Source organism: Lissotriton vulgaris, chromosome 12, assembly GCF_964263255.1.
Source record: "Lissotriton vulgaris chromosome 12, aLisVul1.2, whole genome shotgun sequence".
NCBI lineage: Eukaryota > Metazoa > Chordata > Amphibia > Caudata > Salamandridae > Lissotriton > Lissotriton vulgaris.
The window spans coordinates 34,811,834-35,042,242 of NC_141700.1; the positions used below are offsets into that span (position 1 = coordinate 34,811,834).

General features: G+C 47.8%; 3 protein-coding genes and 1 long non-coding RNA gene across 4 annotated transcripts in view; 3 read left to right on the forward strand and 1 right to left on the reverse strand.

Moving 5' to 3' along the window:
* The first annotated feature begins 17,355 nt into the window (after positions 1-17,355).
* Positions 17,356-24,861, forward strand: LOC147673153 (uncharacterized). The gene is made up of 3 exons (XR_015302607.1): positions 17,356-18,292; positions 20,065-20,149; positions 24,594-24,861. It is a non-coding gene; the product is annotated as an uncharacterized LOC147673153 (long non-coding RNA).
* Positions 24,862-34,246: 9,385 nt separating this feature from the next.
* Positions 34,247-136,714, reverse strand: DDX49 (DEAD-box helicase 49). Its single transcript, XM_086946910.1, has 13 exons — positions 136,464-136,714; positions 113,601-113,724; positions 112,647-112,732; positions 109,452-109,573; positions 108,894-109,081; positions 74,695-74,835; positions 62,817-62,892; positions 62,051-62,127; positions 55,310-55,407; positions 54,681-54,755; positions 47,277-47,365; positions 41,485-41,556; positions 34,247-35,378 (listed from the first exon to the last, which is right to left on the reverse strand). Exons 1-13 carry the CDS (start codon positions 136,576-136,578, stop codon positions 35,199-35,201), a joined length of 1,443 nt encoding a protein of 480 aa, XP_086803036.1. The 5' UTR covers positions 136,579-136,714; the 3' UTR covers positions 34,247-35,198.
* A 470-nt stretch (positions 136,715-137,184) lies between these two features.
* Positions 137,185-158,765, forward strand: COPE (coat protein complex I subunit epsilon). The gene is made up of 10 exons (XM_086946911.1): positions 137,185-137,354; positions 139,950-140,012; positions 141,764-141,864; positions 150,023-150,175; positions 150,676-150,729; positions 151,179-151,260; positions 153,624-153,779; positions 154,713-154,781; positions 157,723-157,797; positions 158,457-158,765. The coding sequence occupies exons 1-10, from the start codon at positions 137,247-137,249 to the stop codon at positions 158,502-158,504; spliced, it is 909 nt and encodes a 302-aa protein (XP_086803037.1). The 5' UTR covers positions 137,185-137,246; the 3' UTR covers positions 158,505-158,765.
* Positions 158,766-180,739: 21,974 nt separating this feature from the next.
* Positions 180,740-230,409, forward strand: part of CERS1 (ceramide synthase 1) — a 78,337-nt gene continuing 28,667 nt past the window's right edge. The window contains exons 1-2 of the mRNA XM_086946912.1: positions 180,740-181,685; positions 225,431-225,590. Coding sequence (XP_086803038.1) covers positions 181,392-181,685; positions 225,431-225,590 — 454 coding nt within the window. The 5' untranslated portion in view covers positions 180,740-181,391. The remainder of the gene's footprint in view (positions 181,686-225,430; positions 225,591-230,409) is intronic.

Sequence of the window (230,409 nt, forward strand, 5' to 3'; positions counted from 1 at the left end):
GGAAGGACATGGCTTTTGTAGTTCGGACTGGACTGTTCCCATGGGGAACAGGGTCAGAGCTGATTTGCATATCGCCATTGTCTAACCCAGGGTGGTGTGGAGTGCAAAAAACGATGGATTTGGGCCCAGATCTTTGGACTGGGATGAATGTGTGACATTGATCCACATTCGGTCCATCACCTGTTTTGTTTGCAAGGGCCAGAGAGCAAAGTCCATGACCAGGAGGTCCGCGGTCGTGCCGATTCCTTACCCACCCATTCTCCCAACCCTGCTAAGATTTCTAAGGATGCCGCTTTCACCTTTTAGGGCCCTGGTGTTCCACACCAGTGGTCCGTGTGCTTTATGACTATGTGCCTATATAAAGAACAAAAAGGACTTGAAGGTCTGGAAAAAGAAGCTAAGTCCTCAAGGTCTTCAGTGAAAAAAACTAAGCGCTGGTACTGCACTGAACCAGACCCAAGTGGTCGAAAGACATTAGATATACGATAGAGATCCTATCAGCCCACCCTTTTGGCGGATTCTCGTCATGTAGGACACCTAGAACCCAATTGGTATATCCATGCCCAGATGAATTGGCTAGATATCACACTATTATGGTTCACAAGATGGAAGTGTCCACGCCACTGGCGGTGCTGGTACAGTGCAGTGCAGTGAAAAATAAGTGAGTGACATAAAAATGACGGTCAAGGCAAAGCCGTCATTAGTTCCAATAGGGGTTTTGGACTTGGATGGTCTATAAATATATTCCCCTTGACCCTCCTTTAATAGTTGTTTTTATGTGCCTATATAGTCACGGCATATGTCACTTCTGGCACAGATGATGCCATGCAGAGCCAAGGCAATGGCGGTGGTGGCAGCACACCTGCGCAGATCAGGGGTTCCAGTCTTCCCCTATCTCGATGACTGGCTATTGAAGGCAGGCTCCCCCATGGCTGTCGTCTCCCACCTAAAGACTACGGCGGACCTCCTGCATGCGCTGGGGCTCTCTATCAACGTGCCAAAGTAACACCTGACTTCCTCTTGAACACTCCCTTTCATTGGAGCTGTTCTGAACACGTTGCAGTTTCAGGCCTTTCCTCCCAAACGGAGAGTCAAGGATATTTAGGCTCTGATAACCTATGTTTCAGCCTCTATCCTGGATTTCAGTGAGACGGACTTACCACCAATAGGCCTGGGCCAGGAATGTACGAGAGGTAGGAACCACCATACAATGGATGCCCACAATTTCCCAGAACTTCTGGCCCCCAGCTCGTCCAGTGTTCTGCCAAATGTGGGAACAATAGGAAACCGGCTCTGTATATACAATACTAAAGTGAGGTATAGGGTGCACAGAGGCCAGTGGATCCCCAGAGGCTTTACAGAGGCTCAAGTAGATAATACTAATGCTCTTTTTGAGCTATTGTGGGCGAGCAGTTAGGTTTATCAGAGGGCTAAATCTGAGACCAATTTTTTGTAAAATCTTACTTTTTGTATGTTTATTACTTAGAACTAAAGATACTTTTTTGCAGTAAAACACGTTTTGTACAATCGGTTTTTTTAAGTATAAAAGTGGACACAGTGCATTTCTCAAACAGTTCAATGTTAACCATGCTGAAATTTCATAGGTAAGTACATGACTTAAAATTCCAGACTTCGGGTTTTAGGACCAACACTGTGCAAGGGCCAGGTAAATAAATGTTTAGACTGCACTGCCAGCGGCAAAGGAGCGGCACAGGGGCCACCGGTCAAATTCAGTCACTCGGGCCCAATTCTATTCAATGGAGACTGGGGGCACACAAAGAGGTGGCGGTTGCAGGTGAGTAAAATTGGAGTTGGGCGTCAATCTCTGGGGGTTAGGACCATCCGTCATCATGGAGTCCAGGAGAGGTCACTCTGGAGTGGACTCAAGCCCAGGACCGCGGTGGAACCTGTGCGGCTCAGCAGGACACCGGAACGCCAGAGAACTCTTTTTGTTGGTTTTGTTTGTGGACAGGGCCGATGTCATCGGGAGTTCTTGGTCTTTAGGGAAGGCAGGCAGTCCTCCCAGAGTTGTGGAGGTTGCTGGGCCTGCAGGACGAGTCGCTTTTTGGTGAAAGTTTCTACAAGTGCTGCAGACAGGCCGGTGGGGCTGGGGGAAAGTCAGTTGTCGTCTGGAGCCTTCAATGCTGGTACAGCTCTTCTGTCCTTCTTCTTTAGATCACCAGGAATCTGAGGATCAAGGTTCAGGGGTGCCCCTAAATACTTAATTTAAGGCTGTTACAGGTACTGGCAGGGAGTAGCCAATGGGCTGATTACCTTTATGGTGACCACACCTTTTGTATATCCACTCCCTGTGGGGAGGGGGCATCCCCTAATCCTATTGGCTGCAATCCTTTCCAAAAGAGGGAATCAGTTCAGCTCAGGCACCTTAGGGGTGGTCCTGGCTGAGAGGGGACACATTACTCCTGTTAACTAATTTTTCCACTGATCCTGCTGCCAGGGGTGGGGCTTGGTCAAGGGGGTGGGGCTTGGTCAAGGGGGGGGGGGCTTGGTCAAGGGGGGGGGGCTTGGTCAAGGGGGGGGCTTGGTCAAGGGGTTGGGACGTGGTCAAGAGGGCGGGGCTTGGTCAAGGGGGTGGGGCTTGGTCAAGTGGGTGGGGCTTTGTCAAGGGGGCGGGGCTTGGTCAAGGGGGCGGGGCTTGGTCAAGGGGGCGGGGCTTGGTCAAGGGGGTGGGGCTTGGTCAAGGGGGTGGGGCTTGGTCAAGGGGGTGGGGCTTGGTCAAGAGGGCGGGCTTCTCCACTAGCTGTAGAGCCCCTGCCTAGCGTATCAAAGAGCAGGAAGCCCTTGAGGCTCATTACCCTTGATTGCTGTTCCTGCTTGAGGGTTGGTGTGAAGCATCTCCATGCAGAGCAGGCTTTGTTTCTGACCCACAAGAGCACACGGCTCCCACCGCAGGGGGTCAGAAACATGTGTGGAAGGGGCAGGCAGGTGTTGACCAATCAGCTACACTCTAGCGGTTTGGTAGGTTTTCAGGAGGCCCCTCTGAGGTGCCCTCTGAGTGCATTTATTAATTAATCGAACTCTGGCATCAGTGAGGGATCATTAATCCGAGATGTTTCGTATCAAACATCTTGGGATTCGGTGAAGCCATCATGGAGCCGTGGAACCTGTATTGACAAGCCCCAGCCTTTGTCCTCTGTATGGCTTCACTATGCACTTATAATGAATAGACTTAGACATTATAGGGGCGCATCTGCCTGTGCAGTTCTGCCCTCTCCAGAGTTTTAGTGCACCCTGCACCAGGGCTGTAAGGCCTGCTCCAGGGGTGACTTACCTAAGCCTCTGGCAGTGCTGGCACGCAGGGATATGTTCCAGGTCAACTCTTCACTTTTAGTTACACCAAAACACGCGGTGGCCGTGTGCATGTGTTTGGTGAAGGGTCTCTTAGGGTGGATTAATACATGATGCAGCCCTTAGAGACCCTCTCTGCTCACAATGCCCCTTATAGCACTGGTTCCTTTTACAAGGGACTTATATGTGGGCCAGAAGTGTGTCAATTGTGGAAACAAAGGTACAGCTTTGGGAAAGCACACAGGCACTGGGAACCTGATTAGTGCATCGGATAGCAGGCGAAACATGGGGGATAACCATGTCAAAAGAAGCACTTTCCTACAGGAACCATAGTTTCAGAATGCCAACAATATGCTAAGAATTAACACTATTATTCCAGGGCCAGTATTATGCCAAGGGTGGGAGTCATCGTCCTATTCATGCCCATAATATGTAAAGAATTACACCATTATGTGATGTGATGTGATGTGATGTGAATTGGCACTTATATAGCGCGCTACCACTCCAAGGAGTATCTTGGCGCTTCGATTCCAGGTTGTCAGTTAACAGCAGAGTGTCAATGGTAAAGCTACCTGTCTGCGGGGAGGATTAAAATAGCGCTATGCATCCGGAGTCTGACAGAGAATAAATCCATTATTTTAATAGTTTTCTGAATTTTTGCTCTGTTGCAGATTGACGCAGGGACGGAGGTAGTTTGTTCCATGCCTTAGCGCCAATGACTGCTATGGATTTTCCTCCTTTAGTCGTCAACCTAAACCTGGAAACATGGAGCAAATGTGCTGCGGAGGACCTGAGTGCCCGTGACGGATGGTATTGTCTAAAGTACTTGCGCAAATACAGTGGGCCTTGATGGTGGAAGGCTCTGTATGTGATGGTGAGAACCTTGAACAGGATGCGCTTATGTACTGGGAGCCAATGTAAGGCATCCAAAGCTGGCGAGGACTTTCTGGGCAATCTGAGGACCAACCTAGCGGCTGCGTGCTGGACCATTTGAAGTCTGTGCAGGGCTGATTTATTTAGCCCTGCATACAGACTATTACAATAGTCCAGCCTGGATGTTCTTAGTGCTACAGCAACTGTTCGTCTGGCACTCAGAGGGAGAAGGTCAAAGAATTTTCTGAGACCCCTGATGATACTAAAGTATACCCCTGCTACTTCTTTGGCTTGTTGGTTAAATGACAGGGTATTGTCAAATGTAATGCCCAGGTTTCGTGCTGCATTGATAGTCTTTGGGAGAGCTTCTACCTTATCGGGCCACCAGTCTTGTGGGGAGAAACAGTTGTTAGGACCAAAAGGCAGAATCTCTGTTTCAGCCAAATTACATTTTAAGTGGTTGTGTGTCATCCACTTAAAAGTTGCTGCCAGGCATTCTTTCAATGTCAGTTCTGCATTAGATTGATTCTTATCAAGAGTCAGAACCAGCTGGGTGTCATCGGCGTAGGCAATTGTACTAATGTTGAAGGAAGAAATTAATTTTAGTAGGGGGACCATATATAGGTTAAACAAAGTGGGGCTCAAGCTTGAGCCCTGTGGAACCCCTGTTTTCATAATTTTTTCTTCAGAGCAGAAATCGCCCAAAATAACGATCTGGCGCCTGTGCGCCAGATAGTTTTTAAACCATTCGAACACGGTTCCTGCTATGCCTGCATTAGCAAGGCGATGTAAAAGGATAGCATGGGACACCGTGTCGAATGCTGCAGAGAGGTCTAAAAGGGTCAGGACAGCCAACTTTCCCTGACCCAATGCAGCACGGATGGTTTCGGTAGATGTCAAGAGTGCAGATTCGGTGGAGTGGTGAGTCCTGAAACCTGCTTGACAGGGATGCAGGATGTAATTTCCTTCCAGGAATGCCATCAATTGTTTATTAACATAAGATTCTGTGATTTTGCAAATCGCAGAGAGGAGGGAGATGGGGCGTAAATTAGACAGAGTTGTGGGGTCTTTTAGAACCTTTTTCTGCAGCGGTCTCACTGCCACCACCTTCCATTGTGGGGGGGGATCTCCCCTGATTGGACGGACGAGTTGATGATGGAGTTAATACATAGATTGACCTCATGTACTATGGATTTAAGCAACATAGGGGGGCAGGGGTCGAAAGGGGATCCTGATTTTAGGGCAGATATTCCCTGAAGGGAGTCTTCTAGACTAATGTGGCTAAAGCTTTCCCATCTGGGTTGATGAAGGTTCATATCCGTTTCGTTCTCAGGCTCTTTTTTCTCAAATTGGGGAAAGTCTTTTGTGACGTTGTCTATTTTTGGGTGAAATAGTTGGCTATGTCATTGCACAAAGTCTGGGAAGGTGGAATCTCTTGGGTTAGAATGTTGGGCTTAGTGAAGCTATTAACGATCTTAAAAAATTCTTTTTGTTTGTTGTTGGATGCTTCGATGCGGGACGTAAAATACTTGATTTTGCAGTTTTAATAGAGGCATGATATAGTATCCTAGCACTCTTATATATCTCCTTTGCTTCATTCTCATAGCTCCGTCGCCATTTACGCTCTAAAAGTCTGACTTCCACTAATTGTTCTTTAAGTTTGTCTGAGAACGAGGGAGGGGATGGCCTCCTTTTCCCTATGGAACCTCCAATTCATTCCGGATTTCTGATCTTATTCCCAATCTCTGTCATCCATCCCTCAAACCTCTGATAGTCTATCGTGGTGTTCCCTGAGAGAGTTGGTTTACTCTCCTTCGTCCATCTACCAAGGTCAGGGTTCTCCATGATTTTACCCCAACTAGGTAGGGTTTTCCCCTTTTTTGCCGCTTCCTTAGCCATTATCTCATTCCCCTTTAATTCAATATTGAATTCAATAAAGTAGTGGTCCGTCCAGGTTTGTGGTACGGGCCTTTTACCGTCATTTCATCTAGATTGGAGCTATTGCAATCAAGGGTGTGCCCCGCCTCATGAGTGGCTTCTTGAGGCCTAAGCGTTAGTCCCAGAACCTGCAAAGTTTCTTTGAAACTAGAGGCGTAATGGTCATTAGGGTCGTCTAAATGGAGGTTTAAATCTCCTAGAATGGTGAAGTTGGCATATCTGAGGGTCAGATCTCCCAGTACTTCACCTACGCTGGCAAGAAACTGTGTGGGTTAGCCGGGAGGGCGGTATAACAATGCCCCCGAAAAGGTGAAGGTGTCGTGCACTTGTTAGCAGAAATTCAGGCTCTCAGCTCCTCTGATATCTGGAAGCCCCCTAACTGAGCATTTTATAGTGTCCCTATATATGATAGCCAAACCACCCCCACGCTGTTCTATGCGGTCTTGTCTGCAAATAGAACAAGCATTGGAAATGCAATAGGTCTCGCAGCATTAGAGTTAGTGCTTTTAGAATTGTTTATGGGTTTTTTTTGTAAATCTTTAGCATTTTTGTTTCCTGTAGCCAATGCTAAAGAATTACAAATAAAAAAGCCATAAACAATTCTAAAAGCTCTAACTCAAATGCTCCGAGACCTATTGCACTGTGTGAGGGTGAGGGTGAGTGAGGGTGAGAGAGGGTGAGTGAGAGTGAGGGTGAGTGAGAGTGAGGGTGAGTGAGGGTGAGTGAGGGTGAGGGTGGGTGAGGGTGAGGGTGAGTGAGAGTGAGGGTGAGTGAGAGTGAGGGTGAGTGAGTGAGAGTGAGGGTGAGTGTGAGTTAGGGTGAGGGGTTGAGGGTGGGTGAGGGGTTGAGGGTGAGTGAGAGTGAGTGAGGGTGAGGGGTTGAGGGTGAGTGAGAGTGAGGGTGAGTGAGGGTGGGTGAGGGTGAGTGAGGGTGAGGGTACACTTAAAACGCTGCTATGGGCACTCGGGGTTAATACCTAGGAGTACTTTCACAATTATGCAAAAACAACTTGTTAGTAAATTAAATGGTCTGGATTCTGCCAAAGTATGCCTGCATGCTGCGTCCCTGAGATATCCAGATTTTTAGGATCTATCTCTCTTTGTCAAAGTTTTTACAGCATTACAGGCAGATTAACCAAGAAACCAGAGATTACAATTGGTTAAGCTTTATCAAAAGAGACAAATTCAGTGAATCCTTCTGTGGCGGTACCGCCTGTATAGGACATTGGCGATGTTGACATTGGTGGCATCAAAGATATTACTGCCAAGACATCCACTTCTTCATCTTTATTCTGCACAAGGTGCTATTTAAAGCTTGATTCACAAAGATGTTTCTGCAAGTAAGAGGGTTACCCACTCCTGCCTTAGTCCTGAATATACACTAAAAGACACAGTATGCCCATAGGTCGCAGAGTCTTCAGTAAGCTCTGACAGCATGGTCTTGATGTAACTCCTTACATGGTGAATGTTAAAATGTGTATTTTACTATGTGTGGGCAGTTTTACGTGGACTTGTAGAGCTGCACAATGTATATGCACTTTTAATATTAAATGACAATAGAAGGATGAAAAAAGCTACAACCAAATACTGACAAAACGGTGCAATCTAAATTAACGGGATTAGTTCTCCATGTAGAGAGAGTGAGCGGTGAGTAAAATAGTGTTAGCTTCTACTCGAGCATTCTACTGGATCGTCGAAACAGAGAATGATAGGTTAGTTTGAGAAGGTTGTGTTATGTTATGTTATACTGCGTGGCGTGGTACGTCACTCCTTGTTATTCAATGGAGGTCTCCTAGAGCATTGTCACATTTTTCTTGTGCTCTCAGGGCTAATGATACAATGGCTGAGATGCTCACCGTATGGTTGGGTCCTTAATCTCTTCCTTGTTCATTATAATTTTGAGAAGTTTTAAGTAAGCAATCTTTACATATTCATGTATATTAAGTTCGGATATTTCTTCTGAAAGTATTTCATATTTTTGAAAAAACGTCTACTCGATGAAAATCTATGTGGCTGAGCTGCACGGTTTTGATTATACAGAAGAACACAAAGGCAGTTTATGAAGCGTGCCCTCTAATTGGTGTGCTTCTGCTTGCTGGCGGCAGGGAGCCTAGGAGGTGGGAACTGGGTTACAAGAAAAACCCTGCCGACTGCCCATTATCCTGTCTACACAATTCACGGCAATTTTCTTTTCAGCCGCACATTGAAACTGTTTGCAAACAGCTTCTATCTTTAGAACGGGCTGCTCAACATTTGCCAAATTTACTAGTCTGAGGTTTAAGCAAAAGACTGACCGAAAAAAAACACCCACTGATATTTCAGAACAACAAAATGACTATTGAGCATACTACAATCTATATCAGTCTGTTGTCCGCTCACTATATTTGGCTATGGCAAAATACCCGTTGATGACAGGCACATGAACGGGTAACAACACAAAACAACGACATTCTTCTCACATTCTTCGTGAAAACAGGGCAAAGTTACACTCTGTGATTAAAGGAAATGTAACCGTGTCAATACGGGTAAGTGGCAGAACAAATGGTCGCTAAACACAGGCATACCAGGGATGAGAAGAAGTCGTTCAGAGTGGACCCGCCACCAAACACTGCACGAGGAGCAGCAAAACACAGCCAATGCGTCAGATGCAACTTTAAAAGGGTTTGCAGAAGTTTACGTTCTTTGCTGCACACGGTCAGCCCTTTCGCAAGAACACACACACTGCGCAAGACTCGAAAAAAGAAAAAGAAACTTACATGCGTGTGGTAGCCACAGCCATTCTGTTCTCGCGTCAGTGGTGACCGAGTTTAATGTTTAGACAGTGGGAATTTATGTATTTATAACATAAAGTCTTGAAATTACACCCAGGGCACAAGTGCTAAAACAAGACGGAGGGAAGAGAGGGGAGGGGGAGGAGAAATGCGACACGGCGGGGAGGGGAGGGGGCGGAGCGGGTAAACAAAGACGGACGTGCACGCGCTTTTAAGGTCAATGCGCATGCGCATAAGCTCAATGCGCATGCGCATTGACCTTAAAAGTCACGGGCACTGCAAGGAATCGCCACGATTCCTTGCAGTGTGGATAAAGAGTGGATACGTCGCAATACTCTCGCTTGCTCGATGCGCATGCGCATCGACAGGCGAGACCTAAAAACCAGGGGGTAAGGCATGCACAATGTCGGATTAGACCACTCTCGAAGCCAAGTTTCAGTAATGAGTAAGCAATCAAGCTCATTTTCATTGATCAGATCAAATATGTGGAGGGAGTTTTTTCACATTGAACGTGCATTTATCAAACCACATTTCATATACTTGGGTTTCTCTTTCTTAATATTAAAGTGGTAGGGTACTACGGTGTGTCTACAGACCAGACAGCTGATAGAACCCGCCCACTTATCCACGTTAAGTGCATGGTTGCAGTTGATATGTGCAGTTTTATTCAGGGCTAAAATGTCCCCTCTGGATAAATTCATCACCTGTGCATAGTGGTTGGCCCTTGGCCAGTCCTCGGCGCGGACGAGCGCGGACGAACGCAGACGGGCTGGACTCAGGCTCGACTCCGGCGCGACTATGGCGCGCCCGCTGCTCGCGTTCACTGCGCGAAGCGATGGCCATCTTCCTTTGTAGTCCTTTCAACAGCGCAAGGGCGCAGGGACTTGTAGTTTCTCACCTAAATCGTGAGGGGGCTGATCACGCTTCTCCGGCCACAGCACCTAATCATCTGTGAGCTCGGAGGGGCACGCGCAAACAATGCGGTATGTGAATTTAAGAGTGTGCAGTTTTAAAATACACAAATTGCGCCGCAAAACAAAAGGGAGTAAATAACACAATTTTTAAAAGTACACTCAAGTACATTCCGGCTATCACCCGGCTTCCGCCTCAGGTGCAAAAGAATAGATAGGTGCAGTAGGCAGAGACAGTATTGATAGTGTTTTACCAGGCTTCCGCCTCGGATGGAAAAAGGATGCAAGAGATAACATTATACATAGTGTGCAAACAGCCGTGTACACATTCCCCCTCAAAAAAAGGCACACCTAGGCATGCACGTACACAAACATTAGCCAACAAGATTAAAAACAAACGTACCGCATGATGGCCGGCTCATTAAATACAGAAAATGCTGTATTTTACTACCCTACCTTAACAGCAGTCAAAGCATACATTTTAGTTTCGCGCACCAGGGCCCATGGATTCCGTGCTATGCAACTGGCCAGCATGCTTCCCTTTTTTAAATGCTAAAAGGGAGTAAATAAACTGGCCCTTTAAATCTTGTAGCGTTATTACTAAAAACTGTTTGAGACTAAGGAACTGGTGAATCAGTTGCGTCAGTCGTAGGATATGTGCAAGACATGGGCTCATCTGGCCAGTGTGGGCAGCATTTCCCCCACACCAGAGACAAGTTGAGTGTACAGGGTGCTTGTGAAATGCTGAGGCTCAGAACTCAAGAGGTCATAACCTTTGGGAATTGCACAATATAATTATAATCCACATCCGAGCGCCATAATGGTTGTTGAAGGCCCTGACTCTGAGTTATTTAACAAGGGAAGAATCTTTAACAACCGATATATCCCGAGGACGAAGGGCTGTAAGGCTGTTAGAACATTCAACCGATTGAGGGTAGACATCTCTAAAATTAACAGGGAGAAACAGAAAGACAAACATTGGAACTTTGGAGCGGGTGAGTACCGGCCCTCATTACTCGTTGGCCCTTCCACTGGTTTCAGTGGAGCTTCCAGCATTCCAGTGTTCCATTCCAGTGTTCCATTCCAGTGTTCTAACGGTATGTAAACAAAGGGTCCTCATTCTTAATCCAATCAGTGCTCTTTGTTAGGTGCACTTTCCAGGGAGCATCTTCACAATCTATGCAGACAAAATGTGTTTTTTTGCCAATACAAATCATGCTTTTTTAATTACACATTTATAACTATATCATTATTTTATTTTATTTGTACCATATACAACCTAACCGTATACTCCAGTATTCCACTTATCCTTTTCTTTTTTTGTGATACATTTTATTGTTTTTTACGTTGCAACAAGAAACAAAAGCGCCCTCAGGACTGCGGCCCCTGTGACAGCACAGGGCATCAATATGCTTACAGGTTTTAATTTAATAACAGAGTATGGTAAAGAAAAACACAATGAAATTGTAAAACAATGGGTTTCCTACTAAGTTTAACACTTCGTCTCTAAGACTGACTAGGGGTGTAGGTCTCTCTTCCGGCTGTCTGAGAACATTCAGGGGGAGAGTTCGCCATTGTTCCTCCAGGGCGTCCGTATTCGCTCATATTTGTGTGGAACCCCACGTGCCTTATATACCAGCTTTTCCATCACTGTGCAGAGATCCCTGCCACTAACCCATCCATGCAATGGCGGTGCCTGGGCATCCCTCCAGGGCCTGGCCAGTCCTCTGTTGGCCGCCAGGTATGCCGTCGCTACAAGTGCACGTGTTGTGTGTGTCTCTCCCACCATGTCCATAATCCCTAGTAGTCCAACGGCCAAGAACCCACCCAATTCTGTTGGTGCCTTCCTGCCAATAGCTGTGTGCAACGGGGCATTCCCATACCATGTGATATAGAGAGAGCCAGGGGAAAAGTGGCAGCGGGTACACTCCAGCTCAGGGGCCCATCCCATCCGCTAAAGTAGTGCCAGGGAGAAATGTATCCGATGGAAGTATCTGAACTGGATCAGCAGGGAAATGCATCGATATAGCCAACACCCTTGGTGCCATTTTTGCTTCGGTCCTCCTCATCGTCAAGAGTCACTATATTCTCCTCCGAATGGGTCCTAAGAACTGTGAGCGGGTCTGGCGTATTAAGGACCGGAGACTTGTAGAGACGAGAGATTCGTCCCCTCCCACGATCGTCGGTTACAAGTTTACACTCTAGGGGGCATAACTGGAGGCATTTGTAGAACTGTGAGGAGTGTAGCTGGAACTCGGCCACGAACTCCGGAAACTATACTGTGTGTCCCATCTCACCAGACAACCCCCAATGTGGAAATGCCTATGAGGTCCCAGGAGCGAAACCCAGCAGGTCCTGCAGTATCCGACCCATGCCACAGAGGGGTCTCCCTGGTGAGGGTACCATAATACTTCATGTGTCTTAGGGCCTCGTCCAGCGCTGGATAGGAACCTTGGTGACGGGCCATAGAGAGCGAGCTTGTGATCTACCGTACAGCATCGAGAGTATGCCATGTGGGTGTAGCAAGGACAGCTCAAGTCTGTGGCCCAGGTCATCTCTGTCTGCTCGGACCCAATCATTTATATTGACCAACTGTGAGGCCCAATAATACAGATTAATGTCCGCCCAACCTAGGCCCGCCTCAAATGAGGAGAACCGACATTTCACAAATCAGACCCTGGGAGCCTTGCCTTCCCATAGGAAACTGGTCATTTGGGCCAGCAAGTCTGTAAAGAATGTGGGTGGTAGCAGGTAGGGGTGATGTAGTATGTACAGGAAGTGGGCGAGGGCCATCATCTTAAAAAGTGCACCTCTCCCTGCAATTGAGAGAGGCAGTCAGGACCACTGTGTCAGGTCCCGCCGTGTCCTGGCAAGCCGTGGAGCAATGTTGAGTTCCCGATCGCGCTGTTGAGAGAGGGCTACTGACATGCCAAGGTATCGGAAGCTCTCTCCGGCCACCCTCAAGCAGGAATTCGCTATGCCTTTCACCCCAGGAGTGGCACCAGAGTCGATTTTCCCCAGTTAATCCCCAGTCCCGAGGCCTCCCCGTATACCTTATATATCTCCATAAGCTGTGGAACCGTATCTCGGGGACTCTGCAGGAAAAGAAGCATGTCGTCCGCTTACAAGTAGATGTGATCTCCCGTTCCTTCCCTCCACTGGCAACCTCTGAGTCTGGCATCTACCCTGATGAGCTCCGCCAAAGGCTCAACCACCAGGGCAAACAATAGGGGGGAAGCGGGCATCCCTCACGCGTGCCTCTTTCAATGGGGAACTTCTGTTACAAGGCTCCATTAACCCAGACTTCTGCCCCCAGATCCTTGTATAGAAGGGATACCCAATTCAGAATAATGGAGTCAAATTGCATCTTGTGGAGTACAGCGAGGAGGAAAGGCCAATGCACTGAGTCAAAGGCCGTTCAGTATCAACCAGTAGGAGTGCACATTACCCGCCAGTTCATCCAGGTAGACCAATGCCAGGTGCAATCACCGAAGGCAATGCTTGGTACCCCTGCCCAGCATAAAACGATTCTGGTCGTTGTGCACAACCGGGCGTATCACTGTGGCCAAATGTGTTGCCAGTATCTTGGCTAGGATTTTCACCTCGAGGATGATAAGGAGATGGGGCGATAGGACCCGCTGTCCACCGGGGACTTATCAGGCTTAAGAATCACAGTGATGGTCACTTCCGAAGGTCTTGGGGGAGTTCCCCACGCTCATAAGCATCCTTGTACAGCGCAAGAAGCTGCTGAGGAATATTTCTTACACAGCTCCAATGGAAATCTGTTTGGGCCAAGGGTTTTTCCTGAGGTCATCAGGGAGCTCGCTAGTTGTATTTCTTCTGTGGTGAGTGGCATGTCAGGTTCTGCACTCTCCACAGCTGAGAGCATGTCTACTGGCAGCTCGTGTACAATGGGGTGGTCTTGCTCTGCAGCCGAGGGCTCCCAGTAGGCGTACAGGGCTTGGAAATGTGATGCAAATTCCCTAGCTTAGAGATCCGTCTCCCTTAGCATTGTGCCCTCCTCATTTTCCAACTCAGTGACCATGCTGTACGGGCAGAAGGACACGGTCAGCCATAGCAATAGTTTCCTCCTTGTCTCCCATTTCAAACACCCACTCTTATGAGTCCATGAGGAAAGGAGTAAAAGGTGTATTGCTGCTCGATATGGTGCTGCCTTTGCCAGGCACCCACCAGTCCCAGCGCATCGGCCCAGGCCCCTCTGCGTGAGGAGCTGGCTGTTTTTGGGCATGATATTGTGTCCACCTCGGGGCCCATTACCAGATTAATTTCGCCGGCCAGCAATGTGAACCTCGGTGCAGTTTCCGCCAGGCATCCCTTCCTCTCCAAATCCAGGGGAACCATGCATGGATCGATCTCATGAGCTACGGGCGGCATGGGGTTGCCTCTTCTGAGCCGGGGGACTCCCCTGGAGGCAGTCTGGCCTCAAGGGACCTTTGGGCCCAAACCATGACAAAGCAGGCAGAGAGAACATTCTGGGGAACCCACGACTAAAGCCACTCTGAAACAAAGGCAGTCGGTAAGGGCCACTCAGCTCCTTACGGGACCCCTACAATGCAGATATTGTTCCTCCTTGACCTGCCCTCGGTGTCCCCAGCCCTGGCCTCTAGTAAGCTGACCCTGCACTGGAGGGCTACCTGCGAGTCTTGGAAGGTTTTTGTTGACTCCTCCACCACCAACAGCCTCTGCTCCGAAACTCTCTCAACCGTATTGTGGTGGTCCAGGCGCAAGAGGGACAGGTCTACACTGAGTTCCCTAACTAATCTTGTCCTCCAGCGAAGAATGGGTCACATGTATGGCCTGAAGAATAGACGCTGTGGAATCCGCTGGGGTGTCAGCCAAGAGGGGGTATTGTGTATGGCCTGAAGAAAGGATGCAGGTGTAGTCCGCTGGGGTAGAGGGGTGTCAGCCGAGAGGGGTGTCTTGTATGGCCTCAAGAATGAATGCCTGAGGAATCAGCGGGGTGATGAGCCGGCTGCGATTGCTCCCCACTTCCATCCCATTTTCTGTGGCTGGACGGGTAAACGTGCCCATTGTCCCCTGGACAGGGGGTGCCGCCTTCTCTTTACCCATTCGGTTGTGCCAAACTGTCCTGTCTGGGCACTCGTGACCGATGGTGGGGGAAATCTTTGCAGCTCCTCACTCCAAATGCAATGTCGGATGAGTCCCCCAGATAGCGACTCCCCGGGGGTGTAGGAAGCTGGCTTTTAATGTAGTGATGCCACTGTAAGGATACACCATGCAAAAAGTCTAAACAATCCTTATTAGATTAGAGGGCTCTTTAATAATCCCAAGTGCTCTATTAGTGCTATTGTGGTCGAGCAGCATAGGCTTATCAGAGAGTGAGTGTTAGGCATTTGTTGTACTAACACAGTCAAAAAATGGTTCACACACACGATTAGAACTCCGAGACAAATTTATAAAAAAATACTGTAGATTTTTATAGGAATTTAGACACCAAGAACCTTGAAATAACTTAAGTACAAGCGGAGTTATCGATTTTAAAGCAAAACAGAAAAATAGCTTGAATAAGGCATGATCCTCGAACGCTACAATATTCTTCTACGGGAGAAAAACACAGATAGCAAACCGGTACTTGCAAATGGAGTGCAGAGGTGCCCTCAGGGATTTACGGTACTAGGGAGCCAAAATGCAAAGTACCACCAGCAGGTTTGTTTTACCTGCCCTGGGGTGTCCGGTGCAGCGGTGCTGGTCAGGATGGTGGCCTTGAGCGCTACACTTTGGAAGTCAATGGGACTTCAAACAAGGGCTGCAAGGAGGGACATGACGGCAAGGTCGCGGGACCCGTAGGCCGAGGGGATGCAGTGAAATGTTGCCGTGGAGTATGATTGCAGAGGGTCTTGGCCGGCTGGCCACTTGTGTTTGACTCTCTCACAGTTGTCGGTAGATCCGTAGAGGGAAAGAAAACAAAACAGTAGGGCCACTCTGGTCATGGGTCTCATTTGTCCTGATGTCCCTCGACTTGCAGGAAGGCTTCCAAGGCAGTGGTGTCTGGACACAAAACAAGTCTTGGCTGGTGCAAGTGCCCTGGTATGCAGGGTATTGGTGCAGGGGGAGCTCCTGGAGGGTCTAGCGTGTCGAAGCTCAGCTGAGAGATGGGGCTGACCTCCTAGAGCCGCGAAGACCTCCTGCTGAAGTGATGCTCCCACAGTGGGCCCGATGGCCAACAACACGGTGAACCAAGCAGATTTGGTCAGGGCCTGCAGATGCAAGGGGTGGCTACCCCACGCCAAGGGAGATGACAGCTGGTTTTCGAAGTGCTGGACAGTGTTTCCAGTGTTTTGGGACTGATGCCGAGCCGTGCAACGAGTTGGGTCTTTGCAATTGTTAAGGAGCATGCAGCAAGGCAGAGTTTGGGGACAGTTTCTGTGCAGGTTCTTGGTTCTTGTGATGTCATCTCTTCTTTGTAATCTTCAAGTTCCAAGAAGTTGAATCTGTGGACCTGGTACCAGGGGATCCCTAAATACTAATTTTAGGGGTGTTTAGGGGAGTACAAGGCAGTAGCCAAAGTGCTACCTACCACTAGGGTGACTACACACCTATTTGATCACTTCCTGTGAAGAGTGGGCATAACCCTGACCCAGACGTCCCTATTACACTAAAATCAAAATGGTCAAACCCTTCTCTCGCTGTTCACTTCAGGTAGCCCACCTTAGGGGTGTGGCTAGCCTGTGGGTGCAACACGCCTCCTGAACAACTCATTTCTCACCTGCTCTGTTGCCAAATGGGCCCCAAGCCCAGAGGGTGGCATTCACCTGGTCTGGGGGGAAGCCAGGGTTGCATTTCAAAGGCAACAGAGACTTCGAAGCCTCTGGCCTTGATATGCTAAATTGATAGCCATCCTGCTAGAGGAGGTGAGAACACCTTCTGCCGAGCAGGCATTGTACCTGTCCTCTGAAACTGCGGGCTCTCCCTTGCAGGGGGTCAGAAGCCAGTTTGTGGTGGCAGACCTGGAGAATACCAGTCAGCGAACACACTAAGCGACTAGTAGTGCTATAGGGGACAAGGCTAAGATGCCATCTGGGTGCTTGTGGCAAGAAATCTGATACTGGCTTCAGTACCCTAGGGTCGGTTGAGGCGAAAGTGATGCCAATCTAGGCAGGGGAACAATGGTGCCCCACCGGCCTGCAATGACAGGCCCTATACACGGTTGACCAGCTATCCCGTTGGTGTCACACGGAGTGCGACGTCCCACTACTAATCAGTGCCGTACCCATCCCACCCTGGGTATGTGGTGTACCAGTTTACAGGGCGCACAGTGGTACGGCATCTAAACCCATCGGATACACACACTCTCTCTAATGCGGGCGAGGCAGGCGCGTGCACCTTCCCTCTGCAGTGCAGGGGTAAGATGCCCAGGTTCCTACGGTCATATAGAGAGTCTGAAAAGATTAGGAGGAAAAGGTTTTGAGGTAATTTCCTCTAAGAAGGGCTTTGTCCAACACCCCGTTTGCACTTCCCATGGCATAAGGTGTTAGCCAACTGCCAGAATTTTTGATATTTATTGCCTACTATTAAGTCAGAGATTTTTATCCATTCAGCCTCTTGAATTTTTCTTTTGTGCTACCATACAACTTGCTTGTGCATTTTTAGGCCATTGCTAGCTCCTGCCTCGAGATAGTTGTTCTCAAGCTGTTTTTTGGTCGAGCCTACACAGCGCTTGCACTGTCTGGAAGATCTGTTGTATGTACTTTGTGAGCTTTGGAGCATTGCCCCAGGACGTGTCTGCTTTCGCTTTTGCTCAGGGAGTATTTCTCCTCTAGTAACTGCCTCTATTTAACTGTCTTAATGGAAAATGACCAGCAGATGTCAGTAAAATACCAGAATCGCTTTCTGCTTAGGGATTTTCTTTATTTATTTTTCTAGCAACTGCCTGTATTTAACTGTATTGATAGAAAATGGCCAGCAGAGGCCAGTAAAATACGAGAATCACTTTACCCAGGATAAAGTGCTTCAGAGCTAAAAAACATATGAGGTCCCAAAGTCGAGACCTATTGAATTGCAAATGCTTGTTTGCCCTTGACGCTGCCCTTAGTGCTTTGTTTGATCTCCGGCACAAACCCAAACTGAGGTTCATTGCCTTTTGTTTTAGTTTTTTTGATGGCTATTCCCTAGCATTAGGATGCGCAGTTCGGAGACAAAGTGGGACCAGTCATTGATTGATATCCAAATTTTGTGGCGTGATTCGCCAGCCCTCACGTTGGCTTTTCCATCCCTCTACTTTAATCAAGGACGGGGTGACCATTTTATCCTGGGCAAGAGTTTGTAATGTTCCTCGTCCTTTGTTTTTCCCAACGTAGGTTGGTGTTCGCGGTATCCTCCTGATAGAAGCAACTGCCCAGTCAGAGTAGCGTGTTCCCTCGCTGCTCGTCTGTGAACTCTGAAGTCCAAGAGAGCTTCGCTCAAGCCCCGGCTCAAAAATATATAATCAATTGTTGTTTGATTATTGAAGGTATGAGGGTAGCTATTTGATGGGTTAATTTTCTTTTGCTGTTTGTACTGACTCCAACTTGTATATCTATAGAAAGGAGTTAAATCTCCGGTTCATTTCATTGGGGCTCCAGGTGCTTGTGCCGTTGTCTCCCATGTCATGCATGTTGAAGTCTCCCAGTATAATTATTTCAGAGGCTGTGTGGTTGCTGATTTGTTTTTTCCAGATGGACAATCAGCTTCTCTGTTTTTAGGTCTCGCCTAGGCAGCGCTTGCGCTGTCTCTTCGAGACATGCTGTTTTCAGGATATGGGCATTCAAAGCACCCATCGCTTCTGGTTGGTTAGTTGGCCTGCCTTTCTAAATTCCTTTACTGTGGTTGGTAAATACTGTCCATCTGTCCCGTCTTTGTGTGCTTGGTTCCCTCCCAGCGTACATCACCAATTGCCTGTGATTTTAATTATGCCTTTATCTTTGGGATTCAGGCTTGTTTGACCTTATCTCACCCTTTTATTGCTCCCTTTCCCTACCTCCTCGCCCACTCCTGTTCATTCCTACCTCCCCACTCAGTGGCATCCTCATAATGGCAAGCCCTCTAACCTCCCTTTCTTCGCTTCAACATACCATGAATTGCATCCAACATAGTTAATGCTACATAATTCACTTTGTATTCCTTGTGCGCTCTCTTGTGGCTACATCCAGTATATATCGCACTCGTGTATCATCACACTAAGAAATCAAATCACACTTCTGGATGCCTTATTACCATTTTGTAAAAAGGACACACAAGCAGATGCTGAATTTACAGAAAACACCCGCTGAGTGACTAAATCTTTGTTATTTACTATGTACACAACCAGCCAATAACATGCCAGTATACACATGAAAAATGCGAGATCTATTGCATCGCAAATGCTTGATTCCTATGTTCTTCTGCTGTGGGAGTTAAAGTAAACATTAGTGACTAGCGACGACTGCATACCTCTGTTTGCTCTGTGGCCCTTTATTATGCCTGCCTTCTCAGTTGGTGTTTATTTCCAGAATGGACAGTTTTACTGTGTGCTTGATGCATATAGATAAATGCAAAAAGAACAATTGATGGATAGAATGTCGTACATTCACCCCAGTACAGAGATCTTGGCCTAAATCCATAGTTTTCTTGCTCACCATGCCATTCCAGTTTGGAGCCAGCCATATGACAACACATAGCCTGTAAGCAGTAACATTGTAGGGAGCCAGCTACAGGTCAATGACGAGATATGGCTTACAGGCTATGTGTTGTCATTGGCCTGTAGCTGGCTCTGTAGAGTTGAATTTTACAGGCTCCCTTTTATAATTCAGCTGTGCCTGAGTCTGCCTTGGGTGGAAGCTTCCAGGCTCTGCTTTTATTCACTGCTAGCTCGGGAGTGTTTTCTTTTATTATAAGAATATGTCCTTCCCTAACCCCCTCCTTCCGCTTCTATAATTTCCCCTCATTGAGTAGTAAGTGTGCTCCAGTTTCCAGCCACTTCCCCGTTTCCCTCCCACATTTACTTCAAAAACGTCAATTTACACGTGCGGAGATCTCTGCGCAGAAAAGACAGGAGCGGCGGAGGTTTCTGAATATCATTTAGTAGAGCGTGAGTAACAATAATATACTCTATTAGCACTTCACATACTACATAATGTACCTCGTGAATAGGCTCGAAGCCCTTCACTCACTGAGCTAGCACACCTTGATATGTATTGTTTATGAACCATGTGTAATGTGACGTCACTCATCATACTTTAACCATGAATAAATGTATTCTTACAGCGCCTATAACCCCTGACGAGGCATTGAAGTTCATTTTGTGGAGGGAGGCACACGACTCAAGAACCCAAGATTTACTAATCAATAGGTTTGTACATTTTTTTTCCTTGTGCGTTAATTATACCCCTCCCTTTCCTCTCCTCCCTTTTCTCCTCACTCTCACTCTCCCTCTCCCCCTCCCCTTTCTCTTTTTCTCCCCCTCCCTTTTCTCTTCTTCTCCCCCTTTTCTCCTCCCTCTCCCCCTCCCTTTTGCCCTCCCCCATTTTCCCCTCTCTCCCCTTTTCTCCTTACTTTTCTCCTCCCTCTTCCCCTTTTTTCCTCTGCTCCCCCTTTTTTCCTCCTTGTCTCCTCACCCTCCCTTTTCTCCTCTCCCTCCCTTTTCTCCTCTCTCCCCCTTTTCTCCTCTCCCCCCCTTGTCTCCTCCTGCTCCCCCTTTTTTTCCTCATGGTCTCCTCCCTCTCATGTCTCCTCCCTCTCCCCTCCCTTTTTCCCCCACTCTTTTCTCCTCCCCTCGTTTCTCCTCCCTCTCTTCTCCTCCCTCTCCCCTTTTCTCCTCCCTCTCCCCTTTTCTCCTCCCTCTTTTACCTATTTTCTCCTCACTCCCCTCCCTTATCTCCTTGCTCTCCCCCTCCCTTTTCTACTCCCTCTCCCCCATTCTCCTCCCTCTTCACCTCTTTTCTCTTCACTCCCCCTCTCTTTTCTCCTCCCTCTCTTCCTTTTCTTCTCTCGCCCCATTTCTCCTCCCGCTCCCCTCTCCCTTTTCTCCTCCCTCTCTCCATTTTCTCTTCCCTCTCCCCCCTCCCTTTTCTCCTCCCTCTCCCCTCCCGTTACCCCTTTTCTCCTCCCTCTCCTTTTTCTCCTCATGCTCCTCTTCCCCTTTTCTCCTCTCTTTTCGCTCTACCTCCTTTTTCTTCTCCCTCTCGCCCTCTTTTCTCCTCCTTCCCTTTTCCTCCCTCTCCCTCCTTTCCCCCTCCATTTTCTCCTCTCTCCCCCTCCCTTTTCTCCTCTCTCCCCCTCCCTTTTCTCCTCTCTCCCCCTCCCTTTTCTTCTCCCTCTCCCCCTTTCTTCTCCCTTCCCCATTTCTCTTCCCTCTCCCCTCCCCCTCCCTTTTCTCCCCACTCCTGTCTCCCTTTTCTCCTCCCTCTTCTCTTCTTTGCTCCTCCCTCCCCACTCCCTTTCTCCTCCCTCCCCACTCCCTTTTCTTCACCCTCTCCCCCTTTCTCCTCCCTTTCCCCCTTTTCTCCTCACTCTTCACCTCTTTTCTTCTCCATCTCCCTTTTCTCCTCCCTCTTCCCCTCTTTTCTCCTCCCGCTTCCCCTCCCTTTACTCCTCCTGCATCCCCTCCCTTTTCTCCTCCCTCTCCCCTGCCTTTTCTCCTCCATCTCTCTTTTCTCCTCCCGCTTCCCCTCATTTTACTCCTCCTGCATCCCCTCCCTTTTCTCCTCCCTCTCCCCTGCCTTTTCTCCTCCCGCTTCATTAATCCTCTCTCCTCCCTCTCCCATTCTCTTGCCTCTCCCCTTTTCCCCTCCCCCTTTTCTCCCCCCTTTTCGCCTCTCTCCTCCCTCTCCCTCTCCCCTTTCTTCTCCCTCTCCCCCCCTTTTCTCACTCCCTTCCCCTCCCTCTCCCCCTTTTCTCCTCCCTCTCCCATCCCTCTCCTCCCTCTCCCCTCCTCATCCCTCCCCCTCCCTTTTCTCCTCTTTTCTCCTCCCTCCCCTTCCTATTTACCTCCCTCTCCCCCTTTTCTCCCCCTCTCTCTTTTCTCCCTCTTCTCCTCTTTTCTCCTCCCTCTTCCCCTCCCGCTTCCCCTTCCTTTTATCCTCCCTCTTCCTTAATCCTCTCTCCTCCCTCTCCCATTCTCCTGCCTCTCCCCCTTTCTCCTCTTTTTTACTCCCTCCCTACTCCGTTTTTCTGCATCTCCCCCTTTCTTCTCCCTCTCCCCCTTTCTTCCCTCTCCCCCTTTTCTCATCCCTCTCCCCCTTTTCTCCTCCCTCTCCCTCTCTTTTCTCCTCCCGTCTCTACCCATTTTCTCCTCCCTCTCCCCTTTTCTCCTCCCTCTCCCCCTTGCTCCTCCCTCTCCCCCTGTTCTCCTCTCCCTTTTTTCCTCCCTCTCTCCCTTTTCTCTTCCCTCTCCCCCTCCCTCTCCCCTTCCCTTTTCTCCTCCCTCTCCCGTTCCCCCTCTTTTCTCCTCCCTCTCCTTTTTCTCCTCATGCTCCCCTTCCCCTTTTCTCCTCTTTTCGCTCTCCCTCCCTTTTCTCCTTCTCGCCCTCTTTTCTCCTCCCTCCCTTCTCCTCCCTCTCCCTCCTTTCCCCTCCCTCCTTTCCCCCTCCATGTTCTCCTCTTTAAACCCTCCCTTTTCTCCTCCCCACTCTTTTCTCCTCCCACTTCCCCTTTTCTCCTCTCTCTCCCTCCCTTTTCTCCTCTCTCCCCCTCCCCTTTGCCCCTCCCTCCCCCCTCTCCCCTCCCTTTCTCCTCCCTCTCCCTTCCCTTTCTCCTCCCTCTCCCTTCCTCCTCCCTCTCCCCTCCCTTTCTCCTCCCTCTCCCTTCTCTTTCTCCTCCCCCTCTCTCCCCCTCTTCCCTTTCTCCTCCCTTTCCCCTCCCTTTCTCCTCCCTCTCCCCTCCCTTTCTCCTCCCTCTTTCTCCTCCCTCCTCTCCCCTTCCCCTCTGCCTCCCTTTTCTCCTCCCTCCCCCTTCCACTTTCCCTACCTCTCCCCCACCCCCACCCCTCTCCCTCCCCCTTTTCTCCCCCACCCCTCTCCCTCTTCTCCTCTTTTCTCCTCCCTCCCCTCTCCCCTTTTCTCCTCCCTCTCCCCCTTGCTCCTCCCTCTCCCCCTGTTCTCCTCTCCCTTTTTTCCTCCCTCTCTCCCTTTTCTCTTCCCTCTCCCCCTCCCTCTCCCCTTCCCTTTTCTCCTCCCTCTCCCGTTCCCCCTCTTTTCTCCTCCCTCTCCTTTTTCTCCTCATGCTCCCCTTCCCCTTTTCTCCTCTTTTCGCTCTCCCTCCCTTTTCTCCTTCTCGCCCTCTTTTCTCCTCCCTCCCTTCTCCTCCCTCTCCCTCCTTTCCCCTCCCTCCTCCTCCTTTCCCCTCCCTCCTTTCCCCCTCCATGTTCTCCTCTTTAAACCCTCCCTTTTCTCCTCCCCACTCTTTTCTCCTCCCACTTCCCCTTTTCTCCTCTCTCTCCCTCCCTTTTCTCCTCTCTCCCCCTCCCCTTTGCCCCTCCCTCCCCCCTCTCCCCTCCCTTTCTCCTCCCTCTCCCTTCCCTTTCTCCTCCCTCTCCCTTCCTCCTCCCTCTCCCCTCCCTTTCTCCTCCCTCTCCCTTCTCTTTCTCCTCCCCCTCTCTCCCCCTCTCTTCCCTTTCTCCTCCCTTTCCCCTCCCTTTCTCCTCCCTCTCCCCTCCCTTTCTCCTCCCTCTTTCTCCTCCCTCCTCTCCCCTTCCCCTCTGCCTCCCTTTTCTCCTCCCTCCCCCTTCCACTTTCCCTACCTCTCCCCCACCCCCACCCCTCTCCCTCCCCCTTTTCTCCCCCACCCCTCTCCCTCTTCTCCTCTTTTCTCCTCCCTCCCCACTCCCTTTTCTTCTCCCTCTCCCCCTTTTCGCCTCCCTCTCCCCTCCTCCCGCTTCGCCTCCCTTTTCTCCTTCCTCTCCCCTTCCTTTTCTCCTCCCTCTTCATTAATCCTCTCTCTCCCTCTCCTGCCTCTCCCCCTTATCTCTTTTTTACTCCCTCCCCACTCCGTTTTCATCCCTTTCTCCTCCCGCTCCCCCTTTTCTCCTTCTCCTCTCCCTTTTCTCCTCTCTCCCCCCACTTTTCTCCTCTCTCCCCCTCTTTTGTGCTCTCCCCCTCTTTTCTCCTCCCTCCCCCTTTCCTCCTCCCCCTCTTTTTCTCCTCCCTCTACCCCTCTCCCTCCTATTTCTCCTCCCTTTTCTCCAGGGAAGAGAAAAGAAGAGGGAAGCAGGAGAATTTTTTTTTTAATTTATGAGAAAAGGGCGGGGCAGCTGAAAATAGATATTTTCAATTGTTTTATTAAGAGAGCAACATTTAAGTTATTTGAAGTGGAGATCGGTCTGTAGGTAGGCAGCTCCAAAGTTTGGCTGATTGAACAGAGAAAGATGTTTCACCCAAGGTTTTTTCTTCTACATTGTAATTATGAGGCGAGAGTCATTCTTGAGCTTAGGTTCCCTTGCTGTATGTATTTGTTGATTAACTTCCTGATAAAGAGTGGTCTCTTGCTGTGTTTTGCTTTGTGTGTGTGACACAAAGCAGCTTGGAGTACAATTTTCTGGTGAGCGGTGCAGCGCCCTCCAGACAGGAGAGGTGTGTGCTTGCGGCAATGCTCTGAATTCTTTCTCGTCTTCTCATAGTCGATGAAGTTGCGTCATGACAGACCATTAGCCTGATAGGATAAGCGATAGAACCTTGTGTGGGCAGATGCGTTGCAGCGTTTATTGTGTGAAAGCTTGATTTTACTTCCTTATCCACTTGTGCATTAATTGACAGTTTGGCGTCCATGTTAACTCCATCGTTTTTGTTTTACCTCCTTAGGTATTTTTGGAGGTGGTCCTAGATTGTCAGACCAAGGACTGACAACACAAGATCCATCCACAACCACCTTATCTTCAGAAAACTACTCAAGAATTGTCTCCGCCCCACATAAGCGCCATACGCAAGCAGACATTTACAGCATACCCCTCTGTTTATAAGCATTTATTTTCACTTTAGATATGTGCCTATCTTTGTGTATTGCTTTGTATAAACATGTAAAAGAATTATATTGTTGTAAATAAATAAATAAAAATCATCTTTGGTCTACATGTACTTACTTCCATTGTGCATCTATGTACCTGGATCTGTGTGTCTGTTACTTTACTCCTGAAAAAGCATATATCCAAGGCACCCTATTTCTAATAATGTACCCTATCAATATCTTTAATCTACATATACTTACTTCCTTTATGCATCTATATACTTTCAATGTACTTATGGATCTATATATTTATCACTTTCCTCTAATTGAGCATTTCCAATACACTACCCTATTTCTCAGCCTTTTCTTCTCTCAATATATCTTCTAGCCCAACTTTCTGACTCATCTCAAACTTCTTTCCACTACTCTTTCCAATGCACTACCCTATCTCTCACCCTATACATCTATCAATATATCCTCTACATCCACTCTCTCATGTATCCCGAACCCCATACCACTACTATGCTCCCCAAAATAACCCTTTCTTGACTTTCTCCTACTCTACCCTCCTTGCATCATCTGACACCTCTTTTACTATACCAATCCCCCCAAAACAAATCTTTCTAAACTCTTCCCTCTAACTCGTCCCCTCCAAAACCCCTTTTTACTCATCCATAAGCCTCCTCCTACTGCTATGACCTCAAAAAAACAGAAAAGAAAAAAATCAAAAACGTTCACTCTTCTATCCATCCACTGTCCGTTTCAATCAAAATAACAGACTAATATGTTCACTTCTCAAATTCCATAATCCACTATACTAATTCACCACTAATCCTTTATGGGTTCAGAGTAGCGTGCTACTCGCCAATAAAGCATTTGAACACCCCATCAGGGATACAAGCGCTATATAAAACAAACCTCTTCTATCCCGCCACCTACCCTTCTCTATCCAAATAACTGAATAACATATCCACCACTCAAATTACTTCCTATTTCACTATACTAATTTTCAACACTAATCCTTTATGGGCTCTGGAGTAGAGTGCTACTCGCCGGAAAAGCATTTCAACACCTATCAGGGGTAACAGGTGCTATATGAATGCAAACCTTTCTTCCCCTTCTCTCCCTCTGCTATTCTTCTCACTCCATATATCTGAATAATAACCACTACTCAAATTACTTTCATATTTCACCATACTAATTCACCACTAATCCTTTATGGGTTTCCGGAGTAGCTTGCTACTCGCCCCAAAAAAATAAAAGCGCTTCAACAACCCATCGGGTAACAAGCGTTATATAAATACAAACCTTATTATCTCATCTATCCTTCTGCTATACTTCAGAATCCAAACACCTGACTAACCTATCCACCACTTAAAACGACTTTCATGTTTCACTATACTAGTTCTCCACTAATCCTCTATGGGTCCTGGAGTAGCGTGCTACTCGCCCAAAAAGCGCTATATAAATACAATTACAATACAATGTTCAGCCTAAGATATGAGGTACTGTGCAAGGAAAATGGGGTACAGTTTGATTCAGCGTTACCAAAAATTAGGGGTAGTGCATAAGAAAGAATAGTGACAGATTTTGGGGACTTTTGTTCAGTCTATGATTAGAGGTACTGAAGAACAAGTTTCTCACCGTCGGTAAAACTTTATCTGATCGGGACTTTACATAGCTGCAGATTCCTTACCCACCCATCCTCCAGCTCTGTGAACAGATTTCCAGGGACACATCTTTTCCCTTTTCAGGGCCCTGGTATTCTACACCAGTGGTCAGTGTGCTTCATGACTATGTGCTTCTGGCGTAGAAAGATGCGAAAAGTAGCACGCTGGGGTGGTGCCTATATAGGCGTAGCACGCTGGGGTGGTGCCTATATAGGCACAGCACCCGTCTTTGCTGGCATGGATGATGCCACACAGAGATGAACTATGCCACTAACCGGCACACATTAACTGGATCTGGACATTTTTCTTGAGCAGTACCCGTGTGCCAGTTAGTGGCATAGTTCATCTCTGTGTGGCATCATCCATGCCAGCAAAGACGGGTGCTGTGCCTATATAGGCACCACCCCAGCGTGCTACGCCTATATAGGCACCACCCCAGCGTGCTACGCCTATATAGGCACCACCCCAGCGTGCTACTTTTCGCAACTTTCTATGCCAGAAGCGCATAGTCATGAAGCACACGGACCACTGGTGTAGAATACCAGGGCCCTGAAAAGGGAAAAGCTGTGTCCCGGGAAAGCTGTTCACAGAGCTGGAGGATGGGTGGGTAAGGAATCCACAGCTGAATAGAGTCTCTACCAAAGTCATTACCAAAGGTAGGTAACATTGTTCTTCTGATAGACTTCTAGCCGCAGATTCCTTACCTTAAAATAGATACTCAAGCAATAGGTGGGTCAGCGGACTAATTTCACATGAAGACCTGCAGGAGCGAATGGGCAAAACCTCATCCCTACGGACCTGGCAGTAATGCTGAGTGAATGTGTGTATCGAAGCCAGGAAAACACTTAGAGCCTTCTGGGTTACAGCAGTTGCATCATCCATCCTTTCTAGAATCAACTACGTCAACACCTGCCTGAAAATGTTTTGTTGCTGTCTGTCAGATATCCAGGACCTGAACTCCACATGATTACACAGTGATTACAGCTTAAGCTCTGGTATAATGAGTACGCAAACACTCAGGGAGTTGCTTCTTAGCCAATACATAACAGATTTTGATACAGAGTACAATCCATCGTGAAATGGTCTGCTTCTGTACGGCCTGCCCTTTCTTTGCTAAGACAAATCTCACGAAGAGTTGGTCATCCACCCGGAATTTTTGGGTCCAGCCGCACCTCTTTAAGCTCCGCTGCATCCCTCCAAGGAAAAGTAAGAAGAGTGATCATTTGTTCAAGGGAGTGACAACTTTCGGAAGAAAGGAAGCTCTCATACAAACCCCTGGTCTGTCTGAGTTAACACTGACGTAGGGAGGCTTGGATGATAAAGCCTGAATTTCACTGACCCTCCGGGCAGAGGTTATAGCCATAAGAAAGGCTGTTTTGATGGTAAGGGGCCCTGAGTGGACAATTGTGCAAAGGCTCGAAAGGAGAGCACAAACAAAAGGGGAGTATGAGATTGAGGTCCCACTGGGGCATAATGAAAGGGGAATGAGGAAACAAATATAAACCTTTCAAAACCTATATACAATAAATAATTTGAAGAGGGATGGCTGGTCAGGCAATCAGGCTGTCTAGTTTACTTGTACCATCTAGTAATTGAACTATCTTAAGTTTATGTACTGGACAATGGTCATTAAGTGCTCCCCAGCAACACGATGACTATACTGAAACCTATGGCCAGACTTCTGTCCTTCTTGGGCACCAGAAAGTAGTTGGAATAGAAACTATGACCTACTTCTGGAGTCCGTTCTTTCTCTATGGTTTCCATTAACCAAGAGAACAGTCACTTCCTGGTGGAGCAGAGACAAGTGATTGTCCATCAGGCTGTCGCGAGGAGGATCGGACCACTGGCTAGCCGATCCATTCGGGTCTGTGGATACCGTATCCTCGCCACACAGAGGCTGGGAAGCATGCACAAAGCAGTGGCTGGGCTTGTAAAGATGTGGCTAGAAATCTCTTTCGTGGCCACAAAAAGAGCAGATTGAGGATGATGAGTGTACATGGAAAGGCCCAAGTGATCCTTAACACCTTGGCTGCTAGGGGGTTTTCCCCTCCTGTGCTGATCCTTGATGAACACCATTGTTCATGACAAGGTCAACTCGTCAAACGCACAGCGCAGGTAACGCCCATGACGAGCTGACCTTGGCATGAGCATGGAAGGGGTTAAAGCTCTCAAGTGCCAAATCTGCCTTGGCTCCGAAAAGACGGGAGCCATCTAAGTCCCCAGAAAAAAACAGTCCTTAACCAGGTGTTGCCGCTTAGGGTCACCATCGACTAAACTGCTCGGCCCAGTGAGTCGGGTCGCCCAAATATAAGGTGCATAGCCACATAAAACTTGTTTAATTGGGCATAAGCTGGTCTGGATCCCAGAAACTCGGGATGTGCGGAGATGGCCCAGGTGCTGGCTCAACCACGGTCTTGAGTTACAACGCTCCACCATCTCATCAGCTTATGGACAAGGTGAATTTGGCTTATTCTAATGAGAGCAGGATTTATCCGAATGGGCCGACGACTTCGAGTGTAACAAGGATCTGAACTCAACCGCTCCCAGAACCCCTTCCTCTAGACGACGATCTGGATTAGGAGCTTGAGGGATTGCTCCCTCAAGGCCTTCGTATGTACGGCGTGGCACTCGGAGCAGGCCTTCGGGTCGTGGTCGTGGTCGAGCTCAAGGCAACAAAGGTAAACAAGGTGCAGGTCTGTCACCGACATTGAGCGGTGACGGGCGCTGCAGGGCTTGAAGCTGGCCTTCTTGGATGACAAACCTGCCACGCCAAGAGGAAAAAAACCTCAAAATACTTCGACAAAACGATGAAAACATTTGTGTAAAATTGACTAAAGGATACCTCTTCCCCGATCGGTTCTAACTAAAGCGAAAAGAAAAGACCTGACGTCAGCGCGCTGGAGTGGTGCCCATTAAGCACAAGACAAGTCACTTCCGGTGCAGACACCACGTGGAGCCGGACTACGCCACCCACCGGCACACACTGGTACTGCTGAAGGAAAATTTCCCATCCAATCTGACGCCTGGGGATAATTCAAAGGTAAGGAATCTGAGGCTAGAAGTCTATTACATCATCGAAGGTGCTGTGCAGTTAGTGTCTGGTGGTATATGCAAGCCTAGGCGAACTGTACATGTAAGAAGGAGTGCAGTTAGCTTCTAGGGGTATGTTCAGCCGCAGATTAAGGGTACGGTACATGGAGGAAGGGGTGAAGTTATCTTCTTGGGGCTATGTTCAGCCTAACATCATGGTTAATACACTTGGAAGAAGGCAGGGTATGTTCAACCAACGAGTAGGCCTACTGCACATGGGAGAATAGGTGCAGTTGGCTTGTTAGGTGCAAAATGTTTGATCTAAGATTGTGGTACTACACAAGGAAGAAGGGGTTCCGGTGGTTCCCAGATGGGGTTGTACTTTAGTTTAAAATTAGGGGTGCAGTATGTGGGTGAAGGGGTGCTGTTAGTTTCAGGGGCCATGTTTAGCCTAAGATAAGGAAAAGTTGCTTAACTGTAATCCTAGTTCTCTTCCAGGGTTATCATCATCTAAGTCATGAGCACTGAATAGTCCTGCCCATGTGCGGGGATCCCTTCTTAAATATACATTTTTTTAATTGTATTGATTTATGTGGTTCTAAAAGAAAAGTAAATGTAATCCGGCAGGTTTTTTTCCCTTTTCTGTGGGCTGTACTGAATAGTTCCGCCCACGTGCGGTGACCCCTTTTTAAATAATATAAATATATATATATATATATTTTATTACAATTGTCCCTTCACCCATGAACGCCACAGGAGCACACTCAGGCTTGATTTAAAACACATTTATTTCATCTCGCATGACGCGTTTCAGCCACCAGGCCTTTATCAAATGCTGTGTGATGAAAACCGATTGTTCGTATTCCACGGTTTAAATAGCTCCAGAAGCACAGCTTCTATGTCATGGCAAACAAGGGAGGACTACAATTGCATCATGGTCCTGTTTGTTGTTTTAGCGGCGCCATCTTTGAAGGTGAAAAGGTGCATTTAAGTCCCATCTGAATTGATGTTTCTTTTTATTATCGACTTTGGAAATGAATTTCCTCCCTCGTGATGGATCAGATGTTCATGCCTTTACACAATTGTCCGATATTTTGGGCCATTGTTAGTCTCTCTCCAAATGCTGTTGTTATTTGTGAGCTGTTGGTGTAACATGCCTTTCGTCAGCCACTCCGTGCATATTCGAATTCATACCTGAAATTGCTGATATAAGTAAACAGCGCATTAACATGTCGTCATGTCCTAACTTCAGAGTCAGCAGGCACATCATTCTTTTTGCTTGGGTGGTTCTAGCAGTTTCCCCTAATGTCCATACAAATGCCAAACAAACTGCCGAACTCCTTACGTGACGGGTGCCTCCTTCGTGCATTTGGCTTGCACGTGTTTAACTTATTACAATTGTCCCTTCACCCAGGAACGCCACAGGAGCACACTCAGGCTTGATTTAAAACACATTTATTTCATCTCGCATGACGCGTTTCAGCCACCAGGCCTTTATCAAATGCTGTGTGATGAAAACCGATTGTTCGTATTCCACGGTTTAAATAGCTCCAGAAGCACAGCTTCTATGTCATGGCAAACAAGGGAGGACTACAATTGCATCATGGTCCTGTTTGTTGTTTTAGCGGCGCCATCTTTGAAGGTGAAAAGGTGCATTTAAGTCCCATCTGAATTGATGTTTCTTTTTATTATCGACTTTGGAAATGAATTTCCTCCCTCGTGATGGATCAGATGTTCATGCCTTTACACAATTGTCCGATATTTTGGGCCATTGTTAGTCTCTCTCCAAATGCTGTTGTTATTTGTGAGCTGTTGGTGTAACATGCCTTTCGTCAGCCACTCCGTGCATATTCGAATTCATACCTGAAATTGCTGATATAAGTAAACAGCGCATTAACATGTCGTCATGTCCATCACGAGGGAGGAAATTCATTTCCAAAGTCGATAATAAAAAGAAACATCAATTCAGATGGGACTTAAATGCACCTTTTCACCTTCAAAGATGGCGCCGCTAAAACAACAAACAGGACCATGATGCAATTGTAGTCCTCCCTTGTTTGCCATGACATAGAAGCTGTGCTTCTGGAGCTATTTAAACCGTGGAATACGAACAATCGGTTTTCATCACACAGCATTTGATAAAGGCCTGGTGGCTGAAACGCCGTCATGCGAGATGAAATAAATGTGTTTTAAATCAAGCCTGAGTGTGCTCCTGTGGCGTTCATGGGTGAAGGGACAATTGTAATAAGTTAAACACGTGCAAGCCAAATGCACGAAGGAGGCACCCGTCACGTAAGGAGTTCGGCAGTTTGTTTGGCATTTGTATGGATATATATATATATATAATGTATTTAGAAACATTGTACATAGTACTTACCACACACATGCATGTATGTGTGTGTTAAGTATGTGTGTATATACATATATATATATATATATATATTTAAAAAGGGGTCACCGCACGTGGGCGGAACTATTCAGTACAGCCTATAGAAAAGGGAAAAAAAACTGCTGGATTACATTTACTTTTCTTTTAGAACCACATAAATCAATACAATTAAAAAACTGACCACAGGAAGCCTTCCACAAACCTTTATTTAAAAGTAAAAGGAAAGGGAATACAAGACATTATTAACCAACAGGCTGCCTCTAAAAAGAGTAACCATAAAACTGGCACTGTGCCATTAAGAACCTCACAGTACCCCTGTACCCCATCATGCCCCGCAGGTGACAGATAAGTCAAGTCATTTATATGGAAAACCAAGGAATCCTGCCTACAGAACTTATTGAGAGCTGCAATGGCTTCTGTTTGGGGAGGCGGGGAGGCGGGAGGGATGCTCATGACTTTGATGAGGATTCCCCTGGAAGAGAATTAGGATTGCAGGTAAGTAACTTATCCTTCTCTTCCTGGGGATCCTCATCAATAGTCATAAGTATGGATCGGAATAACAAATCAATCCCACAAAGCCCTGACTTAGAAGCAAAAACAGCTCCAACATTTAAGCAAAACTATTCCTCAAAGAAGCCTGTCCTGCGGGAGTGTCTGCTTTAGCATCTGAATCCAGGCAGTAATGCCTTGTAAAGGTGTGACCCAGGCAGTAATGCCTTGTAAAGGTGTGACCCAGGCAGTAATGCCTTGTAAAGGTGTGACCCAGGCAGTAATGCCTTGTAAAGGTGTGAGCAGATTTCCAGGTAGCGGCTTTACACATTTCTGAAATAGGTACATTTCTCAACCGAGCTGTAGTAGTAGCTTTCCCACTAGTAGACTGCGCTCTAGGTCTAGCAGGTAAGGACTTTTTAACTAGCTGGTATGACAGTAGAAAAAGGAAATAATTCATCTTGAAATAGACTTTTTTGATGAAGCTAAATTTGTTCTCACCGGACCATAATTAGCAAACAGGTGATCCAATTTCCTGATACTCTTACTCTTGTCCAAGTAGAATTTTAAACACTCTCTTAATATCCAGATACTGTAGTGACCTTTCAGCTGGACTTGATGGGTTAGGAAAGAAAGTAGGTAGGGAGATATCACGATTGATGTGATGCTCTGAGACTACCTTTGGGAGAAAAAGTGGGATGAGTTGTCATAACCACTCCATTGGTGTGAAACACAATATACGGTACATCCTAAAACAGATCTAGAGTTTCACTTACCCTACTGGCTGAAGTGATGGCAACAAGAAAAGCCGCTTTCCAGGTGAAATGTTGTAAAGTGGCTTTATATATTGGTTCACATGGAGGGCCCATCAGTTTTGAAAGGTGTATATATATATATATATATATATATATATATATATATATATATATATATATATATATATATATATATATATTTTGTACCTAGTACTTAACGTGGGCGGGACAATTCAATGCTCATGACTTTGATGATCCCCCTGGAAGAGAAGAGGTATTACACATGGAAATGGGGTGCATTTAGCTTGTATGGGGGATATTAGGTTAGAAGATGGGGTGTAGGTGGTTTCCATGTGAATTAAAGTGTACATTTGTTTCTAAGGTTAGGGGTACTGCGCTTGTAAGACGGGATGCTGTTACCACGTGAGGAGGTTTGGTTTTAGCTTAGGGGTCCTGCTAGCTTCCTGGGGCTGAAGCAATACGTTCATGCTAAAATAAGGTCTCTATACGTGGAGTAAGTGGTGCTCTTAGGTTCTAGGAGTTGGGCGGTACATTTGTTCAGTAAGGCTACCACACATCACAGGGTACATTGGCTCTAAAGTTAGGGGGAGGAAGGGAAGTCAGTAACCTACTAGGGCTGAGCAGATGTACTTTCCTCCAAGGCTGTAGTACCACACATGGAGGAACCGATACAGAGGGAGGGAAGGAGTACATTTTGTTCGATCTAAGGGGGGGCTGCACGTGTTTACCATCGCAATCTTTTAAGGTGAATTTATAAATGAGGCTGCTTGCAGGTCACATTCATTGTTGGGGCGTGGCACTACATTTACACAATCCCTTTCTAAGCTGTGCAGTTAGAAATAGGTAAAATATTTGAGGGGTACAACATCATCCTTGTAAATATGGGTTTTTACTACTGCATTTTGTGCAATAAAAGCACCCACACGTGTATATGCCCCTACAACACAGTTCAAGTTTCTTTATGAATACAATACAAAACTCAAAAATTCTGAAATCCTCCTTGGTTTGAGAGTAACTCAACCTAACTTACCCATGCAATGTTTATATAAATTAGGGCTTCTGTCAACATGATGAACCACACGCGTTAAGGACTAATGCTTTGCAAATGAAACCAAAACTTTGAAAAACATGAACAGATTCCAAGGTTATCAAGTAAATATTCTTATAATGAGTTGTTTATTTTAGCTTGGTTGTTAACAAATGAAAATATTTAGCTCACAGCAGTGACCTCCTGTTCCTTGTGACTTTAAAGTCTTCAAACCGTGGTAGAGTTTGGAATTATACACCACGAGTACCAGTTGTCCCACAATGTGCTATATAATGTGCAATTCAGCAATTTTCCCCCAGTGAATGCATTCTGCTTGCAGACACACAACATTTTAAAACATGTTGAACAGATATGGCCTAACTTTTTATATCCAAAAGTACAATGTGAGGACTGAAACCCCCAAGTATGTTTGGGTGCCTTCAATGCTTTTATATAAAACAGCTCGGTTACTCCCACTGTAAATTTAAAAAATATATATTCGTTTTGAATAGTTTCAAACCAAATGCAGAATTACGTAAGTCGCTGACAGACCCAAAGATAAGTCAACATATGCATCCAAGCACAGTAGATTCATAATTTACTTAATTGTAAGTTTGCCCACGATCTCCAGGGAATCCTTTACACTAAGTTGTTCAATCATAAAGTTTGTGAGTTTTCAGAATACCCGAGAAGGATCTTTGCGGCCAATTTGACATGGGCCTCCGCTCTCCTCCAGGACAACCCAAGTTCACAACTCCGTGCCATCAGCAGGTCAAGGAACTGCACAAACACCGTACAGGGATGAGCAACATCTCCAGAATAAGAGTAGAACCACACCGGGCACAGATGACTCCAAGAACTGAGCAGGATACATTTTCTTTCTAACCAGTTGATAGTTCTCTGCAGAGAAATCATTATGGATCCCTGTCCACATGTTTGGAGTGGTTTACGGTTTAGGTACAAAACCACCAGTTTCAACTCTGCAACTGGCCGGTTGACCCTTTCTTGCCGGCCCCGGGTGCCCAGATGTAGGGGGAGCATCCATAAAGTCTAGTGAACATGAGAAACATTAGGCTCAGCGGTCACTTGCGCGCCAGCTTCTGTGCCAGTTTCTGCTGCCGCTGCTGCTTCTTCTGCAGTTTCTTCCTCAGTTGCTTGTCCTTCTTCATCTGCAGAGTGCCTTGGATTTGATCCTTGAACTTCCGCTTTTGAGCCTTGATTTTTTCCAGCTCTGCCTTCCTCTTCTGCTCCACGTCAGGATCCTGCAACAGGAAAAAGAGAGAGATTGGCAGTTTCCATTTCTTCCAGCTAAGGAATACTCAAACCTTTGACTGATTACAACATAAATGAATACTTGTAAATTCAATGTTCTACCACTGATGAAAACTCTATATTCCTGCTTTTGAGCTTCAGTAATGCTTTAACTTATGTTAACCAAACGTTACAGGTAAATCAACTAAACTATTTCACGCAAAATTCACTGTTCCAAGAAACTCGTGTTCCACCAATAGTAAACATTTCTTACGCTTGGGCAACCCCAAGTATTAAAAAATAGTGCAGCAGCTCTTAACTCCCCTTTTCTACCAGTAAACCCATAAAAAGAACTCCCTCGCAGTGTGCTTTCATGTACATGTAGAGGCTTCCAGCATGTTGCGAGGATGTGATACATTATACACTAGTTTGTGCATGCTGTGTTATTTAACTTCTTAAATTCTTCTTGTGATTTACTAATTTGCATTCTCTTCATTTCTCCTTCAAGGGCATAGTTTAGCATGAAAAGTATGGATCTGGTAGAGACTTCTAGCCGCAGATTCCTTACCTTAGAATTTCCCCAGTTCTTTTCTTTCTGCGCGAGACATGACTGATCCAGAGAAGAGCTACCCCTTTGTCGCTTTTTGACAGACCTTTTTTGACATTTTATCCACTTCTTTTGCGGTTTACCTACTGGTGTGTCACGGATGCCCTTGCGTAAGTCTGGTTTTAAGCCCTGCAGCGCCTGTCATCGGCTGATGTTGGTGACGGACCTGCACCTCGGTTGCCTGGAGAGCGACAGAATACGAAGGCGTGCTTCAATTGCCTGGCCATGGCTTTGAGGGAGCGGTCCCTGAATCTGCCAGCGGCACAGTCAGCGACTCTGGGGAACTTCAGTTCCCCGTTGAGGGGAAGGTCCTGGAATAGTTTGTGGAGCCTGAAGTCCTCTTCGTCACACTCTAAGTCATCGGGACATTCAGGTAGGAGGCATAAGAAGAAGAAGAGTAAGAAGTCAAAGCATTCTTTGACTTCTCGTCGGCCAGCTGCTGAGGAAAGGGAGTCCCTGCGGTTTAGGCCTCATTCTATTGAACCTGCACTTGGGCCGACTGTGCGTTCCCGAATTTCCCAGAGCATTCCCGCCCAGCTGATGGAATTCTATGAGGCACTGCGCCTCATTTTTGTTTGGTATGACACTAACAACACGCCTTCGCGGTTGGAAGGGGACCCATCTGGTTCCACACCGGCGGCTTCAGCCCCAGTGGGACCCCACTGATCAATTCCTGGATTCAGACGGGCACCTGTCGAGCCATCATGCACTCTCCGGTCCTAGCACTTCCTGGTGGCGCCATCCCGATCCTCATCCTCGACTCCAACACTGAAACGGAGGCCCACCTGTGCCTCCCAAATCGTAGCCTTATTTTCATCGGGCTTGGACACTTTCTCTGTTCTAATTTCTCTGCCTACCGTGGCTACGGAGGAGGGAGCTTCATCCGCAATGGTGGTGCTTAGGGCAGCTGAGGTCCTTGACCTTCAGTTACCCAAAGAGGTGTTGCAACCAGGAGTCTCCATGTCAGAACCCTTGCTTCTTTTCAATGACGCCCTCACGGACGTCCTTTTGGGTACCTGGTCCAAACTTACCACAGGGGCTCCTGTGAACAGGATGATTGTCCGCCGCCATCATCCCGCAACTTGGGACAGAGACTTCCTCTCTCAACACCTTACCCTTGAGAGCTTGGTTGTCCATGCCTCCACCTCCCAAGGTGCTTCCCTACCGTTCCCCTGGATTAAGAATCCAAGAGTCTAGACTCATTTGGGAAGATGATGTTTTCTTCCGCCAGCCCGGCATTGCGGTTTGTGAACACCACATGCCTTTTGGGCTGTTAAGCCCACACTCTGTGGGATACAGTTGCGCAAGTGCTGCCACAGGTCCTGGAGAAGGCCCGGGGCGTACTCTCCCAAGCTATTACTGACAGGAGAGATGCAGCAAAGTTCACACCTCGATGCAGACTTGCCATGACCGACTCTCTGGGCAGAGCGGTTTTCACGGCCGTTGCCCTTAGGCGCTACGCTGACTGGCTTCTCGAGGGATGACCAGGCTTTCCTCATGGATATGCCCTTCGATGGCACTCGTCTCTTTGGAGACAAGGCAGATTCAGTGCATGAGCGCTTTAAGGATTCTTGTGCCTCAGCCAGGTCCTTTGGCCTCTCTGCTACCCCATGTCCACCTCAATCTGCCTTTCCCTCCTATGGAATGGGCTTCCAGTCGCGCCAATGCCAGTCCAGCCACTGTGTCACGCAAGCTCCCAGCCTCTGAGTGGCCGAGGCTTGGTACCCACAGACCTTGTGGATCAGCTGGCAAGGGGCCCAATCAGTCCACTCCTGCAACAGCCTCAAAACCCTCCTAGTCTGCCCTTTTACCACCGTGGGCATCCAGTTGGCGGCAAGATTCATAATCACTTGACCCGCTGACAGTCTATAAATCAGACAGGTGAATTTTGCAGAACGTCCGAAGGGGCTTCTCCCTCCCCATGCCATCATTTCATGATCGGCAGATGGAGGATCATTTGTCCCTTCTCCGTGAGGAGATTACGGCTCTCCTGGCCAAGGGGCCATAGAGAGGGTTCCAGTGCCAGAAGTAAGCAGTGGTCATTATTCCCACTACTTTCTATTTCCAAAAATGGAGAAGTGCCTTTGTCCTATCTTCAATCTCCGAACCCTGAATCTCTTCCTCAAGAAGGAGAAGTTCAAAATGCTCACATTGACTTAAATCTGGTCTTGCCCGGACCCTGGAGCCTGGATGGTAGTGTTGGACTTGCAGGATGCCTATTTTTACATACCGATCCTGCCTGCCCATCTGCAGTTCATGGTAGGTTTCACATATTTTCAGTTCACTGTGCTCAATTTTGGCCTTACCAGTAGCCCTAGAGTGTTCATCAAGGTCATGGTGGTGGTTGCAGCTCATATGTGGAGGTCAGGGGTGCCAGTCTTCCCCTATCTCGACGACTGGCTGTTGAATGCGGACTCGTCACAGGCTGTCATCGCCAGACTACGGCAAAACGTCGGGACCCACTGGATTTCACTAGCAACGTGCCACAGTCACACCTGACTCCCTCTCAGATGCTCCCTTTCATTGTAGCTGTTCTGGACACAGTGCAGTTTCAGGCTTATCCTCCTGAGCAGTGAGGCCAGGATATTCAGGCTATGATAAGTATACTTCAGCCTCTATCCTAACTTTTGGTGAGATTGACATCGAAGATGCTGGGCCTCATGGCCTCCTGCATCCAGCTGGTGACACATGCCAGGTGGCTTATGTGGGCTCTGCATTGGGACCTGAAGCTCCAGGGGGTGCAGCATCAGGGGAATCTCTCCGACCCGGTCCAGATCTCAGAGGGAACAGCAAAAGATCAGCAGTGGTGGCTCACGAACCACGATTGGGTCAGACGCAGACCCCTCTCCCAACCAGCTCTCACAGTAGTCACAGATGCGTCGCTTCTGGGATGGTGCGGCAACCTGGGAGAGGTTGAGATCTGAGGACTCTGGTCTCTGGCAGGATCCAGACTCCAAATCAACTTGTTGGAGCTCCAAGCGATCCGACTGGCATTGAAAGCTTTAATTCCCTCGCTCATGGGAAAGCTAGTACAAGTGTTCGCAACAAGGTGGGTTCCGGTCGTGGATCCTTTGTCAAGAGGCTCTGAACGAGTGGATGAACTCAGCCAACACTTTCAGGGTCCTAATTTTGACACACCAGTGGTCAGTGTTATCCGCACACCTGGGTGGTGCCTATATAGGTACGGCGGATACAAAGCCAATCAACTCCACCTACTGGCGTGCAGGGGTACTGCTCATGAAACATCTTCCGGATCCAGTCCAACGCTTTCTAGGGTAAGGAATCAGCGGCTAGATATAGTCTCTGCCAGATAATGCATTACTGAAGGTAAGTAACTTGTTCATATATAACTCACAAGGCACAGTTGGAATTGAAAGATGTTTAAACGCAAGCTTATGCCATGAAATTAATCAATTCAAGAATCAACCAAATTACACTGTAGCCGTGCCCAACAAACATCCAAATTTCCAATTCATTTTGGACCATGAATGTGTTATGTTGATTTGTATAGCACACTAATCACCCGGGACTTCAACTACTTGCGGCACTCTAGGAGTTAGGATGAAGCTCTGAGATGTTGAGGGAGGTTGTTCCGTGTTTTGGGTGCGATATGGGAGAATTAGCGCTCAACAGTTTTGATTTAGTGGACTTGGGGCGTGTATGTGAGTGAGAATGAGGCAGAGCGTAGGTGTCTGGTGGGATAGTGAAAGTGTATGTGGCTGTTCAGGTATTCTGGTCCTGTGTTGGGTAGGGCTTTGTATGTGTGCTTGGGAAGTTTGAATTGGCTGCGCTTGTGAATGGGGAGCCAATGAAGCTTCCTGTGGTGTGGTGTGGTGTGGGAGGTTGAGAAGGAGTCTTGTGGCTGTGTTCTGGAGTTGTTTGGAGATTCCGGCATTTAAAATGTTGATGGAGTCCAGCCTACTGGTGATGAGTGCTTGCATGATGGTCCATCTGTTGTTCTGAGGCATCCATTTTAAGATCTTTCGCAGCATACGTAGGTTGTGGAAGGCAGGAGGTGCACAATGCATGAACTTGAGCCGGTCACCTAGGATGATTCCTAGATTACCTGTATGGTCTCTGGGTGTGGGCGTTGGTCCTAGCTCCGACAGCCACCAGGTGGAGTCCCATAGGGAGGTCTTATTGCTGAAGACCAATACTTCCTTCTTGTCGGAGTTGAGCTTCAGGCAGTTGGTTCGCATCAGTCTACTAGCATGGTCATTCAGTTGGTGAAGTTAGTTCTGGCTGTATTGTTCGCCAGGGAGGGGATGAGTTGTGTGTCATCAGCGTAGGAGATGACGGTGATGTCTTGTGATCAGCTGATGTTGGTGAGCAGTCATATGTATGATGAAAAAGGTGGGGCTGAGGGAAGATCCCTGTGGGACTCCACATATCAGTTTCTTGGCATCTGATGTGAATGGTGGCAGCCTGATGCTTTGGCTTCTTCCTGTGAGGAAGGAAAAGATCCATTTGAAAGTAAAAATTTATTTTAAAAAAAGCAGATCCTTGTATGCCAATCTCATGAAGTCTTCTGATGAGGGTGTTGTGGGAGACCATGTCGAAGGCCGCAGCGAGGTCGAGCAGGATGAGGGCCGCTGTTACTCCTTGGTCCAGGATGATTCAAATGTCGGTGGCCTCAATGAGTGCTATTTCGGTGCTGTGTATTTTTTTCTGAATCCTGATTGAGTGTTGTCTATGGTCTTCTCAATCGCTCTGCCTAAATATGGGAGCACAGAGATGGATCGGAAATTACTCCGTTCATTCTGGTCGACTTAGGGCTTCTTGAGGAGGGTGTTGATTTCTGCAAGTTTACATTCATCTGAGTAAGTGGCGGATGTGATGGAGGTCTTTATATGGGTCAAGGTGGTGCTGATATTCCTAGGTTGTAGTTGTGGTGGGAGCTTTTGGGTCTGTTGGGGCCCTGAGTGAAGAGCGGCATGATTGCTGCAGTTTCACTTCTGGTGAGAGTTGTCAATTTGGTCAGGTGGCTGACTTGGTTGGTAGTGGTGATGAGTGCAACAAAGGCTCGGTGGCTTAAAAAAACTTGAGGGGCCCCTGCAAAGTACATGAAGGCCAAGCAACCCCCCTGTCCCCCACCCGGTCAGGAGCCTGCAACCTGCGCACAGTGTCAGCCAGTGTGGGATGCATAACTGTGTGCAGCTGCGCATGAGCGTAACAAACTACCTGGTCCCAGGCCTGGGTACTGTACTCTGGCGCTGTGAGGAATAATGTTATGCCACTGCCAAGGCTCTGTGTGAGCCCTGAGAGCACTACAGCAGGGTATGTCGGAGTACAGCACTGTACAACAGGGAATCAAATGGCAAACATGAGTGGCAGCACAGTGGTGGTGATGAAGGGCAGTACCGCACTATAAGGACTCAACACATACACACAAATCACAGCAGAGCTCCAGCACTGCGAGGGGGAGCAGTGGTGGTTTAGGAAAGCTGTTCTGCACCAAGGAAACATGTGTGGCATACAGATGTGACATCAGAGCTTGAGCCAGCACTCACCTTCCCTTCCAGAATCATCTGTTTCCGTTTGTTGATCTCCTTTTTCTCATCAAATTCTGTTGATTCTAATTTCTAGGTTGCAAAGAAAAAAGGGGTCAAAAAAATTAAATAAACTTAAAACAAAATCAAATTTGTTATTTCAAGAGTACGTTCTACCCCTTAAAACTCCAAGTTGCAATGAATAAGTACAGATTTTTATAATTATATTATCTGGCTTTGCAAGATGATGGAAGAGTTAACAGTCCTAGCATCAGAGCCTATTATTAACACTTATTCTGATAGACAATATTCTGGGCCCTATTCACAAAGGAAGTTGCTGCCGTTTCTGTAGATTTAGGGCTAAAATACCTCATTTATTCCTTTCAGGTATTCACAAAAGGATTCCTGGCAGGTGTAAATGAATTTACTACTACAGAGTTCTCTGTCACATGTGCGAACAAATAAAGGTGTATGAGGGAGAGGTGGTCCTTTTCTGCACTGCCCGGCCCTTCATAGCTCCCACGTACCCCAGAAAGAGTTGGTCATCCACCCTGAACTCTTTTGTGCATTCAAGGTTGAACGATAATGCTTTTTTTTCGGTCCAGATGGTGGAGACGCTCCTCTTCCTTGGAGGGATGCGGGGGAGCAAAGAAGGTACGCAGCATGATGGAATGACCCAGATGGATTGGCGCCACCACCTTTGGCGAGCATGAAGCACCACTTTATCAGGAAAAGACATCATGTAGGGATACATACAAGATAGCGGCTGCAACTCTCTCACCCTCCGGGCAGATGTTATCGCCACTAGAAAGGCTGCCTTGATGGTAAGCAACCAGAGGGGACAGTTGTGTAAAGGGTGGAAGGGAGCACACATAAGAAAAGTGAGGACCAAATGAAGGTCCCACTGAAGCATAACAATGGGAGTGGGAGGAAAAAAGTGAGCCAGCCCCTTCAACAAATTATTTAAAATTGGAGACATAAAGAGAGAGGGTTGGTCTGGCATCAGCAAAAAGAGACAGAGCAGAAAGATAACCCTTAAGAACACTCAAAGCAGAGACCTGCTGGGCAAGGGTTAGAATGAATAAAAGGACAGTAGAAAGAGAAGCAGAAAGAGGGTCAGTAGACCTTTCTGTACAATATAATACAAATTGTTGCTATCAGCAGGCATATACCATCTTAGTGGAGGGAGGCCTGGCCACCAAATAGCATTGCATATTTTGGGAGGAAGGTCAAAAGCCATCAAAGGCCGCCGCTAAATCTCCACGCATGTAGGAAAAGAGTTGACCGGTTCGGGTGGAGGACCCTCCCCTGCTGCGGCAACAGAAAATACTCCCGAAAGGGCAGCCTGATCAGAGGATCAATACTCATTTTCAGAAGCTCTGGATACCAGACTCTCCTCGCTCAGTACAGAGCCACAAGAATGACTTGGGACGCAGGGCCTCTTGACAAAGGGTCCACGACCCTACCCGCCCTGCTTGTTGCAGTACCGCATGGCGGTGCTGTTGTCCGTTAAAACCTGCATTAACTTCTCCTTGACAGAGGGAAGCAATGCCTTCAATGTCAATCGAATCGCTCAAAGCTCCAACAAATTGATATGGAGCCCTGACTCCGCCGGAGACCAGTGTATTCTGATCTCCACCTCTCCCAGATGGCCGCCCCATCCCAGAAGTGACACACCAGTCACAACTGTGAGATCTGGTTGGGGAAGGGAGAGGGGTCTGCCGTTGACACAATCACGGTTCGTCAACCACCATGGAAGACATCTTGCAGTTCTTTCAGAGATCTGGACCTCATTGATGAGATTTCCCCAATGCAGCGCCCACCGGAACTTCAGGTCCTACTGCAGAGCTCGCATACGCCACCTGGCATGCTTTACCAACAGGAGTCAGTCTCACAAAAAATCCAGGATAGAGGCTGAAACATCAGAATCATAGCCTGAATATCCTGGACTCGTTGCTCAGGAGGATAGGCCAAAAACTACACTGTGTCCAGAACAGCCCCGATGAAAGTGAGCGTCTGAGAAGGAGTCAGGTGAGACTTCAGCTCATTTATAGAGAACCCCAGCGAATGCAGGAGGTTCACTATAGTTTAAAGGTGGGAGATAACAGCCTGGGGCGAGGACGCCTTTAACAGCTGCAACCATCACCTTGGTGAACACCCGTGGGGCGCTGGTAAGGCCAAAGGGAAGCACTGTAAACTGAAAGTGCTCGTGGCCTACCGTGAACCGCAGGTAGCGCCTGTGGCCCGGCAGGATTGGAATGTGAAAATACGCATCTTGTAGGTCGAACGCTTCCATCCAGTCTTACAGGTCGAGGGCAGACAAGACCTGATCCAGAGGGAGCATCTTGAACCTCTCCTTCTTGAGGAAGAGATTGGCGGTCCGAAAACCTAAAATGGGCCGCAACCCTTTGTTCTTCTTTGGAATCGGAAAGTAGCGGGAATAACAGCCACTGCCGTCTTCTGAATCCGGGACCCTCTCTCTAGTGCCCTTGGCTAGGAGAGCTGTAACTTTCTCTTGGAGCAATTTTAAATGATCCTCCGCCAGCCGTTCTTGATTTGGCAGAATGGGAGGAGGAAATGAAAGAAAAGGCAGAGAATAGCCCTCCTGAATGATCTGCCAGACCCACATGTCCAGTGTTACGGACCTCCAGTGGGGGAGAGGATGATGGATTCTCCCACCAACTGGAGTGGTGTGGTCTTGCAGAGTCACACTAATGCTTGAAGGCTGCGGCTGCCGAGCCCAGGGTGGCTGTCGACTTCTGGATTCCTTGGACAGTTTGAACTGCGTCCACCCACAACTTGGGAAGTCTGTGCAGGACGATTGCTGGGATAGGGCTGACACGGCTGGAACCCATTTCTGTTATACTGAAAGGGGCGAAAGCTAGTGTAAGAAAGTAGAATCAGGTTTCATGGTAACCCCCACCTTTTGCTGGTGTCATTATGTTTTCCGACTAGTCTGACTGGACCCCAGTCTGGATTAGTGCAGGTTGCTTCACTTAAATAGGTGTACACCATATACAAAGCCAGCCTCCTACAGCTAGAGAGGCCATGAGGTGTAGAAGAGAGGCCTAAGTATCTGGACGTAGCTTGAGAGTCCTTGAACCGCACAAGGACTGAGTCTGCCTTCTCCCCAAAAAGACGGGATCCATCAAACGGTATGTCAATTAAGTTTGCCTGTACATTGCCCGAGAAGCCAGTTGTTTGAAGTCAGGCATGGCGCCTCAAGTCCGCTGTTGATAAAATCGCTCTGCCCAGCAAATCAGTCATGTCAAGGACACACCTAATGGTAAATTTTGCTCCATCTCTCCTGTCCTTAACCGCCTGAGACAGCACAGCCCGGGCCTCCACCAGGACTTGTGGCAGCACTTGCACAACCGTCTCAAAAAGGAACTGGGAGAAACAGCCCAATAAGCATGCGGTATTCACAGACCGCAATGCCAGGCTGGAGGAAGAAAACATCTTCTTCCCAAGTAATTCCAGCCTTTTGGATTCCCTATACGGAGGGGCGTAAGGGAACACGCCCTGGGACACAGAAGCCTGCACCACCAAGCTTTCAGGAGTGGGCTGTTGGCTGGGTAACTTTGGGTCGCCATGGGCCAGGCGATGGCAGCTTGCAATTGTCCTAGTCACAGAAGCTCCTGTGCTAGGCTTGGACCAAATGCCTAGAAGGACATTAGTAAGTGCCTCATTGAAGAGCAAAAGGGGTTTGAGAGGTGGAAGTCCCAGACTGAAGCACTTTGATCTGGAGAATAGTCCTGACCTGCACAGAGTCCAGTTCAATGACCTCTGCTTCTCTCTTGAGCACCATAGCATAAGATGCCCCCTCATCAGTTGGCGGAGAAAGAATGCCAGCATCTGTGGAAGTGTCCAGTTCATTGGCCTCCCCAAGTTCCCCATACCAGTCCATCTGCTCCGCAGAAACATCCTGGTGTTTTAAAGGGTCCATAGACCCCTCCCTAGCCCAAACATCATCAAAATGTACAGGCAACAACATAGAATTCTATCAAAGTTGGAATCGGCGTCTAGCGACGCCATTCCAACTCTGTGTCGTCAGGGATAAGAATGTGGCTGGAACCGCCGATGGGCATCAGCAGCCCCGAAGGCACTGACTTCATATCGGACGCCTGGGAAGGTCGCGATGGCACGACCGGAGCCATACAAGGATCCCTGAGGCCCAACCGGCACTTTGGCCAGATCCGATCGGGCCCCCTTCTGACCTCCGAGGGCTTAGTAGAGGAGTTGGCCCGCTCAAACATGTGGCGCATGGCCATGTAAAAGTCTTTAATTTGATGGGGGTTGCTCCGGCTCCCGGAAAGGGAGGGAGACGCAAAGGCGACCCTAGCTCCGGCTCTGCAGAACTGTGCCTAGAGCGTCAGTGCTCCATACCTCATTTGTCGACGGACGACAGTCAAGGCGAAGACAAACTCCACTGAGTGCCCTGATGCCCTAGAGTGGGACAGAGAGGACTTGGGGCTCCAGGAGTGGTTTCGCGACCTCCTCTTCTTCGAATGAGAACCGTAACTCCGCGGATTCCTGCTGGATGGTGTGACTGCCGGGCCGCAAGGAGCTTCATAGCCCGTTTCCGCACGCCTTTGGGCCATATCCCGCCAGTCCGAGCACGACTTTGAGTCGTGGTCACGCTCGGGTTACCAGAGACAGACAAGGTGGGGTTGGTTACTGATATCATGGGGTGAAGGGTACCACACAGTTTAAACCCTGTCTTCCTCCAAGACATCCTCGCACATGATAGAAAAATAACGAAGTCCACAAAAGTTAAACCAGGCCTGTCAAAAAGTGACAGAGGGGTCGCTCTTCTCCAGATAGACGCTTAACTGGCGCAGAAATCAAAGAACTGACGTCCGTGCGCCTGGGTGTCACCTATATAGGAGACTGTGGCGTCATAATCGACGCTAATGACGTCAAGTGGAGTCTCTATCTGATATATGGCAACTAAGACGAACAGAAAAGAGATTAAGTGGCAACTGAACAAAGAAAGAAACATTACATGGACGCTACAGCAAATATAAGGCAGCTAACAGCAAAAAATAAAAGAGCAGCAAGTCAGTCAGGGGCACAACGACCCGGAGGCTGGCTGAGCAGCAGAGGGAGCAAGAATGAGGTCAAGGCGGAACGCGCCTCACTGCTGGAATATTACAGCGAATAAGTTAATGACCCATTACAAAAGGAGGCTGTGTAACACAAACCATATCAAAATGCCCCAAATAAGTACAGAATGGGGAAAATATGCCCCCCCCCCCTTAATTCAATGCCCTAACTCACACACCACACTACAGGATGCTTTGAAACAGCTTTGGTGGCAAAAACGATAGACAAGGAAGTGAAATGCATACATCAAACGTACAGGTCACTAAGATTTGCTCGTTTTACTATCAGTGTTCCCAAGCAGGGTTTATCTGTGATGTTCATCATCAGATTGTAAAGAAAAGTGATTCCAGAAGGCTAGTGAATATGTCCCACGAGACCCTAATTCTAAGACTTGTGACACACCACTAGTAAAGAGAGTGGGTAAAAGTACGAGCATCATTTGATGGAAGGTACGAAACAATCTTTCCCACCAAGTGCATTAATCCACATGAAGAAAACAAGAAATTACATATACGCAAATGTCAACTTTTAACCACAAGGCAAAACCAATGCAGAGTAGACTACTTTAGCTCGGTGTAAAAACAATATTAGGATATATTCGCTGCTGTGTGGTGAAGTCCGGAAGTTTATCTCTATATCTCCAGTGAAACCTTGTGGTGGCCAATAATACGTTTTCACAATAAAGTAAATGAGAAAAAAAGACTCACTATTTCACATTCTCTTCGGGTGACGTTCACCTGCGTCAGGATGTTCAGCACCTCCTTCTCATTGAGCGGATATTCTTTCAATTTTGTATCTGTGTGGACATAAAAACACACACGACTATTTCAAATCAAAAGCACAGCAGAAGTTATTACGTTTACTTTCAAAACAGAGGAAGCAAGGTTCACAGCTTCGATGCAAAAGGGTGCTCAAACACAACATCGACCTGTAAAATATCGACTCCACAATAGTGACTACCAGAGACCATCAAGGTAAAAAGATGTGGAATTAGGATTTGAAAATGTATAATATCCCATCGCTACTTTCCATGAGCAAATTGCGGTAGTCAAGACTGTGAAGTCAATATTTATGCAGATCGATGTTAAATCCATACTTTTAAAAAACACAAGCATGTGACAGTCGAAAAAAATGCATGTCGAACAAGTCAAGACCTACGAATCATAAAATATTTCGAACTCCCTGATGAACCGTCTCACGGTTCTAACTTTTTGACATTTGAAATTTTGCATTTTAAACCGCGTTACAGTAAAAGACTTCAATTTCTTTTGAAGAAATAGCACTCTTTATTTTTCACTTGACTTGCATGGATTTGAACAATAAAATAGAACAGCCTATCTTTCTGTCGAATTCAGCCAAATGTGCCACTTACCGCAATGCTGAGTCCAAGGGCAGAAGGTTATATAATAAAGTACCAGACACACAAACATGCAGTAGAACCCATTACACACAAACCTTCAAATATATATAATATAGCACAAATATAGCCTATATTTGGATATCACTGTGACCCTCAACTGCACTTGCCACCAAGAAACAAGTCACACCAACAAGTAAAGCAGAGCTCATCCATGCCACACAGCCAACAAACACTCTTCAGATGATCTTCAACTGGCAGGCATCTCAGCCAACTTCAGAGATGTGTAACTAATTAGAAAGGTTTTCTGCCACATCCCTCCAAATCTAAAATCATACACCCACAGCTTACCAAAGAAGACACTGCCGAAACCGAGAGACGGACAACAACAGAATCCCAGAATCATCATTTCCGCGTCATCTATCAGATTTGGAAACTTCACAATCCGGGAGAGAAAACCAGTCGCAGCCAAGAAGAAACCATTGAAGACTGGAGAGCTTCTCAACCTCGCCAGAGGGGGTAAGCACTACACAAATGATGCAACGCAATACAATACCACAATGAGGCATTATTGATGAGTGCTAAACAAATACTTCTAAGATAGCCGAACGGTTCTGTCACCTACAGCGCTGCTAGGACCAAGAGGTGAAGGTATCTCTTACGGAGTCGTGAAATCTAAAACTCGCATCGAAAATGAAATGCTGAAAACGTCTACTATTTGGGAAAAGAGAGTCTAAGGTACAACTAAGGCAATGGATGCCCCTCTGAGACCAAAATAAATATGTTTTACTTTTACACATTTATATTTATATTGGTGGGGGCCCGGTAGCTCCCAGCAATAAAATCTTACAAAAGCAATGTTGATTCAAGATAAACATTGGCAAACACAAAATGCTGGCAGCCAACGTCAAACCTATTGACTTTGCCAATGCTTTTAACATCTTTACACTGTAAACGAAATAGCCAATTGGGTCGTCAGAATTGTCAATTTTCTCAAACTACTGACTTATAAATTGAGTAAGCCCTTGAAGGTATCATTTTTGTGCTCCTTTTTGCAGTTTAAACTTATTTTCTACTAATTTGTGTTTGTTTGACTCGCCTCGCTTTAATTTCGGAGTCGGGCTGACGTGTCTAAAAGAAGTTTTTTTTCAGTAACTTTAAAACGGAATGTGGGCAATATTCACTGGTCGTGCTTTCTTTTTTGGCCACCAGGTGGCACAACATTCATGCATTTCTGCAATACAGGATTTTATCAATGTTATTATCTGCTGTTTTTAACTGTATTCTGCATTTTACTTTTGGAAAAATATAGTTAGTGTTAATGAGTAGGTATGAAGAAGATCTACAATCCGATAGCAGGAAATCGTACAGCATAAAAACAATATCTACTGACTAAATAAACACTCATGCTTCTAAGTGCTAGAGATGGTGACGCTAAGGATGATAACCACAAAGGACAATTGCAGTGTTCTTTGGTTTCATACTCACTAAAAACATACTTTAACTGGTGTTTTTACGGCTTGTTTTTACTTGCTAATGGTTGGTGTATTTTTTTTAAAATAAACTTTGTGAATGTGTACAGCCCTAATAAAGCACATAATCGCGGCCAGTGCAAATATGTTTCAGGTTTGTGAACCACGTGTTGGGTGCAAGCATGTACATATTCACTGAAAAAACCATAGGTTTGACACCAGTTATAGTTAGTAAAATTTCCAGCTGACATAAAACCATTGAAATTCCCACGTTATAGTTAGTTGGATTCACTATAACTTGCGCGCCTGCAATGGACTGCTGATGAGGTTTTTAAATAGCAGATTTCGATAGCTATGAAATGAAATATTTTTTATATTGAATCCTATATTGTATAATTATGTAGTACTATTTTTTTTATGTATATTGTTCATGGTTTTTTTTTTGCCCTGGAGCTCTCCCGGTGCGCATCCCGGTGAGCGCACCGGTAAGCGCAGTCTTGCGGCGCGCCCCAGGGCGCGTACGGGTGAGCGTCCCGTTAGCGCTATTGCCACGAACGAAAACATCGTGACGTATTGCGTGTCCGCGTGATACGCACGGCGTAAGCGCACCCGGAAGCACTTGAGCGCATACGATCGTGCTACGTAACCATCCGACGCGCTTACGCGTACTGGTGAGCGTCCCGTTAGCGCTATTGCCACGAACGAAAACATTGTGACGTATTGCGTAGCCGCGTCCGCGTGATACGCACGGCGTAAGCGCATGCGGAAGCACTTGAGCGCATACGATTGTGCTACGTAACCATCCGACGCGCTTACGCGACGCGCCCCGGGGCGCGTAGCGTAAGCGCGTCAGGTTATGTGACCTAAAAATAACACTTTTTATTGGTTCAGGACAGTTTTGGTTTCCAAATGATGAAAGCTCTGGTCATGTGACCTGAAAATAACACTTTTCATTGGTTCAGGACAGTTTTTTTCCTAATGATGAAAGCCCACACCATTTTTCCTCATTCTCACTTTGTACTTTGAGTGAGGAAGACCTGTTTCCAGAGCTATTACTAATTTGTACTCAGAAATGGCTTCAGAAGCAGCAGCAGCAGGAGCATCTCAGCCACCACCACCACCACCAAGAGGACCACCACAACACCACAGTGGTGGAGATGAAGAAGAAGAAGGAGGAGGAGGAGGAGGAGGAGGAGAGGAGGAGGTTCCTGCCAGAAGATAATACCCCATATAGGCCAAAGCAGCACATTATCTGGGAGTTTTTTTCAATCCCAAAGGACCTCAAAAAAGTAAATGCGCCAAGGGTTACTTGCCTAATCTGTGGCAATGAACTTTCAAGGGGGAACCCTAACAAAAAGTACTCTTTAGGCAATAACACCATGGTTCGCCACATGCAACGCCGGCACCCTAACAACTATGCTGCGGCAGAGGTCAGAGAACTGGCCAGAAACCCTCCCCAATCTTCACCCAGCACCTCCAAAAGTAAGCAACCCACTCCATCGGGTCCAGAGACAAGGGAGATGGTCCCAAACGGACAATACTAAATCAGTTGTATATTTTGTGGTAAAACAATTACCTATGGTGAGCAAAGCATAAAACTCATCAACCGTGCTGGTGACAACTACAATTGCCCCAAAAAACCTTAATTTTTTCCTGATTTTTTTTGCTACAGTTGAGCCGTTTACAATTCCCTGTTTTTTGTTTCTCCCCACAAAAATAACAAAAAAAAAATAAAATTGTTCATAAAAGCCAAAAAAAGTACAAAATGTTCAAAAAAATATAAAACAACAAAAAGAAGAAACAAAATAGTTCTTTTTAGAACTACCTCCAATTTATAAAAAAAGGCTAAATTTTTTAAAAACTCTGTCATTCTTTTTTCCCCATGGTACGCTCCCCGGCGCTCCCCCCGTGCAAATCGAAAAAAAAATTGTTTTTTTTTGTTGCCCCGCGGGCCCTTTTATGGCCCCTACATCTAACCTAGGGGGTCGGGGGTCTACTCTGCCCCCTTTTGGTCATTTCCCCCTTTGTTTTTGCCACCTCTTGTGTCTCGATCCTACCGACACACAAGATGGCGGCCGCTCCGGACTGTTTGGAATGTTGACAGACACCCGAGTGCCAATCAGCTTTCTGCGCGCGAACTCGCGTAGCGCGCTGGTACGCGCCCCGGTGCGCGTACCGGGGCGCGCTTATAGACATATATATTTTTTTGAACCTAAATTACTCAAAATACACTGGAGCACATATCTTGAGACATAGCAAAGGCACATCGGGCTACCAGTCCCTACAATTTTGCCAAGTTTGGTGGAAATCCATTCAGCCGTTCAGGCTAAAAGTGAGTTCAACCGCCCTATGGAAATTAACATGGGGAAAACACGTTTGGGACCCCCCTTTTATCTCGGCCCCCGCTTGACGAATCCCCCCCAAACTTTCAGGGAAGGAGCGGAGCACCGCGAGGCAAATTTGAGGATAATTTCAGGCAGATTCCTCAACCGGCGCCAAAGTTATTCCCAATAGAATGTTCCGAATTCCCTATACAAAATAATCCTAACTATAACTACCAACTGGCGACCGCCAGTAGGTAATATATATATATATATATATATATATATATATATATATATATATATAAATATATAATGAAGTACCAATTTCTGTACATTATAACTATAAGGATATTGAAAACCACTTCACTTTTTGTGAGCATACAGGAGAGAGGTGACTGGCAAAGTTCCTTTAAAGGCTCATCAAACTGAGCGGTACCTTGCAGCATCCTTTCAACCTATGGCAGAGGACGTTAACATCATTCCACCAAACATCTATGTTCCTCGGCGCCTTGCTTTTATGTGAAAGCACATGGTTGCAGAAGTTAAATTCACCAAAATACTGCTATTTTTTTGCAAAAACATCTTATATACAATTTAATGTACATAGCATTCAGAAGTAGCTATAGTTCATGTGTGGTAACAGAGCAATTCCTGCGTTTGTGTAATGAACTGTAGCCTGCAAAAAATCAATCTGCTGCCATAAAAAGCTCCCTTTGCTTATCACTCTTTATTTGAGAAAAACAGTACTGAAGGGCTCCAAACGGCTTCTCATTGTCGCGGAGTCGTCGGCTGGCCCTACCAGCAGGAATCATGACATCACAATCCAATTGTAGTTGAGCAACTACATAGTTTTTTTCATCACAAGTGTTAATAATGTCACAATTAGACTTTAATAAGCAAATTAAAGTTATGTTTTACACAGGGGAAGAAGCTAATTAAGGTAAAATGTTTACTAATTAACAGCCATGTGTGAAAGGATTAGCGTACAATTTAAACTGCAGAACGCGGTCATAGCTATTAGTATAGGCCGCAGAAATATTAAATGCACAATTTATTTTAACTAGAAATGAGCTTGACCTGCTAGAAAACGTGCACAATGGTTTTAAAGTTGGCTTTAAATCGACATGCTTAGAAATGTTCATCATAACTGCAGAAGGTTTCCTGTTTAACAAATTTATTAGATTTACTAAGAAAAAATGGTGATAACTGAACGTTATATTTTTCCGCACATTTCACATAATGTTTGAAAAGAATAGGTGTTCATTTGGAAACAGTATTTCTTCTTGGTGCAAATGAAATGCATTACTAAACAGTATATTTTAAATTAAGGTTTCTCTTACTTAGCATAGTTTAGTGTTTACGCAGTCAAACAATTTACTTTAGAGGGTTAAATGGTGTTCGATGCCTTTGGCAATGGAGGACCCTGAATAAGGGGCCACCTACGCAAGATGTCTACAACACTGTGACAAAACTATGCAAGCTGCAAGTTATCTTGTGGGAAAGGAAGAGCTGAACTCGCTCTGAGAAGACAGCTGCCCGACTGGATCCAAAGAGAGAAGCCTGAGACAATGTCCAGAGTCTACTTTTTGCTTTTACATTAATGCATGCTCCTGGTTCACGATCACTCTTCCCAGAGACCCCTTCCCTGTCCTCGCCGAGGGCGGTGGCTGCCACTGCTGCGGATCTCTCCTGCTTTACTTTTGATGCTCGATATTTTTTCGGATTGCTACTGCGACCTCTATGCTTTGTTGCTCGAATTACTGAGACTCGGCTGAGTTTCATAAACTACTCCTAATGGAAAGTTCTGCTGCTTCGAATTTTTAGCTTTATGCTCTTTTTATCTCACTCTTTTCCTTTAAACTAAACTCTTCATAAGTTTTACTAACTAAATTTTGATCCTGTTGTTGAGAATAGAGGATTTTTCATCTATGGAACGCGTGTGATGCTTTAATTGATGATCTGTTCTAATTATACTTTTATAAGATTTCGGTCTGCTACTTGACTTTATTGACTAATCTAAATAAAATTAATCTTACTAATCTTGTAACGAGGAATAAACTTTTTAAACGAATTCAAAGTCTCGTCATTGACTGAACTTAGAACTGCAATTGTGACGACTTATTATGATGAAATAGCTCCCGACTCAAAACAGGGGCAAAGATCAGTCCCCTTATAGCAAATTATACTCAGCAAGGGATTGGGGCTTAACCCTGTAAGCGATGGCAAGAAAAGGTTGAACCATATTTATTTAAATTTTTCCCCAACTCTGTGCTATCACAGGAATTTGGGACTCTTGTGCATTTTTTGGCAAACAGCTTCTTTAAATGGCTTGTATAAAATGTCACTGGCTCCAGTGCAACAGGTCTCCAGTAAGTGCAAAAAACATCTATCTGAAATAGGCTTGTACAAAGTTAAACAACCACTCCATTTTCTTGTCCACCATCAAAATCATTGGACGCCTTCCTCGCGCAGCTCACTTCGAAACAAGCTCAAGTGCCCACAGAATGGCCTCATCAGCATATGGACTTGAAGAAAGAGCAGCCACGTAAGCGTATCTTCAGTAACCACACTCACCCGACAGACGTGTAGCGAGTCCCAAGATAGAGTCAATTCAGTCCAATCATTAACAGCTCTGTGGTAATTTGTTCTAGTGCCTCCTGAATCCTTCACAGCTCTACTGTCATTTCCTTTACTTACTAACAATCATTCACAACTGTATGGCCATTTAGTTTACTTCCTCTAGAATCACTCACAGCTCTGTGGTCATTCTCATGCATCCTCCCAAAACAGACACCCCAGAAAGAGACAGAAGGGCCGCTGAAGGTAACATTCTGCAGTCAAGCTGGTTTCAACACACAGGGAGCCAGAGGCAAAACACTAGCACAAAAAAACCCTCTTTTCTGTAAGTACTAGTTCTGTGATAAGACCTTCATGAAGAGCTAGCCAAGCAGTACTCACGGATTTGTTCCTCAATGGCGTGCACTAGATGGATGTCGTATTGCGTCACCAGAGTGATGGAGATACCATGGCGTCCTTGGAAGGAGAAAGAAAGATAGTGTTCATTTTCTTGTACTCGGAGATTAGATCTCTTGCCAAGGGTAATTAAGACAGCAGTGAGAGGTAACATTTCACATCACAAGTGCATGGCCTCTCCATACTGAAGGCTGCCTGCAGTTATATGGGGTAATAACGAGCAAGTGAGGAAGTGAAGCAGTGCTTTCAGGTCCCTCTAGTAAAGAGTAGCAGACTCAAATAATATTACAAATCTGAACACAGCACTCCTATCACATAGAAGAACCACAAGGAATGATGCATCACCGCTTTAACACAACACACGTACACAAGGGCGAGTTACACAAAGGGGGTAAATACTGTGGAAGCAGATGCTAGATCTTTTTCTTAAAATTACTGGATTTAGATAATCTAAAATCCACTGACACTCTAAAAACTGGAAAGAACCAAATAGCTTTTTCACACCCAAAATAAACATCAAATTGGAACTCAGATTTTACTCACAAGGCAACACTTTTAAAATGGGGTTACGTTGACATTTTACAATGCATTAACTTAAGATCAACGACACTTACCAGCTCTGGCCGTGCGACCCACGCGATGAATATAAATTTTAGGCAAGCCAGGTGTATTGTGGTTGATGACAACTTGGACAGTTGGAATGTCAAGTCCTCTGTAGAAATTTAAAAAAACAGTTCAATGTACTGTCTTGTTACTCTCTCGTCATTTATATCCCAGGCTGACGTACAATACAGCAACCACACTGCATTTATGGTCAAGTTCCTACGGTTTCTGATGTTCGACAACTTGCTATCTCCCACAGATTAACAGAACAGATACTTCTTTTTTCTTTTTTAAGAGTTTTATAGAGCGCAAACTAGATCCGAAACATCGGGCATCAAAGCGCTTTATAAGAACACCAGTTTCATTACAGAAGGACATATTCGGTTTTTTTTGTTAGGCACGGGGAGATTAAGTGATTTGCCCAAAATCACAGGATGTTGAGCGGCGTTGCAGAGACTCAAACCCGGTTCCCCAGTTTCGAGGTCAACGGCTCTAACCATAAGGCTACATCCTCTCCCCTATACTTCATGGAATATCAAGAATGAAGTCAAGCTACAGCTTCTAATTTAGAAAGCTGTTACCAACACATTATGCTGCTTACAGGCACCTGAAGAGCTACCTATAGCTAACGAGCTACTCGTTGGAGAAGCCTGCTCGAGACCTTCAAAACAATTAATTGGCAGTTCCAAGGGATTCCCAGGAACAACCTGACATTTCCCAACGATCCCCTGAATACCAGATCACATTCCAGAAATCACTGGGAATAACTTCTTTAATGAAAGAGCTCTAAGGCGGCGATATGGTTTCTCCTGGAATGAGCTGCCAATTTACAAAGATTCCCTAGAAATAGTTTGCATTTCCTAAAGATTCTAAGGGGTAAGGTGTCATTTTTCAAAGACATGGCATACCGTTTCCCACAAAAAAAAATTCAGAGAGTGCCATGACTTGTGTCCCTTAGGGCTGAGATACTGTTTTTCCACAAAGCACTGAGAATTGGTTGACAATTCCCAGTGATCCACAGGAATTCTTTTCGTTGACTCAAAGGTCCCCCAAAAAATACTGCTCTTTTACAAAGGTCATTGTGAAGCTGTTTTTTTGCTGCTCCTTCGGAATGACCTCCCATTTCCTCTAGACCCAGGGGATCGTCTGTTTCACAGACCTTCAAACGAATGAGCAGCAATTTTACAACAATCCTTTAGAACGCGCTGCGGCTTTCGAGTGTTCACTAGCAGTTCACAGTGGTTCCCCAGGGATTGCTAGAAATGAATTGATATCTCCCACCAGGAATAAGCTATCATTTCTCAATAAAATCTAGAAATTAGCACTGGGTTTACTTAGTTGGCCAGAGGTCTTCAGGAACCGACTGCCATTTCCAAGAAATCTTCAGGAATTATTTGCCATTTTCCAGAGATCGCCAGCAGGAAACTGCAGTCACAGGAGATCTTCAGGAACGTCCCAACAGTTTTCCCCGTAGATCTCTAGGAGTGGACTGATGTTGCACAAAGTTCTCCAGGAACAAGCTGCTGTTTCCAAGGATACGCTCAAATCGGAGCCACGCTTTTCTTGGATAGCTACAAGACCTGGCTGCCATTACCCAGAGATCTCAATGATGGTATGCGGCTTCCCCAAGGAAAACACTGCATCAAATGCCCACTGCTCTATACTGCGCTAGCTCCCGGACCCTTTTTTCCGCTCAGGACAAGATCAGCTGGAAGTAGAGCCGCAACCACGAGTGACATAGAAGACCTACCAAGCTCTCGAATGTGTGGCATTCATTCAGTAGGTGCTTTCAGAGATACAAGACTAAAATCCCTGCTCAGCAACACTTTTGCTGTGGTGGGCTTGACATTAATTCGGCCCCCTTGATATACTTGGATTCTTCGAGAGAAAATCCATGTTTTTTGGTACTTGAATACACAATAGTCAAGACGAACATGTTGAAAGGAACAAATCTACATAATGTAACTACTATCCAACTCTCTCACCTTTCCTCCCCCTCAATAATTGTCCACTTTCTCTAGTAATGTGTTTCTAAGAAGTACAATCTTAATTTATCTTGTTATTTTGTTATATTCTCTTGTTAAAATTGTTACTTTAGCAGAATGCTGTACAGCAAATGCCTGTTTATGACGGTGAGCTAAAGGGGTTGTTGTTGTTGGCAAGAAACAGCTTATTTGTCCCAAACTCAGATGGGGTTCTGGGAATGAACTCGAGTTACGCAACATGGAAGACTCTGAAACGAGTTAGGCAAGTTTGGTCCCCTAAAGGCAAGCAATTACAAAACAAATGCACTCTGCTTTGTGTTGACCTTCAGCATTGTGAAGCAGGACACAGTCCAAGAATGGCAAGGTTGCAGACTAATGAGCAACGCTAAATGTACAGTATTCAGAAAAGTAAAAGATCACATTTGTGCACAGTGCGTGTCGAATAAGCTGGAGAGGAACATCTAAAGTCAAACTGGCATCCCTTTCACCTGATCATACTCCACAAGTACAGCTGGTGACATTCCTGTTGCAACCCGTAACGCTGAACTGTGGAGTCCCCCAAGGCTTGCACTATCCTCTACTCGTCAATAGTTACATGAAACCCACTGATTGTGTGGAGAAGGTACACAGGTTGGACTTAAAGATGCATGATGAAGACACAGCTTGTGATGTACTTGTGGGAGGGGAGTTGAAGAAGATAGTGCGGAAGCAACTGCCTCAGTGATATCTTTAGGTGGGAGAGGAAAACTAAATCAGCAACTCTAAATTCATGATTAACCATCATGGAATAAGTGTCTTCTCCTTAATCGCCTTCCACTGGCCATGGTGTGGGTGGCAACTCCAGTTGTAAAATATATTGGGGTCTGAACAGAGGCTGTCCTTGCAGACTGCAATAATGACACTGTCCAAGAGCTGCAATATCCAGCTGAAAACGTCCCTACATAAGATGCCATTTCTTGAAGTAGCCGAGAGGATGTCAAGACTAGATTGCATTAACACAGTCTACACTACTCGCTCCATTTATCAACTGCATGGATTCCAGAAAGTGCTGGACTAATGATAGGGATGAGAAAGTGGACTCAATTCCTTCAATGAGTTTAACTCTATGTTTGGCATCTGGAGCAATGTAAGATAAAAGACGCCCGTAGCTCTTACTTTAAACAGGTTGCAAAAAAGTGCACTGAGAGTAAAAGATAATGTAAGGTAGACAACTCCCAAGCATGTCAGAGCTCAGTCAGGAGCGCAAGCTACAACGAACTAGGTGGCTAGCCTCTTGGAATGAACTGCTCAAGACCCTACAAAGTACAGAGCCAATCACAAACCTCCTCAAGGTAGCATGGGCTAAATTCAGAATGTGATGTCCTCAGCTATTAGTCAGCCTTAAGAGAGCATAGAGCAGGGCTAACAAATTCAGTTCTATGTAGCATGACACTTCAAGGAATGTATTGTCATTTATCTAGCGTAGACTTCAGATCCACAAGAAGTGACCTCATGAAATCTTTTACCACCTGAAATAGGGCTCTTTGAATTCATACAGATAACAAAGATGCTAAATTGGAATTGCGATTATAAAACCTTTGCGTAACAATGAGTCACTCTACACCAAGAAGGAGATTAAGGCTTTGAATGTAAGATCCTGCAGCATGAAAACCTAGCAAAAAGAAACTTTATGTTTAATCAAGCATAAAATAATTCATGAACAGCAATTAAACTTCTAGATTTTCTTAGCTGGTGATCATGGAGTCTGCTCTTTGAGGGAGCTGCTCCACCATATCTCGTGCAAGGTCACTAATTCGGATTTTGAGGCAGCCAGAAGCTCATCACAATGGTTAAGTGTTTGTCAAATAGGGCAGGCAAAATGCAGCGCGTTATATCTTTTAAGGAATACTTCAGAATGTACGAGAGAAGTTTGAAGATAAAATGATGTACCTGTTTTGTTGAAAACTCAATATTATTATAATTTGTTGAGTCTGCTTAGTTAAGAGAAGAATTGTGACGGAGCGACTAGACAACTTGGTCTAGGTTTTGCTAGGTGGAAACGGCACAGTGAAACTGAGTGCAGATAAATGGGTAGCTAGGAATTCTCCAAGAATGGGCAGGATAAGGAGGCCAACGCGCTGTGTACAATAATACAAGATCATAAAAGGAACTGTGTGTCGGATATGCGGGACATCTTCAGCGATTAGAGGGAAATGATTATTCAGACATTAGAATTCAAGGTAAGACGTGCATGTGAGAATGTGTGTGCTAAGTTTTAAAAAATTCTGAAATAATACAAGACAAGGATAGGTAGTGATTGTCAACTCCCTCTAGGAACATTGCCACATCCTTCTGGCCTGCCAGCACAACATATGTAGCTTCCCATCTCCTTAACAGACATATGCGGTGTTTGTGCATCATCAAATGTCCAGGAAGGGGAAATGAATCCAGACCATTAGAGAGAAGGGGCATAGCAAGACATTAAGCAGCCAGTAAACAGGCTTAGATTAAAGTATCAGGCCGCAGCATAGGAGAGCGGGGATCAAGTGGAGTGCACCAGAGCACGCAGTGGCAGCTCAGGGCCACTGGACTGAAGAAACATTCAGACATCTCATATAAAACCAGTAGAACCATCTATGCCAATGATGGAGAGAGAAAATACACAAACTCTGACCCCACTCTCCAAAGAAGTAACACCTACTCTTTGGCAGTTGTGAACGCACCCCTTGTCTATAAACACAGGGTCTCACAAAGATGGTACAAAGCTATGACAGGACCAGAACACAGACAATTAGAAACAAAAACTAGGACGCATGGGGATAAAAGACAGATGTGGACGCTGATATAGGAAGGTAGAAATACATGGATTTGTGGACAAGGAGACAAAGACAAGAGAAACAGAAGGGGTGGCCATTTGGATAGAGAGAAACACAGACTAGGAAGGGAGTCAATGAACAAAGATGGTGACAGAGACGTCGATCTTGGAGACAGCAGTTGTCTCCCTGGAGACGGTTGGGGATTGCTACCGGACCACTCTTGCTCCCCTTTGCAGAACTGGTAGATGGGAGCGGACTTTCATCAGGACACTTTATCATATATGTACTAGTACGGACATTTGGACGGTTCTGGGGTATGAATAAGGACGAACCGGAGATGCGTATGGTGCTCCACTCCCTAGTTACAGTGAGTACAGCAGTTCACCAAATCAGATAGTTTCATGCATCCCTTGTTGATATGTCTCTGGCCACTCTCCTGAAACTGAGGGGTAAATGGGAGAAACGTCTGGGCAGAGAACTTACTGAGGCAGAATGGAGTAGAGAACTAGAATCTCCAACGAAAATATCTTGTAATACCCGCCTAGAATATATTCAATTTATGTCCATATGTCTTATATGACCCCTCGCGGTCTCTATGAAGCTTTTGGAGGAGAACCAACGAGCTGCCCAAAATATAGTCAATTAGATGCAGACTTCCTCCACATGACCTGGAGCTGTGAGGGACTAAGGGGCTTCTGGCAAGCGAATCTTGATAAGATTAATGCCACTAAATCTAACAACAGAGGTCTGCTTACTCGGCCTATTCCCCAGCCCACCAAAGCGCAAGGTGGGGAATAGACTCCTAGGCCTGGCCTTGGCCTTGACCAAGAGAAGGATTGCAGTGATGTGAAAGCTGGCCACGGGTCCTCAGATTGATACCTGCTCCCAAGAGGTGTCTAAGTTGGTCAAATCTGAAGGTAGAGCCCTCCATGGCGAAGAGTTAAAGGGTCTACGATGGCATCCAATTGCAGACCTCTCGAAGGACGCACTATTCGCTTGGGATCACCAGAGTTACTCTAATAGCGCAGATGATGACAGTGGGTCCTCTGGGGACTGTGACATTGGAAATACTGAGGATGGGACGTGACGGTCCACACTAGCCAATTGCAGCAAGGATAACTATTTGCTGCCCTTCCTACTCTCACATATCCCTTCCCCCTGCGTGCCGTGATATGGCTCGGAAACACTGCATGGTTCGGTCTGCCCCTACACCGCCTCTATTCCCTTGTATTGCATGCATTGGGTCCCCTAACCTGCTTTAGTTTAAGTTCCCTTTCTTACTTTATGCTCATTTAGTTCTACACCTGCAATATTTTAGCATGCAGTCTCAATCAATGGCAATATGGTACCATCCACCTAATCGTAAGTACTCCAGAGTGAATAGGGCACTAAACATATTACAGTATCTAATAAGGCAGAAATCATAAGTTGTAAAGAACTGCAGACCCTCAAGGGCCAAGGGAGGGGAGAGCGAGGGTGTCACTGGCCAATGGAATTGGCCCCTTTTATCGATATATTTTTATACCTCTATACCATCCCCCTCCATCATACATGGTTGACGAATACTGCATATTAGGTGTCCATCGAAAATGTAACAAGAAATTTCACTTATTCGCTATGCGATATAACGTACAATGACAAAATGCCAATAAAGATATCTTTTTTTTAAAATGGAGACAGAGACATGGCAATAAAACATTGACATGGATACAAAGAGACAAAGACATCAACAATGGAAGACAGCAAGAATATAGATCTACGGGCAAAGGAAAAGACAGACCATGGGATGGAGAAACATAACACAATAAGGGGACACAATGCACAGCAGCTCAAACAAGTGAGCCATCAGGGTGATGTCACTATGAGAATTGAAGATCTTTACAAATAAAGCAGAACATTGGTCTCCCACACAAGAAAGCACATGCGCTCTCTTATGCTTTTGTACAGACATGGTCGGTTCTCCCTCTCCTACCTGGAGGCCACATCTGTGGCTATCAGAATCTTGAAAATACTGGATTTAAACTTTGATAATGCTGCAAATCTCTGTTTCTGTGGAGAGAAAAAAAGATATCTTGATTCCTGACATTGCAAAATGTATTTTCACTTCTTTAGCCGATAAAGAATTATGAAATAAAATATGACAAACCACCTGGTTTGCATCCCCAAAATATCTTGAGCATAAATGTAAGATCAGAATAACCCATACCAATATACCTGAACTTTAACAGAACATATTATCCCTTCTACAGATAGTGGACACAGTTGTGGACGCTCTGTTTGACACCACCCCTCCAGCCTGTCGTAAACACAGTAAAGGCAGACAACGATGCGGACGCCTTAACAGGCAGAATTCACTCTCAGTAGAAACTTTGCTGAACCTGGGCTGCACAAGTCTCTCCTCTGAATAAATTAACACCAGTTAGTAACAAGGCATCAAGTAACTCTGCCGTATAACACTGAAAGGGCCCATCTCCTTCTTAGGGGCAAGACCTCAAGAAAGACTATCATCCAACACCAAAGGGGCCCACCTCATCCTAATCTAGGAGGCATCTGCCCAGACATAGTTAGTGGCCTAGGTTATGGCATGTGCCAATGCAAGCATTAGACTATCAATCATATGTCCTAATGGCTACTTCTTTCAAGGGATCTTGCGGCAGCAGATTTCTTATCGTTCGTCATCAGCTTTGCCTTCCTACATCTGAGCCCAGAGCCTACTGCAGTCTCTTCCTTCCACCGACCTGCTTCATCATGGAGTGCAGGGCAATAGACGGGAAGTTGAACTCTCGCAGCATCATGTTTATTATCTGGCAGTTCCTGAGAAACAAATGAAATCTTTTAAATAACATTGGCCTTGCCACGATCTCTAAATTCGAACTTCTTTCATGCACATAACAAAGCTTGGGTCACCACATGAATCCAGGATGAAATTTCAAAATCAAAAGTGAAACAACAAAAAGGTCTGAAAGAAAAGCGAGACACCAAAACTATGAATTTCAATACAGCCTGTGAATCTGGCAATTATTGTGGCAAATAGGAATTCTGTACATTACTGTCATTAGGTTGAGCCGGCCGACAGCACAAGATGTCTGGTTCTGAAAGACAAATTGTGGACTTACCAAGGACATACATGACCTTGCAGCCTGCCCATTGGTTACCACTGGTTGCCTTTACTGTCACTCTTATTTGTTTGCGTTCTAATTGATATTGTTTCTTGTTTCAGCCCGTCCATCTTGTGCCTCTCATGGAGCGTAGTTTATTTCAGAGGGGAAGGAAGGGGCAGAGGGGAAGGGAGGGGCAGAGGGGAAGGGAGGGGCAGAGGGGAAGGGAGGGGCAGAGGGGGGGGGAGGGGAAGGGAAGGGAAGGGAGGAGAAGAGCTACTCCTCTGTCGTTTTTAAAAGGCTTTTTTCTATGTTTTGCCTATTGGTTTTGAGCTTTACCTCCTGGTGCGTCGAGATGTCTTCATGCAAGCCAGGTTTTAAGCCCTGTGGTGCCTGTCACTGACCGATGTCGGTGATGGACCCACAGCTTGTCCGTTTGTGGTACCTGGAGCACGAACAGGACACCAAGTTGTGCTCCGATGGCCAGACCATGGCCTCGAAGGCTTTGAGGAAGAGGTTCCTGAAGCTGCTAGTGGCCTGGGATGTGACTCAGCGGTAGTTAAGATCGCAGGCGACGAGAAGGTCTCAGGATCGTTCATGGAGTCCTAAGTCCTCTTTCTCCCATTCGAAGTTTTCAGGTAAGAGGCACAAAAAGAAGAGCAAGAAGTCGAATCAATCTTCGCTTTCTCCTCGTCCGCCGGCCGAGGAGTCAAGGGAACCAAGGCATTCTAGACCTAGCTCCCCGGAACCTGCACCTGAGCCAACTCTGTGCCTCACGAATTTTCAAAGGCCAGGGCGACCCCAGCCCAACTAAAGGAGTTCTATGAGGCCATGTACCTCATATTAGGGCAGCCCAATCCTGTTTGGGCCCTGCGGAGTCAGGAAGGGGCCATATCTGGCTCCGGTAGAGCCCCTGGGACTTATTCCTGGAGCTGGACAGACACCAGTCATGCCATCTCGACCTTCCCCGGCACCGGGGCCAAAGCTGTTGCTCCCGTCAGTGCCATTGTTATCCACGACATGGAGCCGAATGTGGGTTGCTCAAAGCAGACTCAGATGCTGGCAGGAGCCTTGCCTCATAGATCAAAGCCTGACCCTTATGTTGGTGGCCTTGGGGAAGACTGGTAGGGGTCACTGGATCCTTTAGAATATCAGCCCTATGAAGAAGAGTAGAGTGTGGACTAGTGTGAAGACCAGGGTAAGGCTAGCGGCCTGGATGGTTCTCCAGATGCTGGTCTGCTTTCTTCCCCTACCATGGCTACGGAGTAGGAAGCTTCTTACACAATGGTGGTGCAGAGGTGGGCTGAGGTCCTTGACTTCATGCCAACCTCGATTACAGCCAAGACTAATCTCTTGAATAGGGCTACAAATGGAGTCTCCATTATGGAACCCTTGCTCCTATTTAGTGATGACCTCACTGACGTCCTGTTGGGTACCTGGTCCAAATCAAACACTGGGGCTCCTCTGAATAGGATGATTGCTAGCCACCATCGCCTGCACCTGGGGACCCAAACTTCCTCATGCAACACTATACCCCTGGGAGGGTAAACATCGTTTACCACGAAGTTTTCACAACGCAGTACCTTTAGCACGCATCTCTTACAACACAAGTCGTTACCACGACTTGCGCTGGAGGGCGCTAAAGGATTAAAAATAGTAAACTTACTATCCCAACACCTTCCCTAGGGTCCACGGGGACTGGTGTTAGAATAGTAAATTATACTATTTGAAATCCGCACCCCCAACGCAAGTCGCGGTAACGACTTGCGTTGTAAGGGATGCGTGGTAAAGGGATGCGTTGTGACGGTACGCGTTGTACAGTCATACATCCCCCTGGGAGCATTGTGGTTCAAGCCTCCATCTCCTAAGGCGCTTTTTCTTATGGCAGCCTGGCACTGGGATCCATGAACACCGCATGCCTTTTGGCCTGTTTTTCCCACACTTTGTGGGATACGGTTGCGCAAGTGCTCCCACAGACCCCGGAGGAGGCCAGAGCTGTACTCTCTCAAGTTGCTACAGATGGGAGAGGCACAGGCAAGTTCACTATTCGATGCAGACTTGATATCACCAACTCACTAGGCAGAGCGGTTTCCACAACGGTGGCTCTTAGGTGCCGCGCCTGGCTGAGGATGACTGGCTTTTCGGGTTGATGGCTAAGCTTCCATTATGGACATGCCTTTCGATGGACCTCATCTCTTCAGGGGCCAGGCAGATTTGGTGCTCAAGCGCTTTAAGGATTCTCATGCTACATCCAGGTCCTTAGGCTTCCCTGCAGCCCCATGCCCACCTCCTTTGCCTTTCGCTCCTTTCAAAGGTGTGGAAGGGGCTTCCAGCCATGCCAATTTCTGCACAGCCACCACGCCGCACCGCCCAGGCTCCTCAGCATCTGCATGACTGAGGGCACAGTACCCACAGACCTTGTGGATTAAGTGGCCAGCGGTCTGGTCAGTCTGCCACCCCCTCCTGCAACAGCCTTCAAACCCTCCTAGTCTGCCCCTCTGCCACCATGGGCACCCAGTAAGCGGCAGGATTCGCCATTACAAGTCCCACGGGCAGTGCATAACACTGGACAGGTGGGTTTTGCTGATTGACCCTCCCCTTCTAGACTATCCCTCCCCCATGCTACCATCTCACAATAGGCTGATGGAGGATCACCTGTCCCTTCTCCGCGAGAAGGTCACAGATTTCTTGGACAAGGGAGCCATAGAGAGGGCTCCGGTGCCAGAAGTAGGCTGTGGTTGTTATTCCTGTAAATTTCTGGATCCCAAAAACGACAAGAGTCTTCATCCTATCCTCGATCTCCAAACTCCCAATCTTTTCCTCAAGAAGGAGAAAATTCAAAATGTTCACGTTGGCTCAGGTCTCGTCTGCCCTGAGTTTGGATGGTAGCGTTGGACTGCAGGAGGTCTGTTTTCATATTCTCGTCCTGTAAATGTAAATTGATACTTGTATAGTGCACTACTCACCCGCAAGGGTCTCAAGGTGCTTGTACGAATACCGCTGTGGAACCCATCCTTGCTTTCCCTGTGAGGCGTCCACTCCTGGGCACCCCCAAGGTGGAGGCCAGGCATCCGTAGCGTTGTGGGGGCCGTTGTGGAGATTAAGCAAGCTATTGCCCAGAGTTGCAGAGTGGGACTCCATGATTGGAATAGGCACCGAGGCGAGAATTATCAGGTCCGTGGAATTTTTGAGCCCAAGACCCGCCGAGGCGGGGAATTGAACCCTGGTCCCGGGCTAGACCTCTGCATCAGGGTCTGCCGCTCTAATCATGGAGCCACACTTCTCCACTGCCTGCCCATCGCCGCTGTCTGCGGTTCACGCTAGGCCGCGAGCACTTTCAGTTCACCGAGCTCCCCTCTGGCCTTACCAGCCCCCCTCTGGTGTTTACCAAGGTAATGGCCGTGGTTGCAGCTCATCGGCAAAGATCAGGGGTGCCAGTATTCCCCTAACTCGACGATTGATTGCTGAAAGGCGGGCTCGCCCCAGGCTCATATCTACCACCTTCATCCTACTGTGAACCTTATGCACTCGCTGGGGTTCACTATCAACGTGCCTTAATCACTGCTGACTCCCACTCATACTCTTTCTTTCATCAGAGAAGTTCTGGACAAACAGCAGTTTTTGGCTTATTCTCCCAAGCGACAAGTCCAGGATTTTTGAGCTATGATATCGATGTTTGTCTCTAAATCTGGGTTTCGCGGACTCTGAAGCTGCTGGGCCTCATGGCCTCCTGCATCCTGCTAATAACATATGCTTGATGGTATATGCAGGCTCCGCAGTGGGGCCTTAAGTTCAAGTGGGCGCAGCATGAGGGGAATCTTTCAAACCTGGTCCAGATCTTGGAGGGTACATCGAAGGATTTGCAATGATGGCTAACAAACTGCAATTAGGTCAGAGGCATACCCCTCTTCCTATCCCAACCAGATCTCACAGTAGTGACAGATTTGTCACTCCTGAGATGAGGCGCCATCTGGGAGGGGTGGAGAGCAGAGGACTCTGGTCTCCGGCAGAATCCAGATTCCACATAAACATGCTGGTGCTCCGGGCGATATGACTGGCATTGAAAGCCTTTATACCCTTCATCAAGGGAAAGCTGCCCAAGTGTTCATAGACAACACCACTTCCATATGGGTAGGGTGGGGGTGGGGGTGGGGGTGGGGTGGTGTCGCGGACTCTGTCAAGAGGCCCTGCATCTCTGGATATCGCTGGAACAGGGCATATCTCTGGTGGTTCAACATCTGGCAGAATCTCTTAACACTCAGCTGACGATGCCTAGCGGATCACAAATGGCGTGTCCATCCGGAGGTGGTGAAATGTCTCTTTCAGCAGTGGAGAGAGCCTTGGTTAAATCTGTTCGCCACCGCAGAGAAAGAGTAATGTCAGCAGTTTGCGTGCTAGAGTTAACACTGTGGCACTCACTCAGAGATGCTTTTCGTCTTGAGTGGAGGTCAGGCCTCCTGCACGCCTTTCCGCCTATACCACGCCTACACGGCGTTCTCCAGAAGATTAAGAACAACTGGGTCTAAGTCATCGTTGTAGCTCCGGACTGGGTGTGTAGAGTCTGGTATCCCGAGCTTCTGAGCATGGCCATCAATCCTACGATCAGGCTGCCCCTTCGCGATGATATTTAGTCGCAGCAACAGAGGAGGGTTCTCCACACAAACCTTCCCACTCTCTGCTTTCTAGTTTGGAGATTGAGCAGCAACAATTGACAGCTTTTGACCTTCCTCCTGAAGTCTTTAACGTCATCTTGGCAGCCAGGCGTTCCTCCACCAAACGGTATACCCCTGCCGCTGGAAGAAATGTGTGGCATAGTGTGCTGAAAAATAAGTTGATCTATTGATCCACTTTCTGCCCCTCTTTACGAAGTACTGCTTTTCATTATTTTCTTGCCCAGTGGGGCTCTTCTCTGGGCACTCTGAAGGGCTATCTTTCTGCCATTTCTGTCTTCATGTGTGAGAAAGTGCCATCTTTCCTGCACGTTTTGCTGAATTGCTGATGTACTTTGACTGAGTATGCCCTGGGTTCCTGCCAATGAGGTACCCAGGGATTGTGTTCCTTCCCTAAACTGCATTGACACCTAAACCCAATTGGCATCTCTGGCCACAGGTCAGCCCCTGGTAAATGGTACTCTAGGTACCCAGGGTATTGTGACCGGAGAAGACCCCTAATGGCTGCAGCACTTATTGTGCCACCACTAGGGGCCCTGTACCCTGACACCCACACACTGCAATTGCAGGCTGAGTGTCTTGGTGCAGAACTAAACAGAGAGTCGACATGGCACACATCCCTGTGTGCCATGCCCACATACCCACTTCCCTGGCATACTTCAGTCACTCCTCTAGCTGGGTGCCCTATGCCAGAGGTGTGCCACCACCAGACATGTTTCTGGACCCCTGCCGCTCTCGGGGCCCTGAAACATGCACATCCTGGGACGAGGTGCCAAGCCTTCTCCCCCAGGATGGGCAGGGGAAGCTTCAAAGGCATACCGACTTTGTGAGCTTCTCCAGGCCACTTGCTGTACCAGCAACTGGCCCCCACCAGTTCTGACCCCCACTCTGGCGGGAAGAACGGCAGGAAACCCTAAATGAGGAAAGGGGGTGTGCCAGCCTATGCCAACTCCATCCCTCAGGTGGGAGAGGCGAGGTGAAGCACAACTCCGGGCTCCGGCCATCTTGAGGATGGGGAGCCGTGCCCAATCAGAGATAGGCTCCTGCCACCCTACCACAGGAAAGGAGCAGGCTAGGGGGTGTACTCACCCCAGTACAGGGACCCATTGGTCCCTGCCCTACCTGGAACACCCCCAAATTCAGTATTTAGGGGCACCCTGAACCTTCCTTCCTCAGATCCCAATTGCAAGAAGAAGAAGAAGAAAATAAGAAGATCTGCTGTGCAGCTGCCAACAAGAAGACGGCACTAACTGACTTGGCCCCAGAACCCTACAGGCCTGTTGATCCTTGAACCTGCTCCTGCTAAACTTTGGCGTCTCCTGCGGACCGCAACCCGAAAACCCCGGAGGACCTGCCTGCCTTGTACCTTCCAAAAGACTGGGACTTCCACGAGAAGTGGTTCTGCTCAAACAGCAATACCCCTGGTGCCAGCCAGGAACTGCAAATCCAGCCCTCTCTGCACCAGCCGAGCCCGGCCCGTGCCAGAGTGATCCAAGACCACGAGGACGTCCCCCCGGCGACTGTGACCCAGAGTCCAGTTCCCAAAGACCCTCCTCGACGAACCAGACGACGCCTGCAGCCTCACAACCTCTTTTCCCTGACCCCTGGTCTGACCAACTGGTGTACCCATGATGTGGCCACTGGTGACAGTAACCCTGTCAAAAACAAGATCTATCAACAATCAGACCAAGTCAAGGAAAGCATCAAAGCGGAGGTCAACAAGATGCTGGAGTTAGGGGTTATTGAACCCTCTGAGAGCCCTGGGCTAGCCCAGTGGTTCTGGTCCCCAAGCCTCATCCACAGGGTGGAAAGAGAGAGATGAGGTTTTGTGTGGACTATAGAGGGCTCAATTCTGTCACCAAGACAGATGCTCACCCCATTCCAAGAGCAGATGCGTTTATAGACAAATTGGGGGCAGACAAATTACTCAGTACCGTTTACTTAACTGCAGGGTACTGGCAGATTGGCATGGCCCCAGGAGCAAAAGAGAAAACAGCATTCTCCACACCTGATGGGCACTATCAGTTTACTGTAATGCCTTTTGTGTTGAAGAATGCCCCTGCCACCTTCCAGAGGTTGGCAAATCAAGTCCTGACTGGGTTGTAGTCCTTTAGCGCAGCTTATCTTGATGATATTGCTGTCTTTAGCTCCACCTGGCAGGATCACCTGATCCACTTTGGGAAGATTTTACAAGGTCTGCAGGTCTAACTATCAAGGCATCCAAATACCAGATAGGGCAGGGCACTGTGGTGTACTTGGGCCACTTTGTTGGTGGAAGCCAGGTACAGCCCTTACAGCCCAAGATCCAGAGTATCATGGACTGGGCAGCTCCAACCACCCAGACCCAAGTCAGGGAATTCCTTGGCTTGACTGGGTACTACAGGAGGTTTGTGAAGAGATATGGGTCCATCGTGACTCCAGAACTCGCCTCCAAGAAGATGCTCAAGAAAATCACCTGGACTGTTAGTTGCCAAAAGGCTTTTGACACCCTGAAAGAAGCAATGTGCTCAGCACCCATTCTAAAAGCACCAGACTACTCCAAGCAGTTCATAGTTCAGACTCTTAGCCTCTGAGCTAGGGATAGGAGCGGTCCTCTCCCAGATCAATGAGGAAGGCCAAGATCAACCTGTTGCTTTTATAAGCAGAAGGCTACTCCCCAGAGAGCAGCGTTGGAGTGCCATTGAGAGGGAGGCCTTTGCTGTGGTTTGGTCGCTGAAGAAGTTGAGACCCTACTTGTTTGGAACTCACTTCCTGGTTCACACTCACCACAGACCTCTCAGATGGCTAATGCAAATGAAAGGGGAAAATCCAAAACTACTATGATGGTCCATCTCCCTACAGGGGATGGACTTTGAAGTGGAACACCGACCAGGGACTGCCCATGCCAATGCAGATGGACTTTCCAGGTTCTACCACTTAAACAATGAAGACTCCCTAGGGCAAGGTTAGTCTCATCACCTTTCGTTGGGGGGGCGGGGGGGGTAAGAAGTGCCATCTTTCTTGCATTGGTAAGCCCCCACTTTTTGCTTAACTGCTGATGTGCTATGACTGAGTGTGCCCTGGGCTCCTGCCAACCTGGTGCCCAGGGCCTGTGTTCCTTCCCTAAAGCTGTGTTGAAACAAAACCCAATTGGCATCTCTGGCCACCTATCAGCCCCTAGTAAATGGTACCCTAGGTACCAAGGTCATGGTGACCAGAGAAGACCCCTAAGGACTGCAGCCCTTATTGTGCCACCCTCAGGGGCCCTGTGCCCTGACACACACACACTGCCTTTGCAGGCTGAGTGTCTAAGTACAGAACTAAACAGAGTTGACATGGTACACATACCTGTGTGCCATGCCCACAAACCCACTGCCCTGGCATACATCAGTCACCCCTCTAGCTGGGTGCCCTATGCAAGTGGTGTGGGCACGGGTGCCTGAGCCCTGTGCCCCAACAGTACCCAGGGCCATTCCTGGGCACTGTAAGTGCAGTGATGCCATTAAGAGTATATGGTGATGGGAGGTTGTCATTAAGAACTCCACAGCACCATAATGGCTTCACTGAAGACTGACAGGTTTGATATTAAACTTCTCAGCACATTAAACCCACACTGCTGCCAGTGTAGGATATCATATAAAATGCACTACAGAGGACATCTTAGAGATGCACCCTGAAACCTAACCTACAGTCCACATCTTGTCTGAGAGGCTGCCACACAGCAGACATGTTTCTGGACCCCTGGGTGGAGAGCCCCCTGCTCTCCTGGGCCTGCAACAATGCACATCCTGGGTGAGGTGCTAGGTCTCCTCCCCCTGGATGGGCAGGGGGAACATTCAAAGGCATGCCGACTTTTTGAGCTTCTCCAGGCCACTTGCTGTACTCTGCAACTTGCCCCCAAGTGTTCTGACCCCCACTCTGACGGGAAGAACGTCGGGAAACCCAAAGGAGGAAAGGGGGTGTGCCAGCCTCTGCCAACCCCACCCCTCAGGTGGGAGAGGCGAGGTGAAACACAACTCTGGGCTTCCGCCATCTTGAGGATGGGAAGCCCTACCCAATCAGAGCTAGGCTCCTGTCCCCCTCCCAATGGCGAGTGGCAGGATAGGGGGTGTACTCACCCCAGGACAGGGACCCACTGGTCCCTGCCCTTGCCCTACCTGGAACACCCCTAAATGTTGTATTTGGGGGCACCCTGAACCTTCCTACCTCAGACCCCGATTTGAAACAAGAAGAACAAGAAACAATAAGACCTGCCATGCAGCTGCTAACAAGAGGACAACACCAACTGACTTGACCCAGAACCCTACAGGCCTGTTGATCCTTGAACCTGCTCCTGCTTAACCCCGGGGTCTCCTGCGGGCAGCAACCTCGAAAACCCTGGAGAACCTGCCTGCCTTGCTCATCTAAAGGGACTCCCACGATCAGTGGTTCTGCTCGAACTGCAACAACCCCTGGTGCCAGCCAGAACCCGCAAATCTAGCACACACTGCACCCGCTGAGCCAGACATGTGCCTAAGTGAACAAAGACACGAGGACGTCCCCACGGCGACTTTGACCCGGACTCCAGTGCTCTAAGACCCTCATCGACTAACCAGACGACGCCTGCAGCCTCACAACAAGGGAACCCTCCAAACGTGACCAGCTGAGGGTAAGATTTCCCGACACCAAAAGACACTCCTGCCCACGGCCCCCTGTGCCCAACTCCTGGGTGTCTACCTATCCTCTAAGATCCCAATTTACCTCTCGAAGTGGTGGTCGCACCTGAAGAATCTCCGTCCTCTAGGCTGCAGCCTTTGTTCAATCTCCAGTTCTATAACAAAAGGGAGGGGAGGTGGAGGATCAAATGTGATCCAGTAGGGCTTCGATTACCACTCAAGGAGAATGAGTGGAAGGTCCAGCCACAGTCGCAGCCCTGGATAATGTGGACAACAAAATGGAGACTGGGCTGTTCCTAAAAGAAGAGAGGGACGGTCACTAAGGTGCAGGGGGTAGTACTCGAAGGAGAGCTAACCCTGGGTATCCATTGTGTTGGATATAATGGCCTCACACACCCTTGTGAGTGTCATGCTTCATCACAGGCAATGCTCCTCATTGGGTCAGCGGTGCAATACCCAACGGGCACACCTCAAAGAGGGGCTCTTTATCGGAGATCTTTTATCTAACTGCCTATGGGTGAAGTGTGGGTGAGGGGCCAGGACAGAGTAGATGGTGTGGGTGAGGATAAAATGAGGCACAAGGTACCGGAAAACAATTTTATTCTGGTGGTCCTCTGCCGCAAATAAAATCAAGAATAGTCTGTATTCGCTGGAACTTAGGTTTCCAGGAGCGATACAGTACTACGATGTGAAGGGTGTGGTCAACATGTTTCTCGCTTAAGGTTCATTGACTGAGATTCTTCAGGACCTAATATATCAAAAACTACTATCTACAGAAACATGACCTATAAGAGTGTCAGTTTACAAAAAGCACACAAGTTGTACTACCTGATCAACACATGCTCTTGCCTAATAGTTAGACAGAGCCGGACCCGGTAGAGATGGGTAGGCATGATCGGCGCTGACTTAGGCAGTAGAAACCTCAATCATAATGGCTTCTACCCTGATGTCAGACCTACCGGGTACTGTTGACACCCTTTTACTCTAACTATTAGGCAAGAGCAGCTGTTGATCAGGTAGTACAACTTGTGTGGTTTTTGTAAACTGACACGCTTGTGCCATACACAAAGATATTGCATGTAGCATATGTAAGTCACCCCTACAGCAGGTCTTAGAGCTCCATGGCAGGGTGCATTATATTACATGCGAGGACATATCTGCAAGGGCAGATATGCCCCTTTGATGTCTAGTTCGATTACTAGACATTGCAAGTGATCAAGGAAGCCATCTTGAAGGCTTGTACTGGGCACTGGTCATTATGAGTTACCCAGCTACGTGATGGTGTCACTGAAACCTATGGAGTTTGGTATCAAACATCTTATCTTGGCTACACTCACATGTGAGGGCATATCTGGGTGAGCAGCTATGCCCCTGTGCTGTCTAGTTCAATTGCTAGATGGTAGAAGTGAACAAGGAAGCCATCTTCAGTATATGTACTTGGCACTGGTCATTGCGATGGCTTTATTCAAACCTATGGTGTTTGGTATAAAACACTTTGTCTTAATACATTTGCCCTGTTGCCTGTACAAGATTTATTATGACATGCACCCAGAGGGCACCTTAGAGGTGCCTCCTGAAAACCTACTAGTCCTCTGGTGTGCTGGCTGACTGGTAAAAACCAGCCTGCCACCACAGACACGTTTCTGACCCCATGGAGGTGAGAGCCCACACTCTCAAAGGTCTGGAAACAATGCCTGCTCCGGAGCAGTTGTTATCACCTCCTCCAGCCGGATGATAAGTGAATCTGCATGCCAAGGCCAGGGGCTTCAAATCCCCTGCCACCTTCGATATGCAACCTCCGCTTCCTCCAGACCTGGGAGATGCCACCCCCTGCCCTGGGGCCCATTTGGCACCAGGACAGGCTACAAATTATCTATGCAAGTAAGCATGTTGCACTACCTGGCCAGTCACACCCATAAGGTGGGCTACCTAATGTGCTCCACAAAAGCAGAGTTCCACTGCCTTGTTTTTAGTTGTATTAGGAGCTCTGGGACATGGTTATGAAGCCAATTGGCTACTGCAGGAAAGTGCCCCTTTTTGTCATGGTCCCTCCACTTTTTTGCTCACCAATACAAATGTTCCTTTCAACTCTCGATCAAGCAAAAATATCTCAACTTCCCATCAATTTGTTGGGTCATGATCCCTTTTTATAGCCCAAAAGGAAACATAAGACCACATGAGTCCTGAAATGTCTCAGAGTTTGCAAAAACTCACTTGCAGGTATTGGTGAAGATCATAATTGACCAGTCTTCATGTTCATCCTGAAATTTCTGGATCAGCTGGACGAGGTACGCATCTTTCACCTTCTCCGGCACCAGGATGTATCGCTGGTCCAGTTCATCCACAGTCCGGACTCTGGTAAGAGAGACAAGCAGGAGGTATTTAAAACACACTCACAATGTACTCACCACTGCGCACGGGACCCAAAACACCACATTGTCTTCTTGGAGCCGTTGTGCTACAGGCTACATTGTGAAAAGTTATCAAAAATTATTATTGGTCCCAAATCCAAATTAATGTTTTAAATTGTAAGGGATGAAGCAGGACACATAATGGCTCAAGCGGCCGGAAGCCTGACTACTTACTAAACCATGAAATAAAACCACTTTTATTTGAATATCAGCAGCAAATAGTTCAATAAAAATATAATTCTTCACCTTCTTTATGGCCCACTCTTCATCCAGAAAAGCGAAAGTAAGATGGATAACTTAAATTTAGTTTCTTGCGCTGATCAAAATAGGAAATGACAAAAGCAAACAATAACTCATCTAAGGTGTAGGAAGCTGACTTTTTATGTAGGGTACCAAACTTAAGTACACTATGCACTTTAGGCTTATCAGAGGGTAGTGTTGAGCATTTGTTGAACACAGTAAATAAATGACCAATTTAGAGAAATCATATATGTTTTTATATCATTTGTAACACCAGGAACTTCATAATCGGATAAGTACTTTATATGATATCAAATTTTACAGTAGAAATGACAGCTGTCAGATGAGGCATGAGCCTAACTATAAGTACCTTGGCTACTACCCTTCATGCCCCTTAACGCCCCAAAATTCAGTATTTAGGTGGCCCAGTGACACTAGGAACCCCGAATAGACAGACTCCAAAAGAAGGACAAAGAAGAGCCACAGAAAGTGACAATAGAGGATAGCTGTGGACTTTGTGCCAAACCCTGCCTGGCTGCTCCGATCCAGACAATCGCCCAGACCTGACTCGTCCTGCAGCTGTGCATCTTCCAAACATTTCAGAAGGCTTCCAGCACTTCATCAACCAGCCAGCATCTCCCTTGAAGTGGACGAGCCACTTCTCTGCAACCTGCAGGCACCACCGCAACGTCTGGTACACCCATCTGCTGACCACCGGGTCCACTGATGCAGCAGCCACCCAAGAAGAGGTTACCATGCTCTAGGGGGTCAGATCAGTCTTCACACCAAGTTTGGAGACACCAAGAACCTCAGGAGCTACCCTACAACAATGCTGTTGCAAGCAACCTGCACGCCCAGGGACTTCTCCAGAGGCCAACTCCAAGCCAGAAGGCGTCTTGCTGCGTTTCTTCTCCATTTTCTGCAGGTGCACCGAGAACTGTGGGAGCCTCAAACTCAACAACCCATCGAACAAAACACCTATGCACCCAAGTTCCCCAGCCTGTCTATTGAAACCAACGGTGTCTCTGTGGCCCGAGACCCCCCGAGTGGAGTCCCCTTTTGGGTTCTGACGGATTGCTCCCCCAGGCCCCTTTGCAGCCTCTTTCTTATAGGTACTTACAGGTAGGGGTTACCAATTCACATGCATCGGTTTTAGGGCAAGCACACTGGGGCCTGGGCAGCATGTCATAACCATCAGCATTGCGGCAAAAAATTATGTGGGGGGTGACCATACAAAAATAACTCTTTCCTACATGCCACTCCCCAGAGGAGAGGTGACGAGCAACTAACTTATCCCCCTAGTAGTTCTCATTGTTTTAGTGAGATCCTTACAGGCAAGTAGTGCACGCTATAAATCCTTGATTGATTACGTAGAAAAACCTGGAAAGGCCATCTGCATTGGCATGGTCAATCCTGGTCAGTGTTCCAGTAAAAAGTCCATACCCTGTAGGGAAATGAACGACCGAAACAACTTGGGGTTCTCTCCTCTCGTCTGCATCAACCACCTGAGAAGCCTCTAGTTGGATTGAACCTTGAAGTGAGTCCTAAACAAGTATGGTCTCACCTTCTACAGGGACCAAACCACAGTAAAGGCCTCACTCTCAATAGCACTCTAGCTCTCCTGGTTGATCCTGGCCCTCATCATTTGTTTAAGACAATACTGCCCGAATCCCATGCTCAGAAGCATCTTTTTGGACAATGAACTCCTTTCTACAGTCTGGGACCTTGAGGACAGGTGCTGAGCACATACCCTCTTGCCTTGACCTTCTTAAGCTGCTTTTTAGAGGGGAGTTGAGTGATTGGAGCCAAAATGACCCCATACCCATTCACAAACCTCCTGTAGTACCCAGTCATGCCAAGGAAAGCCCTGACTCTGGTCTGGATCTTGAGAGCCTTTCACCCCAGAATGGTCTGGATCTTGGGTTGGAGAGGTCGTACTTGGCCTCCATCTACGAGGTGGCCCAAATAAACAACAGCGCGTTACCCTGTCTGGCACTTACTGGCCTTGATATTTAGGCCTGCCCGCTGTAGGGCCTATAAAACTCCCCTTAGGTGGACCAGGTGATCCTCCATGGTGGAACTAAATAGAGTAATATCACCCAGATATGTTGAGGTAAAGTTGTCCAGACCTGAAACAACTCGATTCACCAACCTTTGGGAAGTGGCAAGTGCATTTTCAGTCCAAAGGGCATCACTTGGATGTCTTTTGGACTTTAGGGGTTGAAAATGTGGATCTCTCCTTTGCTCCCTGGTCCAGTTTGCCAGTGCCCGGTTGTCAAAACACAGGTACTCAAAACAGTGGCTACACCCAGCTTATCATCAGCTCTTGGTACGGGGGTGTGCATCAGTTTTAGTGACAAACCTCTGTAATCTACATAGAACCTTATCTCTGGTTTTCCACCTTTGGAGTTTGGGAGCCACAACCACTTGTCTGGCCCAGGGACTGTCAGAGGGTTCAATCACCTATAGCATCTTGCTTACCTCAGCTTAGATGCATACTCTGAAATGATCAGACAGTTTGTATATTTTGTTTTTGACAGGGAGGCTGTCACAAGTGTCCACATCATGGACATTTGGTCATAACAGTGCCCGATTAGCTCCTGTATGGCCTCCAGTTGTTTGTTTGCCCTCTTCATCAACTCAGCCACGTGTGAACGCAGGCCCAGTACATAGTCCACTATGTCTTGTTTGGGCTCTTTGAGAGGTTTCCCCCATCTTTCCCTCGGCAAACCTAGGGGACCCCTTACGAGGTGGCCAAACAGAAGTTCAAATGGGCTGAAACCAACCCCCTTCTGTGGCACCTCTCTGTATGCAAACAAGAGGCAAGGTAATAGGACATCCTATTTCCTTCTGAGTTTTTTGGGAAGGCCCATTATCATGTCAATTAATACCCTCTCAAAGGGAGTCCCAACCACTGGAAGTGGAATTAATGGAGCCTTTGGTTGTACCCCTGTCCTGCCATTGGCTTGACAGGTGGAACAGGTGCAACAAGACTCTCACTTTTTCAGACATCTGGGGCCAATAAAAATGGGCAACCAACCTGTCCCAGGTTATGGTTTGTCCCCGATGTCCAGATGGGGGGTGGGAGGGGATGTCAATTTACTCTCTGTACACTAGGGTGATCACCACTCTCCTAGCTGCCCCTGGTCCCTGGCTTCAGTATACAGAAGCCCATCTTCCCAGTAGACCCTGTGGGTCACACTGACATCTCCCTCTCCTTGCCTTGCAGCTTGTTCCTTACAACCTTCAAGAGTTGGGCATGACTTTTAACCTTGGCATAGGTCCTCTCTGGAGGGTCTTCCTGAACTTAGGAGGTCTGCAAGGTCTGGCTAGACTCCCTCAGGAGAACTCTCCCCCTGGGCCTGTAGTCTCTTTGAAGCTGCCTTAGCAGACTTCTTGCCTTTCTCGTGCTTTGGAAGCCTTGTCCAATATTTCAGGCTCCACACTCCCATGACTTCCGAGATGTGTTGCTTTTGGTAACACACACACCCACTCAGGGAGACCCAGCATTTCTGCATGAGCTTTACTTTCCACTTCTGCCCAAGCAGAGGTTTCCGGACTATTTCCCAAAAGACACTCCACTAGGATGGCAAGGGACACAACCACTTTCTTTGAGCCAATAACACCTAAACCACTCTACGCTTATTAAGGCCATTGGATGGAGCTTAGTCTCATTGTCAGCACAGGTCATCTGGTGACTAACATCAGGTATCATTTGGTCTGGGGACACTAGTCTAGCTGCCACCATAGTGACACTGGCCCCAGTATCTCTCAGAGCTTCTAACTCACTCCTATTGATCTTTGTTCTTCGCCTGTACTTATCCAGGCTTGGAGGCAACACTTCCAGGGCTTCAATATCCTCCCCACCCAGATAAACTAAAGTATCTTCAGTACAACCTGTGCCTCTCCAGAGGGCACTCCCATCCCCACTCTTACGCTAGCCAATCCCTTGGATTGCCCACCACTGGAGACTTTTTTTATAGCATGCTGCATCTCCTTTCTTATATACTGCTTTAGGATGGCCATGACATACCCCAGAAGCCTTTGCTGAGTCCCAGTTCTTATTTTAATAAGCCCTACCTTTGGTCTGCAAATAACTTTAGGGTCTTTTTGAGAACTCCTTTTTAGGTTTCACCTACACATCGATTGCACTATCTCTTCGAGATATGTTGTTTACACTCTGTGGGCTACAGTCCGGCCATTGCTTTTTATTTGTAATGCCGAGTGTCATTTGTAAATGCTTGCTTGTATGTGGTCATTCTCTCATAAATGCCCCTCCTTTTCGCGATCTTCTTCCCTCCCAAAGAGCATGGCCTGGTTACTTGTAGCCTTATACTTTGTTGCTTGTAGGTTTGTTTTTCTTTGCTTTCTGCAAGTGTTTCTGGAAGCTAGCCTTTTGTTAGTGTGTCCTCGGTAAAGCTTTAAAACCTCTTGTTAGTTATTTGCTTTCGGTTTGCAACGTCAAGGAGTTTGTGTGTCATCAGTAAAGCTTTAAAACCTCAGGTATATGTTGCCTTTTTATTATTATTTATTTGATTTCTGTCTTTAAGGCAGCAAGTGTCGCCTTTTTCAAGCTATTACTGCAAGGCTGCGTGTCTCGCCTTTTTAAATCAGTATAACATCTTATATTTTTGTTTATAGAGGCAGTGTGTGTCTGCTTTTTAAAGCTCTTTCTTTTCTGTCTGCAAGGCAGCGTCTCGCCTTTTTATTAAATCTATATAACATCTTTCATTTTAATTGATTCATGGTTGTTTTTTTAAAGGGGCAGCATGTGTAGCCTTTTGTAAGCTCTGAAACAACATGCATTAAAAAAAATTCTCACTGTAAGACTGCGTGTGTTAACTTTTAAAAGCTTCCAAACAACTTTCATTATCATAGTGTTATTTTAGTATGTTCTCTTATACAGCAGTGTGTCGCCTTTGTACTCTTAAAACATCATAATTTATTTTTATTAGCTTGGCTTTATGTCTGCAAGGCAGGTTGTGTTTGCTTTTTAAACCTTAAAACATCTTGCTCACCCAACGCGAATAGTTTTAAACATTTTCCTTTTTACTGTGGTGGAGTCCCCTTTTGCCTTCTCCCATTCACTCCCCACCTCTCCCTTTACTGTAGCCCCCCCCCCCCCCCGACTTGTGCCTTCGTCTCTGAAGCCTCACAATCTAAAATATGGACAGCTCAGGCAAACAAACCTTGTCACTTGGCCTAAGCACAGGGCCTCAGAGCAATGCTCAGATTTCTGAAAAAGAAACGCACAGGTTTATTGTGCTTGTTTTTCTTCTTCCTAGATTAACTTCTTGCCATCTGTAGTTATGTTTTACTGTGCCACACAAACATCAAAGAAGCCATTTTCTCTTTTGAAATTGATGTTTTTTTGTGACAGGGGAGGTTTTTTTGTGACAGGAGAGGCTATCTGCTTTTTTGACATGGCACAATTGTTTTCTTTATGTTATAGGATTTTTAACCAAATGTCTTTTTTTTTTCGTTTTCTCGCATAGAGAGACTAAACCAGTTCCCAAAAATCAGGGTCTTGTTTTAAACCATTTTCATTTGCCTGCGTTTATGTTTAATGGACCTTGCACATGAGTTTATTCTTAAGCACACAGTATCACATTTATCTGTCACAATCCATTTCCTTTGAGATAAGAAAATGTGGTTCCAATGCTCTCTCCATGGGGGAAATTTAATTCATCATGTTTACTGGATTTTTACTGATTCCCCAGCTCAAAGGCCAGCGATCTACAAATAAAGAGACCCGCATTGCTATGTGTTTTGTTATGTGCAGAGCTGTGGCCTTTGAAGCTGGGAAACCTCAATCAAGTCCCAGCGATGTCACAACTTATTTGCACCCCAATGACAAGAAATTAATGTGGACATGTATAAAACAGAGCAAATACACCCCCCCCTTAATATTGCAAATGAAAGCAGCAGTATTGAAAGCAAATTTTCTTATCTCAAGTGAAACGGACCTTCCATGTGAGAGCTTCTTTATTCACCTTTATTCCACCTTGTACAACGCTGCCTTTCATTGGTTATGTTAGCTTTAAACAACATTCACGATTGCACCTCTACCAGGATCTAAGTTTTTACTCCTTTCGAACAATGCTGCCTTCCAACTCTTTTGTTAGACAGCTTTAAACAATAGCTGTGATTGCAAAAGCACAAGACGTGTGGAAGGTACACAGGAACATTTTACCCTTCACTTATTTCAGCTTCTGGGGGTCCAGAAAAGCGGCCAAGAGGGCAACATTTACAACCAGCTTTAATTTGCCTTTATTGTACCACGGACAATGCTGCTTTTCATTTGTTATATTAGACAGCTTTTAACAATATTTGCGACTGCACCTCAACCACAACCTAAGTTACATTTTCAACTTTACTGTGCCAAAAACAAGCTTCAAGGACACACGTTTGCTGTGCTGTTAAAAACAAATTGCATCCATTCTTAGCTCAAACACACGTTATCACATTAGGAGACCTGCTTGCCTGTTAGAAGAACATTCTGTCGCATTACGTATACATTAAGATTTTGTTTAAATGTACTTCCCATCTGTCTACACTTACAATCAAACGGGGGACATTTCATTAATCTTTTTTCCACGCGCACATTAATTAATTTGCACCATTTCCATCACTTTAAATTAAATTATTCCATAAATTAAAGTCCTTTCCACTAAACATGAGGGGTACTTACTAACACACAACCCATTATCCACCTGATTTATTACCTACCAAGACCCATCCCATTCTCTCTATTAACCACCGCCAACCACCCATAAACAAGCATTTACAATGCAACGGTCTCCCCTTTGCAAAAGTTAGAGCTATTGGCATTGTATATGACAACATTTGTATTTATGTGTTGGTTTTGAAAACAGATAAATAAATGGCATTGTCATTTACAATGCCAATAGCTTGATCTTTCGCAAATGCGAGACCTATTGCATTTGCACCCACACACAGAGAGCCACACACACAGAGCCCACCCACACACAGAGCCACACACAGAGCCACACACACACAGAGCCCCCCCACACACTCACAGAGAGCCACACACACACACACACATACACACAGAGCCACACACACACAGAGCTACACACACATATATATGTGTGAATGAATTAGATATACACACATCATCAAAATGTGTGTAGGATTAGAAGCGGGAAGCCACTTCAAGTGAAAGAATTTTGCTTTTGTGTTAGTATTACCCAAGGATTGGCAAACCGTCAAAAGTCCCCCGGTGGTAGAATAACACACCACGAGCTTCAGCGTTCCGGACCAGCGGGCCCGGCCTGCCAAGGGTGGCAGGAGGACTGCTGACATCACACCTCGCTCCGAGCAACAAAACCAAACAAACGTTCGCATTTCGAAATCTTTTGGAGTGAGAAGTTGAGAACAGGACCCAATATACCTTTCACAGTGCTGTCCCCAGAAGAGGGGGTTCCACGCTTCAGTCACTGCCCGACTGACGCACAGGAGTCCTGAGGCGTCCTGTGGACTGCGGGACTCCCATTCTGGGACGGGGTGGTTTACTTGTAGCGGGTCTCACTCCAGCTCAGAGGCTGACAGTGCTTAGCTGTGGGGGAGCTAGAACCTCGCCACATCCGTCATGAGGACGAGAGAGTAGTAAGAGGGGTGCTCATTAAGAACTTCTACGTGTCTTTGTGAATCCAACTTCCTTTGAAGTAAAGAGCAAAGATGAGCACGGTCATTTCTAGCAGATGAAGATTTCTATTTGTTCCCTTTTAAATGTCTGGGCACTAATTCACAACAGCACATAAGAGTACTGCAAAAACACTACAGGAGCACTACAAAAGTAGTACAGGAGCACTACAAAAGTAGTACAGGAGCACTACACTGTAAGAGCAGCACAGGAGCCCTACAAGAGCGATGCAGGAGCAGTACAGGAGCACTGCAAGAGCCGTACAGGAGCACTGCAAGAGCTGTACAGGAGCACTGCAAGCGCGTACAGTAGCACTACAAAAACTACTCCCCCTTTCATCCCGCGTTCACCTACAGAGCTGCCAGGGTGCCCCTCTGCGCACATCCGTGCATCTCTCGCAGCAGCACAATGTGAAAACACTGCAACAAGCAAAACAAAACACCCCCCTGTACGGGCGGCGAGTGAACATGCTGGAAAAGAGCCCCTGATGGACGACAAAGGGCGGCTTGTGGAGGCAGGTTATTGTGCGGCTGTGTGGAGCAGGGTAAAAATACATTCCAGGTCGCCGCTAAGTGATGTAAACACAAATGTATACAAAGGTTTATGGAGGAGCTCATATCCATAAGCGTCTAGAGAGGTGAAGGCCCTTTCATCCCTTGTTCACCTACAGAGCTGCCAGGGTGCCCCTCTGCGCACATTCGTGCATCTTATAGTGTGCACAATTCTAGTCAGTGACGTGCCCCGTGTCTTGCAGCAGCACAATGTGAAAACACTGCAACAAGCAAAACAAAACACCCCCCAGTACGGGCGGCGAGTGAACATGCCGGAAAAGAGCCCCTGATCGACGACAAAGTGCGGCTTGTGGAGGCGGGTTATTGTGCGGCTGTATCAACGTTATGCATGGTCCATGAAACTCTGGGAACAGGCTAGCTCTTTACATACGTGTGATGTGATGTGTTCTGTCATCATGTGCCCGCTTTCATTATCACCCCCCAAAAAGAGGAAGGGCAAGACGTAATTTGTGAACATAAGAAAAGCAAAACAAGAGTAAATACCCTAATTGAGAAAAAGACCGAGGACAGACAGCTACCATCCATGCGTTGTGTACTGGTAGTACATTGGTAGAGAAACGTGAAAGGAACCAGATTTATTTAATCAAATGTTATTGAGAGATATAGGTGCAGTATCAGCCTCTGACCAGCCAATCTTTTCTCATGGTTTATACTGCAAAATAGAACGCTAAAGAATCACATGAATAAACAGACAACTTTACGTCAAAGGCCATGGAATCGCAACAAAATTAATCTCAATAAAAATCTGCATAGTCATGCACTCGATTTGTCTTTACTGTAACTTGAAAACAGATATGTCAGGGAAGAGATCAAAGATCTAAAACTACTGGAGAAGGGGCTGATAGGCAGTGTAGTCTGGGGGGCTTTTGGTGCCTTTATGCTTAAAAGCGGGGGTTGGTCGTTGACTTGTGGGAGTTCAATATAGGGGGTTGTTCGACATCAAAGCAGTTGAATGTGGTGAGATGTGCATGGCGGGAAGTAGGGGGGGCGGTTCGGTGGTTCAGTGGTTCAGTAAAACAAGTATGGAGCAGTTAGATATAAAACTGATAGCTTACACACAGCGGAGGAGCTGGATAAATACCGCAGAAGACTAGCCAGATAAACTGCAAGTGGTGCTTGACAGAAGCAGCGGTTGCAAAATAAACTTAAAAGGGTGTTTGACAGATGCAGGAGGATGATCTGTTATATGCTGCAGATTAATGCTAAGGTATGTTAGTTATATATTAGTGGGAGTGGTTTGGTTTCGGGCAGTTGATGAAAGGGTAGTCGTCGGACTTCTCCAGCTGGTCTTGTAGGTTGGTCCTGTCCAGATGGAGTAAGCAGCTGTTTAGAAGAGATTCGTGGTGGAGTGGTCAGTCGGATTAGGGGGTGGTGAGTCAGTCGGATTAGGGGGTGGTGAGTCAATGTTGCAGTTTAATATAGATGTGGGATAATTACATTTTGGGTGGGGATTGACTGTTAAGGGTTAATTTAATTCTGGGTGGCAGTGAAGGCTGCAAGTTTAGAGGCGATTTAATGTGGAGTACAATGTTGGGTTACAGGAGGGCTGTCATTGTGCTTGGGGGCGGGTGTGGCTGTCAGCTTGGAGAGTTGACGTTCTGGTGTCTGCTCTGGTAGGTTGAACAGGGCTACGCTCGCATCTATTACTCACCCAGGTCAGCAGACTTTCGCACAGCTCCACCCGTTCCACGGCCTCTGTGTGAAGCATGCTGTGCTCTATTCTGAAGTTACTAGGGGTTCTAAGGGTGCGGGCTTCCTGAGTTACTGGTATCGGCTCTTGGGTATAGTTTTCTCTGGCTGCAGCTCTCGTTGTCTTTGGGCCCGGCAGCTGCCACCCCGCACGCACTACGCAGAATCACGTTCCAGATACTACGTGTGCAACCTTGATCACGGCCAGCACAGCCTCACACATGCGTTCCCAAGACCTTCTCAGAGCCCAGAAACAGCGGTATGCTCGTTCGCTCAGAGTACTGGAGTCTCCCACTCAGACGTTACAATGTTTTTCAGGGACAAACGAGCTAGCTCGGCGCATGCGTGAAATGGATCGGGTCCTGGTTACTTAAGAATTCTGCCGGAGCCTAGACTAGAGCTTTTAAGAGCGGGTCAAACTGAACTCCTGTGCTCGCTCGTTGTTCTTCATCCAAAACAGAAGCATTTGTTTCGCACTGACATTAAAATTAAGCATGGGGATTGGGGAACAGCCTTTTGTCTGTAAGCCCAGTCATTTTCAGACTGGTCGCCCGGACTTCCTGCTGGCATAAAAAGGTTCCTTATCTTCTTTATGGGGCCATCTGAACCCATAAAGAAGATAAGAAACCTTTTACTTCAGCAGTGAGTCAAGGAACCCAATCTGAAAAGGACGGGGCTTAAAGAGAAAGAAGAACGTCACTAGGACATCTTCTCCAATGGCTGTCCTCAGTTTAGGAGGCCAGCCAATGTAGAAGAGGGGCGGGGCTTAACCTTACTAGTGATATTCTCCCTATCTCATTAAATCTCGCAAGCAAGACTGCGCATGTGCGCAGTCTTTCGCAGGCTGAGACCTAAAAAGTGCATTTGTCACTATATCATAATTGTTTTAAGACAGCCGTTGTTCGTGTTGCTACTTCCCCAACATTTCACATTTTAATTCAAAGCTCATACCATCCCTCATGCATTAATAAATGACAAAACAATAATGGCCGTTTCATAGCAATTTGAATAAGACTTTAAACAGAGTACAACCACATTGCTTCACAAAACAGCTAAAAAAACTAAAGCAGTAGCTCTTGCGGAGGCGAGACCTAATGTCTTTGCCAATGCTTGTTATCTTTGTTGTGGCTCACATCTTTCCCCAGCTGGGAAGTCTGAGTGCACTTTTTCTGGTCTCTCCCACCACAGGTATTTATGGACACACTGGTTCTGACCCATTTGTCAGCTGTCCTCCCCAGCTCTCTGGGAGAAGAAAACTTTGAATCCACGAAATGCTGATGCAATTTCTCTGAGGTACAATTAGTCAAAATGTGCTCTTTTATAATTAAACTGTACAGCCCATCGTAAGTGTCTACCTTATTGCCTTTTATCCAGCCTTCTAATGCTCCGACTGAAGAGTCCACAAAGTCCACCCATGTCTGGATTTGACCTTTACGGGTGCCCCTAAACTTCAGTCTGTACTCTTCTGTGGTGACTCCAAATCCTATCAAGGTCTCCTTCATATACCAATACGATATCCTAAATAATGGTCATAAGTCTATCTCTGCCCTTCACCGAGAATAACTCCGACAGTAAAGAGACCCAGTACTGGTGACGTATCCTCCTCATTTTGGAGGCCCTCGCAAAAGCAGCAAACCATTTGTCAATATCATCACTAAACTTGGGGACAATCCTTTTGGGGGATCGTAGGGTCAAAGGCTTCCTCTTTTTCCCTATTGAAGTTGCTACCACCATTACCTTTGTGCCTTAAGCCCATCTTGACCCTTCTTTCTCAAGGGCTAGTCTCCTTTACTCAAGTTCAATCTTCTTTTCCTCTACTGAGAGGAGATCAAGCTCTTCCTCAGGGCTTCCTACTACCTTACCAGTCTACTGGAGTGACTTTTGTCACTTCCTGCTGGTAATGGGGTCTAGGAAAGGGTAGAGATGTGTGGGCTTCACCTTCTTCCCCATCATCTTCAATGTGGGTTAAGGCCTCGTCCTCACCCTCTTCAAGGTCTCCCTCTCTAATTGTTTCTTTTTCATAGGAGCGGAGGGCTTTCTCAAGGTCCTCCTTTCTGGATATTACACTGTAGCTAATGCCTCTAGCTTTGCACAAAACCCATAGATCACTGATCTTCAGGACTGGGATGACATACAGGTCGAGTTTCTTGCCAGCCTCCATTGTGCCTAACTTTTTACGTAAAAGTTGGGCCTTTTTTAACACATAAAAAAACTTTACATTGTTTTCCTAACTTTCAAAGTCTTTGATTTACTATAGGAAGGGGGTGGGGGGCGAAGAGGTCTACACAGAGCCCTGGAATTCCAATTTAAAAATTACAGAAAATATTTTTAAATACATTTTCGAGTCTAAAGTCAATAGTGGATTTCTTGTGCAAAAGTCACTTATGACCAAGTAGTTCTGCGAAACACAAGTTCAGGGTGCCACCGCTGTAACACCAATGTAGGAAGGTGGAGTTTTATGTAGTGATGCTGGTTGGGCTTCACTATGTGATACTCTCACGATACCCCAAAGATAGTCCTCGGATTCACAATAATAAATTCTTAGCTCTGTTCTGGTAGTATGGCAAAGAGCAGTCTGGCTTTACTAGAGGAACACGTGTTAAGCGTTTCAGAGTACCAACATGGACAATAAGTAATTGACACAACTCATAAAGAAATCTAACACCAATTTATAAAAATAAAACTGATTTTTATATAAATTTAGACACCAAAACGAAGACAATCAGATAAGTTTAACAAGAGTTATGGATTTTTGAATAAAAAGTAAAGGGGTGTGGCTAGCCACCGACCAAGATGGCCATGCACAGATAGCCCAGTTGCTACCTCGACTGAATCCCGCAACATCCGTTTAATATAACTGACTAAATGTGAGCCCCTGAGACCCTCTTCGGAGGCATTAGGGATGGTGGACTCCTGGCGGTTCCATCACCCCAAAACAAAACACTTTATATACTACTCGGAGCCCCATGGCAGCTTTTCTGCCTTGATCATATATATACTAATCACTTGTATACTGGCAGATTTAGAAATGCATTGCATTATGCAAGTGGAATCTCTGATCACTCCCTAGTGGGGGTAACATTGTAGGAGCCCCCACAGAAATTTGTGTTGTTGCATCCGCTGATTGATCCTTGGTTTCTGAAAGACAGGGACCTCAAAGAGAAGATAAGGGAGAGTACAGAGTTATACTTTACGGAGAATGTTGGAACAGTGGACTCGAGGTGTGTATTGTGAGAGGCATTCGTGACTGTAGTAAGGGGACAGGCTCAGGCATTAATAGGGATATCCAAGAAAGAACACCACTTCAAATGCACTGATATTGAGACTGAGATCATGGCTTTAGAAGCTAGGGTTTTGAAAGAGGGAACTTAGATATTGGCGCCTTAGACAACAGGATCTTAGAGACTTAAAGACAGGTCCTGGGTCCTAGAGGTAAGAGATTAGATGAGATGAGAGTGGCCCAGACAACAAGTCACTTAATCGCAGACACAATCACCACCTATTATGAGGGGTTGTATAAGTCAACGACGACTAGAACGATGGCCGACTGCATTAATTTCCAGAAGGCCCCTCCCTAAGTATTCTTCCCACTGACGATAGGAAGATATTGGATGCCAACATAACTGAAGATGAACTTACTGCAGCATTGCAAGACTTACAATCTGGGAAGGCTGCTTGACACAATGACTTATCAGTAGAACTAAATAAAGGGATGGTGGACACGTTGGCCCCACACATGCGGGCCATATTTGAAGAAGCGTGTGATAAGGGGCTACTGCCTAAAGACCAACTAATAGCCATGGCGGTCTTTATGCAGAAGAAAGGCAAACCGCTAAAGGACTTTGGCTCCTATAGGCCTCTGTTAAATGTGGAAACGAAGATACTTACTAAAATCTTGGTGACTAGGCTGCATATTGTCATTACATTGCTAATCCATCCTGATCAGTCGGTTTTTATGCCCCAGCGAAGCACCCGTCTGAATCTACGGCGCATATTCAGAGTGCTCCATGAAACTGGGGGGCTCTGAACAGTCCCTGTGGTGGTATGTCCCTTAAAGTCAAAATGACGTTCAACAGCATAGAGTGGAACTATACGTTTGCTACGCTGGCAAGAATGGGACTCAGGCTGAGGTTCTGTGAATGGGTAAGGCTACTATATCAGGAGAGCCGCTGGCCAGGGTACGGGTCAATGGTGCAGTCCCCCGAATCTTTGACCTACACAAGGGCACGAGACGGGGCTCACTCCTCTCTCTCTCAAGCTTTTCGCCCTCGCTCTTGAGCCACTTGTGACGTGGTTCAGACAGGACCCACTGGTGTGGGGAGTGCGATGTTGATGTGAGTGGGAGGAACATTTTTCCCTATATGCAGATGATATCCTATGACATCTGTTCAATTCCGCCCTCTCCATTGACAGGATCCTTCAAATATTCGACCTCTTGAGTAGCTACTCTGGTTACCATAAGAACTCGACCAAATCATTTATTTTCCCATAGACGGGGGATAAACTGAGGCTCCCCAGAACCTGCGCAGCTCCTATAGTGAGGAGCAGTTTCTTATACTTGGGAATACACTTTACCATAATCCGCGTTAATTTTTACGCACAAACCTTAACCCACAACTAGACAGACTGAAAGTGGATGCATTCAACTGGGGTACTCTGCCGCTGACCTTGAGGGAGGGCATTGCTGTATAAAATGATGACTCTCCCACATTTGATATACGTGTTTCAAAGTATGTAATTTTGAATTCCGCAAGATTTAGTTTCCAAAACAGAACATGAAGTGAGGGCACTACTATGGAAGGGGGGGTACACTGCGTATTGCGCTTTCCAAGCTTCTTTCTTCTTATTGTATTGTCGCCTTTGCGCGAGCTGTGTATTGACTGCTTTTATCTTGCCTACCTCCCCGCCTGAGTCCACTGCACGCTGCACTTTTCAAATAGCGTTATTTGCACAGTTTGTCCAGCGCCGCCCTCAGCGGTTCCCGGAAGTGAGGCGGGACCGCATTGCACCGGGGTTGGCGCTCTAGTCTCTCTAGTCTCCTGCCTCGCCCACCCCTACTTAACGTAGCAATGCGCCGAGCGCGCAGCGGTCGCGCGTTGCGGGCGCGCCGCTTGCGCGCCGAAGGAGCGCCAAAGGAGGGCCCGTCTGTGCCCGTCCGTGTCCCGGACGGGCCCAGGGCCGGGGCACCCTCGCATCTCCCTCGCTGTTCTCAGGCTGGCTCTCTGAGGTACTCCTCTGAGGAGCTGTGTGCCCTCAATACCTTCAGCTGCGATGCCGCCAATTCTTGGGAGGTGCTAAAGGATATGCATCGCCGTTGCCCGACATGTGGGTTCTGCTTTGCTAGCCTTCAATCTCCGACCATTGCGCCCAGGACCAACCTAGAGACTATTAAATCCGGCCTGATCAATGCTAGATCAATGGTCAAACACGCGGCTGATATATTTGAGCTGCTTGATGAGAAGGAACTTGATCTCCTTTTCCTCACCGAAACTTGGCTTTCTGAGTCATGCATGCCGGTGGTTGAACTTGCTATACCACGCGGCTTCAAGATCACCAGGATGGACCGTCCGAAGGGTAGAGGTGGCGGTCTGGCTGTAATTTACCGAGACCACTGGACTTTGGTGAGTGAACCGCCCGAACTACTTGGCGAAACCGAAATGTTACACTTCGCTGTGATCCTCTCCCCCCACTTCACCTGGGAGGTACTCTGCTTTACCGCCCCCCTAGCTATGCGGGCTGTTTTGCTGGTAATATTGAGGAGGTTATCGTCCCCCGCGCCCTTAAATTCTCTCGATATCTTATTCTGGGGGATTTTAATATTCATATGGACGCGATAGGCCTACCAGAATCGATTGGCTTGGCAGAAGTCTTCTCGCTGGCGCATCTTACACAATGGGTGACCTTCCCCACCCATGCGGCTGGCCATTGGTTGGACCTGGTCTGCTCCAACTTTGAGATCTCTATGCTACCCCCTAGGTGGGTCACTTGGTCGGACCATGCCTTAATTCTGTTCACCTGGCCCATAAATTCAAAAGGGACGAAGAATTTTTCTGCCTCTCATGCTCATGCCCAGAGAATAAATCTGTCTACCTTTTCGGACTCTCTCACGTCCCACCGGCCGACCCTGCCATTGAATTTGGATTCTGCGGTGGAATCATTCAATGCTTGGGTTGAACAAAGTGCCGCTCTACATACTAACAAGAGTGGTAGCAGGCGGACGAGGTCGTCTCCCTCCAAACCCTGGTTCTCTCATACGCTTAGAGAACTTAAATTAGGGTGCAAAAAGCTGGAGCGAGCCTGGCGCCTTGAGTTCTGCCCTGAACTTAAGAGCAAGCTGCGGAAGGCGCAGAAAGTTTATTATGCTGAAATCAAGGCCGCTAAAAGTAGCTACTTTTCAGGAAGGATTGAGAAGGCGGATAACAATGCCAGAGAAGTCTTTGCCATTGTTCAGAGCTTCCTCTCTCCATGCGCTGTCTCCCCAGCTCTCCCGGCCTCCGACTTGTGGTGTGAGGAACTATCATGTTTCTTTGATAATAAGATCAAAAAAATTCAAGAGGAGCTCTTAAACTCTTATAGTCCTCCTCTGCCTTCACCACCTAATATTGCTATGGATGCGAAGCAACATGTTAGTCAATTTTCCACCTTTGAGCCTGCTCAGCAAGCTGACGTGCTGGCCATTTTGGAGTTGCTAAAGTCTGGCTCACCCTCTGACCCGTGCCCTGCTAGGGTTCTGGGGGGAGCGGCTAGTCTGGTGTATCAGGAGGTTACCCAGGTTGTTAACATGTCTCTGGCTTCTGCCTCAGTGCCTCTTTGTTGGAAACAGGCGAAGCTTCTTCCCCTGCTGAAGAAACCCAGCCTGGACCCCCTGTCTACCTCCAGCTATCGTCCGATATCTCTGCTCCCGGCACTAGCGAAAGTGACCGAAAAAGTAGTTTTTAGGCAACTGAATACTTTCATCGAGTCCTCTCACGCCCTGCACCCGGCTCAATCAGGGTTCAGGGCTGCTTTCAGTACTGAAACGGCTCTGGTGGAAGTCTCAGAGGCCATTAGGGAGTGTCTTGACGGAGGCGGCAGAGCGGTCCTGGTTTTGCTAGACTTATCTGCCGCCTTCGACACGGTGCCCCATGCCCAGCTGCTGACTAGGCTGGCAGAGGTGGGGCTGTCGGGTGCGGTTCTGGCCTGGCTGTCCTCGTTTTTGTCTGAGCGGTCGCAGCAGGTATGGTTGCCTCCTTTTTCCTCATCACCCAAGAAGCTCACCACCGGGGTACCACAGGGCTCGACGTTGAGCCCACTGCTGTTCAACGTTTACATGACTCCGTTGATCTATCTGGCTGAGCAGTGGGGAGCCAAAATAATGTCATACGCTGACGACACGCAGCTGTTGTTCACCTGGCCTAAGGACTGCTTAGACGCTCAGACGGTCTGTTCTTGTTTGACCCAGGTCTTCCGTTGGCTGGTCTCAGCCCAGCTTAAATGCAACGAGGACAAGTCTGAGCTATTATTCTATGGCAATTTTCCGGCCAATTTTAGAGAGCTTATTTGGCCGACAGATTTTGCATGCCCTAGCTACCATGGAGGCCCGGCCAAAAACCTGGGGGTCTGGTTTGGACAGGATCTTAAGTTTGAAGCCCATCTAAAAAAACTTACTGCAACCTGTTTTGCCACCTTAAAGTCACTCAAGCGATTCCTTCCACTTCTCCATAGGGAGGCGAAGGAGACTGTTTTGCGTGCTCTGATTCTGTCAAGGCTTGATTATGCCAATGCTCTCTATAGTGGTCTCCCTAAATACCTTGTAAAGCGAATGCAGATCATTCAGAACGCGGCCGTGCGACTTCTGTTCCATCTTCCTCGAAGAACTAGTGCGCGCGCCCATCTTCGTGAGCTCCACTGGCTCCCTGTGGCACATCGCATTATGTTTAAATCATTGGTTTTGGCCTTTCGGGCCCTGCACCAGCAAGGCCCACAATATTTGCACAAGAGGTTTTCCTTTTACACGCCTCATCGTGCTCTTCGATCGGCCAATCTTCGTCTGATGTCTATGCCTAAAATCAGATATGCGAGACTGGGCGGTCAGTCAATTTCAGTCCAAACAGCACGGGCCTGGATTGCCTTGCCGCTCTCTCTGCGATCAGCAACCACATTGGCAGGATTTAAGAAAGGGCTAAAAACCCATCTTTTTAATCTTAGTATCTAGTTCTCTGCTTCTTTCTTTTAGGACTGGGTCAGTTTAGTGCCTACATATCGCGCCAGGATACTCTGTAGTAGCAGAGCGCGTAATAAAATATTTTATAACATAACATAACATAACATAACATAACATAACATAACAAACTATAGAGAGGGGTATACGATTTGGGCACAGCGGTACCAGACATAACTAAAGGCTACTGGGCCTGCCCCCTGCTAGTAATTAATGATTGGGTCTTCGCGGAACGACAGGAGCCTGCGTATAGAGTAGATAGGGCGGTGATGAGACAAAGAGGCCAAAAGTTGGTCCTGTACTGGAGAAAGAAAGAGTGAGACCTACCAACACGCACCCAAACTGTGGTTCGAACATGGAGGGTTGTCACATGGGTTTTGAGATGGAAAGACAGACTGGCTAACATGACCCAGCTCTGGGATTCTCAGGATGTGAACTCATAGAAAGTGAGCATCTGGGGGGATGTATGGCAGGGCCAAGCCTATATATTTTTTGAAACTCTGAGTACAGACTTACAGTTGAGAGACACTGAAAAATGTAAATACCTGCAACTTGGGCATGCACTACGGAAGCACATGCTAAAAAGGGGAACAGCAGCCGGATGACTCTCCTCTGGAAGTCTAGCTCCTCACATGGGTATCCCCGTACGGAAAATTTCAATCGTATACTGGTTAGCAATTTCCAGATCAGTTCGTAAAGTTGAGAGAGGCTTGAAGAGGAGATCTGGGGAACCTAGATGATGAATATTGGGTTGATTTAATTCAAAGCCCAAGAGATAGGCATTCAAGCTAGGTTCTGCCTTACTCAACTTCGAATCCTACACCAAGCTTATTACTCGCGGACCTGACTGGCTACAATTGGGAGGGCGACTACTTCTTGCTGCCTGAGGAGTTGCAGACAGGAGGGGAACTTACTTCTACATTCTCTAGGAATGCCCCAAAATACAAGAATATTGAGGGCAGTCAATGAGGCCATGTCCCGAGTACTGTAGGTCATCATCGCACTGAGTGCCTACTGGCTACTGCTGGCAGTGTAGGGGGAGGAATCCTGGACAAAATATCAAACTTTGGCTCATGTTAGCTGCAGGGGTGGTCAAAAAAATATATAAAGCAAACACAAGGAGATGATGGACGAAGCGCTGAAACTTTTCAGACACTTACCCCCAGTCACAGATCTGGGTTGAATCCATCAGCATTCTTTAGCTCACTTCGCCACCCCAGTTAAGGCCCACCTATGTGCAAATCAGTCTTGACCTTGTGCCTCATGGGAACAGTCCAGCCGGAACTGCCAAGCCTTAAATATAAAAAAATATAGTCTGGGCATGGGGTAGGGCTGAACTTTCCAGATTGAGGGACTGGAAGTCTGATTTAAATTGGTGTCAAAGGGCAGAAAAAGTGGTATAAAAGAGTAGGGGCTGCCCAAAGAAATGGGAGAAGGTGTGGGGTGCTTGACGGGAATACAGAGTATTTTTAGAAGTATTAAATATGTATTGCGGGAATAGTCCCTAGTTAGGTGGTGTGAGAATTGTCGAATGACAGACATGCTTAAGAAGGGCCTTAAAAGCGCCCCTGTTAATTGCATTAGCAATACAGCAAACTGTGATGGGCGCCTTATACATGCCATGTATGTATCATGAGAGCAGAGATTTTTAGATTTTACATTGTGAGTATCACTTGATCAGCATGGTTTAAATAAAAGAGTTAATAGATTAAAACTTTAGCATTGCAGTCAATGGTAAAAAGCACTAGTGACAATTGGTCACTTGCAGGTTGAATTGAAGCGGGTCCCAGGACCAAGCCACAACAGTCACTTGGATTATTTTTTTTTTTCACAGCTGCGTTTATTAAATGTTTAGGCATAGCATATGTACAGTTCTCCACAATCAGGAGGACACTGTCAATGGCAAACATGTAGCAGGATGTATACATAGCCTAAACGCTTACATCGCCCCCCTCCCACACCCCCTTACCCCGCCAACTACCCCAAAACCCCCCGCTGCCCACCCCTTATCCCACCCTAACCCCGCGCATGTGTTCACTTTCAGCTGCAGTATACAGTTAGAGCACAGTAGGCATCAAATACCCTCCGAGGCCCCGAGGTCACCATCGGCAGGCAGCCCATCGTCTAAGTCAATTGGGGGCTCCAAGGTCAACCCCCTGTAATCCGCCCACCGCTTCCAGATCTTGTAGTGTTTACGGGGGCATCCCCTGGCCTCAAACACAGGCAATTCTAACCCCATGAGAAAGTCCAAGCCCGCTTTCCAGGCGCTAAGTGGGGGAGCACGGTCGCTCTTCCATGCCCTCGCTAGATCCCGCCTGGCCACGACTAGGCCCAGCAACAGGAGGTGACGCTTGTAGATGTTTCCACCTACATTCTCCAGGACATGCAGAAGACCCAACCTGGGCGTACGAGGAAGGTCCCACCCCAGTACCTCTGACAAACAATTCCACACCCCATTCCAGAATCGGGTCAGACCCACACAGGACCACACAGTATGTAGCAGCGTGCCTCTCTCAGTCCCACAGCGCAGGCATTCCGGGGTAGCAATGAGGCCAGCCTTCCACAGTCTCTCTCTGGTGTAATAGGCCCTATATAGGTATTTGAACTGTATGAACCGGAGTCGCACAGCTATGGCAGCCCCACGGGGGGACTCCAGGGCCTCCCTCCAGTCATCCTCATCCAAAGGGCCAATATCCGTCTCCCAGGAGGCCTTCAACGACAGGAGAGAAGAGGAGCAATGAGTGACAGGCGTTTGATATATTTTGGAGACTTTCTTATCCCCCAGATCTCCCATGAAGAGCTTAGCTTCCACAGGGCTAAATTCAGGAAGCTGGTCCAGCCCCACCAGACTCGGTGCAAGTGCATGGCGGAATTGTAGATATTTAAAGAATTGGGTCTTGGGCATGTTGAATTCGGAGCTGAGGTCTTGAAAGGATTTGAGGGTAGTCCCCGCAAGAACATGACCAAGTGACGAAATCCCAATGGAGTCCCAGCCACCAAACCCCGACAGCGAGGCCAGTGCGGGGAGCTGTCCGTTGTTCCATAATGGGGTTTCCGCTGTCAGCCTACCCCACCAGCCCATGCGGCGCAGCGCCTGTCTCCAGATCATGAAGACCACCTGAGTGACCTGCGGCAATTTCTTCCGCCACCCGGCCGAGTACAACAGCGTATTTAACGTGGCATCCCCCATCAAGAAGTGTTCCAGTGCGTATGCCGGGTCGTTGTGATCGCCGTACCACCACTCATTCAGAACCAACAAGTGGGAGGCCTGATAGTAGGACAGAAGGTCCGAAGTAGCCAGACCTCCACAGTACGTGGATAAGAAGCAAGTCCGCAGCGCCACCCTGGAAGCGCCCCCCGCCCACAGAAAGCGGCCCAGTATTGAATTTACTCGACGGAACCACTGTGGGTCGATCCTATGTGGATAGTTCTGCAGTTGGTACAGGAGCCGTGGGAGGGCGACCATTTTAAAGATTGCGGACCTGCCATAGATATTGAGGGGCATGCGAGACCCGGTTTTGATGTCTGATTGGACTCTGTCCCACACCGGCAGCACGTTGCGCTCCCATGCAATTGCGGCAGACTCAGACAGGAAGACTCCTAGGTATTTTAGACCACCGACCGCCACCTGTAGGGCCGATGCCCAGGGGTATGTCTCCGACTCTCCGCCCAGCACCCACAGGGTCGATTTGCGCGGGTTGAGGAAGAGTCCCGACACTTCACCAAAGATACGCATTATTTCCAATATTCGAGGGCCAGAGCGGTGAAGATCAGTCATAAAGAAGAGGACATCGTCCGCATATAACGCGATTCTGTCTGAGAGTCCCGCCCCCCACACAAAGCCACGAAGCTGTGCATCGATGCTCACCCACGCGGCCAACGGTTCCATGGCCAGTACAAAGAGGTAAGGGGATAGGGGGCATCCCTGTCGGGTCCCCCTGGCAATTGGGAATTTCTCCGAAATCGCCCCTGAGATACGCACCGAAGCGGTGATGTCCGTGAATAGCAGCCTAACATACGAAATAAACACCGGGCCCAGGTTGAGGCGCGGCAAAAGGGCGAAGAGGTACGTCCAGCTGACCGAGTCAAACGCCCTGTCAATGTCTGCCAGCAGTAGCGCTGCCCGTTCACCAGTCGCCCCCATAGCGTCTACCGCCGCCTGTGCACGTCTGATGTTGTGTCGCGTCGCCCTATGCGATTCAGAAAAGGGGGTGGTGATGAACAGAGTGTCTGAATTAAGCAGACCACTCTTACCCAGTCCAAAGATCAGGGCTTGATCCATCACTGTTTTTTAGCTCACTGCACCATCCCAGCTCAGAACCTGGCTACATGCAAATTAGTATGACCCTGGCCCAGTGCATCATGGGAACAGGGCAGACCAAACTACCAAGCCAATTCTTATAGTGGGAAGGAAACAAGCTTCCGGGGACCGGTTTCTGGCATTTCAACCGTCTTCGCCCGGCTTGCTTGAATCCTGATGGTGCAATGAGCAAGGGACTCACATCTGAGTATACCCTTCCACGCTTATGGTGGACAAAAACGATTCAGAAAAGGGGGTGGTGATGAACAGAGTGTCTGAATTAAGCAGACCACTCTTACCCAGTCCAAAGATCAGGGCTTGATCCATAACCGTTTTTTAGCTCACTGCACCATCCCAGCTCAGAACCTGGCTACATGCAAATTAGTATGACCCTGGCCCAGTGCATCATGGGAACAGGGCAGACCAAACTACCAAGCCAATTCTCATACTGGGAAGGAAACAAGCTTCCGGGGACCGGTTTCTGGCATTTCAGCCGTCTTCGGCCCGGCTTGCTTGAATCCTGATGGTGCAATGAGCAAGGGACTCACATCTGAGTATACCCTTCCACGCTTATGGTGGACAAAAACGATTCAGAAAAGGGGGTGGTGATGAACAGAGTGTCTGAATTAAGCAGACCACTCTTACCCAGTCCAAAGATCAGGGCTTGAGCCATCACCGTTTTTTTAGATCACTGCACCATCCCAGCTCAGAACCTGGCTACATGCAAATTAGTCTGACCCTGGCCCAGTGCATCATGGGAACAGGGCAGACCAAACTACCAAGCCAATTCTTATACTGGGAAGGAAACAAGCTTCCGGGGACCGGTTTCTGGCATTTCAGCCGTCTTCGGCCCGGCTTGCTTGAATCCTGATGGTGCAATGAGCAAGGGACTCACATCTGAATATACCCTTCCACGCTTATGGTGGACAAAAACGATTCAGAAAAGGGGGTGGTGATGAACAGAGTGTCTGAATTAAGCAGACCACTCTTACCCAGTCCAAAGATCAGGGCTTGATCCATCACCGTTTTTTAGCTCACTGCACCATCCCAGCTCAGAACCTGGCTACATGCAAATTAGTCTGACCCTGGCCCAGTGCATCATGGGAACAGGGCAGACCAAACTACCAAGCCAATTCTTATACTGGGAAGGAAACAAGCTTCCGGGGACCGGTTTCTGGCATTTCAGCCGTCTTCGGCCCGGCTTGCTTGAATCCTGATGGTGCAATGAGCAAGGGACTCACATCTGAGTATACCCTTCCACGTTTATGGTGGACAAAAACGATTCAGAAAAGGGGGTGGTGATGAACAGAGTGTCTGAATTAAGCAGACCACTCTTACCCAGTCCAAAGATCAGGGCTTGATCCATCACCGTTTTTTAGCTCACTGCACCATCCCAGCTCAGAACCTGGCTACATGCAAATTAGTCTGACCCTGGCCCAGTGCATCATGGGAACAGGGCAGACCAAACTACCAAGCCAATTCTTATACTGGGAAGGAAACAAGCTTCCGGGGACCGGTTTCTGGCATTTCAGCCGTCTTCGGCCCGGCTTGCTTGAATCCTGATGGTGCAATGAGCAAGGGACTCACATCTGAGTATACCCTTCCACACTTATGGTGGACAAAAACGATTCAGAAAAGGGGGTGGTGATGAACAGAGTGTCTGAATTAAGCAGACCACTCTTACCCAGTCCAAAGATCAGGGCTTGATCCATCACCGTTTTTTAGCTCACTGCACCATCCCAGCTCAGAACCTGGCTACATGCAAATTAGTCTGACCCTGGCCCAGTGCATCATGGGAACAGGGCAGACCAAACTACCAAGCCAATTCTTATACTGGGAAGGAAACAAGCTTCCGGGAACCGGTTTCTGGCATTCCAGCCGTCTTCGTAACGGTGATGGATCAAGCCCTGATCTTTCGACTGGGTAAGAGTGGTCTGCTTAATTCAGACACTCTGTTCATCACCACCCCCTTTTCTGAATCGTTTTTGGCCACTATAGGTGTGGCAGGGTATACTCAGACATGAGTCCCCTTTCTCACTGCACCATCAGGATTCAAGCAAGCCGGGCCGAAGACGGCTGAAATGCCAGAAACCGGTCCCCGGTAGCTTGTCTCCTTTCTGGTGAAGAATTGGCTTGGTAGTTTAGTCTGCCCTGTTCCCATGATGCACTGGGCCAGGGACAGACTGATTTGCATATAGCCAGGTTCTGAGCTGGGATGGTGCAGTGAGATAAATAACGGTGATGGATCAAGCCCTGATCTTTGGACTGGGTAAGAGTGGTCTGCTTAATTCAGACACTCTGTTCATCACCACCCCCTTTTCTGAATCGTTTTTGGCCACTATAGGTGTGGCAGGGTATACTCAGACATGAGTCCCTTTCTCACTGCACCATCAGGATTCAAGCAAGCCGGGCCGAAGACGGCTGAAATGCCAGAAACCGGTCCCTGGTAGCTTGTCTCCTTTCTGGTGAAGAATTGGCTTGGTAGTTTAGTCTGCCCTGTTCCCATGATGCACTGGGCCAGGGACAGACTGATTTGCATATAGCCAGGTTCTGAGCTGGGATGGTGCAGTGAGATAAATAACGGTGATGGATCAAGCCCTGATCTTTGGACTGGGTAAGAGTGGTCTGCTTAATTCAGACACTCTGTTCATCACCACCCCCCTTTTCTGAATCGTTTTTGGCCACTATAGGTGTGGCAGGGTATACTCAGAAATGAGTCCCTTTCTCACTGCACCATCAGGATTCAAGCAGGCCGGGCCGAAGACGGCTGAAATGCCAGAAACCGGTCCCCGGTAGCTTGTCTCCTTTCTGGTGAAGAATTGGCTTGGTAGTTTAGTCTGCCCTGTTCCCATGATGCACTGGGCCAGGGACAGACTGATTTGCATATAGCCAGGTTCTGAGCTGGGATGGTGCAGTGAGATAAATAACGGTGATGGATCAAGCCCTGATCTTTGGACTGGGTAAGAGTGGTCTGCTTAATTCAGAAACTCTGTTCATCACCACCCCCTTTTCCGAAGCGTCGCCCTATGCGGCATGAAGCCCGCTTGATCCGGGTGAACCAAGTCTGCGACATACGGGAGAAGACGGTTCGCCAATGCTTTGGCCAGTAATTTGGCTTCAAAGTTGAGCAAGGATATGGGGCGATATGACTCATGTCGGTCAGGGGGCCTACCCGCTTCTCAAAAACTACAATTTCAGCCTGACGCCAGTCCGCCGGCAAGCTACCACGCTCCAACGCAGCCTCCAACGCCCGCCTATAGTGCGGTCCTAGCTGCAGGTGGAATTTCTTGTAAAATTCACTGGGGAATCCACTCGGTCCCGGCGCCTTACCCGTGTTGCGTTGTCCCAGCGCAGCTCCCAGTTCCTCCGCCGTCAAGGGGAGGTCTAGGGCCTTCCTGGCATCGTCTGATATCGCACGGGGGGAAGGTCAGCAATGAACTTGTCAATTGCATCCGGTGGGAGACTGTCCCGGGGAGCATATTGCTCCGCATAGTAGCCGGCAAAGCTCGCCGCAAGAGTCGCAGGGTCCGTTATGGCAGTCCCCTCCCCGTTGGTGAGGCCCGGTAGAGTGATCGGCTGCAGAGTTTGTTGACACAGCCTATGGAGCATGGTGCAGGACTTATCGCCCCACTGGTAAACCCTGCTCCGTGTGGCCAGCCACGCTTGTCTAGCCTTATCCGTTAAGACAGAGGCATAGGATTGCTGCGCTTGCAGGAGCAGTCGTATCGCCACTCCGTCACCTTCCCACTGACACCGTCTCTCCAACACCTCCACCCGCGCCGCAGCTGCGACAATGGCCTCTCGGCGACTACGACGGGCAGCAGCACACCATGCAATGTCAATACCTCTCAGAGTGGGCTTCATGGCCTCCCAGACCGTCACTCCATCTACCCCCTCCGCCAGATTCTCCTGCAAGTAGTGGGCAATCGCGCTGCGCATATGCTGTGTATAGTCTGCCTGCTGGAGATGCCACGAGGACATCCGCCACCGGAATGGCCGGCACGTCTTGCGCAAGTCGATTCGTATCACGACAGGGGAGTGGTCAGATAGCCCCCGAGGCTGAATTGCGGCCTGCATCACCCTGTCAAGGAAGGCTCCTGGTACAAACACACAGTCCAGCCGTGAGAAGGAGCCATGCACAGCAGACACATACGTGTACTCACGCGTCCTGGCATGCAAGTGTCTCCAGGCATCCACCCAGCCCAACCAGTTAATCATCGCCTTTAACCGTGTAGGGGAGGTCGCCGCCACGACCCCCTGCGACCTCCGTCGGTCCAGGCACACATCCACAACATCGTTCCAGTCACCACCTATCACGGCCAAGGAGTCTGGGATCTCGGCCCACAATTCAAACAGTCTCTCTGCCAAGGACCATTGTAAAGGGGGGGGGGGCATACACACTGCCAAACACCACCGGCTCCATACCAACCATGCCTTTAACAAACACATACCGACCCTGGGGATCAAGCCAGTGACGCTCGTGGGTATAAGACAGCCTCCGATGGATAAGAACGGCCACCCCCCTCGAGCCCCTGGAAAACCCTGCATGAAATACTTGATGGTAACCAAATCGCTGTAAGCTCAGTGCCTTTGTCCCCAGCATATGCGTCTCTTGTAATAGCATCACATCGGCTGAGTCCCTCTTACCCCCAGCGCAAGACTGCCCCACGCTTAATTTTGTCCAACATCCCCCTGACATTCCAACTTAATATTCGCATAGAGTCACCAGCGAGTTCCTGCCTTGAGATATCAACCATTGTCCCGATGGAAAAGTCTCTGAGGACCCCAGGACCCGGCCCAGGCACCCAACACCATATATGTCAATGCAGCAGAAATCACTTGCACCATCCTCAAAACACCCACCACCCCCTCCAACCCTGCTCCCCCAACTGCCCAACACCCGTTCCCCACCCCACACCCCTATACCTCATGAAACACTGAAGTACCTGTCGCGGCATGGGGAGCTTCGGGCCCAAAACAGAGCGCCCAAAGCCAACCATACCAATGGATCCCAACTACTCCCTCCAACTAACAGGACCTTCCCTCAGGGCCACCCCCCTACCGTGGTAGGACTAGGCCGCCCTACAGGTCAGTACCCCCGAACCCCATTGTACCACAGTTTACGGAACACAAGTAGAACGAGGCAGTCAGACACCTCCAGCATTGTTCCCCTTGATCCAAACCAAGGTCCAGGTCACACTGCACCAGATGCTATCCGCTCGACCGATGGAGCAGCCACACCGGGCCCTCTGCGGAGTCCAACAATGGATAAGGGTTAAGTAAGGAAGGCTGAACTCCCATGGTGCTCAGTTCTCTTTCCCCGACTGATCGGTGTTGGGCTGCGTCCCATCCGGGAGGCCACTACGGGACAAGGAGCGTCTTCGTGACCGAGATTTCCTGTGTCGTTTACCCCTGACGGCGGAGTCGCCCCTCTCCTGCTACGATCCACGCGATGGTCCAGAGCCTAGGCCTGGCTGGGCGTTCGGTCGAAGCCTGACCGTCTCATCCGTCCACCTGAACACTGCCTTCGGGGTATCAAAGAAGTGGGTCTTGGATTGGAAGACAACTCGAAGGCGGGCCGGGTACAGCAATGAATATTGGATCTTCAGACCACGCAGTTTGGCCTTCGCCGCCAGGAAGGAATGGCGCTGCTGCTGTACCTGTTTGGTATAGTCTGGGAAGATCATAATCTTGTGATTGTCGAACAGCAGAGTCTCTTTGGCCCTCGCTTCCCGGAGTATAGTGTCTCTATCGTGGAAGTTCAGGATTTTAGCTATGACCAGCCGAGGCCGTTCTCCCACCGGCGGTTTCTGCGTCAGGGCTCTATGTGCGCGCTCCACTACAAAGCAGCGCGACAAGACATCCGGGGGAAGCCAGCTCTCTAGCCACCTTGTCAGAAATGCATCCATGGGCCCCTTCTCGCAGTCCTCTGGAAAGCCCACGAAGCGTAGGTTATTCCTTCGCGCTCGCCCTTCTGCGTCCTCAACGCGGAGTGCCAGCCCTTTTTGGACCTTGTCCATCTCCGCCACTTTCTATTTCAGGGTGCCAACATCACCCTCCACTCCCGTGATCCTGGTCTCGGTCTCCGCGATGCGGGCGACTGCGTTGCGGAGATCCTGTCGTAGTAGCATGACATCAGCTCCCACCGCGCCGATTTTAGCGTCTAACATGTCCCTTGATTGTGTGATGGCTGCCATCAGGGCCGCATTGTCTGGTCCCGTGCTCTGGCCACCCCCGGCGGCCCCGGACCCCCCGCTGGGTCCAGTAAATTTGTCAATCGGTCCTTGCTTGGCGGAACCATTGCCACCCCCGCCTCTGGTCATGGTCAGGATGGTTTAGGCGGGCTGCTCCGTGCCCGTGGCAGACCCTCCACTCACCGCAGTTCAAATCTAAAGTCCACCCGGAGGGCCTTGACCCACTGACGCCAAGGCCGGGAGGCCCGCAGGGCGCTTCGCCGCACCGGATCGCCACTACCGAACACTTCCACTGTCCAGGCACCCAGCGAGCAATTGCCACTATTGTCACTCGGGCCAGGGCCACAGCATAGCCCCCGACCCCGGGGCCCGCAGGCGAGCAAGCCGACCGACGTTCAGAGCCTCCGGCTGGGATCAGCACAAAATCGAGGCCCCGGCTCTCCACGCGGCAGGTAGGCCCAGGGGGTGCCGCCGCCGCCAATTACACCGGCCAGGGACCAGGGACCCCAAACGTGGCACCGGAGGGTGCACCCTGTCCACTACTGCCGCTGAAGTCGCTGTGTGGTCAATGTTAGGTTCGGGGGTCAGGATAAATGCAAGGATTAATGACGGGCCGGCGGGAGCTCTAGGAAGCTACGCCCGCCATTGTCGCCCTCGTAGCCACGCCCCCAGTCACTTGGATTTTACCTGGCTTGAGAGGCCTGTCTGCAGAGTTGTCTTGGCTGTCCCTGGTCCTAAAGCGGGAGCCGCGGGTGAGCTGGTTTTATGGCCTACATGGTGCTGGTGAGGAAATGGGTACCAAAAATTATAATTTGGTAACCGGGTCACTGCTGCGATCAGCTGAAGGTGCTGCAGAGTTCCCTTAGGTTGCAGCATTGAGTATACAAGGTGGTAGCCGGACTGGCCACCAACAAACCTTGGCAGCGGTATGGTCAGCAAGACGTTATTTCGAAATAGGGGGAAAACGGTAGCCCCTGAAACTTGCTGGAGGTCAGGACTACATTTCCCACAATGCAGTGGACCATCTACTTTGGGCAACCCCCTTGGAGGTCCTGATGGCAAGTGATTCTTTGGGTCCAATATATTCTTACCTGCAGATTGCAGGGGACTAGCTCCACTAGTTTAAGGAAGCCGAGAGTTGCTTTTGGCTCTCAAAGAGGTCCTCTGTCCAAAGGAAACCAGTCTTTAGTCCTGGACGAGTCGCAGTCGTGAGGTATCAAGATGGTTGTCACAGGTGCAGAGTATCAAGCCCTTACTGTGTGCAGGTCCTGTTGTCGTAGACTCAGGTCTCTTCTGTGTCCTCTGCTGCTATTCAAATCAGAACTGAGGTTCTTGTGCCAGGGGTGTCCCTTAAATCCTAAATGTAGGGATTTGGGTTCAAGTGGCAAATGGGCTACTAGACCCAGAGTCTAATCCACCCTTGAGGTCACTACATTGTGGACTGTATGTCACCTTTACTACCCAGTGCTCTTTATTATGCCATTTTTAGGTCGAGCAGACCTACCCTCAATGCGTGAGCATTGAAGGTGTCTGCTTCAGACCTATTGTGGCCCGTATTTAGGAATGTGGACAGCTACCAGACGCGCGCTTTGACGAGGTCAGATTTCACCTCGGGAGCGAGCATCTGGTAGCTGCGCATGCGCGGTGCAAAGCCCTTGCTCACACACAGAGACAGGCAGCCCCCACCCCTCTGCATGCACGCACGCACACACACACACACAGGCGCGCGCATGCACACGCAGGCATACGGCACACATACAGGCACACATACAGGCACACTATCCCCTACCTCGCATTCTCTCTCAATCACACACAGTCACGCATGCGCACACACATTCCCTCGCGCACACACGCGCGCACACAAACTCCCCCCCTCCCCCCCCCCCCCCCCCCCCCCCCCCCCCCCCCCCCCAGGCATACACACAGGCACGCACGCACTTCACATCAACCCTGGGCCCCACTCACAGACTGCGCTCTTCCGGCGGGGCTCCTCACGGCGCGGCGCGTCTCCTCATCTAAATCGGGGCTCCCTCAGGTCAGAGGAGCCCCGCAACAGGCGCCACACTCCTCCTTCTCCCCGGCCCCCTCCTAGGGACCCGGGCTACCCCGGACGGCAGGGCGCTCCATGCGCCGGCAGCTCGCGGACCTCGGGAGGCGGGACTTCCGGTCGGCCGCGAGCGGATTGGCCGGCCGGCCAAGAGCTTCCGGGTGGCCGCGGGCAGCGCGGCGGCACTCTCGCGATCAACACAACATTAGAATTTTACATATTCTACAAATATCTGTGATCTTTTATTGTTGTGTTAAAACATTAGCCTTTAACCAGTTCTATTCCTTCTCTCGGTCCGGACTATCTGGCCACACAAGGAGCTTTCGCTTTTCAGCTAATAAGTCTGTAACCCTCAACATACTGCTCACCAATTTTTTGAAATGCATCTCCTCTCTTACTTCAGATCGCCCTGTATTCATATTTCATTTACTTTTCTTTAGGTAGCAGTAGACTAAACCTTTTCATTTTAAAAAATTCTATATATAATCTAATATACCTCGAAAAAGAACTTGAAAAATGGGCAGGAGCTGAAGGCAGGTTACTTCTTAGGGAAGCTAGCAGGGGGGCTAGGTAAAGCGGGCCAGAGCGTGGGAAGGACTGGTGAGCGAGCTGATAGCCAGCAGGCAGGACAATGGTAGTGGGGCAAGCACTCCGCAGCCAGCCTCGCTAGAACAAGGGAGCGGATGAGGAGAACACCTAATCTGAATCTGGCCAACACTGTAACACACACGGAGACCGGAAGCCTGGCCCACGAGAACCTAATAACACACAGGGATTGCAAATATCCACTCAAGCGCAACTCCATGGGGGAACGTTTTGTTACAAGGGAATGTTGAGCCAAGAACGCCGGAGAGTAATGATTATGTAGAATACGTGCAAAAAGTGCAAAATATGACGTGAACAATAAGCAGTATATACGTGTATCGACTGTCTTGAAAAAAACAAAATCTGGTTGGAAAAAAAAAAGTGAATCTGTCACTTACACATCTGCCATTAACTAGATTTCCAAGGTAAGGAGCAAAATTTTGGTTTCTACTATAGGTGCTGTTAATACTGTAGCCTTTTCTGCTGTAATCTTTGGGAATTCTAGTTGTGCTATGCTTTGCCTCTAGACATGTTGATCCCTCGCAGACTGTGCTGACTCTGCCCCACACACCGTCACACCCCCACACACCGTCACACCCCCACACACCGTCACACCCCCTCACCGTCACACCCCCTCACCCCGTCACACCCCCTCACCCCGTCACACCCCCGCACCCCGTCACACCCCCGCACCCCGTCACACCCCCACCACACCCCCGCACCCCGTCACACCCCCGCACCCCGTCACACCCCCGCACCCACCCCTCACCCACCCCTCATCCACCCCTCACCCACCCCTGCCATTATAAATTACAATAACTTTTATTTAAGTATTAATTATTGAAAAAAAATTAAAAGCCATTATTATTTGTAATATCAATACACGTAAGTCACGTAAATACAACACATATTGCATTACAAATGCTATAGGTGTCACATTTGCGAAAGTTATAACTATTGGCATTGTAAATGACAAAGCTATTAATTTCGCTATTTTCAAAAACAAAACCTAAATAAAAAAATTGTCATTTACAATACCAATAGCTCAAACTTTCCTAATGCGAGACCTATTGCATTGCAAATGCTTGTTAAAAATGGCAAAAACCTTCCTTAACTGTACAAATGAGGTAACCCACCCTACGGACATGGCTAGCCTTCTGCGGGTGTACACCTCAAGGTCACATCATTTTTGTGGATGCAAACGTGCTTGTGGCGGGGGAGGGCTGTTTCCTCTATTGGGAGGCAACAGTGTTGCATATCAGAGGCAGTGTAAGCTGTGCAGCTCACCGCATTGATGTGCCACTTAACTAGTCATCCTGTAAGGGAGGGAGGTGTCACGTCCTTCATTCCAGGCCATAGTTTAACTTCTGGGAGAGTTCACATCTCCTGGAAGGGGGGCAGATTCCTGTGTTGGCGGCAGCAGCTGCGGGCTGACAGCCAGAGCACTGGAAAGGCTGGGGTATTCAGGTGGGCAACCTCTAACGTACCCAACTGGGTGCAGGCCACATTGACTCTGAATTGAGGCTCTTGTCAGGGGATATGAGGCAAGGTATTTAGTATCAAACATGAAATATTTTGGCTATAACATAACAGAGCTGGTAGGCTACTATAGTGACATATAGGCTTGCACTTATATGTCCGCACTTTAATTTAATGCATCCTGAGCACAGGAGGCCTTCTTTAGGGGTGACTGGATATATTAAAAATTGTGCTTTGGCCTAGCCACACATAGTGAGGGTAAAGCAGAGTTCGAGCAGCTTGCACTGCTCCTACAGTCTGCAATGGCAGGGCTGATGTAATCGGTTTACTTGGGTCACTCAGGGTGGCAGAATCAGTGATTCAGGCCCTGGTGACCCCTTTAACTCCTGTACCCTGGGTGTCACTGGTACCATTTAACAGGGGGTTAAAAACCTTGCCAATTGGGGTTACTAATTCAGAGCATCAGTTTTAGGAAGAGAGCACAGGCACTGTGGCCTCGGAGGGAGGCTCCAGTGCACTTTTAGAGTCATAACCATCAGCATTGAGGCAAAATGTAGCGGGGGCAAAAAGTGGAAGTGTGACCATAAAAAAGGGCACTTTCCTACAACAATGAAAACAAAAGACATCCTACAATCTTTTCTCTGTGTTCACTATCTACACTGGTGTCATCCAGGAAAAAAAACTTGTAGATTTCCTTACCGCAGAAGATCTTAGGTTAAATATCTACCAGGGAAGACGCAACAAGTATATAAATGTGTATGGGCAAACCATACAGGAATTGATATATGCACAAACCCCAATTTTAAAAACTGTCCTTTGGCAAGTCTTGCCAGTTTTGTATGTCATACAAAAAGTACTAAATAATTAGAAAGATTGGGAGGGGGGGTTAAAGCAAGTCAGAAGAGACTCCTCTTTCATCAAATTCTAGACTTCCAACCACCAGATGGACCATCACAGTAGAAAAAACCCTGCTGCAAAGGAAGATTTTTATTAGCGCAGTACATAGGGTGTGTGCTCTTAGCTCACTCACTCTGACAAGGACTCCCAGAAGAAGGGCCGGTTCATAGCGATGCTCTTCAGCTCCTGGAGGGTGTCGGTCAGGGTGGCGCTGAACAGCAAGGTCTGCCTCTGGGCAGGGACGGCGCTTAGAATCACTTCCAGGTCTTTGGTGAAATCTGTGCAGCCTTGCTCCAGAAGCCTGTCCGCCTCGTCCAGGACCTAATCATAGGGCAAGACAAACATAAAAGCAGCAATTATGGTATAAGAATGGGTTAAGTGGAAAGATGCACAAAACCGGAACCAGTAAAATATAATCAGGACCCTCTGCTCCTCCAGAAGATGCGCAGAGCAGGATTCTTTTTAACAAAAAATGCTCTGCACTTTATGCTTTGATTTAATACCGTGGCATGAAGGCAAAAAACGCACAGAAGACAACTTAAGTTTTTATAGCAACATGGCATATTTAAATAGTGGGATTTCCATCAAATGTAATGTGGGAGCTTTCCTCTAACAGAAAACAGATTAAATGCTTTAAAGAGAGGTTCACATAAAGTTTTGGTAATCAAATAAATCTGTCTTACTCACTTACCAGAAACTTTATCTTTTTAATACTGAAGGTATTCGAGCTTCGAATGTGGTCTGCGAGCCGTCCCGGGGTTGCAATCACAATGTGTGGTTTTCTGGATAATTCTAAAGCCTGTGCAATCATGTCTGAAACAAAAAGGAGAAGTGGAGTCAAGGGTATCCATATCCTAGGGGTGAGCCAGAAGAAAATTAGTGGTGATCATCAGAACAGATGAGAACTTATCTGGGATATAAAGTCCACTGCAGGGACTACATATCCACAAAGAATGTTTGTTGATTTTTGTATTCATCAATGTGCCAGATAAATAACATGACAGTGATTTACGATCAGCAAAGCATGATGCAACAGTAAAGAAACAGAGGTAACACGCAACATAACCAAGACATTTACAGAGAAATGCACATTAGCAGATCATTCCAGGGCAAAGAATGGCTTTCAAAGAAAGGTTTACAATGCCCTGCTGAGAGAACTGGGGACAACCCAATAGATGCATGCTAACAGTTTCAAAGTCTTACGGCTTTGAGGGTGAAAGCTGCTTTTTTTTAAATTCCTTATTTTGAGTGATTAAAGTAGCACTGCAAATGTATTTCTGGTGCTGTGAAAAGCAGCTATAATCACAAGTTTTTCATGGAGACAACACTAAGTTATTAGTGAAGAACTGTTTTATGAGCGATTCGCAGGACTTTTTTGTAGAATTCTACCTTCATACAGAAGACAATGAAGGCGAACGAGGTGTGGTGTCTTATTATTCATCTCCATGGTACACGAGGAGAATGGGGTGGATCTGCCAATCAGTAGGAAACATTTTAATTCAAATAGGGGTTAACAAGAGGACTTGGAAAGCTGTTTTACTCTGCAGCAAAATGCCACATTTCACAGGTAGAAGGCTATGGCTTCAGTTTTAAATCTGTGGACTGTCAAATGAGAAAAATGAGCAAGACCTCAATTGTTGAGGTGTCACTACCAGTTACCCAAGGTGACCTTGGCAGATTCTGGGCCTGGTTGAGTGGTTGAAGGAAAAGAATGTGCTGGGGTGACTTAGTGCTGGATTTGTACATGTAGGAGTAATCTGGAGAGGAACAAGCAGACACTAAGCGAGGTAAAAGGCCATATGGCTGAGCTAAAGCTCTGGGAAGATTTAATTTACAAAAAATAATGCACTTCTCTGAGGATTAGTGTCGTACTGTGAAACAGCTAGAGGATGCCTGTAGCTTGGGTGGGTACTTGAAAAATGAAAAAGGTATAGTCAAACAAAGGAATACTCCGCTGCAACTGTGAGGTACACTGGAGCTTGGTCTTGAGCAGCACAGAGGCCCGAGCAGCCGAGTCATTGAGCCTTCTCACACAGACGTGACCTACAGACACCTATGCACACATTAAAGCAACAGCTGCTGAAGGCAGAAGAGGTCCAGTTGAAGTCGCATGACATTTCCAGCACGATGAAGAGTTGAGTTTCCAGATAGTAGAACAGAAGCAGCTTTTTTTACATCTGACTTGTGAAAAGCTCTAATCTACAAGGTATGCAAAGGAAAACTTCATTTTGAAAATCACTTAACAATTCTTTGCGATGGAAACTGCTGCAACTGTAAGATCCCCTGTCTGGCACTCTGGGGCATACGCCCCTGCCCTGAGTTTCACGAAGCAAGTTCTGTAGGATTCTGACTTTTAGAAAGTCTTGACTTTTCACCTCAGTACACACAATCATGTATGTGCCCCGAAGGCTTCATGTGACAAGTAATGCAATTCTGTGCTGAGATCTGCTGCATAGAAAAAACACCATGTGAACCCTCCTCTGATGAGCATGAGAACTGTTCGCTCACTGGGCTCGTTGTGGAACCATTAAAAACTCTGAAACCACAGCGACAAGTGCCAAGAAATGTGATTCTTATTGTTGTCTTTGGCTTATTAGAACTGTGTTTTGTTTGACATAGACACAACTACAAGAAATATTGGGTGTGTGTGCATAAGGCATTCTTGTATATTGTACTTTGGTATGTCTGGTATTTCTGACATACTCTAGAGCGGTTATAGGGTCTTTTCCTCTCGCCAGTTGCACCACAGACAATGTAACAGCTCTAACACACATTGCGTCCACTTCAGGCAGAGCGCCCAGATTCTACTCTGACAGATAAAAAACCCAGTGTTCTGACAATTACACTGGGCGTCTGAAGACTTACAGCTGTTGCAACAACAGATTATAGACAGACGGCAGATTTTGGACAACACATGCACTACCAAGAACCTAGCCATAACGATCTGTGGAGGTTGGGTAGAGAGTAGGTAGGCGGGAACCCAGAGGGGGAACAAAGGGATCCTTATTCACCAATCCCCCAACCTCACCCCCCCAAGGAGGGCAATGTGCCCGAACCTGTGCAGACTGTAATTTTAATCTAATACCTTATACAATTTGGAAGTGGACTACTTTAATACCATCTGAGTCACTCACATCGGAAGCACTGTGTACCGTGCCCTTTGATTTTGTATGTACATTGAGGTGTTGTGCGTTGAAAGTAAAGTACTTTTTCTTTTACGTAAAAGCACTGGCTGGCCATTGATTTATGGACGGCTTTTATATGTTTCATGGAGTTCGGAGTTTCTATCCCATACCACCTACCAGAGTATGCCTTGTAACGCTTCGCTACCCTGAGTATCAAGTGCCTGGGAGTGGTGCTTGGTGCTAAGTTTTGGGTCTAACAGTAAAGCTTCATAAGACCCGCAGAAAACGGCCATTGTGGATTCAATTATAAACCACCGCCCACTAACTGACCTAGAATTCCCAAAAAAGCTCCCACAGAAACAAAGGCATTTTTACACTTCTAGATGATGGTTAAGTAGCTCCTAGCAAATTTTGATAGTCCTGTTTTTTCCCAATAACCTGTGCAGTAATGTCAAATCCAGTGCACAGTAAAGTATTCTACGTATTACTTACCTGGTTTTCTCATTGCATCCTCAGTACTGTCAGTACTAGGACATAGGCCACGCGGTTACACCCCATGCTGATTTCCTCTTGTTAGCCCCAAATCTGCCATCGCCTTACACAGTGAGGAGGTTGTTGTACCCCTCAGCCCAATGCAGTTTTGCTCACAGGTTCATTGCTTTGCCAGGGCTATCAAAAGGCTTGCTCCAAATGCTTTTACCGAGCCTACTTAGGGATTGGTTCCCTCATTCAAACAATTTAGCCGCAACTGAAACACATACCCATGCCGCCGACAATGATGCAGTCCTTTAACCCCAGAGGTTTCCCAAGTACTCGGAACTGCTCAGCAATTTGGTATGCAAGTTCCCTGCAAAATACACAGGAGAGAAAAAATATTATTGTGCATGAACCTTAACAATCACTCACCTATCCCTGTCAAAATTTCTCAGGGTGTTTAGATTTAACAAATGGATACGCGTGCATAAGAGACAGTAGAATAACAACCTCTTAAGAGTTTATTTGCAAAATTAAAAATCTACAGCCAATGCCCCCGGCCTTTTCTTTTTCAAAAGTGCCTCAATTCTAAGAAGAGTGCAACTACTGCTTACTCCTGACTTTTGAGCAGACAATTTCCTCTGCGTTGTAAGCAAAACTGTGCTGTAGACATGCTGCTATGGTCATAATCGAGTGAAAAAACAGCTGTGCATGTTATTCCCCTTCATACTGCTGAAGGTAGAATCTGGTGAAAAAATACACCTTCTACTGTGCGCAAACAGTATTGCACTGTTGCATTTCTGCACCCAACCATTACTATGAAACGCAAAATGAGTTCACTAGGAGCAGACACGAAATGGAAGGGCAGAGTAAGGATCTAAGAGATAGAGCATGCAGACATATGGTGCACGGTTTGAGAATAAGCTTACTGCAAAAGACTGACAGAAGGGGAGAGTGGAAGAATCTAAGAGATAGAGCATGCAAACATACAGTGCACGGTTTAGAATAAGCCTACTGCAGAAGACTGACAGAAGGGGAGAGTGGAAGAATTGACCCTGTAAGATACAATTCCAGGAGATTTCAATTCTGGTAACATTAGAAACTTCATGCCGGGCTCCAAAGTCCACACATAATGTGAACGAGATGAAAAATAACCACAGACTCAAGCAGAAGTAGGTCAAGTGCTAATGAAAAGCATAGTCAGTCTGCAACAAAATACTCTTTTCAGTTTTAATGCTCACCTGGTTGGTGAGAGCACGAGACAAAATATCCCAAACGGATCCTCCGAGAGCTTCTGAAGGATAGGGAGTACAAATGCCGCCGTCTTCCCGCTGCCGGTCTTTGCACAGGCCATACAGTCTCGACCTAGTGATTCAAAGTGCTGCAGGTAAATAACTGTGTAATACAATTGTGAAAATCCCCCCCTATACATTGCACACCAATACATGTACTTTTTGGGTGTCCTCTACCAACATTTTAATCAATATATTGTCAAAAGATCTATTGTGTACAAAACCAATCCTCAAGAGTGAGCTTTGGGTCAACCATTGCTTATCATTGGGTGGCTTTTTGCCAATCTCCTTTGCTTGCTTCTTCTTCGATCACTTTCCTTCCTCTTCTTGTATGTGTCCCTCCCCAAAGGCAGAGCTTCTTCAACATCCTTCCGATTAGAAGACGTGTATCCTTCCACTACTTACATCCGGACAACTACTTTTTAGGTCTCAGCTACATTGGCTTTAGGTGGTCTATTGTTGAAAGAACTGCTATGGGAAACACCACTGCTTCTTTTGAGCACTGGGTCTGCCACTGAATACCATTAGCTGGCTTTCTGCTCAGTCTCATTTGCTTGCCTTCATTTGATGCTTTACTTCCTCTTGTTGTATCTGTCCCTCCCCTGGAGGAAGGTTTCTGTAGATTGGATGACTGGTGTCCCTCCACTGCTTTACATTCAGGGAACTACTTTTCGTTGTTGCTTTTAGAACTCCTTAAGAGTGCAAGTGTTTTCTTGCACTCTCCTCCTGACATGCGCTTCTTGCCCCCTTGACACCCCAATACCTGCGTACTATTTCTCTCCTAACCACTCATGAATTGCTTTTCCCACCTCTCCCCAGCCTACTCGTTTCTTTTTTGTACAACCTTCCTTGGTCGCTCACCAGACGCCCTCCTCCCCCGTTCAACACCACTGTCTGTTTCAGATGGTTAGTTGCTCCCCATCACCTGGTGCACCTCCCTGTTACATTCTGGTTTGCACTTAACATCCTCTCCCACTGCAGCATCCCAATTCCTCCCCTTCCAGCCTAGTGGCCACTTTTCACCGTCTTCACTCCCTTCCCTACTGCCCCTCTGTCGCTCCACGTTGCTCACCGTAATCTGAGTTGCCAATGCCTGGCGCGTTTATAATGTGCCAGCAATGGAAAAACAAAAAGTTGTGACAGGTGCAAGACAGCTGCCACGCTATATGACTCGCTGTGATGTCACGACGAGGCAGCTGTCTGGAGAGCTTCTGCTCTTTGAAGTTGATCACCACATTGCATTACGTAATGTACAAGGTGTATTCTAACATTGCTTGATGCAAAGTGGTGGCCATCCTGACAGTGAGGAACATTTTCTATACTTTCCAAGAAGATGCCCCGTGGAGTCCTCACACTGCGTGATGCAGCATGTTTTCTATACTTTTAGCACAGCCGATCTCCACTCACCTTTAGATGATGTCTGCATATTATAAAATCGGCAACCAGTACTGACCAAGCCAAAAGCAGCGGCCGCCATGCATTGGCCAAACGAGACCTATTGACTTTGACAAGGCTTGTTTCTTGTGTTTGCAGTCCTCCATGGGAGTGCATGTGTATTCTCACTTCCTCTCCCATGTGCAGTGCTTCCTCTTTCACATACCCACCCACCCATTCACTCTCCAGGTTCCTGTCCCACCCTCCCAAGAACATCCATTACTCCCCTCCCTGCTTACCACTGCTTGTTGACCGCACTTTCTCCCCCCTACACCCTTCTCCTCCGCTGCCCCCCCCCTTTCTTTTAACTCCATGGCTGCTAAGGCAACTTCCCTCCTGTGCTGGAAATTGTCATTTTACTTTATTTCATGACGAGCTGGGCTCGTCATCAGTGTACGAGGAGGCTACACCATGACGAGCCCAGCTCGTCATGAGTGTCGAAGGGGTTAATGAAGCCCGCAGATGCAATTTCCTTCTGGACTGGCCCTTTCTCCAAACATGCTTTTGCACACCTTTTACTTTTTTAATTTACAGCTCCAAAATGGCTGTACGGCATCTTAGAAGAGTAGAAATGGCAGCTGCGTCATGACGTATGCAATGATGCTAGAGCCAAAATGGCTGCTGTGTCTGTCATGGCATATACGATTGTACATGTGATGACTGCAACAAGCATTAAAAGGTCAGCTAACTCCTTTAAGTTTTGTAAGTAAAACTGTATGTTAGTGGGAATGTTTTTAACCATTTCAATGAAAAATGTGCTGCCTGAAAATGACAGTGAACTACCACCTCATGCTTTAGGAATATATTCATTAAAAGGGAGTTTTTAAAGATGAACTGAGAAATATTCCTGCCCTGATGGCAATGCTATTAGTGAACTAAGAGGCAAATAAGGGGTCATGTGTACCCTATTTGTGGGCTAGATTCTTATTATGCATGCAGCAAACGTTTAGTTTATTAAATCAAACCAAAAAGGTTTTTTGTAGAGCAGGAGTGCTAAACTCACATATTGGCATGTACACTTGTATGTAAATTGTAAATTGATACTTGTATAGCGCACTACTCACCCACAAGGGTCTCAAGGCGCTTGTACGAATACCGCTGTGGAACCCATCCTGGCTTTCCCTGTGAGACGTCCACTCCTGGGCAACCCCAAAGTGGAGGCCAGGCATCCTTAGCGTTGTGGGGGCCGTTGTGGAGATTAAGCAAGCTATTGCCCAGAGTTGCAGAGTGGGACTCCATGACTGGAATAGGCACAGAGGCGAGAATTATCAGGTCCGTGGAATTTTGAGCCCAAGACCCGCCGAGGCGGGGAATTGAACCCTGGTCCCGGGCTAGACCTCTGCATCAGTGTCTGCCGCTCTAACCATTGAGCCACACTTCTCCACTTCTATGTATTAATGAAGAAAAGGGTGGCTCTGCAAGATACAATATTTGCCTAGAATGACACAATAAGATCAGTTTATGGTTTAAATACATTAGAGTTAGGTCAAGTAAATAACTCAAGTTACTAGACCTGCAGGTCCAGTAACACTTTTATCCTTTTTCGAGGTTTTCATTATGTAGATGCGCGACTAAAGGATATATCTAATCCTTTATGGCTCTCAAATGTTCATTCCATTTCTCCTTGAATGTTCTCATCATGGAACCCACATATAGGCCACAGAAACAAATGATCAAATATATGCAGCATTTAGAACTACAATTAATAAAATATATAATTTAATTAGTCTGCATTCAATTCGAATCAGAGAACTCATTCAAAACATTTACAGCACTGGCATCCTCCACACATGTAGCAACCCTTCGGTATAGAGGGTAGCCAGTCAATTTCCTGCCTCCTCACTTTGTTGTTGATATATCTAATAGTGTCACTCTAATTTAATATCGATTTTAGGGTAGGAGATTGTGTGTGTGTTATTCTCGGTCTCTAAATAAGATATATTTTAATATCTTCCTCTATGTTTAAGACAGACCGATGCTTCATCAAACATCTGAACACATTATTTTCCAAGCTATACATATTAATGACTCTCACCACCTCCATTTCCGGTTTCCTAGGTTGCCTTTGTCTTGGCAGACAGTATGGTCTTTCCATTATACCCTCTTTCGAATAACTTCTCCATTAATCTCTCTTCTTTCTGGTATTCTATCATACTACTACAATTCCTCTTTGCTCTCAGAAATTCAACGTAAGGAAAATTATCCTTCTGTTTTCTAGTGTGTGCTGATTGAGAATGTAAAACAGCATTAACTGAAGCTGGTTTCTATACATTCTTGTTGATAGAACGTTACAATACAGAAAGAATTCTACATCCAGAAACACAATCGTATTTGGATGAAAATAAAGACTCCGAGTAATATTGAAGTCATTATTATTCAGATATTCATGATGTTATTGGAGCTTGATTCGATGTGTAAGGCTAAGGCCTTTTTTTCAATTCTCTCAACTGTCTGTGTTGAGGGCTGTCTTGAAGGTGGTCTTGTCGGTCATGCCCTTGCTGGTGCGCCATCTCCTTTCCAGTTGTTTAGTGTTGTTTAGCGGTTCGGAGATCTTCAGTGTACCAGCTAGCCCACTTGGTGGACCTTCTGTGGGTGCTGTTGCTGATGGGAGCGCCGCTGTCGGTGCAGTTGGTGACCCTAATTTTGAAGTTTCTGAAGATCTGGTCTAGGTTTAGAGTAGATGAGGTGGTGTTGACGGCATAGAACCATGTGTCCTTTGACAATTTGCTTCACCTGCAGTGGACAGACTGGGGCCGAAGGTCCATGAGTTGGTGATGTTGAAGTGGACGATCAAGTGCTTGGTCCATGTGAGCTCCATGGTGTGGCTCTACCTGATGCAGTCCCTGGAGGTGAAGATGGGGTCTAGCATGTGGCCTGCGGAGTGCGTGGGGTAATGGACGAGTTGGGTGAAATGTACTTCATGCTGTCGAGGAGATTGGCAGTGTTGATGTAATTGTGGTCATTGAAATGGAAGTTGAGGTTGCCAAGGAAAACATAGTTGTTGAAGTCTAAGGGGAGCAATGAAGTTGTCCCTCCTTAGTTTGAATCTTTTCCTTTTCCCACCCACTTCTCGTTTGCTTCTCCCCACACAGCCTTCTTTAATTTTAGCTTTTTGGAGGGCCTGACAGCAAATAACTGCGGAAACGTCCGCTTCATAAATAAAAGGACATTTGCACTAGTTTGTTTTCTTATTTATTTTATTGACCGATCCATCTCAGATTGGTAAATTAAAATAAACAGTGGCCACCTGATGCATATATGTCTTGACGCATGTGTGCGCTATAAAAAGATGCAGCCTTGCACCTTTCCCCCCCCTTTTGTTTCGGATTACATCAACCACATTTTTGGTGATTACTCGGAGCACAAACAAAAGATACTGGCTGAGCCAATAGGTCTCAAATGCAAGACCTACTGGCTTTGCCAATGCTTATTTCCTTTGTGGTCAACCCCTTACATCTCTTGAAAGGATCATTTAACATGAGTATTTTTCATACCTGGGGAACGGCATTCATAAGAAGGGAGACAGACTTTGATTAGCTCTGATCACCCTTTTTAGGTCTCGCTCGAGACCTATTGCTGCTGAGTTGGCTCTGAAGGGAGAAAGACCTGGGCATGCGCGCTGATTGCACATCGTGGACACGCATGCCCAGCCTCCCAAGGCCGTGCACTCCTGCTCCACATTCACAGCAGCAGCCTCTCACAATCACGCGCGCACGCAGCCACACTCACGGAAACGCATACACGCTGACACACATACACACGCTGACACACACACACTCCCCCCCTTCCCCCCCACCTACCGTCCCCTCCCCCCACCTACCAGACTCTTTCCTCGTGTCCCTCTCCCTCGCAGTGGGTCAGTCTCGGCAGCAGGCAGACTCGGAGGTCGGGCGTGTCTTCTCCGGCGATTTTCAGCTTGCGCAGCTACAGCTGCTGTGCACGCTCACGGCGACTGCGTGTAGTCTCGTGCACTCATACCGCGCTGTTTTGCACCGCGATCCTCACTCAGCTTGTTTTTAAATGTATCCCTGTGCAGTGGAACTGGTTCTCATCTAAAGCGGGTCGAGTTCACGCTGTATAAAACTGCACACACAAAATACAGCTACGGGAAAATGAGCGTTCTGGAGCCTATGACACTGCAAGGCAATTGCTCCGTTTTAGGCAGCATCTATCTTGTTTTTGGGAATCGCAGTTTCTCGTCGCTGTGACTCCAATGGTCCCAGTATGCACACACATTGTACTACAAAGCCAGGACTGGCTTAAAGTGGGTCCGTTTGCGCTGCCACAGCACATTGTGCAACTCCCTGTCTGATGCTCGCGGCCTCGCGCCGTTCCGGGTACGCCTACTGCGTGACGGGCGCGCGGGGCCGGACTGGGAGTCAGGTGACCGAGACCAGGAACTGGGAGCAGAGGCGCTGCCAGAGGGACCGATAAAAACAACAGCCGCAAGCCCAGAGTGGGATGCAGGAGGGAGAGGGACCGCGAGGACAGGGGCCGGAGCACTCAAAACAAAGCGAGGGGCTGAGGTAGCATGAGCGAGGCGAAACGACTGGATTGAAAGACCTCCCGAATCGGGTAAGAAAGTCCCTAGTTCCCAGACAGAAGCCTGCCCTGTATCATCTACAGTACAGTTTATAGGTGTAGGTAGAGAGGACAGAGACGTCCACCCGGCACACTCTGGGGTAGTAACCCCGCTGATTCTGACGCCCAGGGTAAGTAAGTACTCACCACCATTCCTATGTGATTCTTAGAGTTTATCCATTTGTATCTCTTTCCTGCGTAACTTTACAACTTGTACATTTGCATTTTTTTTCCTGTTTGTATCTTTTATGTAACACATGTAATCCTAAATGCTTATGTATCGCAACTGGTTCTTTTGTAAAGCGCTCTAACACCTTCTGGTAATGTTCGCGGTATAGAAAATCACATTAAAAAAAACAAGCATTTACAATGCAACGGTCTCGCCTTTGCAAAAGTTAGAGCTATTGGCATTGTAAATGACAATTTTTTTATGTATGTGTTTGTTTTGAAAACATAAATAAATGGCATTTTCATTTATAATGCTAATAGCTTAATCTCTCGCAAATGGGAGACCTATTGCATGTGCAACCACACACACACACACACACAGAGCCACACAAAGAGCACACACACACACACACACACACACACATAGATGTGGTGGAAGTGGATCTGGTGGATGTGGGGGTGTTGGATGTGTTGGTGTTGGATGTGGTGGTGGTGGGTGTGGTGGATGTGGGGGTGGTGGATGTGGATGTGGTGGATGTGGATGTGGTGGTGGTGGATCTGGTGGTGGTGGATGTGGATGTGGCGGTGATGGATGTGGATGTGGTGGATGTGGTGGTGGTGGATGTGGTGGATGTGGTGGATGTGGTGGTGGTGGATGTGGTGGTGGTGGATGTGGTGGTGGTGGATGTGGTGGTGGTGGATGTGGTGGTGGTGGATGTGGTGGTGGTGGATGTGGTGGTGGTGGATGTGGTGGTGGTGGTGGATGTGGTGGTGGTGGTGGATGTGGTGGTGGTGGATGTGGTGGTGGTGGATGTGGTGGTGGTGGATGTGGTAGTGGTAGATGTGGTGGATGTGGTGGTGGTGGTGGATGTGGTGGTGGTGGTGGATGTGGTGGTGGTGGTGGATGTGGTGGTGGTGGTGGATGTGGTGATGGTGGTGGATGTGGTGGTGGTGGATGTGGTGGTGGTGGTGGATGTGGTGGACGTGGTGGTGGTAGATGTGGTGGTGGTGGATGTGGTAGTGGATGTGGTGGATGTAGTAGATGTGGTGGATGTGGTAGATGTGGTGGATATGGTGGTGGATGTGGTGATGGTGTTGGATGTGGTGATGGTGTTGGATGTGGTGATGGATGTGGTGGATGTAGTGGATGTGGGGGTGGAGGTGGATGTGGAGGTGGATGTGGATGTGGTGGTGGATGTGGTGGTGGATGTGGGGGTGGATGTGGGGGTGGATGTGGGGGTGGATGTGGGGGTGGATGTGGGGGTGGATGTGGGGGTGGATGTGGGGGTGGTGGACGTGGTGGTGGACGTGGTGGTGGTGGACGTGGTGGTGGACGTGGTGGTGGTGGACGTGGTGGTGGTGGACGTGGTGGTGGTGGACGTGGTGGTGGATGTGGTGGTGGTGGATGTGGTGGTGGATGTGGTGGTGGATGTGGTGGTGTTGGATGTAGTGGATGTGGTGGTGGATGTGGTGGTGGTGGTTGATGTGGTGGTGGTGGTGGATGTGGTGGTGGATGTGGTGATGGATGTGGTGATGGATGTGGTGGTGGTGGTGGATGTGGTGGTGGTGGTGGATGCGGTGGTGCTTTTAATTACTTAAAGTCCCGCCATACATTGACAACAATGTGCGTGTCGAATGGGATGTCCGCTGAAAGTTTACTTCCCAGACTATTAACAATAACAGAGCCTGTCGCCCTCATTGAAATAGGCACGTGCTGGTGGCAGTAACAAAGCCACCTGTCCGTAAACACTGAAAGCCACTGGTTTTAAACCCAACACATATTTAACCTCCCAGACACCTACAGCCATTAACCGTGCAATATTTACAGCAGCCTATTTTTCCATGATCTCAAAGGAAGGATTTGCCACAGAAAAGATTGTTTGTTTTCCCTATTGGTTTTTACCGGGTTGAGCAGTGAGCTAAGATGGGCCAAACGAGAAATACAAACGTTTGACCCAAGGGGCCATTAGGAACAGCTGGTTGTAGAAAAATAACTTCGCTCTGCACAAAAAACACAAGACTTTTAATTTTCACAGCTGTGAGAGCAGGGTGGAGCTCGCCGCTGATCTTGGGGTAAAACCAATGGAGCTGACGAGACCAGGCAGTGAGTGCTCAGCACTTCGAGCCGAGCTAGCCGCACACTGCTCTTGGGGTGAAAGCACGGAGGATGACAAGAGCGGGTGCCTATAAAATGAAGACATCCATCAAGCAGAGACTGTGCTAACGAAAATGTATACTTACTCGTGCCAGCCTGGCAGACTGAAGGCTCTGAAGCAGGGAAGGGGCAGGGATCCTCCAGGGGCCAGGACTCTCGCAGATCACCCCGACCGTGCCACTTGCAGAGTCTGGATACCTAACTCCCCGGTTAAGTTGGTCCGTGTAAGCAACCGAGAGGAGGGGAGAGTCGTGGCTGCCTGCAGCCAGCATTGCTCTGCTGTTACTGCCCGAGCTCAGCTTTCCCGCAGCCTGCCTGCCTGCTGCAGGAGCTTTCACAGGACACAACCTGCAAAAACTTGTTTAGAGTGGCGCTGAAGAGGGGGCGCATAGTAATGCGGGCTGCACAACTCTTACTGCGTTCACTCGTGGTGCCTTGGCGGGGCTTGCTGGGCTTGCTTGTGTGCTTCCCAGAGAGACAGGAGATTGGGAAACGCGCGCGGCCGGCGCCGATCGCTTTCCAGAGCGTGCGCGTGACATCTCCTGTCTCCTGGGAACCAGACCCGGCAACAATAGTATCGCGCCTGCGCGATGGCATATGGCTTCGCCATATGCAACGCAGGCGCGAGACCTAAAAAGTGCAGTGTTTACACTCTCTGTGCCTGCTAACACTCATCCCATGAAATAAATAGTGCAGTGTTTACACTCTCTGTGCCTGCTAACACTCATCCCATGAAATAAATAGTGCATCGTATACAGTCCCTATGTCTGCTAACGCTCATCCCATGAAATAAATAGTGCAGTGTTTACACTCTCCGTGCCTGCTAAAGCTCATCCCAGGAAATAAATAGTGCAGTGTTTTTAGTCTTTGTGTCTGCTAACACTCATCCTATGAAATAAATAGTGCTCTGCTTACAGTCTGTGTCTGCTAACACTTGTCCCATGAAATAAATAGTGCAGTATTTACAGTCACTGTGTCTGCTAATGTTCACTCCATAAAATAAATAGTGCAGTGTTTACAGTCTCTGTGTCTGCTAATGTTCACTCCATGAAATAAATAGTGCAGTGTTTACAGTCTCTGTGTCTGCTAACATTCATCCCAGGAAATAAATAGTGCAGTATTTAGAGTCTCTGTGTCTGCTAATGTTCACTCCATGAAATAAATAGTGCAGTGTTTACAGTCTCTGTGTCTGCTAACATTCATCCCAGGAAATAAATAGTGCAGTGTTTACAGTATTTATGTCTGCTAATGCTCATCTCATGAAATAAATAGTGCAGTATTTACAGTTTCTATGTCTGCCAACACTCATCCCATGAAATAAATAGTGCAGTATTTACAGTCTCTATGTCTGCCAACACTCATCCCATGAAATAAATAGTGGGTTGTTTACAGTCTCTGTATTTGATAACGCTCATCCCATGAAATAAATAGTGCAGTGTTTACAGCCTCTGTGTCTGCTAACGCTCATCCCATAAAATAAATAGCGCAGTGCAGTGTTTTTAGTCTTTGTGTCTGCTAACACTCATCCCATGAAATTAATAGTGCAGTATTTACAGTTACTGTGCCTGCTAATGCGCACCCCTTGATAATACATAGTGCAGTATTTACAGTCTGTGTCTGCTAACTCTCACCCCATGAAATAAATAGTGCAGTGTTTACGGTCTATGTGTCTGCTTACACCATCCCATGACAAAAACAGTGCAGTATTTACAGTCTTTGTGTCTGCTAACACTCTTCCCATGAAAAAATAGTGCAGGGTTTACAGTCACTGTGTCTACTAACGCTCACCCCTTGAAAATAGATAGTGCAGTATTTACAGTCTGTGTCTGCTAACACTCACCCCATGAAATAAATAGTGCAGTGTTTACAGTCTCTGTGCCTGCTAACACTCATTCAATTGAATGAAAAGTGCAGTATATACAGTCTCTCTGTCAGCTAATTCTCATCCCATTTAATAAATAGTGCAGTGTTTACAGTCTCTGTGTCTGCTAACGCCCACCCCATGAAATAAATAGTGCAGTGCAGTGTTTACAGTCTCTGTGCCTGCTAACACTCATCCCATTGAATAAATAGTGCAGTATATACAGTCTCTGTGTCTGCTAACACTCATCCCATTGAATAAATAGTGCAGTGTTTACAGTCTTTGGGCCTGCTAACGCCCACCCCATAAAATAAACAGTGCAGTGCAGTGTTTACAGTCTCTGTGCCTGCTAACACTCATCCCATAGAATAAATAGTGCAGTGTTACAGTCTCTATGTCTGCTAACGCTCATCTCATGAAATAAACAGTGCAGTATTTACAGTCTCCGTGTCTGCTAACACTCATCTTATGAAATTAATAGTTCAGTATTTACAGTCTCTGTGACTGCTGATTCCAACCATGTGCTGTAAGTAGAGCAGATTTGATAGTCTGTCCTTAAATCAATCAACACTCAGGCCATGCTGCACAAAGTGCAGTGTTTACAGCCAGTCCTTTCGTTCATCTACACCGAGGCCATGGGGCAGATGGTGCATTGTTTAATCTGCCTCCATCAAGAACAAAATGCGCACCCAGTTGTTTGATTTCCTGCATCAGGGACATGTTGCAAACAGCGCAGATTGTGTCATGTGTTGTGTTATTTAAACGTGCACACTTTGCACAGCACGAGTGCTGCACGCGCGCCCTGGCATGGCACCGACGGAGGCGGCAAAAGCTTGAGCTCCTTGTGGAAGTGACGTCAGGTGCGGCCCCCGGGCACATGTGGGTTGTACTCAGTGTAAGGGGGGGGGGGGCTCTGTCAACGAGAGCCTGTGCAGTGTAACCTTGCACTTGAGCGAAAACTTGTACATTTCCTGGAGGGGGGAGGGGGGAGAGGGGAGGGGTGTCTGAGAGGCGGGAGACGGGCCTTTGTTTATACAACACACACACACACCAGCTCCCCCGGATGAAATGTGGCGCCTTGACCATGAAATGAGGATTCCACTTGAACTTCCCTTTCAAGTGCGCGAGCTTGGAAGGAAGTGCGGGAGTCTTGGAGGAAGCTGACCTCGGCACTGAGGGGCCGTATAAAGAAGGGGCACTGATATTCCACCAGGACTGAAGGACGGACACCCCGACATATGGCCACCCGGCAGCTCTGTTACTACCTGGTCGCCCCCCCCCCGCCCTGTCCAGCGCTTCCTATTGTGAAGCACTCTGACACCTTCGGGTAAAGTACGCGCTGTATAAAAACGCGTAAAATAAAAAGAAAAACTCGTCCACCATCCACGTGGCACGGCGCACTTACCCCTGGTCTCCAGCAGTCCCGTCCCTTCTGGGGGGTCCCTTGGCTTCTTTGGGGCGCTCAGGCTCCGTCTTGGGCCACAAAATACGAGTTCTTCCCAGAAAGACAGGAGATTGGGAAACGCGCACGCGCGGCCGGCGCCGATCGCTTTCCAGAGCGTGCGCGTGACATCTCCTGTCTCCTGGGAAGCAGACCCGGCAGCAATAGTATCGCGCCTGCGCGATGGCATATGGCTTTGCCATATGCATCGCAGGAGCGAGACCTAAAAACTAAGATACTAGAAGTGGGATCAGGCAGGGTGTCGGGGGGTGGGGGGCAGGTGGTGGTGCTTAGCGAAGTGCCCTGTGACCAGTGAGGGTGTCGCAGTACCAGTACACTGTCATTTTTTGGGGGAGGGATAACGTGCTCTTGAGGGCTCTGCACTCTATAAAGTACTTGAGCAACTGTTGGCTGTGCTAGAACTCAGTGCTCTGTTTATTCTTTGAAGGCTCAACGCTTCTTGGTTGTACCCTATTTTTCCTGTGTGCATCGTGCTCTGCGGTATGGAGTATGGAGTACACAAGAAGGGGGGGGGGGCACAGGTGAAGTTAGAATTTCAGAGAGATCAGCAGGGGAGGCAGTGACTGTAGCCTCAGGTGAGACCTGATAAACATCCCCAGGCACCCGTGGGTCAGAGGGAAGACTTGTGACTCAAGACAGTCAGGTGCTTATCAGCTGACAACGCTGTTGTACCGGTGGCACCCACAGGCAGCTGCTGGAGTCAGTTTGTAAAGACAGGTATTTCGGCCCTGCGGGCTGTCGAGGCTGACATGTTAGAAGTGGTTGTTTACTGACCCTCGTGCCGTAATAAAGGTGGAGTTAACATCCAGCACTGCGAAGCGGCTTCCCATCAGGTGACGCCTTCAAACTTTCCCGTTCTTTTATTCTGTGACCTGTAGTTAGTTTGCATTATTGCACATGAAGTAGCAACACACAATAAAGGGCATGCACACAGAGGCGAGGAGGGGCGTTGATTGCAGGTGTATAGCCAAGAATAGGAAGACTTGAGATAATAGATGCCCAGGGCTGTATGGGAGTATGTGACCAGAGGAATGGAGACAATTTGTGGATCTAGACTTTGGCTGCGTGCAGGTTTTTGGAAAGGGCAACACAGCGCCTTGAAGCTTCGTCTGGGTCATGAGTAGCTCTCTAGTAAATCATGTTTCGGATTCAGTGTCACGAGAAGAGATGAATGTTATTGGCAAAGCAATAGGTCTGGCGATGGCAAGCTGATGCAGCTATTACTTTTTAAAAAATCTTTTATCATGAGCACATGCTACAAAGATAAAAATCCTGGCACCTAAACCGTGGCAGAATGTATATGTAATTGAAATATTCATTTAAAAAAGGACCACTGTGAATAGTTTTAATAAAACGGTACTGATGCTTTCTGGCAAGCTGGTGTACTTGGAAAAGTTAAACCCTTTTAATGAGTTTAATGCAGGCAAGGCCTAAAAGCAAGCAGCATGGTCGAGCATCCAGGCTTGGCAATTTTCATAATCGTTAAAGGTGGGGAGAGTAATTGACTAAAGATTAATAAACAGTAGAAATGGATCTAAAATGTGCCGAAGGCATGGACTTCCCAACTCTTGTAAACCGTGAAATAAAGTGCTTTTAGAAGCACCTTTAAGCAAAGGGCGGAGTTTATCCTCTGTGCGGTGAATTGCTGATATTTAAATTGAGAAATTGTGCGGTTCCTTTTTCACCTCTAATGCACAAGCCTTGTGTAGATTCGGAAGAACAGATCCGTGTGCCATTAATGCCGTGTGATTAGAATTTGTTCACATTGGTACATAAGCATTGTTTAAATATAACTATAGGGAGCGTGTGTATTAAAGTAAAAAGGACATGACAATTAAGTTTTATTCTCGGTCTGGTGTTGTTTTCTAAAGCCAATCTCTCCCAATATTATGCCAACAAACCACGAGAGTAGAGGCCCAGGTATTCATGGGGAAACATCATTTACTACGAATGTATTACCACGCGCTACGTTTACAACGGGTCACTTACCACGCAAACGTCTTTTCACTGCGGGTGCATTCCATGAACGTCTTTACCACGCAACGCAAGCTTCATTCCTTCCAGTCTTCGTTCCTTCGTCCTGCTTGTATATCATTAGGAGAAAGGGACAATAAAAAAAGGGGGCTAGGGGGGTCTCCCCCCCCATAAAAAAAGCGGAACTAAAAAAAAAAGAAAACTTAAAAAATAAAAAAAAAACACTATTCAGTGCCAAAGGAGAGAAAGGAAAGAGCCTCAACAATGACGTGGCGTGTACGTCAACATAGAAGTCCTATCTCTATTTTGAAAGACGTGTTTTGACGCTGGTTACGTTAGAAGTATCGTAACGTAAATATGGCGGTGTATAATCGTGCGTGCTCAAATGCTGCGTGGTAAAGACACATGCGAAGTAAAAGACGCGTGGTAATGCCATGCGTGGAAAACGTTAGCGTTGTATTATCATATATTCGTATTCATGTCGCCTTCTGCACCTGCCCCACTCTATCTATCTATCTATCGCATCATCACAGCATCACTCAGCACCACCACAGCATCACTCAGGGGCATCACAACATCACTATGCGCTATCACAACATCACTATGCGCTACCACAGCATCACTGAAGGCCACAACATCACTCGTCGCCACCACAACATCACTCAGCGCCACCACAGCATCAATGTGTGCAACCATTCAACAACAACTGGTTCAAATATGTTCTACCAATGTTTCAAGCTTTATTACAAATGTCACAAAAAGATGTTAATATTTCACTTCTTTTCTTGGATTTTTGCCACAATAAAATACACTGAACATAATCTTCACAAAAGTTATTTACTCAAGTTTAAGCTATTGCCATTATAAATTACAATAACTTTTATTTAAGTATTAATTATTAAAATTAAAAAAACATTGTTATTTGTAATATCAATACATCCAAGTCACGTAAATACAACACAATTTGTATTACAAATGCAATAGGTGTCACATTTGCAAAAGTTAAAACTATTGGCATTGTAAATGACAAAGCAATTAATTTCGCTATTTCCAAAACCAACATATAAAAAAAAAATCTCATTTACAAGACCAATAGCTCAAACTTTCCTAATGCGAGACCTATTGCATTGCAAATGCTTGTTAATAGAAGTTATGTAGAATGCTTTTAATTGCTAAAACAAACCAGTTGTATTTCATGGCCAACATTAGGTAGGTGTTTCTGTGGTCAGATTAGATTAGCTATAGCTAGAAGTAATCAGTTCTGTAAACATTGTAAAAAGAAACTGATAGATGTGAAAATCACATTTATAAAACGTACAGGTTTATTGATTTACATCACTTTTTAATGGGGAATCTTAAGAGCACACCCATTTTTACAGGCACTGAAAATTAGTACCACAGTCTTCATCAGAATTATTGAGTACTAGGAAAGACAAGCATTTGCAATGCAATAGGTCTCGCATTAGGAAAGTTCGACCTATTGGTATTGTAAATGACAATTTTTTCATTTATGTGTTGGTTTTGAAAATAGCGAAATTAATAGCTTTGTCATTTACAATGCCAATAGTTTTAACTTTCGCAATGGTGACACCTATAGCATTTGTAATGCAATATGTGTTGTATTTACGTGACTGGCTCTGCTTCCCCCAAACCCGCGCCTGGAGACCCGCACGGTTGAGTAGCGGTGCTTTATGAGTAGCGGGCTTTAAAATTCCCTGACTGATTGATTGATTGATTCCTTTCTTTATGCATCCTACAAGTCCAGTATCTGGCCGAATACCTCTGGTGGTAGAGAGATCATTTTGTTGTGACAAAATTGAATATGGCAACATTCAGTGCGAGGAGGAAGGCAAGTCGTATGCTTTTTTTCCCCTCCTAGTATCACATCCAAAGGGAGAAACATTTGATGAAAAGAATATGTGTACTGTTGTGTATGAAACAGAGGAAGGAGATGATGATTCTCACAGATCAGCACAGATACAAGGCAAATGCACTTTTTCTCCAAAAGCTGTCAAAAAAATGAAAGCGATGTGGTAGTAGAATTGAGAAAGAACCAACAAATAGCTCAAAATGAGTTAGAAACATTACTAGGTGTTATGCCTAAAATAAAGGAAAAATACAGATCTTTAGATCTGACCTACTGGTCTGTTGTCTAAGATCTAGTGTGCACCGTACCAAAACTAAAGAACAAACTTAGGGTTAGCTCACTGCTTATCATTTGCTTGCTTCTTATTCAATAGGTTTCTCGTCACTAGTGCACTTCCCTCCCTAGGAACACAGCTCCTTACCACCCTTTGACTGCATGCCTAGTATCCTTCCACATCTAAAGTCGGGGGAACTACTTTGTTCTTTTTCACTGAGCTCTCTATAGAAGCATGTGTTTTCTTGCTCTCTTCATATGGTAGTTCTCCCTCACTTCCCTAGCCCATGCTCTCAGTGTTGCTCCCCACCTCTCTCAGCTCAGCGCTAAAAACAGAAAAGGAAAATACTTTTCTGGGGCTTTGTAACACAAAGACAGTATTTAGTGTGCAATAAATATTTGAGTGTCAGAATAGGAGAGGACTCTTCTCTGGGAGGCCTAAAAATCTGCTTCTGGCTTGCTAGAGAGCACCAAATGGTCTGAGTATTTGCTGTTCCATAATAAAATATATTATTTTTAAAAGCTGTTAATTTCAAAGAATTGCAGACATGACTTACTTCATTATGGTAGCTTTTTTTTGCCTTACACCTCCACGATGCCCTCTCTTTCATGCCCTCACATCGTTTTAGGTTGTAGCTTTAGAGTTTTAATTATTGATAAGTATTTGTATGGGTACGTCTGTGTGTTATAGAAGTGTACTTTTGTCCGGCATTACCAGCGGATCGAAGAACTAAACTTGGAAATCAGTGGGAACACAATTTCCTACCTTGCATGAGGGAAGTGCTGGTGAAGTGCTGGATAGTCCACAAATAATGTTGGTGCAGGTAAGTGTGCTCTTGCAGGCATAATATACAAATATGGAACTGTATTCATGCTCCTGAAACCCATGGCATTAAGATCACTATAAAAAGTGGACTGTAGGCTGGAAAGAGTTATGGACCATCGAAAAAGCATCATGCTTTAAGATGATATGGAGTTTTGGTAAAAAGTGTACACATGGCAATTTCACGATCCTGATAAGCTGTAAAAATTCAGAGGTCAATAATAAAAGCAGCTGTAGGTGACAAGAACGGGTAAATTAACATTGTAAATAGGAATACTGCACTCTTACAGTCTTTAGATTTATAGCAAAGAATCGAGAACATTGCATAAATAATGTATAGATCTTCTATTCATACATCAGCAAAACCTTTACTAAACATATTATCCACACAGCCGTGATTAAGTGGGACATCTCTATCGAAGTAGCATAATTCAGACAAGAAAAACGAATACAGTTATATGTCCCTTAAAATGGCTCTAAGGCAGGTTTGTAATATTACCCCAGCGCCCTCTGATGCATTGCCAGGCGGCAAAAGTACCACAATTTGCACTAGAACGCAGAATATGCCAAAAAAACAGAGCTGGTACTGAAATCCAATACCATGACTACAATTTAGAACAAGTTCATTACATAGGGTGCCGTCGCGCTGCTCGCGGCGACCCGGAAGCTCTTGGCCGGCCGGCCAATCCGGTCACGGCCGACCGGAAGTCCCGCCTCCCGAGGTCCGCAAGCTGCCGGCGCATGGAGCGCCCTGCCGGTCCGAGGTAGCCCGGGTCCCCAGGAGGGGGCCGGGGAGAAGGAGGAGTGTGGCGCCTGTTGCGGGGCTCCTCGGACCTGAGGGAGCCCCGATTGAGAAGAGGAGACGAGACGCGCCGCGCCATGAGGAGCGGAGCGCGAGAGGAGCCCCGCCGGAAGAGCGCAGTCGGTGAGTGGGGCCCAGGGCTGATGTGAAGTGCGTGCGTGCCTGTGTGTATGCCTGGGGGGGGGGGAGTGGGGGGGGCTTCGAGTGTGTGCGCGCGTGTGTCCGTGTGTGCGCGAGGGAATGTGTGTGCGCATGCGTGACTATGTGTGATTGAGAGAGAATGCGAGGTAGGGGATAGTGTGCCTGTATGTGTGCCGTATGCCTGCGTGTGCATGCGCGCGCCTGTGTGTGTGTGTGCGTGCGTGCGTGCATGCAGAGGGGTGGGGGCTGCCTGTGTCTGTGTGAGCAAGGGCTTTGCTTCGCGCATGCGCAGCTATCAGACGCTCGCTCCCGAGGTGAAATCTGACCTCGTCAAAGCGCGCGTCTGATAGCTGTCCACATTCCTAAATACGGGCCACAATAGGTCTGAAGCAGACACCTTCAATGCTCACGCATTGAGGGTAGGTCTGCTCGACCTAAAAAATAGGGTCTAGGTTCTGCAAAAATTAAAAGTCTGGTCATATGTTGTAGGCTTCGACTTCCAGGGAGTTTAAGCCAATGTGATTCCAAACAGTACCACGGTCAAGTAAAACCCGCTAACAGATGATGTGCCAACCTACTAATTTAATGAGTGGCAAATGATATTCCAGGTTTAGTACGTTGTAGAAACTAAATGATATGTTCACTAATTTTGACAATCTCCGAAATTGCTTCCCAGGAATACATCATTCTGCATTAAACAGCAAATTACTCCTTGAGTTTCTGAGGGAACTCTCCCCCAAGTCAATGATTGTTGAGCTAGATTCTCTCTCCCTATCTTAATTGCCACAGATGCTATACATTAAAAAATCCAAAGAGATGGAGAAAACAATAATTTAAAATATATTAGCCACTAGCACTAAAGTTTTTGACACAATAAAATCTAGTCCAAATACCATGAAAATCTGACATGTACATAAATAGGTCATGAGGTATAAACCACTTATGCAGGTGAAAAGAATTTTTTAGATATAAATAATCATTGTTGAGGAAGAGGAGAAGCATCCTGGCCCACTCTGTGCTTCATGCCTCGTGAGTCATGGCCCTTCCCCACCCACAACAATGGTAAACAAGCATTATCTAGAGTCAGCAGCGCTACCTACTGGGAGCATACCCTACCATGAAATCTCGGCTCGCTTTGGCCTCAAGGTTTTAAAAGGACCTTGAAACTTGCTCACATTTTAATCCTAGAAAACACACAAGCTGATTTTCTTGATTTAGTCCTAAATTAATAATATGGTGGAAATACAGGCAGTGTTTAAATGAAGAGGAATTTGGACGTGGTATTCAAATTGATCCAGTATGAGGCTGCACAAAGCCTACCTATTACCCCTAAATTTGCGTACATCGCACACGAAAGACCCCTTGTACTGTGGTAGGCCGCAGCACAATAGTCAAGCAGCTAAACGATCAATTGTCCACCGTTGCCACTAACCAGACACAACCAGCGGCAAGAAGAGGCCACCAGTCAGAAATGGAAGTGAGGCCACCTAGCCAATCAGTGTTCTACCGTAGTTGATTAACCTCTTGCTGCACCAGCAAATAAAAGGTATAATTTGTTTTTTGGAGAGCGCAGGTCGTGGAGGGCACAGAGTGCAGAGCTGGAGGGCACAGTGAGTGTAGCTGGGGCATAGAGAGCACAGGTGGTGTAGGGCACACAGGGAGGAGGTGGTGGAGGGCACACAGAGAGGAGGAGGAGGTGGTGGGCACAGAGAGGAGGAGGTGGTGGGCACAGAGAGAGGAGGTGGTGAGCACAGAGAGAGGAGGTGGTGGTGAGCACAGAGAGAGGAGGTGGTGGTGAGCACAGAGAGAGGAGGTGGTGGTGAGCACAGAGAGAGGAGGTGGTGGTGAGCACAGAGAGAGGAGGTGGTGGTGAGCACAGAGAGAGGAGGTGGTGGTGGGCACAGAGAGAGGAGGTGGTGGTGGGCACAGAGAGAGGAGGTGGTAGTGGGCACAGAGAGAGGAGGTGTTGCTGGGCACAGAGAGAGGAGGTGTTGCTGGGCACAGAGAGAGGAGGTGTTGGAGGGCACAGAGGCAGTGGATGGCACAGAGAGGCAGTGGATGGCACAGAGAGAAGGGTGATAGCAGGGAAGCTTTTTCTTAGAGTTAAACACATTTCTTTGAAGTACATCTAGACAGGTTTGTACTTCTGCCTCACACACTAAATTCTTACTTTGCAAACATGAACGTGATTCAGAATAACTATGTAAGACTGTGATATATTTTATAAGTTACATATTTATATTTGCAGATAAACTTTTTCTGGTAAGCAAGAAAGTTCATCCCCTCCCCTTTGTCAGTCTCAGACACGCGGATAAACTGTTACTGCAGCATCCATTCTCCAGCAGATCGAACGGTGGGTTGGATTTATAAGGAGACATACTATGGTGGTCAGCGCTTTAAACAATACATTTGCTCTAATAATTACAAGACATACTAAACACTCACATGGGAAAACATGCAGATCAGCTTGTTCAACAGAACATAGGACTACTGACTCCCTGAATTAAATACTTTTCCACTTCACTCACTGTGTTTTACGCAGACAATAAATGTTTGGACGCATGCAATCGAGTCACACAGCTTCACAAAATCGCATTATGTGCCAGTCACTAATACACAATGGTGACCTGTGCATTGATCAGAAAATGAATCATGAGGATGAAGAGCACTGAAAAGAATATGTGACGTTACTATGCCACATATTTCATCGCGGTACGTAACAATGCGGACGATACATCGTCCGCATTGTTACCACACATGGCATTACAACGCAAGTTGCTTCTTCTACTTGCACTAGATGGCGCGCTGGACTTGGGAACAGTATAAATTACTATTCCTACTCCAGTTAGCGCAACAGCAGGGAATGTGTTGGACTTAAAATCCAACACATTCCCTGGTGTTACACGCCATCTAGCGCAAGTCGTTGAAACGACTTGCGATGTAATGCCATGTGTGGTAACAATGCGGACGATGTAATGTCTGCGTTGTTACCAACACATGTGATATTCACAGCTTTGTAAACGCTGTCTCCCGCTGAAACACCATATAGGTATGTACATTGTGCCCCCCAACAGAGTTTCTTCAAGCATCACCCTTTCCGATTAAATCGCTTCATTATAAAAAAATTAATCTGCGCAAGTTAAAACGTAAGCAGAGTTAGTCCTTTAAGTATTTTAATTTTGAAAACTATTCCGCGTGATGGTTCTCAGTGGAAGAAAATGTGCTTTCTGAGCCAAATAGAATTCAATATGTTGTAGTGGCTGGCAACATACCTACCTGTTTGAGATAGTATCACTCACACCTTGGAATCTGGTGTGACCTGAGCTCTCATCAGCACATCTGAAATTGCCTGCCCTTGCTGGAAAATATTCCAGTATGCTCCAGTGTGAAATCGTGCTACCCGGAAGTAAATGTCAACCACAGATTGTAGTTATTGTCCTATAAATGTCGGCCTCCTGTGAGTTTCTGGCCCCTCTTGCTAGACAACGTCTTACGCGAACACACGTGTCCAAATGGGTGGAGTTTAAGCAAAGATTATGCAAGCGTCATAGCCACTTTGCTCAAAGTTCAAAAGCAAAAAAAGGAAACATCGACAGCTGGTGTACATAAGTGTATACACATACCAATTCTTTTTATTAAAATAAATTGTTGAAACCGTTGGCATAAGAGGGGGAGTGAAAAGGGCTGCAATGCCTATTGGCATCACGGAAACCAGGAGCAACGTACTGACGCTCCGTGTGCTGCGAAAAGCAGAACAAACTCGGGGTAAACAAGCGGTCTTCACTTTTGAAGCACTGCACTTGAGCTTATGGCGGCATCCACCTTGCGGGAGCGAGCAGCGGCCATTAGTTTGTAATTAACGTAGCTGCGCCGCTGGTCGCTCCCGCAAGGTGGATGCCGCCACGAGTGCAGTGCATCAAAAGTGAAGACCGATGGCTAAAGGCCCTCCTAGAGCAACGCATGCGCACTGCCTAGGCGAGACCTAAAAAGAGCATATTACGCTCTGAAAATATATGGATACACATTGTATACCTGTCTGGACATGCACATCTTTGCAGGATCACATCAGCGCTGCTGCGAAGGGCGCCAGCTGCACGCATGAAGGAAATTAAAACCTTTTATTCCCACTTCAGATCTCAAGACAGCGATTCAAGCTCTAGTGATCTCCAAACTAGATTACAGTAGCGTCATCCTTATGGGTCCAAAAAAAGCAAAACTGGTACCTCTGAAGGCAACCTTTACAGCAGCTGCTAGACTCATCACAGGCTCAAAATAAGCCATCATATCACCTCAGAGCACTGAATTGGCTACCCTTAAAGGCAAAGATCCCCCTAAACATTGGCTGCTTGACTCTTAAAGCTCTTCACCACAACTCTCCAACTTACCTTGCCAAGAAACTCATCCTATCAGGCGAAAATAGAACTTTACGAAGCACAGGCTATCTTTTACAGAAAGCCTACAAATAAAATAAATAAATAAATAAATAAATAACACAAGCGGCCCTTCTCCGGAATCATGCCCAAAATTTGGTACTCTCCTCCTCCTGAGACCAGATCTAGGCCCTCAACAGCCCTCTTCAAACGAAAAGTAAAGCAACTACTTATGAACGGAGTCCTTCCCCAATGAAGAAGCCCCCTTTCCAGACTAACTTCTACAGCCTGCCCTTCCACAAGATTTTCTGGTTCTACTGAATGCAAAACCACGTTCGTATATTGACTTTGCTGTTATTTCAAAAATACATACTCATATATGTTTACCTTTTTGCTTTCCTGATGTACAGCGCTTTGATACCAGAAAAGATCATATTTGCGCTATATAAAACTCAATAAATACATATCTAACATCATAAAACTGGAAAGTGGGAGATTTTGAAATAAGAATCGGAGGAATGGATTTTCCTCATGACTTAAATTGAATCAGAGGCAGTTTTAGGTGGGAGGCAGCTAAAATTAAGGCCATTTTTGGCTTTAAAAATCTGTTGCCAGACTGAATTGGGTCTATTGACAAGTATGACATCCAAATCTCATACACACATCTATATCTGACACAGATGTTTCTAATATCTTCCCAATCTGTGGTATTGCACAAAGTATCTTAACCACCATCATTAACGAAACGTTAGCACCAGTATTCAGTGGTCTGACCAAATGATCAACCATAAGTCAGGCTGAAGGGATCACACATGACATGGGAGCACTTGACAGCACTGCAGTGTTGTGGCTGAGTGGGAACGAAGCCATACTTGTTAGGTACTAGGAGTCCTGTACTCACCCTCCAGTATGGGCCCTATGCAGGCTTCCTGCACTGGGCTCGGGGTGTGGATGCCCAGCTGTTGACATTGCTCCAGCAGCCAAGAGGAGACACCTAAAGACTGGAAGCTGCACATGGTGGACACCTTCTCTGCCTCTGCACCTGGGCCAAGACTTCCGGCGCGAACAGTGACGTAACACAACAAACAGCTGAGAGAGCCTTCGTAATCTTAAGAATGTCCCCCAGGGGTACGGAGGCCTTCGGCTTTGCGCTATGAAGGGCTCACTTGAAAATATTTAATGACGTGACAGACACAAAAAGTGGACTATACTACGCATCCTGACGTGTCAATGAAGCGGCCATCTTGGAACGCCAAAATTCATCCTGTTATCAAAGAACTCTAAATCAACAAAATCTATATATTTAAAAGCCATATTTGTATGGTGACAATTTAAGTGAGATATTTCATGATTCTTTTAAACATTACCAGAAAACGACGTGATTACTAATATCACGGTTACAATATGGACAGATTAATTATAAGAACCAAAAATGTACGAAGTGGCAGATTATTGTTTAAAAATTTACCCTCTCGTGAAGCAGCAACGTTTCAAAGCAGAAAATACTATTTTGAGGACAGCGCAATGCCCGCGGTTGCTATAGCAGCCTCGCTTCTTTCGTCCTCCTTCTATTTCCATGACACTGTCGCTAATACTGCACTGACAGCTGGCCCGATTCCCTCTCGTCTGTGGACCCGGAAGTGACGCGCCATCGCTACGTGGACTGGAAGGTGTTGGGCAAAGGATGGCGGCGCAGCAACCCCAGGGGGAGGCGGACGAGCTCTTCGATGTCAAGAACTCGTTCTACATCGGGAGCTACCAGCAGAGCATCAACGAGGCGCAGAAGCTGAAGGTAAGAGGGGAGCAAGAGACACCCATCGGAGACCAGAGAGCAGGAGGGGACACCCATCAGAGACCTAGAAGGAGGAGGAGGAGGGGACACCCATCAGAGACCTGAGAGCAGGAGGGGACACCCATCAGAGACCTGGGAGAGCAGGAGCGGACACCCATCAGAGACTGGGTGACCTGGGAGCAGGAGGGGACACCCATCCGAGACCTGAGAGCAGGAGGGGACACCCATCAGAGACCTAGAAAGAGGAGAAGGAGGGGACACCCATCAGAGACCTGAGAGCAGGAGGGGACACCAATCAGAGACCTGGGAGAGCAGGAGGGGACACCCATCAGAGACTGGGTGACCTGGGAGCAGGAGGGGACACCCATCCGAGACCTGAGAGCAGGAGGGGACACCCATCATAGACTGGGTGACCTGAGAGCAGGAGGGGACACCCATCATAGACTGGGTGACCTGGGAGCAGGAGGAGACACCCATCAGAGACCTGGGAGCAGGAGGAGACACCCATCAGAAACCTGGGAGCAGGAGGGGACACCCATCAGAGACTGGGTGACCTGGGAGCAGGAGGGAACACCCATCAGAGACCTGGGAGAGCAGGAGGGGACACCCATCAGAGACCTGGGAGAGCAGGAGGGGACACCCATCAGAGACTGGGGGACCTGGGAGCAGGAGGGAACACCCATCAGAGACCTGGGAGAGCAGGAGGGGACACCCATCCAAGACCTGGGAGAGCAGGAGGGGACACCCATCAGAGACTGGGGGACCTGGGAGCAGGAGGGAACACCCATCAGAGACCTGGGAGCAGGAGGGGACACCCATCCGAGACCTGAGAGCAGGAGGGGACACCCATCCGAGACCTGAGAGCAGGAGGGGACACCCATCATAGACTGGGTGACCTGGGAGCAGGAGGGGACACCCATCATAGACTGGGTGACCTGGGAGCAGGAGGGGACACCCATCAGAGACCTGGGAGCAGGAGGAGACACCCATCAGAAATCTGGGAGCAGGAGGGGACACCCATCAGAGGCTGGGTGACCTGGGAGCAGGAGGGGACACCCATCAGAGGCTGGGTGACCTGTGAGCAGGAGGGGACACCCATCAGAGACCTGGGACTGGGTGACCTGGGAGCAGGAGGGGACACCCATCAGAGACCTGGGAGCAGGAGGGGACACCCATCAGAGACCTGGGAGCAGGAGGGGACACCCATCAGAGACCTCGGAGCAGGGGGCACACCCATCAGAGACCTGGGAGGAGGAGACACCCATCAGAGACCTGAGAGGATGGGATACTCATCACAACCCTGGGAGTAAGGGATATCCCCGCAGACCCCGGGGGGAGGGGATCCTCCCTGCAGACCCGGGGGGGGGGGGAAGGGATCCTCCCCGCAGACCCGGGGGGGGGGGGAGGACTCTCCCCGAGGTGGGGGGGGAGGAGAGGACCCTCCCCGTGGTGGGGGGGGGGGGAAGGGAGGACCCTCCCCGCAGACTCTGGGTGGGAGGGGAGGATCCTCCCCGCAGGCCCGGGGTGGGGGGGAAGGGATCCTCCCCGCAGGCCCGGGGTGGGGGGGGAAGGGATCCTCCCCGCAGACCCGGGGTGGGGGGGGAAGGGAACCGCCCCGCAGACCCGGGGTGGGGGGGGGGGGGGAGGGAACCTCCCTGCAGACCCGGGGAGGGGGGGGGTGGATCCTCACTGCAGACTCGGGGGGGGGGGGGGGGATACTCCCCGCAGACCGGGGGGGCGGGGATACTCCCCGCAGACCTGGGGGGCGGTAGTGGTAGTGGTGGTGGTCCTGGTGGCGGCAGCAACGACAAGAGGGTAAGAGAAGCACACTAGGGAGACAGCTGGAAAATACATGCACTTTTGTGGAGTGCTTAAACAAAAAGAAAAAAGTAGCGTCTGAAAGAGCAAGCAGTGTAAGGCCACAGTAATGAATCCATACTTGAGGGGAGTTCCATCAACGGATTGGCTAACCATACGTTCACAGCAGGCAGAGCATGCACAGTCCATTAGACGAGACCTAACAAGGTAGAAGATAAATTATTTAGTCCAGAGATCACTTTAGAAACTGTGCTCATGTGTAAAAGCAGAGATTTCGCTCACTGTTCCCTGTCAAAGCGTGGCTGTCTTTGAGCACTGTCCTATGCTTGCTCAAGCTGGCAAAAGGCAGTTTGTAGTGAGATCAGTAATTTTCTTCTCTTTTAATATAAAACAATGATGCAATAATGAAAACTAGTTTTTGACCTCGAAAAAATAATCGGACATAGAATCTGCAGGTCACAATTTTGAGCGTCTGACGATGAAAACTCCGACTTTCGTCCTATAACGGTTGATATGATAAATACAATTAAGCTAAGTCATTTTACATCTGCTACTTGCTGTGCGTAAAAAACATTTTATGCCTTCTGCATGGAAATTCGATCAGACTATGCCAGCTAATGAAAAATATCTAGTTACAGGACCAATTCATTTGAAAATGTGGTTGATCTGGGTTAACCTTGCACAACAGTGGATTGCCTAAATATTGAACTGTGTTCTTCTGTTAATTTCCTGAAGTTGTTTATGATCTGAATAACAGCTGATTGGTCTGCTCCACAGCCTTCGAGTCCAGAGAAGGAGGTGGAGAGGGATGTCTTCCTTTACAGAGCCTATCTCGCTCAGGTACGTAACTTGCAAATGCTGTTGTAGCAAGAGGTATCTAGGAAGCTCAGACTAAGGAAGCCTAGGTGGTTCACAATGGTAGCTGACATTGTAAATATAGTGATGTGTTTTAGATAGCTGTACAAGTTTACACAACAGGCATCACAGTGTCCAGATATATTAACTGAACACTAATGCCAGTTCATCATGTCTTACCTGAGTCGGACATCCTAGCAAGACACATTTTTTTTAAAGGGCTAAATATCTGTGTCGCAAGAAGGGGCTCGTGAGTGGTTGTGTAGATGGCCATTAGAGTGAAGAACTTTTACCCCTGGGGGAGACTGCTGCAATCCATGCTGAATAGCTTGGTTTGTAACTGGTCAGAAAGAAGAAGAGAAAGAAAAAGCAAAACAATTGGGGCATGACTATTGACTTCTTTTAGGATAGAGAGGGATAACATCTTCACGAGATGGCTGGCCTATACAATCTTTTTATCACTATGTATGGATGTTGTATTTTGCATACTGTCGACTAGCGGTGAGTGACACTCCATGTGAAGCTCTTGCTCTGCGCCTCCCAAGATTTTGTTACACTGGAAGTTAGGTTTGCCTCATGGTATTGGCAGAGCGTGTGCATTAGGGCAGACGCTCAAAAAGTATGTGCCACAAAAAGATTTCCAGCTCACGGAAAAATTTTAGTTATTTTGTTAAGTAAAGTGCTGATGGACCGACTGAAATCGATCCAGGCTCCAATCATTTCCCACACCTCCATGTATCTGTTCACAGCAGATAGTGGTGGCATCTGGAGGTTGATAAAGCAGGGAACTTTTTCTCAATATGGCCGACAAAGCTGTGTGAATGCATCCCCTGTTCACTGTAATGTGCCAGCAGCCACGTTTGTGTGCTGAAACGTTTTCCCACCTGTAAGATTTTACTATTTAGGCAGAGGTTACAAGATACCTGCATTAATCACTGTTAATTCCCCACCCCTAAATTATCATTACCTGGGTTCCTGGTAACTCCAGGGAAATGACTCGGATTGCAAATTTTTGTGGGATATCATGTGAATCTATGTGTAACCGCCTGATTCCAGCGTGTTTGTCCCCAGCTTTTCCTACAGAGATTTCAACTTCTTTAAGCAGCCAAAATCCTCATCTAAGAAAACATAACTTGTAATTCTAATGAGCCCGGTCACTTACATTACCCAAAGCCTCTGAAATGTTCTGATCTCTATGAACATGGGCCACAATGTCCAATCATCCGCAGAGTATCCGGCATTAGTGTGCAGTGCTAACGTAAAGCAGGCCCGAGGCGGCTATTGAGCAGACTCTTCAGTAAATATCCCTTAACTCAGAGCAAGTTAAATAGGCCCAGTCAAGTTGTCTGTCCCCCAAGAAATAATCTTGTTGGCTTCACTGCTAAACATTTATGATGCAGTAAAAAAAAAAGTCTGGACTAATAAGCATTAACGAGTGTGTATAAGGCTATATTTTCTTGTTACCTTTATCTGAGAAGCACAATTGCTTGAATAAAGATCCTGAGATATCATTAGTTATGTTACACAGTGTGTGACATTTTGCAGGAACAAACCAAAAATGAGAACCCTATTGTTTCAGTACTTGACAGGAGTTTGCATTGTGAACTGAAAGATTTTAATTTAGAATGAAAACTGATAAACAATTGAAATTGGAAATCATAGGTTTGGAGAGTTAATAATTCTTAATCAACTAATACCCAAAAACTTTTTTATGTTTTGGTTGCTGCTGTAAATAGAGAAAGTATGGTGTTGTGCTGGATGACATTAAGCCCAGCTCTAGTCCAGAACTTCAGGCGGTCCGAATGTTTGCAGAATATCTTTCGAATGAAAACCGGAGGTAAGGTATAGTTGCATTTACAAAGATCCCAGAAAGTAAAATCTAAGCCATGTGTGCAGGTGCACCGCAACCTTTTTTTTTGGGTACAGAATTGCAGCTAAAGTTGGTCAATTCAGCTTAGAGACAGACTATTTGAAGCATGTCTCCTATGCTTATCTTAGAAGTAAAGTTGCACCGTTTCTGCTGTTGACAGTGGGTTCTAAGCAATTTTAAGTCTGTGTCCCTAACAAGCTACCCGTGCACACAAACCTTTACCAGCCCTTCATATGCTTATCAGGCCCTACCGCTGTGCAAATAACTGGACATGTGCACTATTATCTTCCATCCTAATGCCCATGTTTAGCATCACTTAATTGTATTAACCAGGAGGCTTCGACCTATCACGACGAGTTCTTATAAGAAGCCATAACAAATATATGGAAAGAATAATGGCATTAGATGATACTGCAAAACAAACTCATGGAATTTCTGCAGTTCAGGGATGTCGCTAAATCGAGATTGGTATTGTGAAATGCGGTCATTCTGTGTCTCTACACATTAAGTCTATTGTTTGTGCTTTTATTTTGCCTGCTTTTATCTGCTTGCACCGTTAAGGTAACTGGTTATCTGCGCTTTCTACATTCAGTCCATACCATTTTTTTTTATGGGTATGGCTGATCGTCCAAGTAACTTAATTGCGTAAATCTTTAAATTATATTTCGAAACTCCTGTGCTTACATACCCCAGTTTCTACAGAAACTACCAGAATCTCGCTGCGGAGTTCATGTTGTTTGGGGCTCGTTTACTTTAGGGCAGATTTCAGTTTACAAACCAAACCATGCCTGAGGTGTGCTACTTCATCTTGGCTGGTATTCAGCCTGATGCTTGATGGAGAAAGTGCATGCTGCAACGAGTAGTTGTCCTTAGCCCTCACCTTCTAGGTCAAGTTTTATTTTTCGATTGGTTGATAAGCCAATAAACACCCATTTTGCTGTATCTCCCTTTCGATCCGTCTTTCTCATTTCGTTTCGCTGATATTTTGTGCGATATTGCGTTAAGCAGTGAGCCCTCTTCTTAGGTCTTGGCTAGAAACGCGCAAAGCGCGTTCTCGCCAGAGAACTATAGTCGGCGTCTCAGCAGTCTCAGAACGACGAAGGGAGACCAGACCTGGCCGCGTGCAGCGTTTCCCCATAGGATAACGTTGTGCGCACGGCCAGGTCTTGTCTCCACAGCATGGCATGGCAGACCGGATCGCGACGCGCCCCTCTCTGGAATGCAGGGGGAGTCTGCAGAGAGGCGCACGGCGCTGATAAACAGCCATGCTTTTTTAGGTCTCGGCTAGTAACGCACGAAGCGCGTTCTCGCCAGAAAACTATAGCCGGCGTCTCAGCCGACAACGAGCTGGAATGTGGCTACAAGAGCTGGCCGTGCGCCCAGCATTCCCTATGGCAGCGTCGGATTCCGACGCGCGCGTGAACTTCCACCGTAGACAGCTCACGTGACGTCGCGCGGCCCAAGGCGCGCGTCGGAATCCGACGCTGCGACGGCGTCTGGTGCGCGCCGACTTCCTCAGTGCTTGTTAGACCTGTGGGCGCATGCGACACTTCACCTGCGCTCCGAGGTTCTGCATTGGGACTTTAGTCTCAGAAACCCCTCATCTCCACCTGCCTGGTGTATGCAAGGTGAAATGTTGTCCGACCCGGTTATTTATTATTTTTTGAAAACTTTTAGAAACTACAATCCTCTAATAAGTTGTCTTGTCTTCTCGTTCCCCGATAGTTTTCGCCTTTCTTTTTACGAGCGGCGCCGTTGGTTCGCCCCCTCGGTGGCTGGAATGAATGCATGTAGCGCCTCTGGGCTGCTGCCTCTCTGCAGTAGCTCTGGCTGCTGTCCTGTGCCGGGTGGTGGTCCTCAGTGCTGCGCCTGTCGATGGCCCTGGATGCGCCAGTCCCCATCTCTTGTTCGTGCCCCTGGGCGGGGCTCCTGTGTATCCTGTGTACTTCCCCCGGGGTAGACCTTGCTCTGCGCGCTCATCCCCCAGTGCCGCCGGTGCCAAGGGAAGGAATGCGGCCTCTGAACAGTGGAAGAGGGAGGGAGCGGAGCCACATACCTGACAACACTGGCAGACCCCCCATCAAACCCGCACACCAACACCCACGCTGTCTTTAAAACCATTTCACCTTTCTCACAGACACTCCTACACAACTCTCAACGATAACCTCGACATACACCGAAACACCTTTCCCCCTTCCACTCAGGCACCGCAGCCTGCACGCTGGCGCCCCCTGATTACATCCTACACACAGAGTAGCACTGACAGACTCTAATGCACTGACTGGCCACACTCTACGCCATAGTCCCTCACCCAACCAGCACTGACAGCCCAGGCAACACACTTTCCCCTCGCACTCTCCACATACTGAGCCACTAGACCCTGTCACTGCACACCGACAAACCCCACCTCCCTATCACTAACAGACTCCCCAGACTACCACCCTGTCACCTGTGGCCCTGCCACCCGTCGGTACGCTCGCCGGATGACAGCCTCACCATTCCTCCCTACTTCATGAAACACCGATGCTTCTCTCGCCGACCCCCTTACAGACACTGATGCCCTGACGCTCCTGGGCACCAAGCAGATTATTTCCACTTCGCCTGTTTTGAATTAAATCTGTTTATCTTCATAGTATTTTCGCATCATGCAAAAGCGTGTTATGAGAACAGAACGCGAGCAGCAGTGAGGGACCCCTTTCCGCACTCCATAAACAGTATGACTTGCATTCCTAGAGCCAGGCGGCTTGAGGGGGGGGGGGGGGGTGAGGTTCAGGTTTTCCAACACTCACTTCAGATGCAATGTTAAAATACATAATACAAACAAGCATGGCTTATGAGCGGGGCTTTAGGAGCAGTGTTGAGTTAGAATAATACAGTTTAGTGGGGGTGCTTGATGAGAAAAAAACACATATTTTTTTTTCAAATTGCCAATATTTTCGCAGACTTTCAAACCAGAGAGGGTGTGTGCGTTTTTGTCTGTGTGTATGCACAAATTCCTTGTGAAATCCGACAGACACCTCACCATACCCGACTGAAGGCACCTGTACTAATCTATTCACCAGAAAGGACATCAATTATGGGTTTGTAACACCCCAAACACCCCCCTGAAGCTACGTTCCTGATTCTGGAAACAGGCCGGTCCTAATGCCCATCCCATCTCTAGGTGGCCCCCAATGAGAGCATGCTCTCCGCGAGCACCTTCACATAGAGAGAAGGCGCTCCCAGGAGTGTGGGCAGGTGGTTGTCCACTCTGAAGCAGCAGAAGCCCAATTCCTGGAGGTACTAAAAAGCCACCAGAAAATACTTTGCAGGTCCACCGGGACAGACAGAGGTGCAACCCCAGAGAGGTGGTTACGCCCCGGTTCAGAGGTTCTAATTGGCACCTCCCCCCAGTTTCGGGTCAAAATGTTGAAAAGTTCTACTTTCTCTGTCTGGACTGAATATATTATTCGCAGAAAGACCATATTAATTCAAGCAATCGCCTCTATGCTATGGATGTAAATGTAGCATAGCAGAAGGCACGCATGCGCATGCATCTACGGCCTTATACATTTCAACAGTCTTTCTCGTGGCTACTCTTGAGGCCACTGGATTCCAAGAAATGCAGTGTCCAACAATCAACTGTTTGTATTAAAAGATGGCGTTTTGGTGAAAGACCTCAACCGAGTCCCCCAAGCTGCCTAGAGTTCTCTTCATACATGAGATGCCAATTCTACAGTACTTCGGCATATATGATAACACTGCTGCACACCCCTCTCATGACAACAATGAAAACGAGCATGGCACGAGAGTGAAAAAATAAACCCAGCAGCCATGTCTCAAGTTTTCAACAGCCACGTTATTCTAAAGTGTCTTTCTTTATTACTGCAAAAACGCAACACCACAGGGCAATATTGTAAACGTGTTTACAGCAGCATCCCTAACCTGTGCAACAAACGCACACAGCCCCCTCCTCCCCCCAGTATTTCCCAGTGGCTCCATCTTCTTTATGCAAGCCTCAATAGTAGCACAGCTGCGCGCAGCCCCCCCTCCCCCGCACAACGTGACACTTTACGGCTGATTGGACAGAACGCAGGCATGTGCCAAACAATACATTCAGTGCACCCACTTTCAAACAGCATCCTTCCATTTCGCACCTACTGAAACAGTGTGCACTGCTGCCCCTCGCAGAATGCGACGGAGATCAGCGTGGAGTGACTGCTCATAACATGCATATGTGGAGTGGCGGGCCGATATATCCATGATTGATAAACTCGATAAGATGCCGAAAGCGGTGACGTACGAGTCATTAAGGGGCCCTTTGTTAGTAGAGCAGGAGAGGTGTATTTCAACTCTGAACAAAGGGGCAGTGCGCCGTGAGGTCCATCATCAGAGCTGTGTGAATAATAACAGCTGTGAGCCCATGCCTGCGGTGCATCATCAGAGCTGTGTAAATAGAATAGAATAGAATAGAAGCCATTTATAAAGCGCCTGGTTACTCAACAATAGAGTGTCCCCGCGCTGAAAACCGCAAAGGAGCCTAAAGGAATGAACACAGTAGGAAAGGGACAGGGGCAAGAGGAAGAGAGGGGGATCAGATGCGGGGAAAGAGGAAGGTTTTCAGTTTTGCTCAATCTTATTTCAGAAGGTTCCATCCGTATCTTGATGGGAAGTTCGTTCCAGCCCCTGGCAGCCAGGTATATAACTGTATATAAATAATAACTGTTTCAGTCCCGTGCGTGAGGTACATCATCAGAGCTGTATGAATAATAACAGCTGTGAGCCCGTGCCTGAGGTGCATCATCAGAGCTGTGTGAATAATAACAGCTGTGAGCCCGTGCGTGAGGTGCATCATTAGAGCTGTGTGAATAATAACAGCTGTGAGCCCGTGGCTGAGGTGCATCATCAGAGCTGTGTGAATAATAACCGCTGTGAGCCCGTGGCTGAGGTGCATCATCAGAGCTGTGTGAATAATAACCGCTGTGAGCCCGTGGCTGAGGTGCATCATCAGAGCTGTGTGAATAATAACTGCGTCAACCCCGTGCGTGAGGTACATCATCAGAGCTGTATGAATAGTAACAGCTGTGAGCCCGTGCCTGAGGTGCATCATCAGAGCTGTGCGAATAATTAACTGTCAGCCCAGTGTCAGAGCTGTGTGAATAATAACAGCTGTGAGCCCCGTGCCAGAGGTGCATCATCAGAGCTGTGTGAATAATAACTGCCGGCAGCCCCGTGCTGAGGTGCATCATCAGAGCTGTGTGGATAATACCTGCGTCATCCCCGTGCTGAGGTGCATCATCAGAACTGTGTGAATAATAACAGCTGTGAGCCCGTGGCTGAGGTGCATCATCAGAGCTGTGTGAATAATAACCGCTGTGAGCCCGTGGCTGAGGTGCATCATCAGAGCTGTGTGAATTATAACTGCGTCAACCCCGTGCGTGAGGTACATCATCAGAGCTGTATGAATAATAACAGCTGTGAGCCCGTGCCTGAGGTGCATCATCAGAGCTGTGTGAATAATAACTGTCAGCCCAGTGTCAGAGCTGTGTGAATAATAACAGCTGTGAGCCCCGTGCCAGAGGTGCATCATCAGAGCTGTGTGAATAATAACTGCCGGCAGCCCCGTGCTGAGGTGCATCATCAGAGCTGTGTGAATAATAACATCTGTGAGCTCGTGGCTGAGGTGCATCATCAGAGCTGTGTGAATAATAACTGCTGTGAGCAACATCATACTCTTGCACACACTCTCACTGCTCACCAATTCAAAGTTTGCTAAAAACTTTATGCAACGCATTGTCATACACAATGCCAATAACTCAAACTTTAATGCTGCGAGACCTATTGCATTGCAAATGCTTGGTTTTTTTCGTCCCGTCTGAGCGTGGAATGCGGCCGGATTCAAATTACAACCCGAGCAGTTCTCATATGGAAAAGTCCTGCTGGCTTGTGCTTTCCTTTTCTTTTTTACACTTAGTCACTAGTCAGACTTATAACTTACTTTACTTATTAACTCGACCATAAATGTTCTTGTTGTCTTCGGTTTAGCTCGTCTTCGGTTTAGCTCATCTCCTCTCCTCGAGTTCAGCTTTCGAGCCTGGTCTGCCGAACCATATATGAGGCTCAGGACACTGCTTGTTTATTTTGTATGCGTGCAGCCGTTTGTCTATAATGCGCGCCCGCTTTTATGTTTCTTCTTTATTTTTACTCTGTTTAAACAAAGCAAAACTGTTTAATGTGCGAAGTAATTTTGTGATGCGCGCGGTCACTTTAGAGTGTTGTCGCGACGGCGCTTTTTCTCACAGTGAGCCGCGGTTGCATATGAATTCTGTAAATTCGTCACCCATTCTAGTGTGTCAGCGCTGTGACCCACAAAATGCTCTTGTATTCGCTGAGTTAGAGCGAGACACGTGTTCCCAATCTCTGATAATGCGCCTCTAGTAGTTGAACGTGTGTGTAAACACCGAGTGAATAAACTGACATTGTTCCACAGGAAGTCTCAGTGACAATCAAGCGTTAAAGGCATCTGAGTTTCTCCGCTACCTATAGACGGTGGATATGTGTGTGTGTTCGGTGCTCCTTGAGAGGGGTGCTGCCTGTTACATTTTTTTTGTTGCAGTTTTTTTTATATAGCGCGAACTTGACCCGAATCCGAATCGGGTATCAGAGCGCTTTACATGGCACTAGTTACGTTACACGAGGACACAAATTCATTTTGTTAAGCACGGGGAGATTACGTGATTTGCCCAGAATCACAGGAGGTCTGCTTTTTGCAAACACGATGGGCAGGTTTCATATTAATGTTTCTTCTGGGTGAGCGTGGACTTTCCCGTTCCCTGTGCCACAACGAAGTCCAGTTTTCCGTTTCTCTGTCTGCAGTTTTGAAAATGCAGCGCCCTTGAGAATGCCTCTATTCTCAGAAGACGAAGCAATGTTTGCCTCTGTGCTCCGATTTGTGAGAACGATAATCTTGTGTGTGTGAGGCTTCTTTGGTGGTTGGAATAGTCTAGTTCCTTGATTGGCTGCTTCGTTCCCAAGTGCCTTTCTCCTTCATTGTGAATACCTGTTCGCTGGAATGAGACACTGCACGCTCTGGTTCAGCTAGTTTCTCTTTTTCTTAGTAACATTGATACACTGATCCTCTATGCATGTCTGCTCTGTAACACGTACTGGTCACCTGCGCCCTTACAATGACTAATCTTCTGGCAGAAGGTGCCCTCGACGCTCACAAGTGCAAGTATTACGGAGACTCCTATCCCCTGATAGGAAATAGCTAAGCAAGTCTTTAGCAGTCCCCAGCCTCCGAGAGGCGTCTTACTTTAGTCTGTTTTCGCCTGACAGGTGAAGGTCTTAAAAGAGACGCTTTCATCATTGCAAAGGCAAATATTGCAAATTCTCTCTTCAGTGCTTAATTTAAGCCGGGGGTTCCACCGGCACTTATTTTTCTACTTCAGACATTTGCCCAGTGCTAAAGAGGGTAAACAAACAAAGCAGAAAGACGAGGAAGAGGACGGTGGAAAACCCTTCACAGAGGGAAAACGCAGGAACTTGCACGAGTGATGTAAAGGGACATTGAGTCTCTCGTTGTGGATTTAGATAGCTAGTTAGATAATTTTTATTGCACAATTAAAATCATTGCAATCTTGCTCGTTTGAAATAGGTATGAAGTGCATTTTTCCAGAATTATAAGAGATATATAACAGTTTGTCATCCTAGTATGCTGGGGATAAAAACGTTTAAACACCGCTTTATCAACTTCAAAACATGGGTATAACAAGCATTTGCAATGCAATAGGTCTCGCATTATTAAAGTTTGAGATATTGGCATTTGCTAAATAATGCAACACCAATAGCTTTTGTTGCAGTTGGTGTTGCAATATTTAGCAATGCCAATAGCTCAAACTTAATTAACCCGAGACCTATTGCATTGCAAATGCTTGTTGCCTTTAGTTTTCATTTTGTTATCCTAGATTTATCACCAATGAGGGCCCTCTCATATGAGTATCTTACTGTCTCTCTGTCTAGTTGTCCAACTGCTTGTTAGGGACACTTGTGCATTTATTTTTTTATAATAGTAGTTGGCGGGGCGCAGCAGTTGAACCCCGGCCAATGCTCACATTCTTACTGCAGCTCTCATTTTGGTTTCCAGAGATGCCATTCTTGCTGACTTGGATAAAAAGATGGCGAAGAGTGTTGATGTTGCCAACACCACATTCCTGTTGATGGCTGCCTCCATCTACTTCCATGACAACAACACAGACGCAGCTCTGCGGACGCTGCATCAGGGGGAAAGTCTAGAGTGGTAAGTGTCAGGAGACTAGATGAAATCACTAAACCGAAGCTAGTTGTTGCCTATCTTTGTACGTGGATAGATATTAGGGAGAGCTTAGTTGGGGTGTTTGGGATGCTGACTGATAGTGGGGGGGACTGAGAATGGAGGAGATATTCCTCAAAATGGGAACAGTGTTTTAGCACAGTTAGCTCCTGATGTTTACTCCCTTCAGGTACGTTGTGATGGTTCATTTGTTATCATAGCTGGGAATGAGTTAATGTGTGGAAATGGTCGATGGGATGGGATGGGATGGGATGGGCTGGGCTGGACTGGACTGGACTGTGGTGAGGATTAGGTGAGAGACTGATGTTGTCATGTTTCTTATGGATAAATCCTGGTGTTTGTTCCATGCGATGGATACTGATAGTTCTTGTACGGTCTCTTTTCTGATCGGGGGAAGATAGGCGGTGGTATACTATATGCTTGTCACAACACTGCCTACACACTAACTCCTGTGTTTGTTCCCGCAGCAACGCCATGATAGTTCAAATATTGCTAAAAATTGACCGATTGGATTTAGCAAGGTAAGATGTTTTTAAAGTGTGAGTCCACTTGTGACATGCTTAATTCCGATTCACTGCTTTTGGGGGCGCTTTTGTTATGAAATGTCCCATTACAGGCGATGGCTTCCTGCTGTGATGGCTTTTATATAAAGGACTATTTTCTACTGCACTTGGGCAGGTTTGCAGGGGTGTTTCTTTTGTATATACTTGTAACAGGTTGTCTCCACTTCAGACTCCTCGAGACAGAATAAAGATTTTGAGTTACACAGAGAGCTCCAAATAAGATTTAAAAATGAGTATTTAACTCCTAATTTTTGGAAATTAAAGAGCACAGACTCAGAAGTTGTACAACTCTGCAATGTGTGCTGAGGTATTCCAGTGCACACGAATAAGCTCTTGAACCCGTGACATGAAACTATATATGGTTTCTGTACTCAAAATGATAGCCCTGTTCTTACTTCAAATTACAGGAAGGAATTAAAGAAGATGCAAGAGTTGGATGAAGATGCTACATTGACTCAATTAGCAACAGCCTGGGTGAATCTGGCTGTGGTAAGCATGGGTATTTTGATACAAATCTATGCAGTTTTTTAACTTTTGCAACATGTTTAAATTATGGGGTGCTCCTCGTCAGTCTCTCAGAAGACCCAAGTTTGCCCATTAGCGGCACACCAAAGACACTGGTACATTAAGTTATTATGAAAAGGTAAACCTAAAAAGGATTGTGGCAAACGCGATATTCCAAACTCGAGAAGGAGAACTCTATCCCTTGGGAAATGGTTGGAAAAAAGCTGGTCCTCTCACCTACATTCAAGCATGTCAAGTAGCGCACAAATTCACCCTACAAACTCCGATAGCTTTATCTTCGTTGTGTTAAAGGTGCAAAATTCTGGCAACAAGGGTTTAAGCTGAAGTTTTCCCACTCGTAAAAAACTGACAGCTGAGAATGGAACTTTGGTAGCAATTTAAAAATATTCAGGCAGATAATAACTAGAAGGTACGTGTGTTGCAAACCTTTTCTGATAGCGTGTGAATCTCCTCTTCTCGTTGGTGGCCAAATTACACTCCAGAGGCCAGCGTCAGCTTTTATAAACTCCTGCGGGACCAGCCATTAACACTGATGTAGGATACATTTAGTGCTGATTGCTGCCGAGGGAGTTACAAGGCACTAGTAAGTACCGCTAATGGATATTTAGCATTCCTTGCGGCCAGGGGAGCAGTTCCATCAGTGCTACAGAGGTAATAGCAATGATGTAACCAAAATATCAGCCTAGCACAAAAGTGTGCACGGCGTCTCTGTACAGTACGCCGTACTGAGGTAAACTGACTTGGGCGAATAATGAGGGCCTGTCATTTGGTAATAACAGGCCTCTTTGGCCTGTGTCGGCACGGCCCCCGTAGATTGTGCTCAGGGTTGGTACTATTTACCAGAACAAATACAAGTCTATAGATATTGATCAGCCTCTTCCTTAACCAATGAAAAGATCGCCCAACAGACTGAAATCGAGCATTCTTGTTATGCTGGCTCCATGCAGCACCAGGTGTTTCACTGCACTGAGGCTGCTTCTTTTATTTGTGGATGAGCTCTGTTATAGTACATTGTCCAGAGCCGCAACATGGACAAGTGATTCAGAAATAGAAAAAGCATCACAGGTTTATTCATGTTTGCTGTTTTATAAAGTGCTAAAATGTTACCTTTCGGTGACCGAAGGGGATTAAAGTAAACGTGATGTGGATAGGAGTACAGGGCATGGGTGTAACCCACAGCCAGTGAGAGTGGAAACACTGGACAGGGACCCTTCTGACGTGTAATGCAGGCAGAAGGGAGCCTGTGGTGACACTAGGCAGACGCAAGTTTGCCAGCATGTAGAGGGAGCCGGACAGCGATGTATCTTGGTAAATTTGGTGATGTTCAGCTCTCTCCCTTCCAAGCAACCTGCCTTGGTGTGCTGCGTTTCATGAACATGAAGTAAATATGCCCCTGTGTGTGGTTGAGAGCACTGTTTGTCCAAAGAACAATGTGCTACTTGAACATACATTGTGCCTCTTTCACTGCCACCACTTTAGGAATCATTTTCCTGACACGTATTATATGTGTTTGGGAGGCTGGAAAATGAGGATATCTGTATCCAAAAACAGTGGCCAGATGCTTTCATCTGTTTGCCACTGTGGGCTGTTTGGTAGGAATCACATACCCATCCCTGCCAGTTGGCGGATCAGATTCTCCATCTGTTGCTGTAGTCAGACAAGTCTCTGGTGACCTGGTTACAGGGGATCAATAAGATGGTTGCCTATAAGGACAAGACAGGGTGTCTTTGCTGAGCATGTATGTTGCAGGGACACCCGCTTTTGGTCCTGGTCATAGATTAGTAAAGAGTGGGAGAAAGGAAGATCTCGGGGAGGTTCAGTCCTTAACTTCACTTTTATTTTCTGCCCTTTCCTCTCGGAGTCAATGGACTATAAACGGAGGCATCTGGGACTTTTGTGGTCCGGGCTATACTGCGAAGGTTCATAACCTGTCTCTTCAATTGTCCTGGCTCATCCGTCATTTCAGCTTTTGGAGTTTGTAGGAGGGAGGTTTAGTCAATACCTTGCACTAATCACCAGAAGTCTTTACTTCTTTTTTGTGTTTAGTGGCTCAGGTATCATGTCAAGATATTTGGAAACCCATCTGGACAAACAAGCATAAACCTTGTCAATGGGAATAATGAGGTTAATAATGGCAGGTCCTATTTGGTAGTCTTTTAATTGTTGGGGTTTGTACTTCTACACACTGTATCCTGACAAACCTTGGCATTGTGATCTTTCTATGCATTCCTTCTATTTTCGTCTCTTCTGAGGGTGAATGGGATGTTACTCTTATGACTTCCTGTTTCTGCATCTCTACAAGTTGTAAACTGACTATCTATTTTCAGGGTGGGGAGAAGTTACAGGATGCCTACTACATCTTCCAGGAGATGGCAGACAAGTACACAGCCACTCTGCTACTGTTGAATGGACAAGCTTGCTGTTATATGGCCCAGAATAAGTGGGAGGACGCAGAGGGTGTGCTGCAGGAGGCTCTTGATAAGGTAAGCTTGGCAAGGAGCTGCTAGGTATGGCTGGCCTGCAGGACTGGCAGAGTGGCACATCCATTTTTCAGAGAGGGGCATCTGCCTGAGCTCTGGCAGCAGTGGAACTAGAAGGGGGCATATATTACAACCTGCACTGAAATGCAAGCAGGCAGTAGTTTGGGATGAGAGAACATTAACACAGGCATCAGACTAGGTTCTCTGATGGTGGAGGAGCAGGCATTGTGTGTGTGGTCTCAGTTTATAACGTGTTGGCAGCTGTACAGGTTACATGTGTCTCCCTCTGTGGGAGTGCTATGGCGTCGGAGACCTCCTCGTCATGTGGCGGTACACATAGGGGGACAGGAATGGGGCTGGGTACTTTGGTTCTTGCCTGAAGGTGTCTACTGGCAGGCTGTTTAAGTAATTCTAGCGATGGACATAGATTATGAACTGATGACTGACCTTCATAGCGGGATGCATTTTAAGTATCCTTGACCTATGGCATGTCAGTGATGTATGTGAGAAGTGCATCGCTATGCTGGCTATAGGGGCTGGCTATAGGGGCCGGTACCAGGGGCTGCAATAACCCAGGGTTGCTCAGCACCAGTGGATCTTCTATCATCAGTAATTTAAGATGATTCAGGACTCCTCGGGGAAACCGGTGCACGCTGCTTCATATGTGGGCTATGTTTGTGTCCTGCAGTGTGGGCAGCATGTCATAACCTCAAATTTTTGATCATTTGAATCAAATATCGTAAACGTTAAGGATTTTCATAATCCAGTTTTACGCTTCCAAAGACAGCCCAGCTATGTTAAGGAAGAAAAAACTTCCCTGAAGCCCTTAAAGAAGTGAGGGATTTACGGTAGCTCACAAGACTTAGATTCTGTGGGCAAAAAGGCAATATGATAATTTCAAGGCCAGCCGGTTTGAGCTTTTTTTCTTTGTTTTAGGACAACAGCCATCCAGAGACCTTGATCAATTTTGTTGTCCTGACGCAACACATAGGGAAAGCACCAGAGGTAAGTGAATGTGTATTTAACTTACATTTTATGTCCACTGAAGGTAACACTTTGATGCCGGAACATATTAAAGAATGATCGTTTGCTCAGTTAAAAAAAAATAAAAAATACCTCCATTGATCCTGTGTGTAATGTTCTTGGGGCTTGTGTATGTCCCGTGATCTTTCAAATACTGCTTATGGTGGTGCACCAGTGGACGGAGGACAAGTGTTATGAGATAACTAAACGTCACTGGGATAGTGGGCCTTTAATTCCTCTCCTGTTGCATTCTGGAAGTGGTAGTCTTGGTTCAGTTCTCTTGAACAAACCTCCTGTAGTTTGTAATAAGACACAATGGAAGAAACACCCTAGGCGGAAGTTTTTAAATTGCCTACACAATGGTCACAGGACAACAAAATGGAGACGAACAGTTTCCCAAAAAAAAGAGTATGAACTTTTTTTGTAAAAAGTATACTGAATAAATTTATCATAAAGAGAGATAATAAAAAGTTCATTTATCATAGAGCAAAATGAGAATACATTTCAAAATCATAAATTACATAAAAAAACACATTTTGGTTCCTTTCACAAAATTAAAAATTAGGGGAGTGGTGTATCAAGTTGTGTGTCGACGCGTTTCGGCGGCCAGCGCCTTTCTCAAGACAGGGGACAACTTTCTAAAAAATATAGAAACATATTTTAGTACAACATTTAAAAACATTGGTTACTTCATATAAGAATAGAAAAAGTTCACATTCTCCTATTTGTATAGTTAGCATATCAGTTGTTAAAACCAGGGAAACTGAGCACACACAAATTTTATCCTGTTTTATAAGGCAATATAAATGCTCAGGAGATAAGAGCAGGAATCAAAAGTCGCCTCTACTGTAGCTCAATGATTCAAACAATCAGTATTGCACAATGATAAGGCAATCTGCAAAATATATTATTCCGGAATGCATAATTATATTGACGAGTTCAGATACAGATGTACCACTCTTAGGAGCTGATGCTTTGAAGTGCTTAGGGCCTATCTAATACGGATCATTGATTTCATGTTTCTGACAATTGCATAGAGTATAAACAATGTCTATTTGTTTCCAATCAGAAAAGCACAATTTGTGGATTTCGTAATAATTATACACTGTTGGCTCGACACATAATATTGTATATAGATAAACGGGTTTCAAATGTACATTTTCTGCTTTATACCTAATAACATAGAACTTATAAAGTCTAAAACATGATGCGGGAGGAATTGATTTATTAAATAACTCGAAACAATGTCCAGAGTAAAACAAGGGAAAGTAGAAACAAGAATAAAGGATCTATAAATTCTGCAAGAAGGAGTCATATTCTAAATGACTGGAAAAAGTGACAAGTGGGGATAAGAACGAAAGGGGAAAAACAGAAATAGATCAGCGAATGATAGAAAACAGGAGTTGAAATAAGTGATAAATAAATATTATTTCAGGGTTTTATTCTTTATATTTTAAGGTATTGTTTGCATCTTAATCTTCTTAAAAGACAGAGGATTGTACTAGTTTTTATTGGTTCCCAGACGTATAAGTGATTAAAAACTGTAATAACGGTTATTTATAGAGCTATTATCACTTACCTACAAATACACGCTCTTATCAGCGAAGCACTTCTATATAGATCTTTAGGCGGTAGAAGGAATCGCTGTAATTGCATAGCTATTGAGCACGGGGATTCTGCGGAGTATAATATTAAAACAGAAAGGATTGTTGTCAAGCTCTGTATTTATTTACTAATACGGAGAGTCTGAAGTAGTGATTTGAAAGTAACGTACCTATTCACAATATTATTTCACTTGTTATATATAGCTGAAGTAGATTTTCATTTCATTTTTTAATTCAGTATCTGATAATTAAAGCAACCTGTGAGGGGTAAATAAGAGGGAGATATTATGAAAACTCTTCACTAATTTACTCTCCTTATGCTATGCAAGTAGCTTATTTCAAGTTTATAAATTACCTTTTTTTAATTAAAGTGTTGTATCGCCTCCACGGGTTATGATGATTAAAATTGCAGCGCGATGAAAGATGGCTTCGCGGACTAAAGACAATTCCTACATTAGATAAACACATTATTCACTTATTTTTGTTTAATTATATGCCGATACTATAACACAAAGATGTGGCTAACCTTACCTATTTCCCTTGGTTAGCGGCTGAGGGATAATTGTGGGTCGCTGTAGTTAAAATGCGGTTATTTTCGGTTCGCAGTCTTGCAGGGATATTCAATACTGTACTAAAACAGGAACATTGATGTTATTATAATGTTCCTGACGAAGAGAAATGTCCATTTTTAATTTCTAAAATCTAAACAAAGGTCAGCATACCTTGTCAAAAGTATTCTTCTTAGATAATAAGACAGACAGCACATGACTGGATATGGAGTCCCTGTTGACATGGAGCCGCCCATTAACCCTGGGGCAGATGACTGTATTAATGAGGGGAATATTGACAATAAGTCGGTGAATGTACCAGGATGTCTCATCTTTATGCTAATATTCAATGTGACAGAAATGAAGGAATCCAGCCTTTCTTGTGAATATGTTCTGCCAGGAGGATTAAACGCCAAATCTACATGGGACTGTGACATAGCTGTGTCTCAGCAGTTGTGGAAAACATTTCAAAGTTGTTAATTAATAAAGCATATCTTGAGAAGGGGACTTTAACTGGCTATCCCTCCTGGGCTTTGGATACACGCTAGCGGTCCAACGCTCTAAATTTCTGGGTGCTTCTTTTAGATCTCTGTTTGTGGGGCCTAAAATTATTGTGGAAGTAGTGCTGCAGTTGACAGCATTTTAACTGTCTTGATGTGAGGAAGGATGGTGTGGCAGCAAGGTTTGAGTGTCACTGGAGGACTGAGCACTCTCCCACTGGGATTGAAGCGGCAACATTTGAACACTTTATTCCTTTTCTTTCATCTCTAGGTGACAAACCGGTACTTATCCCAGCTTAAAGATGCCCACAGAAACCACCCCTTTATAAAGGAATACCTGGCCAAGGTAAGCGGTCCAACGGATAAAGGGGTGCACTGGAGACGGAGTCCTAAAGCTGCTTTTAACACATTACTGTAACAACCTCTCCCGCCCTGTGGAGTTTCCATGCCATATTTTCATTTTTACAAGTATTGAAATTGCCCAGTTGAATGTCTGGTCCATGACCAACATCTGCTATCCAGGCAAAACTTGTACTACAGTTCGAACGTCGATCTGTGGCTAGCAGTGATCCAGAACCCTGTTGGCCCTCGGCAACCAACAAATTGTTTTAATTATTATTTTAGATTTTTATGATTCTCACTATGGTAGCAGGAAATCCTAGCGCACTTGACTCTAACCCTCTTTTTTTAACTAAATTAAGTTATTTTCTGCTAACACAAAAGGTTGGTGTTGAAGGGGACAACACAAATACTTATTCTATAAGTAATAAATGTATATATGGGTGAAAATAATGTTTTGAGCACTCTTTCTATATCCTGCCTCTTAACTATTGCCTTTTTACTGGAAACCCCTCATACTTCACTCTCAAGCTAAAGTGTCCTTAGGATTTTATTCTCTCTGTTGTATTTCATTACGCTAAATGTTATTTATTCTCTCAAGAAATCGTTACTTGTATGTGACCTGCTTCTGGAGAAAAAAAACTAATGACTTTGTTGTTTTAACAGGAAAATGAATTTGACCGATTGGTTCTCCAGTATGCTCCAAGCGCATGAAGACTTCTACTGGGACGGTGTAAGATGGGACATTGCAGCTGGGCCAAAGAGGCTCTTCAGTCAAGTGGACAAGATGTTTTCAAGTAGATGAGACTTTTGAGTTTTACAAATCCATGTATATATCAGAGACCTTGCGCCCAAGGACAGCCATCCATCTGTACCAGGCCAGCAAACCTGGAGTTCAAACTGTTCTTATTGGAAATACAAACCACAGATCTGGATATGCCTGTATGTACATTCCTAATAAACATATAACCAGAGCGTGGGGTCTCATTCTTCAAAGTTTGTATCCGGTTAAGCATCACTGAATTGTGCTTCAACATAGCTCCCAGTTAGACACAAACGCTTTGGGCTGATCCACTACACCAGTGGTTCTCAAACTTTTGACTCCTGAGGACAACCATTGAGTCACCACTGGAAGCCAGGGACCCCCAAGCAATTTGTAGGAGTTAAATTTAAAACAGTAATTCGAAAAAAATACACATGTGTGCACCCAAAACAAATACTCAAAGTACTAAGAATTTTGGGGCCAGATGTATGACCATTTCATTTAGCGCCTCTCAATTGGCGACACATTGCGAGTGGCAAATTGCGAGTCGCTAAATGAAATATACAACAGTGTGTTTAACACTGTTTGGGATTCCCATTGGGGTCGCAAATTGCGAGGTTCATTAATATTAATGAGCCTCTCGCCATTTGCGAGCCCATTGGGAATGCCAGCCCTCCCAGCGATGGTGGCCTGCTGGGCTCTGCAGGCCACCATGTCTCGGACTGCTTTTAAATAAAGCAGTTTAAAAAAAATGCAGCCTCTTTACCATGCATTTAAAAAAAAAAAAAAAAATGAAACGTTTTCTTTTCATTTTCTAAGGGCAGGCAGAGGTCCCTGGGACCACTGCCTGACCTTACAAAATAATTTAGCATGCATTTGCAAAGGGAAGGGGTCCCCTGGGGACCCATTCCCATTTGCGAATGCATTACCATCTACTTGAAGTAGGTGGTAATTGTGACTGTTTTGCGACCGCAAAACATTTGTACATGGTTTTGAGACTTGCTATTTGGAAGGGAATGCCCCTTCCAAATAGCAAGTTGCAAAACCTATTTAGAGAGTCGCAAACAAATTGCGACTCGCAAAATAGGCTATGTACATGGCCCAATAGGTTTTTGCATGCGCAAATGGGTTCGCGAACCTGTTCGCGCATATAAAAACAGATCGTACATCTGGCCCTTAGTATTTTATATTGAAGTAATAGCCCCTCTGTCACACGTATTTCATTTGTTTTATAGCATCTCTTATACCATTGTAGGATGTCAGAGCACTTTACATTACACACATATAGAGACATTGAATCATACATGTAAATCAGTGTGCATTTAAAATGTTTAAAGAGTGCTTGGTCTGGAAAAGCACAAACTCAGGACTCAGAGTGTTAGACGGACCGGGAGGGTCGGCCGAGGACAAGGGGAGAGGTCTCCGGGGAGAGCCGTCTCCAGCGATCGTACAGACAAGTAACTTCCCCCCCACAGACGGACACCACACCAGGATAAGGTTCAACGATACTTTATCAGCAATTCTTTAGGTACGGTAAAATTATACAAGGAGGTCTGGACTCAGGGGTCCCCTCGATTCTGGTCTCTGGATTGGGAAAAGGGTAGCGGGACAGTCTTGTTACCAATAGATGAAAATAGCTCTCAATCCTCGAGCTCGGCGTTCTAGATGATCGGGCCGCGGCGGAGCCAGCAGGTCCCGAGATGGATGAAGGAAGCGACGGTCTGCGGCGGAGCCAGCAGGTCCCGATGAAGATGGTGGTTACAAACGGTCCGCGGCCACGCCAGCAGGTCCCGACGACGATGAAGGTTACGAAGGTTACGGCAGCGCCAACAGGCAGGACGATGGTTCGCAAGGCAGGGCTACGGCAGCGCCAGTAGTCCGTCAAGGATGAGTTCTTCACTGCGTCTCTCGACTCCAGGATACAACTGCCTTCCTGCTCTGGAGCTGCCCCAGTTATAGGGCTGGTGCCCTTTGATGTCCGGACCCTCGCACTTGGAGGTTGGGGGATCCGGGATGAAGGGGTCCAGACACCCAGCAGGGGGGTGGAGCCAGCGCCCGGGGAGGTTGTGGCGAGCGGCACCTGGCGAGGGAGAACCATCGACACCTCTTTCTCCCATTGTCCTGCCAAGTAGTCCGCTCACCTCCTGGGTGGATGGTGGTGCCGGGATGTCTGAGGCCTGGCCAGGCCCAGGGTTGGGGTCGATCGGGGGCCACGCGGCCTCGTGGCGGAGTGTCCAAGATGGCGCCCAGGCTGGGCGCGCGGGCCAGTAATGGGTCGGGCCCACGAGGTCGATATGTTCAGAGGCAAGGGTCCCGGAGGGGACGGAAAACGTGAAGTGGTGGTGTGTGACACTTGAGGGACCTGGCTCGGGCCTGGTCGGGCAGAGGGGGAGCGGCCCTTCACGTGGCCTGTCCAACATGCGTCCCCCCCAGCTGAAGGCGGGGAGAGTCACCCATCCTCTTGGGGACTCTCCTCGTCGAGGCGGAAAAACCGGGACAGGCCATCTGCGTTGGCGTGATCTGGCCCAGGCCGGTGTTCAACAGTGAAGTCCATCCCTTGTAGGGAGATGGACCAACGTAGTAGTTTTGGGTTTTCCCCCCGCATCTGCATCAGCCACTGCAGGGGTCGATGGTCGGTCTGCACCCGGAACTGTGTGCCAAAGAGGTAGGGCCGGAGCTTTTTGAGGGCCCATACCACGGCGAAGGCCTCCCTCTCGATGGTGCTCCAGCGTTGTTCTCGAGGTAGGAGTCGCCTGCTGATGAAGGCCACTGGCTGGTCGAGGCCTTCGGTGTTCAATTGAGACAGGACCGCCCCAATGCCGTGGTCGGAGGCATCCGTCTGGACGATGAATTCCCGGCTGTAGTCGGGGGCCTGGAGCACAGGGGCGGAGCACATGGCGGCCTTCAGTTGTTCGAAGGCTGTTTGACAATCTGGGGTCCAGTTGACCTTCTTGGGTTGATTTTTGGACGTGAGCTCTGTGAGGGGCCCCACTATGGTACCATAGTCTTTCACGAACCGTCTGTAATAGCCCGTGAGTCCCAAAAAGGCGCGGACCTCGGTCTGGGTGATGGGGGGCTGCCAGGACTGGATGGCGGCAATCTTGAGCTGCAGAGGGGCCACCAGGCCGCTTCCCACCTGGTGTCCGAGGTAGGTTACGGACCCCTGACCAATTTGGCATTTGCTGGCCTTGATCGTGAGGCCAGCTTGCTGAAGGGCCTGTAGCACCGCTCGGAGGTGGTGGAGGTGGTCGGACCAGTGGTGGCTGTACACAGCGATGTCGTCTAGGTAGGCGGCGCTGAATCCTTCGAGCCCGGCCAAGACCTGGTTGACTAGCCGCTGAAATGTTGCGGGGGCATTCTTCATGCCGAAGGGCATGACCTTGAAATGATAATGGCCATCAGGAGTGGAAAATGCAGATCGCTCTTGGGCCCGGGGTGTGAGGCCGATCTGCCAGTAGCCCGCCGTCAGGTCGAAAATACTGAGGTAGCGGGCAGCTCCCATGCGGTCAATTAGCTCGTCGGCGCGGGGGATGGGGTGTGCGTCCGTTCTGGTGACCGCATTCAAGCCCCGGTAGTCGACGCAGAACCGGAGTTCCGGTGTGGTGCCGGGAGCGGCTGCTTTGGGGACCAGTACTACTGGGCTGGCCCAGGGGCTGTCTGAGGGCTCAATGACCCCGAGGGTGAGCATTTTGGTTACTTCCTCCTGGATGCAAGCCCGTACCCGATCTGGTACGCGGTAGGCCCGGTGGCGGATAGGGGGGCTGTCCCCTGTGTCCACGTCGTGCACACACCAGGAAGTGACACCTGGGGTGAGGGAAAACAGGTCGGCGAACTGCAACAGAAGGTCTCGACATTCCTGGCGTTGGTCCAGGGTGAGGGCTCCCGAGAGCCGGACCCCATCCACGGAGCCATCTTTCTCCCGAGTCCGTAGGAGGTCAGGAAGGGGTTCGGAGTCTTCTTCGGCTCCATTGTCTGTGGCCATCAGGAGGCTGAGTTCTGAACGCACAAAGTGGGGTTTCAGCCTATTAGCGTGGAGGACTCGGAGGGGGTTCCGTGAAGATTCCATGTCGATGAGATAGGTGACAGGACCATTACGCTCGACTACTTTGAAGGGCCCCGTCCACTTGTCTTGCAGGGCGCAGGGCTCGGTGGGGGACATCACCCATACCTGTTGTCCGGGTTCAAATTCGATGGAGGAGGCATTTTGGTCATACCACTCTTTCATGTCCTCTTGACTGGCCTCCAAGTTTGCTTTTGCCAGCTCTCTGAACCGTCGGGTCTGGTTGCGGAGGGTTAGGAGGTATTTGAAGACATCTGGGGGGTTCTTTAGAGGGGGCATTTCCCAGCCTTCCTTGACTAGACTGAGAGGCCCCCGTACGGGGTGTCCATACAATAACTCAAACGGGCTGAAGCCGAGGGACTTCTGGGGGACCTCTCGATATGCGAAGAGGAGGCACGGCAGCAGCACATCCCACTGGCGACGGAGGGGCTCTTCCAACCCCCCAATCATCCCTTTGAGCGTGCGGTTGAACCGCTCAACGAGTCCGTTTCCTTGAGGGTGATAGGGGGTCGTGAATCGGTAGGTGACCCCACACTGTTGCCAGAGGGACTTCATATATTTGGAAATAAAGTTTGTGCCCCTGTCGCTGACGACTTCTCTGGGGAAGCCCACCCGGGAGAAGATCCCCATCAGGGCCCGGCCGACCACCGGGGCTGTCACAGTTCGCAGGGGAACAGCCTCGGGGTAGCGGGTGGCGTGGTCCACCAGTACCAGGATGAACCGATGTCCTTGTTTTGTACGGGGGTCCAGGGGGCCCACAATGTCTATCCCGACCCTCTCGAACGGGGTGGTGACCACGGGAAATGGTTGCAGGGGGGCCTTTAGTTTGCGGCCGCTCTTTCCACTGGCTTGGCACGTGGGGCAAGATCGGCAATGCTGGAGTACATCATTCCTCATTTTGGGCCAGAAGAAGTGGGTTACTAGGCGGCTGTAGGTTTTATCCTGACCCAGGTGTCCAGCCAGGGGGACATCGTGGGCCAGGTTTAGCAAGAAGTCTCTAAAACGGAGGGGCACCACTAGCACTCGGCTGGCCCCCAACTCCGCGATCCTTTGTTCACTGTATAGCAGATCATTGTCCCAGTAGATCCAATGTGTTCCGGAGGTATCCCCTGCGCTCTGGGCGAGGGCTTGTTGGCGGAGTCCCTCGAGGGAGGGACAGGTCTTTTGCTCTTGGCGAAACTGTTCCTGTGTGGGTCCCCCCTCTTGATGCCACTGGTCGAGGCCAGCGAGGTCCGGAGGTTGAGCTGGTTCTGGGGGGACGGCACGGTCGGTGTCTTCGACTGGGGCGACCGGGGGAGGAGGCGCCGGCCATTCGGGTTCCTCTTGTCGGGGATTGGCACGGGCGGCCATGGACCGGGTGGTGACGCACGCCCAGTCCGGGACGCCCAACATCCCCAGGTGTTCTCTTCGTTCTACGGCTGCCCAGGGGGAGCTTTCAAGGTCATTTCCCAGGAGACAGTCTACGGGAGCATCATCTCGGACCGTTACTTTCAACATGCCGGAGACCCCTCCCCATTCGAAAGGGACGCAGGCCATCCGACACAGACTTTCCGAGTTATCGGCTGAACGGACAGGGCAGAGAATGTTTGGTATGAACTGTTCTGGGGTCACCAGGTGACAGCGGACGGCTGTTACACTGGCCCCGGTGTCACGGAGGGCTTCGGCCTGGCGTCCATTGATGCTCACCCATTGGCTGTACTTCCGGGTGTTAGCGGGTAGGGGGACCATGTCTTTCCCCCCTAAGCATGCTAAAGTCATGGCGGCTGGCTCCCATTCTTGGTGCTCTTGTTCGTATTCTTCCTGCTCCTCGGAGATCTGTTCTTCCCCTAGGGCAGCAGCGGCCACTTGGCGGGGTCTTGGGCTCTGGTACTGCGGGCAATTTGGGTCGTTTGCATAGTGGCCGACTCGTTGGCATCGGTGACACGTGACATTGGCTCTGTATCCCGGTCGCGCCGGGGTGCTGCCCCGGTTGGCCGGGGGGGTGGTGCTGGTAGCGGGGGCGACCGGAGCGTTGTCTCTTCCTCGCCCTTGGCCCCCTCCTCCTCCTCGGGGACGGTGCTGACCGTTGTTGTTCCGGTTCTGTTCATAGGATCCATTTCGGCCCACTCTGGTGATTTCCCACCGGTCAGCCTCGGCTGCGAGCTGCCGTGGATCAGTCAATTTGCTGTCGAGGAGGTGCTGCCGGAGCTCAATGAAGCAATTGTTTGATAGATGCTCCCACCTCATGAGGTTGAAGAGTTGTTCGTACGTTGTGACATTGCTTCCTTTGATCCAGCCCTCGAAGGCTCGGCTAAAATAGTTCACGTAGTCCACCCAAGTTGTACCCGGGATGCGGGTGCAGTCTCGGAACCTCTGACGGTACATCTCGGGTGTGAGCCCATAGCGGGTGAGGAGGGCAGCTTTCATGTGGTCATAGGAGGTCATCTGATGGTCCGGGAGCTGTAGCAGGGCATCGCGGCCCTCATTGAGGAATCTCCCCCATAGACCGGCTCCCCAATCGCTTTGATCGATCCGGTGGGCGGTCATAGCGATTTCGTAGGCCTTGAACCATTGCTGGATGTCGTCCTCTCGGAAGTATTCTCGAACGACATCCTTGGGGATGTGTACCTTTTTCTCTGTTGCCCCTGGGTCGCGGGGTTGCTCGGGCACCCCTAATTCTCTGTTCAGCTTGCGTAAGTCTATCTCAGCTAGTTTGCGCTCGTGTTCATACGCCAGCCTCTTTTCCTCGAGCTCCCTTTGTCTCTGTTTTTCCTCTCTTTCTTCTCGGAGACGCAGGTGTTCTAAGCTTATTTTTTGTTCGGCCAGTTTAAGTTCAACATCCATTTTGAGCCGGGCCATTTCTAGTTCGTGTAGTCGTGTTCTTTCTCGTTCCTGGATCTCGTCTTGCGAGAGACCCGTTCTTTGCTCCTCGGGGGCCGTGGTGTTTTTTTCTACTGCTGCGATGTTTTGGTCGGTGGTTCCCACGGCCCCGGTTTCTGCCCAGGACTCTAGGGTATGCTTGAAATCGTCTTTGGTACTTAGACAGGTGGTAGCGATACCTAGTTCGATGCAGAATTGTTTTAGTTCACGATGGCTGTACTCGTCCAATTTCTCCATTTGAAATTTCTCGGTGGATCCGCTTTCTTTGGTTGTCATCGTGATTTCGTCGTGGGGTGAGCTACTCTCTGTACGATTATGCGGTGATTCGGATCGCGCCGCTGGCCACCAATGTTAGACGGACCGGGAGGGTCGGCCGAGGACAAGGGGAGAGGTCTCCGGGGAGAGCCGTCTCCAGCGATCGTACAGACAAGTAACTTCCCCCCCACAGACGGACACCACACCAGGATAAGGTTCAACGATACTTTATCAGCAATTCTTTAGGTACGGTAAAATTATACAAGGAGGTCTGGACTCGGGGGTCCCCTCGATTCTGGTCTCTGGATTGGGAAAAGGGTAGCGGGACAGTCTTGTTACCAATAGATGAAAATAGCTCTCAATCCTCGAGCTCGGCGTTCTAGATGATCGGGCCGCGGCGGAGCCAGCAGGTCCCGAGATGGATGAAGGAAGCGACGGTCCGCGGCGGAGCCAGCAGGTCCCGATGAAGATGGTGGTTACAAACGGTCCGCGGCCACGCCAGCAGGTCCCGACGACGATGAAGGTTACGAAGGTTACGGCAGCGCCAGTAGTCCGTCAAGGATGAGTTCTTCACTGCGTCTCTCGACTCCAGGATACAACTGCCTTCCTGCTCTGGAGCTGCCCCAGTTATAGGGCTGGTGCCCTTTGATGTCCGGACCCTCGCACTTGGAGGTTGGGGGATCCGGGATGAAGGGGTCCAGACACCCAGCAGGGGGGTGGAGCCAGCGCCCGGGGAGGTTGTGGCGAGCGGCACCTGGCGAGGGAGAACCATCGACACCTCTTTCTCCCATTGTCCTGCCAAGTAGTCCGCTCACCTCCTGGGTGGATGGTGGTGCCGGGATGTCTGAGGCCTGGCCAGGCCCAGGGTTGGGGTCGATCGGGGGCCACGCGGCCTCGTGGCGGAGTGTCCAAGATGGCGCCCAGGCTGGGCGCGCGGGCCAGTAATGGGTCGGGCCCACGAGGTCGATATGTTCAGAGGCAAGGGTCCCGGAGGGGACGGAAAACGTGAAGTGGTGGTGTGTGACACTTGAGGGACCTGGCTCGGGCCTGGTCGGGCAGAGGGGGAGCGGCCCTTCACGTGGCCTGTCCAACACAGAGCATAACACTGTGGCTAGCATTGACTTTAACATTAAAAATGTATTTCCACCCAAATATATCTTTTTAGCAGCATCGGGATAATGAATAACTGGAACAAAATATAAGTTACTAACTGGTACTATGCGACGAGGAAAGCAATAATAGGGGACTGCATAATGGTGACCTTCAGGGACCCTGGTACTGTTTTACATATTTGCGCAGAAAGGGAGTCTCCACAGTGGACCAGGTTTTTCGATTGAATATTATTTACTGGAGGGCAGCGATATTCGAGGGCGGCAGCCTATACACAATTTTTGTGGATCTGCGGGCCACCATCGACCTGGTGCCCAGAGGGAAACTTTGGAGCGTTCTGGCTGAGATGGGCGTTCCCCCGGACATCCTGATAATCTTGCAGCGATTACATCACAACAACTATGCTCGAGTGAGGTGCGGGAGGTCCGGGGCATTGACGGATAGATTCCCCGTTGACCGAGGGGTTAGACAGGGTTGTGTGCTGGCACCAACCCTGTTCTGCCTCTTTGTCAACGGGGTAATCGCCCACTTAAATGCCACTGAATACACTGACGCCCCCAAATTGAACTCCAGCAGGGTGCCTGCAATCATGTTTGCAGATGACACCCTGCTGCTGTCCAAAACCCCAATGGGGATACAGAGGATCCTCGATTCATTCGTGGCCTTTTGCACTGATAGGGGCTTAGAAATTAATGCGGCTAAAACCAAGTTTATGGTCCTGAACCCAAGTCAAAAATTCCGGCCGAATCCATTATTGGGAGCCTCACGGCTCGAGAGAGTCTCCACCTTTGAATATCTTGGTGTAACTCTCAATGAAATTATGTCTTGGGGATCTCACCAGAGCAGGGCCAACCTCAAATTGGTACAGACTACAGGGGGTATCACGCAGATGATGAATGGCTCCACATACCGTCCGCTGGGGCCGCTCATCCAGATCTATAAGGCACAGGCCAGGGGTGCTACTATGTATGGGGCGGAATTGTGGGGACATACATCCTGTCGCAGTCTGTCCTTAACTGAGAATAATTTCATCAGACAGATAGTTGCACTTCCGCCCAGCACCCCGCTCCTCCCCCTGAGGCTAGATCTGGGTCTGCGACCAATAGCTGACGAACTAGGTTTGAGACCCATAGCCTTCTGGCGAAGGCTATGGAGTAGCGAAGAACTCTCTGCCTATAGGGCGGAACTGATGGAGCTATTGACCCACCCGAAAGCGCTATTGATCCCCTGGATAAAATATATCCAAAAATCCTGCATGACCTTGGGGTTTCCTGACCTTTGGTCCAACCCTGCTAATGCCTCATTAAACATCTCAAAGAGAGCTCTCACCATCGCTTTTCACGAACAAAAACTAGCCATGGCCCTAGACTGCCTGGGTGAAGGGTCACTAACCTCTGTATTTGCGCAAAGTAAGGACTCGTACAGGTTGGAGAGGGTTTTAGAAGCCATCTCCCCCGTGCTGGCCAGGAAGCTGTTTCTCCAATGGAGATATGGCACACTGCCCCTACGATCTTTTACCAGCTCCTGGTCATCACCCCCTCCACTAAGCAGTGCCCGGCCTGCGCTGGTGCGGAGGAAAGCGATCTACACGTGGTCCTGTTTTGCCCAGCTTACAAGGCAGCGAGGAAATATTGGCTCCTACCACTGATCAGAAACCTGGGTTGTAGGGAGTACCTCCCAATGTACAGAATTTTAAAAACCGATGCTTCAAGCCTAACTGTGTTTGTATTAGCAAAATTCCTCACCAATGTCTGGCACACTCGCACCCGTATCTTGAAGACCCAGGCTCCCTCCTAATGTTAGGTTTACAGTTTTAAATGTAATTTTATTAGTACGTAATTCTAAGGTTTTACACTGTATAAGTATGCATTGATTGATTATGTATGTTGATTTTATAGTGATTACATATTTTTTATTGTATATCTTTAATGGCCAACGGCCGAAATAAATATTGAATGATGATGGTACTATGCAGTTTGCAAGCAGCTCTTTGATGACAGTTTATAGGTCCCTCTGCTAGATTACGATGGTCACTTATGAAGTGCACAGTAATAAAGGAATCTCTGTGACAAAAGCAGTAACCACGAACCTAGGCACATAAAATGCTGCTTTTTAAGATGCATGTTACACGTCCTTTGCAGTAGGCACATTAACCCTCTGTGCTACATTAGTTAAATCAAAGCTGCCACTGAACAAAACTCTCCACGCTCTCCAGCAAGTACATTAATCACTGGCATTCTCTTGACACTTTTATTGTTGCTGGAAAGCTGCTAATTATACAAGAAATATTTTTGTGCTTTTAAAACTGTTGCCTACGGACCCCCTGGGAATGTGTCACGGACCCCTGGGGGTCCGCTGACCACAGTTTGGGAAACACTGCACTACACCATTGTGTTTGTGTTATTACATCACTTTCATACCCCCAATGAGGCCTGAAGTACTTATTCAATCTTTAGGACTGTAGCTAATCCGGATGTGCCATACGGGCCTGTAATAGCGGCGACAGTGCAGCAGCGTCCGTAGAGTGCCCTTCAAGGAGGGGTGGTGAGTAGCAGCAACGGAGATGTTGGCTCAGTGAGTTGTGACATCATCAGAGGGTATAATAGGAAAAGGTACTAAATGCATCAATCTGTCTCCAGCAGAAACAATGTCCACTGGGACATTTGGTAAATTACAGAAGTGGGTAAACGAGTAAAAAAAGATGCAAGGTCTGTGAGTAAAGAACGAGCAGGAATAGCAAGAACAAAGTGTACCTAATACTACCCGGGAATCATTTGTGCTTAGAAATAAAATGCTAAATTAGAGACTAAGGAGATTTGTGACCCAAAAGCAGGGAGGGAATGGATAGACGCCTGGTCTGAGGCTAAACTAAAGAGATGAGAATGGGCTGCTTTTTGCAGACTACTGCACTTTCAGGCTGAGAATGGAAGGAAGATATTACAGCAATGTTGGCACTGATGTTATTATTATTTCATATTTAAAATTCCTTTGAATACCAAATATTCAATTCACCAATGGCCTGGCTCCAGAAGCACTTGGCCGCTCACCCTGTTCAGGCAGCCTGCCACTGTGCCCCATCTCACATCCCTTGCATGGCTCTCTGCAAAAGTCTGTAAAAGGAACCAGAGGCAGACAGAGACCTCCACAACCTGCAGCATACACCACACAAGGTGCTGCAGTGTAGTCACTCTACCAGCCCCTTTCCCACCTCTGTCAGTTTAGATGGAGTCACTGAGTCCTGAAGCATCTTGTGAACAAAAGATGACACGGAAAGACCAAGAGCAGCTTTAAGACATAAGACACCATGTCGGTTGGTGGTAAACAACGCCCAAGGTAACCTACAGCACCAATGTCAATGCTGGCTGCTCGATTGTTACACATTTTAAGGTATGGGTGGACAGCACAGCAGTCCACATGCTTTATTTCTAGCCATATCGTAAAATATTCATTGGCTGCGCCCAGGAGAGCATTTTTCCTGCACCTCCTATAGTAATGCTCGGGTATCATTCTGCCATCTATGAGGGGCGTGCTTTATAATGCATTGTGGTATGGCTTATACTTTCTCAGTAAAACTTAGCGGTTGTTGGACAACTGAAACGTCAAAACAGTCCAAGACTGATTCTAGGCACACCATCAGGAAATGTAGGCTGTAGCCCTTAGTCCTGCTAGTTCACAGTGCACGCTCTGGACCCCTGCGGTTATATGGTAACAAATGGAATGTGCAACCTCAGAACATGACAGCCCTGACTCTCCAAGGAAATAGTGGAAATTGATCTTAGAACCCTTTCGTTTGGCAACTCATGCATACCCAAAGAGATACACAACATGGCATTTCAATATTTATTGAAGCATTATGATTCATGCGCTGCAATAATCAATAGAAACAGAATAGCGCAATCAGCAATATGAGAATGGTAAAAAAGATAAACAGTTTGCCCATTTTGCTGTTGCAGAGAATACTTTTATATTTTATACCTCTCTCGATATATCCTCTACCTTTACTCTCTGCATCATCCCAAACCCCATTCTACTACTATGATCCCCAAAATAACTCTTTCTAGAGTCTCCCCCTTTGCATCATCTCAAACCTCTTTTCATATTCAGACCTCCCAAATAAGCCTTTATAGACCGTTCCCTCTTCGCCCCCACCTCCCCTTTACTCATCCCAAACCTCCTATTGCTCTGATCTCGAAATAAACACTTTCTAGACTCTTCTATCCCTCCACCAGACTCGCATGTCCATCGCTCCAATTAATTTCCTATTTCCCTATACTAATTCCCCACTAATCCTGTTTGGGTTCCAGAGTAGCGTGCTACTCACCGAAAATCGCTTAAACGCCTCATCAGGGGTAGCAAGCTCTATATCCATGCAAATCCTTTCCTCCACTATCCCTTTTCATCCAAATAGCAGACTCCCATGTCCATCGCTCAAATTAATTTCATATTTCCTTAAAGTAATTCACCACTAATCTTTTTGGGGTTCAAGAGGAGTGTTCTACTTGCCAAAAAGAGCTTTGACGCCTCGTCAGGGGTAGGAAGCGCTATATAGAAGCCATTACTCCTACCTAGCACTACATATCATAGGGTGAGTGAATCTGCCACAATCTCTGTAGGATGATCTAAATCTGCCGTTACCTGTGAATTAAGGTTAATCTGGTAGCTGGTCTTGGTGGCGAGCCTGACATCAACACTTGCAGGAGGTAAATAGGAATTAGCTGGCCGTAGAAAAGCTCAAGTTATCCATAGTCCAAAACTGCTTAGTAAAGTTATTTTATCTCGGTACCCTGCCCGACATTCTTCAGTTATTCTTACATCCTGGGCCCGAATGCCTCAACACGCGCCTGTCCTTTTACACCCCCACCCGCCAACTAAGATCGTCCAATCAAGCCCTTGCCGCAATTCCGCGCATCCATAGATCCACCATGGGGGGAAGATCCACCATGGGGGGAAGATCCTTCTCCTACTTAGCGGCCAAAACCTGGAATTCTCTCCCCACCCACCTCCGCCTTACACAGAACCACCTCTCCTTCAGAAAGCAACTAAAAACTTGGATATTCGATAAGTAAAGTACCCCCCCCCCCTCCTCAAGCGCCTTGAGACCCTCTGGGTGAGTAGTGCGCTATACAAATTTTGAACTTGAACAGGAGAAATACAAGATATAAACTGGCAGGACGGTGAATCTGACCTATTATGGAGCCAACTACACAAGAAATAAGGGGCACATTTACTATTATTTTACGCAACATGGCACAGCGCCTTGCTGCGTTGTGTGAAAAAGAGAAACCAGATATGCTCCATATTTACAAAGATATGGAGCATTTCTGCGCTCTCCGTGTGTAGGTGCACTGTGTGCTGCCTAGCGCCAAAGCAGGCACCCTTGCATCATGGGCAGGAAGACCCCTGCCCCACCCATGTAATGCTTACCCAACGCAAAGCAACTCAAGGCAGCGCTACACACTATGCCGCTTGACTTTGTATTCACTAAACCACACAAAGTGGTGCAATCCTGTCACAAAATCCTAGTGAATCTGGGCCTAAACTTACACATTGATATGTTGTGGGGGCTGAGACTGTTAACTGTCCTCATCTACAGGTATTAGAAGGGAGTAAATATATATTTTGCAATAATATAGGGGAAACATGCCTCTAGGCACCTCTCCGGCACGGCTTGCTGATCTTTGATAGCACATTAACAACAGGCGTTGGCGAAATTTGTGTAAACTGCTATCAGTATTTGGCTCAGCTGATGTGCTTGGTGTTTGCATCGTTTTTAGACAATCTATTTTACCCTGTGATGCAGGACGGGCAGTGCTTATAAAACGTGCTGCTTTCTACCCTAACCAACAATCAGTGGTGAGTTATATTTTCTACAGAAGAAACATGTACCTTTTCTGCAGCATTAGATTTTTTCTGTGGATGTGCGTGAAAATGTCACAAACGCTGAATAGTGCCAGAGAACGCACCACATAATTTGCCTTGAGATGCAAAATACACCTAATTTACACATCCTCCCACATCTGTGGTAGTTCATTGCTGCGTAGTTCCAGTGGCTACGCATTTGGAATGTGAAAGATAGAAGCATTCCCAAACGTAGCGCCCACTCTTCTGCACTGACTCCGCTGTTTCTCAGGTTGCGCAAGAATGACATTCTAACTCATTCGCCCGCCTACATCCATGACAGAACTTATTGTCCGCTGGACGTTCTAATGGATGAGGCGGCCAGTACACTGGCCACCTCCTCTGTTTCCTCCCACTGGGATGACCGGCCTGGGCCTGGGACAGTCTGCCCCTCCTGCCAGGGTTCGCACTGGGACAAAAGGCTTGGCCACCGCTCCCTGCGACGTGGCCATCAGACTACGCATGCCCTTGTTCGGCCCACAGAGTCTCTGAATTGGCTCATTGTGCTAGCCGGGAACTGTTCCTGGCCTTTGCAGACCCCAGAGTCTGATTCAGTCTGAGGCTAGCGCTACAACAGTCATCTCTGTAGGCTTCAAGGCGCCTACCAATCTTCTGGGCTGGTAGTTTGCGGCCATTGGTGGTGCTGTGGGATCCGCCACTCGTCTTTACGGCTCAAAGTACAGAGACATTATTTATACATATATATATATATATATATATATATATATATATATATATATATATATATATATATATATATATATATATATATATATATATATATATATATATATATATATATATATATATATATATATATATATAAGCCTCAGGTATATTATCACAGAAGCTTTGCACCAGTGAAGATCCATGATCCATTGGAGGCAAATTGTTGCTTTTATATTAGGTAATGGATCACATGGTATTTGCACCAGGGCAAATTGGCTTTTCTAAACACTAAGAATAATGTGGATTTGTCTGCGGTGCAAAATCAGCTTGTGCTATTTTATTGCAAACAGTGCATCAGGATTTCTTTTGTTAAAATCTCTATGACTCACTCAAAATGATTTATGGTCAGTACATGTACTGCGTAAGGTTATGTGATCTGCATTCTCCTTTTTTCGAACTTGTCCAAAACCTTTGCGATAAGGACTGGAGCCAAATGTTTTTAGTCCATTCCATATTAGACAACCTCTTACCATTTCGACTCTTTTTCATAAACAGTTTTTAACATGGAAGACACAGTCGACATGTATTGTTGCCATACATTGGTTGTGTGTTGTGGCACCTTTTGTTGTTTGCAGATCAAAACAACCATTGGCAAACATGCCTTTGTTTTTTTTAAATTGTAGCTTTTTTTGCAAACGCTGCAAAAAATAACATACTGCAAGAAAAAATCGAAAAATAATGGGTTGGCCCCAGGTTCCCTGCTTTTCCTTCAGCTGCCTGTGCCCACGTGACCAGCAGGGGTTACATTGTGTAGGTCAGCAGGGGAGGGTTTGGGGTGATCGACGGTCACATGCTGTTAGATGTGGAGGTACAATGTGTCCATTAAAACCGCCCAACGCTGCAGCGGCAACACATGAAAGTGTTCAAAATGCACCTCCTTAAAGAAAACAGTTTCAAGATAAAGTTACCTTGCACCCCAGCCCCAAGAATTGAGCCGCCAAGCCCATCACTGGCTGAGCGGAGTCTTGCCTCTGATCCTGTACAGCGCTCGCTGCCTTTTGTCTAGTTTGTGAGCTATACACATACAGAAATACAGACATACGTTTAAACAGACAAATGGGTAAAGAGGGCTGAAACTCTCTCTGACTGTGTATACGATTTTTAAGGAAAACAAGAGGCAGCAAAGACAGAACACGGCTTTGAGTGTAAAGAACCACACACGGTAGCGGTGGATATCGTGTCGCACTTTAAGAAAGATGTTAACAGATATAGGTACAAATTAGCTATGACCTTTTTACATTTGGTCAATTCGGGTAGGTGCCTCTCAGGGTAAGAGACCCCACTACCCAGAGTATCGGTTAGAACAAGGCAAAGAATGGCTATTTCAAAATACATAAGAGACTTTGGTGCAATAAATCACTGTTGCATCATTCAATTCTAATCTGTTTACTTAATCCTCGTGACCGAAGATGTCTCTCATTATCAGATGGTGTTTCCTTTGCTGTAGAAACGTATTCACAAATTGTATGTGTAACATTTAGAGTGCCGGTGTTCAGTCTCTAGCGGCTTTGTGTGTGTTGAGCTAACAAAATGTGTAAATATGCCTCTAGGTCCAGGACTACAAAACAGTTCCAAGTACATTCTGCATATTTCTGAGGGTTGAGCACTTTGTAAATGTCATTGTATGCCTGCCCGAGTCCCAAATATATGATGGATTTTCCCCCATGCTTTCAAAAGTTGAAAAGCTGTAATGTACGGTAAAGGCCTCATCTCTCTCAACTAAATGATTCCATAGCAGGGCCAAGTGTGAAATTAAACGCACACTTTGAATGCAGTGGGGTGTTCCTTGCTTGGCCGCAGTTGGGTTATTTTGTTCGGGCTGTGGATGGAGTTCGTTTCCTTCGCAGCTGTGTAGTGGACCTTACCTATGAATACATGGTCATAAAATACTGGCCGCACTGTACCGCCCATATACACGTATGCAATGTTTAGGCATAGGATTTCCTACTGGAAGTGTACATTTTGTGTAGAAATCCTGTGCTCTGCAGCACTCACACCTTATGAGCTCGTGCAGGATTGAATTAATCCCACGACTGGGAGAGAAAGACACCAGGGGCTATCAGACAAGACTCCGCCATGGCCGGAGGAGAAGCTGGCTAGTGCTCAGGCGACTAGCAGACAAGACTCCGCCATGGCCGGAGGAGAAGCTTGCTACTGCTCGGGCGACTAGCAGACAAGACTCCGCCATGGCCGGAGGAGAAGTTGGTTACTTCTCGGGCGACTAGCAAGACAAGATTCCGCCATGGCCGGAGGAGAAGTTGGTTACTTCTCGGGCGACTAGCAGACAAGACTCCGCCATGGCCGGAGGAGAAGTTGGTTACTTCTCGGGCGACTAGCAGACAAGACTCCGCCATGGCCGGAGGAGAAGTTGGTTACTTCTCGGGCGACTAGCAGACAAGACTCCGCCATGGCCGGAGGAAAAGCTGGCTACTGCTCGGGCGACTAGCAGACAAGACTCCGCCCTGGCCGAAGGAGAAGTTGGTTACTTCTCGGGCGACTAGCAGACAAGACTCCGCCCTGGCCGAAGGAGAAGTTGGTTACTTCTCGGGCGACTAGCAGACAAGACTCCGCCCTGGCCGAAGGAGAAGTTGGTTACTTCTCGGGACGACTAGCAGACAAGACTCAGCCATGGCCGGAGGAGAAGCTGGCTACTGCTCGGGCGACTAGCAGACAAGACTCCGCCATGGCCGAAGGAGACGCTTGCTACTGCTCACAGTGATAAAACAAATGCACTTTTTGCAGCAATTTCTTTAAAAAGAAAGCACGATTCATAAAAGTAGTAAAAATGATTCTTAGTCACTATATAAAATACAAACACTATTGTTTTGTTATGAGCGCAAAGCAACTTAAAAGTAAAGTGGTAAAGTTACTTATAGAGAAGTGTTGGTAAACTGAAGTGTTGATAAACTTAAGTGTTGGGTTTATGGCTAGGGTTGAGAGTTAAGCAACTGGTAAGAACTACAATTACAGTTAGGAAGAGGTTGAAATTCAGCGCAGTTGAGTAATGTTGGGGAATTAGCTCTAGAAGTGCTGTCACTGTACTCCTGATGCGAACTGAAATTTGCATTGCAGAGGTTTTGCTGGGTCTGCATAATGATATTTATTCATAAAACGATTCTTTACTCCAACACAGATTCTGCAATGGAGTGAATGGGCTCCAAGGTTTCCCCATGAATTAGATATCAGGTGCATTTCTGCTGTTGGTTTTCAAGTATTTCTTGCAGGGAGGGCCAGGGAGGGCCAGGGAGGGCCAGGGTGGGCCAGGGAGGGCCAGGGAGGGCCAGGGAGGGCCAGGGTGGGCCAGGGTGGGCCAGGGAGGGCCAGGGAGGGCCAGGGAGGGCCAGGGTGGGCCAGGGTGGGCCAGGGAGGGCCAGGGAGGGCCAGGGAGGGCCAGGGAGGGCCAGGGTGGGCCAGGGTGGGCCAGGGAGGGCCAGGGAGGGCCCTCCTGTGGGGGGGCCAGGGGGGGCCAGGGTGGGCCAGGGTGGGCCAGGGTGGGCCAGGGAGGGCCAGGGTGGGCCAGGGTGGGCCAGGGTGGGCCAGGGTGGGCCAGGGTGGGCCAGGGAGGGCCAGGGTGGGCCAGGGTGGGCCCGGGTGGGCCCGGGTGGGCCAGGGTGGGCCAGGGAGGGCCAGGGAGGGCCAGGGTGGGCCAGGGAGGGCCAGGGAGGGCCAGGGAGGGCCAGGGAGGGCCAGGGTGGGCCAGGGTGGGCCAGGGAGGGCCAGGGTGGGCCAGGGTGGGCCAGGGTGGGCCAGGGTGGGCCAGGGTGGGCCAGGGTGGGCCAGGGAGGGCCAGGGTGGGCCAGGGTGGGCCAGGGTGGGCCAGGGAGGGCCAGGGTGGGCCAGGGTGGGCCAGGGTGGGCCAGGGAGGGCCAGGGAGGGCCAGGGTGGGCCAGGGTGGGCCAGGGAGGGCCAGGGAGGGCCAGGGTGGGCCAGGGAGGGCCAGGGTGGGCCAGGGTGGGCCAGGGAGGGCCAGGGAGGGCCAGGGTGGGCCAGGGAGGGCCAGGGTGGGCCAGGGTGGGTTAGGGTGATCCTTCAGATTCAGGTCATTTCATTCCAGCTGCATGGCCTCCATATATCTCTCAGGCAATTTTTGGAGTGCTTCCTTCAAGGCTGGATAATTCCTGCATGGCTAATGTACTCCTTGTGTGCTTGAATAACTGTGGGATTTTGTGGCATACAAGATATCTGGGGCATTTCCCAGAGAGCTGCATGTCTGGTATTTTTCCTGCAGAGACTCATGTTTAAGGTGTTTCTGGAAAGGCTGCTTATTTGAGGTATTGCCTGCACAGCTGCATGGTTGGTGTAGTTCCTGCAGATCTGCATGGCTGGTGTAGTTCCTGCAGACCTGCATGGCTGGTGTAGTTGCTGCGTGGCTGGTGTACTTCCTGCAGAGCTGCATGGCTGGTGTAGTTCCTGCAGAGCTGCATAGTTGATCTGTATGTCTGGGGTATATGCTACAGATTTGCATGTTGGAAGTATTTCCTGTTGACCTGCAAGTGTGGGGTATTTCCCGCAGACATGGATATTTGGGAACTTCTTGCATGGTTGTGTATGTCCTGCAGACCTGCATTTTTAGAGTATTTTGGGGGTGTTGCTTTCGTTGGACTCCTAGTCACCTGTGAGACTAACAAAATGCCTTTGCATCAGGGTGCACCTCCGCCTCTTTGCAGCAGCATGCGCCTCCTGCCTGCGTGTGCAGCATGCACTTCCTGCGTGTGCGTGCATCAGGCTGCAGGCATCGAGGTACACTTCATTCTCCTGCCTCTGTGCAGCAGGATGCACCTCCTGCCTGTCTGTGCAGCAGAGAGCAGCAACATGCACGTCCTGCCTGTATTAGACAGCAGCATTGTGCATCTCCTACCTGTCTGTGCAGCAGCATGCACCTCCTGCCTGCGCAGCAACATGCATCTCCTACCTGTCTGTGCAGCAGAGTGCAGCAGCATGCACCGTCTGCCTGTCTGTGTTAAGAAACAAATAAGGTTTTGGATCCTACGTCTACCCAGCCCGGATATCCACAATAGAGTCAACAGAAAAAGTGGCTGGATAGGGAAAGTTCATAACGTGAGTGTTAGCGACGCAGTCAATGTGTACCACGTAGCCACGGTCAAAAGTACCAAAGCAAATTTATTTTCTTTTTTTGGTTTTTCAAAATTTCAAAAACACAAGGGCAAACCAAGGACTGTCACGACAGTGATTACATGAGTACAGTATCTACACATATACACAAATACAAATATACAATATTTACAATAGGAGTGAAGCAAAGCTAATGAAAGCAAATAAGCAAAAATGACACAACACTGCGGTACAATATTTATGTTGGGTTGCACAGCTAGGAACTCAGGTAATGGACAATTTCTTTTCCTAGATGCACCCTTGTGAGTGACCGCAGGGTGGAGGTGTCGACGCGTTTCGAACCCGGGAATTTAGGGTTCTCTTCAGGACGGGGACTGGGAACAATAAGTCTGCACGTGTACCGCAGTGTTGTCAGGCAGGCAGGCGTCCCATTCCATCTATTCCCGCCTGTCCCTTGGTTTTACATCCCCATGGACTGGTTGTCCCTTGCTTATTGCACGAACTTTTCCACTGTTTATGAATTCAATTAATTTGTGAATATTGTATTGATGCATTGCTATTTGTGTGTCATTTTTGCTTATTTGCTTTCATTAGCTTTGCTTCACTCCTATTGTAAATATTGTATATTTGTATTTGTGTATATGTGTAGATACTGTACTCATGTAATCACTGTCGTGACAGTCCTTGGTTTGCCCTTGTGTTTTTGAAATTTTGAAAAACCAAAAAAAGAAAATAAATTTGCTTTGGTACTTTTGACCGTGGCTACGTGGTACACATTGACTGCGTCGCTAACACTCACGTTATGAACTTTCCCTATCCAGCCACTTTTTCTGCCTGTCTGTGTAGCAGCATGCAACTCCTGTCTGTGCAGCAGATAGCAGCAGCATTGTGCACCTCCTGCCTGTCTGTGCAGCAACATGCAAGTCCTGCCTGTATTAGGGTGCAGCAGAATGCACCTCCTGCCTGTCTGTGCAGCACCATGCACCTCCTGCATCTGTGCAGTAGAGTGCAGCAGAATGCACCTCCTGCCTGTCTGTGCAGCAGCATGCACCTCCTGCCTGTCTGTGCAGCAGCATGCACCTCATGCCTGTCTGTGCAGCAGCATGCACCTCCTGCCTGTCTGTGCAGCAGCATGCACCTCCTGTCTGTCTGTGCAGCAGAGAGCAGCAACATGCAAGTCCTGCCTGTATTAGGCTGCAGCAGAATGCACCTCCTGCCTGTCTGTGCAGCACCATGCACCTCCTGCCTCTGTGCAGTAGAGTGCAGCAGAATGCACCTCCTGCCTGTCTGTGCAGCAGCATGCACCTCCTGCCTGTCTGTGCAGCAGCATGCACCTCCTGTCTGTCTGTGCAGCAGAGAGCAGCAACATGCAAGTCCTGCCTGTATTAGGCTGCAGCAGAATGCACCTCCTGCCTGTCTGTGCAGCACCATGCACCTCCTGCCTCTGTGCAGTAGAGTGCAGCAGAATGCACCTCCTGCCTGTCTGTGCAGCAGCATGCACCTCCTGTCTGTCTGTGCAGCAGAGAGCAGCAACATGCAAGTCCTGCCTGTATTAGGGTGCAGCAGAATGCACCTCCTGCCTGTCTGTGCAGCACCATGCACCTCCTGCCTCTGTGCAGTAGAGTGCAGCAGAATGCACCTCCTGCCTGTCTGTGCAGCAGCATGCACCTCCTGCCTGTCTGTGCAGCAGCATGCACCTCCTGCCTGTCTGTGCAGCAGCATTCACCTCCTGTCTGTCTGTGCAGCAGAGAGCAGCAACATGCAAGTCCTGCCTGTATTAGGCTGCAGCAGAATGCACCTCCTGCCTGTCTGTGCAGCACCATGCACCTCCTGCCTCTGTGCAGTAGAGTGCAGCAGAATGCACCTCTTGCCTGTCTGTGCAGCAGCATGCACCTCCTGCCTGTCTGTGCAGTAGAGTGCAGCAGCATGCACTTCCTGCGTGGCCTGCATCAGGCAGCGGGGTCCCCCCGCCCCGCGCCCCGCGCCCCCCCCCCTGCCCTCTCTCTGACAGCTCGTGTCAGTCCCTCGCACGTGCTCCCATCCTGTCTCCCTCCCTCCCCCCGCAATGAATGTCTCGTCCGCAGCGAGGGGGGGCTGCTTAGTCTCCTCCCCTCCCTCCCCGCGTGCTTGGGCTGCTCAGCCAGGGCGGGGGGTGTTATTTCCTCCTCTTGAAGGAAGGCAGCTGCTTCCTCTCTCTCCTCCCTTGTGAGACCGTCTCCCCTCAGCCTCCGGGTGCCCTCTCCCCTGGCAGGCAATCCCTGTGACCGCGGCAGATACCACTAGGACGGAATGGGGGTCGCCGCCGCCGCATGCCTCCTCTGCCCTCCCCCTCCCCCCAGACCCTGACACTGCGGCTGATCGCCGGGGATCCCCTCAGCCCCGTCTGCTGGATCCAGAGACTGTCCTTGGATCAGGGGCTCCCACACCCTTCTCTCTCTGCCCCCCCCCCACACCTCCTTGAGGCTGAGCCCCCTGTGCTGTCCCCGGATGTGCCTCTGTTTCCCTTCTGGGGTCTCCAGCCACACGGTCCTGTAAGGGACTCCCCCCTACCCCCCTCTTCAGCCCTGGACATTCATACAGCCCAGAGATGGCTCCCTAGGGGTGGAATCCCTTTCTGGTTCCCTAATAACGCCCTCCCTGACACATCACCCCCATTAGTCTGCAAAGCCCATCACCAGCCCAAGACCTACGGATGCTGAAAGCTGCTGCGACATCCCCTCCTGCCGCAAGAGCATCCCTGGAAGAAAGCAGCAGCGGCGGCCTGAATCCCAAGACGCCGACTCTCCAACCGCAGGAGTAAGAAATCCCCATCCCTACAAACCCCAAACACCCGGTCCACCTCACCGCAGGCTCCATGGAGGAGCAGGTGCGAAGGACAATGGCGCCAGGGTCTGGATTCTTGGAACTACAGGAGATGCACGGGTCCAGTGTAGCGGTGGAGGCCATGCCGGGCTACCTGGAGGTCTTGGACAAGGGTGGGTCGACCTTTTTGAGGGCCCTTGAAAGGTGCAAGGGGTGTGGATGGGAACTTGCTTGGAGGACCCTACAGAAGGAGGCCTGCTTCGACCCGATGGAGGTCCTGCTGCTCGTGTTCTGTGCCGTAGGTTTGACGATCCTGCGCGAGGTCGCCTCACGGTGGCTCTTTCTGGTGAGTTAACGCACGACTATCATTGAAGGGATGTTGTGTTGGAGCAAAACCAGTGGCCTGGCAGAGAGAGACCACACCGCTGAGCCTTGGTCATCGGGAGCGTCATGTTACCTTCCGCGGACCAAGGTAGTGCGAGATGTGTGCCTGGTGTTGTTGTAGTGGGGCCACTATCCATGGGATTCCCTGCCAAACCCTCCCATCCCAGAGGATCACTATGGCAACCATCTCTATCAGCCACTCAATGGAAATGCTGGGGTCACCTGGTTAGGGACATGCTAATAAATTCTGTGTGCAAAGAGTTTTGGTGACCATCGGATAACTCTCTTTGACTACGTTAAGAGTCCCCTCACTTCTTCCTTACTGCGCGTCCAGAAGATAGGATAGCCCCTCACCTTGCAGGCTTAGATGTTGACCTTGGGTAGACTTGGAGCGCAGCGTCTACTGGGACGTGGCCTCAACGAGTCATACGTTTAGAGTGATGAGCGCAGCCTCGTCATCTCAAAAATGGATCTGCTTGTTATACCATCCCTTTACTCTCTTCTCATCTGTAATGTTGTCCAGCATTCAGTTTCAATGTGCCAACCAGAACTGCTGTAAATCACCAGGAATATGCAGCCCTTCATTGGCCTTGATGGCAGAAGCGGGACGAGATAAATATTTGAAATGCAGTGTTGTGTGGGTAACCTGTCTGTGCATGTCACCTCTGCCCAGTTGGGTGCTTGCTGTCAGGAAGACCACAACACTCCCAAAACACTAAAAGGAGACAGGGTTCAACGTGCACACTCCTTAGTAGCTGTCAGTCTGCAAATTCCCAAATTACTCCAGCCCGCTTATCAATCTCTTGCGACCATCAGGCATCTTTTCACCGAAGTTCTAAGATAGGATGTTGTGAGGATTTGTGGAGACGTGGGATTTGGCCAACCAAATATTGGAAGGGAGAAGACATTTCTTGTAGATTTTGGGAGTTTTATTCAAACAGTACATACCATATGAGTGGAGTCGGATATTGAAAGAGAGACGGGCGATTATCACACAAAACATGATGAACTGATAACTCTCAAGTAAAAATTAAAAAATATATAAAGTCAGATGAAATCTTGGGGAAAGAGCCAGGTGTGTTAGAGTTCTTACATTTATAGTGATCCTTGGGATGTGGAAGTGGGAAAGCAAAGAGTTGCAGAGTTGTGTGTGTCAGGGGGGGGATCTATATGGCATTCCCATTTTTAGACACATATTTTACCTCCACTCTATACTTTTGTCAATACCTGTCCTCGAGAAGGCCAGAATGTAAGTTTTCAAAGCTGGAACCTTGTCTATACTTCCTAACTTGACTGTAAACATTGGACATATATGCACAAGAAAAAACATTAGCATTTTTTTTTATATAACATAAAAACGCAACTGCAAGTCACAGAACCTTGTTTATAAACTTTTCTGTATAATACAAGTGAGGGCTACCATGAGAGGGGAGCAGTCGCATGGCGTATTTGGGAGTAGTGTATTACCTACGCCAAACCTAAAAACTCTTGAAAATTGCCAGTGAAAGTACCAACCCAACTTTAACTTCCTCATCACCAGGCAATGCTCATTAGCTCACACATCATTAATGAACAGGGTTTTGTGTGGATCGAGAAGGTGTGCACATGCCCGTGCCTGTTTCTGCTGTTTGCAATAGTTTTCCTTAAGTGATCGGGGTCCCCTATCGATATGGCTGTGATACAGGGATCCAATCATCTATCCAGCAAACCCTTCTAGAGCAAGTTTTTATTTACATTAAACTAGTGTGAACATGTGGGGGCAGCATGAATTGTTAATTGGTTCCTGCTAAACATGATCATCATGAACGTATGGGAGAGCCGCCAAGATGATGGGACATTAGTAAACTTTACAAGCCGCATCAGACTGGCCAAAGCATCATTCATTAATCGCACATTAAGCCACGGAGCCCAAGGAGCCCACGGGGCATGACCTTTGGTACGGGCTCGTTGATTAATCAGGCCTTGCGCTCAGCATCCCTACCCTGAGAGATCAAACTTTGGATCTGCCCAGACAGGTCTTAGAGGATGGCCTGTTGAACCAGTCCTTGAGCTCAGCACCACCCTCGCAAGCCAAAAGGGAACAGCCTTCCGCAGTTGTGAGCCAGCATACGTACTTCGTAACCCACCCACCAACTCAGTTGACTCTGCCTTTTCTTCATCTCGATGCCATCGCAAAACTTACATATTGAAACAAGGCTGCATTTTCAAGACCAGTCGCGATATGTCAAACGTCAGTCATTTGTGGCTTCAATTCTTCGGTTTATCCATGTCCTCCACCCAGTCCGCATGATTCCGAAGCAAGGTGTGAATGTTATTTGCAGGTCCTACACGCCTGCAGCCACAGCAAGACAACTCTGTCAGAGTGGGAGCATTTCAACCGTTTTATGAGCCAATCAGGCTGAATCTTTTCACTGTCCTTGAACGTGGGCTCATGAACCAGCAAGACAGCTAAGTCAGGTTTATTGAAAATTTGAAATTATGATGTGCAAAAACAGTCCTGAGATCCCATTGCAATAGATGTACAAAAGATCATTGTTTTGTTAACAATTTGTGGGATGTTGACATGTTAACCGGAAATTTAGACTAAGACTGAAAAAGAATCTGTTCTAGTACTTCCTCTTGCTTCATGTCAAGCTTGGTGTTAAATTGTCCAGCAGCTTCTCCTGCAGCAAAAAGCACTGCCGCGAGGATTACTTTACCACCTCCAGCGCGTAATAATCTTTGACCAATCTGCACCAGGTTTAGAACGGAAACTAGGTGGATGAGTTAAATCCCTGCCATTACTGGACAGCATTTTCAGAACATTGAAAAACTCTCAAAAAATCCTCTGTTGATGGAATGTGTTGTTTAGGATACAATACATGTTAATCACTAAAGCCTCCCAGCTATGGTTACCCTCAACCATAAAACCCTGTACTCAGTTAACGGTGTCTGACCTCGCAATTGACATCACAGATCACTGGTGACATCACCTGTCATAGGAACGTCCATACCACTCTCAGCACCTATATATCCTGGCACAGAAAAAACATAGACAGCTGCCACTGTTAGGGCTAGGGTTCCCATTGGCTGACGGGGTTACCTGATTACTAGGGCAATAAAAGGCCAGGCTTAGGGCGTCTCAGCCCGGGTTTCGAGGCTAGGGCCGGAGAGGACAAGGGCAGTTGCCTGTTTGAACCTGTTAAAGGCAGAGAGGACAAGGGCACTTGCCTGTTTGAGCCTGTTCGAGACTGACCAGGGCCACGGCCAGAAATGCTACCCAATATTCATACCTCCATTATGCATCTTATACTTTCAATGTACTTATGGATCTATATATTTATCACTTTCTTCTAATTTAGCATTTCCAATGCACTTCCCTATTTCTCAGCCTATACTTCGCTCAATATATCCTCTACATCCACTCTCTCATTTAACCCCAAACCCCATACCACTACTATGATCCCCAAAATACCCCTTTCTAGACTTTCTCCTACTCTACCCCTCCTTGCATCATCTTACACCTCTTTTACTATACCTATCCCCCAAAACAAACCTTTCTAAACTCTTCCCTCTTTTCTACCCCTCCCCAACCCTTCTCAATCCAAATAACTGACTAACACATCCACCACTGAAATTCCTTTCATGTTTCACCATACTAATTCAACACTAATCCTGATGGGTTCCAGAGTAGCGTGCTACTTGCGCTTCAAAACCCCATCAGGGGTAGCAAGCGCTGTATAAATACAAACCTCTTTCCCTTCACTATCCCGCCACCTACCCTTCTCTACCCAAATAACTGAATCCACTACTCAAATTATGTTAGAACTGGGGGTCTTTAGTTGGCAGAGGTATGTACTACTGTCCAAATAGGGACCCTTGTTTCTAGTCAGGGTAAGGAGGAAACCCTCTGAGATAACCCCTGCTCACCCCCTTGGTAGCTTGGCACGAGCAGTCAAGGCTTATCAAAGGCAATGTGTAAAGTATTTGTACCAAAACTCACAGTAACACAGTGAAAACACCACAAACTGACTCCACAACAGTTTAGAAAAATAAAGGTATTTAATCTAAACTATACAAGATCAAAACGACCCAACATACACAGTTCAAGAATATGGTTGCAACGTGTTTTTAGGTCGAGCTGATGTGGCATTCATGCGAAGCATGAATGCATCAGCTCGACAACTTATGTTGCCGATATTTAGGAGAGTGGACAGCTACCAGACGCGCGCTTTGACGAGGTCGGATTTCACCTCGGGAGCGAGCGTCTGGTAGCTGCGCATGCGCAGTGCAAATCCCTTGCTCACACACAGACACAGGCAGCCCCCACCCCTCTGCATGCACGCACGCACACACACACACAGGCGCGCGCATGCACACGCAGGCATACGGCACACATACAGGCACACATACAGGCACACTATCCCCTACCTCGCATTCTCTCTCAATCACACACAGTCACGCATGCGCACACACATTCCCTCGCGCACACACGCGCGCACATACACTCCCCCCCACCCCCAGGCATACACACAGGCACGCACGCACTTCACATCAGCCCTGGGCCCCACTCACCGACTGCGCTCTTCCGGCGGGGCTCCTCTCGTGCTCCGCGTCTCGTCTCCTCTCCTCTTCTGAATCGGGGCTCCCTCAGGTCAGAGGAGCCCCGCAACAGGCGCCACACTCCTCCTTCTCCCCGGCCCCCTCCTGGGGACCCGGGCTACCCTGGACCGGCAGGGCGCTCCATGCGCCGGCATGCCTATTCACGGACCTCGGGAGGCGGGACTTTCGGTCGGCCGCGAGCGGATTGGCCGGCCGGCCAAGAGCTTCTGGGTCGCTGCGGGCAGCGCGGCGGCACCGATTTGTATTTCTTCATCAAGTTTCACTTAAATAGGAAAATGCCTTCAATCTTGTTAAAGACGTTGGCCATTTCACGCTTATTTTTTTTAAAGGGTTGGCTTGCACCACAATTACATTCAATTTACTAACTCCGCTGTAAGTTATGCCTTGTTTTGTTTTGTAAACCATTTTATTAGATTTTTCATATTCAGACACTTTACAACATCATTTGCGATTGTTTAACTTTTAGTGTATTACATTGCCATTATATAGTATCAATAATAAGGTGACTAATTGTCCAGGTGTGCATTGTCCAGGGCGCACAACGTGTTCTTAATGGCTGCTTAGGTCTTATAGTGAGTGGTCTGCTTGGTTCTTGGGTTTTATTAGTGTGCCCCTGCTGTTCTTGTGTCAAATCAGAAGAAATCCGTTTCAATAAACTAACTGGTGGTACAAGTCAGGGGATGGGGCTAGGAATTAGGTTTTCCGGGGCTTATGGCAGCACGTAGGTATCACTAGTCTAAGTATCACCAGGTGTACCTCTCTCACCGGGTCAAACATGGAGCTTCAGTAGGGGTAGGGGTAGGGGTAGGGGTAGGGGTAGAGGGGACCGAGGGGACCGAGGGGAGCGAGGGGACCGAGGGGGACCAGGGGGACCAGGGGGACCAGGGGGACCAGGGGGACCAGGGGGACCAGGGGGACCAGGGGGACAGGACCCGCTCGAGCGTCTCTTGTGGACCGCCTGAGTAGCTCTTGTGAGATGAGTTATTAAATGATATACTGTCGGCTATGACTGTTTTCAGGTACTATTGAGATAGTTTGCTCGCACAATGCAGAAGGCATCTTTTGTTGTCTAATAGATATATTGCACTTTTTTTATTATACAAATACTGTCTGTGGGTTGAATCTCTTGCAACATCTATTGCCTGTTTACAGCAATGTTGGATATACATTAATTTCCGGATCTGAGTCACGGTTCTTTTAAATTATATTGTTCTTAATATTATCATGTCTTAAGTGATTGTAACTGATTTTAATTAATCAAACAATAAATGCATACTTGCAAAGGCCAGAGCGCGCACACACTGTGACACCGATTAGCAGTGTCACCGGGCTCAAACTCCTAATAGCAGCAAAAAATTGTTTTCAGAAAAAGATGGAAAATCTGTGTACCATGCAGAAAAATCAAATTTGCTATGCGGGCCCAACGTACTTTAATATGTAAATGCATTTTTTAATTAAGTTATATGCATTTCGAAATGGAGACTTGATATCCTGGCGATTTTTACAGACTGTGTATTTATTATTCCTGGCCTCCCGTGAGGACTCAAACCCCCTTCAGTGCATTGGACCCTCCAGACCATCAAACATAGAATGTCAACAGCTCCGTGCGTCAGCCCTGGGACCCGGAGATAAACAAATTCACATTCGAGACCCTGGCTCACCTGAAAGAGGTTCTGGAAGGGGGAGGGGCTTCTTGTTCCCCAGATAGCAGCGGTAGGCCAGCTCAGCGGAGGAAGATGTGCCCCTCTGCACGCGCTGACTCCGAGAGCAGTCTCGAGCGCAGCTGCGGGTGCTTCCTACCGTGTCCTAATGCCCCAATTATCAGCTTATTGTTTTACAGTAGCTGAGAAAAACCTTTTAATATTGCCAAAGGACACGGTGCAGCAGAGAGTGCGCAACAGAGGTTTATACATTTCATTCGAAAACAGTGCTGGGACGACAGGATAAGCGCCAGGGTGGACAAACTCTTGGTTTATTAAGGATTTCGGTCCTCCTAACCTCTCGCTGCCCTCCAGAGGCGACGGGACCTCAGGACGTCCCCGCGGATTAGCAAACTCCCACTGCGCGCCAAAACTTTGAAAGTAGAAAAAATAACCAGGTTTCGTGTTCCTTGTTAGCTGGCTGACAGGCAGCTGAGGGTGCTAATTCTGAAGGGGCTAACAACCGCGCTAGGGTCCTATCTGGCACGTGCCCTACAGGGCAGTTATATGTGGCACTGCTGAGAGCCGAGCCACAGAGATGCTTATCTGCGGATGACACTGATGAGGAGTACCTCGGAGGAAATGAAGAACTGACTCTCCCACCCACTCACTGACTCTCCCACCCACTCACTGACTCTCCCACCCACTCACTGACTCTCCCACCGGCTCACTGACTCTCTCACCAGCTCACTGACTCTCCCACCCACGCACTGACACTCCCACCCACGCACTGACTCTCCCACCCACGCACTGACTCTCCCACCCACTCACTGACTCTCCCTCCCATTCACTGACTCTCCCTCCCACTCACTCTACCTCACACTCACTCTCCCTCCCACTCACTATCCCTCCCACCCACTCACTCTCCCACCCACCCACTCACTCTCCCACCCACCCACTCACTCTCCCACCCACTCACTGACTCTCCCACCCACTCACTGACTCTCCCACCCACTCAATAACTCTCCCACCCACTCACTAACTCTCCCACCCACTCACTGACTCTTCCACCCACCCACTCACTGACTCTCCCACCCACCCACTCACTGACTCTCCCACCCACCCAATCACTGACTCTCCCACTGTCACGCTCTCCCACTCTCAACAATACATATATTGCATTACAAATGCAATAGGTGTCACATTTGCGAAAGTATAAGCTATTGGCATTGTAAATAACTATGCTATTAATTTATCCATTTTCAAAACCAACACATAAAAAAATATTGTCATTTACAATGCCAATAGCTCAAACTTTCCTAATGCGAGACCTATTGCATTGCAAATGCTTGTTAAAGTTTAGCGATAAAATAATCCACAGTTGCATGAAAAGATCACAGTTGCGTCACGTTTAGCCACAGAACCTTTGTTAGCGATAAAAGGTTCCAAGCACAGAAGCTGTAGCTGTGGAAAACAAGTGATGCGTTGCTCCTGAGACCCTGGGGAGGCGTTAGCGACAGTCCCGCTGCAGCAGCGGGCGTGTTGCGACGAATCCGGTCTGTATGGGGAGGAAGGCGATACTTGTATGGATTCCGGTGCATAGGTTCCGTAGGAAGTTTTCTCCCGCAAAGGCAAGATGCGAGGATTCTCAGGGGCTGCGACGATCTCCAGGGAGACGATGCGCGGTCCAGCGGCGATCTTCCTCTCGCAGTTCCTCAATGCGATGGCTCTGCGCCGATTCTCGCAGCGACGTGATGCGGTGATCTCACCCAACGGCGACAGGCTCTGCGATGATGTTCGCAGCGGCGGAAATCTTCCCGCTAACAAAGGGTGCGACGCCTCAAGCAGCGGCGATAGGCGCTGCGACGATCTCGGTCTTCGTAGCAGCGGGAATTTCCTCGCTCTGCCGGGTTTGCGACAAAACTTGCAGAAAGTTCTTTAAAAGCTCGGTTTCCAGCTTCCCAACACAGGTACAACTTCCAGAGGCACCACACATGGGCCACGCACTCCCGGACGATCAGAACTCTCTCAGTAGAGTTCAGGGAAGCTGGGGGGAAGCTGGGGGGAAGCTGGGGGGAAGTCCTTTTGTTCCTGGGACTTCATAACAGGGAGCCAGCTCTTCTCAGGGCCTTGGAGATTCCTTCAAGCAAGGGGACACAGCACAAAGCAAAGTCCTTCCCCTCTCCTTGGCAGCAAAGCAACAGCAGGTCAGTCCAGCAGAGCAACAGCAGGACAGTCTTCCTTCTTCAGTTTCAGCTTTCTCCTTGGCAGAGGTTCCTTCTTGATTCCAGGATGATCTAATTTTCTGTAGTCAGGGGTCCTGTACTTATACCCCTAAAAGTCTTTGTTCCCTTTTTGCAGAAAGGCTCTGAGCCCGGTCTGAACCAGTTCTGGGTGTTCCTTGAGCACTTTGTTTTCCTGGCTTCTCCTTTCCTTTCAGAGTGAGGTGCAGGGTCGTCAGCCGCCCAGCAGAAGGTGGAGCCAGCATTGTGGAAGGCAGGCCAAGCCCTATTCAGGCCCAGGTGCTATCATTCAGCCTAGGGCTGACTCAGCCAGCCTCCTGGGGGCTCCCCAGCCTCTGTCACTCTCAAACCAGACAGTCAATTCACAAACAGGCCAAGGCACACAGAAAGGTCAGACAAGAGAACAGCAACTTTCTAAAAGTGCTGTTCTCAAACACAGGAATTTAAAACCACCTTTCCTAAAAGATGTGTTATTAAATTCTGAGTTCAGGGATACCAAACTTTTATGTCCTATCTTGCCCCTATGGGAAGATATGCTAGTAGCCACTGTAGCCAGCATCCCCCATGATAGCCTATGGGGCAAGATAGCCTTACAAAAGTGAAAAACGAAATGGCTGTAATTCACTACCAGAGCATGTCACCTGCACAAGTACATGCTCTACCTTTCACATACACTGCACCCTGCCCAGGGGGTACCTTGGGCCTTCCATAGGGATGACCAATGTGCACAGAAAGGGAAGGGTTAGGCCTGGTCAGTGGGGACACTGACCAGGCGGACATGGCAGTTCATAGACTGTACACAGGCACTGCGATAGCAGGCCTGAGACACCATTTTAGGGCTACTCTTGTGGGTGGCACAATCAGTGCTGCAGGACCACTAGTAGCATTTGTCATCACCAGCCCTGGCACACCCAGTGCACTTTACTAGGGACTTCTTGGTGATACAAATATGCCAATCAGGTATATCCAATCACAATCACAATTTACACAGAGATATGCACTTTAGCACTGATCAGCAGTGGTACAGTGCCCAGAGTCCTATTGCCAACAACCACAGGTCAGGGAAAAATAAGGGAAGAAGAAGCAAAAAGTTTGGGGATAACCCTGCAAAAAGGGCCATTTCCAACAATCCACTACTCAAATGACTTCAGGTTTTACTATACTTATTTTCAACACTAATCCTTTATGGGTTCTGGAGTGGCGTGCTACTCGCCCGAAAAGCAATTCAACATCCATCAGGGGTAACAAGTGCTATATGAATGCAAACCTTTCTTCCCCTTTTATCCTTCCGCTATCCTTCTCACTCCAAATAACTGACTAATATCCACCACTGAAATTACTTTCATATTTCACCATATTAATTCACCACTAATCCTTTACGGGCTTCCTGAATAGCATGTTTCAACACCCATCAGGGGTAACAAGCGCTATATAAATACAAACCTTTTTTCCTCCTCTATCCTTCTGCTATCATTCCAAATCCAAATAACTGAATAACCTATCCACCACTTAAAATGTTTTTGCATGGAGTAGCGTGCTACCCGCCGAAAAAGCGATTTGACGCCTCGTCAGGCGTAGTAAGTGCTATATAAATGCAATTACAATACAATACAATACTGATCCACTCTCAAGCGATATACCCCGTCACACAGAAAATGCAACGGTATTCCTGTAGCACCGCAGTCAGAATTTAGATGTCCCTCCAGAGACTTAACAGAGAAGAAAGGCTGCTCTAATATCTGTAAAAACACTCTCAATAGATATTAAGTAAATTTGGCATAGGGTAAAAATATGCAGTACTGTTAAGAGGTAGGAAGCAGTGCAGAAATGATTCTTGGTTGGTGGTTAGAGGTTACCATAAGATTTGTTAAAAAATGTTTTTGGCTAATTTTCTGGCGTTTGTAATGATCTATTCCATCTATCTTGCCACAAGAACTGCTGGGCACAGCCCTCAGCTGAGTCCAGGTTATACCAAGAGCAGGATATGGATGAAAGCCATGCCCTGGGCCTACTCCATCAGTCTACAAACTTCCTGAGCACAGCCTTCAACTGTGCCACTGAGGCTCCGAGCACATGCCCTGGGCTCACTCCCTCCTTGCTCTTGAGCCCCCTGACCACAGTCCGTCCTTTAGCTGTTCCCTGGGACCACTTCAGTTAGTACCAGTGCTGTTCCAGCACTCCTTAGAAATACTGCTGTGGTTCAGGAAGCATGCCTGCACTAATGCATCCGGACCCAGAGTACCACGCGCATCCCCTGCTGTGGTTCCGAAAGCACCCCTGCACTAATGCATCCGGAGCCAGAGTACCACGCGCATCCCCTGCTGTGGTTCCGAAAGCGCCCCTGCACTAATGCACCAGGCCCCAGAGCACCACGTTCATCCACTGCAGTGGTTCAGGACCACTAGAGCACTATGTGCATCCCCTCCTGTGGTTCAGGATATGCCATTGCACTAATGCACCTGATCCCTAGCGCCCCACACGCATCCCCGGCTGTGGTTCCTGAAGCGCCCCTGCACTAATGCATCTGGACCCAGAGTACCACATGCATCCCTGCTGTGGTTCAGAAAGTGCTGTTGCACTAATTCACCAGGTCCCAGAGCACCACGTGCATCCACTGCTGTGGTTCCGGAAGCGCCCCTGCACTAATGCATCCAGACCCAGAGAACCACGTGCATCCCCTGCTGTGGTTCTGGAAGTGCCCCTGCACTAACGCACCAGGCTCCAGAGCACCACGTGCATCCCCTGCTGTGGTTCCAGAAGCACCCCTGCACTAATGCACCAGGCCCCAGAGCACCACGTGCATCCCCTGCTGTGGTTCAGGAAGTGCTGTTGCACTAACGCACCAGGCCCCAGAGCACCACGTGCATCCCCTGCTGTGGTTCCAGAAGCACCCCTGCACTAATGCACCAGGCCCCAGAGCATCACGTGCATCCCCTGCTGTGGTTCAGGAAGTATCAAGGTACTTTTGCACCCGGACCACTAGAGCACTATGTGCATCCCCTCCTGTGGTACAGGCTATGCTGTTGCACTAATGCACCTGGTCCCTAGAGCACCACGTGCATCCCCTGCTGTGGTTCCGGAAGCACCCCTGCACTAATGTATCCGGACCCAGAGCACCACGAGCATCCCTCCTGTGGTTCAGGATATGCTGTTGCACTAATGCACCAGGTCCCTAGAGCACCACACGCATCCCCTGCTGTGGTTCCGAAGGGCCCCTGCACTAATGCATCCGGACCCAGAGCACCACATGCATCCCTGCTGTGGTTCAGGAAGTGTCAAAATACTTTTGCACCCGGAGCACTACGTGCATCGCCTGCTGTGGTTCTTAAGCGCCCCTGCACTAATGCATCTGGACCCAGAGCACCACGCGCATCCCTGCTGTGGTTCAGGAAGTGTCAAGGTACTTTTGCACCCGGAGCACTACGTGCATCCCCTCCTAAGGTACAGGCCATGCTGTTGCACTAATGCATCTGGACCCAGAGCACCACGCGCATCTCCTGCTGTGGTTCAGGAAGCGCAACTGCACTCATGTATTGGAGCCAGACCCTTCTGTAATGCAGAAAGAACCCCTGCACGGGTTGTAACGCTCTCTCCCAAGATCATTGTACCCAGCTCTTGCTGTGGTTCAGTGTACATTACTGCACTAATGTACCAGCGCCCCCCTGGATCAGTGTGTCCAGCACTGGAATGATGCAGACAGCATCACTTCACTGACGTAATTGGAACCCACTTTATAATGGTGCCCAGCCTCTGCTGTGGTGCAGGAGCACGTCACGGCGTACTCGAATGTGGTGCAGAATCCCCCAATGCACCCAAGGTTCTGGAAACCTCTGGTGTGTGGCTTCAGCTCCCTGCATCATAGTGCCCTGTCCCTTCTGTGGTGCATGCATCCTGTGCTGCACTGATGAGCTCAGACTGCACCTCAGGGCTGCACCTGGTCTGACTGGTCCCTCCTTGCACAGGGAGGTGGCGCGCCCCCCGCAGTGTGGGGATAGAGATTCCCCAATAGGCCATTGCCACTGCGAAGCGATGGGGGCTGGGCTGGACAGGGTCGGACAGGGTCGGGCAGGGTCGGCCTCATGTCAAGACAACAAATTCTCCATCAAACAGAGAGAGAAGGTCTGTCAAGATGGTCTTCAAAGATGTCCTAAAACTAGACTCTAGTCAAAGTCTCCATGCTCAAATTCCATACGCGTCTTGCATGGCGCGCAGCGGTGGAGCCGCCAGCCTCTGTTGGTGAATTCTTTTGTTCATAATGATGGACACACCAGAGAAGGAGCCACGTGATGGCTGTTTGACTGACATCTGCCCTTCCGTCAGCCATGCTGGTGGACCGTCTCACAGCTCTAAGCTGCCCCAATGGCGTTGGTCACCTTGGACCTCCAAAGCCCTGGGGTTGGAGGTTTCACCCACCCCAAGCCTCCCCATGTCCACGATCGTGCACTGCGGCCGTCTGGATCCTGGCTGCTAGTACTACCCGGTGACATCTAGAAGTCACATTCAGCTCCCTCTACAGCACAACATCAAGTGCTGGACCCAGGAAGGAAGTCTGTGTCTATGAAGCTGGCTGCTCCCAGCCAATGATTCTCTTGTTGCAGTAAAACAATCGACCAAGGAAACATCTCGAGTCATTCTTGCTTGTTTTCAGTCCCTAGAAAATGAAATGATGTCAGACCTGGTGGTTTACATAAAGATGGAACAGAATGGAACGCGGTCCAGGGAATTTTGTGGTGCAGAGATAGGAGGTGGTGGCGGCAGCGGCAGCAGCAGCAGCAGCAGCAGCAGCAGCAGCAGGGGGGCTGGTAGTCAAAGTACCCAACACACTCCAGTGAGGCCTGTTCCGTGTTCTACTTTTGGGAACTGTTCTACGGTCCTGTATACACTTCTTAAGGCCACTTATGGTATCATGTCTTGTTCTGGAGGACACCTCTGGTTGGTGTGGTCAGCTCAGCCCAGGAGGCCTCATCTCGAGGATTGTCTGTGGTAAGGCAGGCCTCGTCTGCAGATTGTCTCCTGGTCTAAAGACCTCATCCAGAGTTGAATCCCCACATTTGGAGGCCGCCTTTTGAGTGAAGCCTCTGGATCTGGAGGTCTCATCTCGGGTTTAGTGCTGTGATCCATTCGCCCCATCTGGAGGTAAGTGCTGTGATCTGGACGCCTCATCTGGAGTTTTGTGCTCCTTGTCTGGAATATAAGGCTGTGATCTGGAGGTCTCCTCCGGAATTTAGAGTTGTGGTCTGGGGTCTTTTCTGGAGTATAGAGTTGTGATCTGGTGGTCTTTTCTGGAGTTTAGAGTTGGGATCTGGTGGTCTTTTCTGGAGTATAGAGTTGTGATCTGGTGGTCTTTTCTGGAGTTTAGAGTTGGGATCTGGTGGTCTGTTCTGGAGTTTAGAGTGGTGATCTGGTGATCTTTTCTGGAGTTTAGAGTTGTGATCTGGCGGTCTTTTCTGGAGTAGAGAGTTGTGATCTGGCGGTCTTTTCTGGAGTTTAGAGTTGTGATCTGGTGGTCTTTTCTGGAGTATAGAGTTGTGAGTTGTGATCTGGTGATCTTTTCTGGAGTTTAGAGTTGTGATCTGGTGGTCTTTTCTAGAGTATAGAGTTGTGAGTATAGAGTTGTGGTCTGGTGGTCTTTTCTGGAGTATAGAGTTGTGGTCTGGTGGTCTTTTCTGGAGTTTAGAGTTGTGGTCTGGTGGTCTTTTCTGGAGTTTAGAGTTGTGATCTGGTGGTCTTTTCTGGAGTTTAGTGCCCGGATCCGGGAGTCCTCTTCCTGAGTGTAGTCTCTGTATTCACAGGCCTCGTCTGCTGATTGTCTCTGGGTCTGGAGGCCTCATCTGGAGTTTAGAGCCCGGATCCGTAGGCCTCGTCTGCAGATTGTGTCTGGAAGGCACCTCTGGAGTTTGAGGACATTTTCTGGAGAGTCAGATGAAGTATCGGGACCCACTTCCAGAGGCCGCAGTCTCTGGAGTCCTCTTACAAAGACCTCACCTCTAGACCGTTTCTGTTTTAGAGGCACCTTTACTCCACACAGAGAAGAGGCACAGACCCAACCCCCCCGAACTACCCTACTATTCAACATGGTTCGCCAGCCTCGCTCTTTTTTGAAGCACAATTGCTACGATTTTGAACCTAGCGATCGATCGATCGATCAATCCAATCCAATCATGGGCTCGAGTCGGGGTACCACGCGGGTGGACGGCGTCCCCCCACTTATTTTACCGGGAGCTCGATAGCTGGAGCAAATGGAGCCACACATTCACTCTTTGGCCTCTCTGGGGAGAGATCGGAGCTCATTCAGAACGCTGCTCGCGAGCTGGCTTTTCTGATGCAATTGCATCTAAGGGGTGAGCGAGGGGAGGCAATGAGTCTGATGGTGCAAGCCACCTTTCGTGACGTCAGCGTCCCCCCACTTCTTTTTTTGGGGCTTTTGCCCTGGATCCGATAGAGGAATGGGTGGATGGTTCGGTGCGTCCAGGCATGGAAGGTTGCAAGACAAACATACACAAAGACAACTGGTCGGAGAAAAAAAGTTTGTATTTTTCAGGGAGAAAGGGTGGGAGATGGCGGGGGTTGGAGAGAGAAAAAGACTGGGTGGTTGGGAAGGAAGAGGGGGCATTGGCTGCAGAGTGGGGGCTGCAAAAGGGAAACATCTCGTTTTCGAAACAAACTGAGAAAACCCTTCATTAAAATGCAAACGAAATCTGAGTGTGATCTCCCCAACCTCCAGCCCTCGCTCCCCTTCCCCTCACGCCACGCCCCCCACCCCACCAGCCCTCACTCCCCCCTCCCCCCTCCAGCCACGCGCCCCGCCCTTTTATTTCCCATTCTGGATTACTCTTGTCAAACTGCAGAACGGCACCGGCAAGCCAAGCGGCGGCCCCACCTCCCCCCGTTCTCATTTCAGCGCCAGCCAAGCGTCTTCCAAGCGGAGGTACAGTTGCCCTTGGTAACAGCAGCATCGCCCTGCCGTCGCCATGACAACGCAGGCAGGCGGTCCAGGCCCCATCGTCCTCCGCGGAGGCCGCAATGCTCGGCTCGCCCTATGAATGCCTTTCGTGCCCTTTGGCCTCTTGGACGGCTCAAAGTGATTGTTCCTAAGTGCCCTGCGGGCTGTTAACAACCCCGGAAAAGGCACATTACACACGAATTGTTTTCTGAATAAAGACAGCGGCTTCTCCGGAGTGTGGTGCGCTCTCTTTACGCAATCAGCCACAAATTGATGTAATAAACATAAAAACACATTTTACGTTGAATAATTCATCGAGCAGTCATTACTGTGCGCACTACACTCTTCCCCGCCTCCAAGGCGCCCCGCCCCTGGATTCTTTGTCTGTCAGTTCGCGCCCCTGGAACTGGAGCACCCCAGTTTCCCAAACCACCCGTCAGTAGGTCAGCAGACCCTGGTGAGGTCTAAACTTGTGGGAGTTTCAGCTTTCTAACCTGTCTTTTTGTAATAAAATAAAAGAGGACAAATACATAAAAGGGCTTTGGTCAGCCCCCTTCATCCATTGGTTTCTCCACCTGTCATTTACATTTTGCTTCCACCCATCACACAGCAGGAGGCAGTGGATCCGCCCCCTTCAGCGGTTGGCTGTATTGCACTGGGACTGGCAGCTTTTTGCCTGATCACATGTGCTTAAAATAAGCGTGCAGGGAAGTGCCTCTTTGTGACATGGTCACACCCACTTTTTGCCACTGGTACTGATGTTTTGTGACTGAACTGTCCACTGCACGGAGTTATGTTATGTTATGTTATGTTATTTATTCTTTTGTATAGCGCAACGGTTACTCAAAAAGAGTGTCCCGGCGCTTTAGGTAAGGAGAACAGATTTCAGAATAACACAACACAGCTAAAAGAAGTTAAAAAATAAACCGAAAAAAAGCAGAACTACAGGCAGGCCTATTGGGAAAACAGCCAGGTTTTGAGACCTCTTCTAAAATCAAGGAGAGTAGACGCCCCCCACAAAGGGAGCGGTAATGAATTCCACATCTGTGGGGCCAACAGACTGAAAGAGCGGCCCCCGAGGCGAGCCCTCTTCACACGCGGAACAGCCGCCAAAAGTAGAGATTCTGACCTCAACGAGCGAGTCGGAAGGTAAAAGGTCAGTCTCTTTTGGAGATGTTTAGCTCCCACAGCATGGAGCGCTTTGTAGGCCAAGGTCAGAGCCTTAAAGGCGATCCGTTTGCGGATGGGTAGCCAGTGTAACGTCACCAACAACCCAGAGGCGCTGGTGCGTCTACTTAGGCCAAAGATGGCCCTGGCCGCCGCGTTCTGTGCAACTTGAAGCCTTTGCAGCAGATACTCTGGCAGGCCCAGGTAAAGAATGTTGGCATAATCCAACCTGGAGCCTATCAGAGCCTGCACCGTCAGCCTCCTGTGCTCCTCGGACAAGAGAGGCAGAAACCTCCGCAGCATTTTTAACAGGCCGAAGCAGGTGCCGGTAACCCCCAAGATCTGGGCTTTCATCGTCAGCCCCTTGTCCATCTTAACCCCCAAGTTTTTAGCCATGGGAGAGGAGCCGGACGGAGGGAACATGTCGATGGGCCACCAGGCCTGCCAGCTAGGCTCCGTATCGCACCCGAAGAAGAGTACCTCCGATTTGTCGGAATTGCACTTGAGGCTGTTCAGTTGGAACCATGCGAACACAGCCCCAGGCCCCAGTGCCAGTCTTTCCCTAAAAACTGCAACATGTTCAACAATTGGCATGGACTTTAGCAGCTCTGTAGGTCCCTGGTAAATGGTACCACAGGGACCTAGGAGATACCAGTAAAGAGGGTGGCGAAGGGCTGCAGCATGCATTATGCCACCCAGAGGGACCTGCACACAAATCCATGCAGACTGCCATTGCAGGCTGCGTGAAATGGTGCAAGACATTTTGAAACACGCCATGGCACACCCCCAATGTGCCATGCTCACAAACACTGCATGCAATATATGAAAGTCGTCACCCCTACATCATGCCTTGTAGCCCTAAGGCAGGGTGCATTATATTGTATGTGAGCAGCCATGCCCCTATCCTGTCTAGTTCAATTACTAGATGGTACAATTGAACAGGGAAGCCATCTTCAGTATATGTACTGGGCACTGGTCATTAATGGTTCCCCAGCTACATGATGGCTTCACTGAAACCTCTGGTGTTTGGTATCAAACACCCTGACCTAATACATCTGTACTGTTGCCAGTACTAGATTTATTAATGAATTCACCCAGAGGGCACCCTGGAGGTCCCCCCTGAAAAACCTACCAGTATCTAGTGTGCTGGCTGACTGGTGTAGACCAGCCTGCCACCATAGACAAGTTTCTGACCCCCTGCAGGCGAGAGCCCTGCTCTCTGAGCTCAGAAACATTGCCTGCTCCAGAGGAAGTCGTTCACACCTCCTCCAGCAGGACGGCTAGTGATTTAGCATATCAAGGCAAGAGGCTTCAAAGTCCCTGCTGTCTTTGATATGCAACCTTAGCTTCCCCCAGATCTGGGAGATGCCACCCCCGCCCTGAGGCCCATTTGGCACCAGGACAGGTGGGAAAGTGGTCATAAGGGGGCGTGGTCATAAGGGGGCGTGGTCATAAGGGGTCGTGGTCATAAGGGGTCGTGGTCATAAGGGGGTGTGGTCATAAGGGGGTGTGGTCATAAGGGGGTGTGGTCATAAGGGGGTGTGGTCATAAGGGGATGTGGTCATAAAGGGGCGTGGTCATAAAGGGGCGTGGTCATAAGGGGGCATGGTCATAAGGGGGCATGGTCATAAGGGGGGGCATGGTCATAAGGGGGGGCATGGTCATAAGGGGGGGCATGGTCATAAGGGGGGGCATGGTCATAAGGGGGGGCATGGTCATAAGGGGGGGCATGGTCATTAGGGGGGGCATGGTCATAAGGGGGGGCATGGTCATAAGGGGGGGCATGGTCATAAGGGGGGGCATGGTCATAAGGGGGGGCATGGTCATAAGGGGGGGCATGGTCATAAGGGGGGGCATGGTCATAAGGGGGGCATGGTCATAAGGGGGGGCATGGTCATGGCGTGGTCATAAGGGGGGGGGCGTGGTCATAAGGGGGGGGGGCGTGGTCATAAGGGGGTGTGGTCATAAAGGGGTGTGGTCATAAGGGGGTGTGGTCATAAGGGGGTGTGGTCATAAGGGTGTGTGGTCATAAGGGGGTGTGGTCATAAGGGGGTGTGGTTATAAGGGGGTGTGGTCATAAGGGGGTGTGTATAAACAAATTTTAACAGGAGGGGGGAGAGAGAGAGTCAGTGGATTCAGTCTCCCAAGTCATATACATAAACAAAGTGGAATCCACTCAAGTGATAGTGATCCCTAGAGTGATGGGGAACACACAGTGTTGTTTAAATGCCCCTCACACACCAACAGGCCCCTTGGTGTCATGCTTCATCATCGGGGCCTTCGCACCCCTCTACGGGGTGCGGCGTGCTGCGACTCGCGAATACGCAGGAGCACTTGAAGTGAACTATGTGTGGGGGTGTGTGTTATATACCAAGATGTGAGTGAGGTGAGGTAAAAAAATGTGAATTAAAAAATACCTGGCACGTGGGAATAAAAAAACTTTATTAAATCCCCGGCTGGTATTATTAAAATTAAAGTGCAGGGCGTGGTTTCAAAAGATACGTGTTAGGGTATCAAACCACTGTGTTAAAAGTCAACATGTTTCGGAGGTCAAAGCCCCCTTCTTCAGGACAAGGGTGAAAAGCACTTATCCTCGCCTTACTCACATGTAAGATGTAAAAGTGAAAATTAAAAATTACCACAATGTGTAATGTTCCTCACAATGTTTTATATGTAAGTGAGTGTAGTTGCGCCCAATTGGCGTAAGAACCTGTGAAGACAAAATCATAGATAAACATACAGGTCTCAAAATCACAGTTTATAAAGGAGAAGAATAATGCTTCTCTCAAGAAAAAATCAGGTAGCTCCCAAACAAATTAGTTGGAACCTGAAACAAAAATAAGGAAAAAATGGACACTACACACATACACACACGCAAACCAACACAGCTCTCTGCTCAGATGAAATGAGAGCAGAGCAATGAGGACATAAAGATCTTACTTTAAGTTCCCAAATACAGGACTTCATGAGCCTTTTAACGTATATTGGGGAATCCTTCCTTTCTAATCAGAAACCTAAGAGATCAATATCAGGGTTTTAGTAAAGGAACTTAATCAGCAGAGAGCAAAAACTATAATGTAAAACTACTTCCCAGGGTGATCTCATAACTCACGGTTACAGCAACAGCTAATCGCCTGCCTTCCCTCAACGCGGCTCCGATGAAGTGAGCTGCTGAAGGGCTAGGGCCTTTTTATATGCTTGCCTGTAGCCAATTAGTTAGAATTTGATTGAATAATGCAAGCCGGTAAATGCCCAAATACGGAGGGAAACTCCCCTCGCGTCCGGTAAGACGCTAGCGCCATACGCTGATCCTCCGCGCATGCGCACAGCTATCACCGATGGGCGCATGCGCGGCAAATCTAGCAAACGCGCATGCGCGGACGGAGACGCTTCGTGAACCACACGAAGCTGACGTAGTTGTTTACAAACGTCTAGGAAGGAGTGGCGATCGGGATAGAAATGTCCCGGGGGAAGACAACCAAGAGCCCTGGAAACATTCAAAGGCACAAAGGTGAATTTGGGCTCCAAAGAAATTAAATACCATAAAAAGGGGGGGCCCTAATTATGGAGGTGTATCTATAAATGGGCAAACTACTCTCACCGATGTGTGGAATATAAAAACAATCAGAGGGAGCACTAGACCAACTCAAAACAGGGCACAACATATGCCACATTCTGCTGATAAAGAGAACCCTATAAGTCCAGTAACAAGCATGAGACCATGCGTATACTGCAGACAAAAAGCGTTTTCACCTGAGAAGGTTCCATGGAATGGAATCATTCAGTCCGGTGGTGTCGGTGCCCAGCCGAAACACCCACCGTTGTTCTTTTTCAAGGAGACCAGTCTCAGAGGGTAATTGTTCAATTATTGTCCACTGTAGCTCATTCACACAGTGTTGACTTTCAATGTAATGGGTTGACATTTTTGTAGTTTGTTTTCTGCACCTGATGTTACTCTTGTGTTCGTTCAGCCTGACCCTGACCGGTCTGGTAGTCATGCCCACATATTCCTTTCCACATGGGCAGGTGATTAGATAGACTACATTCTTGCTATTACAGTTAGTAAAAGCACGCTGTTCCCATGTGGTCCCATTGGAAAAAGTGAGCGTCTGTGTCTTTTTTGTGAGGTGGCAATTATTGCAGTTACCACATGGGTAATGCCCATGTATGCCTTGTAACCTCGTCTGATCTTTTACAGGAGGAGGTGGTCGAGTATGAACGAGCATATCTCTCAAATTCCTACCCCTTCTGTGAGCAAAGAGAGGTTTCTCCAAAGTTAAGCCACCACTTGTCAAAGTGCGCCAATGTTTGTGGACCAATTTTGTCACTTGGTTGCTGACCGGGCTGTATGTGGTGACACAAACAGTCTTGTTTGCGGCATCCTCCCTACATGGATTGTCCTCCAAAAGGGCATCTCGGTTATTGTTTCTTGCTCTGGTAAAGGCTTTTCGGATCACAGTTTCCGGATACTTTCTCTGTCTGAGTTTTTCACTCAGATCCTTGGCTTGGGTCTTGTATCTCGCTACATCAGTACAGTTCCGCCGTAGGCGTAAGAACTGCCCATAAGGAAGGTTCTCTCTCAGATGACGAGGGTGAAAGCTGTCGAATCTTAGGAGACAGTTCTTAGCCGTGGGTTTGAAGTGTGTTTCCGTTTTTAGTATGCCGCTTTCATGGTAGATGTTTAAATCCAAGAACACCATGTTGGTATTGGATGCTTGGAAAGTAAATTTCAGAAAGGCATTCTGATTGTTAAGCCAGTCAATGAAATCACTTATCATGGTAGCGTCTCCATCCCAGATAACCAAGATATCATCTATATACCTTCGCCACGTGCGAATCCTTGCCCTGTGGGGATTGTTGGGGTGCAAGATTTTTGTGGATTCCAAATGGTGGACATACAGTCCAGCCAAGCTCGGGGCAAAAGTACTGCCCATACTGGTCCCATGCTTCTGCCAGAAAAGGGTGCCCTCATACTCAAAAAAATTTTTTGTGAGTGCTAGAGAAATGCACTCCATCACTATATTTCGTGGGGTGTGATATTCCCAGTTAGTGGAGTATAGTACCTCTTCAATGATTTGGATGGTTTCATCATGGGGGAGACTCGTATAGAGGCTCTCCACGTCCAGGCTCAGTAGCATCTGGGAAGTTGGGTCAAAAGGCTGATCATTCAGCAGTTGTAGTACCGCTTTAGTGTCTCGTAAATAGGTGTCAGTTGCCTGTACAAGGGGTCTCAAGAAAGCATCCGCAAACTTGGATAAAGGTTCCAGGATAGATGATATTCCCGAAACAATAGGGCGTCCGGGTGGGCTCGCCAGATTCTTGTGCACCTTTGGGATGGTATAAAAGTAAGGGATGCGAGGGTTCCTCTGGGTCAGAAATTCAGACTCCTTTTTCGTGATCCAGTCATGTGTAAGGGCCTCTTCCACCATACCACCTATGTGAACTCTTAAAGATTCAGTGGGATCCTCCGTCAGGATCTGGTAGTTCCTATTGTCCGAAAGGAGCCGCCTGCATTCTTGGTCATAGGCTGCGGTTGTCTGGATAACCACTGCGCCCCCCTTATCAGCTGGCTTTATAATCAGGTCTTTGTTCGTTCTCAGTTCCTTGATTGCCTCATTTTCTGATCTGCTCATGTTCTGAAAGACCCTCTGTCTGGTTTCTAGTCCCTTCAATTCCTGCATTATTGCTTTTTCGAAGGCCAATACTTCCACAGGAAGTTGATTATCCAGTGGGGTGAATGTCGATTTGGGTTTTAGACCAGTATCGGAAGTCTCTGTTGGTATATCCTTATCTTTAAAGAATGCCCGTAGTTTTATAGTTCTTATGAACTCCTGCATTTCCTTATGCAGTAGGAAAATGTCTGGTCTGTTGGTGGGAACATAACCCAGGCCTTTATTCAATACCTCTTTTTGCAAATCTGTCAGAGGCCACGGGGTTATATTAATGACTAAGTCCCCCTGTGGCTTGTTGACGCCTGATTGGCTGCCATGCTCCTGGTTACGACCCGTGGGTCTGCCTCCTCTGCGGGCTGCCAATTCACATTGTTGCCCTTCTTGTTCCGCCCTCTGCGGGATCCCTGGCCCCAGGATAAAAAAGGTTGTTGATTTTGGGGTGCACTGGTTTGCTCTGGGACCCACTGGGGGTACATTGGTCCCATTTGGGGTGGGACAAACTGATACTGCGGGTATTGAAAAGGCGGTTGATAAGGGTTATATTGTGGGCCTTGGAAACCACGCCATCCTCTCTGACGTGGGAATTGGGCTCTCTGTTGGCGAAAGCCGCCTCTTTGTTTTCTCTGTTGAAAGCCTCCCGATTTGTTGCTAGAGTTACTGCCATCCGAGTTGACACTATCTGTATCACTCATATTATCCTTCATGACATAATCTGCACGAGTATATGGGTAGGCTCTCTCAGGGGTAAAGCGGTCTTTGTCTTTTTTTAGTTTATTAAATTTGCTTTGTTTCAAGCCCGCCTCAAATTCTTTCATCTGTTGATTCAATTCCTCTAGACCCTTTTTGAGATCCGCTGGTGAAATAAAAGCCTTAAGCTGTACTTCAAGTCTTTGGATCTCTACTTTCAGTTCAACTGACTTCCTTGCTGCTGTCTGAACTATAAGTACTAGCCAATCCCTGGTGCAGTGCCAAGAGATCAGTGACCATGCCTTCTTAAAAACAAGGTCATCTTGGAAGATAAATGGTTCAATTTTAACCAATAGACCTTGTGGGGCCATTTTGTTTCTCAGATATTCTCTCATCAGTAAGCCGTGGAGGGCTGTCCTGATTTGAATCTTGCGGGTGTTCATTAGTTCATCCCAATCAGCTACAGCGGGCCCTGGATCGCTACTGCTAAGGCCCTCAAAAGGCTTATCATCTGCGAGAATGCGGTCAATGTCGTCCTCAGTAAAAGTCAGTCCGTGTTCATCCTCCATGTTGGCAGATGAGGGGGACAGGAAGGTATTTCAGAGGTAAAGTGGTTGCGTGTGAAAACTTGGAGTGTAGGTCCAAAGGGGAAGGGGACTCCCACAGCTGTACGCTGTCTATAAACAAATTTTAACAGGAGGGGGGAGAGAGAGAGTCAGTGGATTCAGTCTCCCAAGTCATATACATAAACAAAGTGGAATCCACTCAAGTGATAGTGATCCCTAGAGTGATGGGGAACACACAGTGTTGTTTAAATGCCCCTCACACACCAACAGGCCCCTTGGTGTCATGCTTCATCATCGGGGCCTTCGCACCCCTCTACGGGATGCGGCGTGCTGCGACTCGCGAATACGCAGGAGCACTTGAAGTGAACTATGTGTTGGGGTGTGTGTTATATACCAAACGCTTTTTGTCTGCAGTATACGCATGGTCTCATGCTTGTTACTGGACTTATAGGGTTCTCTTTATCAGCAGAATGTGGCATATGTTGTGCCCTGTTTTGAGTTGGTCTAGTGCTCCCTCTGATTGTTTTTATATTCCACACATCGGTGAGAGTAGTTTGCCCATTTATAGATACACCTCCATAATTAGGGCCCCCCCTTTTTATGGTATTTAATTTCTTTGGAGCCCAAATTCACCTTTGTGCCTTTGAATGTTTCCAGGGCTCTTGGTTGTCTTCCCCCGGGACATTTCTATCCCGATCGCCACTCCTTCCTAGACGTTTGTAAACAACTACGTCAGCTTCGTGTGGTTCACGAAGCGTCTCCGTCCGCGCATGCGCGTTTGCTAGATTTGCCGCGCATGCGCCCATCGGTGATAGCTGTGCGCATGCGCGGAGGATCAGCGTATGGCGCTAGCGTCTTACCGGACGCGAGGGGAGTTTCCCTCCGTATTTGGGCATTTACCGGCTTGCATTATTCAATCAAATTCTAACTAATTGGCTACAGGCAAGCATATAAAAAGGCCCTAGCCCTTCAGCAGCTCACTTCATCGGAGCCGCGTTGAGGGAAGGCAGGCGATTAGCTGTTGCTGTAACCGTGAGTTATGAGATCACCCTGGGAAGTAGTTTTACATTATAGTTTTTGCTCTCTGCTGATTAAGTTCCTTTACTAAAACCCTGATATTGATCTCTTAGGTTTCTGATTAGAAAGGAAGGATTCCCCAATATACGTTAAAAGGCTCATGAAGTCCTGTATTTGGGAACTTAAAGTAAGATCTTTATGTCCTCATTGCTCTGCTCTCATTTCATCTGAGCAGAGAGCTGTGTTGGTTTGCGTGTGTGTATGTGTGTAGTGTCCATTTTTTCCTTATTTTTGTTTCAGGTTCCAACTAATTTGTTTGGGAGCTACCTGATTTTTTCTTGAGAGAAGCATTATTCTTCTCCTTTATAAACTGTGATTTTGAGACCTGTATGTTTATCTATGATTTTGTCTTCACAGGTTCTTACGCCAATTGGGCGCAACTACACTCACTTACATATAAAACATTGTGAGGAACATTACACATTGTGGTAATTTTTAATTTTCACTTTTACATCTTACATGTGAGTAAGGCGAGGATAAGTGCTTTTCACCCTTGTCCTGAAGAAGGGGGCTTTGACCTCCGAAACATGTTGACTTTTAACACAGTGGTTTGATACCCTAACACGTATCTTTTGAAACCACGCCCTGCACTTTAATTTTAATAATACCAGCCGGGGATTTAATAAAGTTTTTTTATTCCCACGTGCCAGGTATTTTTTAATTCACATTTTTTTACCTCACCTCACTCACATCTTGGTATATAACACACACCCCCACACATAGTTCACTTCAAGTGCTCCTGCGTATTCGCGAGTCGCAGCACGCCGCATCCCGTAGAGGGGTGCGAAGGCCCCGATGATGAAGCATGACACCAAGGGGCCTGTTGGTGTGTGAGGGGCATTTAAACAACACTGTGTGTTCCCCATCACTCTAGGGATCACTATCACTTGAGTGGATTCCACTTTGTTTATGTATATGACTTGGGAGACTGAATCCACTGACTCTCTCTCTCCCCCCTCCTGTTAAAATTTGTTTATAGACAGCGTACAGCTGTGGGAGTCCCCTTCCCCTTTGGACCTACACTCCAAGTTTTCACACGCAACCACTTTACCTCTGAAATACCTTCCTGTCCCCCTCATCTGCCAACATGGAGGATGAACACGGACTGACTTTTACTGAGGACGACATTGACCGCATTCTCGCAGATGATAAGCCTTTTGAGGGCCTTAGCAGTAGCGATCCAGGGCCCGCTGTAGCTGATTGGGATGAACTAATGAACACCCGCAAGATTCAAATCAGGACAGCCCTCCACGGCTTACTGATGAGAGAATATCTGAGAAACAAAATGGCCCCACAAGGTCTATTGGTTAAAATTGAACCATTTATCTTCCAAGATGACCTTGTTTTTAAGAAGGCATGGTCACTGATCTCTTGGCACTGCACCAGGGATTGGCTAGTACTTATAGTTCAGACAGCAGCAAGGAAGTCAGTTGAACTGAAAGTAGAGATCCAAAGACTTGAAGTACAGCTTAAGGCTTTTATTTCACCAGCGGATCTCAAAAAGGGTCTAGAGGAATTGAATCAACAGATGAAAGAATTTGAGGCGGGCTTGAAACAAAGCAAATTTAATAAACTAAAAAAAGACAAAGACCGCTTTACCCCTGAGAGAGCCTACCCATATACTCGTGCAGATTATGTCATGAAGGATAATATGAGTGATACAGATAGTGTCAACTCGGATGGCAGTAACTCTAGCAACAAATCGGGAGGCTTTCAACAGAGAAAACAAAGAGGCGGCTTTCGCCAACAGAGAGCCCAATTCCCACGTCAGAGAGGATGGCGTGGTTTCCAAGGCCCACAATATAACCCTTATCAACCGCCTTTTCAATACCCGCAGTATCAGTTTGTCCCACCCCAAATGGGACCAATGTACCCCCAGTGGGTCCCAGAGCAAACCAGTGCACCCCAAAATCAACAACCTTTTTTATCCTGGGGCCAGGGATCCCGCAGAGGGCGGAACAAGAAGGGCAACAATGTGAATTGGCAGCCCGCAGAGGAGGCAGACCCACGGGTCGTAACCAGGAGCATGGCAGCCAATCAGGCGTCAACAAGCCACAGGGGGACTTAGTCATTAATATAACCCCGTGGCCTCTGACAGATTTGCAAAAAGAGGTATTGAATAAAGGCCTGGGTTATGTTCCCACCAACAGACCAGACATTTTCCTACTGCATAAGGAAATGCAGGAGTTCATAAGAACTATAAAACTACGGGCATTCTTTAAAGATAAGGATATACCAACAGAGACTTCCGATACTGGTCTAAAACCCAAATCGACATTCACCCCACTGGATAATCAACTTCCTGTGGAAGTATTGGCCTTCGAAAAAGCAATAATGCAGGAATTGAAGGGACTAGAAACCAGACAGAGGGTCTTTCAGAACATGAGCAGATCAGAAAATGAGGCAATCAAGGAACTGAGAACGAACAAAGACCTGATTATAAAGCCAGCTGATAAGGGGGGCGCAGTGGTTATCCAGACAACCGCAGCCTATGACCAAGAATGCAGGCGGCTCCTTTCGGACAATAGGAACTACCAGATCCTGACGGAGGATCCCACTGAATCTTTAAGAGTTCACATAGGTGGTATGGTGGAAGAGGCCCTTACACATCACTGGATCACGAAAAAGGAGTCTGAATTTCTGACCCAGAGGAACCCTTGCATCCCTTACTTTTATACCATCCCAAAGGTGCACAAGAATCTGGCGAGCCCACCCGGACGCCCTATTGTTTCGGGAATATCATCTATCCTGGAACCTTTATCCAAGTTTGCGGATGCTTTCTTGAGACCCCTTGTACAGGCAACTGACACCTATTTACGAGACACTAAAGCGGTACTACAACTGCTGAATGATCAGCCTTTTGACCCAACTTCCCAGATGCTACTGAGCCTGGACGTGGAGAGCCTCTATACGAGTCTCCCCCATGATGAAACCATCCAAATCATTGAAGAGGTACTATACTCCACTAACTGGGAATATCACACCCCACGAAATATAGTGATGGAGTGCATTTCTCTAGCACTCACAAAAATTTTTTTTGAGTATGAGGGCACCCTTTTCTGGCAGAAGCATGGGACCAGTATGGGCAGTACTTTTGCCCCGAGCTTGGCTGGACTGTATGTCCACCATTTGGAATCCACAAAAATCTTGCACCCCAACAATCCCCACAGGGCAAGGATTCGCACGTGGCGAAGGTATATAGATGATATCTTGGTTATCTGGGATGGAGACGCTACCATGATAAGTGATTTCATTGACTGGCTTAACAATCAGAATGCCTTTCTGAAATTTACTTTCCAAGCATCCAATACCAACATGGTGTTCTTGGATTTAAACATCTACCATGAAAGCGGCATACTAAAAACGGAAACACACTTCAAACCCACGGCTAAGAACTGTCTCCTAAGATTCGACAGCTTTCACCCTCGTCATCTGAGAGAGAACCTTCCTTATGGGCAGTTCTTACGCCTACGGCGGAACTGTACTGATGTAGCGAGATACAAGACCCAAGCCAAAGATCTGAGTGAAAAACTCAGACAGAGAAAGTATCCGGAAACTGTGATCCGAAAAGCCTTTACCAGAGCAAGAAACAATAACCGAGATGCCCTTTTGGAGGACAATCCATGTAGGGAGGATGCCGCAAACAAGACTGTTTGTGTCACCACATACAGCCCGGTCAGCAACCAAGTGACAAAATTGGTCCACAAACATTGGCGCACTTTGACAAGTGGTGGCTTAACTTTGGAGAAACCTCTCTTTGCTCACAGAAGGGGTAGGAATTTGAGAGATATGCTCGTTCATACTCGACCACCTCCTCCTGTAAAAGATCAGACGAGGTTACAAGGCATACATGGGCATTACCCATGTGGTAACTGCAATAATTGCCACCTCACAAAAAAGACACAGACGCTCACTTTTTCCAATGGGACCACATGGGAACAGCGTGCTTTTACTAACTGTAATAGCAAGAATGTAGTCTATCTAATCACCTGCCCATGTGGAAAGGAATATGTGGGCATGACTACCAGACCGGTCAGGGTCAGGCTGAACGAACACAAGAGTAACATCAGGTGCAGAAAACAAACTACAAAAATGTCAACCCATTACATTGAAAGTCAACACTGTGTGAATGAGCTACAGTGGACAATAATTGAACAATTACCCTCTGAGACTGGTCTCCTTGAAAAAGAACAACGGTGGGTGTTTCGGCTGGGCACCGACACCACCGGACTGAATGATTCCATTCCATGGAACCTTCTCAGGTGAAAACGCTTTTTGTCTGCAGTATACGCATGGTCTCATGCTTGTTACTGGACTTATAGGGTTCTCTTTATCAGCAGAATGTGGCATATGTTGTGCCCTGTTTTGAGTTGGTCTAGTGCTCCCTCTGATTGTTTTTATATTCCACACATCGGTGAGAGTAGTTTGCCCATTTATAGATACACCTCCATAATTAGGGCCCCCCCTTTTTATGGTATTTAATTTCTTTGGAGCCCAAATTCACCTTTGTGCCTTTGAATGTTTCCAGGGCTCTTGGTTGTCTTCCCCCGGGACATTTCTATCCCGATCGCCACTCCTTCCTAGACGTTTGTAAACAACTACGTCAGCTTCGTGTGGTTCACGAAGCGTCTCCGTCCGCGCATGCGCGTTTGCTAGATTTGCCGCGCATGCGCCCATCGGTGATAGCTGTGCGCATGCGCGGAGGATCAGCGTATGGCGCTAGCGTCTTACCGGACGCGAGGGGAGTTTCCCTCCGTATTTGGGCATTTACCGGCTTGCATTATTCAATCAAATTCTAACTAATTGGCTACAGGCAAGCATATAAAAAGGCCCTAGCCCTTCAGCAGCTCACTTCATCGGAGCCGCGTTGAGGGAAGGCAGGCGATTAGCTGTTGCTGTAACCGTGAGTTATGAGATCACCCTGGGAAGTAGTTTTACATTATAGTTTTTGCTCTCTGCTGATTAAGTTCCTTTACTAAAACCCTGATATTGATCTCTTAGGTTTCTGATTAGAAAGGAAGGATTCCCCAATATACGTTAAAAGGCTCATGAAGTCCTGTATTTGGGAACTTAAAGTAAGATCTTTATGTCCTCATTGCTCTGCTCTCATTTCATCTGAGCAGAGAGCTGTGTTGGTTTGCGTGTGTGTATGTGTGTAGTGTCCATTTTTTCCTTATTTTTGTTTCAGGTTCCAACTAATTTGTTTGGGAGCTACCTGATTTTTTCTTGAGAGAAGCATTATTCTTCTCCTTTATAAACTGTGATTTTGAGACCTGTATGTTTATCTATGATTTTGTCTTCACAGGTTCTTACGCCAATTGGGCGCAACTACACTCACTTACATATAAAACATTGTGAGGAACATTACACATTGTGGTAATTTTTAATTTTCACTTTTACATCTTACATGTGAGTAAGGCGAGGATAAGTGCTTTTCACCCTTGTCCTGAAGAAGGGGGCTTTGACCTCCGAAACATGTTGACTTTTAACACAGTGGTTTGATACCCTAACACGTATCTTTTGAAACCACGCCCTGCACTTTAATTTTAATAATACCAGCCGGGGATTTAATAAAGTTTTTTTATTCCCACGTGCCAGGTATTTTTTAATTCACATTTTTTTACCTCACCTCACTCACATCTTGGTATATAACACACACCCCCACACATAGTTCACTTCAAGTGCTCCTGCGTATTCGCGAGTCGCAGCACGCCGCATCCCGTAGAGGGGTGCGAAGGCCCCGATGATGAAGCATGACACCAAGGGGCCTGTTGGTGTGTGAGGGGCATTTAAACAACACTGTGTGTTCCCCATCACTCTAGGGATCACTATCACTTGAGTGGATTCCACTTTGTTTATGTATATGACTTGGGAGACTGAATCCACTGACTCTCTCTCTCCCCCCTCCTGTTAAAATTTGTTTATAGACAGCGTACAGCTGTGGGAGTCCCCTTCCCCTTTGGACCTACACTCCAAGTTTTCACACGCAACCACTTTACCTCTGAAATACCTTCCTGTCCCCCTCATCTGCCAACATGGAGGATGAACACGGACTGACTTTTACTGAGGACGACATTGACCGCATTCTCGCAGATGATAAGCCTTTTGAGGGCCTTAGCAGTAGCGATCCAGGGCCCGCTGTAGCTGATTGGGATGAACTAATGAACACCCGCAAGATTCAAATCAGGACAGCCCTCCACGGCTTACTGATGAGAGAATATCTGAGAAACAAAATGGCCCCACAAGGTCTATTGGTTAAAATTGAACCATTTATCTTCCAAGATGACCTTGTTTTTAAGAAGGCATGGTCACTGATCTCTTGGCACTGCACCAGGGATTGGCTAGTACTTATAGTTCAGACAGCAGCAAGGAAGTCAGTTGAACTGAAAGTAGAGATCCAAAGACTTGAAGTACAGCTTAAGGCTTTTATTTCACCAGCGGATCTCAAAAAGGGTCTAGAGGAATTGAATCAACAGATGAAAGAATTTGAGGCGGGCTTGAAACAAAGCAAATTTAATAAACTAAAAAAAGACAAAGACCGCTTTACCCCTGAGAGAGCCTACCCATATACTCGTGCAGATTATGTCATGAAGGATAATATGAGTGATACAGATAGTGTCAACTCGGATGGCAGTAACTCTAGCAACAAATCGGGAGGCTTTCAACAGAGAAAACAAAGAGGCGGCTTTCGCCAACAGAGAGCCCAATTCCCACGTCAGAGAGGATGGCGTGGTTTCCAAGGCCCACAATATAACCCTTATCAACCGCCTTTTCAATACCCGCAGTATCAGTTTGTCCCACCCCAAATGGGACCAATGTACCCCCAGTGGGTCCCAGAGCAAACCAGTGCACCCCAAAATCAACAACCTTTTTTATCCTGGGGCCAGGGATCCCGCAGAGGGCGGAACAAGAAGGGCAACAATGTGAATTGGCAGCCCGCAGAGGAGGCAGACCCACGGGTCGTAACCAGGAGCATGGCAGCCAATCAGGCGTCAACAAGCCACAGGGGGACTTAGTCATTAATATAACCCCGTGGCCTCTGACAGATTTGCAAAAAGAGGTATTGAATAAAGGCCTGGGTTATGTTCCCACCAACAGACCAGACATTTTCCTACTGCATAAGGAAATGCAGGAGTTCATAAGAACTATAAAACTACGGGCATTCTTTAAAGATAAGGATATACCAACAGAGACTTCCGATACTGGTCTAAAACCCAAATCGACATTCACCCCACTGGATAATCAACTTCCTGTGGAAGTATTGGCCTTCGAAAAAGCAATAATGCAGGAATTGAAGGGACTAGAAACCAGACAGAGGGTCTTTCAGAACATGAGCAGATCAGAAAATGAGGCAATCAAGGAACTGAGAACGAACAAAGACCTGATTATAAAGCCAGCTGATAAGGGGGGCGCAGTGGTTATCCAGACAACCGCAGCCTATGACCAAGAATGCAGGCGGCTCCTTTCGGACAATAGGAACTACCAGATCCTGACGGAGGATCCCACTGAATCTTTAAGAGTTCACATAGGTGGTATGGTGGAAGAGGCCCTTACACATGACTGGATCACGAAAAAGGAGTCTGAATTTCTGACCCAGAGGAACCCTCGCATCCCTTACTTTTATACCATCCCAAAGGTGCACAAGAATCTGGCGAGCCCACCCGGACGCCCTATTGTTTCGGGAATATCATCTATCCTGGAACCTTTATCCAAGTTTGCGGATGCTTTCTTGAGACCCCTTGTACAGGCAACTGACACCTATTTACGAGACACTAAAGCGGTACTACAACTGCTGAATGATCAGCCTTTTGACCCAACTTCCCAGATGCTACTGAGCCTGGACGTGGAGAGCCTCTATACGAGTCTCCCCCATGATGAAACCATCCAAATCATTGAAGAGGTACTATACTCCACTAACTGGGAATATCACACCCCACGAAATATAGTGATGGAGTGCATTTCTCTAGCACTCACAAAAAATTTTTTTGAGTATGAGGGCACCCTTTTCTGGCAGAAGCATGGGACCAGTATGGGCAGTACTTTTGCCCCGAGCTTGGCTGGACTGTATGTCCACCATTTGGAATCCACAAAAATCTTGCACCCCAACAATCCCCACAGGGCAAGGATTCGCACGTGGCGAAGGTATATAGATGATATCTTGGTTATCTGGGATGGAGACGCTACCATGATAAGTGATTTCATTGACTGGCTTAACAATCAGAATGCCTTTCTGAAATTTACTTTCCAAGCATCCAATACCAACATGGTGTTCTTGGATTTAAACATCTACCATGAAAGCGGCATACTAAAAACGGAAACACACTTCAAACCCACGGCTAAGAACTGTCTCCTAAGATTCGACAGCTTTCACCCTCGTCATCTGAGAGAGAACCTTCCTTATGGGCAGTTCTTACGCCTACGGCGGAACTGTACTGATGTAGCGAGATACAAGACCCAAGCCAAGGATCTGAGTGAAAAACTCAGACAGAGAAAGTATCCGGAAACTGTGATCCGAAAAGCCTTTACCAGAGCAAGAAACAATAACCGAGATGCCCTTTTGGAGGACAATCCATGTAGGGAGGATGCCGCAAACAAGACTGTTTGTGTCACCACATACAGCCCGGTCAGCAACCAAGTGACAAAATTGGTCCACAAACATTGGCGCACTTTGACAAGTGGTGGCTTAACTTTGGAGAAACCTCTCTTTGCTCACAGAAGGGGTAGGAATTTGAGAGATATGCTCGTTCATACTCGACCACCTCCTCCTGTAAAAGATCAGACGAGGTTACAAGGCATACATGGGCATTACCCATGTGGTAACTGCAATAATTGCCACCTCACAAAAAAGACACAGACGCTCACTTTTTCCAATGGGACCACATGGGAACAGCGTGCTTTTACTAACTGTAATAGCAAGAATGTAGTCTATCTAATCACCTGCCCATGTGGAAAGGAATATGTGGGCATGACTACCAGACCGGTCAGGGTCAGGCTGAACGAACACAAGAGTAACATCAGGTGCAGAAAACAAACTACAAAAATGTCAACCCATTACATTGAAAGTCAACACTGTGTGAATGAGCTACAGTGGACAATAATTGAACAATTACCCTCTGAGACTGGTCTCCTTGAAAAAGAACAACGGTGGGTGTTTCGGCTGGGCACCGACACCACCGGACTGAATGATTCCATTCCATGGAACCTTCTCAGGTGAAAACGCTTTTTGTCTGCAGTATACGCATGGTCTCATGCTTGTTACTGGACTTATAGGGTTCTCTTTATCAGCAGAATGTGGCATATGTTGTGCCCTGTTTTGAGTTGGTCTAGTGCTCCCTCTGATTGTTTTTATATTCCACACATCGGTGAGAGTAGTTTGCCCATTTATAGATACACCTCCATAATTAGGGCCCCCCCTTTTTATGGTATTTAATTTCTTTGGAGCCCAAATTCACCTTTGTGCCTTTGAATGTTTCCAGGGCTCTTGGTTGTCTTCCCCCGGGACATTTCTATCCCGATCGCCACTCCTTCCTAGACGTTTGTAAACAACTACGTCAGCTTCGTGTGGTTCACGAAGCGTCTCCGTCCGCGCATGCGCGTTTGCTAGATTTGCCGCGCATGCGCCCATCGGTGATAGCTGTGCGCATGCGCGGAGGATCAGCGTATGGCGCTAGCGTCTTACCGGACGCGAGGGGAGTTTCCCTCCGTATTTGGGCATTTACCGGCTTGCATTATTCAATCAAATTCTAACTAATTGGCTACAGGCAAGCATATAAAAAGGCCCTAGCCCTTCAGCAGCTCACTTCATCGGAGCCGCGTTGAGGGAAGGCAGGCGATTAGCTGTTGCTGTAACCGTGAGTTATGAGATCACCCTGGGAAGTAGTTTTACATTATAGTTTTTGCTCTCTGCTGATTAAGTTCCTTTACTAAAACCCTGATATTGATCTCTTAGGTTTCTGATTAGAAAGGAAGGATTCCCCAATATACGTTAAAAGGCTCATGAAGTCCTGTATTTGGGAACTTAAAGTAAGATCTTTATGTCCTCATTGCTCTGCTCTCATTTCATCTGAGCAGAGAGCTGTGTTGGTTTGCGTGTGTGTATGTGTGTAGTGTCCATTTTTTCCTTATTTTTGTTTCAGGTTCCAACTAATTTGTTTGGGAGCTACCTGATTTTTTCTTGAGAGAAGCATTATTCTTCTCCTTTATAAACTGTGATTTTGAGACCTGTATGTTTATCTATGATTTTGTCTTCACAGGTTCTTACGCCAATTGGGCGCAACTACACTCACTTACATATAAAACATTGTGAGGAACATTACACATTGTGGTAATTTTTAATTTTCACTTTTACATCTTACATGTGAGTAAGGCGAGGATAAGTGCTTTTCACCCTTGTCCTGAAGAAGGGGGCTTTGACCTCCGAAACATGTTGACTTTTAACACAGTGGTTTGATACCCTAACACGTATCTTTTGAAACCACGCCCTGCACTTTAATTTTAATAATACCAGCCGGGGATTTAATAAAGTTTTTTTATTCCCACGTGCCAGGTATTTTTTAATTCACATTTTTTTACCTCACCTCACTCACATCTTGGTATATAACACACACCCCCACACATAGTTCACTTCAAGTGCTCCTGCGTATTCGCGAGTCGCAGCACGCCGCATCCCGTAGAGGGGTGCGAAGGCCCCGATGATGAAGCATGACACCAAGGGGCCTGTTGGTGTGTGAGGGGCATTTAAACAACACTGTGTGTTCCCCATCACTCTAGGGATCACTATCACTTGAGTGGATTCCACTTTGTTTATGTACATAAGGGGGTGTGGTCACCCCAGGGTTAGGTAGCCCATTGGTTACTACCTTACACTCCCCTTAATGCCTCCTAAATTCAGTACATAGGTGGTCCCCTGACACCAGGAACTCTGATTCGTCTACTGAACAGAAGAAGGACCAAGACACCGAGGGCATCTGCCCGGTACACCGTTCTGCTGACCACCAGGTCGATCAAAGAAGCAGCAGTCCAGGAGAAAGTTTTCAAGACTCACAGAGGTCAACCCCATCTCCCCAGCGAGTTTTGAAACGCAAGACCAGGGGTCTCCAAACCGGTCCTGGAGGGCCGGATCCATGCCAGATTTTAAAAATTACTACATGTATCTGAATGGGGATATCCAAAAAAACTGGCATGGATCCGGCCCTCCAGGACCGGTTTGGAGACCCCTGCGCTAGACCCTGCAGGAGCCCTCCCAAAACCAATACCCTAGTACCCGGAGCTCTTGCAGCAGCCAAGGCTTATTTTGTGCCCAGTCCAGCACCAACACCGCCAAGACCCATGATGAGGGACATCAGCGTCACTGAGGCCAGCATCGAGAGTGGCGCTGCTGTCCTGTTTTGTCCCCCATCATCAGGTCGACTCCAAGAAGTGAGTACTTTCAAAGCAAGCGACCTGCCTAACAAAACACCTCTGCACCCGGGCCCCACAGCCCGAGTACTGGCCAACCGACGGTGCTGCCTTGCTCCAGAGACCCTCAAGAGCAGAGCACCCCTGTGGGCTCTGCTGGACTTGGCCTTAAGTACCCATTTGCAGCCTTCCCTCCTACAGGCTTTCTCCATTGACTTCAACTGTAGCACTTAAGGCTACGATCGCGACCAGCACCTCTGCACTCAGACACACCATCGCGACCAGCACCTCTGCCCCTGGACACACCAGGGCAGGTAAAACCAAACTGCTGGTGGTTCCATGGACCTTGGCCCCTAAGTACTTTAAGTCCAAGAGATCAATCCTGACAAACGTTTGCAAGTGTACCCATGCAGTGAATGTTTCTCCCAATGGATAACATAACCGTGTTCAACGCACATGCCTGAAATCTGACAGCTCTGTATTCTACCGTATTTTATAAAATGGCTAACTCGTCACGTAGTTATCTGATTCCAATAATGTTGGTGTCTAAATTAATATAAACACCTATGCTATTTTTCTAAATTGGTCTCAAAGTTCTTTCGTGAGTGTGTGCCTTATTTATTTATTTTAGTTTTATATAGCGCATACTAGACCAAAAGGTATCAGAGCGCCTTTACATGAGCTCATGTTGCGTTAAAGACGGGCACATTCATTTTTGTTAGGCACGGGGAGATTAAGTGATTTGCCCAGAATCACAGGATGTTGCGTGTCCTTGCAGAGACTCGAACTCAGTTCCCCAACTTAGATGTCGACCGCCCTAACCGTTAGGACACATGACTCTGTGTGTACAACAAATGCTCAACACTCCCCTCTGATAAGCCTAAACTGCTCGCCCACACTGCCACAAAATAGAATAGTTTGGGATTGTTAAAGCAAGCCCCTCTAAGCCAATAAGGGTCGCCTGGACTTTCTGCACAATGCACTTCATTTTGGTACACAATATAGAAAGCCGGCCTCCTACAAAGGGCGCTTCAGTGGCAAGGCTGTTAGGCCACTACTTTACTTCACCAACTCGTTATCTATTCATTCTTTAAATTTTTTATGTTATTTTTTTATAATCCTTGTGTGTTTAAATGATGTCTGCAGGTTACAGAAATTCAAAGCCAGTAATACTTTTTATTTTTTACAGTAATGTGCATTCAAACTAAAAAAGTATTTCTTTACCAGTTCTAAGTACACTTTCCTCCACGAAGCACATTTACTATTCTATTTAAATTATATAGGATGGCACATTTATTTTAAAATGTAAAACCTATTGTCAACACCTGGGCCTTTTTAGGTGACTGTTCTCGTTTGCTTTTCTTCTTATTTTTGTGGCATATGCAGCTGGCTCGAGCTTGTGGGGAAGTGGGGTGAGACTCTTGAAGCATAGCCATGCATTGCAGGCCCCCATGTGAGTTGTCTGACAGTAACCAGTTTGCATCTGGCCTTGAACTGCGCTCTCACGTGTGTGCAAACTCAGCGTGACAGGCTTTCTTAGCTCAGCCTGGACAGAAATAGCGGGGAATGTTTTTCCTTTTCCTGGGACTTCCCATCAGACTAAAGATGCTCATGTTACAAATTGGACCCAAGACAGCAGCCTTCGCGAAATTCGTCCCACACAGCTCCTTAAAGCGGCAGGGTGACCCAAGCATGGCCTAGAGCACTGACAAAGCAAGCCCCTCCCCCCTCCCCTCCTAAAAAAACACTGGCAACATTGTATAACTACAATGCCCTCGCACACCCAATATACAATATAACCATATAGTAGGCAAATTACAACAACATTCGAAGTGTAGAGCTCAATTAAGACAATCGCAATCCAAATCTGTATATTTAGGAAATTAGATGTAGGTTTATTGGTTCCAAAAAGCCAGCCGACACGTGTTTCGTCTCGTGGGAATAGATCACTTCGACTCCTCAGGGCTTAAGACACGACCTAAAGTCCTATCTGTCTCGGTCGATGTGTCTATACAGTCTGATTACGTTGTAGTATTGGCAATTTAGTTCCACTTTTGTAAATACAGGTATTGTGAAAGAAATGGAGGAAGGAAAGCTTCTGCTGTCTACGAGGTCCCAGGTGTGGTGGGTCCTTCCGTAGCTGGGAGTAGTCCAAAGAATAAGTTCTTAGAGTTCTCAATCAAATGACCGTATTTGGAAAACGGCGACCGGGAACCACAGGAGGAGGGATTACACGTTCACGACTTTTCAGCATCAGGTAGCGAACACTAGATCCGGAACCGGACCCAGCATCCCCTCCCGGTCTATGGCTTGATGCACACTAATATCAAGCACCACTGACGATATCAGTTTTAACCAGACTGCTCGATAGCACTGCAGTGATGAGACACATACGTGATTGAGAACTCTAAGAACTTATTCTTTGGACTACTCCCAGCTACGGAAGGACCCACCACACCTGGGACCTCGTAGACAGCAGAAGCTTTCCTTCCTCCATTTCTTTCACAATACCTGTATTTACAAAAGTGGAACTAAATCGACAATACTACAACGTAATCAGACTGTATAGACACATCGACTGAGACAGATAGGACTTTAGGTCGTGTCTTAAGCCCTGCGGAGTCGCAGTGATCTATTCCCACGCGACGAAACACGTGTCGGCTGGCTTTTTGGAACCAATAAACCTACATCTAATTTCATAAATAAACAGATTTGGATTGCAATTGTCTTAATTGAGCTCTACACTTTGAATGTTGTTGTAATTTGCCTACTATATGGTTATATTGTATATTGTGTGTGCGAGGGCATTGTAGTTATTTATTGTACTGTAGGTTTGATTTCTAACCCACATTAGAACGGTTAAGGGGTCTTATCCGCTCGCCTTTCCGCATCACAACCCTATTCTAAATTTCCTCATACCTTCACGTTTACACTAGGTAGTGCGCCCAGTCTTATTGAAAACTAAAAAACACCACCTGATGTGTTGTACTGGCAACATTGTGTTGCTACATTGAGCCAACTATTTTATCGAAGTACCAAAAATGGCCTCACGAGGTGCCAGAGTGCTGCAGAAAAGTCTCAGAAATGCTTTGTTTCTGAGTGAAAGGGAGTGCCCCAACAGTAACATATCATTTTGCCCAGGCTCTAAAATCCTAGCCCATTCTCCAGCGCTGACAGGCACACAGCATTGCAAGCGTAAAGCACTAACAGCACTGCACTCAGCACAGAACTCTCATTTTGTCACTGTCAGGGGAGGCTCAGAGTGGAGCACCCCTCACGGCCAAAGAATATCTGCCTCTGGAAGTAGTGTACCGATGCAGAGGAGCAGGCAACAGGCATACACCAGGAAAGGACAGACACAAACAGAGTAAAGCTCAGGATTAAGATAGATAAGGCCAAGCAAGCTTAATGCGAAGAAACATGGAACAGAGCCAATAATGGACAGACACACTGGGTCACCGCTAGACCCAGAGCCTCCCACTGCAACAGGGAATGTCAATGTCTCTGTGCAGATTACTCTTACAGACAGTCACCCTGAACACACCCTGTAGAAAGGAGGCATCAGAAGGGATTCTGTAGCTAGACCTTTAGGGAACAAACAAATACTGTACTGACATACACGAGACAAGCACTTATGGTTCCAGCAGTAGACAGTGGTGACTCCTAAGAAAATGGAATATCACAGTGACACAGTAAAGGCACTAGCACAAGACACACGATTGGATTGGCTGGATCTAAACTGGGGTGGCATGGTGAGCAAAAGAACAATGGATTTAACCCAGATCTCTTGACTGGGGGTGAATGTATGATTTATTCAGCATTCCCCCCCATCATTAGTTTGCGTAGCACTTTTCACCCTAAGTGCGCTGGGTATGCCCAGACGTGGGTCCCTTGCTCACTGTTCCACTGGATTCAGGCTAGCCTGGCTGATGAAGGGTAATACCCAGACCCCGGTCCCAGGATGCTTGTTTACGGTCCAGGAAAGACATGGCTTGGCAGTTCGATCTGGACTGTTCGGATGAAGCACAGGGTCAAGACTGATTTGCATATGGCTGGGCCTAAACTGGGGTGGCATGGTGAGCAAAGGAACAATGGATTTAACCCAGATCTCTTGACTGGGGGTGAATGTAAGATGTATTCAGCATTCCGCCCATCATTTGTTTGCGTAGCACAAAACGCAAGATTGGGCAGGAATTGCTTCCTGAAAATCAGGTGTGAACCACTGTACAGAGGAATACATTAACACAGGTGAGGACAAATCAGGATCCATACCAGACAGAAAAGCCCCAGATGAGAACACAGGGCAAGCACAAGAAAGGAATCTGGGAGCTGTTGGATATAGCCAGGAGCAGGGCATTCCAGGAAAACTGGAGAACAACCGGGCAAGTCAAGCACAATAAATCTAGGAACTCTAACAAGCAAGAGGCTGGAACTTCAAGGGAACTAGAGACTGCAGGAGAAAGGGAACATAAAGAAGGGGCAAAAACTAGGAGACTGGGGAGAAAATACAAGAGCTATGACAAACAAAGGACATTAATTGAAGGAACAGAAGGAACAACCTAGGACAATTAGAAGGGGACCCACCCAAGGGCTGCATTTTACTGTAGAAAGAAAGCAGACAGGAGAGTGAAGCAAAAGCAATGCAGGGCTGATAGAAACTTGATCAGGACACAGGCTCTGGCTGAAACAAGGCAGGAACTGGCCAGGAAAACAGGCAACAAGAGGTCTGCTACACCCAGGTTCAAACTTCAAAGCACAAACAAGGAGCTTTGAGCAATGGCAGCTTGCAAGCAGTTCCAGGCAGCAGGAAGTCCGGGGCTTCACATGATTGGGCAGCACAAGACTAGACAGAGGTGTGTGCAGTTCTCACCTCTCACATAATTGTGTGTCATTGAGACCTAGATTCACGTTTGTGTTACCTTTTTAAAGCAAACCCCAAACAAAGTGTTGTGTAGGTATTTACAAACCAACGCAAATTGTAACGAAAAGTAATATAAAGCTGTCCAGTTCCCGGCCTCGCCTTACTTTGTGCCAAGGGGGCCTTCCATGGGTGGGCGAGGGCATTCCATGCAACCACCTATGGGTTTTGATGAAAATTCTTCTCTGCAAAGAATTGTAGACTGCGATCTGCGCCCAAATCCTACGCCTCCTTGAGGCTGGCGCAAATGTTTTCATTTCCCTTCGTCGTACAGGAAGGAGTTCTCTTCCTGTACAAAAACTTGGCTTACCACAATGCAGACACCCTGGCACTCTGGCGCATGGAAGCATTAAGAGCACCCCCACAGACTCTCAACCAGCATGCGTTGCCCTCTCGTCTACACACTTCTGCACTATGCCGTAAGTCAAGATAAGAGCACCACTCTGTTCACGACCCGCTCCACCAAAACACTTCCAATGTGAGCCACGGTACAATTAAATTTTCCCCCCCTGTGCTGGAAAATGCCATTTTAGTGGCACCATGACGAGCTCAGCTCATCATCAGCACACGACACCCGTGGGTGATGAGCTCGTCATCAGCATCGAAAGGGTTAAACAGCTTACAAGCACCAATTAGGACCCGACTCCTTAGCAGAGATTACCCATAGCTGCCAGGGGACCTTACGTCATGGTTGACCCCTTCAGCGAGTCCAGGCTTTTAATCCATGGCTCTTTTTTTAGCCCATGCTCTCAGTATTAATACCAAGACGCACAATCCCAGAATGCAGTGAGCTGTCAACTAAACTAAAGACTGGCTGATTGTGTCACACATGACATTGGCCCAGGGATGAACACCTTTATTGCTAAACAGCTGCTCTGACAGGCCAAGGTTTAAAAGAGGCTGTGAGGCTGGGTTGGGAAGATCACCTAAGAGGGGCTTTGATACTAGCGGTCAGCGTCTTTCAAAGCTGCAGATAAAGTGAAATAACAAAATGCGGTTTCCGGGTACACCTGTAGGGGCTTGTCTACCCAGCCCTCTAAGAAGTTTTGGGAGACTTTTTGGTGGACCCAATGATACTCCAACACTAGGATGGAATGGGTTTGATTCGAGGTGTGCCCTTTATGTGGGGATAGTGAATAAAATATCAAATGAAACCAAGAAATGGTCCACTCATCCCATAGGAGTGGAAGAGCTCCAGGTCAAGCTGGGTGGACCAAAAACAAGGCCTGTTTTGTAGTCACCTTGGTGGGTTGACGAGGAGCCTATCTGGGAGTCAAATCAAAGGTTATTGCCACCCAGGATTATCACCTGGGAATAGTTAGCCAATTCCTTCTCCAAACTTTTCCAGAAGTGAGGCGGGAGCTGCAGGGGCTCTGTGAATAATCAAGGGACAGATGAAACCAGAGGCCGTTTTACAGTCCATCACTTCCTCAGAATACGCGTTACCTAGCGTTCCGCCAAATATCTGCGGTACCCGCAGGACGCTCTTTTTAAAAAAAAACTGTTTTGTGTTGTTTTCATTCAACACATAGGCAATAATGACAGTGTACAGAGAATCACATAATGTAATTAGGTTGTATAGAGCCGAATATCCTGGCGTAATGAAGTCAATAGTAATCCAATTTTTCTGTAGTATCTCCCTCGTCAGTGCAATTCCCACCAACCCGCCCTCACTCTACATCCCAGGATGCTCTTTTTAAAGGAGTGCCATTCCACCTCCTAGCCTGTTTTCCTGTCTTTATGTCCCATGTTGAGGCTGTTGGGAGTGACATCAGCAATGCCTGGACCAGGGGGCGGGTTTAGCAATGCCTGGACCAGGGGGCGGGTTCAGCAATGCCTGGACCAGGGGGCGGGTTCATCAGGGCCGCAGCCAGCAGGCCCACATCCATCTTGCTGCTGTTAAGTAACAAAACAAGCTCCTCCCCGAATTTGGAAAGGAATCTCATTGCAGTCGAGGCAGCCCTCAGGCCAGGTTGAAGACTTAAGCCTGAGTTGGTACCCTGGGGTCATTTATTACTAGATTCGGTGTCTCCTCTTGATTAATACTCAATGCACTTAGATTATTCCATACCTGGCAGTGAATCACCCCGGAAACAAACCTTTGTGCCATCAGCTTAGTCGCATCATGGTGGTCTGGCAAGGCCTAGTATATTTTCCAGGAATGTATGTTGTTTGCTCTAATGGGTGGGAAAATCTGGACTTTCATGCTGCAGTTCTCAGGGCCCAATCTTGGTGGTGGCACGTTCCTCACAAATGGCTTCACCCAAGGCCAATATAGGGTAAGTCTAGAGATGGGTGGAGGATTGGGCCTTCCAAATTTGTATAAGTTTTGTCGGAATAATTTCCAATCGTTCATTCACAAATTTTGAAGTGTGTAGTGTTTATTCATATTCTCATTGTACATGGAAAAACCAAAGCAAAAAAACAGCCGACAGGTGTTTCGCCCGTGTGGCCCATCAACCCTGGGCTTCATCAAGGAAAACGAACGTCAGACCAAGACTTTTGCCTTGAGAAAGCCCATGGCCGATGGGCCACATGGGCGAAACACGTGGCGGCTGTTTTTGTGCTTCAGTTTTTCCCTGTACAATGAGAATATGAATAAACACTAGGCACTTGAAAATTTGTGAATTAAGGATTGGAAATTATTCCGCCAAAACGTATACAAATTTAAAAGGCACAATCCTCCAGGAATTTATGTTGTCTGTCAGTTCTGACTGACCACAATTAGAAATATTGTCTATGCAACTGAAGAGAGGCGCGCTGTGTTTTACACTGTACTGTTCTGTGTCTTTCAGCCATTTGCACAGTGGTGCAACCTGCAACCAAAAGATGCTGCTAAAGTTCCAGAGAGCGCCTGGAAACTCCTCTTCTACACAGCGTCTTGGGGCTACTCTGTCTATCTCCTATTCTTCAAGGAATACACCTTCTTCTGGGACCCGCCTTCTACCTTTCACGGTATGACAGTATTAGAAGGTGCTTAGTGTTGACAACCATCACTCTCACAGGCATGCAACATTCAGATTGTTTTGCTTACATTTTGCATTTGAAAACCATAGGCCTGGGAACCACACTGCTGGGTAGCATGGCCAAGAAAATAAACAAAACAAAAGATGCAATGACCCTGGCCCGCCATGTCATAGTGTATGTGAGCACATATGCTCAGCATGCCTGTGTGTGCCTACAGTGGGATAATATTTTTTTTATTTACTGATTTGAGACCGATTGGTAAATAAAAACAAGCATTGGTAAAGCTAACAGGTCTTGCTTATGTTACAGCGATTGGCTTTGCCAATGTCTTTTAGCCATGTTATACAGCAGCATGGCTGCTGTTTAGCAAGGCTAAACATTAGTGGCATGGTGTAGAGTGGAGTGGCGTAAAGTGGCATACATTAGCTTGGAGTGACGTATAGGAGAGTCTTACATAGAGTGGAGCAGAGTATAATGGAGCAGCATAGAGTAGAGTGGAGTAGAGTAGAACGGAGTAGAGTGGAGTAGAGTAGAACGGAGTAGAGTGGCGGAGAGTATAATGGAGCAGCAAAGAGTAGAGTGGAGTAGAGTAGAATGGAGTAGAACAGAGTAGAGTGGAGTAGAGTACAACGGAGTAGAGTGGCGGAGAGTAGAATGGAGTAGAGTGGAGTAGAGTAGAACGGAGTAGAGTGGCGGAGAGTAGAATGGAGTAGAGTGGAGTAGAGTAGAACGGAGTAGAGTGGAGTAGAGTAGAACGGAGTAGAGTGGCGGAGAGTATAATGGAGCAGCAAAGAGTAGAGTGGAGTAGAGTAGAATGGAGTAGAACAGAGTAGAGTGGAGTAGAGTAGAACAGAGTAGAGTGGAGTAGAGTAGAACGGAGTAGAGTGGCGGAGAGTAGAATGGAGTAGAGTGGAGTAGAGTAGAACGGAGTAGAGTGGCGGAGAGTAGAATGGAGTAGAGTGGAGTAGAGTAGAACGGAGTAGAGTGGAGTAGAGTAGAACGGAGTAGAGTGGCGGAGAGTATAATGGAGCAGCAAAGAGTAGAGTGGAGTAGAGTAGAATGGAGTAGAACAGAGTAGAGTGGAGTAGAGTAGAACAGAGTAGAGTGGAGTAGAGTAGAACGGAGTAGAGTGGCGGAGAGTAGAATGGAGTAGAGTGGAGTAGAGTAGAACGGAGTAGAGTGGCGGAAAGTAGAATGGAGTAGAGTGGAGTAGAGTAGAACGGAGTAGAGTGGAGTAGAGTAGAACGGAGTAGAGTGGAGTAGAGTAGAACGGAGTAGAGTGGCGGAGAGTATAATGGAGCAGCAAAGAGTAGAGTGGAGTAGAGTAGAATGGAGTAGAACAGAGTAGAGTGGAGTAGAGTAGAACAGAGTAGAGTGGAGTAGAGTAGAACGGAGTAGAGTGGCGGAGAGTAGAATGGAGTAGAGTGGAGTAGAGTAGAACGGAGTAGAGTGGAGTAGAGTAGAACGGAGTAGAGTGGAGTAGAGTAGAACGGAGTAGAGTGGTGTAGAGTAGAACAGAGTAGAGTGGTGTAGAGTAGAACGGAGTAGAGTGGCGGAGAGTAGTGTGATGTAAACTAGAGTGGCTTAGAGTTGCATAGAATAGGATAGAGTGGTATAGTGTAAAGTGGAGTGGTGTGGTACAGAGTGGAGTGGCATAGAGCAGAGTGGTGTAGAGTTGAGTGGGGTAGAGTAGAATGGAGTAGAGTGGTGTGACGTGTAGATGTCAACTAGAGTAGAGTGGGGAGTGGCATAGAACAGAGTGGTGGGGTATGGGGTGTGGAGTGGGGGTGGTGTGGGGTGGTGTGCAGTGGTGTGGAGTGGGGTGGAGTGGAGTGGAGCGGGGGGGTATAGAGTGGAGCGGGGGGGGTATAGAGTGGAGCGGGGGGTATAGAGTGGAGCGGGGGGTATAGAGTGGAGCGGGGGGATATGGAGTGGAGCGGGGGGGTATAGAGTGGAGCGGGGGGTATAGAGTGGAGCGGGGGGTATAGAGTGGAGCGGGGGGATGTGGAGTGGAGGGGGGGATATGGAGTGGAGCGGGGGGATGTGGAGTGGGGGGTATAGAGTGGAGCGGGGGGGGTATGGAGTGGAGCGGGGGGGTATAGAGTGGAGCGGGGGTATAGAGTGGAGCGGGGGGTATAGAGTGGAGCGGGGGGGATATGGAGTGGAGCGGGGGGATATGGAGTGGAGCGGGGGATGTGGAGTGGGGGGTATAGAGTGGAGCGGGGGGGTATGGAGTGGAGCGGGGGGGTATAGAGTGGAGCGGGGGTATAGAGTGGAGCGGGGGGATATGGAGTGGAGCGGGGGGATATGGAGTGGAGCGGGGGGATATGGAGTGGAGCGGGGGGATGTGGAGTGGGGGGTATAGAGTGGAGCGGGGGGGTATGGAGTGGAGCGGGGGGGGGTATAGAGTGGAGCGGGGGTATAGAGTGGAGCGGGGGTATAGAGTGGAGCGGGGGGGTATAGAGTGGAGCGGGGGGATATGGAGTGGAGCGGGGGGATATGGAGTGGAGCGGGGGATGTGGAGTGGGGGGTATAGAGTGGAGCGGGGGGGTATGGAGTGGAGCGGGGGGTATGGAGTGGAGCGGGGGGTATGGAGTGGAGCGGGGGGTATGGAGTGGAGCGGGGGGGTATGGAGTGGAGCGGGGGTATGGAGTGGAGCGGGGGGGTATGGAGTGGAGCGGGGGTATGGAGTGGAGCGGGGGTATGGAGTGGAGCGGGGTATGGAGTGGAGCGGGGGGATATGGAGTGGAGCAGGGGGGGTATGGAGTGGAGCGGGGGGGTATGGAGTGGAGCGGGGGGTATGGAGTGGAGCAAGGGGGTACGGAGTGGATCGGGGGCATGGAGTGGAGCGGGGGGTGTGGAGTGGAGCGGGGGGTATGGAGTGGAGCGGGGGGTATGGAGTGGAGCGGGGGTATGGAGTGGAGCGGGGGGTATGGAGTGGAGCGGGGGGTATGGAGTGGAGCGGGGGTATTGAGTGGAGTGGGGCGTATGGTGTGGAGAGGAGTGGAGTGGGGGTATGGTTTGGAGTCGAGTGGGGGTATGGAGTGGAGTGGGGGTGTGGAGTGGGGGTATGGTGTGGAGTGGGGGTATGGTGTGGAGTGGAGCGTGGGTATGGAGTGAAGCGAGGGTATGGATTGGAGCGGGGGGTATGGAGCGGGGGGTATGGAGTGGAGCGGGGGGTATGGAGTAGAGCGGGGGGTATGGAGTGGAGCGGGGGTATGGAGTGGAGCGGGGGTATGGAGTGGAGCGGGGGGTATGGAGTGGAGCGGGGGGGTATGGAGTGGAGCGGGGGGGTATGGAGTGGAGCGGGGGGGTATGGAGTGGAGCGGGGGGGTATGGAGTGGAGCGGGGGGGTATGGAGTGGAGCAGGGGGTATTGAGTGGAGCAGGGGGTATTGAGTGGAGCGGGGGTATTGAGTGGAGTGGGGCGTATGGTGTGGAGGGGAGTGGGGTATGGTTTGGAGTCGAGTGGGGGTATGGAGTCGAGTGGGGGTATGGAGTCGAGTGGGGGTGTGGAGTGGGGGTATGGTGTGGAGTGGGGGGTATGGTGTGGAGTTGGGGTATGGTGTGGAGTGGAGTGGGGTATGGTGTGGAGTGGAGTGGGGGGTATGGTGTGGAGTGGGGGTATGGTGTGGAGTGGAGTGGGGGGTATGGTGTGGAGTGGAGTGGGGGGTATGGAGTGGAGTAGGGGGTATGGAGTGGAGTGGGGGTATGGTGTGAAGTGGAGTGGGGGTATGGTGTGGAGTGGAGTGGGGGTATGGTGTGGAGTGGAGTGGGGGTATGGTGTGGAGTGGGGGTATGGTGTGAAGTGGAGTGGGGGTATGGTGTGGAGTGGGGGGTGTGGTGTGGAATGGGGGGTATGGAGTGGAGTGGGGGAGTGGAGTCGGGGTATGGTGTGAAGTGGAGTGGGGGTATGGTGTGGAGTGGAGTGGAGTGGAGTGGGGGTATGGTGTGGAGTGGAGTGGGGGTATGGTGTGGAGTGGGGGGTATGGTGTGGAGTGGGGGGTATGGTGTGGAGTGGGGGTATGGTGTGGAGTGGGGGGTATGGTGTGGTGTGGAGTGGGGGGTATAGTGTGGAGTGGGGGGGTATAGTGTGGAGTGGGGGGTATAGTGTGGAGTGGGGGGTATGGTGTGGTGTGGAGTGGGGTATGATGAGGTGTGGTGTGGAGTTGGGGGTATGGTGTGGTGTGGAGTGGGGGTATGGTGTGGAATGGGGGGTATGGTGTGGAGTGGGGGGTATGGGTGTGGAGTGGGGGGTATGGTGTGGAGTGGGGGGTATGGTTTGGAGTGAAGTGGGGGTATAGAGTGGATTGGAGTGGGGGTATAGAGTGGATTGGAGTTGGGGTATAGAGCAGATTGGAGTGGGGGGTATGGAGTGGATAGGACTGGGGGGTATAGAGTGGATTGGAGTGGGGGGTATAGAGTGGATTGGAGTGGGGGGTATAGAGTGGATTGGAGTGGGGGTATGGAGTGGATTGGAGTGGGGGGTATAGAGTGGATTGGAGTGGGGGGTATAGAGTGGATTGGAGTGGGGGGTATAGAGTGGATTGGAGTGGGGGGTATAGAGTGGATTGGAGTGGGGGTTATAGAGCGGATTGGAGTGGGGGGGTATGGAGTGGATAGTAGTGGGGGTATAGAGTGGATTGGAGTGGGGGGTATAGAGTGGATTGGAGTGGGGGTATAGAGTGGATTGGAGTGGGGGGTATGGAGTGGATTGGAGTGGGGGGTATGGAGTGGATTGGAGTGGGGGTATGGAGTGGATTGGAGCGGGGGTATAGAGTGGATTGGAGCGGGGGTATAGAGTGGAT

Coding starts and splice junctions, on each gene's coding strand:
- COPE (XM_086946911.1), top strand. CDS start 137,247: ATGGCGGCGCAGCAACCCCAGGGGGAGGCGGACGAGCTCTTCGATGTC. Junction 151,261..153,623: donor CCTGGGTGAATCTGGCTGTG/GTAAGCATGGGT, acceptor ATCTATTTTCAG/GGTGGGGAGAAGTTACAGGA. Junction 157,798..158,456: donor TAAAGGAATACCTGGCCAAG/GTAAGCGGTCCA, acceptor TTGTTTTAACAG/GAAAATGAATTTGACCGATT.
- DDX49 (XM_086946910.1), bottom strand. CDS start 136,578: ATGTGCAGCTTCCAGTCTTTAGGTGTCTCCTCTTGGCTGCTGGAGCAA. Junction 113,725..136,463: donor CATAGGGCCCATACTGGAGG/GTGAGTACAGGA, acceptor TTGAATCACTAG/GTCGAGACTGTATGGCCTGT. Junction 62,893..74,694: donor ATCTTCACCAATACCTGCAA/GTGAGTTTTTGC, acceptor TTTGTTTCTCAG/GAACTGCCAGATAATAAACA.